This window comes from Urocampus carinirostris, chromosome 13 (assembly GCF_059441175.1).
Source record: "Urocampus carinirostris isolate Australia breed hairy pipefish chromosome 13, RoL_Ucar_1.0, whole genome shotgun sequence".
Lineage (NCBI taxonomy): Eukaryota > Metazoa > Chordata > Actinopteri > Syngnathiformes > Syngnathidae > Urocampus > Urocampus carinirostris.
This window is the reverse complement of record NC_142361.1, coordinates 31,880,815-32,126,089: the sequence shown is the minus strand read 5'-3', so window position 1 is coordinate 32,126,089 and position 245,275 is coordinate 31,880,815. Positions and strand designations below refer to the sequence as shown.

Below are 245,275 nucleotides of genomic sequence, written 5' to 3'. Positions count from 1 at the left end.
TATTGTATTTTCATTTTCATGCGAGACAGAACTTTGACCTAATCTATGATAACAGATTCATTGGACTAAAATTATAATCGTCGAGAACAATATTATTGTGAAACGGACTTCCAATAGTACCGGACTTGCGATTAACACCTTTTGTCGGCAGAGGTCGCTGTTTCCAAAAGAAAAAAAAACAGTTTATCGACTATTAAATATAATCTATTTAAACACCATTTCACGTCACATCACCGAAAGAACAGCCTTTAAGCGTTCAAAATGTAAATACTATACACGAAGAGAATACAATGGCATTTCATTGTTATATATAACAGGAGTGATTTCACGGCGCCATTCCAAAAAAACATTGTAAATGTCAATCAAATCTGCTGTTGAGGGATTCGCAGTTTTGGTCACCTAAGGTCCAAAATTTATACTTATAATTACTATATATTTATAACCCATCCATCCATTTTCTGCACTACTTATCCTCACGAGGATTACAAGTATGTTTATGGATATTTATTGCATTTACTTTGTATTTTGAAATCGGAATCAGAATTTGAATTAGCAGTCTTTGGTGTCATTAATAACAAAGTAGTAACAGGGGCTTTAAACTCTGTTTACTTGAACCACCTCAAAATTTTGTAAGATCCATAACGGACCAAAAGAAACCCTAAAAACCTAAAGTCACTGAAGCCCTAATACCCCCGATAAGCAGGTAGGCGCCTTGCATGGCTGACGCCGCTCTCGGTGTGTGAGTGTGTGTGTGAATGGGTTAGTGTGTGTAAAGCGTTTTGGGTGGTCTTTAGTGACTTGAAAAGCGCTCTATAAACAGCAATTCTTCTTATCAATCAACCATACTTTTACAATTACTGTAAATTCCGGACTGTAAGCCGCTACTTTTTTCCCAAATGTTCAGCCCTGCGGCTTATTCAGTGAAGCGGACATTTTATGTAATTTTTCTAACGGCCACCGGCGGCACTCGAGTACAAAAGGTAAGATTTAGATCGGTGGAATTGTGCATCCTCTTAGTTTATTTTCGAATTGTCAGAATGACAGAGGACAGAGGTTCGTTCCAATTATGAGGAAGACGCCCTTGATGGCGACAGTCATGAATTGCGGTACGACTTTTTTTTTTACCAGCTATGCTTTGTGTGTTGCGAGCGTGTTGGTAGTAGCGTTTTGCTACCCTTCACAGGCACGGTTTGGGATGAAAGTTATAATATTATTATTAAAGCTTTGAAAACGCTCTCGGTGTACCGTCTTTCTTTGTAAATATGTGTAACCATGTATAATATGTATTTGCAACTGTATATTTTTGTAATGTATTTATTTTAGAGACTTATTGTGATATGTTTTCTACGGGCGAATCAAAAAGAAGGGGCGGAGCAAACGCGGGCGGACGGGAAGTGGGGTAAAGCTGAATTAAATCTCTTTGTTGTTGCAGCGGACAATAGTGGATATATATTTTTTCCACCCTTAACTTTGGAAATATACATTTTTTTCATTGGATTACTTTCAACATGACCTGGACTTTAAAGGTTTGCATTAAATTCTAATTACCGGTATTATTTTCTGTTTATATTGCTGTTTGTGGTGGATGGATTGTGTACTATATTTGCAGTTACAATTGCGTCACCTACAGTCAGGCTTGGGATAAGCTTGTGACTGTGTTACATGCTTAAATGTTGGCGCATGCGGCTTATATACAGGTGTGGCTTGTGTAAGGACAAAACCAATGATGGGGTGGGAGTAGCTCAGGAGGTAGAGGGCTCGTCTTGGGATCAAGGGATCCCAGTTCGAATCCAGGCTCGTCCGTGTTACATGTCGAAGTGTCCTTAGGTAAGACACTGAACCCTTAATACCCCCAATAAGCAGTTTAGCGCCTTACATGGCTGCAAGGCCGCTATTGGGAAATGTGGAGCACATTGTAAAGCGCTTTGGGAAGCCATTGACTTGAAAAGCGCTATAGAAATGCAAATCATTTCATTTCATAATGTCCGCAAAATGTGGTGCGTGCGGCTTATAATCAGGTGCGCCCTATAGTCCGGATTTTACGGTACAGTGAATTTACACAATTGTTATAACTGTTTGCTGTTTCCCCCCCGGAATGAGGAAAAATCGTTTAAGCATATAACTGTCATTATTAATGATTACTTATGACACGGGTCGGGAACGTATTTTAACTATTAAAACATGAAAGCTAAATATTTTGATTTTTTTTCCCATAACCATATCTTTCAAGACAAAATATAACAATACAGCCAGTTGTAGTACTTAAAATGTGTCTCTCTCCCGAAAGTCAAAGCCGCAGGGTGTAATATTTGACCACAAGATGGCACTGTATTGTCTAATGCGAACAAAAACAGTGCCAAGAGCATAGCACAGAAGCAAGATACCAGTCAAATCAACATTGGTATGATAGTTCATACATATTTTTGCCTAGCCTTCAATTAAGTGTTTTGTTTTTTTAATGAAAGTTTTTGTACCACTAGGAGGTGCTAAATATTTCATACTGTCCCTTTAAAGATCACTTTGACATTGAATTTTGGTAAATCAAGGTATTAAAACAAGGTGCAAGCAAAGTTCTTTTGTAAATATGCCACAAAATACTGCAAACGAAAAGGATACGGGTGTATTTGGGGCAGGGGTGATAAACAGGCGGCCCGCGGGCCGGATCAGGCCTGCTAAGGGATTGAATCCGGCCCACGAGACAACGCTAAGAGAAGCGCAAGTGAAAAACGAGCAGCAGGTTGAAATATGTTCACTTGATGTTGCCAAAGCCAGGTGCTTCTCTCAGAAAGACCCTGTACTTGTATTTCTCTCTATCTCTCTCACTATCTCTCTCTCTCTCTCTCTCTTCCCACCCTTTTCTCTCACTTTCTATCTTTCTCTCATTCACTCTGTGTCTTTCTACCTTCTTTTGCTCCCTCTTCTCTCTCTCTTTTTCTTGCTTTCTCCTTCTCTGTTTCTCCCCTTCTCTCTTTCTTTCCTTCTCTCTTTCTTTCTATTTCACTTAGGATTTCTTTCTTTCTCTCTTTCTTTCCCCCTCGCTCAATATTTCTCTTTTCATCTCATTTGTTTCTCACGCTCTCTTCTCTTTTATTGTCTCTCTTTCTTTGTCCCACCCTCTTCAGTTTTCTCTCCCCCTCTTTCTCTTATTTCTTTCTCTCGTTTTTTTTTCCTCAATCTACTAGTCCAGCCCCCGAAAGAATGTTTGTTCTATGGTGTGTGTCCCCCCCCCCCCGAGTTAAAATGAGTTTGACACCCCTTATTTAGGGGAACATGTTATGTGTAAAGAGGCCCCCCCCCCTGCCCCCATCGCTCACCCAATCAAATTGCTTTGGGTGCTTGGCTGGCATCTTTGGGTGTTTACGGTTAGTTCTGTAGGTTTTGATCGTTAAGTGTCTTGTTTGATAAAATTCTATATACAGTATTCGATTGAGATGTACAGCCAAAACGGGGTCTGTTGGTGTAACATCGTGAATGTAAACTGTGCCATATGTATACTGGACTGAACCTTTACATTGAAAAACAGCTCGATAGCCGAGACAGGAGAGCAAAAACGTGGTCGGGGTCAGAAACAGGTCGTAAGTCGGGACGGGAGAGCAGACGTGGTCGGGATCAGAAACAGGTCGTAAGTCGGGACGGGAGAGCAGACGTGGTCGGGATCAAAACGGGTCGTAGCCAGAGACAAGCGGGAGCAAAAACGGGACAGGTGGGAGTCAGGGTCGAAAAAGGCTTGCCTTGTAAAAACAGAAGTTAGCAGACGGACTGACAAAAGGGGACAGATAGGAGTGGGTTTAAATAGGGACTGTGTGCCAATCAGAGTCCGAGGCAATCATGACAGTGACGTGCTACTTTCAGTGCCACTAATGTCGCAGGTAACTGAATTACTTTTTAAAATAAAGAAACTAAGTGTAACTTGTAACTGTAACTACTTTTTTAACCCATTACATTTTTTGAAAATCCCAATCCAAGACTCACCTAAAGTAAGTTAATTACTGTTCTTGAACCATTTGGAAAATAAGGCTGTTTGGTCTCTTTAGATGGATAGAGATAGAGATAGAGATAGAAATAGAAATAGAGATAGAGATATAGATAGATACTTTATTCATCCCCGAAAGGTAACTCTCGAGTTTTGTTCCTAACGGAAGTAATTACTGCAAGATCTACTAAAAATGGGTAAACTGAGTTGCAACACACAGAAATAGAAGGTTTTAATTCTCTTTGCAATCAAATGCCTTCAGATGAGTGTAGCATGGGCATCTTAGCTAGAAAACAAGTGACACAATAGCTTGAAGCCTTACCCGGTACACAATCTGGAGAAACAAACGTTGTGTTTTTCAGTTTTCTAAGGGTAGGGTTGAGTGTTTCCAATAGTGGCCATTTGGAGATGACCAGTTTTCAACCCTTAAACCTTTGCAAATGTGAATTTTACTCAGGTCATTTTTTTAGACATCGTGAAAGAGTTGTAAACGTTTGAATTTTCTTTCCAGAAGTCGATTAATGATTGTGCACACTTACGCGTCATAATGGTGCGCAAAAATGAATCTCTAGCGGCGTTACGCACACTTATTTCCGGTTCTAATTTGAATACAATAGGAACAGCTTCATATCGATTTGTTCAGAATCTTATAGGCTAACAAAATTTTTACTCATCATTTGAATCAGTCACTATTGACTAAAGTTATTTGGAGGTAAAGGAGGCGGATCCTTTTTAGCAATTCAGGCTCGTATTGGCTAATGCGGGTTGTGGACCATGAAACAAAACCTGCAATTGGCTGAAAAGGATGTCAATCAAAAGTTCAGAGGCTAATGAACATGCACCCCCCAAAAAAATAAAGCATTTCTTAAACTCTTTTCTTTAATAAAGGACAGGATAGGCTTAAATATGGAGAAGATGCTGGCTAAAAACAAAATGTGAACAACACAGCGTTGGGAATACTCCAGTGCCTTGAAATGGTTCAGTCCATCTGATTCCTAGCACCGCTCCCACCCCCCTCCCCGCTCCTCTCTTGCTCGGCTTATTTCGTTTTTTGAAAGGTGGCGGAATCCAATTATTTTCCAATGTCTATTTATTTATTCTTTTTTTTTAAATATTGTTTTGTTTTTCTTTTGTTAGCATATTTGGTTTTGGAGTAATCCAAAAGTAAATGAAAGTAATCCAATGACGTGGCTTCAATATTAGGGTATTCACATTATGTTACTGATTATTTTTTAGCAGGTAATTAGTAAGTATTGGGTTACATTTTTTAATTAACCGTGCCTTCAGAAGGCTGCAGCTAACAGAGGATCAGCAAGTAAAGTGGTACCTCTACTTACGATTGTCACCACAAATAAAAGTTTCAGGTCACAAAATACCTGAACAGTACGCTGCTATTAGCCTCTCCCAGAGTTTCCCGAACATAAACACACTGGCTATCAATTAAAATCTGTGCGCATGGATGCTGGCAGCATGCTCTTCGTGTCACCGTTTAGAGTTCAAGGACAACGAGGAGGAGGGTTCTGGGAAGATGGCCCAAATGAAAGCCATTTACACATCTCAGAATTTGTGGAAAGGAATCACTTGGAAAAAGTGTTGACAAGTTGGGCTATCAGTACGTCATCTCACTGTCAAATGCAGACGTTTTTGGATCAGTTTTCAAGAACCGCGAGCGATAAAGGTAAATAATCATTTTTTATTATTTCCTTTATTCTTTGTTTCTTTAACAATGAATTCAATTCCTAAATAGGGGTACTACTGTACTGTATTGGAACAACCCAAAAGTCATTGAAAGTAATTCAATGGATGCTGGCAGCATGCTCTTCGTGTCACTGTCACTGTTTAAAGTTCAGGGACAACGAGGAGGAAGGTTCTGGCAAGATGGCCCAAAATAAAGACATTTTAGCAAAATCCCATGACATCTAGGAATTTGTGGAAAGGAATCACCCGGCAAGTCGGGCTATCAGTACGTCATTTCCAAAATACTGTCAAAAGCTGGCAAAAGCAGACGTCTTTGGATCAGTTTTTCAAGAACCGCGAGGCATAAAGGTAAATTATTATTTTTCCATTATTTCCTTTATTCTTTGTTTCTTTTACATGATGTGCCTCTCGTTTTATGTTTATTGTGCGATAATCTAATTTTATGCATTTGTTTCATGTTCTAATGCGCTTTTACAGTATATCAAATAAATACTCCATACTTATGTGTGGCTTGCATTTACTGTACATTCAAAATTCTTCTCACAATTTTCTTTTAGGTTCAATTCCTGAATAGGGGGTACAACTGCACTGTATTAGAGTAACTTGAAAGTAATCCAGTTAAAATACTTCAGTATTTAGGTATTGGGATGACGTTACTGAGGACATTTTTCAACAGTTTCGGATTCCAGGCTACAGCAAACAGATGATCAGCAAGTACAGTGGTACCTCTACTTATGAATGTCTCTATATATGAAAGATTCGGGTCACAAAGTACCTGAATAGTACAGTATGCGCCGCTATTAGCCCCTCCCAGAGTTTCCCGAACATGAACAAACTGGCTAGCGCTTAAAATCTGTCTGCTTGGATGCTGGCAGCATGCTCTTCGTGTCACCGTCACTGTTTAGAGTTCAGGGACAACGAGGAGGAGGGTTCTGGCAAGATAGCCCAAATTAAAGACCTTTAGTCATTTGTGGAGAGAATCACCCGGAAAAAGTGTTGAAAAGTCGGGCTATCAGTACGTCATTTCCAAAATACCGTCAAAAGCTGGCAAAAGCAGACGTCTTTGGATCAGTTTTTCAAGAACCGCGAGGCATAGGCTTATTTTTCTATCATTTCCTTTATTCTTTGTTTCTTTTACATGATGTGTCTCTCATTTTATGTTTATTGTGCGATAATTTAATTTTATGCATTTGTTTCATGTTCTTATGCTATTTTACGATGTGTTAAATAAATGCTCCCGAACATAAACAAACTGGCTATCACTTAAAATATGTGCGCATGGATGCTGGCAGCATGCTCTTCGTGTCACCGTCACTGTTTAGAGTTCAGGGACAACGAGGAGGAGGGTTCTGGCAAAATAGCCCAAATGAAAGACATTTAGACATCTCGGAATATGTGGAAAGGAATCTCCCGGATAAAGTGTTGACAATTCTGGCTATCAGTACGTCATATCTAAAATACTGTCAAAAGCAGACGTCTTTGGATCAGTTTTTCAAGAACTACAAATTATTTTTTTAATTATTTCCTTTATTCTTTGTTTCTTTTACAATGAATTCAATTCTAAAAAAGGGGTACAACTGACGTTACTGAGGACATTTTTCAACAGTTTCGAATTCCAGTCTGCAGTAAACAGATGATCAGCAAATATTCCAGATTGGGACATCCAAGAATGCGATTGGGCGGGGCCTAGTGAGCAGCCGCAGCAGCGTGGGGTCTTCACATCCTCTCTGCACGAGGACCCCATCACCTCCCCCCTTTCCCTTCCACTTCAGAGACCTCCTGCCTCTCTCTTTCCTCCATGTGCGCGATTTTCCCCGAAACACCGGACGCTGCGAAAGGAAGTCAACTTGCTAGCTCGTAGTCCAGAAAAGACCCCTCCCACCCCACCTCGTGCTTTTTTATCGCGATTATAATAGAGATTCTTATTTTGTCTTCTGGCTAGGTCGTTTCTCTAAAACGGGACAATTGCTTGGTGCAGCTGCCTCGGGGAGAAAGCGCAGGAGGAGGCAAAACTAAGAAGCTTGATGACCACGAAGGAAGACGACGTTAGAACAGGTACGACCGCATATCGTGTTCCGATGATTCCTTTTAAAAACATTGCGCAATGACGCGTTTGAGGTCTCCGAAAAAGTGTGGGTATTTTAGCGATCCGAGAAGGGAGCCGCAGTGTGTGTCCGTCTGGACCTCGCCTGCACTGCGGACAACATGGCGACATTATAAAAACTTACTTATCCTTTTAACAGTTTTTACCGATTCGGGACAGTATCATATTGAGTGTTTAAAACGGTGCTAGGTGGGACAATAGCCCAGCCCACTGCAATTGAGACACTGCAGCAGCAAAAAAAAAAAAAAAAAGTCTGCATCATGTCCTCAGGTAGCGCAGTGTCAGGCCTGGCTGCGGTTGGGTGGGCCTCAGCATCTCTCATTTTTGGAAACCCAGTGTGATTTTTCTTCATGAAATGACGTAGATTACACTGCAACTTGGAACTAAATTCGAAATTATATCATAATAATGGATGGTGTACATTGCATGAGTCATGAAAGATGGACCGCTTGCCATTTTATCATCTCCTCTAGTAAATTAAAACAAAATTGATCTGTGTAGTCATTTTCACACACAGAAAAGCAACTTAAAGTGCAGTTTAAAAATATTTCATTTGATAATAAGAAATATCACCCTTGCACCCCACCCAACACCCCAGGATGTTGTCCTGTATACACACACACAAAAGGAAAAGAAGAAAATAAAGTTAAGTTATGTTTATTTATTTTATTTGTATAGCCCTTTATCACAAGGAGTCTCAAAGGGCCTCACAGACCACAAATTAATGCAAACCACAGACTATTATTACACATTCCCCTGATCTAAAACCTACATGAGGGCAAGGAAAAAAAACAAAACCTGTATTAAACTCTTTCCATCTTCCAGTCAACTCTAATGATCTTCCCAATTCCTGCTGAAGAAAAGTAACTTCCATTGCAAGATGCTGCCACCACCATGTTTGACAGTGGGGATGGTGTTGTCAGGGTGATGTGCAGTTTCTCACCTGACCAGAGCTCTTTGTGCAACATGTTGTTGGTGTCTCTCAGGTGGCTGTTTGCAAACAATGCACAGACAAGGCACATACTAACCAAGTGAGGAAATAGACCTGACTACTGACAAATAGCCTTACCTTTCAGATTTTATTAAATGGTAAATGGTCTACATTTGTATTGCGCTTTTCAAGTCAATGAAGACCTCCCAAAGCGCTTTACAATGTGCTTCACACTTACCCATTCACACACACACACTCACACACCAATAGGGAGTCAGCCATGCAAGGCGCCTAGCTGCTTATCAGGGGCATTAAGGATTCAGTGTCTTGCCCAAGGACACTTCGACATATAACACGGAGAAGCCGGGAATCGAACCTGTTTCAAATTGTAACCTTAGCTCAAAGCCCAGTTTAGAACCCAACATGGAGCTCAAACCCTAGTTTCTAGCCCTAACACCGTTTTAAACTTTAGCCCGAGCTTTAAACCTGCTCTGGAACACTACATCCAGTTTAGAACCCTAACATGGAGCTCAAACCCTTGTTCATAAACCTTAACCTACACCTAGCTGTAACCCTAGCCCCAACCCTATATCAGTAAAGACCCTAAAAACCTTAGTCTAAAACCCTGATCCGACACCAAACCTAAGAAACATGATCATTTCAATGAGTAACAAGCAATTCACCTGAAATTCAAGCACTTGTCAAACCTTTAAAACACAACATTAAAGTATTTTCAAGGATTTCAAGCACCCTGCCAACCAGGCTTTCAAAGTTCCAATCGGGCCTGTGCCGTTGACCTGATGTCCTTTAGCAGTGGGAGGCGATTATCAGGCTAGTGTGAAAATCTACGTTTGGTTGAAAGTAAAATACAAACAAGTAACTCTGAGCTGAACAAAGTCAGAAAGGAGCAGATGGGAGAAGCAGTCTGGAGCTTTGTGGCTGGTACCCGACATAGAACTAGAGGCACACTTTTAAGTTATATTCTTAATTTTTTCCACAACTCCACAGAAGAACTCTCAATCAGTATTTTTTCTATTTTGCTTCGTCTCTTTATCAACCATAACTATTTAAGTGATGTTCCTGTGCTTTCAAATGATGTGAGATGACATCATAAAGACCTAGATTTTTTTTTTAAATTCTTTGTAAAGGGTTTACTTTTCTGTAGGTAGAGTTTATGCCAATATTAAAATGTGTATCACAAAGATCCCCCGGATCCTTGATGTCTTAAAAGGCATTGCATTCATCCATTATCTGCACCGCTTATCCTCAGTAGGGTCACGGGGGTTCCGGAGCCCATCCCAGCTATCTTCGGGCAGTGGGCAGGGGACACCCTGAACTAGTTGCCAGCCAGTCGCAGGTGGCATTAAAATGTCTTGAGTTCACTTTTCGAAAGTTTTAGATATATAAACACATCAACTTAGATTTATATTTGTTTGAACTAAAACGTTCTAGTAACATGTGTCAAGGTTAAAACTTGAGATTGTATTAGGATGAAGAAAATAACACACTCTGAGTCTGAGATTTGGGTTTTTGGAGGCGCGTACTTCCAGAATCGGCTCAGGAAGGAATCACGCACCGCTTACGGCTCGAGACTCATTTATTGGAAAGCACAGGCATAGAACAACACATCTGATTGGCTTAAGCGAGGTCACATGAATACAAGTAACAAATCTGATTGGTTTAGACAGGAATCACATGTTCAAATGCAGTGTATAATGTTGGTCCCTAGATGGCGTGAAAGTATGACAAATAAGCAATAAGGTGAAACTTTGTAACACAATGCGTCTCGGTAAGAAGAATGGAATGTAGGAGGGGAGGCAAGCTCTTGAGCGGGCTTCCCGGCACTAAAGTGAAGGCCATCTTGATTGATAGTTAGAAGGCCTTGAGAGGATACAATTGTTGCAAAAATACGAACAGCACCTGGATATAATCTTCGGCTTTGTTAATCCACTTTTGAGCATAACATCATAAAAAAAACTATAATTAAACTATAATCTCCCCTACAACATGTATCAATTGTCTTTTTTAACAATTTACCGATTTATTTTCATGGCAACATCGTGTGACCACAGTGACGGAACTATCAAAACGGTGATGTGGTTTCAGTCGGGCTTTTCTTAGGTCTACCCGCAATACAATTAACAACCTGTCTTTTTATGTCTTGCTTGTTTCAATTGTTTTTCTGTTGATTTGGTCTTAAATTTGATTTCAAAAGGCTTAATAAAGTCTTAAAAAGTCTTGAAACTAACTTGCCTTAAGCTGCAGGAACACTGTATCCGTTTTAGTCCAAATTCAGTTGCATCTTGTTAGGTTTTATTACATTTAATGTAACCATATTTCAGTGTTTCCGCTAGCAATTTTGGGGGATTGGTGTTGGCAAATTTGAATGATGAATTATACAATTTGGCAGAGTGGCCAGGCTGGGAGAAAAAAAATGACTCGATTTTTATATTTTTGTACCTGCCGATACAGAGTCTGGATCCAATACTTTGGGAATGTAAGAGGAAAAAATATCATTTTTTTCCTATAATGTATTATTTAACACATTTTCATGCAGAGTGTTGTATATGCATGCTAAATTTAATTTTACATGTGCTATTAATAGAACAGTTACCGTATTTTCCGCACTATAAGGCGCACCTAAAAGCCTTTATTTTTATCAAAAGCTGACCATGCGCCTTATAATACAGTGCGCCTTATTTATGGATCAATATTAAGACGCAAAGTCTTGCAACTAACTTGCAGCCGCCGACTAGATTTTCCCCCGAACGCCAAGTAGTACGCGGTGTATGCTGGGATTTATTTACCGGCGTTTCATTGGCTAACCAATGTGTCAATCATCATTTGAATCGATCACTATTGGCTAAAGTTATTCGGAGGTCAAGGGGCGGATCCTTTTTATCATTTACAGGCTGGCATAGGCTTAAGCGGCAAAACAAAGCCTGCAATTGGCCGAAAAAGATGACTGTGAATAGCATTTTGGGTTGACGGCATAGAGAAAGCATTTTTTACTATTCTGTATTTGTAAATATTTTATCCTCCTGTATTTACTAAACTTACGGATATAAGATGGACCATGGTTGCACATTATTATTGAACACAACGACTTCGGTGAGCTACTCCATCTATATATTTTCCCTGTATGTTGTTTCAGACTGAACTCGATGTTTCTGTGATAAGCGGTGCAGATAATGGATGGAATGGAGTGTCTATTTTTAAATTAAACTCAATTCCAAGTGTTTATTGTCATATGCACAGTAAAGTTGCGAGCGAAAAAGAAAATAGAAACTAAGGAATGGTTGGCATTTCTTGAATCCCAAGACTTTAACCTTCCGAATGATATTTGGAACGATGCATTTGAGTGACATCGTACGGACACCGCATCCGCACGTGTTCTCGACACGTATTGGCTTCTTTGCAAGCTTTGGGAATGTTAAGGGGGTAATAAGTTGGACTGAACTATCTGGCTGTTTTGTCAACGTTCCCATTGTAGCGCCTTATAATCCGGCGCGTTTTATGTATGTCAAATATAGGACCAAAAACTATTTTTTTGGGGTGCGCTCTACAACCCGATGCGCCTTATAGTGCGGAAAATACGGTAATCAAATTTTTTAAAACACACTGAACCAATAGATTATGCCTCTTTTTGAACACTGTTTGCTAATATGAATTGTAAAACGCAGAATGCAAAAAGTGGTATATTTTTCATGCTATTTCATAAATAGCTTAATAAATACAAATGAGTACGTGATAACAACATTGTGAACACAGAAAAACGCACAATTTTAAAAAAAAAGGTTAAAAATGGCATTCACAGTATTTGAATTTTCACCATTTAGTACACAAATGTTCATGAAATATATATTTCGAGGAGAAATGGAGCACACAGGGAAAAGAATGGCACCCAAAAGCTATTTTTGTACTATTTTTAGTTTTGTCTTTTGACTTTTCGATTCTTTGTTAGCACGTCCCTTGGGGCAGTGGGTGTTAGAGGGCACATTAGGCCAGGGGGGCTTCGTGCAAGGTCTTTTGTGGCTCTTTGTCAGGACCAGAACGGAGACAGGACCCACTTGCGTGCGTTTCGCTTAGTTTTATTGGGAAGAAGGGGAAGGATAGTACACACAATCCGTAGATCGCTGGTTGCGGAGAGCGGGTTGCTCAGACGTGGAGGTGATATTTCTGTGGCGAGCGATGGCGGTGTCGAGAGCGGAAAAAACAGATCAGTAGCTGGGACGGGGGAGCAAAATCATAGTCGAGATCAGAAAAGGGGTCAGAGCCGGGAAACAGACGAGAATCAGAACAGGAGAGAGTCAGGGTCGAAAAGCTTGCTTAGCGTAAGCTGAGGTTCGCAGACAGACTGACAACCGGTGACAGAAAGGCGGGGGTTTAAAAAGTGACAGGGAGCCAAAGGAGCAGGCTCAGGTGCCTCACTTTAGTAATCATGACACTCTTATTTTGAAATCCACGCTTCTAATTTGCTCTATAACAAGAAGCATCATGGACATAAAAGTTGAGGGAGGGGAAAAAAACTGAAGGAACCTAAAAGCAGTCATGCACCCTACTTTACCACGCAGGTGTATTTTGAATAGACTTTTAAGGGTTTCAGTGATTTATGTTGCTTGTTTTTTTATTCACACCGATTGTTAAAAGTAAATGTAATGGTCTGCATTTCTATAGCGCTTTTCAAGTCAATGAAGACCTCCCAAAGTGCTTTACAATGTGCTTCACACTTCCCCCTTCTACAACTAACCAATGGCAGCGTCATCCATGCAAGGGAACTACCGTATTTTCCGCACTATAAGGCGCACCGGGTTATAGGGCGCAACCCCAAAAAATAGTTTTTGGTCCTTTGTTTTCCGTACATAAGGCACACCGGATTATAAGGCGCTACAATAGGAATGTCGACAAAACAGTCAGATAGTTCAGTCAAACGTATTACCCCCTTAAGATTCCCAAAGCTTGCAAAGAAGCAAATACGTGTCGTAGACACGTGCGGATGCGGTGTCCGTACGATGTCACCAAACAAACATTTCTTAGTTTCCATTTTATTTTTTGCTGGCAACTGTGTGGACAGCAAAGTAGGAATTTGATTGTGCAGGGAAACGAGGTTATTTACTGTGCATATGACAATAAACACTTTGAACTGAATTTAGTTTAAAAACAGACTCATCACAGAAACATCAAGATCGTTCTAAAACAAGATACCGGGAAAATATAAATCCGCATAGCTCACCTAAGTTCTCTTGCAGCCATCACGTTCAATAATGATACGTAACCATGATCTTCTTACAACCGTGAGTGTAGTAAATCCAGGAGAGTAAAATATTTACAAATACAGAATATTAAAAAATGTTTTCTCTATGCCGTAGTGCAACCCAACCAACGTGTGATTCACATTCATCTTTTTCAGCCAATTGCAGGCTCTGTTTCGCCCCTTTAGCCTATGCGAGCCTGTAAATGATTAAAAGGATCCGCCCCCTTTACCTCCGAATAACTTTAGCCAATAGTGACTGATTCAAATGATGATTGACACATTGGTTAGGAAATGAAACGCCGGTATATAAATCCCAGCATACACCGCGAACGTCTTCGCCTTCGGGGGAAAATCTAGTCGGCGGCTGCTTGCTTTAGTTGCAAGACTTTGCGACTTAATATTAATCCATATATAAGGCGCACTGTATTATAAGGCGCATGGTCAGCTTTTGAAAAAAATAAAGGCTTTTAGGTGCGCCTTATGGTGCGAAAAATACGGTACCTGCTATTGGGGGCATTAGGGATTCAGTGTCTTGCCCCAGGACACTTTGACATATAATACGGAGGAGCCGGGAATTGCACCTGCGACATCTTCATCCCAAGATGAGTGCTTTACCTCCTGAGCTTCTGCTCAATTCTGTTTCTGCTTTACAAATGTTGTAAATGGTCCTGCTGATTGATTCACTAGAATGTTGACGGGTCAGAATGATGTCCAGTAATGACAGTGTGGCATGGCCGGAGTTAGAATGTTCTGTGTTTCTGGGCTTCTGGCCAAGTTTGTTCGGAGTGAGGCAATGTCGGGGATTGCTTCGTTTTCGGCGTGGCGTGCATAAAGGGAAGCATCAGATGGCTAAAAGAAAAGAACCCATTCTCTGTCCAAGCTCATTTTCCTGTAGCCCTTTTGGTGTACGATGGACATAGTTCTTTGAAGGCTTTGTGTATGTATCACCCAACATTGAAGCCCTAATGTGTCATGTTTGACCACTGGAAACATTTGTTGGTCTGGAGAGGGATGGGCGCCGCCAGGGTGTACTTGCCCAAGAACCACCACAGAAAATGGCGCCCCTATGTTTTAGTGGTGAAGGGATCCAACAACCCACCTACCCATATGGCACTGTGGTACAAGTGAGGGCCAGTAATACCCCAGGGTTGGGTAGGGTTACTTTAACTTGATTACTTTCAATTACTTTTGGATGACTCCAATACCAAATACAGTGGAACCTCAGTTTTCGACTCTCAGTTCGAACAAATCGGTTCTCGACCAAAAATTTGGAGAAATTCTTGCTTCGCTTTTCGTTCAAAAAATCGGAGTTCGAACGCCGGTACGCTAGGGGCGACGCTGAGCGGCGTACGAGTGTAGATTGCCCCCACCCCTCGTGAAGAACTGTTGTCACGGCAACGCGCACTCCTTTTCTGTTTTCGTTTTTCAAAAGTGGTGAAGGGAGTGTTTTAACCCCTAATTATGCCTCGGAAGAAGGTCGGTGCAAGCAGCAAAGTTGAAAAAAGAAGAGTAGTGCGTACAACTATTGCATTTAAGAAAGAAATAATAGCAAAATATGAAGAAGGTGTGCGAGTTTCCCTTTTTTCAGGAATACAGCATGGCTTCTGCCGACCGGTAAGAAATCCTATTTATAATTCTTTTCTTTATCCTTTAACCGCTCACCACTTGTTGTGGAGACCCGGGTGCTAAATAACGTGTAAACGACCTGATTTTTTTATTTTTACACGTTCATGTTAGCGTAATCTTTCGTACGGAAGATTACGCTAACGCGAACGTACGATTAGCCTGGGTTTGCTTTACGTTAAATATTCAAGATAAACATTCAGGGTGTTGGAACGGATTAAAACAATTTTATATTACTTTTAATGGGAAAAAACGGCTTCGGTGATCGTACAAATCGGTTTTCGTAGAAAGAAATGGAACGGATTATGGTCGAGAACTGAGGTTCCACTGTATGCTAATAAAAGACAAAAGAGACTAAATATGAATAAAATAACTAAATTTTGTGCAGGCATGGGGAGTAAATACAAACATGCATGGTCAGCCATTGAAATTCCAAATGTGCTTCGTGTAATCTTTGATCTTTCCAACTCGTACTAATACTCTTCAATGGAACTTCACTTACCCTAAATCCTCAAGAGACACAATTGTATCGTTCTCCATGACAATAATTAGCCACTACACACCAAATCTGAGAAACGTCAATTACGCAAACGTTCCTCTAGTAGTGTCGGCAACTGACTTCTTCGCTGAACATTTTTTGGTTAGCAACGTGTAGAACAGGCGACGTGTCGCCCTCTAGTGTCAGAAGGCAATAGAAAAAGATTTACTGTCTAAAATGTTCGAAATTAATTAACGGCATTTGTTTCATGTTCTCTATTATTATTATTATTGTTATTATTATTGTTATTGTTATTATTATTAGTAGTAGTAGTCAGGGTTGGGTAGGGTTACTTTAACTGGATTACTCTTAATTATTTTTGGATTACTCCAATACCAAATATGCTAATAAAAGACAAAAGAAATTAAATATGAATCAAATGACTCAATTTTGTGCAGGCTCGGGGAGTAACGGAATACATGGAACGGCAAAAATGATGTTTGGATTTCTTTTCATTTTGTTTCTGTCGCATTTTATGTTAGTTTTGCCGGAGATCAAAGAGATCAAAGCCAGGAGAGAAAGCTTACCACGTGTTGTGAGTCATCATCTTTTTCATATTTAAGTTCTTTTGTCTTTTATTAGCATATTTGGTATTGAAGTAATCCAGTTAAAGTAACCCTACCCAACCCTGTACACGGCACAGCGTAGCGAAGAGATGCCAAACAAATATGGTGCCAAACTTAGTGGGGCTTCCATAGTGTAAAAGAAAAACAGATTTCTCAACATATGATTTCTTATAAAAATAAAAATTGGTAAGATAGTTCACATATTTCCTCCTAGAATTCAAATCAATGTTTTATATTAATGGAAGTTATTTTGTACCACTAGGAGGCACTAAATATTACACATGATCTACTGGTGAGTCACACAGGTAGTACTGGTAGATCACAGGAAAGAGTAGTCAATACATTGCATTTGTTGAGATACACAGCCACCTAGTGGTCAAATGCAGCATGCGAGCATTAACATCTACCGTAAATTCCAGACTATAGAGCACACCTGATTATAAGCCGCACCCACCACATTTTAAGAGGATAACCGCTTTTGTACTTACACAAGCCGAAACCTATACATGAGCCGCATGCGCCCACATTAAAACATGTAACACAATCACAAAAGTAACCCAAACCCGACTTTAAGTCCCGCGATTGTAACTGAATATAAAATACACAGTTCAAAAACCACAGCCGGCAAAATGAACGGAAAATGATACCAGTACTTAAGGTTTGATGCAGACCTGCAGAGTCCGGGTCCCGTTGAAAGTAATCCAAGGAAAAAAGTCTATATTTCCAAAGGTAAGGGTGGGAAAAATATATATCCACTATTGTCCGCTGCGTCCAAAAACACGTCTCACCTTTACGCCACTTCCCGTGAGCCCCCGTTATTTTTGCCCCTTCTTTTTGATTCGCCCGTGGAAAACATATCAGAAAGAGTCTCTAAAATGAATACATTACAAAAATATACAGTTGCAAATACATATTATACATGGTTACACATCTTTACAAAGAAAGACGGTACACCGAGAGAGTTTTCAAAGCTTTAATAATAATAATATAACTTTCATCCCAAACCGTGACTGTGACAGGTAGCAACACGCTACTAGGAACACGCTCGCAAAACAGTAAACGGTTCTGTTAAAAAAATATACCGTACTTGTAAAAATCTCGGTAAACCATCCTCATCTTCCACCTTATAACTGACGCTATCAAAGTCGTCTTCCTCAGTATCGGAAAGAAACGTAGTCATATAGACGTCATCCCACGCTCCCTTATTCCAAAACACACTAGCAACACGCTCGCAAAGTAAAGTTTACGTGCAATAGCTCTGTTCCTTCTTTATCGAATTGCTCGATTGCTTTTACCTTGAAAGCTGCGTCATGTGCCTTTCATTTTTCAATTTGTATGATGAGGGTAAGTTTACGCTAATTTAATTTGTGCACAAGCTAAGAAGTTGCAGTCTTCCTCAGCGCATATATTCCAGCGGTCTAAATCTTACCTTTTGTACTCGAGCGCCGCTGGCGGCCGTTAGAAAAATTACATAAATTGGCCGCATCACTGAATAAGCCGCAGGGTTGAAAGTTTGGGGAAAAAGGTAGCGGCTTATAGTCCGGAATTTACGGTAGTTGCTTATGCTGCTGTAACAAATTAGAGAACTCCGATGTTTGTCTACGAAAGGTGCAATTTATTACAATATGTTTTTGAAATGGTATCGATTTTTTACTTGTGATTTAATAAGCATTTAATGAGTAATAGTTCAAACGAAATGTAATATTTACATCTATGTAGCATATAATGTATGAGAATAGAACTCAATAAAGAAAAAAACATGTTAATTAATTTACTATTCAAGTTTATGTTGGAATCTACGAATGTAAGTACTGTGTTTGCCTAGAATAGAACAGGACAAAATCCCTTTATTGTCATTAGAGTGTCAATAGAAAAGCTGTCGTGCACATATACAAAAAATTATTTAAAAAGTAACAAATCAAAAGTAGAGCAATTAGGAATATAATTTCCGATTAAGTGATCTGCACTACAGCAGTACAGTGTTACTTATTTTTCGCAAGAGTATCGTTGGACAAAAACATTGTCAACACAAAATTGAGTCATTTTATTCATATTTAGTTTATTTTGTCTTTTATTAGCGTATTTGGTATTGGAGTAATCCAAAAGTCATTGAAAGTAATCAAGTTAAAGTAAACCTACCCAACCCTGATTTTGACCTAGTCATTTTGTAAGTAGCCAGCATGCTAAAAAAGAGTGAGTACTCCTTATGTAGAGACCCTCTTTCATGCACGACACAAGGTTTCACAATCTTTGGGTTTATTGCCTGCATTCAGTAAACAAAACAATACAAAAGTCAGGGGCCTCTGTTCACGACTGCAATTATCTTCAGCGCTTACAAATTCACTTAAGCTACGGCCAGTAGACAACATGCGAGCACATTAATAATGAAACTTCCATAATAACAATGAACATAACTTTCCCACGTACCTGCATTCAGTAAACAAAACAATACAAAAATCAGGGGCATCTGTTCACGACTGCAATTATCTAAAATATTAAAGATACAAAAAAACGGGTCATCACTCAACAGGCCGCACCTCGTGGCGTGTTTGCATCAAAACACGTTGCATCATCGTTTCAAGCTGTATTGCTTTACTTCTTATTTAGTGCTTTTTTTTTAATATACATCATTTAGCACAACTTATATATCTTTATATACAAGAATAATTTGCGAAAGCAGCTTATATGTCTAGCAAAATATGCATTTTTTATCCAACTGATATTGGGCACATCTTACCTTCAGCGCTTACAAATTCACTTAAGCTACGGCAAGCGCTGAAGCCCGTAAAGTGCCAAACGAAAAAGACAGTCGCAGACGCCCATGACTTAACAACTGAATGAGGTACCGGAATATTAACAGTAATACAACAAAAACACAGATTTTGTGAGAATTCAAAAAAACATTCAAAACAATCAAATTTCAACTCTGTTACACCTACCTGGTTTGATTACAACAGTGGTTTTGCTAGAATTTAGTTCTCTGAGAGTTTTAGTCAGTGTTGTTTTTTAGGAAATGCCACTGATGTCAAATTTAATTGTGTAAATATTTCTGTGCTTTAATGCACAGCAATACGCTTGACACTAAAGGAGGTAATGAAGAAAATACAGCAGAGCCCGGGATATGATAATAATCTATTCTAAAGTGAAAAATTGCAAAATGAAATTGTCATTTGAGAGGGTTATAGTTAGCTATTGGAATCCGAAGCAGCACACCCAGATTAAAAACACAAAAATAACAAAATAGTATATGCCAATACCTACTTATTAAATCAGGCTTTGTTTCCATTGTTATCATCTTCTTGCTTCTCCCTTTAGCATCAGTGGGAGTCTGAGACCCATAGCTGAACAAATTGAAGTTTGTAGAGTGATATTCTGAACTGAACAAAGAGAAATATGGAGCATTGTGGGGGGGAGTTCAGCCAGTGACATATAGATGCACTCAGAGCTTTAAAAGCGACATGACATAAGCCTGCAATTTGGTTTCTATTCATAAAAACTTGTCCTCAGGAAAGGTGACCCCGGTCGGATTCCTGGGCCATGCAATCCTTTCCTGCATGTCTTCTCACTCCTATTTCCTGCCTCGTCCCCAATTGTCCTGTAGCAAAATAGCCAAAAGCTTTCCCCCAAAAAATCTTCTCATTTTCAACAGTTCTTTCCAAAAGAAAGGCAACAATTAGAGGGTATTTAATGGTAATAATCGTTGTAATAACCACAAATATTGCAAATAAATGCAAAATAATGTAATCTACACGAACAAAAATCAGTTTGTGGGTTATGAATACAGTAGACTCTTGAGATAAACATTAATCAGTTTTGAAGTGTGGATCGCAAAGTCAAATTGCCATATAGTGGGGGATAGAGACCTATGGTAATTAGATAATCTATTAAAAAACATTAAAAACATTAAAATAACAAACTAGTGTAAAGTAAGTACTACTTGTGTGTAATATATGTGCCTGTGAGTAAATAAATATACATTTAAAAAGTAAAATTAAGATTTATTTATTTTTGGTTTGGCATGTTTTGTCTGGGTCAAGTGGAGTGGCGGGTGGATGCAAGAAGGGTGTGGGGAGGAGGGTGTTAGACCTCAGATTAGAGGTGAAACAGATTTAAAAAGTTCCACTTGCGAGGATTATCATGCCCTGGTTTGAATTGCCTTCATATTTTCAATAATAGTCCAGATTGGTTACATCCAGGTACCTTTGCAAAGGTAGCGATTTGTGTGTCTTCTTTGCATTTCTTCATTATTGCGAGCTTTGTTTCCATTGTTATCATGTTTTTGCTTCTCCCTTCTGTGTTGCTAAAGAATACATACAGTTAAGAAAAATTCACTTTTGTACAGCACACAAGATTCTCAATTGAACTCAGAGAAAGGCAAAATGGGAAGGAGTTCAATCGCTTATCAGCATTTTCATTATACTGAAACCCAAACCAATACCAAAACAGCCTTTTATGACGTCGACTAATAGTAGACAGGCATCAAAGAGACAACTATATCCGCACGAATGCTTCAAAGTTCGAATTTTGTACATTTTTGGGCAAAACAATTTGTCGTTAATGTTATAAAGTGGGGAAAATTCCATAAAGAGGGCCTGAAATAACACCTTACTCTACACTGTAAAGCAGGGGTTGGGAGCCTTTTTGACCCAAAGAGCCATAAAAGAAAAAATATTGACTTTTCTTTTTTTTTGAGAGAAAACCACACCCTTTATTTTAAGTCAAGATTCAGCCAAACCAGCCAAAATCTTATTTTTCAGCTCATTTTATTTCACTGTGTGATGTTTGATAGTTGGATAAAATAATAACAATGTGTCCCATATCAGTATAAAAGTACCATATAAAATTTGGCTTAGTATCCTGCAGTTACTTAAGAGTTTTGAGGCTCATTTTTGTCCCAAATAATGGTTTTAAAGCAAGGTGCAAGCAAAGTTCTTTTGTAGAAATGTCACAAAATCCTGCAAATGAGAAGGATACTGTATTTACCTTTAGTGCAGACAGAGATGGGAGGAGTGGAAGGAGTGTGCACGTTCTGTGTACAGCTCCACCCATTCCTATGGCTCACCCAATCAAATTGCTCTAAGCGCTTTGCTAGGGCTTCTGGGTGTTTCAAGTTTTTTATGTGGCTTTTCATCATAAAATGTCTTAACAATGAACGTAGATTGTTTAATGAGCTTCCAAATGGATAAATATTTCTTGAGTTAAAACCAAAATGGGGTCTGTTGGTGTGACACCTTGAATGTAGGCTGTTGTCAAAATTGTTTCTTATATACGGTATACCGGACAGAACTCCTCATCCTATCAGGATTGTTTCGGCTTTGAATGTTTGATAATTGGCTCCATATGTAGTCCCCTGCCCACTGCCCGATGACTGCTGGGATGGGCTCCAGCACCCCCGCGACCCTACTGAGGATAAGCGGTGCAGCAGATGAGATGAGATGTAGCAATGCATTGAGTAATTGCGCAAGTTGTACTTTGTCTCAGAATCATATGTACTCATAAAAAGAGCCGTAGGTTCCCCACCTCTGTAAAGTACCGTATTTTCCGCACTATAGGGCGCACCGGGTTATAGGGCGCACCCCCAAAGAATAGTTTTTGGTCCCACATCTTCCATACATAAGGCGCACCGGATTATAAGGCGCTACAATGGGAACGTGGACAAAACAGTCGGATAGTTCAGTCCAACTTATTACCCCCTTAACATTCCGAAAGCTTGCAAAGAAGCAAATACGTGTCGTAGACACGTGCGGATGCGGTGTCCGTACGATGTCACTCAAATGCATCGTTCCAAATATCATTCGGAAGGTTAAAGTCTTGGGATTCAAGAAATGCCAACCAGTCCTTAGTTTCTATTTTCTTTTTCGCTCGCAACTTTACTGTGCATATGACAATAAACACTTGGAATTGAGCTTAATTTAAAAAAAGACCCATCACAGAAACATCTAGATCACTCTGAAACAAGATACTGGGAAAATATATAGCCGGAGTAGCTCACCGAAGTTGTTGTGTTCAATAATAATGTGCAACCATGGTCCTCTTATATCCGTGAGTGTAGTAAATCCAGGAGAGTAAAATATTTACAAATACAGAATGATAAAACATGTTTCCTCTATGACGTAGACAACCAAACTTGCTATTCACATTCATCTTTTTCGGCCAATTGCAGGCTTTGTTTCGCCCCTTTAGCCTACGCGAGCCTGTAAATGATAAAAAGGATCCGCCCCCTTTACCACCGAATAACTTTAGCCAATAGTGATCGATTCAAATGATGATTGACACATTGGCTGGGAAATGAAACGCCGGCATATGTATCCCAGCATACACCGCGGACCACATTGCCTACGGGGAAAAATCTAGTCGGCGGCTGCTTGCCTTTGTTGCGAGACCTTGTGACTTAATATTGATCCATATATAAGGCGCACTGTATTATAAGGCGCATGGTCAGTTTTTGAAAAAAATAAAGGCTTTTAGGTGCGCCTTATAGTGCGGAAAATACGGTAGATACGTCTCTTTCCTACACCAGATCCCGGAGATCTACTGTACAGATCTTTGTCTATGATAGTGCTCAAGACTGAAGGCCACCATGAGTCCACATAGGTTTTAATCATCTTTCTCAAATGCTAAGACATATTTTACAAATGTTTTCTCCTGGACCTTCCTTCACCTGTCTCCCCTAGACCTTCTCCACCCTCCTCCTAGATCTTCTATTCTTCTCTTCTCGACCTTTAGCTCGCTACCCTGGAACTTGAACTCTCCTTTCACATTATCTTCTTACTTCATGGGTTCATACTCTCCCTCCTGGACCTTCTCCGCCCACGCTGGATCTTCTGTCTCTGTTGTAGATTCTCATCTACAGCAATGGCCAGCATTTTGTATCACATGAGCTTTAATTTAAGAATGATTGTAAAGTTTTGTGACCCTTACGCTTTGGAAAGGAAAAATGTTTTTTGATTTCTGAGAAAGAAGGGCTTTGTTTTGTGAATTGTGTCGAATGTGGTTCTACGACTGGCTAATGCAGAGGGTGTCTAAACTTTTCAGAAAGCGGGCCAATTTTGGTCAGGTGAAAATGTACAAGGGCCAACGATTCAGCCTGGGTATTCTTTGAAAAGTCTTTAATACTTTGTGAAAGGTTTGCAGTGCTTGGCGATCAGCGTCGCAACTTTGTAGCTCCCTTTTGTATTATTTTCATTTGACCCGCACGGTCTCGGAAAAAGGCGCTGCTGTGCTGTTAAAACAGCTTCCAGTTGCTTCACCTTTACACAGTTTTTTTTCTAGTTAGCTTTTTGTAGTCAGCATGTTTTGTCTGGCAGTGTCTCTTAATATTATATTCTTTGATAACAGCCACAGTCCTTTGGCAAACTAGGCAAACGCAGTTGTTCCATATTTTGGTGAAAAACAGAAGCAGTTGCCCTCAAAATAAATTTTCCCTTTTTCTTTTCAATGTACAGTCGCCATGTTGGAAATGGGATGGGCTAAAAAGCCAAGGGCAGTGTTCTCATTTGCCCGCGTCCCCGCGTCCTAGACGCATCATTTTTGCTGGGGACGCATAGTGTCAAATCAATGTGCGTCCCCGGGACGCAACTTTTTTGACACCAAATTGTCATTATATCCCAATTACTTTTTTTTTTCTTAACAAAGATTTACCGCACTCCAAACTTTTCGTCAGGCAGATCAGCCATTGTTCTTTTGGTCTCGCGCCGAACTCGGAAAGCGAGATCTCGTTGCTTCGAGATGACGTCATTGTTTTGGTGGTTGTCGAGTGAAAGAGAAGTATGCCTCCGTAAAAACAGTTGGTATTAGGTGCAAATCAACAAAAAATTGGTAATTTCTTCAGTGTCGGTAATAAGTCAAAACATAATACAGAACGTGGTAACAACGGCAATAATTACGGCACGAAAAAACGGCGGAGAACTTCTTCAGAAGACCGCGAAGGCAAGGAAAACACGTGCGTTGAAGCGAACCATTCGACGAAAGATAAACAAAAGAATACTCCTAGCAAGAAAAGGACTTTTCTGCCAAAATGGACTCAATTATATTCCTGGTTATGCTATGAGGAGGATGATAATGGAGGCTACATGTTCTGTGATGCGTGCACCCAGCGTGACAAAAAACTGGATTGCCTAAATCATTTCGCAACACGAACTTTCAGAAAAGCACATTGGATCTGCACAACGACAATGAAAACCACAAATAAGCTATGGAAATTCCGTTGCTGCAATTGGACCTTGCGAAGGCATTACAACTGCGGGACAGCAAACCACGAAGAATATATGATCTGAAAAATCTGAAGTGATTAAAACTGCATGAATATATAGACTAATATTTCAGCAATATTATTTTGTATAATGTACAATATTTTTGTGAACTGAAAAATCTGAAGTGATAACTGCTTTGTATTACCAATTAAGTGTGATGATTAAAACTGAATGAATATATAGATTTATATATTTATTTATATATTTGTCGCCGATTTACAATTTCAACCTCGATAACACAAAATTTTGGGGACCCATAGATCTCTGTTGGGACCCATAGATTTTTAAGCATGCGAGTCCCCGGGACCCGTCACCCGTCACTTTTCACAGGTAAAATGAACACTGCAAGGGCAAGGTGGCCAAAAAGCTACTGCCATCATCTGGTGAAATGGTGATTTTTCTTTGTTACAAATTCATTTTATACTGCGGTCACTAATACTGGCGGTCCTCGAATTAATTCTATGATAGAGGCCACGGACTAGTCAAAATGTGATCACGGGCCAGACTTTGGACATTGCTGGATGGGAGCTTCATTTGTCAAATGTGTTTCGACAATTTGCTTTCTTGTTTTGACTGTTCGCTTTTGTATTTCAGCGTTCAAGACAAACCGTCGATTTTTTTTTTCTTCTTATAAAATACGGTATGTCCACTTCAAGTAAAAGCGAAATCGATTAATGGAGTTCTACTGATTTGGCTTTTAGGATTCATTTTTGGGGAATGCAAACGACGGGTCGGAAAGGTGATTTCGGGAGTAGTCTGCCATTGCTGCAGGAAAACAAATTGTAGCTGGATAGGGTGTAGCCACAGGTGGTCCATAATTCGGCTCTGGTAATTGCTCGGCAAAGTGTATTATGGGACTTCGGACCACTCATCCTCTCCATAGGGGTGTAGAAGAGGAAAGATGAGTGAGGTAGATAAAAGGATTGGATTGGATAAGGTGACGTCCTGCTGGGAGACAATTCAACAAGATGCTTATAATAAGTCAAATAATTACTATTGTGTGCATTCACAAAACACTTTCACTGAAGGCTATTAAGCTAGACGAATAAAAACTAATGGTACACATATGGAGGAGACATACTTCAAATGTCATGATGTTTTTTTAAAGAAGGTTGTGGATTACTTTTACTGATGTTTCAATGGGAATGGTGTGGAAACTCTACAAAAAGGAATATGAAATGCTTGCTTTCATAGCAAACAAGACTATTTGGTCTAGTTTTCAATGGCATTCTCGTAGACAATTCTAAATCTTAACAAATCAATACTCAGAGCAGCGTCTGAAATAACGTCTGCCCGGACGCCCGAGGCGTGCATGCTTTATGTCGGGCGTACAACTTACAAAACGTGGCCGACAATCTTTTCAAGAATAAAGAAAAAAATATTTCGTTTTTATTTTAAATTTTTACTTATTTTTTCAAATCAAACGTTTGCTTCATTCCGGTTTCGAAGTCTTTGCTCGGTTTGGAAATTTCGGAATTTCGGTTCGTTTGGCAATATGCATACTCGGCAGCCAATCAGAAGCCTGCATCGAATAACTTCGTGTTTCCGGACTTTCCCGAAGCCTTTTAAAGTCGTACATTTACATATCATTTTCCAAAGTAGACGCACGGAGAATACAATAAAAATGGAAGAAACGTTCAAAAGAAGCTAACAAAATTTATGACGCAACAAAACGTAAACGTACATTAAAAGCACGTGGGAAGAGGCGTTCACGTGGCTTGCAGCAGACGACGCAAACATTGCATGAATGAAGATCAGTAAATACAGGTATATACTGATGGCAGATGGAAAACAGCCATGTCATATACATGCAATGAATGTTATAAGTAGATTTATGATAAACTTGATATGTTCTGATTATCAATCCTTATAGCTTTGCAACAACAGTTTTTTTTGCGATGAGTCGTCTTATTGTGTTTCAAATTGTGAAAAATGGGGCAGGCAACTTTTCAGAGTTGTAGTTCCCGATGAATTTACTTTGCACACTTATGTCCGACATGGACTACAGTAAATAAGTTCCGCTTCTGCCTTGACTTCCGATTCTCACACATTCGTTTGATTTTGAAGATATTTTTGCTTTGATTTAATAGAAAGTCACCTGTGTTCATGGCCACAACAGCGCAAAACACATGATTGTACTGTAGGTCTCACCAAAGTGGTACCTCCAGGTACTAAAAACAGCTCATCAGTGGTGGATCATTGTGATTTTCAAGGAAATTAGATAATTAACTACAGTGAAAAATTATTGAGCTGATCATCATCCTTTTTCTGAAATCCTTTGTAAAATTAGACAGATAGATAGATGGATAGACAGATGGATAGAGATAGGTAGATACTTTATTCACCCCCGTAGGGAAATTCACAATTACCCGATTATTTATCGATATAAATCACTCAATACACTTCTATAAGGTAGAGGTTGACTGAGCCTTTTTTAACCTTCCAATAACTACAACCTGTCAGGACCAGAATGGAGACAGGACCCACTTGCGTCCATTTCTCTCAGTTTTATTGGGAAGAAGGGAAAGTAAATGTCTCGCCAACCATAGAATGCATGAACAAGAAGGGGGAAAAAAACATATAATTTGAAGTGGAGTGTAAGTCTTAATTTTGGAGGAAAATTTGTTTGATAAAATCCAACAAGAAAAGACATTTCATCTGTAATATAAATGACAAACAATCCAAAATCGAAATAGTTTCTACTAATGTTGACATTATAAACACGGGCACGCGTGCCTTTTTGTGCTTATTAGTGGGAGAATAACTTGTGAAATGATATGCCGATAACAATGTGTTAATAATTCCAAACATACGTCTCTCCAGAGTACAAGGCTCACTCTCGGCCACACTCTGAAAAAACAAGCAACTTATGGTCTAGAACAGGGGTGTCAAAGAGGCGGCCCGCGGGCCGGATCAGGCCCGCTAAGGGATTGAATCCGGCCCGCGAGACAACGCTGAGGGAAGCGCAAGAGAAAAAGGAGCTGCAGGTTGAAATATGTCCACTTGATGGTGCCAAAGCCAGGTGCCTCCCACAAAGACACTGTAGTTGTATTTCTCTCTCTCTCTTTTGTTCTCTCTCTCTTTCGTTCTTTCGGTCTCTCTCTCTACCTTTTTCTCTCTCTCTCTCTCTCTCTCTCTCTACCTTTTTCTCTCTCTCTCTCTCTCTCTCTCTTCCTACCTTTTTTTCTCTCTGTCTCTCTCTTTTCTTACCTTTCACTCTCTCTCTCTTTGTCTCACTTTTTCACGCTATGTCTCTCCTTTTCCCTTTATTTGTTCCTCTTTGTCTCTTCCTATGTCTTTTTACATTCTTTTGCTCTCTCTTCCTGTTTTCCTTTTCTCTCTCTCCCTCTCTCTTGCTTTTCCCTTCTCTCTTTCCCTCCTCTTTTTTCTCTCCTTCTCTTTCTATTTGTCTTTGGATTTCTCTTTCCCCCTCTCTCACTATTTGTCTTTTTACCTCTTGTTCTCACATTCACTCTCGTTCTCGTTTCTCTCTTTCTCCCTTTCATTCTTTCTTTGTCCTGCCCTCTCTCCTTTTTCTCTCCCTCTCTTTCTCTTACTTCTTTCTCTTTTTTTCCCTTTCTCTCTAATTTACTAGTCCGGCCCCCGAGAGAATGTTTGTACTATCATGTGGCCCCTGAGTTGAAATGAGTTTGACACCCCTAGTCTAGAATATATGGTAATATTTTGGATGGAATAGTATGTATTTTTGTTTTTGTTTTGTTCGTTTCAAAATTCAGGTGATTTTTCGGATAACGGATCACATCCACTACACAGCATTATATCTAGCTTCAGCGACAGACTGCTGTCACAGTCTTGCACCACGGACAGACTGAGGAGATCTTTTCTTCCTCATGCCATGAGGCTCTTGAACTCCACCCGGCGGAGTAAAGGCCCACATTAAAGCACACCGCCTACATTGCATATTACCGTATTTTATTGCAATGTGTATTCTGTGTAGCACTATCTAGATACTCTATATAACACGCTACAGTGGGTATTAGCACGTCACATTGGGTATTTGTATATTGTATTCTTCTTGCTTTATTATTGTATTGTTCTCAGCGCAGGGATGCTGCTGGAAATGTGAATTTCCCTGCGGGGATGAATAAAGTATCTATCTATCTATCTACCTAATAACTATCCAGTAACAGCACATTGAAAGACTGAAGAGTAGTTGTGACAGTGAGTTCATGAGTCATTTTTTTTTCTACAGATGAAATGGCTAACCCGTCTCCAGCGAAGAGTATAGGTGATCCTGGAATCACACCTCTATCTCCTACACACATCCAGGCAATTGTTCTATTTTTTAATTATCATCAATATCACAATTGTTTTATCACACCCCAGCCTTGTATAAACCAATTTTCATTAAAAGAAGTAGGCTTGAAACTTTAGTGCTAATGTCAATGCCATTTTTGCGCAGCAGAATGACACGGAGCAAGTCTCGTCAGGAATGGCCTTTGTGGTGGTGGTGGCCATCGATTTTGGCACCACATCAAGCGGCTACGCTTATGCCTTCACGAAGGAGCCGGAATGCATTCACACCATGAGGTATGTTACCCTATGTTTATGGCCCTTGTTGATCTTTTAGTACAGGTTTCTTGAAGGTTAAGGTCTTTTTTTTACTGAATTGTTGTGTCTATGTAGTACGTAGATTTCTGTTTTAGAAATATAAGAACTCCAATGTGTGTAATTTTTTATCCTTTATTCCATTCATTGTCTGTGGAGTATTCTATAGTAATGTAATACAACTTATTTTGCTATTCCTTTGAAAATTCTGAAAATTTGAACATGCAGTAGATGGCTTATATTGTACACAACTATAATACCGCGAATTCTGGACTATAGAGCGCACCTGATTATAAGCCGCAACCACCACATTTTAAGAGGATAACCGCTTACCAGCTCAGTAGCCTAGATGGTAGTGTGCCCGCTTTGAGACTGGGAGGTCGCTGGTTCGCGCCTCGGCCGAGTCATACCTAATTGGTAAAATGGCGGCGCCCTCTGTTGGCTGCGGCTGCATCGGCTCGCTACAACGGGTCAGGTGTATCGACATTTCGTTCTGTGTACATTGTTACAAAGAATGACAATACAAAGGAAATTATTATATTACAGGGAGTGCAGAATTATTAGGCAAGTTGTATTTTTGAGGATTAATTTTATTATTGAACAACAACCATGTTCTTAATGAACCCAAAAGTCTAATTAATATCAAAGCTGAATATTTTGGAAGTTGGAGTGGGGCTTTTTTAGTTTTAGCTATTTTAGGAGGATATCTGTGTGTGCAGGTGACTATTACTGTGCATAATTATTAGGCAACTTAACAAAAAACAAATGTATACCCATTTCAATTATTTATTTTCATCAGGGAAACCAATATAACAGCTCAACATTCACAAATATACATTTCTGACATTCAAAAACAAAACAAAAACAAATCAGTGACCAATATAGCCACCTTTCTTTGCAAGGACACTCAAAAGCCTGCCATCCATGGATTCTGTCAGTGCTTTGATCTGTTCACGATCAACATTGCGTGCAGCAGCAACCACAGCCTCCCAGACACTGTTCAAAGAGGTGTACTGTTTTCCCTCCTTGTAAATCTCACATTTGATGAGGGACCACAGGTTCTCTATGGGGTTCAGATCAGGTGAACAAGGAGGCCATGTCATTAGTTTTTCTTCTTTTAGAACCTTTCTTGCCAGCCACGCTGTGGAGTACTTGGATGCGTGTGATGGAGCGTTGTCCTGCATGAAAATCATGTTTTTCTTGAAGGATGCGGACTTCTTCCCGTACCACTGCTTGAAGAAGGTGTCTTCCAAAAACTGGCAGTAGGACTGGGAGTTGAGCTTGAGTCCATCCTCAACCCGAAAAGGCCCCACAAGCTCATCTTTGATGATACCAGCCCATACCAGTACCCCACCTCCACCTTGCTGGCGTCTGAGGCGGACTGGAGCTCTCTGCCCTTTACCGATCCAGCCACGGGCCCATCCATCTGGCCCATCAAGACTCACTCTCATTTCATCAGTCCATAAAACCTTAGAAAAATCCGTCTTGAGATTTTTCTTGGCCCAGTCTTGACGTTTCAGCTTGTGTGTCTTGTTCAGTGGTGGTCGTTTTTCAGCCTTTCTTACCTTGGCCATGTATCTGAGTATTGCACACCTTGTGCTTTTGGGCACTCCAGTGATGTTGCAGCTCTGAAATATGGCAAAACTGGTGGCAAGTGGCATCTTGGCAGCTGTACGCTTGACTTTTCTCAGTTCACGGGCAGTTATTTTGCGCCTTGGTTTTTCTACACGCTTCTTGCGACCCTGTTGACTATTTTGAATGTAACGCTTGATTGTTCGATGATCACGCTTCAGAAGCTTGGCAATTTTAAGAGTGCTGCATCCCTCTGCAAGATATCTCACTATTTTTGACTTTTCAGAGCCTGTCAAGTCCCTCTTCTGACCCATTTTGCCAAAGGAAAGGAAGTTGCCTAATAATAATGCACACCTGATATAGGGTGTTGATGTCATTAGACCACACCCCTTCTCATTACAGAGATGCACATCACCTGATATGCTTAATTGGTAGTAGGCTTTCGAGCCTATACAGCTTGGAGTAAGACAACATGCATAAAGAGGATGATGTGGTCAAAATACTCATTTGCCTAATAATTCTGCACTCCCTGTATTATTATTTTGTACTTACACAAGCCGCACCTGTTTATAAGCCGCATGCGCCCACATTGAAACATGTACCACAATCACAAAATTAACCCAAACCCGACTTTGAGTCCCACGATTGTAACTGGATATAAAGTTCACAGTCCAAAAACCACAGCCGGCAAAATGAATGGAAAATGATACCGGTACTTAAGGTTTGATGCAGACCTGCAGAGTCCGAGTCCCGTTGAAAATAATCCAAGGAAAAAAATGTATATTTCCAAAGGTAAGGGTGGGAAAAATATATATCCACTATTGTCCGCTGCGTCCACAAACACGTCTCACCTTTACTCCACTTCCCGTCAGCCCCCGTTGTTTTCGCCCCTTCTTTTTGATTCGCCCGTGGAAAACATATCAGAATAAGTGTCTTAAATAAATACATTACAAAAATATACAGTTGCAAATACATATTATACATGGTTACACATATTTACCAAGAAAGACGGTACACAGAGAGAGTTTTCAAAGCTTTAATAATAATATTATAACTTTCATCCCAAACCGTGCCTGTGAAGGGTAGCAAAACGCTACTAGCAACACACTCGCAACACAGTAAACGGCTCTGTTAAAATACCATACCGTACTTGCAGTAAGCACGGTAAACCGTACTCATCTTCCTCCTTATAACCGACGTCATCAAAGTCGTCTTCCCCAGAATGGGAAAGAGACTATGTCATATAGGCGTTGTCCTACGCTCCCTTATTCAAAAACACGCCAGCAATACGCTCGCAAAGTAAAGTTTACGTGCAGTAGCTCTGTTTCCTTCTTTATCGGACTGCTCGATTGCATTTAGCTTGAAAGCTGCGTCATGTGCCTTTCTTTTTGCAATTTGCATGGTGAGGATATTTCTACGCTAATTTAATTTGTGCACAAGCTAAGAAGTTGCAGTATTCCACCGGTCTAAATCTTATCCTTTGGACTCGAGCGCCGCTGGCGTCTATTAGAAAAATTACGTAAATTGGCCGCATCACTGAATAAAAGTCACTGGTTGAAAGTTTGGGGAAAAAGTAGCGGCTTATAGTCCGGAATTTATGGTAATTCATTTCCCCAGGCGTTGGGAGGGTGGTGATCCCGGTGTGTCCAACCAGAAGACCCCAACCACAATCTTACTGACCCCAGACCGAAAGTTCCACAGTTTCGGCTATGCAGCACGTGACTTTTATCATGACCTTGACCCCAGTGAGTCAAAGCACTGGCTCTACTTGGAGAAGTTCAAAATGAAGCTCCACACCACAGCGGTAAGAATATTCTTTCCCAGGTGCATTCATACTAAGTAAGTGTATGTTGTCTACAAGTTTGGGAAAGGGACCAGCTATGGAAAAGTTAAAGACAAATCTAATTTAAGGATCTTTGTAATTGTCCCTACAATCAGAACTTGTCCATCAACACGGATCTTCAGGCAGCCAATGGAAAGCGTGTGAAAGCTCTGGACATCTTTGCCTATGCACTTGCTTTCTTTAAGGAGCAAGCACTCAAGGTAATGTACTGCTATGATCAGGGTTGGGTAGGGTTACTTTAACTGGATTACTTTCAATGACTTTTGGATTACTCCAATATCAAATATGCTAATAAAAGACAAAAGAAACTGAATATGAATAAAATGATGACTCACAACACGTGGTAAGCTTTCTCTTCTGGCTTTGATCTCTTTGATCTCTGGCAAAACTAACATAAAATGTGACAGAAACAAAATGAAAATGAATCCAAACAGCTTGCCAACATCATTTTTGCCGTTCCATGTATTCCGTTACTCCCCAAGCCTGCACAAAATTTACTAATTTAATTCACATTTAGTTTCTTTTGTCTTTTATTAGCATATTTGGTATTGGAGTAGTCCAAAAGTCATTGAAAGTAATCAAGTTAAAGTAACCCTACCCAATCTTGGCTATGATGAAGTGGTTATTAGAAAAAAAGAACCAGAAACGACTTTGGATTTAAATTCCCTTTTTACTACATTACCATATTTTCCCAGTAGTGGGCGCTGTAGCTTAGAACGGAACTGAAGTGAGTTCATTGGAAGAAGACTCACTTCAAAGGGAATACCACTTCTCAAATACCATTTGAAGCCTAATTCCAGGTTTTTTTTTGCTCAAGAAATTAGGATTTATAACAAGAAAATGGAAATTAAAGTGGGAAACTTGTCGCACTAACCCGCAAGCCGTTACAAAACACTTAATCATAATTGTAAACATCGAAGTTTTGAAGCCCAAAGCGAATAAATACAATAGCAAAGTCAGCACATGTGATTCTGAAATGAGTGGCCAATGGCAAATCTGCATCTTCATGATGCTGTGACGCAAACCAATAGCAGATCAGCATCTTAAATGAAGTCGACCAAAAGCAGACAGGCCTTATAGAGACAAGAACACACAGTTAGAATTGTGTTTTTTGGTTGTTAGGGGAAAAACTATATTACAAATTTAGCGTTTACCAAATTGTTCGAATTAGTTCTCTGACTCCATTAACCAAACACAAACTTTATTCTCCTAACAATGCGTGCTCTTTTCTTAATTTTTGGGAAACATATTTACAAGAGACAGGCTTTTCCACACGGGGGCAGATTTATTTTCTTGAATTATCTATTAAGTGAATTCCATCTAATTTTGCTGAATTATTGTCAAATTAGTCTAATTAGTCTTGTCGAGCCTCCCATCTCCCGTTCTCCGATCTGATCCCCCGTCTGTCTCTGCTGTCTCTCTCTGTCTTCCGTCCTTTTGACACGTCGGGGCATCGGCCCCTCCCGTGGGGCGTGCTGACTCCTCCCGTGGGCGTGCTGACTCCTTCCCTAGGGCGGGCCAGGGGCCAACGTCACCTCCTCCTCGCCGGAAGACGCCGCCACGTCTAGAGGACTCACAACAAGAAAGCTTATCAGAAACCTTGTCTCCTTTTCCCGCGTCGCCCCTTGTCCTCGTTCTCGTTTTTCTGTAAACATAATTCTTGTCCAGGCCACACTGACCCCAAGCCTTCCCTGTGAAAAATCCCCACTGCATTCAACACATGTAATTTGTATTATATTAAATCCTTTATAGTCAATTAAATAAAATAAAAAATCCTTCATGGCCATGCACAATCATTTGTTGTTAATGTGGTATAGTGGGGAAAGAGGACCCCAAAAACATCTTAGTCCTTACTATAAAAATGTTGTAGGGATTAGAATAAGTGGATTTTTATAAATAGTCAGGACAATAAAAATCATCGCGTGCATGTTTTTCTCCTGGTAGGAATTGAGCGATCAGACAGGTGGCGAGTTTGACAACAATGACGTGAGATGGGTCATCACGGTTCCTGCCATCTGGAAAATGCCTGCCAAGCAATTCATGAGGGAAGCTGCGTATAAGGTAAGTCTTCAACTCTTTAATTATGGACACTGTAGTCCATTTATTACCGTAAATTCCGGTCTATAAGCCGCTACGTTTTTGCCAAATGTTCAGCCCTGCAGCTTATTCAGTGAAGCGGCCAATTTATGTAATTTTTCCAACGGCCACCAGCGGCACTGGAGTATTAAATGTAAAATTAAGACCAGTAGAATATGTGCGCCAAGAAAGACTGCAACCTTTAAGTTTATGCATACATTGTCTGTGAAGGAAAGGTACATTCCAATAATGACGCCCTTGAAGGCGATAGTTATGAGGAGGAAGTTTAAGACGATCTACCATAAATTTCACAATTATGGGATGCTTTTTTTTTTAACAGGCATGTTTAATGCATTGCGAGCGTGATCCTACTAGCGTGTTGGTACCTTTCAAAGGCACGGTTTGGGATGAAAGTTATATTATTATTAAAGCTTTAAAAACTCTCTCGGTGTACCGTCTTTCTTCGTAAATATGTGTAACCATGTATAATATGTATTTGCAACTGTATATTTTTGTAATGTATTTATTTTAGAGATGTATTCTGTTATGTGTTCTACGGGCGAATCAAAAAGAAGGGGCGGAGCAAACGCAGGCTGATGGGAAGTGGGGTAAAGCTGAGTTACAGGTAGATCTGCCTGTTGTCGCAGCGGACAATAGTGGATATATATTTTTCTCACCCTTAGCTTTGGAAATATACATTTTGTTTCCTTGGATTACTTTCAACGGGACCTGGACTTTACAAGTCTGCATCATACGTTAATTACGGGTATCATTTTCCATTCATCATGCCGATTGTGGTTCTAGGATTGTGTACTATTGACTTTTGGATTGTGTCGGTAGTAGGCTAGGACCTTGACTCAGCCTCTTGGCTGGAAGCAAGTGTCTCGGCCTATTGGCTTTCTAGTGTATAATGACGGATTAATGGATAATTGAGAAAGAATATAGAACAATAAATCTCTACAAAATCACAATCGTGGAACAGCCTGGTCTGGGATAAACTTGTGATCGTGTCACACGTTTTGATGCGGACGCACGCGGCTTATACACAGGTGCGGCTTGTGAAAGTACAAAAGTGGAAAGTCACTTAAAAAGTGGTAGGTGCGGCTTATAATCAGGTGCGCTCTATAGTCCGGATTTTACGGTACTCAATTGAATGTGACCATACAGTATGTGCAAAACAATGTCGTGTTTCCACAATTTTGCGACTGAGTGGTGAGCAGTCATACGATAAAGAATATTTTCAGCTTCTTTAAAACAACTTTGAATGGCTCATTTAAGGCTTTCTGACTATACACATATCTAACTGGAACCTGCCCCTACAACCCCCTACCCAATTGGATTTTTCCTTACTGTCCATATATTTTTGTGTCCATTTCAAGCATCTAATGCAGCTTTACAGCTGAAAATATTTGGTGTCTACTGAGATAAATAAGCAATGAAAACAGATTATACTTGTCACTGTGTTCCAACATTGTGCAGGGGTCACTAGGGTGTGGCTCCTGCAGTGTGCATAAAGCTGCCAACATAGGAAAAAATAGAAGAGCGTATGTGTGACTGGGTGGTATGGAGCTACTAGGACAAAAAAAGCAATTGTTTTAGTGGTTTTCTTTTCTTTATACTTGTTTATTTTATTAATGCTTAAAACACTTGTCTATATTGTGTTTGGGATATTTGGATGAAGAAAAGCGCTGTGTGAAAAAATATGCACAGGCTTTTTCATCATGATCTAATAACAGTGTCTAAAGTGTGGAGCACATTTAATTGCTTATTCATTAAGCTGCCTTATTGCGATGGTGATGCGAACGACTCATATTTCATGGATGACTTCATCAGTTCATCTGGAAATAGTTTTAAATCAGTCTCTGATTTTGGGAGACGGAATCTTTGCCTTCCATAGTGATGTCATCCTTTTGTTTTGATTGTATGTTTCCTGTGTGTATTCACGACATGGAAAAGGAGGGGGAATGTGGAGTGCAGACACAGGAAGAAAAGGGAGGGCTTTTAGCTCTTATCATTATGGAGGCAGGGACCGAGGGGACGGAGGGGGGGAGCTGACAGGGAATGTGCTGTGGAGAAAATGAGCAGTGAATGGGTTGGGCATCTGCAGTGACTCAGCAATGGCACTGAGCTATGTTTATTAGAGGACGGAGGGAGGGTATCCAAATCTCAGACTTTCTCCTGGGGCAGTGACATAATCAACAGCTACACCCCCTTTTTTAATCTAGTGCATCTAGTTTGTTTAGACTACCCGAGATTTAAAGTTAAAAACAAGAGACGCACCGAAACAAAAAACAAACATGTGAAATGCTTGGTCAAAACATAAAAACTCAAACTCATTGTACTTCAGTTCTTTGAGTAAAGAGAAAAATACATTTCGAGTAGAAGTAGCACTCTCTTGCCCTTTTTTATTTACAGTGGAACCTCGGTTCTCGACCATAATCCGTTCCAGAACCCTGTTCGAAAACGGATTTGTTCGATCACCGAAAATCGTTTTAATCCGTTCCAACACCATGAATGTTTACCATGAACATAAACATGAAGCTAACCCAGGCTAATCGTACGTTCGCGTTAGCGTAATCTTCCGTACGAAAGATTACGCTAACATGAACGTGTAAAAATAAAAAAATCAGGCCGTTTACACGTCATTTAGCACCCGGGTCTCCACAAAAAGCGGTGAGCGGTTAAAGAATAAAGAAAAGAATTATGAATAGGATTTCTTACCTTTGTGAAGGTCTGGTCTGCAGAAGCCATGCTCTATTCCCTCGAAAGAAGGGAAACTCGCACACCTTCTTCATTTTGCTATTATTTCTTTCTTAAATGCAATAGTTGTACGCACTACTCTTCTTTTTTCACCTGTAGCAACTTTGCTGCTTGCACCGACCTTCTTCGGAGGCATAATTAGGGGCTAAAACACTCTGTTCACCGATATTAAAAGCGAAAGCGAAAAGAAGTGCGCGCACGTCATAACAGTTCTTCACGAGGGGTGGGGGCAATCTACACGATCTACGCCGCTCAGCATCGCACCCTAGCGTACCGGCGTTCGAACTCCGATTTTTTGAATGAAAAGCGAACTAAGAGTTTCTCTTAATTTTTGGTCGAGAACCGATTTGTTCGAACTGAGAGGCGTTCGAAAACTGAGGTTCCACTGTATGTAGAAAGTTTGCCTTTAATGTATCAGACAGAGAGTAGTGACATAAAAACTGGAGCAGCAGCGAATTGATCATGATGATTGTGCAGTGTTATGTGACAAACATGTCACACCCGCATATTAGCCAAACTTAAGATAATAACAATGAAAGTAAGATAAACTCCCCCTGGACATAGCAACTTCAGGGACAAAAGGGCAATATCACACACTTTAGAACTTACAACTACTCAACTGTAGCTAGTTATCTCTGTAGCATTTACATATAAACAAGTTAAGTTCAGCTCGCAGCGACCAAAATCATGGGAGCAGAGGCACATACAGACATGCACAAACTCCCCCCGAGTGAAAGCCAGCTTTGCATGGCTCGCCCCACTGGAAGGGCTTTTCTGTTTTATTTTGTCTTTCAGACAAAACAAAATATGCACATTTGGTCATTTTCAGCAATTTTCGGTCCTGAGATTCTGTCCATCCCTAGTAAACGCCAACAATTTTTAAACAGATGGTCTGACTCAGTGAGCCATCGCCAATGACAAATACTGTACATGTTTTATTTTATTTATTCGAATCACTATTGTATTATTATTTCCAACGAGTTTTTATTACCATCAGAAAGCGCTTTTTAATACACAATGTCCCTTTAAGGCAGTTTGAAAAAGTGTGTAATACGGAATCTTTCAGAATTGTTCTTTTGTCAATCTCATTAGGCTAATGTGATGTTTCGGAAACCAAAACTACAAATAATTTCATTTCATTATAAATATGTTCCGTAATATTTCCTTCTTTTTTTTGCAGGCTGGCCTGGTCTCCCGTGACAACCCCGAGCAACTTATAATTGCTCTTGAACCCGAGGCAGCGTCAATTTACTGCCGTAAACTCCGACTCCATCAGATGGTGGACCTGAGCAACCAGTCCAATGAAAACGGTTACAGTCCCACAGACAATGTCGGGAGCACAACGACACAAGGTACCTCCAATAAACAGTGAAAATTGTAAAGACCAGTGACTTTAATTTTTTTATTCTATTATTATTATAAGTCCAATGTCCTTTTTTTGCTGTATTTTGATTCCTACGCAGCTTCTCCGAGCCATGGTAAACACACCTTTTTATTGAACTGCATGGCACCTAGTACATGTTCAATTCCTGATCTTAGATTGCCATTTTAAGACCAGAGCTCCACGCTTTTTTTTTCCACACTGAACAAAATTGTAAATGCAACAGTTATCTTCATGTTTAACAAGTTCTTACTAAATATTTGAGTTTCAAACACAAATGAGTTGCATTTCTATTTTTGTTCTGTTGTATTCAGTTTTTGAAATCATTTGAACTGAATATGATGTACTATTTCTTTCAAACACAATTGACCCAGCTTGCCTTTTCATCCAATATCTACCACCGCCTCGAAAAGCAGAGCTTCATATTCCTTATCACACTCACTAAAACTTTCTTTCCTGTTAACAAGCAGCCAACAAGGAGCATGTTCGGCGCAACCGACAAAGTCGCACCTTCGTGGTGGAAAATGTCGTAGGAGAGCTTTGGTCGGAGCTGGAAGAAGGTAGCAATCTTTGTACCTGCCTTTCATTCCTTTTCCCCAGCTTCCGCCTCAGATTAACTCTTGCTTTTCTTCTTCAGAAATCTTTTCTTTAGTTGACAGTTGTTGAAGTACAGTGGAACCTCGGTTCTCGACCATAATCCGTTCCAGAACCCTGTTCGAGAACCGATTTGTTCAATCACCGAAATCATTTTTCCCATTAAAAATAATGAAAATCGTTTTAATCCGTTCCAACACCCTGAATGTTTTCCATGAATGTTTAACTTAAACATGAAGCTAACCCAGGCTAATCGTACGTTCGCGTTTCGGTAATCTTCCGTACGAAAGATTACGCTAACATGAACGTGTAAAAATAAAAAAGATCAGGTCGTTTACAAGTCATTTAGCACCACAAGTGGCTAGCGCTTCATTGGAAAGGAGGCTCCGTTCCAACACCCTGAATTTTGGGCTCAGTTCCAACACCGTGAATGTTTACCTGAATGTTCAACGTAATCATAGAGCTAACTCAGGCTAATCGTACGTTCGCGTTATCGTAATCTTCCGTATGAAAGATTACGCTAACATGAACGTGTAAGAAAAAAAAAAGATAAAGAAAAGAATTATGAATAGGATTTCTTACCTTTGTGGTGGTCAGCAGAAGGCGCATGCTGTATTCCCTAGCAAGATCGGAAACTCGCACACCTCTTTCATATTTAGCTTTTATGTCTTTCTTAAAGGCAATAGTTGTATGAACAACTTTTCTTTTTTCACCTGTCCTGCCTGCACCGACCTTCTTCGGAAGCATAGTTAGGGGCTAAAACACTCCGTTCACCGATATTAAAAGCGAAAGCAAAAAGAGGCAAGTGCGCACGTGATAACAGTTGGTCACAAGGGGTGGGGGCGATCTACACGATCTACACCCGTACGCCGCTCAGCATCGCACTCTAGCGTACGCACTCACGCATTACCGGCGTTCGAACTCCGAATTTTTGACCGAACAGCGAAGCAAGAATTTCTCGAAATTATTGGTCGAACACCGATTTGTTCGAATTGAGAGGCGTTCGAAAACCGAGGTTCCACTGTAGAGGTAAATTGTAAAATCGAATTGACAAATGGTGTAGTCCGAAGGACGACGAGTATCCGGCAAACTAAGAGCTGTGAATACAACTAATGTAATTATGATGTCGCAATTAATTTATTGCGGATTAACTCTTACGCAGACAATCAAAACATGGACTTAAGATCAGGGATGTTAAACAAAGGCCTTATCAGATTGGAATGGTAACAGAGAATTACCTTAAGTAATTTTCCCACTGGCTAAAGCACAGGTTAACATCTTAAAGACTACTGAAATTTAACTCTTACTGTATTTAGGATTTTATGCAGAACTGTCAATAATTTTTTTTAATTTGAATGATGTATTTATACCGAGTTAATTTAAGTGGCCCCTAATGAAACATGGTTTGACACCTCTGCTGTAGCGCTACCACAAACAAAATGCATTAAATTGTTTTGTTTATTTTGAGTAGACATCAAAATAAGGAGGGAGAAATACATCACTGGATTTTGAACTTGTGAGGAAAACAGGAGAGAACCCAAACTTCAGAAATTCTAACCTGTTTTAAAAGTCCTCCCCTGAACCTTTTCTTATGACATTCTGAAATTGGTGCGGATATCAAAAGAAAAACAACATTTTTGGCTAATGGTGACAATGATGTAAACAGTGCATCATAGTCAAAACAACCATGAGGTATGATAGTCAAAATGACAAAATGGCAATATCAAAAACAGAATAAACATACCAGGTTTACATTTTTGACAAAAAGCTAATGTATAGTTAAGAGAAACTGAAGCATTTCCTGCTTGACAATTCACATATCATGTGTATGTCGGGCAATACATGAAGTACGTTTAGTTTTGTAAAAGCATCGATAATACTAGTTATTATCCATCCAAACAATTAGCCAACATTTTTAACCACAAAGAAATAACCTTATTAGAAAATACCGTAACATGTTTCAACGTCCTCTACTTTGTGGAAATTTACGAATCACATATCGACCAAAAAATTGAGAGAACCCCTTTTAAGCTGCTATTTTTCAATGATGTAGCTAATTGATAGGTTTTTACACGCTAACAAGCCTTATAACAACAATACAATATATTTACTCCTTAGTCAAAAATCGTGTGTATTCAAAACCCACCAGAAGTACCAGACGTGCATCAACCATGTCCAATATTCAGTTAGAAGTTGGTAAAAGTTTTGTATAATGGAAAAATATTGTCAAATAGTCCCAAACGCTGGGTTTCAGTTGTTGTTTTTTTGCTGACAGTAGAGCAATTGACATTTTGTTTGTTTTATATATTGTTTATGAATACCTTATTCAGGCGATCGGTATGTGGTGGTGGACTGTGGTGGAGGGACGGTGGACCTGACTGTCCATCAGATCCGTCTCCCAGAAGGACATTTGAAAGAGCTCTACAAAGCATCTGGTAACAATCAACATATGCTTCCGTATAAAATTGCTACTCAGGAAGTCTCTTTTGAACGTTCACTTCTTTCTTCATATGTTAGGTGGACCATACGGCTCTCTCGGGATTGACTATGAATTTGAAAAGCTGCTGTGTCAGATCTTTGGCCAGGATTTCATTGACCAGTTCAAAGTCAAGCGACCGGCCGCTTGGGTGGACCTTATGATTGCGTTTGAATCGCGGAAGAGGGCAGCAGCACCGGGGAGGGCCAACCCTTTAAATATTAATTTGCCCTTCTCGTTCATCGACTACTACAAGAAGTTCAGGGGCCACAGTGTCGAACATGCACTGCGTAAAAGCAAGTGAGTACATTTTTGACAAACCTAAAACGAGTGCCTTTTGCTTTGAAATGTGTTTTTTTCACTTATTTACTCATTTCTGATCATTGTGCTATTATGTTGAAAAAAACAGATGAATTTAGTCAAATATGCCCTCTAAACACATTTAATTTAATCAAATATAAGTAAATGAAAATAGATTCTAAATAATTGATTGTGATTTATTTTTCTTTCCTCCCTAAAAAAAACAAAAAACTTAACACTTCTGATGTGCAGCCATGTTTTTCGGATTACCGTAGCGGGATTCAGATCTAGGGCAAAGTTTGCAGATAGTTTTGGTCATTTCTAGCTCCGTCTTCCAAGGAATTGTATAAAAAAACCTTTGCTTTCCCGGGATTTTAGGTGCCAAATATGTCATCAAAACGGTGTAGGCTTGAATGCTATCGGAATCTTATCGAGGCGAGTCGAACGGTGTGCTTTTTCTTTATAGGTCTGTGAGGTACTGCCCTGATACGCAAGGTCTTCTTTGCAAAGTCATTTTTCTGTTTGCCATATCCAGGCTAAAATGCTAACAAACTTTTGAAGTTTTGATACTGACGCCATCATTTCTGTTCAATATCGTGCTAGACAGATACGCTACTGCGCATGAGGGAATATGAGCAGATTATAATTATGGAAGATGCCTCAGTCTGTTGGGAAAATGTGTCTGGTGACAATAGTCGACAACGGAATCCATTGTCAACTATTTCTAACTTTTTTTTTGTCGACGTCGATTAACTGTTGCAGCCCTACGCGGCGATGTTATTGACAACAGAAAAGGATGGTTGCCTACAACAACAATGTTAAATCGTGCCTTGGAGATGTTAACGTGCGTGCACATGCAATACGTCAGAAGCGCTCATCTATGTGGTAATAACTAGCACTAGCAAATTGAACGTATGTCTTTGATTAGCAAGATATGACGTCACAAAAATCGATTCCCACCCCTACCCAACTCCACTATTTTTATTGAATCATAGCACTTTGTTAGCATATTTTTCTCATCTCATCTCATATCATTAGCTGCACCGCTTATCCTCAGTAGGGTCGCAGGGGTGCTGGAGCCCATCCCAGCAATCATCGGGCAGTGGGCAGGGGACACCCTGAACTGGTTGCCAGCCAATCGCAGGGCACACAGGGACAGACAACTCGCTCGCTCAGTCACACCTAGGGACAATTTGGACCGGCCAATCCACCTGAAATGCATGTCTTTGGAATGTGGGAGGAAACCGGAGTGCCCGGAGGAAACCCACGCAAGCACGGGGAGAACATACAAACTCCGCACAGTAAGTCCGGTAGCTGGATTTGAACCCACGCAGGAGGTTCCCAAGACCTTAGAACTGTGCCACACATGCGCTAACCACTGCGCCGCCGTGCTGCCCAGCATATTTTCCTTTGCCTACAAAAAATAAGCCCAGCATAAATGTGTTAAATGTATTTCAAAATTGTTTTTAAATTATTCAAATTTGTTTCATATGATCTAAATCCTAAAAACATTTGTGTGAAATGAGGCCATGCCAACACAGACCAAAAATAGTGCTATTAGTATCAGGACTGCTTTATGGTGAGAAACATCTTACAGAATTTGTTTTTAGAAATTTTCTCTTACAAGAGTCTGCAGAAACTCACTGACTACAGTTAAGAATATATGCTCAATCAACTCTTTGTATGTCTCAGTAATTTTATAGGTGGCTCATAATTTGAACGTCCCTAGGTTGAAACAAGACTCTATGATGGGTTTTACTTTGTCTGCAATTTCAAAGCGTGTCTCGGTTTCAGGGAGGGGCCGCTTTAATGCACGTATATCACACACATGGGATTACTGTATCATGAGTAGTCCTTATCGATTTTGTCCTGATTTATGATGTAACAGACGCTAAATTAGTCAAGTAGAAGACGAATTTGTGGAAAGGGATTAAATATTGATCCGTACATGTAGGGTAGTAAACACAGAGACTGACATGAATGCATCATCACGTTGGGTTCACAATCAGAACAGATCAAAATAATTAGAATCCCTTGCAGGGCTTGGTTAAGAGTTGATCATGAATTACTTGTGTTGGAGAAAAATCCAATGGATGCAGGATGCAATGGTTTTTAGGACCAAGTTTTTATCTTCTGGTATGATTATGTCACTTAATCTAATAGAACTTGTTACAAACAAAAATAATTCCAATTTAATAAGCATTCTTCACCGCTTTTCTCCTTCCAGTGTGGATTTTGTGAAATGGTCATCACAAGGAATGTTGAGGATGAGTCCCGATGCCATGAATTCCCTTTTCAAGCCCACTGTTGACCACATCATTCAACACCTCAGTAAGCTATGGTTCTAAAAATACATTTGAATGTAGCCTATCTGAAAACATTGATATTTGTTGGTTGCTTAGCTGTTTATAATGGATGAGAAAAGCTTAAAGCCAGTAGAAGTACAATAATGATTTTTATCTTAATGACTTTTCACAACTTTTGCAAAACAAAATTTGATGGTCTCTCGACTAGAAAGTTAGCACTGTCTTCGTCTATGATAAACACTAACACCATAGCCCTCTGCAGAAAAACCTGGTTTCTTTTCATATGCCTAAATCCACCACAATTTTATTCCACGCCATAAGGTATCAGCGATAGCTAAAAAAATCTTGAATGATAGCATTGTCTTAAAGCCTCGTTTCCAATAAGCCAAAAAATAGCATTGTTTTCTTCTATGTTGAAAACTAGTGTTATCTTCTTTGATGTAGAAAGCTAGGATCATCTTTAAATCCTGTATCTTCTTAGAATGCCTTCTAAATCCGAAATTCGTGCAAGCTTCTGTGCCTAAAGCTAGCATTGTTTGATTCTAACAGAAACCGCCGTCTTTGACATTGGCAATTACCTTTTACTTTTTCTACGCTGAAAGTAGCGTTATCTTTGTCTGGGCCAAAGCAAGCATCGGTGTTTTTCTTTTTTTTTTTTTTTTTTTACAAAAAGCTGGAATCAGTTAATTTGTGATTAATGTAGCAGCTTGTGGTCCAGAAAATATGGTTTATTCGGGATGTCAAACGCATTTTTACAGAGGGTCACATCATTGTAATGCCTGTACCCTCAATGTAACTTTTTATATGTAACTGGAATGTAATTAGTATGTAAAACAAATGTTACTATTCCTTTGTGTAAAGTAACTCTGAATTTATTAATTAAATCAAAAATATTACAGCTGCATTGAAAATTTCCAGACATTAGCACTTGAGACAGATAATTATGGAGTCGTCCAATTTCGTTGTCACAGCATATCCCATGTTGTAACAATGACAATAAAGGCATATTCTATTCTATTCTATTCTATTCTATTATATTATCATCTTATTTATCTTATTATTGTATTTTTAAGTTTAATTTCTTTTTGAATGTGCTTTGACTAGTCAGGAATATGTTTTTTCTAGCTATTTTGCTTTAACTTGGCTGCTTTTGGGAGGCTGGGAACAAATTAATTGATTTTCAGTTATTTTGTATCAGTAAAATGGCTCTAGAAACAAGCAATTCCAGAGCACCAGCATGACCTAAAAACAAATTAATCTCGTGTGTAGAAGAATCATTGTATAACAAAATGATAAAAACATATTTTGGACCTTTTTAGGATAATTTATTTCTCAATTCCACTGATTAACATCGAAATGAAATACAGTACTGGAATATAGTGACACTGAACGTCACTTCGCGACTATCACAGTTGGTCAAATTACTCTTTTGACTTATCCATTTTTAGATTCTCAGACCTATTAAGCTCTTACGGACCACATCAAATTATGTGGCGGGTTACATTTGATTCAGATTCAGATTCAGATCTACTTTATTGTCATTCTAGTACACGTGTATACAGAACGAAATGTCGATGCATCTGACCCCCACAGTTTCCTTGAATGTACAGATATAAATAAAGTTGTATTGTAATTGGCTACGTATAGTATTTTACCATAGTGCCGATAGTGCAAGAAGAGTAGCTAACCAGATGTGCAAAATGGGCAGTCAGGTTAACAAGTCAGGTACACAGTAACATTAACACTGTAACAATAACGCTGTAATTACCATAGTGCAGAGAGCAATGTGCAATGAGTGGCAAGCTATAAAAAACTGCCAGTAGTGCAAAAAGTCAGATTAGCAGCCATTTAGATTTAAGTTAACTATATGTTAGATTGACCATTTAACAGTCTAATGGCCAGGGGGACTAGACTATTGCGGAGCCTGGTGGTCCTGCACCGCACACTGCAGAACCTCTTCCCAGAGGCTAGCATGGACCATGAATTTGACATGTGTGCCATACAGAGTGGATGCTATCTTTACAGCTGATATGTAGTACATGCATTTGTTTTTATCCCCGCAGATGAGCTTTTTGAGAAACCCGAAGTAAGCAATATTAAGTTCCTTTTCCTGGTGGGAGGCTTCGCCGAATCAGCCCTGCTCCAGCAGGCCGTCCAGAACATGCTTCAGGGCCGCAGTCGCATCATCATCCCTCACGACGTTGGTCTTACCATCCTGAAGGGCGCGGTTCTGTTCGGTTTGGATCCCAGCATCATCAAAGTCCGCCGCTCCCCGCTCACGTACGGCGTGGGCGTCCTCAATCGCTTCGTGGAGGGCAAGCATCCTCCCGAAAAGCTGCTGGTAAAAGACGGCACGCGCTGGTGCACCGACGTCTTCGATACGTTCATCGCCGCCGACCAGTCGGTGGCGCTGGGCGAAATGGTCAAGCGGAGCTACACGCCGGCCAAGCCGTCCCAGCAGGTCATCGTCATCCACGTTTACTGCGCCGACAAGGAGAGCGTGGGTTTTATCAGCGAGCCCGGCGTCAAGAAGTGTGGCTCGCTTCGTTTGGATGTTAGCGGGACAGAAAGCGTGGCACCTCGCCGCGAGATTCAGACGCTCATGCAGTTCGGGGATACAGAGATCCGAGCGATGGCGGTGGACGTGTCCACCGGCCGCACCGTCAAGGCCAGCATCGACTTCCTCAGCCATTGAAATGGAAACGACATATCGCTGTACGATTTTGAAAATGTCTAGATGCAGACTTAAGGCTATGTTCACACTGCAGGAAAATCTGATTTTTTTGGCACAAATGCAACCTGTATCCTATCAGTTAAAGTCAAGTCAAGTCAAGTCAAATTTATTTATATAGCCCTTAATCACAAAAATGTCTCAAAGGACTGCACAGGATTACAGTTACAAAATTACACAATTACCTGATCTTAAACTAGCAAACCAGCATGCGGGCAAGGAAAAACTCAAAAACCTCAGTGTGAGGAGAAAAGAGAAACCTTGAGAAAGGACCTCACATGTGGTAATCCCCCTTCCAGGATTGAACAGGGTGAATTACAATTAGCATTACTGTACACAGAATAGTAAACACTAGGTAAGATGTTGAAAATGTCCGGAAAGAGCATGACATCAACGACGACGCCAGCTGGTAAATGCAGGGGTTGACATGCTGCAGGTCAGACCCCGGTCCGCTGACCCATCCCAAATCATCCTTCTCCTTCGTATCAGCCAGGCAGGCCTCAGAAAAAGACAGGACAAAACAGAATACGAGGTGGGCATCAATCATATGCTTTGGAATAGAAGTGTGTCTTAAGCCTCAATTTAAAAACTTCCGTTGAGGTTGCAGATCTAATCTCCAGAGGCAGGGCATTCCACAACACCGGGGCCCGGATGGAGAACGCTCTCGAGCCCGCAGACTTCTTGGCTCTCGGAATCACAAGTAGACCGGCATTTTCCGAGCGCAGACTCCGTGCAGGAACATAGGGGGAAATCAAATCAGAGAGATAAGAGGGTGCAAGCCCATGCAAACATTTATATGTTAATAAGAGAACCTTAAAGTCACATCTTAAGTGGACTGGGAGCCAGTGCAAGTTGGCCAATACAGGTGTAATATGCTCAAACTTTTTAGTCTTAGTCAAAAGTCTAGCTGCCGCATTCTGAACCAGCTGCAAACTTTTAATGCTAGACATCGGGAGACCAGAAAGCAATACATTACAGTAATCAAGCCGAGAAGTAATAAACGCATGAATTAAAATCTCTGCATCTGATTGGGACAGCATTGAACGAATCTTCGCAATATTACGGAGGTGGTAGAAAGCTATTCTAGTAATATTTTTCACATGTAACTGAAACGACAGATTAGGATCAAATATAACACCTAGATTTTTGACCGAGTCACTATGGGTGATATTACATTTGTCTAGGTTCAGGGTAATGTTTGAAAACAAATGACGACAGTGAGCTGGACCAATAATCAACATTTCAGTTTTTTCTGGGTTAAGGCGTAAAAAATTATTTGACATCCATCTTTGAATCTCAGTAAGGCAATCCTCCAGATTTCTAAAACTTAAATGTCCAGTTTTTTCCAGTGGCACATACAGTTGAGTGTCATCTGCATAGCAATGGAAACTAATATTATACTTGCGGATAATGTCACCAAGCGGGATCATATAAATACTAAAAAGAAGGGGGCCAAGTACAGAGCCTTGAGGAACACCACAAGGGACATTAGATTGTTTAGAGGTCATATTGCCATAGTTAACACATTGCATCCTGTCTGACAGGTAGGACCTAAACCACGAGAGTACAGTTCCTGAGATACCAATGCGTTCTAGACGAATCAATAATATGTTGTGGTCGACCGTATCAAAAGCAGCGCTGAGATCCAGCAGCAGTAACATTGATGAGGCACCAGAATCTATTGTTAAAAGGAGATCATTGGTTACTTTTGCAAGGGCTGTCTCAGTAGAATGATTTGCTCTAAATGCAGACTGGACAGTTTCAAAAAGGTTATTTTCTGACATGAAGTCATTTAGCTGCTGTGCAACGACCTTTTCAAGTAATTTCGCAAGAAATGGCAGATTTGACACTGGCCTATAATTACCTAGGCTTTCTGGGTCAAGGTTAGGTCGCTTAAGCGTGGGTTTAATGACGGCAGACTTGAAGGCTACAGGAACAATACCCGAGGATAGCGATATATTAATAATATTTAAAACTGATGGTCCTAAGATCTCAAACAGATCCTTCACCAGTGAAGCTGGAAACGGATCAAGCAGGCACGTAGTTTGTTTGGCCCTACTGACCATCTGTGTTAGATTATCAAGGGACAATTCATTGAAACTGGAGAATGTTTCTAAACAACCGCTGACACAGTCCATACCTAGCACCTCCACATCTTTGATATAGGAGGAGGAAACAGAGCGTTCTTTTAAAATTTCATTCCTGATTAGTTGAATCTTTTTATTAAAAAATTCCATAATGTCATTAGCAGAATGAGTGCAACCATTTGGGTTAAGTTGTTGTCTGGTAAGTTTCGCCACTGTGTCAAATAAAAATTTTGGATTATTCTTATGTTCAACAATAATCTTAGAGAAATACGAAGCTTTAGCTGAGGCAAGAGCTACTTTATATTTCAGCAAACTGTCACACCAGGCCAGTCGAAAAACCTCCAGCTTAGTAGTGCGCCATTTTCGTTCAATTTTTCTGCAACTTTGTTTGAGTAACCTAGTTTCTTCAGTAAACCAAGGTGTCTTCTTCTTGGGTCGGAATTTATACTTTAGGGGCGCCACAGAATCAAGAACATTTACCAAAGCAGTATTGAAGTTGTTTGTAAGTGAGTCAACAGACCCAGTGTACGAAGGGAAGGCTGCAGTTACCGTAGGTAATAATTCTTTTAAGGCTAACACCGTTTTAGGGCGGATATTGCGACTGCTAAAGCCTATATTTTCCTTATCACAGTAAACATTAAACAGCACCTCACATTTAACAAAATAGTGATCAGAGATGGCATTAGGATACGGTAACACTGTAACATTTGAGGCTACTACGCCACGGGTCAGGACAAGATCTAGAGTGTTCCCATCTTTATGAGTTGGCACATCAACTATTTGATTGAAACCAAATGTATCCATCAGTGACTTAAATGCAATTGCAAGTGAATTTGATGGGGAGTTTATGTGAACATTAAAATCACCAATAATTACAACATTATCCGCATACGTAACTAAGTCTGTTAACAAATCAGAGAATTCTTCCAAAAAATTTGAGTATGGTCCAGGTGGGCGATACACAACAACTACATAAATTGGTGTTGACATTAAGGACCTCATAACAAGTGCTTCAAACGTTTTAAAACTAGTAGGGGTATTAGAAGTAAATTTCAACCTATTTTCCGATATAAGAGCAACACCTCCACCTTTTTTGCATGGTCGTGCCAAGTGCGCACTCACAAAGTTAGGGGGAGAAGCCTCATTTAACACCACAAACTCATTTGGTTTCAACCAGGTCTCACAAAGGCCAATAAGGTTAAGATTGTGTTCATTAATAAGGTCATTAACAAGTAAAGCTTTGGAGGCTAGTGATCTAATATTAAGAAGGCCAAGCTTCAGCACTGTGGACTGAGCTGAAACCCTTCGCGAGTTTTGCACCTTAGTGGTAACCACCACAGGATTCGACTGCCGGTCCCGGGTCTTGTGCCTTGCATGACGGCAGATGCGGCCCGAATTCCACACCACAGGAATATTGTTGACCGGTGGAGTAGCAGGATGACTATTGGTAGAAAATAATTTTATTTCTTCTCCCTCCTCACCTAACAAGGGAGAAACAGAGGTAAGAGGCACAGAAGAAGATGCTATAGAATAGTATAAATCAGGGTGTATGGTGCAGTCAGTAGAACACTCTAAACTACAAAAACTATGTGAATTGCATGAATCTAGCATAGCGCTAGTTAGCTCTAGCATTACAGACTCCACACCCATGGTAACAGGTTCACTAATCACCTGTGACCTGGCCTGCACTAGTGTATCCTGTCATGGAAGGCTTAAACAGTAATCTATATTTTTAGAAAGAGTGAGAGCACCTTCCCAGTTAGGGTGAAGGCCGTCTCTCCTCAGCAGGTCAGGTCGGCCCCAGAAAGCAGGCCAGTTATCCACAAACCTAAATCCCTTCTGATTGCAAAAACTTGCCAGCCATCGGTTAAGCGAGACTAGTCTGCTAAACCTCTCATCATTGCCTCTCGCAGGCAAGGGGCCAGAGACAATTACTCGATGCCGACTCATCTTTCTGGCGAGATTACAGGTCCTAGCAATATTTTTCTTTGTAATCTCAGATTGTCTCATTCTAGTATCATTGGAGCCGACGTGAATGACTATATCGGTGTAGCTAGCCCTGTCCTGGTGTCTAGGTTTGCTCGTCAGCTCCCTCAAATTAGCCTCAATGTCGGGTGCTCTGGCCCCAGAAATACACATAACCGTGGCTGGGGTGCTAAGCTTTATGTTACGGGTGATGGAGTCACCTATAACTAGGGTGCGGGAGCCAGTAGACCGGGGTGGAGTGGGACTAGCTAGGGGGCTGAACTTGTTATGCGTCTGAATTGGCTCACCGCGATTAGCATGCCGTTTAGGGCTAATGCTAACCGGACTAGCAGGTTCGCTACAACCCACGCTAGCAGTGGTGTCCGAGGCACCTAACATTTTCCGTTTAAACTGCTCTAGCTCACGGACACGTCCCTCTAGAAGGGCAACCTGCCTACGGACACGGGAGCAACCTTTACAGTAACCCATACTTACTTGTAAGCGTCGGATGCCAAGAGCGTCCTAGCAGCCGTGGGAGGGGATATCCTTCAACAACGATCGGCAGCAGCTTCCGACTGTCCGAACGGCACATATCAGATATTTTCACACCAGACCCAGGCCCTAAATCCGATACATATCTGATCCTTTAAAATGCGACTGCTGTGTGAACAGGTGAAACACATTCATGCAACCTGCATGAACAGGCAACAGACGTCACTATTCTGCGATCAACAAGGCAGGGGGAGCGTAAAAATCAACAACCATGGCGGATGAAAACATGGAGTGCATTAAATGGAGGGAAAGCAAGGTTTTGGATTGAACTCTGGACACACAATTACTTTAAAATTCCTAGATGCACTTTGCTGTTTACGTCTGTAGGTACTTCTGCAAACATTGAGTGCATTTTAGGTGACGCCACGTGTTGTCTTTTGCACAAGCGGGACACTCGTGGCGTTCACACGAAAGATCACATACAAGACACATTTAGTGGGAAATGTGAAAAATCTCACAAAAACATCCTATTTCACCCAACAAATTGAGCAGCAAGCTCTGCAGTGTGAACCTAGCCTTAGATACTGTCGGGGTATTATCTTATCAAATCAGGCATTAATCCAATGCTGGCATTATACTAGCCCATTTAAATCTACTGGTTATGCTTGATCCCTTAACGATATTGTGAAATTACAACTCCAATTCCTAAGAAAAAATGCTAACGCTACGAACATACTTCTGGTATATGCGCTCTGCAGAACAGCTTCATGTGAAAAAGGTGGGAAAAAAAATTGGAGTAAGCTTTGGTGTCTACTTTTAGTGCTGTCAGTCATAATCGGAATGATGCATTAAATTTTAGTTTACACTGGATTTGGATTGGAAGGGGCTTTTGATTTTCGAGGGATGTAACGTTATGCAAATGACATGATCAGTATTCTAAGGTTTGGTGAGTAACAGCATCATTCTGTAAAAAGGACATTGTGTAATATTAGTGATCTTAGTGGTTTAAAAAATGAATTCATTAACAAAACTATTGATTCTAATAATAAACAAAATAGAAGGACAATCTTATAAACATGCATTTTTTTAATGCTCGTGGGTTGAAACATTAGTATTTATTTTACTTAACTAGAGTGAGCTCACATGATTCTGCATCATCTTGCTGCTAGGGGTACCCACAAAAACCTTGTGGAAGGCTAGCCAAAAAGTGAGAAGAAAATTAAGTTTGGTCAATTTAAGTCTCCGTAGTTTGTATCCTTCCTTGTGCTTTGTAGCACTGGTTTTCTGTTGCACCACACAATAAAGTGACATCTAGTGGTCAAATATTACACAGTGTCCTTTAAGGATTTTTTCCCACTGGTTGTAGCACAGGTTAACACTTATATGACTTCTAGATGAATGAGAAGAAAAATAGTGTCACTTTGTAGCACTCGTTTTCTGTTGCACTACACAGTACAGTGACAGTTAGTGGTCAAATTTTACAGTGTCCCTTTGAGAGTGTTAACTTGATCTTAAAAAAAAACCTGAAAGACATTTTTTGTTGGATTAAAATGGGAATACACCTGGGGGTACGTGAACAATGGGGGAGACTTTAGAATACATTTAATAGGAAGCATCCTTATAAATACAGTGGAACCTCGGTTCTCGACCATAATCCGTTCCAGAACCCTGTTCGAAAACTATTTTGGTCGATCACCGAAAATCATTTTTCCCATTAAAAGTAATGTAGAATCGTTTTAATCCGTTCCAACACCCTGGATGTTTACCACGAACGTAAACATGAAGCTAACCCAGGCTAATCGTACGTTCGCGTTTATGTTTACACGTTCATGTTAGCGTAATCTTCCGTACGAAAGATTACGCTAACATGAACGTGTAAACATAAAAAAAAGGATTATGAATAGGATTTCTTACCTTTGTGGTGGACGGTGGGGAGAGAAAAATCATCAAAAAAATTTCAACCTCTTCCAAAACTTGCGGCAGTTGCTTGCTTATAGCGCTAACTTCCTTAGCCGCATCACTCGATTTCACAGCCTCCTTATTCTTTGCAAATTATAACGAAATTGTGAATATGCTTGATTGCTGTTAAGATTGTCGAGAAGGGTTGTTCAAACCTCACATTGTTTGTTTGCTGTTATTAGTGTCAATAAATTTGTTCAAACCAAAAAAAAATACTCAGAGTAGATTTAGCCATGCTGTATTCACTAGCAAGATCGGAAATTCGTACACCTCTTTCATATTAAGCTATTATGTCTTTCTTGAAGGCAATAGTTGGACGAACAACTTGGTTTTTTTTTCACCTGTCCTGCTTGCACCGACCTTCTTCGGAGGCATAATTAGGGGCTAAAACACCCGTACGCCGCTCAGCATCGCACCCTAGCGTACCGGCGTTCGAACTCCGATTTTTTGACCGAACAGCAAAGCAAGAATTTCTCAAAATTTTTGGTCGAACACCGATTTGTCCGAACCGAGAGGCGTTCGAAAACCGAGGTTCCACTGTATCATTTAATGTAATTATAAAATTACCTTGTTCCAGGAATATTGTACATAAAAATAATATGTACTCTATAGTCTTAAAGCTGCACCCTATTAGTTGGGTCAGGAAATAAACACAATTTTGGTTTAATTTGTCAAAAAATATGATTGTTTCATTTAAAACCACAAGAACAGAACTAAAATGAAACAAAAATTGGGGCTGTAACATGCAAAACAACCTAAATAATCACATACGGTTGCATCCCTATTGATTATGACGATTTAAACTTTGCCAAATGAAGCTAACTTTGGACACATTCCATTAAACATCAAGCTTACCGTATCCACATTCAAGATGGTAAACCTAGTCAGTCAGATTTGTTTCTTGCCATCTGTAACTGTAAAAAATCAAACATGCTGCAATCAAGTACTATCTGATCCTAATGAGCATCGCATTTATTTGTTCATAAGTGAGAATAGGCATATTCTTCATTGGTGTATATAGCGTATTTAAATATTGTACAGATTTTTAGCATTGTGTCGATAGCTTTAGCTTCAGTAGTTTGGGGCGCGTGCTTTCACTTTTGATGTTGGGCACGGCATTGAGCACAGCACAGTAGCCGCTGTGGCGCATTTTGGCAGGACAAACGGCTCATTCATGAATCCTGCTTGCGTTCCCGTTTGCGTGTCACAACAATTTGCCAGCTTGCATGTCAACCGCATCCTATTGTACCGCCCTCAAATGAACTGGGGCCTCAATTATTGTGAAAGGTTTAGATAAGAGATGGACCAATTGCTTTGTACTGCACATGAAAAAAAAGCCCCAGTGTGTATTGTATAGTGACCCCTAGTGGTAGAAGATTCCTTAATTTACTTGTATAAAACACTAGCTGGGATGGGCTCCAGCACGCCCCGCGCCCCTACTGATGATAAGTGGCGCAGAAAATACATGGATGGATGATTCAAATAATAAGCAAAAACAAAATTATTTCAACATAAACATTATTCGTATTTGAAACTTTTAAATTTTATCACACAACTTGAGGAAGCTGACAGGTTTGGCGGCCATTTTAAAACTACAGGAACCCGGATGACGAGTTTGCAAAGATACCATGTCCCGGTGTTACAATTAGCATTTAAGGGTCTCTTAGAACACATTCCCACATGTTACTGTCACTGAGTCCTTTGATTCAAAAAGGTTGGACTTCTTTTCGCAGTCTCCTTATCTAGCCACTCATGTGAGCAGCTTGGCAGTGGGCTATGTCTTACTGCACTTGCCTTCACGCAGTAGAACATGTCTGTATTTCGGGGTCCCCCAGATGGACACATTTTGATTTGCTCTTGCAATCTTTTACTAACCTATGTAGTATATTCACCCACTAACCGCTTAGGTTAGTCCTTCGGGCTTCTGTAGTGCATCTTTTACGAATGCTGCCGCTTCTACTTCATTCTTAGCTACAATGACCTTTAATGCTCAGTAGCCTAGATGGTAGTGTGCCCGCTTTGAGACTGGGAGGTCGCTGGTTCGCGCCTTGGCCGAGACATACCTAATTGGTATAATGGCGGCGCCCTCTGTTGGCTGCGGCTGCATCGACTCGCTACAACGGGTCAGGTGTATCGACATTTCGTTCTGTGTACATTGTTACAAAGAATGACAATACAAAGGAAATTATTATTATTATTATTATTACTTGCTGTTACTATAAACGAGGGTGTAAAAAATATTTAACACTGAAAAACGATATATTAAATTAATTAAGAATAAATTATTTTTATTAAATAATTTTGCTATTTGGTCAAAATGTCCAAATATTAACTTAATGGTGTGTTTGAACGGGAATTTCTGATTTGGCATAAGAATAAAAAGCTTCCAGCCTAAATGTTCACAAAAATTGTCAGTACATTTGTATTCATGCTTGTCCGCGTTTTGACCCTGCAACCAGTGCCTTGGAAAGTTAATGTCAGCAGTTAAGCTTCAGTGTTATTATTTTAACATATGGCGAACTGAAAAGTGTGATATTTTTTCGTATTGTACTAGAAAGTGATGCAAATGTTGCTGTGTAGACTGCATTGGGACAAAAATGAAATTGCACTGATGTGTTAGATGTAATCAATTTGATTTAATCCATTGGTTGAGCATGATACATTGTTGTTCCATATAGATCTTTTAGATGAATGTATACTGAAAAATCTATTTGGATCAAAATACATGTATGCTCCCACTTGACTCACTATAATTTTAGTATTCTATATCCATCTTTTTTGCATTCCTCGCAAAAGACATAACTCCTTGAAATGTTGGGGGGTGAATGTTCTCAACTCCTTTTTAAAGTGTGCAATTTTCTTTGTATGACATAAGCGTATTGGCCTGGTCAATAAATATTAGACAACAATTTTCTCACAGGTCAATCATTATGTCTCTGCATGAAAGTGAACTACATGAAACAACTCGAGTGTTAATTTAACTCCGTAGCTAGTTACGGTACTTATTTTGTACGAATGTACATATATTTGACTCATTATGATTACTTTCTTTTACCAATTGCTTCCCTTTTTGGCACTCGGCATTAGGGGTTGTGATTTGGGGGTTTGGTCACCTAATGATTCCCAACGAGATGTTGCAACACATCAGTCGGGTTGAGCGAGGGGGCTGGGAATCCCCTCCTCTGTATCAATCTCCCAGAAAGAGTCAAAAATGGGAACGTGTTCTTGACTCTATATGTCAAGTCATGTTTATTTGTATAGCCCTTAATCACAAACAGTCTCAAAGGGCTGCACAGACCACAGATCATTGCAAACCATAGACTATTATTACACCATCCCCTGATCTAAAACCTACATGAGGGCAAGGGAAAAACTCAAAAACCCCAACATTACATACTGTACATAGAAGAGGCTAAACAAATGTATTTGAAAGGTAGAAAGCACAGAAAAATATGGATATCCCCACTGTTCTTTTCCTCTTGAGTTTATGTATATTATTTATATTGTGGTAACATTATTACCTGTTGGCACACAAGCACGCACACAAAGCAACCATCGTGAATAACAGCGCATGCATGATTTGCATGTGTCCAAAACAACATCAGGGTGAATACTGACACACAAAAAGCAAAAACTGTGAGATGAGTGTATTGCACTGACTAATATAAGCTTCACCTTTATTAGAGGTGCACGCAAGTATATATGAAGTAGAATCATGTATATGTTAAATATTTTGCCACTCATTGTCTCTTAGTCCCCTAAAAATGCAGTAGCTTTATTTTAAACTAGAGTTGTGACAATATTGGTGATCTTAAAATCGCCACAATACTGTCATATGGAGGTAACCCACCCAGCACTGGAAGTCTTGTTTGGGCTCAATATGTTCTGGTTCATTTTTAAACAATATTTGGTTAAAAATGTGTCGTTTGAAATGTAGTTGACTACATTTTGTCCAAAAATATGCGTATTCATTGTTGTGTTTACTTCATATATACCAGCTCAGTAGCCTAGATGGTAAGGCGCCCGCTTTGAGACTGGGAGGTTCGGGTTCGCGCCCCGGCCGAGTCATTCCTAAGACTTAAAAAGTGGTCGGCGGCGCCCTCTCTTGGCTGCGGCTGCATCGGGTCAGATGCAATCGACATTTCGTTCTGTGTACATTGTTACACAGAATGACAATACAAGGAAATTATTATTATTATTATTATTATTATTATTATATAAAATGAGTCTAATTTTAGCTCCTGAAAATAATTTTCAGAGTTGCCCTTTGGACATAACTTTGATGTATTTTAAATGCCGTTTCAATCAATTTTTGTTTGTTTTTTGTTAGGTGGGAATGTTTGGTGCAAAAGTAACATACACATGTAAAATGAATTTGTATCTGTTCAAGTTATCATTAATATTGTCAAAATGTGTACCCTAAAAACATGTTCTACTGTACTCTACTCAAACCTGTACCGTAATGTACTAATACAAAAGTAAATTTCTACTTGTATGAAAATAAATTCTTACTTACCTAAAATATTTCTATATTAAACTAGCCTTTTAAGATAAAATTCGACATTTTATACTAACATTACAAGCGTAAACGACCAAAACTGAACAACAGTCGTAGGATGACATTGTAATTTACCACCGAAGAAGAAGACGAAAGGAATGGAAGTAACGTTTGAGGGAAATGTCGCGTGGGAGGAGATAATCGTTTGTGACATCTAGTGGTGAATTATTCCATTACAAATTGAAAAACAATTTTACCTCTTTTCTTTTAACTTTTTTAAACCAGCTCTTTTTCAAGATCACACTTTTATTTATAAGAAAAATATTGTATACAAGTACAAATTGGTTTTACAGGTTTCAAGTCACTTTTGCATCAAACGCATGTATCTTATTTTGATGATATGATCCTTAAAGTCCTCGTTCCAGAATAAACTTATTTCGTTTTTGTGTAAAATACGATTTACAAAGTCGAATTAGACATTTCAATGTCAAGGCATTTATTGATTACAAAGGTCAAGGGAAACAGTAAATGAGTTTTGTGGAGAAAATCAATTTAATCAAGTACTGTGCTTTTATAATACAATACTTAAAAAGGTAATATTTCTAACACAGGGTTTTAAACATCTCAATCTCACTTGAATGTATTTTTTGTTGTTTATTTTCAAATAATTTAGTTTTTTTCCCAGCTGCTTCAAGTCTCTGTTTGCCAATTTCATAAAATACAATGTATTCAAACCATTTTTCCATCAACAATTAAACAGTTGTAATCCAAAGAACGTTATTTTCCCCTGTTTTTCTCTCTTTTTTGGTTGTCCTTTCAGCATTACACAAAATGAACATAGTACTGTACAAAACATATAGTTACCCCAGTAGCAGAAAATGGTGTGTGTATTTTCTTGTTCCTGTATTTTGAAATGTTTATTTAGCAAAATAAATAATAGCGAAAATTATACTTGAATGGAGCAAAATGATTTGCATCAGAAGCAGTCAGTTGTTCTTATTATAATAAAGATTATTTCCAGCAAGAAAAACAATTTACAATATGCTGGATTGAAAAAGTACAATTTAATCAATAACTCAATCTGTCATGATTACTGATGTGCCCGCTCATTTGGCGCCAACTGCAGCGGGTTCTGATTGGCCCCTGTCACTATTTGAAGTCATTCCTGTCAATCTCCTGTTGTCAGTCCGTCTGTGAACCTCAGTTAACACCAGGCAAGCCTTTTTCGACCCTGCCCCGTTTTTGCTCCCATTTGTCTCTGATTACTACCTGTTTTGATCCCGACTACGTTTACTCTCCTGTCCTGGCTTACGACTCGTTTCCGACCCCAACCACGTTTTTGCTCTCCTTGTCCCGGCTATCGACCTGTTTTCCGTCCCTGACACCGCCATCGCTCGCTAGGGAAAATCCACTTTCGTGTTCGGCTCACAATCCGAGTACGAGAGCGACTTGCTTCCCGCGTCCAGTGAGCATCGAAACGCGGGCACTGCCCTTCCTCTTTCTTTCAATAGAATTGTGAGAAAACGTTACACGATAGGGTCTACCCTATGTGCTGGTCGTGAAAGTGTATTATTTTGCACTTCGGAGTGGGGAAAACACTTCATTCATTAAAAAAAAGTACATACCCGTAGGCAGTGTTCCCTCTAAACTGCGTGCGTGCGCAATTGCGCACTGCTCGCACATTATCAGCGCACAAGAAAATCTAGCCAGCACACAAAAATGAGGGCTCAAAATGACTAATTAAGAAGCGATTTAAATCAAAGTTACAGTGCATGAAGGTAAAATTTCATGGGTTTCCCTGACGTTGGGTCCTAAATGCGGTATTTGGAAGTCAATGTCGAACGACGTTGAGTTAAGTTAGTAGAGTTTGTCGGGAACCGGCTTCTTCGGCTCGGCTCACTAAAAGGAACCGGCTCTTTTGGGTCCTAAACGGCTCTTCAGGGTGTTTTTGCTTCCTTAATCCCAACATGACCAAATATTATGTAAAATTATGCACAAAATGACTTAAATGAATGGGGGAATGGAACAAAAAAGAAAAAATACCAAAATAAAAAAGTAGTGAAAAGCTGAGAAAAAAAGAAACAAGAGGAAGAGAAAAAAAGAAGGAAAATTTTAGAAAAAAAACTGAAAAAAGAAAAGAAAGAAATGTACGAAAATAGTAAATAGAGAACAAAAAGCAAAAAGCAACAGCTCGGAAAAAATAAACACAATGAGATTTTTTTTAAAGGAATTAAAAAAAAAAGTAGAAAAAAACACAGAAAAATGAAGAAAAGGTTTGTGTTGCATTCAAATAATTTCCAATGATACTAAGTGAATCTTGTTGCCAACATTGTACTTCCACTAAAAAATGTGATTAAGTAGTTCTGTATCTTACAACCGACTCAATAAGCCCCCAAAAATGTTAATAATATGCGACAAAATATATCAGGAAATAAAAAGAAATGGATATCTTGTAAAAGAATTGTAAGAACAAACGACGTTTGTAAGCCGTACAACCTTTGCAATAGTACATGAGTCAATTCATTCAAAAGAGAAAAATAATTTTGCATTGCCGGAAACTCCGCAAAATGTAACTTGATGTCAAATTTTGGACATGTTTGATAATGACTTAGTTGCCACACTTGGGATTATGGTTGCTCACTGTTGTTTCAAGCGTTGCTCACCGACTTTGTGTGAACGCTCAGACCCCTGGAAAATTACAGGGAAATTTACCAGTAGGTGAAGAAATCACTATATTTTTTATAAAAGATGAGCTTCACCTGGAGGGGGCTGACATAATATTGGCCACCTTACTGCTACGGGTACCCAAAAAGCTCAAAAAGGCTTAGCAAAAGAAATAAATGGTGAGTTTTAGTCACTTTGAGGGATTTATATTTATCCTTGTGTTTTCGGTTGCACAGCAGAATATTGACCCATTGCAAGAGACATCACGTTGCCTTTGGTCAATGAATTGTTTGCAGAATAATTTATTTACCACCCATATTCGCTACAGGTATTTGTTAGATGAATAAAATAAACAAATAAGTGTTTCTACTTCCAGGTTTTTTACTATACTGGGTCCTTTTGGTACGCAACCTCCGTGGAATCATAAGAGAATGTTTTATGTGAAAACACACAAATTATAGTTTTACTTTCTTACACGACAAATGTGTCTGATAAAAGTGTTTGCAAGTCATTCCTACCATTGGCATTCCTAGCAGATTCACTGCATTTCTTGTTCCGTTGAAAACAATAATCGTTCCTTCCCGAGTTAACTCCCAACCGTCGCTTGAACCAGAAATTAACCAGCGGAATGCATTGAGTGAGCATATTACATCTGTGCGTGGAGTGTATTATTTTTACCCAAGTGGCGCTGAAGAGCCACTCAACCTGTCATGGGGCAAGGTTGGTTTGGGCTTGGATGAGCCTGAGTGCCCGTTTTTGCGAGCAGACAGTGGACGGGTCAGCGGGGTTACCACAGCACAGCCCATTTTCCTCAAATCGCCCTTGAGAGAGAACAGTTGCCACGGTAATCGGGCGCCACCTGAACCCTCTGCGGGGTCCTTCAATCACCTGCCCTCCCACATCCATTCTCTCTTTTTTTTAACACTCTGCCAGTGCACAATGAAAATCACAGGGCTGGGAATCATTTTAGGCTTTTTTTGTTGGGGAAAAAGAGACAAAGTAAAGGTTATTTTTGTAGAAAGTGAATATTTTCTTCGTGTGTAGCATGTAACCAGGGTTGGGTAGGGTTACTTTAACTGGATTACTTTCAATGACTTTTGGATTACTCCAATACCAAATATGCTAATAAAAGACAAAAGAAACTAAATATGAATAAAATGATGACACACAACACGTGGTAAGCTTTCTCTCCTGGCTTTGATCTCTATGATCTCCGGCAAAACTAACATAAAATGCGACAGAAACAAAATGAAAATAAATTCAAACAGCTTGCCAACATCATTTTTGCCGTTCCATGTATTCCGTTACCCCCCAAGCCTGCACAAAACTTAGTATTTTTATTCATATTTAGTTTCTTTTGTCTTTTATTAGCATATTTGGTATTGGAGTAATCCAAAAGTAATTGAAAGTAATCCAGTTAAAGTAACCCTACCCAACCCTGCATGTAACGGTACACAAAACTATCAAAGGCCCAGGAGAAAAGTGCTAAAACTCACTTAGCATCCAAACAACAATCAGATATAAAGTCATTTACCGCTTACTATCTTTTTAACTGAATAATCCGGTGCGCTTTATATACCAGAAATATGGTGGATACAATTGAAAATTAGGAAGAGTTAGAAACAAATTGTCACAAGCCAGAAACGGAGACAGGACCCAATAGCGTTTGTTTTACTCAGTTTTATTGATAAAGAGATGATCGTCGGACACGGGTAGCTGATGGCAGGAACGCGGAAGGGGCACTTCCGTGTCGAGCGAGGATGGTTGTAGGCAGAGGGAAAACTGGTTGATAGCCGGGACGGGGGAGCAAGGGCGGTAACAAGTCTGGAAAAGAGGTCGGCAGCAAGTATCAGGCAGGGAACAGGGCAAAACAGGTCGATGGCCGGGACAGAGGAGCAAAAGCAGAAACGGGTCCAGAAACAGGTCGGCAACAGGTATCAGGCAGGAGAAAACAGGACAGGAGAATGTCGGAAGGTACAGAGCTTGCCTAGCTGAACGCATTGATTTGCAGACGGTCTGACAGCTTCCTCTTGGAAGCCGGGGGTTTAAAAAGAGTCAGGGGACTAATCAGCGCTCAGGGCTGTTGGCGCCAACGGGGCAATCGCAGTTGCCCCGAATCAGCAATCATGACACAAATTATACTGTAATCGGTAACTGTTCTGCTTTTTAGAAACATGGAGTGGTTTTTGAGTGCCCTCTTGTGGTTAACATGTTAATTTTTTGTCGCATAATTGATGTAAAAGAGAAGACGGGGGGGGGTCTGCTCAGACGTCAACTTTCGAACCCTCGTTGCAAATCCTCTTTTGTTGTTGCTTAGGACCATAATTGTCCGTTAATATGAAACGGATTTTGATTACAGTCGCTACTTTGCAGATTTTCACTTTTTGCGGGTGGTTTTGCTCCCCATTAACCGGGTCTAAAAATAATAATAATTGAAAAAAAAACAAAAAACATTTTTTTTCTTTTTTTTTTTCTTTTTGAAGGGGCGTCGCTACTTTGCAGATTTTCACTTTTTGCGGGTGGTTTTGCTCCCCATTAACCGGGTCTAAAAAAATAATAATAAAAAAAAAAAAAAAAAAAAAAAAAATATATATATATATATATATATATATATATATATATATATATTTTTTTTTTTTTTAATTTATTTATTTTTTTCTTTATGAAGGGGCGTCGCTACTTCGCAGATTTTCCCTTTTTTCGGGTGGTTTTGCTCCCCATTAACCGGGTCTGAAAAATAAAAATTAAAAAATATACATATATTTTTTTTTTTTTCCCATTTTTTCTTTTTGAAGGGGCGTCGCTAATTCGCAGATTTTCACTTTTTTGCGGGTGGTTTTGTTCCCCATTAACCGCGATAACCGAGGTCTTACTGCACTCTAAAGAAAAATTTTGTTTATGGTGACATTCTGTACAAAATTACATACTCTTGTTACTTTCTAAATCTTTAGAACTGAAACATATACAGTATTTCCGGACTATAAGGCACACCTAAAAACATGAAACATCACCCAGTAAGGGTCCTTACTTATGCAAGACCCTCATTATATAAAGAGAAAACAATAATGATAGAGTCATAACAGCTCATACTCTGAGAAAGAGGAGATGGCAACTGCTGACATCAAGACGAGAGAGCTCCTGGGAATGCACAGAGGAATCCAACCCAAGTCCAGCACCCAGATGCTCTACGCTTCGCTGAAAGAGGGGCCAGAGGTTTACATAACACACAAAATCCAAATGTACTGTTGTGGTAAATACACTTGCATTTGTAGAATAGATTTGCATACATGTAGAAATTTAGAAAGACTTGCTTACAGTTGTGGGAAAAGGTCGGGTAGACATCCTTGAAGATACGCTTGGCGACATTAAGTTTCCTTGAAGATAGCGTGCAAGGGACGGGACGCTCTGAACTTGATACGTGATACAGGACCGCCTTTTGGGGTGTAACCGAAACTTAATCGTCGCTACGCGTATCTTCAAGGATGTCTACCCGACCTTTTCCCACAACTGTAAGCAAGTCTTTCTAAATTTCTACATGTATGCAAATCTATTCTACATTTCTACATGTATGCAAATCTATTCTACAAATGCAAGTGTATTTACCACAACAGTACATCGAACAAATGGCCCCAAAAGCTGAATGAATTTCTTGGGCAGCAAAACCCTGATGAGAGTGTAGAGGAGGAGGAGCAGGTATCCCGAAAGGATGAATCCTGTTGGAAATTAATTATCAAAATGTACCGTTTACCAAATTGTTCGAATTAGTTATGTGACTCCATTAACCAAACACAACCTATGTTCACCCAACAATGTATGCGCGCTCGTTTCTTGAGGGAAAGATGAACAGGAAAGTCGACATTTGCACACAGGGGCAGATTTATTTTCCCTAGCACAAGAACTAAGTGAACTAAATCGCAGACGGCAGAAGAAGCGACGTTGGCATCTGTGGGAAGCCTTCTTCTGAAGTCCTTTAGCTTTTTTCTTACTGGCCCACGTCTCCCCGCAAGATGGTGTGCCGGCTCCTCCCATGGGCGTGTCAAGGAAGCCCAACGTTCTTAAAACAACGCCAGGCCTTTCTGCGTCAACAACGTCTCGATGTGCGTATGTGCTATCAGCAATACGTCCCGTTCCTGTAAACAACCTTTTCCACCACTTATGCCTGCCCTGAACTTTCACTGCTCATTGAATAAAGGCACAGTCAGTAAATAACTATGGCATTAGACTCAATAAATGTAACTTGTACTCAATCTTATAAAATCCTTCATAGTCAAATGTATAAAATCCTTCAATCCCTACATGGCATGTACCATTGTCAGATAGAGAAGGTGGTTGACATCAAGAAATCTCCCTACATACAGCACAGAGACTCTGATCATGCCAGCACAAGAACAGGCCACAAGCACAAAAGCCAGAGGCCAAGATCTACCAGACCCAAGATGCAAATTGTGCAAACACATTACTGAAACAGTCCAGCACATAGTGTCAGGGTGTAGGATAGTAGTACATGGAGAGTCACAACCAAATACCTGGAATAGTATACAGAACAACCAACTGGGTGGTGGGGACAAAGAGCAGAAGAGGGTGTGATTGTCGATGTGGCGATCACAGCTGACACCAACACCTGGAAGAAGTAACTCAAGAAACTTGAGAAGCAAAAGAGAAAACATAGACATGGAATAACTAAATAGGTAAGCGGATTGTGCTAGCAGTTTGATTCTACCTCTCAGTTGCTTGCCCAGTAACTGGTGCCTCTATTTGTTGTCACGGTTGCCATGGCACCCAATTGACCCCGCCCGTGTGGCGCCAGCTGCACCTCTTTGACAGATTGGCTTTCCTTCTGTTTAAGCTCAGTGCTCTTAATCACCTTTAGTCAGTCCAGCAACGAACCTCTGCCCCGCAAGACGTGGGTTTTGACTCTGTCCTGGTTCCTGTTGGTATTTCCTGTCCGGTATTGTTCCCGTTTATTTTGTCCTGTTTAATATAAGTTTCCAGTTTTGTTCCCGTCTAGTTTGTCCTGTTTAATTTCGATATCCCGTTTTGATATGAATCCAGTCTGTACCATCCTGTCGGTATCGACCCACTCTGTCCGATATCTGCTCGGGCAATTGGTATCGATCTCGTCGGGCCTCTAGCTTCCTGTCATTCCACACCAGACTGCTGCCTAACGTGCATGACTCCCCATTTCCCGTAAAATAAAAGGCTTGTGTGAGAAACGTTACGCATTTGGGTCCTGATCCTGTTTCGGTTCATGACATTTGTATCCCAAGGCTAAAAACACGGTTTTCAAAAATTGAGAAGCTGAGAAATAAGCAAAGGAGAAAACACACATACATAGAATAACTAGATAGATAAGAGCATTGGGCTTGCGGGGTGTCATGAACCGGAACAGGATCAGGACAGGACGGGACAGACAGGATAGATATTGAAACAGGATATCGAAATTAAACAGGACAAACTAGACGGGAACGAAAATCGGAGAGAATAATAAACAGGACAAATATAGACGGGAACAAAACTGGAAACCGATATTAAACAGGACAAAACAAACAGGAACAATACCGGACAGGAAATACCAACAGGAAACAGGACCGAGTCAGAACCCACGTCTTGCGGGGCAGAGGTTCGTTGACGGACTGACAAAGGAAGAATGAGAGAACAAAGTTTAAATAGACGGAAAGCCAATCACAGGCGGGGCCAATTGGGCGCCATGGCAACCGTGACAGAGGTCTAAAAACACGGTTTTCACCGCCCGGCCTTTTCTTTTTACGTTTTGATACCAAACCATTTACCGAAACGACACCGGCAGCTCGAGGTTATGTTTGGGGTTACATTTGTTGTGTAATCGCTCCGTCTTTCGCCCCGACCACCCACATCTACACCTCGACTAATTCCAGCCTTTCCGATAAGACGCTTTGTTGGTAGCGACGCCACCCCCGAAGCGACTGGCGCTAAGAGCGCCGAAATGAAGCGCTGTCATTTGGACATTTTCTTTGACAAACACACATAATTACAGGAATTAGTCTGCTATTTTGTCATTAGCCTTCACTTTCAATGAGCCAATAATGAAAAGAGAAACAAGACGGTGAGACAAAGACGGATGTCTTTAGAGGATTTCAAGACACCCCCGACGCCACCTCTTAGCCCACACGTTCACTTTGCCGTTTTATTAATATTATTAATGTAGTCAGGCTTGAAGCACGGAAGCAAAGACTTTCTCCCCTCTGATTGGTATTGTGCGAACGCTGATGGCTCGCCTCAGAGTGATTTCGAATAGACTTTGTTAGCGGCGTGATGAAAATGGCAGCTCGCCTTTTGGAAGCTTGTGTATTCGCCGGCGTGATTACAGGGTGTGCCTTTAAATAAATGAAGACAAAACAATGACGCACAATCAGGACTTCATAAACCAGCGAAAGGCCACCGACAGATTAATGAGTGCGCTGGCAACACTTCGGGATTACTCGTGTACGTGACGGGCGATGCGGTCAAAAACGCAGGTGAAAAGATGGATAGATAGATAAATAGATAGATACTTTATTCATCCCCGCAGGAAAATTCACATTTCCAGCAGCATCCCTAAGCTGAGAACAATACAATAATAAAGCAAAAAGAATACAATATACAAATACCCAATGTGACGTGCTTATACTCACTGTAGCATGTTCTATAGAGTATCTAGATAGTGCTACACAGAATACACATTGCAATAAACCGTAGTTTAATATGCAATGTAGGGGTTGTGGTTTAATGTGGGCCTTTACTCCGCCGGATGGAGTTAAAGAGCCTCATGGCATGAGGAAGAAAAGATCTCTTCAGTCTGTCCGTGGTACAAGACAGTGACAGCAGTCTGTCGCTGAAGCTGCTCTTCTGTCTGGATATAATGCCGTGTAGTGGATGTGATGAGTTGTCCATGATTGACCGCTGCTTTTTCAGTGCCCGTCTCTCAGCTACTGTTGTCAGGCTGTCCAGCTCTGTGCCCACAACAGTGCTCGCTTTCCTCGCCAGTTTATTGAGACGAGAGGCATCCTTCTTCATGACGCCGCCTCCCCAATACGCTGCCGCATAGAAGAGGGCGCTTGCCACAACTGTCTCATAGAATATTTTCAGGAGCTTTTTGCAAATGTTGAAGGACGCCAGCCTTCTAAGGAAGTAAAGTCGGCTTTGACCTTTCCTACATAGAGCTTCTGTGTTGGCAGTCCAGTCCAGTTTATTGTCCAGCTGCACACCCAGGTATTTGTAGGTCTGGACAAATTCTACACATTCTCCTTTAATGGTTACAGGAACCGGGTGAGTCCTAGTTCTCCTGAAGTCCACCACCATCTCCCTGGTCTTGGTGGTGTTCAGGTGCAGGTGGTTTGCGTTGCTCCATTGGACAAAGTCCTGAATCAATTTCCTGTACTGACAAACATCCTGTGTCATTTGTTGATGACTCTGTGTTCGCGTAAATGGCACAAAGCGTCTGTGCATTCTGAAGGATTTTATACATTTTACTATAAAGGATTTTATACGATTAAATACAAGTTACATTTATCGAGTGCAATGAAGATTTTCACTGAGGACTGCACAGGATCACAATTACACAATCACCTGATCTTGGACAGGAAGCCAGAGGCCGACAAGATCGATTCCAATTGCCCGTGTTGATATCGGACAGATGGGGTCGATACCGGACAGGAAGGGAGAGAAAGGATAGAGGACGAATCAGGATATCGATAATTAACAGGAAAACTAGACTGGAACGAAAACTGGAGAAAATAATTAACAGGACAAAAATAGACAGAAACAAAACTGGAAACCGAATTTAAACAGGACAAATTAAACGGGAACAATACCGGACAGGAAAATCCAACAGGAAAACAGGACAGAGTCAGAACCCATGTCTCGCGGGGCAGAGGTTCGTTGACGGGCTGACAAAGAAAGCAAGAAAGCGCTGAGCTTAATATAGACAGAAAAACGCTGGTGAAAAGACAATCATCCTGTGTCATTTGTTGATGACTCTGTGTTCGCGTAAATGGCACAAAACGTCTGTGCATTCTGAAGGATTTTATACATTTTACTATAAAAGATTTTATACGATTAAATACAAGTTACATTTATCGAGTGCAATGAAGATTTTCACTGAGTGGGCTTCAGGTCACGCTGTGAAAATATCGACTATTCTTGTCCATCTTTTCCCATCAAGAAACAAGCGTGCATTGTTAGGAGAATGTAGGTTGTGTTTGGTTAATGGAGTCAGAAAACTAATTCGAACAATTTGGTAAATGGTACATTTTAATATTTATTTCCTAACAATACGTAAAGTGAACATTGACGCTTTGCTAGTTCTGACAGGCCTTTATAGTAAATAAAACATACTCAAACGCGGAATAATCTGATATAATTCAAGACCCCCTTTGAAGAAATGAACACATTCAAGTAGTATCTTCCTGCGATGGATGCCAGAATGACAATTTGGCGAAATTAGCTTATCCCGCTAATGCTTTTAGTACAGCTACGTTTCACAAATGTATCCTTCGTGTGATTGACACTGAGTCCCTGGATTCAAGCATCCGTTGCTTGTCAGCTTGCTCTCTCAAGCTGGTACTATCCTTTTATTCCACTCAGTCACTCTTGATAGCCACTTCGCTAGCTGCTACTGTTGTTAGCTTGTCCGTGTGAATACAGCTTATTTTATCTTTCGGTGTCTATTGCCTTTCGAAGTAATTGAACACCGCTGAGTTCCATGTTTTAGGTTTCAGTTGATTCTCGAAAGTTTTACTAGCCTTCCGTTCCAATCCACTCACTCTGTTAGCCATTTGGCTAGCCACTACTGTCTTTAATGTGTCTATGTAAAAAAGGTTTATACGTTTATTTTGTTTCGGTGTCACTTGCCTCCAAAGCTGTATGTCGCTGAGTTCCATGATTCAGTTTTTTGTTTATTTTTGCAAGTTTTACTAATCTTTGTTCCACGATAGCCACTCTGGTTAGCCACTTGGCTAGCCGCTACTGTTATTAGCAGATTCGTGCAAGATTTACACTATAAATGAAGCTGATTTTGTTTCATGGTGTGAATTGCCTACAAACGTGAGTAATATAATCGAACCTCACTGAGTTCTCTGATCTGGGTTCTGGTTTATTCTTGCAAGTTTTACTAGACTTTTGTTTCACTCTAGCCACTGTTGTTAGCCACTTGGGTAGCCAGTAGCGCTACTGTCGTTAGGTGGTCCATGTAAATACAGCTTATTTCTTCTATTAGTTCTTCATATGGAAACAATCTATGTTTATTGTAAATACACTGTATTTTTTTAAGACCCAGAGGCTCTAGCAAAGCACCTAAAGAAATCTGATTGGGTTAACAGTAGGGATGGGTGGAGCTATGCACAGAGCGCAAGCACTCCCTTAGCCCTGTGCCGTCTGCACCCAAGGGAAATACGTCGAGACCCTTGTTTGCATGATTTTGTGACATTTTTACAAAAAACTTTGCTCGCACCTTGAAATTTTTTTGGAAAAAAAAACGACGGTCAAAATGAGCCTCAACACTCTTCTAGGAGGGAGACCAATTTTAAGTGGTGTATTAATATGGGACACAAGCTCTGGCATTATTATAATTTAACAGATCGTATCAAATCATGAAAGGTCACCACACAGTGAAATAAAATGACGTGAACGATAAGGTATTCCCTGGAGGGGGGCAGTTTTGTTGAATTTTGGCTCAAAATATATGGTGTGGCTCTTTCCCCTCCAAAAAACCCCAAATATTTTGCTTTTATGGCTCTTTGAGTCAAAAAGGTTCCTGACTCTCTCAATAGAGAATCCGCATTGTTTACCTGAAACTTATTAACCTCACATGACGTGACTTCTAAGAAAGGCTTTGTATTAATCTCTGTGTTAGCCTAGCTAAAGTTTTTCCTGCTTATGCCAAATTTAATGATATGCTGGGCCATCGTGTCAAGACTACTGATGTGACTCAGCTGTGCCCGCTCCTTTGGCGGCAACTGCAGCGGGCTCCGATTGGCTCCCGATCAGTACTTGTACCCAGTCCTGTCTGTCCCCTTTTGTCAATCCGTCTGCAAACCTAGATTAACACTAGGCAAAACTTTTTCGACCCTGACTCCTACCTGTCCCGTTTTTTGCTCCCGTCTGTTCCCCTGCTTCGACCCGTTTTTGATCTTGACCGCGTCTACCCTCCCGTCGTTCGACCTCTTTTTGTCCCTGACCATTTCTTCTCTTCTATTCTGGCTTAAGACTCGCTTACGACCCCGACCACGTTTTTGCTCTCCTGTCCCGGCTACTGACACCGCCATCGGTCGCCACGGAAGATCCACTTCCGCGTTCGGAGCACAATCCGAGTATCAGAGCAACCTGCTTCCCGCGTCCAGCAGTCACCAAATCGTGGGCGCAACCCTTTCTCTTTCTTCCAATTAAACTGGTGGGAAACGCAATGCAAGCGGGTACTGTCTCCGTTCTGGCCCTGACACTTTGTTAATATCTGTTCATATACATTTACAATTTCTATGTTATTGGTCTGACACATCATTAGAATTAAATCCATAGGGAGCCGGGTTACTGCTACGTTCCATTTTGTGGACCAGCTGCGGTGAAGCGAATCGAAGCTCCAAAAGTTAACGCTATTATGACTAGAGCCCTTTGGACAACAGCTAACAATCACGTATGATACTCAATCAGGGTTGGGTAGGGTTACTTTAACTTGATTACTTTCAATTACTTTTGGATTACTCTAATACCAAATATGCTAATAAAAGACAAAAGAAACTAAATATGAATAAAATGATGACTCACAACACGTGGTAAGCTTTCTCTCCGGGCTTTGATCTCTGGCAAAACGAACATAAAATGCGACGGAAACAAAATGAAAATTAATCCAAACAGCTTGCTAACATCATTTTTGCCGTTCCATGTATTCCGTTTCTCCCCAAGCCTGCACAAAATTTAGTCATTTTATTCATATTTAGGTTATTTTTTCTTTATGAGCATATTTGGTATTGGAGTAATCCAAAAGTAATTGAAAGTAATCCAGTTAAAGTAACCCTACCCAACCCTGTACTCAATATACAAAGACTAACACATAACAAGCCACTGAACTCCCAAACAAAGTGAGGTGATGTGCAACCTAGCCAACAGCTAACCTTAGCTAACGTAAGAGATGTTAACGGTATAAATAATTTTAGATTTCTTTCCAGCAGAGTGATAATATGTTGCTTCAAAAACTTTGTTGACTTACCTTAGAACAGATGGAACAAGACATCCTTGTTAATGTTATTCACGTTGAGTTGGTGTTGTGGTTGACTCGATTAAAGGTGACTTGGGTAAAAATATACCCATCGCTCAGCCTCCCATGATAACTCGTATCAGATTTGCATGTCACTCATAGATATAGATAGATAGATAGATAGGGAAATTCACAATTCCAGCAGTATCCTTGTGTTGAAAAATAAAATAATAATAAAATAAAATAAATAGAATACAGAAATACCCAATATAACGTGTTGACATGTGCTTCATAATACACACCGTAATAAAAATAGGGTAATATGCAAATGTGGGGTTTAATGTTGGCTTTTACTCCCCCGGGTGGAGTTAAAGAGCCTCATGGCAAGAGGAAGAAATGATCTCCTTAGTCTGTCCGTGGAACAAGACTGTGACACTGCTTGAGCATTTCAAAGTGTAAAATGTCAGAAAAACACCTGCAATGCATCTGAATGGACATGCTACAAGAGGGTGTCCGAGTGTATTGGCTTTGCTATGCGCATTGTAATTGACTCATTGCATTTGAGGGCGGGGCTTAGCTATAGTTCAATTGAACTTCCGAGTTCCATGATTACGTTTCCGATTCGTTCCCCAAAGCTCTCACGAGCCTTTTTGATAGCTTCACCCGCTAGCCGCTAAAGTTAGCCACTTGACTGTGGCCTTCTCCAGCTTGACCAACTCTAATGAGTCTCTCTTTTCAGCCGTTCCAGGTAATTTTTTTCTCTTGTGAAGATTCATACCAGTTTTCATGTCCTATAGTTCGCTGAAATAAATTTTGCAGACGGTCAGGGAAATACAGAATCAAGATGGCAAGAGGTATTGTGTCACGGTTGCCCTGGCGCCCAATTGGCCGCGCCCGTGGGTGTCACGGTTGCCATGGTGCTCAATTGGCCCCGCCTGTGTGGCGCCAGCTGCGGCTTGTTGAGAGATTGGCTTTCTGTCTATAATAAGCTCAGCTTGCTTCTTTTGTCAGCCCGTCAACGAACCTCTGACCCGCGAGACGTGGGTTCTGACTCGGTCCCGTTTTCATGTTGGATTTTCTGTCCGGTATTGTTCCCGTTTAATTTGTCCTGTTTAATTTCGATTTCCAGTTTTGTTTCTTCTTTTTGTTTGTCCTGTTAATTATTTTCTCCAGTTTTCGTTCCCATCTAGTTTCTCCTGTTAATTAGCGATATCCCGATTCGTTATCTATCCTGTCTGTCCCTATCAACCCCATCTGTCCGATATCAACTCGGGCAATTGGAATCGATCTCGTTGGTCTCTGGCTTCCTGTCTTTCCACACCAGACCGGCTGCCAAACGTGCATGACTCCCCATTTCCCATAAAATAAAGGCTTGTGTGAGAATGTCATGCGATTGGGTCCTGATCCTGTTCATGACAGTATTGTTTTGGCTTTCGTAGTAATAAGTTGTTTCACTTTTTTGTTAAATTTAACTGGTGTGTATGGTGATTTAAATATCTCATTATTTTTGTATAACATTAAAAGAAAAGAATGAAAATTAAATACATTAAATTGTAATTCTTTATTGAAAGGCTTCTTGCACGATGTTAAATTATTTAGTCTTGGCATTGAAGCACAGACTGAACAACATTCTCTGAGACATTTTTTGTTCCACAGAAGTGAGTGCTGCAAGAGATGGAAATCAGAAATTAAAATAAGACATGGTGAAAAATATACATTAGCATACGATAAGTCAAATATATACTAGCGGTCCTGTTTTTGGTTTTCCTCCTGCACAAATGCAATACATTTTGATTCAGTCACAATTCTCTCAAGATGATAGTCTAATGCTGTCCTCTAGTGGCTACAAGTGGTGCTTCAACACACCCGTTTGGAAATAGTAACTGAGCAAGAAATTATAGCCAAATAGTCATGATGACTATGTGAGGCTTTATTGCTGGGGTGCCCAAACTTTTCCTGTAAGGGCCACAGAACTTTTTCCCTCCCTGAAAAGGGTCTGGGGTCTGTTTATAACATAAAAAGTGATGCAGGAGTGCCTACATGTAAAAAATGTATTGTTTTCCCGAAACCAACAGTCAAATAACCATTCTAGATTCTCCATAGAACAAGTCAGGAAATAAACATTAACACTATGAATGAAAGAAATAATAACCAAAAAACCCTATCTACATTTTTCACAGAACAAAAGTCAGATAATGAATGATAACAACATTTATGAAATAAAAAATAACCAAATAATACTCATAAACTACTGATGGTGCCTGAATTTTTATGTAATTTTATATTTGATTTTATATTCAAATTATTTTACATTTTATTTTTAAAGTTATTGTTTCTTAATGCAACATCCATTGCAGCCCGGTCATCCTGAAAGGGGAATTACCTCATGTGCGATCCCTTCGCAAAATGACGTATGAAAAGGCAGTAGATTTAATCGCAATCACACTATCTTCAGTCACGGAACAAGAGACACATGTTAATTTTGTTGTGCTTTTCACATGTTACCATGACAAAAAAATGTGTAATATTCTTTAATTCTATTCTAAGCATTTTGACAAATTTTTAGTCATTGTACGATGCGAAATGCACAACAAAACTAACGTTTGTCTCTTGTACAGTGACTAGTCCACATGCTGCAAGATGTTAAAATAAAAAATGCACACCCAAAAAAGAGCATCAAAATGCTTTCTGGTATTGTTCACGGGGCCGTTCCCAATGTGGAGGAAGGCCGTATCCGGCCCACGTAGCTTAGTTTGGGGACCACTGCTCTATTGTGTTTCCAAGCAAAGCAAATTCCTTGACTTACACTTTTTTGTCTTTGGACCTGAGTAGCTCCACTCTGGCTGCTCCATATTTTGGATCCATGGGGTTAAAGATGTGGTTGTTCCAGCGGAATCTGACTTCGGAAACTGTGTTCATATCACCCTCGGCGTCGATGTGCATTTCATAGGTTTTTCCTGGTTTAATTGTGCCCCTGGAAGCAAACAGGTTTAACCAAAACACTTCATGATATGGATCCAACTGCCGTGGGCTCTGATTGGCTCCCTGTCCCTAGTTAAACCCAGTCCTGTCAATCCCCTGATGTCAGTCCGTCTGCGAACTTCTGCTTTACAAGGCAAGCCTTTTTCGACCCCTGACTCCCGCCTGTCCAGTTTTTGCTCCTGTTTGTCTCCGGCTACGACCCGTTTTGAACCCGATCACGTCTGCTCTACCGTCCCCACTTACGACCCTTTTCTGTTCCCGACTACGTCTACTCTCCCATTCTGGCTTACTACTCGCTTCCGACCACGCCTTGCTCTCCCAGTCCCGGCTACCGACCCGTTTTTTCCATCACTGACACCGCCATCACTCGCTGTGGAAGATCCACTTCCGCGTTCAGAGCACAATCCGAGAGCGACTTCTTTTTTGAAATATGCTAATAAAAGACAAAAGAAACTAAATATGAATAAAATTACTAAATTTTGTGCAGTCTTGGGGAGTAACGGAATACACGGAACGGCAAAAATGATGTTGGCAAGCTGTTTGGATTTATTTTCATTTTGTTTCTCATCTCATCTCTCATCTCATTAGCTGTACCGCTTATCCTTATTGGGGTCGCGGGGGGGCTGGAGCCCATCCCAGCCATCTCCAGGCAGTGGGCAGGGGACACCCTGAACTGGTTGCCAGCCAATCGCAGGGCACACGGGGACAGACAACTCACTTGCTCAAGTCACACCTAGGGACAATTTGGACCGGCCAATTCACCTGAAATGCATGTCTTTGAAATGTGGGAGGAAACCGGAGTGCCCGGAGGAAACCCACGCAAGTACAGGGAGAACATACAAACTCCGCACAGTAAGGCCGGTAGCTGGATTTGAACCCACGCAAGAGGTTCCCACGACCTCAGAACTGTGCCGCACACGCGCTAACCACTGCGCCGCCTTGCTGCCCCATTTTGTTTCTGTCGCATTTTATTTTAGTTTTGCCGGAGATCAAAGAGATCAAAGCCAGGAGAGAAAGCTTACCACGTGTTGTGAGTCATCATTTGATTCATATTTAGTTTCTTTTGTCTTTTATTAGCATATTTGGTATTGGAGTAATCCAAAAGTAATTGAAAGTAATCCAGTTAAAGTAACCCTACCCAACCCTGGACATTACTTGTTGCTAGCTGTCTCTTTAGCCCAATTGCCTTTTAAAACAAACAGACATCATCAACAGATATATCCCAGCATGCACCACTTGTGATGGGTCATCGTGATTTTCTGAGGAATTTACAGCAACACGTTTCGTTATAAAAATAAACAAAACTTACACGTGAAGTTGATACTCCTTTGTGCTTTCACTTTCTCCAACAAGAGCGATGTACATGAAGCCAGGGTTTGACCAGCTTGGACCGTCCAGAGTCACCTTGATATCGTAGCTGTAGCCTAATTAATAAAGAATAATAATAATAGAAATGGAAACCTTCTATGTCTTCGCACAGAAACCCACTCCGACACAGCAAAGACCCTTACTCTGGACTTTTCCCAGGATGAAAACGGTACTTACGTCCAAAAGGTTCGGAATCGCCAGTGATGAGGAAGTATTTTGTATCCGGATCAATGGAGGGGAACCGGTTTGAGTACAGGCCCATGAGAGGACATTTGTCGTCAGCGCAAGGGAAGCATTTGCCCTGAAAGGAAATGCACATTTCAGTTGTTTGAAACTTATGTTTAGAAGGATCCTATCCATCTATTATCTGCACTGCTTATCCTCAGTAGGGTCGCGGGGGTGCTGGAGCTTGTCCCAACCTTCTTCGGGCAGTGGGCAGGGGACACCCTGAACTGGTTGCCAGCCAGAAGGACACAATTTTGGTTACTTCTTTGACCTACAGTAACGTTTTTTTTTGTAAATTAGAAGCATGCCCCTGTTGGGTTAGTTTGTGCAAAAAACTCTTTATCTTAATTTGTAAAAGCAACCATCCAAAACCCAATTGGGTGTTTTTTTAATAACATGAAAACTATTGGGTCATTTTTATTTAAACAAAAACTATTGCTCTGTTCAACCACAGGCAGAACAGCGGCGCAGTAGTTATCGCGGGTGTGGCACAGTTCTGGGTTCATGAGATCGAACCTTTCTGTGTGGAGTTTGCATGTTCCCCCCGTGCCTGGGTGGGTTTCCTCCGGGCACTCCGGTTTCCTCCCACATTCCCAAAACATGCATATTAGGTTAATTGGCCGGTCCAAATTGTCCCTAGGTCTGAATGAGCGAGCCAATTGTCTGTCCCTGTGTGCCCTGCGACTGGATGGCAAGCAGTTCAGGGTGTCCCCTGCCCACTGCCCGAAGACTGCTGGGATGGGCTCCAGCACCCCCGCGACCCTACTGAGGATAAGCGGTGCAGATAATGGATGGATGGATGTTTAGCCCCCCCACACACACACACATTCCATAAACACGCATGCCAGGTTAATTGTAAATAAGCGAGTGAGTTGTCTGTCTCTGTGTGCCCTGCGACTGGCTGGCGACCAGTTCAGGGTGTCCCTTGCCCACTGCCTGAAGATAGCTAGGATGGGCTCCAGCACCCCCGCGACCCTACTGAGGTTAATGGCAGATAATGGCCGGATGGAGGGTATCGAGTTGCATGAGTTTGTGAAATGTTTGATTGTGTTATGATAGTCCAAGTTGGATTGACTGTCAGAGAGGACAAACCTCAAACAAATCTCTAAATTTGAAACCTTACAAATTTTGGGGTACAAAATGCTGCTGTGCGCATGCGTCTGCCGCCTAGGGATTTCCCATCATGCATCATTCCGATTACACCTGAACAAAGCGAAAGCAGAGCAGTACAACATAGTTTTGAATTTTCTTTGGATACAATCATCAAGTCGCAATGGCCGAACCTGAATTAAAACTCCGTAAGTCATTTTGATCTAAAAACAACAGTTGATTGAGTAAATTTGAAATACATGTGGTCTTAAAAAACATCGGATTTCATGTTTTAGTTGTGTAGTGAAAGGAAGTCAGTCTCTTTTTAGAGAACTGGCTTTTTTGGCTCAACTCATTGAAGAGAGCCGGCTCTCAAACGGCTCACTTGCTTTGATGCATTATATTACGAATTATTATGTTGTATAAAGAAGTTAAGAAAAAAAGGGACTATAAAAGGAGAAAATGAAAGAGGTTTGTGGTTTTCCCTTTAATCAGTATATTACCAACAATAATATAATGTAGAAAATGAATTAATAATTTGAATAAGAAAATTCTACTTAATTATATTTGCATGTATTTTTTCCTTCTACTGTGAACGTCGAAGCTGCTTAATTTTTGAACATTTTTAATAATAAACCACATTCATGTCGAGCAACTCAGTATCTCACAATAAAATGTTAATTAACAATGCATATAACAAAACACATGTACAATATAACATGTTAAACAACATAAATAAACACGTTTGAAAAAAAAAAAAATGGTGTAAGATTATTTTGTAATTTGTAAGGGAAAATACGACAGTTTGTAAGGGAGCCCTGGAGCTTGACAGGTATGGGTAAGAATAGGGCTGCTTCAAGTAGAGTCGAAACACCGACCCAAACCCCAAGAAGATGAAAAAGGAAGAGTGTATTGGAGCTTATCTAAGAAATGCATGAACTTTCACACGCATCATGAGTGATCTGACTGCAGCTGCAACAACGACACAAGCCAGGAGATGTCGGCAGAGTGTAACAACGTTCCGGTCAACCTCTTTAAACTAGCGAGGACTATTATTCAAAATGTTTAGAGAATGGGTGTGGAAGATAGCAAGAACCATGCACAACGCAAGTTCTGATGAAGATGTATCCAATTTTCACCAACAGCTGCAGATACAAGACGTCCCAAAGGAAAAAACCGATGGAACCGTGTTTATATCTCTCCGCCGCCGCAACAAAAATCCAATCTGGGCCAATCCACTTCTAAAAGCAAATAAATTGTCGGCAGCCGTGTCGGTGTTGAGTTTCTGCAACAGGTGGCGCCTTCATAAACACACCGCCATGCCCCTCGCTCACTCTTCTCCCATTCTCTCGCAAAACCCAACTCGAAAATACTTTTTAAGCCAAGAATTGCAAGAACGGATTGTAAAACAGAATTGGATGAATGACGAGTGGATCGCCATTTTGTTGCCACCAGAAGAATCTCAAAAATTGAAATAAGGCTATAAATACATGTCAACACATAAATAGCTTTTTCATTGTAAAGCTTTCTTGTAATTTCAGTGTTATTTTTCAATTTGTTTTTGTATTTTGTTTAAGTAGATACATATTTATACTTACTAACACTAGCTGTTTACCACTTTTCTCCGTTTTTAAACACCTGCCGATTTCAAAAATAATCTACAGGTTTTTTTTTTCAAAATAAAACAAAAACGAAATAAATATTGGTTTGAGATTATTATTTTAGGCTACAACTATTTTATTTTGAAGTAAAACTCAACGATCGCATTAGATTTCCGGTTTTAAACAAACAAATGTTTTTTATTTAATATTCTGAATACGGATTGTGTTTTGTGCGTAAAATAGACTTTTTAATGTAAGTTTAGCATGCATGCATTTTTCTTTTTCTTTTCCTTTTTTTCAGTCCAATTCAGAAAATTAAGGAAAACATCAAAGTAAATTAATAAGAGAAACCATTCTAAAACGAATTTGATTTTCGTCTATGCTTGGTAGTAAACAAACATTATGAACAATTCATTTGGACTGAGTCTGAAAAAATATGTGAAAAAAATATGTAAAAATATTAGTGCTCCATTTTTGTTCATTCGCGACCACGTCTGCTCTCCCGTCCCGAATTACGACCCGTTTTTTATCCCAACCACGTCTGCTCTCCCGTCCCGGCTTACGACTCGTGGGTCGTGTTTCTGTTTTGGTCCTGACACTGCTAATCTTATACATATCATTTGTTTGACTGTATTTTTTCTTATTTGACCAAAAAAAAAAAAAAATGAAATAAAAAGAAAATGAGGGGAAATAATTATTAGAAGAGGGCTCTTATGTATTTATTTTTAGTGGGGTGGGGAGATTTTTTTCATTTAATACTGCATTATTGTTTGTTTGTATCACACAAAATATTCAATCAAGAAAAGTACATTTATTTCCCATGAAGTTCATGTTATGGTTGCAGATTTTATTGTTGACTATATGTTTCTTTTAATGTATTTTCTTCAAATCCACTCTAGATAACAAATACGATTTTTTCTTAAATTAAATTAAAAAAAAGAAAATAAAGAAAGAAAAAGGAAAATAAATATGTTTACAGAGGGGGTGGAGTTTCTCTCTCATCTCGAATTAGAATTTATTGTCATTGATATCAACGTTTGAAACATTGTATGCAACGAGATAGGACCTGGCATTTCAGGGTAAAACATGTAATATAAAGACTTTGAAGTGGAAAAACACAATAGACCTTTAGGATAGATACTGTAGGTACCAGAAGAAAAAAAACATTTACAACATAATGCTTAGAAAACTGGCCCAAGTTATAATCATAACAATAAAAATATAAATAATTGTAATAGTTTTGAGAGACCATTAGAAAAGATGTTGACCAATTTCTTTGTCCAGCATATAAAAAATTAAAATCTTCATTTGCAGCTATATCGCACAAATAAATTGTAAAAAAAATCATGCATTGTGATTTCTGGAGTTTTCTTTTTAGTTTATCTCTCTCACAGTGGACATGCACCTACGATGCAAATTTCCGACCTTTCTAAATAGCAAAATAGCAGGGTGTTCAAATACCTATTTTCTTCACTGTATGTCCACCAGATTAGAAAATTCAGAAATCACTGCTGCATTTTTTCTTCATTTTCCAATGCAATTTGTGAATTTTCCAGAAATACTCACAGCAGCGAAAGATGCGGCATCGGCGCAAGGGAACCCAGCAAAGCCTTGAGGTTTAACCATGCTTTCCTGATAATACTGGTAGGCTCGAACATGGTTGCAGGCGTCAAAGTTTTTGAAACCTGACAAAACAAAAAAGGCACAAACATAGAAGAAAAAGTAAGTCATGAAGCCTTCCTTCCCATAAAACTACAAAACTAAATAGAGAGATAGATAGATAGATAGATAGATAGATAGATAGATAGATAGATAGATAGATAGATAGATAGATAGATAGATAGATAGATAGATAGATAGATAGATAGATAGATAGATAGATAGATACTTTATTCATCCCCGTAGGGAAATTCACATCTCCAGCAGTATCCTTTTATCGTTTATTAACAGATTATCAGGATGGCCTCGGGGTGCTATGTTGTAGTTTAGCAACAGCGGAGTGTTGACGTCACACGCTAGGCCAAAAGTTCTATCTTATATCAATAACATATTGCGAAAATAAGATACATAAACATCAAATCATATGATTATAGATTCATTTTAAGACAGTTTTTCTTATGAAATAAACATTTAATTTTGGTGTGGATCAGGGGTGTCAAACTCATTTGCGCTGGGGGCCACATGGTGGAAAGGAAAAACTCACGGGGGCCGGACTAGTAGGTTATAGAGAAAGAAGAAATAAAGAGAAAGCAATAAAGAGAGAGATGAAAAGAGAGAGAGAGAATAAGAGGGATGGGGTAAAATAGACAGAAAAAGGGAGAATTATTAAGAAATTAAGAGAGAGGGGGAGGAGAGAGAAAACGACAGACAAAGAAATAAAGAAATAAAAAGAGATACAGTGAGAAAGCGAGAGAGAAAGATCAGAAGAATGAGAGAAATGAAAAAGACTAAGAGAGAAAGAGAGAGATGAAGAAAGAGAGAGAGACAATTACAGGTAAAGAAAAATAGTGAGCATGATAAACAGGCAGATAAAGAAAGTGAGTGAGACTGACAGGGAAAAAGTGTGAAAAAAAGGAAACAGCCAAAGAGAAAAAGGACAGAGAGATAAATAGAAAAAAGGCAGAGGAAGATAGAGTGAGGGTGAGAAAGAAAAATGCTAAATAGAAAAAGGGAGAGAAAGAGGGATAGAAAGGGTGAGAAAGAAAGAAAAAAAAGAGAGAAAGAGAGCGAGAGAAAGAGAGAAAGAGAGAAAGAGAGAAAGAGAGAGAGAGAGAGAGAGAAAGAGAGAGAAAGAGAGAGAGAGAACGAGAGAAAGAGAAAGAGAGAGAGATAGAGAGAGAAAGGGCGAGAGAGAGAGAGAGACAGAGAGAGAAACAGAGCAAGAGAGAGAGAGAGAAATACAACTACTGTTGCTTTGCGAGTGGTGCTTGGCTTGGATGACATCAAGTGGACATATTTAACACTGCAGCTCTATTTCGCGCTTCTCTCAGTGTCATCTTGCGGGCCTGATTGAAACCCTTGGCGGGCCTGATTTGGCTCCGCGGGCCGCCTGTTTGACACATACGGTGTGGATGATTCTGATCTGGTTGTTAGACACATTGAATGATAAAAATCACGCCACAAGCAAAAAACAAAAGTTGCATCTGTCACTCTGGACATTTAGGAAATATTAAAAAAAGCTCTTTTTAGCTATACATTTGAGTCCTGTTTTTTTACATACCACAAATGAACTTTACTTGAAAAATACTAAATGTATCACTAACAACCTAAAAAAAATAATTTAAAGTGAAGGATCCCAACATTTTAGCTGGTTGTACACAGTTGAGATCTTCAGAATTTACTTCCCACAAGGGTGAAAAAGCGATCCTCAGTAGGACTGTACTCTATTTAACAGTGGGATCCCTTTAATGTTTGATGTTTACTCAGTAATTGATTAACAATTAGCTCCTAGACCCAAAAGCCACCTTAGTCTTTGCATTTGTGAATTCCTACAGCCATTGTATGTAGCTTATTTATGCCCAGATAATTCTGTAAATAAAACGGAGAAAGAAAATAGCGTTCTTCTTCTATCTGCACATTGTGAGCAATATAAACTCTGATATTATTAATTTTAATGGTCTTACCCTCCCAGATAGCATCCAGGTCTGTCGGTGAACCTTTGTTTGCCTTGCAACCAGGCATCAGTTCTCCTCCATTGGGGTAGAAGTCAATGTGGCCAATACGCTGGGACATACCGAGACCTGCACAAAACGACATGGCAAAAGTTTGAAGCTGTAAACAAATGTATTTATTGTATAATTATTATTATTATACGGTGAAGAAAATAAGTATTTTAACACCACCTAGCTATTTTGCTATTTCTCACACTTAGACATCATGGATGGGTCGGAAATTTTCGTCGTAGGTGCCTGTCCACTGTGAGAGAGATAAACTAAAAAGAAAAATCCAGAAATCATAATGCATGATTCATTTGTGTGGTATATCTGCAAATAAAGGGGCAGCACGGCGACGCTGTGGTTAGCGCATGTGCGGCACAGTTCTGAGGTCATGGGTTCAAATCCAGCTACCAACCTTCCTGTGCGGAGTTTGCATGTTCTCCCAGTGCTTGCCTGGGTTTCCTCTGGGCACTCCGGTGTCCTCCCGCATTCCAAAAACATGTATGTCAGGTTGATTGGCCGGTCCAAATTGTCCCTAGGTGTGAATGAGCGAGCAAATTGTCTGTCCCTGTGTGCCCTGCGACTGTCTAGCAACCAGTTCCCCTGCCCACTGCCCGAAGATGGTTGGGATGGGCTCCAGCACCCCCGCGACCCTACTGACGATAAGTGGTGCAGATAATGGATGGATCTGCAAATAAGTTTTAGAACACCTGAGAAAATGAATGTTAATATTTGGTACAGTAGCCTTTAACCAGTTTGCTATTACAGAGGTCAAACGTTTCCTGTAGTTTTTCACCAGCACACACTGCAGGATCTTGGAACACTCCACACAGATCTTCTCTAGATCAGTCAGGTTTCTGGGCTGTCGCTGAGAAACACGGAGTTTGAGCTCCCTCCAAAGATTTTCGATTGGGTTCAGGTCTGGAGACTGGCTGGGCCATGCTAGAACCTTTATATGCTTCTTACAGAGCCACTCCTTGGTTTTCCTTTGTGCTTCGGGTGAGGGAAGGAGGTTGTTCCCCAAAATCTCACGATACACGAACCCAGTCATCCTGTCTTTAATGCAGTCACTCGTCCTGTCTCATGAGCAAAGCATGATGCTACCGCCCCCATGCTTCACAGTAGGGATGGTTGTCTTTGGATTGTACTCCTTATTTTTCCTCCTCCAAACACGTTTAGTGGAATTATGACCAAAAAGTTATATTTTGGTGTCATTTGACCACAAAACTTTCTCCATTGACTCCTCTGTATCATCCAAATGGTCCTATGCAAACTTAAGACGGGCCTTGACATGTACTGGTTCAAGCAGGGGAACCATTTATGCCATGCGTGATTTCAAACCTTGACGTTTTAGTGTACAGTAACCTTGGAAACGGTGGTCCCAGCTCTTTTCAGGTCTTTCAGGGTCAGAATTCTAGATGATTCACAGGTGTTCAAATACTTATTTGCAGCTATATCACACAACTTAATTGTTAAAAAAGAATGCATTGTGATATCTGGATTTTTCTTTTTAGTTTATCTCTCTCACAGTGGACATGCACGTATGATGAAAATTCCTTCTCTCATTGTTTCACAACACAATAAGTACTTTTTACTTAATTTTTACTCTATTTTTATTTCTGACTACCAGTACCTTTATTTCGTAGTGTACTTTGGACCAGACATTAAACACTATGTCCTCTATGGCCCACTTCTCAAGGTTTCTTTTTTTTCTCTTGCTGAGGTTTTGTGTTTTCCCTTGCCTGTATATCAGTTTCAGATCAGGGGATGTTGTTAATGTGTCCTGTGCAGTCCTTTGAGACTTTATGATCAAATAAATGTGATTTGACTTGGTTTGACAGTTTGTTGGATGGAACTGAATATATTTCTCTGGCACACCAGACAAAGTCCCATGGCAAACAATTGTGCCATGGCACACTGGTTGAAAATCCCAGCTCTAGGGTTCGTCCAGTTTGTGCTGATGATGGTCCCGACTCAGACTATGCAAAGAGATCTCATTTCTCCAACATTAACCTCACTGCAATGGCTCCCCGTAAAAACTAAAATAAGTTTATAAGCCCCCTCCTGGCCTCGTAACCCTAAATGCACCATCTTGGAAAAGGAGAAATCGCAAGAAGCCATATTATCCGAGTCTGAAGTCTCCTATTGCACATAAAGAAAAGAATAACCCTGAGCTTGTCGTTTCCTAGTAAAAGAGTTTGAAAAAAAATTGTCATTCGGCCTCGGTAAAAATCGTGAATTGCCCTTTCTATTGTAAGCAGGGTTACTTCAACTGGATTACTTTCAATTAATTTTGGATCACTCCAATACCAAATTTGCTAATAAAAGACAGAAGAAACTAAATATAAATAAAATTATTAAATTTTGTGCAGGCTTGGGGAGTAACGGAATACATGGAACGGCAAAAATGATGTTGGCAAGCTCATCTCATCTCATTAGCCGTACCGCTTATCCTCATTAGGGTCGCGGGGGGGCTGGAGCCCATCCCAGCCATCTCCGGGCAGTGGGCAGGGGACACCCTGAACTGGTTGCCAGCCAATCACAGGGCACACAGGGACAGACAACTCATTTGCTCATTCGCACCTAGGGACAATTTGAACCGGCCAATTCACCTGAAATGCATGTTTTTGGAACGTGGGAGGAAACCGGAGTGCCCGGAGGAAACCCATGCATGCACGGGGAGAACATACAAACTCAGGAAGTCTGGAGCTGGAACCCACGACAGGTTCCCATGACATGAACTGTGCCGCACAAGCGCTAACCACTGCGCCGCTGTGCTGCCCATGTTGGCAAGCTGTCTGGATTTATTTTCATTTTGTTTCTGACACATTTTATGTTAGTTTTGCCGGAGATCAAAGAGATCAAAGCCAGGAGAGAAAGCTTACCATGTGTTCTGAGTAATCTTTTTATTCTAATTTAGTTTCTTTTGTTTTTTATTAGCATATTTGGTATTGAAGTAATCCAAAAGTAATTGAAAGTAATCCAGTTAAAGTAACCCTACCCAACCCTGATTGTAAGCTGATACTCCCATCATTTTGCTCAGTTCTCTTGTTAGCAAATTGGTCGAGGTATATACAAATAAATGTATTTACTCATGGATGGCATTGAGCATTTCCGCTATAATTCGAAAGTACCAAGTTTGGAGCTGAAAGGAAGCCCGTCAGTGTGGATGACGTCGACAAAGTCTGCGTCCGTTGTGTCCAGGCGCACCGCTGCATTGGTGTCATGGAAGTAAGGCTCAGTTGGGTCCAGTCCTGCAACAAAATACCTCATTCAGGTTTGCAGAGTCATCGATATCACCATCAGCAAATGATTCGAGTTTACCTGTAATGCGTGCAAGGCCGCTAATCTTGCTACCGACTTCTCCGGCCACGTGGGCGCCGAGACTGTGTCCGATAAGATGGAATTTGTCCGCTCCCTGCTTGTAGTTGCCCTGGGCCGAGAAATGTGTTTATTCCTGTTAATGCAACATAGTACATGCGAGCACCAGGTAGCTCTCTGAGAACAGCTGAGTAGCTCGCGCAACAGTTTCTAAAGTAGCTCACTTGTGATGTGTCATTTTTTAAGGAAATTCGATTTTTAACTGAGGGCAGCACGGCGGCGCGTGTGCGGCACAGTTCTGAGGTCGTGGGAACCTCCCGCGTAGGTTCAAATCCAGCTACCGGACTTCCTGTGCGGAGTTTGTATGTTCTCCCAGTGCTTGCGTGGGTTTCCTCCGGGCACTCCGGTTTCCTCCCACAATCCAAAGACACGCATTTCAGGTGAATTGGCCGGTCCAAATTGTCCCTAGGTGTGACTGAGCGAGTGAGTTGTCTGTCTCCGTGTGCCCTGCGATTGGCTGGCAACCAATTCAGGGTGTCCCCTGCCCACTGCCCGGAGATGGCTGGGATGGGCTCCAGCCTCCCCACGACCCTAATAAGGATGAGCGGTACAGCTAATGAGATGAGATGAGATTTCTAACTGTGTGTTATGTATGTATATTATATAAATATATATATATATATATATATATAAATGGGGGCGGCACGGAGGATGGGTGGTTAGCGCGCAGCCCCACAGTGCAGAGGTTCAGAGTTCAAGTCCAGCTAACGCAACCTCCCCGTGTGGAGTTTGCATGTTCTCCCGATGCCTGCGTGGTTTTCATCCAGGCACACTGAAAATTAAAATAACGCAAATTTTATTTTAATTATTTATGTTTTAACCAGCTCGGTGGCCTTGGGGGTATGGCGCCCGCCCCGAGACTGGGAGGTTGTGGTTCAAGCCTCGGCCGAGTCATACCTAAGACTTAAAACAATGGTACCCGTTGCCTCCCTGCTTGACGTTCAGCATAAAGGGTTGGAATTGGGAGGTTTGGTCACCTAATGACTCCCAACACCTCAGTTGGGTTGAGCGAGGGGGCTGGGAATCCCCTCCTCTGAATCAATCTCCCAAAAAGAGTCAGAAATGACTCTAGCCACCTCCCACTAGGGGGATATGGCTGTGGTATATGTATATATATGTTTTAACTAGGATAACAACTAAATTTAAAGTGAAAAAAGAAACGGATATCTGAATTATATGCTCAGGCAGTAGGATGAGTGGTTACTGCAGCACAGTTCTGAGGTCATGGGATTGAATCCTCCTGTGCGGGGTTTGCATGTTCTCCCCGTGCCTGCGTGGGTTTCCTCCGGGCACTCTGGTTTCCTCCCACATTCCAAAAACATGCATGTCAGGTTAATTAGTGTAAAAATTGGCCCCTAGGTGTGAATGAGCAAGTGATTTATCTGTCTCGGTGTCCCCTGCCCACAGCCCGAAGATAGCTGGGATGGGCTCCAGCACCCCCCCGACCCTACTGAGGATAAGCGGTGCAGATAAGGGATGGGTGGATATACATATGGGTGTATATTTGTGAATATGTGTATGCGTATATTTAATACATATACTGTATATAATATATATAATATATATAAAATATATAAAATATATAAAATTTGAGTATGTGTATTTTTATTTATGAGTATGAGAATATGTATACATATGTATACATTTATCCATGGGAGAGTATTAATTATTAATACCAGCTCGGTAGCCTAGATGGTAGGGCGCCCGCTCCGAGACTGGGAGGTCGCTGGTTCAAGCCTCGGCCGAGTCATACCTAAGACTTACAACATTGGTACTTGTTGCCTCCCTGCTACAGTTTAACTGTACGGGTCAGTTATACCGACATTTCGTTCCGTGTGCATTGTTACAAAGAATGACAATAAAAGTAAATTATATTATATTATAATATGGGATTGTATGAGTTTAAGTACATGTTGGATTTTATACGTTTATATGCATGTATGTCGGTGTATATATGTACATATATTTGTATTTATTTTGTTTTCATAAAGCGGTGAGAGCTTATAAGTTATGCTTCTCCTGACTCCTTTCTGAATGTCTTCTGTTTCATATTACTTCGTTTTCATGCAATTTTTAACAAAAATAAAATAAAATATTTTGAAGACGTGAATTTTAAGGACTAGCAGCAACTTGTCTTGAATCAGTATTCCCAATTACTCAACAATTTCATATCAGTATATTGTAAAAAAAATTTTGTGTGCGATCATTCCAAAACATAAGAAATGTCCTTATTTATACAGGGATCAGAATGGAGATTTTCATTTTCAGCTGAAATAGCCAGGGTCCAGGAATAAAGCAGTTTTGTAAATAATGCAAGATAAGTTCAAATGCAGTTCAGTCCCTGCAGCTTGAGCAACAATGCGGCCAATTTTTCTAACGGCCGCCAGGGTGCGCCAGAGCAATAAAGGAAAGAGTGAGACAGTCGGATTTTGAATTTGTTTGCTACGCAAGAGAAAAAGTGAAAAAGTCGGAATGCCTTTGGGGTTCAAAAACAGCGGAAATCCGCGGATCCGCGGAAAATTCTGATCCCTGTTTATAAAACGTGGTGCATGAAAAAGCCTTTTTTTGCCAGAAATTCCTTATTCACGGTTACATCGTTAGCGGAGTAAATTTAGGACCCAATGGCTATCAAGATTGGAAAAACTTTTTAAAATAATAAACACATCATTGAAAAAAAATCACGAATAATACTTTTAAAATGTTGCACAGTACATAAATAGGAATGTATGATCCTTAGATTTTGTCTGCATCTTGTCTTGGGATCAAGAGATCACAGTTCGAATCCCGGCTCCTCCGTGTTACATGTCGAAGTGTCCTTGGGTAAGACACTGAACCCCTAATACCCCAAATAAGCAGGTTAGCGTCTTACATGGCTGCAATACAAGGCCGCTATTGGGAAATGTGAAGCACATTGTAAAGTACTTTGGGAAGTCTTGACTTAAAAAGCGCTATATAAATGCAGATCATTTCATTTCATTTTAGGTAGAAAACAACTATTTCAATTTGGTTTAAATGATCACACATGCACAAGAAAATGTTGTAGGAATGAAATGTACTCTACCATTAGAAAGTTCATCATGGAAGCCACCTGTGCAGCCAGCACTCTGCCATTATTTGCTGCTTGTGCATATTTAGCCCTCATACCGGTTTTCCACTCCACAGCAATGCAGTTCACGTTCTCCCACATCAGCATGACCTAAATACCGGAACACAGTTGTAAGTTTTATCAGTCATGATTACCGATGTGAATCACTCATTCAGCGCCAACCACCGTGGGTTTTGATTGGCTCCCTGTCACAATTTGAACCCAGTCCTGTCCATCCCCGGTTGTCAGTCCGTCTGCGAATCTCCGTGTATACTGGGCAAGCCTTTTTCGACCCTGACTGCCACCTGTCCCGTTTTGCTCCCGTCTGTCCTCGGCTACGACCTGCTTTGATCCCGACCATGTCTGCTCTCCCGTCCCGGCTTAAGACCTCTTTTTGTCTCCGACTACGTCTACTTTCCCGTCCTGGCTTATGACTCGTTTCCAACTCCGACCACGCTTTGCTCTCGCAGTCCTGGCTACCGACCAGTTTTTCCGTCCTTGACACCGCCATTTGCGGAAGATCCACTTCCGTGTTCGGATCACAATCCGAATACGAGAGCGACTTGCTTCCCACACCCAGCGAACACCGGATCGTGGGCGCAGCCCTTCCTCTCTCTTTCAATAAAACTTGTGGTAAACGTCACGCAAGTGGGTCCTGTTTCCGTTCTGGTTCTGACATAATCAACAAATGTTGAATGTTTTTTTATAGAATAAAGTCATGAAGTGCATGTATTGTTAGATGTTGTTAGATATTGAAAGTAAAAAAAAAATGTGTCATGATTACTGATGCGGGGCACCTGAGTCTGCTCCGTTGGCGCCAACAGCCGCGGACGCTGATTGGCTGCTTCCTCTTTTTTAAACCCCCGCCTTCCTGACAACACTCATCGGATCGTCTGTGAACCTACACTACACGCTAGGCAAACTTTTGTGACTCCTGACTCTATCCCGCCCTGTTGTTCTGTCTGATTCCTGTTGCCGACCTTTTTTCTGGACCCGTTTATGTTTTTGCTCCTCCGTCCCGGCCATTGACCTGTTTTTCCTTGCTCTCGACATTGCCTGCGCTCGACATGGAAGTGCCACTTCCGCGTTCCCAGCGATCTGCAACCCGTGACCGACGATCCCCGGATCGTGGGTGCAAGTCCTTTCTTCCTTCTAAATAGGACTGAGTAAAACGAGCGCAATTGGGTCCCGTCTCCGTTCCTGGTTCGTGACAAAATGTCTATTGAGTATGTGTTATCAACAAACTACTGTGTGAAAAGAGTCTTTTTTCCCCCAAAGCTCCTATCTGATTTGATCTTACTTCTAGTAAATCTGTTCGGGGGAACACATCATATAGGAGGAATGAAGAGGGCGGAGCAAGTGTCATGCTCGTCCCCACGTTTTTTTTGTTTCTATCTGCTAATATAGCATACTACATTACATAAAGAAATATACAACAAACTACTTACAATCTGAAATTAAAAAGAGACCTGCTTCAAGTAGAGTCCAAATACCAAATTTAACCCCAAGAAAAAATAAGAGTTTATTTGAGAACATCTACAAAAATGTAAGGCGTCGTTTCTGTGCTCTTTCATTGTTATCCAACGTACCAGTTATATTTTAATCTTCCATTGCTGTAGTATCTGTCAACTGCTCACGTCTACCTAAATAAATACATTTGGATACCAAAAAAATTTGCGCTGTTTTTGGGAAAAGTGCTTTTGGGTAATAAACTGCCAGGGAATATGAACGGGCAGATTAATACTCTATGATTCCAATCTATGAAGTGTGTTTTGAAAAAGCCCTTGAGCTTTTTGTGTGCTTCAATGTCATTATCACTGTTGCTTTAAATAGATGCACGTACTTGCACACACATCAGGAAGAAGCTTGACGGAGACTGCAATGATGACTCAAGCCAGAGGTGGCAGCCGCGAGTAAAAAAGATTCAAATTCCATCTAGCTCCTTTAACATAACTTTCTAACCTTGCACATATCTCGTGGCCAGTCTTCATCTTCTTTGTTCAAAAAACCAGGGATGATGAAGCGAGTTTTTCTAGTGCCACTGTAGCTTGACGCTAGGAGCGTTGAGTCAATCTTGATCTCCTGGTGGGTCCAACACAAGCTTAATGAGGAAATTTATTTTTCTTTTTTCTGAAGTATTAACTGAACAATGAACAAGCGAGCTTCTTTGCCTGGTAGTAACGGTTTCTCTGGGTGTAGAGAAGGAAACGGGTACCCAGCCTCTCGGGGGACCACGGGAGAACAGCGGCAGGTCTTTGGGGGGTTCCACCCCAGGGAGGAAGGTCATTGAAGCAACCAAACTCCCCCAAACAGACCTCGGCAGCTGGAGATGTGGACCAGGTGCATTTGCATTAGAAAAGTGGAGGAGTTTGGTTTGGATTCTATAACCATCCATCCATCTGTTTGTCCATCCATCAACCTAATTGTCCATCCATCTCTCTGTCTTTCCATCCATCCATGCATCCAACCATGTATTCATTCATTCATCCATCCATCCATCTATCCATCCTTTCATGCATTCAATTATGGATTAATCCATCCATTCATTGATGGATCCATTCGTGCATCCATCCATCTATCCAACCATGTATTCATCCATCCATCCATGCATTCAATTATAAATTCATCCATCCATTCATCCATCCATCCATCTATCCATCCATCCATCCATCCATCCGTGCATTTACCCATGCATTCATCTATGCATCCATTCATGTGTTCATCCATCCATCAGTCCATCCATCCAAGTATTCATCCATCCATCCATCCAAGTGTTCATCCATGCATCCATCCATCCATGCATACATGTATCCATCCATCCATCGATGTATTCATCCATGCATCCATCTATACATCCATCCATCCATGCATCCATCCATGCATCCATCCATCCATCCATCCATCCATCCATGCATGCATCCATCCATCCATCCATGCATTCAATTATGGATTCAACCATCCATCCATCCATTCATTTAATTATGGATTCATCTATTCATCTATTCATGGATTTATCCATCCATCTGTCCATCAATCCATCCATCCATCCATTCATCGATCCATCCATCCATCCATCCATGCATTAATGCATGCATGCATGCATCCATCCATCCATCCATCCATCCATCCGTTCAATTATGGATTCATCCATGCATCTATCCATCCATCCATCCATCCATCCCTCCATCCGTCCCTCCATCCACTCATCCATTCATGCATGCATCCATTCATCCATCCATCATCCCATGCATCAATTAATCCATCCATCCATCCAATCATGCATGCATCCATCCATCAATTTATTTATCCATCCATCCATCCATCCATCCATCCATCCATTCAATTATGGATTCATCCATGCATCCATTCATGCATCCATTTGTCCTTCCATCCATCCATCCATCCATCCATCCATCCATCCATCCATCCATCCATCCATCCATCCATCCATCCATGCATTCAATTATGGATTCATCCATGAATCCATTCATGCATCCATTTGTCCTTCCATCCATCCATCCATCCATCCATCCATCCATCCATCCATCCATCCATCCATCCATCCAAGCATTCAATTATGCAGTCTATCCATTTATTCATCCATGCATTCACAGTAATCCATTCATGCATCCATCAATCCATCCATCCTCTATTGGTAAAGCCACTTTAAATGTTGGGTGCATAGTCATAAAAAGTTTAATACAGTAATATGTGGAGTAAAATAAAATAATTAATTAATTAACCTTATTATGTGCTTTGAATTAAAAAATTCTAAGTTGTAAAAGTGAGCCAAGGAATTTACAATTTCTAATAATAAAGTTTTTACAATTGTCCGTTTTTTGGAACCATGAACAAACAAACATACACTACACCATACAGCAACATCCCGTTTTCAAATAATACACACTGTCCCTTTAAATACAACTTTGATGGATTAGGTTGATAGTTTTGTTTAGAAATAATAGCAAAATGTATGATATGTAATTTGATTGTTTTAACTCACGACATTTTTCCAATTAAAATAAATAGATTAAAACCATCCAGAATGAGTGCAATACATTCATGGCGGTAATATATTATTTTTGATACATAATTATTGAATAAATGTTAATGATTTTTCACAACAATTAGGTAACATTAATATCAATAAGTTTTCTTTATTCTTAGAAAATCTGCCAGATTTTTTTGCCACATTCCCAGTGATCAATTCAACAACATTCCTAAACACAATGTCCTTTCGGTGGTGAGCTTTATTTATTCCGACACATATTTTGACACCACATTTAATCATCAATCATGACAATCTTTGCTAAATCCCTGACAACTAAGTAAACACCTTAAGAAGAAACCTTTATTTATTGAAATGCACTTGGGGAAACAAATAACAAAGAAAAATTATGTTAAATCAAGAAATAACTCACCATAAGATGCCCCGACAAGCAGGCATAGCAGGCCTAAACTCCATGCTGGCGACATCTGTAAATACATCAGAAATTATTTTGTTATTTTCTATAATTGTTGAAAACATAATATTTCTAAACATCGTTTACCGTAAGGTCTGGCAAGAAAACTGCAGAACGACTCCGTCTTCACGCCAGCGTCTTTTAAATAGTGCAACCAGATGCATTAGTTCACATGCTGATGGGAAAAGTGCTGATGGCGCAAAAAATATAAACAGTACATAAAGGGCTTGATACAGTACATGTTTGACCTTGGAAGGGACACGGTAATCAGTATGTACTTGAGGAAATAATATGTACTGAGTTCAACTTATATAACTATGGGCATAATATAGATATTGGACTAGTTTGTATGTTTAACACATGGTATGCCACTTGCTTTTTCGCAGACTTGTTTTCCCTTGATAATGTTAGCAATTGCATAACCAATATATAAATGCATATACAGTATACTTTTTTAAATACCGGAAGCTACTTATTTCAGGAAAGACAGTAAACGACAACAGCACCAGCACCAGCAACAACCACAACCACAACAACCACAACCACAACCACAACAACAACCACAACCACAACAACAACTACAGCAACACTGACAACAACTACAGCAACAGCAACCAATATGTTAACCCATTTTGTAACAATGACAATAAAGGTATATTATTTTCTATTCTATTCTATTCTATTCTATTCTATTCTATTCTATTCTATTCTATTCTATTCTATAAGCAACCACAACCAAAACAGCAACAGCAGCAGCAACAGCAGCAACAACAACAGCAACAGTAACAGCAACCACAACTTTAACAGCAACAGCTGCAGCAACAGCAGCAGCAACAGCAGCAGCAACAGCAGCAGCAACAGCAACAGCACAAGCAATAGCAACAGCCACAGCAACAACCACAACCACACCAACAACTACAGCAACACTGACAACAACTACAGCAACAGCAACCACATAAGCAACCACAACCAAAACAGCAACAGCCACAGCAAATACTACAACCACAATAAAAACTAAAGCAACACTGACAACAACTACAGCAAAAGCAACAGCAATAGCAACAGCAGCAGCAACAACCACAACCACAACAACAACTACAGCAACATGAAATGAAATGAAATGATCTGCATTTATATAGCGCTTTTCAAGTCAATGACTTCCCAAAGCGCTTTACATTGTGCTTCACATTTCCCAATAGCGGCCGTGATCTGTGCAGCCATGTAAGGCGCTAACCTGCTTATTGGGGGTATTGGGGGTTCAGTGTCTTACCCAAGGAAACTTCGACATGTAACACGGACGAGCCGGGATTCAAACTGGGATCCCTTAATCCTAAAACGATCGCTCTACCTCCTGAGCTACTGCCGCCCCAACACTGACAACAACTACAGCAACAGCAACCACGTAAGCGACCACAACCAAAACAGCAACAGCCACAGCAACAACTACAACCACAATAAAAACTACAGCAACACTGACAACAGCTACAGCAAAAGCAACAGCAATAGCAACAGCAGCAGCAGCAATAGCAGCAGCAACAGCAACAACAACCGCAACCACAACAGCAATAGCAGCAACAGCAGCAACAACAACAGCAACAGTAACAGCAACCACAACTTTAACAGCAACAGCTGCAGCAACAGCAGCAGCAACAGCAGCAGCAACAGCAGCAGCAACAGCAGCAGCAACAGCAACAGCACAAGCAATAGCAACAGCCACAGCAACAACCACAACCACACCAACAACTACAGCAACACTGACAACAACTACAGCAACAGCAACCACATAAGCAACCACAACCAAAACAGCAACAGCCACAGCAAATACTACAAAAGTCAATTCCATTGAAGTTGGGAAAAAGTTTAAAATGTCAGTAAAATTAGAATAGAATGACTTGCAAACCTTTTCTAACCCATATTTAAATGAATACACCACAAAGACAAGATTATCCATGTTCAAACTCATAAACTTTATTTCCATAAGCAAATAATGATAAACTTAGAATTTTATAATTGCAACAAGTGCCAAAGTAGTTGGGAAAGGGGCTTCTTCACCATTGTGTTACATCACCTTTCCTTTTAATAACACTCAATAAACGTTTAGGAAGTGAGGAGACTAGTTGTTGAATCGTTGATAGTGGAATCCTTTCCCATTCTTGCTTTATGTACAGCTTCAGCTGTTCAACAGTCCGGGGTCTCCTTTGTCTTATTCTGCGCTTTATAATGCGCCACACATTTTCAATGGGAGACAGGTCAGGACTGCAGGCAGGCCAGTCAAGCACCCGCACCCTCTTACTACGAAGCCACGCTGTCGTGAGACGTGCAGTGTGTGGCTTGGCATTATCCTGCTGGAAGAAGCAAGGGCGCCCATGGTAAAGATTCTGTTTGGATGGCAACATACTTTGTTCCAAAACCTGAATGTACTTTTCTGCATTAATGGTGCCTTCACAGATGTGCAGGTTACCCATTCCTTGGCCACTCATGCACCCCCATACCATCACAGATGCTGGCTTTTGCACTTTGCGTGCATAACAGTCTGGGTGGTTCTGTTCTTCTTTGGACCGGAGGACACGACGTCCACAATTTCCAAACACAATTTGGAAAACTGACTCATCAGACCACAGAACACTTTTCCACTTTGTATCAGTCCATTTTAGATGGGCTCGGGCCCAGAGAACCCTGCGGCGTTTCTGGATGTTGTTGATGAATGGCTTACGCTTTGCAACATAAAGTTTTAACCCACACTTACGGATATAGCGTCGAACTGTATTGACTGACAGTGGTTTTCCAAAGTGTTCCTGAGCCCATGTGGTGATGTCCTTTACACATTGATGTCGGTTCTTAATGCAGTACCGCTTGAGGGCTCGGAGGTCACGGGCATTCAATAATGGTTTACGGCCATGCCGTTTACGCACAGTGATTTCTCCAGATTCCCTGAACCTTTTCACAATATTATGGACGGTAGATGATGATATCCCTAAATTCCTTGCAATTGTACTTTGAGGAATGTTGTTTTTAAACTGTTCAACAATTTGCTCACGCAGTTGTTCACAAAGAGGTGAACCTCGCCCCATCCTTGCATGTGAATGACTTAGCTTGTTCGGGTCTCCCTTTTTTATACCCAGTAACAACTCTCACCTGTTGCTAATTCATCTGTTCACCTGCAAATAGTTGGTTGATTTCCATTCATCCACTTTCTGAGTAGTTATTGACACCTGTCCCAACTATTTTGGCACGTGTTGCTGTCATCAAATTACAGAGTTGATGATTTTCTCCCAAAACAATAAAGTTTATGAGTGAAGACAATAAATATGTTGTCTTTGCTGTGCATTCATTTAAATATGGGTTGAAAAGAATTTGCAATTTACTTGGATCAATTTTTATTTGCAATTAACACACTTTCCCAACTTCATTGGAATTGAGTTTTGTACAACCACAATAAAAACTAAAGCAACACTGACAACAACTACAGCAAAAGCAACAGCAATAGCAACAGCAGCAGCAACAACCACAACCACAACAACAACTACAGCAACATGAAATGAAATGAAATGATCTGCATTTATATAGCGCTTTTCAAGTCAATGACTTCCCAAAGCGCTTTACATTGTGCTTCACATTTCCCAATAGCGGCCGTGATCTGTGCAGCCATGTAAGGCGCTAACCTGCTTATTGGGGGTATTGGGGGTTCAGTGTCTTACCCAAGGAAACTTCGACATGTAACACGGACGAGCCGGGATTCAAACTGGGATCCCTTAATCCTAAAACGATCGCTCTACCTCCTGAGCTACTGCCGCCCCAACACTGACAACAACTACAGCAACAGCAACCACGTAAGCGACCACAACCAAAACAGCAACAGCCACAGCAACAACTACAACCACAATAAAAACTACAGCAACACTGACAACAGCTACAGCAAAAGCAACAGCAATAGCAACAGCAGCAGCAGCAATAGCAGCAGCAACAGCAACAACAACCGCAACCACAACAGCAATAGCAGCAACAGCAGCAACAACAACAGCAACAGCAACAACAACAACAGCAACAACAACAACAGCAACAGTAACAGGAAAAGCAACAGCAACAACAAGCATATATATTTTGGGAATAACGTGATTCACTGCTTCCCCACCCTTAGTTCTGTACCTCTTATTTCTTCCTAAAATGGAAAAAAAACTTGAAGATATGGTACTGCAGAATATTTGTAGATTCACAATATGCCCAATAGATGGCATTCCAGTGCTGTCAATTTTGAAACGTCACCCAATGAATTTTAGAAGTGACGCTGCTTTAAAGTTATATTTTACGTTAAAAATTGATTACAAGGGGGGGGGGGGGGGGGGGGGGGTTTAGGGGGGATCTGTACTGCACCTCAATGATGAGCTAGATTAATATATAAAAGAGCAGCGGTCACCATCCTTTTTTGAAGCTGATAACTACTATTTCTTTTTTACTGTACCGTGCAAATGGGTTTCTGTCCCTGAAATGACGACATCACGTTATTAATATCTTACCATTAATATCCAATCAGATTGAAAAGGGCTCAGTCAACCAATGAAAGAAGAGAAGCGGCTTTTTCGGCTCAACTCATTAAAGAGAGCCGGCTCCCAAACGGCTCACTTGCTTTGATGCATTATCTCATCTCATCAGCTACACCGCTTGTCCTCATTAGGGTCGCGGGGGGGCTGGAGCCCATCCCAGCCATCTCTGGGCAGTGGGCAGGGGACACCCTGAACTGGTTGCCAGCCAATCGCAGGGCACACAGGGACAGACAACTCATTCGCTCATTCACACCTAGGGACAATTTGGACCGGCCAATTCACCTGAAATGCATGTTTTTGGAACATGGGAGGAAACCGGAGTGCCCGGAGGAAACCCATGCAAGCACGGGGAGAACATACAAACTCCGCACAGGAAGTCTGGAGCTGGATTTGAACCCACGACAGGTTCCCATGACATGAACTGTGCCGCACAAGCGCTAACCACTGCGCCGCCGTGCTGCCCTTTGATGCATTATACTACGAATTATTATTTTGTGTAAAGAAGTTAAGAAAAAAAGGAACTATAAAAGGAGAAAATGAAAAAAGACAGGTTTGTGGTTATCCCTTTAATTAGTATATTACCAACAATAATTGAATGCAGAAAATGAATTCATAATTTGAATAAGAAAATTCTACTTAATTATATTTGCATGTATTTTTCCTTCTACAGTGAACGTCCAAGCGACTTCATTTTTGAACTTTTTTCATAATAAACCTCATTCATGTCGTGAACTCAGTACCTCACAACAAAATGTTCATTAACAATATCGGCGCAGTGGTTAGCGCTTGTGCGGCACAGTTCATGTCATGGGAACTTGTTGTGGGTTCAAATCCAGCTCCAGACTTCCTGTGCGGAGTTTGTATGTTCTCCCCGTGCTTGCGTGGGTTTCCTCCGGGCACTCCGGTTTCCTCCCACGTTCCAAAAACATGCATTTCAGGTGAATTGGCGAATGAGTTGTCTGTCCCTGTGTGCCCTGCGATTGGCTGGCAACCAGCTCAGGGTGTCCCCTGCCCACTGCCCGGAGATGGCTGGGATGGGCTCCAGCCCCCCCGCGACCCTGATGAGGATAAGCGGTACGGCTGATGAGATGAGATGAGATGATACAACGAAACACATGTACAATATAACATGTTAAACTACATAAATAAACACGTTTGAAAAAAATATGGTGTAAGATTTTATTTTGTAAGGGAAAATACGACAGTTTGTAAGGGCATGGAGCCCTGGAGCCCGACAGGTATGCATAAACTGACGAATTAGAGTTAGTTTAGCCATTCTGTTGTGATAGCTAAGGGTCGGAGAATGTCTCAACTAGGACGGTAACACAAAACATACTGCGAGTGTGTGTTCAAACAGCGAATGCTATGTCTGTAGGATGATCTGCTCTTGGGGGAGTCATGTTGGGCAAACAGGCCGGTCAGGGGCCAATCGCTGGCAAATGATGCCTTCGGAGGGTTCTCAACGAAGTGAGCCAAGATTTGGAATGGGGTTAATCCCATGTGAAAACAGCCAGACGTCTCTTGGCTCCTGAATAAATATCTGCCAATTAGAAGTGTCAGGCTCTGGTTGGAGACGAGCTGTGTATGTCTCCATGCGTACTGCAGCTGGGGATGAATTTCTATTGGCAGACACAATACGAGGACCTTACAATTTCGGTCTAATAGGTTCTGTTGGGAATTAAATATTAAAATTTACCGCTTACCAAATTTTTCGAATTAGTTATCTGACTCCATTAACCAAACACAACCTACATTCACCCAACACCCAACACACTACTTGATGGAAAAGATGAACAAGAAAGCCGACATTTTCACACGGGGGCAGATTTAATTGAATTAACAATTTAACTAAGACTACTCCATCAAAAACGGCTGAATTAGCGACGTTGGAGTCTCCGGGAAGCCCTCTTCTGAAGTCCTTTAGCTCTCTTCTTATTGGCCCACGTCTCCCCAAAAGATGGTGTCGGCTCCTCCCATGGGCCTGCCAATGACGCCCCCTGGGCTTCACCATTTCGAAGAAGAGCGTCGCGATGTCTGGATTAACCAAAACAACACCAAGCATTTCTACGTCATCAGGGCCTTTCTGGATGTGCTGATTATCTTATCAGCCTTACGTCCGGTTCCCGCTGTTCCTGTAAACAACATTTTCTACTAGGGTGTCCTGACATCGCACCACAGCCCAGCCAGGGAATATCTTTTGCATTAAATGTAATTTGTATTTGATCTTATAAAATCCTTTATAGTCAAATGTATAAAATCCTTCAGTTCCCAACGTAATTCAAATTTTTTGCTCAATGTAAACCTGGAATGTTGACAAAAAAATGTAAAATTACATTGATTATCAACCTAAATCGATAGCGGACCATAGATTGTTATTGAATAGAATTCTTGAGTATTAGTCAAAAAAGTAATTAAAAAAAACGTAAAATCTAACTAGACAAGACATGGAAAAAACTATCATTGTACTGTAAATATATTTTTATGAGAAATGTATTTTTCTTTTGAAAAACGAAAAGTAAAACTGTATTCAATACGAGTGGATAATGAAGCTGTCCAGTAAGTTTTTAAACAAACATGTGAATAAGGTGTCCTTTTTTAACTGTCTTAATGCTTGCCACTGTCAGAACCAGAACAAAAGGTAAACCCAAAACTTATTGAACTTTGTTGAGTAAGCGGAGAAGTCAGGCGCGGAAAAACAAACGCCAGCGATCCGGTGCTCACTGGGCAGGAAAAGCAGGAAGCCCTTGAGATCGGAGCGTGGTCGGAGGACGGAAACAAGTCGGGTAGCCGGGACAGGAGATCGGAGCATGGTCAGTGGACGGAAACAAGTCGGGCAGCCGGGACGGGTGATCGGTGCGTCGTTGGAGGGCGGAATCAAGTCAGGTAGACGGAGACGATCGGAAAGCCAGAGGCAGACGAGCAAGATACAGGACAGGACGGGCTAGAACAGGACGGGACAGGGCGGGACGGATGGGAGCCAGAGTCAAAAAGTACTTGACTTGCATGTGCGGAGGTTCGCTGACGGGCTGACTAGGAGTGAATGAGAGTACTGAGTTTAAATAGGAGGGGAACCAATCAGGAAAAGAGCAGCAGCTGGAGCTAAAAATAGTCATATTTGGCATTTGGATTCCAAACCAAGTTACATATTTACTTTTTCCATATGTTGCCTAAAATATTCCCGTTCTTAAAAAAATATGTTACATGGCTGATTTTATACGTTACTAGTTATTTAGTTTTTGTTGTTGTGCTCTGTACAGCCCTTTGAGACTTTTTGTGATAAATGGCGTCACAAATATATATGACTTGACTTGACTACTTTAACAATATTAACTAGGTGCATACATTTGGAAAACCTTGTCCTGATTTGAATACCTTTAGCGCTAATTATTGGAACACTAAATTACTTTTGTAACTTATTAACTTAACTTACATACACTGCTGAAACTAATAGTGAGGAATGGTATTCAAACAAGTTGTTTTCCTCTGCATCCTTTCTGAAAAGTGATAAATTGAGAGCCTCAAAACAACTGCCCAATGACCTGAAATAGAACAGAATAGAATAGAATATACCTTTATTGTCATTGTTACAACATGGGATATATTGTGACAACGAAATTGGACGTGGCACTGCAGTTCCACATTTTACAGTGAGGATATAAGGAAAACAAAGAGATAAAGGAACAAAGAAGATGTTTGTACTGTCCATGTTGTATAGGCTTTGTTTTCCTAGGGAGGGGGGGGGTGTATGAGGGGGTGAGGGACAGACAGAGATGGGCGGATCCAACTAGATGTTTGATCTTACTGTACACACGGTCCAGCGTGTTTTTCCCTAATTGCTCAGTCCACGTATTGAATGGATTGGGAAGTACAGTCCATAAACATGCCCGGTTAAAGTCGCCGGCGACGATAAAAGCTCTGTTGGGGTGTGCAAGCTGCTGTTTATTGATAGCAGCGGGCAGGAGATTCAGCGCTATGCTAACGTTAGCATCCGGTGGAACGTTAGTATACGGTGGAATGTAAACAGCAAGCACAATGACCAAAACAAATATTGTTCAACATCAAGGTGTAGGGAAAAGAAACAAATAGTTTTCCGCTGTCAGTTTCTATTGCAGGAAAAAGAGTGAGGAAATGGAAGATCACAGGCACAGTTCTAGTTAAGGCCCGGAGTAGCAGGCCAAGAAAAAATCTGAGATACAGGCAAAATCCACCTACAGAACAGCTCAAATCACTAACAACCTAATGTTTCTGTAGATTCTGTATGGGCCAGAGTAATGATTTATAAAAGAAAATCTTGAAAATGGTGCCCAAACGTTTTCATCTGACTGTAAATGATTAGACTTTGTGATATTCATCTCGTCAATTAAACTGAAATAGAAATGGGCCTCTCTGCCCCACCTCAACGAGGAACTAGCTCCAGAATTTATTACGACTCAATAGGTTGAACAAACAGCTCATAAAAAGAATCACCAAAAGTCACTTTGTTTAGTTAATAACTTTGAAAAGCATGTATCGACCCGTTCTAATTTTTGGTAATCCTCCCGAGCAGGAACAAACAGTCGGGAGGGAACGACTTCGTCACACTTTATTTTCAACAGTAATTACCGTGAAGGTGTTTTCATCTTGAATCCTAATTACATCCTAACAGTCCAGCTCCTCCAAAACGCTTGCCTGATATATGAGGGATGATGAAAGGCAAATAGACTCTGCTTCTACAAATTAGCATAAATCAACTCATAAGTTGGCAAAGTAAAATCCCTGTTGAGGTTAATGATACAGATCACGCAAACAGTTTCATATCTTTTTTACCAGTAACATATCGTAAATTCAGGACTGAAAACCTGTTTTTTTTTGGCGTCCTTTGAAAAAAATGAGTCGATGTTATTAGCAACATTATTCATATGATACAAAACGGGAGGTTTGACAGTACTTTATTCAATATTCACATTGTACTCCCGAAATTTCAACTTTTCCACCTGCAAATCAAGTCCTCAATTTATTCATTTTAACAGCAGTGGAAGTTATCTAACAGAAACGCGACACTTCACTTTCTGTATCGTTGGCGTCAAAATCAGTTTGTTAAAGTTTCCTTTAATCATCGAGGAACGATGACAAGTGAATCCAGTTTGGTTCGTCACCACTGCAACCACCAAGGATAACACATTTGTGTTACAATCTGGCACTATTCTCCACAGTGTAGTTGTTGCTATTGCTGACGACATGAAATCTATCCATCTATCTATCTATCTATCTATCTATCTATCTATCTATCTATCTATCTATCTATCTATCTATCTATCTATCTATCTATCTATCTATCTATCTATCTATCTATCTATCTATCTATCTAACTACCTTGGTCATATCCCTCAGGAGGGGTGACCAACAGCAAGACAAACATATACAATAACAAAGAAAATAAAATTTTTTGCAAAAAACACACACAAACATTTTTGGACCATGGCCAACCCAATTGCCCAAACACCCAAACTAGTTACGCACCTCGGCACCTAAGTTGGTCATGCTTTCGTCCCTCCAAATGAAACGGGACACAAGAAAGCGGCCATGTCACTCAGGTCAGGGTGACACAACACACTCTTCTGTTCAACAGCAGGGTCCGACTGCTTTCACTGGTTTACCCCTGCTGCATCATACAGGTGCCCTGCCCATCCCTTAGAACGCGTCCAAACATCTCACTATCCTTTTACAACACCTCTCCTCTCATTCCTATCACCAACAAGAGCTCTAGCTTCCACTAGATTTGAAATCTAAGGCCCACATTTTTCGCGACGAAGCCCTCATTCACGTTTCCTATTGGCGCAATATTAAATATGTGCTTGTCTCTAAATGACTTCATTTTTAAGCCTGTTTAAGCCTACGGCTTAAAATTCAGTGCGGCTTATACAAAGAAGAACTTGACTTTTTTTAAATTATAGCATGCCGTTTTTTATCAGGTATGCCCTGTTGTCCGGAATTTACGGTATAATGTGTCAAAACCATTAGAAGATACTTAAAGCAGAGTAAAGCGATGAAAAACGAACCCAGAGTTCTATAACAGGCACTCCCAGTTCGTCCCGATGATCGGAAAGTCAGCTGCGCCGTACTGTAGACGGGCGGCGGAAGCAAATGTCGGGTAGCTCGGAGTGACTCGTGAAAAGCGATATCGTCCTTGATACGCCCCGAGAGGCTGGCATCAGATCTCGTTGCAGGCAAACATCTCAGTTAGGAGTCGTCACCTTGGTGCTGACATGATGTCGTCTGGCTCCTGCTCATAGTGGAGACACTGGAGATGTCACGTGCATCTAAAGCAGGGATGACAAACTGACTTTGGCTATGTGGCCAGTTATGGACTTACTGTTCTCAGACGGGATCAGGAAAATAATGTCAACTCTAACTATTTAACTTGCTCTATCATTGAGCCTAAATTAATAACTTACCCTACATATTATCAGTGTCTGAAATAACCTCGTGCATCTTTTACGTCGGGCATACAGCTTACAAAACGTCTCTGCCCGGCTGGCCGACAACTTCATCTCATCTCATCTCATTAGCTGCACCGCTTATCCTCAGTAGGGTCGCGGGAGCGCCGGAGCCCATCCCAGCAATCATCGGGCAGTGGGCAGGGGACACCCTGAACTGGTTGCCAGCCAATCGTAGGGCACACGGGGACAGACAACTCGCTCGCTCATTCACACCTAGGGACAATTTGGACCGGCCAATCCACCTGAAATGCATGTCTTTGGAATGTGGGAGGAAACCGGAGTGCCCGGAGGAAACCCACGCAAGCACGGGGAGAACATACAAACTCCTCACAGTAAGTCCGGTAGCTGGATTTGAACCCACACAGGAGGTTCCCAAGACCTTAGAACTGTGCCGCACACGCGCTAGCCACTGCGCTGCCGTGCTGCCCCGGCCGACAACTTTTTTAAGAAAAAAAAAATATTTCGTTTTTTTTCCCCCCCAAATCAAATGTTGGCTTTATTCCGATTACGAAATCTTCAGATTGGAAATGTTTGTCAATCAGAAGCCTGTATCGAATAACTTCCTGCTTCCGGATACTCCCGAACGTTATAATGTCGTGCATTTGCATATCATTTTCCAAAGTAGACGTCAAGATAACACAAGAAAAATGGATAAGTGGTTAGGAATCAAGCCAAAACCTTAGCTCCAGAAGAAATATTCAAAAGAAGCTAACAAAATTGATGAGGCTACAAAACGTAAAGCATGGTGGAAAGAGGAGTTCATGTGGTTTATAGCAGATGAATGAAGATGAGTAAATATATGAATGAAGATGAGTAAATACAGGTACATACTGATGGCAGATGGAAAACGGCCATGTCATATACATGCAATGAATGTTATAAGTACATTTATAATAAACTTAAATTTAAAGTGTTGTTCTGTTATATATTCTGATTATCAACCCTTAATACTTTGCAACAAATAAATGGTAAATGGTCTGCATTTCTATAGCGCTTTTCAAGTCAATGAAGACCTCCCAAAGGGCTTTACAATGTGCTTCACACTTACCTATTCACACACACACTCACACACCAATGGTGACCATGCAGCCATGCAAGGCGCTGACCTGCTTATTGAGGGCAATAGGGATTCAGTGTCTTGCCAAAGGACACTTCGACATATAACACGGAGGAGCCGGGAATCGAACCTGCGATATCTTCATCCCAAGACGAGCGCTCTACCGGCAAGGCAACTTTTCAGAGTTGTCCGGCCTGGTGTCCGCTAACTTTTTTTTATGAGTTTCAGACACTGATAATATAATCACAGATCTTTTCCAAACAGAACACATTTATTCACAAACGGTGGGGAAAAAAGATTCCTACTAGTGCCATTAAATGTGTTAAGTCAAAGCCAAACTTTTTTAAAAACTGTCCATATTTGATATGCTGAAAATGTGTGAGGGCCGACTATTCAGCCTGGCATTCTTTAAAGAGTTTTTAATATATTCACTCTCCGGTAAAGGTTTCCAGTGATTGGCAATCAGGATCACAACCTCATAGCTCGCTTTTGTGTTATTTTCATTTGACTCGCAAGGTCTCATGATAAGGCGCTGTCGTGCCGTAATACGGCTTCCTGTTTCTTCACCTTTACACAGTGTCCGATTCCAGTTAGCTTTTTGAAGTGTTTGGCAATGCCTTGTGATCATATATTATTTGAAAACAGCCACAGTCCCTTGGCAAATGAGGCAGACGCAGTTGTTTCAGAGTTTGGTGAAAAAAAAACACTCCAATCCCCACATGTCCTGGAAGCGGCGGCCTTCACAGTCAACTTTCCTTTTTTGTATTTACAGTCGCCATGTCGAAAATGGGTAGGGCTAAAATTCTCACACCCAAGGGACAGGTTGCCAAAGAACTGCTGCCATTATCTGGTTAAATGGTGTTTTTTTATTTTATTTTATATATATTAATGGGCCATATATTATTAATTTAATGACAGAGGTCACAGGTCAGTAAAAATTTGAACCCGGGCCGTAACCGGCCCCCGGGCAGGACTTTGTACATGTCTGTGTTATTTTAATGGTTGAGTGAATGGAGTTTTACACCTAAACCAATACACCAAGCTATGAAAACTGCCCTTTATCGGCTGGAGAAAGCATTTGATTTGCATTTATTTGAAATAAAATCATAACTTTTGATAGAAATGACCTAAAGACTTAAACAAATTAAGTTATTAAATGTACTGTGCTACCTCATGAGCAGAAAATTACTACATAAAAAGTATACAAAAATCTACTGCCACCTACTGATATGGATGACTGTTACAGTTCTTTGTCTGAAGGTAGCAAAAATACTGAATAATGGCCTGATTTTTAGGAAAGATAAAATTGGGCAAATTCCAGCAGCACATTAGACAAGGTATCACGGCACACTGGTTGAAAAACACTGGTTTAGAGAATAGAGTGCTAAAATATGACCAGGGTTGGGTGGGGTTACTTTAACTTGAATACTTTCAATTACTTTTGGATTACTCCCATACCAAAAATGCTGATAAAAGACAAAAGAAACTAAATATGAATAAAATGATGACTCACAACACGTGGTAAGCTTTCTCTCCTGGCTTTGATCTCTTTGATCTCCGGCAAAACGAACATAAAATGCCACAGAAACAAAATGAAAATAAATCCAAACAGCTTGCCAACATCATTTTTGCCGTTCCATGTATTCCGTTACTCCCCAAGCTTGCACAAAATTTAGTCATTGTATTCATATTTAGTTTCTTTTGTCTTTTATTAGCATATTTGGTATTGGAGTAATCCAAAAGTAATTGAAAGTAATCCAGTTAAAGTAACCCTACACAACCCTGAATATGACACACTGGCGCTTTAAACTCCTGTCTCCACCTCTGTATTAATGAGAGTAGTATAAAAACCTGACAATTTCAATGATTGAAAGTAAAATCATGTAGATATTTCCTTCTTTGTTTTTCAAAATATTGAGATATTAGGCAGAACTGTAGATAGCTTAAACTAGCTAGCGAGCTAGCTCGTTAGCCATACGGACAAAGAGTAACATTCTTTGTTCTATTAAGAGACATTTCGTGTGAAGTTGTAAACAAGCTTCAGCACATTTTACATATAAATAAGATTGAACTGGTGAACTGTCAAAGCAATAAACAGCTGCGGGAGCCCAAGTGGATGGATGAGCTGCTAACACGCTCATTTGTGGCTCCACTGAATGAAAGACTTCACTTACTCCTTGAGAATTCGGTGTGACGCTGTCGTCAACACAGCCGGACCTTCTGTGAATTCCTGCCATGTTAGTGGATAGCCTGCGATTCCCTCTTGGAGCGGAGCTTCAACCATATCTGAAATCCAAAATCTGGAATATTGATTTCACGCCATGTTGGTTTAAGATCAGGGGATGGTGTATTTGTAACCTGTGCAGTCCTTTGGGACATTTTGTGATTAAGGGCTATACGAAGCAATGTGACTTGACTTGAATAGGTAAAGCTAGTCATTTGTCTACAGGCATTGCAACCAATGTTCCCTCTAATTTTCCAGCGGTCTGAGCGTTCACACAAAGTCGGTGAGCAATGCTTGAAACAACAGTGAGCAACCATAATCCCAAGTGTGGCAAGATAATTCATTATCAAACATGTCCAAAACTTGACATCAAGTGACATTTTGCTGAGTTTCCGGCGATGCAAAATTATTTTTCTCTTTTGAATGAAATAAGTCATGTACTATTGCAAAGGTTGTACGGCCTACAAACGTCGTTTGTTCTTACAATTCTTTCACAAGATATCCATTTCTTTTTACTTCCTGATATATTTTGTCGCATAATATTAACATTTTTGGGGGATTATTTAGTCGGTTGTAAGATACAGAACTGGAAGTACAATGTTGGCAACATGATTCACTTGATATGATTGGAAATTATGCAACACAAACTTTTTATTCTTTTTTTTGGTAGATAGGATGGGCTCCAGCATCCCCGCAACCCTAGTAGGGTGCAGATATTGGATGGATGGATGATTCAGATACCTTTTGGGCCGGCAGAGAAGGCCTTGCAGGCCCTTACGACTCAAGTGAGGATAGGCAGTGCAGATGATGGACGGTTGTTTGAATTAACATAATTAAAGATAGAAAAAACAGGGGAAAAAACAAAAATACAACTTAGGCTAGTCTCTTAGCACTACATGTTGTCGATTTATCCTAAAAGTAATGTTCTCCTATTATTCTCTGTAGTCTTTTTTACATGTATATCCTGGAGTGCCACTAAATAATGTTCACTACATTGTAATCAATGACTAAGACCAGAACAGAGACAGGACACACTTGCGTGCGTTTCTCTTAGTTTTATTGGGAAGAAGGGAAAGGATTGTACACATGATCCTTCGATCGCTAGTCGCGGGGAGCAGGTTGCTCAGATGCGGAAGTGGTATTCTCGTGCTGAGCGATGGCGGTGTCGAGAGCGGAAAAAACAGATCAGTAGCCGAGACGGGGAGCAAAAATCGTGGTCGAGATCAGAAAAGGGGTTGGAGGCGGGAAACAGACAGGAATGAGAACAGGAGAGAGTCAGGGTCGAAAAGCTTGCCTATTGTAAACTGAGGTTTGCAGACGGACTGACAAACGGTGACAGGAAGACGGGGGTATAAAAAGTGACAGGGAGCCAATCAGCGTCCGAGGCAGTTGGCGTCAAATACAAAGACCACATTTGGTCTTAAAAACAAAAGTTATTTTCAGCATCTTAAAGATGTTTTTATCAACATTTACTCTTTAACCCAAAAAAGACTAATTGGATGGAACCTTGTTATTTTTGCATTGGTTGGTACAGTAATTTTGCACGGCAGCTCAGCGGTTTGTGCGTCCGCGGCACAGTTCTGAGGTCATTGATTCAACTCCAACTACCAGCCTTCCTGCAAGGAGTTTGCATGTTCCCCCTGTGCGAGCATGGGTTTCCGCCGGAACCTCGGAATACCTCCCACACTCCGAAAACATTTACATTTATTAAAAAGTGAAATTTTACTGTGCAAAATTCATCTTAAATCTGTACTTACTGTATTTTCATGATAAGATGCACCTGCCCAGAAAATAGGTATCTGTCCAAACTTTTTTTATATACAAAGCGCAGCAGACTATAATGTGCATGAAATTAAAACCACTAAAATAAATAACTTATTTTGTAGGACGTAATACTAACATTATGAAATCTGTGAAAATTTGGAGGCCTGCCTCACTGAGATAAAAGAATGGATGTCACTCAACTTCTTGCGCCTTAACTCTGAAAAGACCGAAATGCTAGTTATTGGTCCATCTAAATGCCGTGACTTGTTCCCAAAAACTGCTCTGGATATTGACAAATGTAATATCACCCAGAGTGACTCAGTCAAAAATTTAGGTGTCATATTTGACCCCGATCTGTCTTTTCAAACACAAGTTGAGAATTTTACTAGAACATCTTTTTATCCATCTTCGCAACATTGCTAAAATTAGCCCTATGCTGTCTCAGTCGGATGCGGAGATTATAATTCACGCATTTGTTCCCGTCTCGATTACTGTAATGCACTACTCTCCGGTCTCCCAAAGTCCAAAATCAAGAGCCTTCAGCTGGTACTAAATGCTGCAGCCAGGCTTTTAACCAAGACAAGAAAGTTTGATCACATGACCCCGATTTTAGCTAACCTGCATTGGCTCCCTGTTATCTTAAGATGTGATTTTAACGTTCTGTTGGTAGTATACAAAATCATGCATGGACTTGCTCCCTCATATCTTTCAGATTTAATTTTCCCCTGTGTTCTGGTCCGGATCCTTTGCTCTGAAAATGCTGGTCTTCTAGTGATCCCAAGAGCCAAGAAGAAATCTACAGGTCCGAGTGCATTCTCCATTCTGGCCTCGGTGCTGAGGACTGCTCTGCCCACTGAGATTCCATCTGCAACCTCAGTGGAGCTGTTTAAATCAAGGCTTAAAACACACGTCTATAGCTTATGAATGACCTATATTTTATGTTGACAATATCTGTGTATTATTTGTTATGGCAACATCCGTTGCAGCCTGGTGATCCTGGAAGGCGGATTACCTCATGTGCAATGTTCCCTGTAGTTTTCCACGCGTCTGAGCGTTCACACAAAGTCGGTGAGCAACGCTTGAAACAACAGTGAGCAACCATAATCCCAAGTGTGGCAAGATAATTAATTATTAAACATGTCCAAAACTTGACATCAAGTGACATTTTGCTGAGTTTCCGGCAATGCAAAATTATTTTTCTCTTTTGAATGAATTAAGTCATGTACTATTGCAAAGGTTGTACGGCCTACAAACGTAATTTGTTCTTACAATTCTTTCACAAGATATCCGTTTCTTTTTATTTCCTGACATATTTTGTCGCAAAATATTAACATTTTTGGGGGCTTATTGAGTCGGTTGTAAGATACAGAACTGTACTTAGTCACATTTTTTAGTGTATTTTTACCTTCATGCACTGTAACTTTGACTTAAGTCGCTTCTTAATTAGTAATTTTGAGCCCTCGTTTTTGTGCGCTGGCTAGATTTTCTTGTGCGCTGAGAATGTGCGAGCTTAGAGGCAACGCTGCTCATGTGCGGTCCCTTCTCAATGTGTTTTCATTTTCTTCATGTTGAGGTTTTTGAGTTTTTCCTTGCCCTCATGTAGGTTTTAGATCAGGGGATGGTGTCATAATAATCTGCAGTTTGCAATAATCTGTGATCTGTGCAGCCCTTTGAGACTCTTTGTGATTAAGGGCGTCACAAATAAAAGTGACTTGACTGTCCTCATGTTGAGGTTTTTGAGTTTTTCCTTGCCTTCGTGTAGGTTTTAGATCAGAGGATGGTGTGATTATAGTCTGTAGTTTGCAATAGTCTGTGGTCTGTGCAGCCCTTTGAGACTCTGTGATCAAGGGCGTCACAAATAAACATGACTTGACTAGTTTCACATCTACAATACAAAAAATGTGTTCATTCATAAATGATTACCGTGTGAAGTCACATTTCATTGTCATTATTTATACATTTCCAATTTTATTCACCGTATTTTCTGGTCTATAAGGCATTTTTTTTTTTCGTTTTGATATGCGACTTATAGTTTGGAAAATCTCATTAGCCGTACCGCTTATCCTCATTAGGGTCGCGGGTGGGGCTGGAGCCCATCCCAGCCATCTCCGGGCAGTGGGCAGGGGACACCCTGAACTGGTTGCCAGCCAATCACAGGGCACACTCATTCGCTCATTCACACCTAGGGACAATTTGGACCGGCCAATTCACCTGAAATGCATGTTTTTGGAACGTGGGAGGAAACCGGAGTGCCCGGAGGAAACCCACACAAGCACGGGGAGAACATGCAAACTCCGCACAGGAAGTCTGGAGCTGGATTTGAACCCACGACAGGTTCCCATGACATGAACTGTGCCGCACAAGCGCTAACCACTGCCCCGCCGTGCTGCCCAGTTTGGAAAATATGTAAAAAAAATGACATGATTTTGATTGGTTACTCTGGTACATAAAAATGCCCTGGTGAATAGAAACCTAAATAATATTAGTATTATGTTCTTTGCATTAAAATTCAATCAAAGTATTTACACTTCAGGGATTTTTTTATTTCTATGAAAAAACGTTCTTTCCATTTGTTCTTTAATGAGACAAAGTATGCTACAGCAGGGAAAAAAAACGTTTTTTTTTCATTAGAACAACTGCACTCTTACATATATTTTACGGTCACAGACGCCCTTTTTGTAAAACAGCACACAAATGAATAATAACAATGGCTTTTTCATGTCCAAGATATTCCTATTTTGCGGCATCAAAATGGATATTTTTTTAACCCGGCGCTACCTTCCCCTTGCTTGTCTAAATTGGCCTTTGAACTTTGACCTTCCCGAGGGGAACGGAATTCACAACAGAAGTATTCATTTCCCCAAAGGATGTGCCTTTGTAGATAAACCCCGGGGCTTTGCATTTCAGGAACATGCTTTTATCATTCGAAAGGTGTTCTGTTTTCATCTTATTTTCTCGCTAAAACAGAAAAGAGTCTCTTATATACATCTGTCTACAACAGTGGTCCGGGACCTCCGGACTGCGGACAGGTAACAGACCGTGGGTCATTTGGTACCAAGCCTCACAGAAAGAAAAGAAAGTTCCCTTATTTTGTGCTTTTATTCTTTATAATGCACATTTTCAATCTAAATTAACCCACAAAGTTTGGGTGCGCGTTATACATGGGGTTAGGTAGTATATTACCGTATTTGAGCAAATCCAGAGGGCGGTGAGAGCGCGCAATTTTTACTACTAGGGATGAAGATGACATGGGAAAAACATACAACAAACCATGATTTTTAAAGTTATCATGTTTGGCATTGAATATGTTAACTGGTTCATTTTAACGATAGAGTGAATGCAAGTTTACACCTGAGCCAACTCACCAAGCTACACAAACTCAACATTACCCTGTAGCAGCCGGAGCGAGCATTTGGTTTGCATTAACTGAAAAGATCATTATTTTTGATAAAAACCGACCTAGTGTAGAGAACTGCCTTGCCACCCAGGCATTTCCCCTAACTTTTTTTAACCAACGAATCTGCCAACACAACAAAAGCCCTACAATTCATTCACAGGAAATGATCAGACTCTCCAGCTGTACAATAAAGATTTGAAACCCCAAAGTGTTCATTTGTAATCCAAATGATGATTTGTATGTGTCATGTTTCATGCCAAAGGATATATTTAATTACGTGTCAGAATAAAATGTTGCTTATTATCACTTAATACAATTCTGGAAAAGCATGTTTGGGAACCTCCAGTGACTGACATCAACATGCTTTAAAAGAGAGGTGCGAATGCCTTTCTCCCTCTTTTTCTTCGCAAACGCTCAAAGCGGTGGCTTTCCCAGCCTTTGCCCCTTTGAGACAGTAGGCCTTGTCTTCTTGGCCATTAGAACTGGCACAACCCAGGCATCAGGCCGAGTTTGCCCATCTACCTCTATTACCCTCTCAATCGGCAATAAAAAAAAAGGCACGATAAAGTCAAGAAAGGAGTAGAAGAACCTTCTCTGCAGAGGGTAGGTGCGCAAGGCAGCCACTGCCTTCTCTCGACTTTTTTCCCCCACAATGTGCTTCGGCTGACCAAGGTACACAAGAAAAGATAATGCAACAAACTGTCTTCAGTGCTGGGAATAAATATAATTTTGACGAGCTATAAAATAATTCCTCATCATTTACATGTGTTGATTATCCTAAAACCAGGTTTATTGATCATTATTATCTCTCCTGCTACAGAATTTCTTCTCCCTCTCCCCTGCTAACACCGTGAGTTCTTCTGTTAACAATGTTCTTTATTCTTTCGTTTGATTCAATTTACCTTGCCGTGTCAATAAATCATAGTTTGTTAGAATCAAACCACATGGATCATTTATTTGTGTAAATATCTATTTTACTTTTGGAATCATCAATCATCATCATCAATGAACTGCAAAATTGATCATTTAAAGCTAAAATGCAATATGTTCTGGGAATTGCTTCCTTCATGATAAATCATTTTAGAGACAAAATTAGGCTTGTTTGGGAACTGATTCGTGTCGGAAACAGTGAGCACCGCCTGCTGGCCGAATTGGTACCAACTGTATTAGATTCTGAAACATATAAATACAATTTAAAGCAATTACCTTCCGGATTCGGCCCTTGGGCCGTATTCTTGACATGCCCGCTTTCGATTCTATCCCATCATCACACTATTTTTACTCACGCTACCACGGTTGAATACCTGGTGCCGTGATTAAAATTCTTTATTGAAAACGTAAACTCTGAACACGACGCCCAAATAACATTCAAAATGTATTTATTTAATGTTCTACCAAGTCTGATTCATCATTAGATACTCCCATGTTATGCATTTTTCGTATATTTTTATCTTTCACGACGGTCTTTGACGGTTCAGGATCCCTTAACCAGAAGAACACTTTACACCCATAACAACGGCGCCCAGACAATGAATGTGCTGTGTCAATCAGTTCAGGAGGCTTCTCGTGCTACTGGTAACCATGGAAAATTATCTGCTTCACGTGGGGGAGGCAACCCCTACCCGAAAAGAAAACACGACCTGGGGAGGTACACCAGGCTGTACTTGCCCAAGACACACCAAAGGAAGTGGTGCCTAGAAACGTCATCATCTGGTTGCCATTGTTGCCGATACAAGATCCTAAATCACTAGGAATTTTTTGTTTTCGACGATTACAAAGGGAAAAACAGCTCGATTCTGTTCCAAAATTTTGAGAAGGCCTGTTTTGTTCACAATCAAATTATTCAACACAGCATTGCATCAGTTTGGCTTTCACGGCTTTCATATTTTTGTCCAGAAAAAATAACACTGTAGTGAGGCTGTTACATACTTTGTTTATGTGACATATTGAAGGCTCAATGTCCGGTAAAGGACTTTGCGATTCATCTAGTAAACAGCTTCGGTAAACAGTAATGTTGGAGAGACTTTAGCTTGACTTTATCAATTGATTGAATAAAACTTGCCCTCTGTTGACAATATCTGTGTATTATTTGCCCTCATGCAGGTTTTAGATCAGGGGAATGGTGTCATAATAGTCTGTGGTTTGCAATAATCTGTAGTCTGTGCAGCCCTTTGAGACTCTTTGTGTTTAAGGGCGTCACAAATAACCATGACTTGACTACTGTGTCAATATTGTACCGTGACTAAAAATAGTGTGATAATGAGATACGACCCAACGCCTTTTCTTATGTCATCTGGATCCTCAGTGGTCTTGTGATTACACAATGGATTTGGGTTTCTTTAGCTTGAATTCGTCAATCGATCAAATAAAACTTGCTTTCTGTTGATAATATCCGTGTATTATTTGCCCTCATGCAGGTTTTAGATCAGGGGATGGTGTCATAATAGTCTGTGGTTTACTATAATCTGCGGTCTGTGCAGCCCTTTGAGACTCTTTGTGTTTAAGGGCTATACAAATAACCATGACTTGACATGACTTAACTACTGTGTCAATATTGTACCGTGACTAAAAATAGTGAGATAATGAGATACGACGCAATGCCTTTTCCTTTGTCATCTCGATCCTCAGTGGTCTTGTGATTACAATGGATTTGGGATTTTTATTATTATGGGTATTGTTATTATCACTAATGTTATTATTGCCGGGGCAGCGAGGATATTTTCAGACATTATACCGGTCCGTGGCACGGAAAGCGTCAAGGGCCACTGGTCTACAACATAAAAGTTTTCAAGCTGAAGAGTCCCGTAGCGTAATCATGCAGTTTAGTTGTGTTTTTCTTTTCTAGAAATGTTGGTCAGGCTCACAAAACAAAGTGAATATATTCCTCTTCAGGGTGGTCCATCACTGATGTGTCCATTCCTTGTATCCATTCTGAAGGAATATGCCCGATCGGCTTTAGGTCTATCAGTCTGCGAGGCAGTTTTGAGATGGAACTGAAGACAAAATAAAGCAGGACAGCAGAAGACCTCCTCTTCATACCGGCCGGTCGACAGCATACTGGCAGGGGCTAAGGTTGGAAACAGGATTCTGCACGGTCGGGTAGGCGAAGTTGGTGTGTTGCTTGGCTTTAAGTCGCAGACTGGCCAGACTGGAGTTGCAGGTGTCTCTGTACATATAAGGGCTGGCCGTGCCGGCATATGGGCAAGCGGTTGCTGAGTTGAGTGCCGTGGGGCTGTTGAGATTGTTAAGGTTTCCTAAATTGTTGAGGCCGGCTCCGGGAACTCCGGCGACGGCCGAAGGCACCATGCTGGAGGCCATGTTCATGGAGGGGAGGGAGCTCGGGGGTGAGAACATGGGTTGGGACGACAGGGGGCTTACATTCATGGAGTTGAAGAACGGGAAGCTCTTGGCAGAAAGTTGGCTGCTGGCGAGACTCTTGGTGGCCCAGTTGTTGTACGAGTAACCCGTGTACATGTCGTCATAGGGTTGCATGAGTCCGTTGAACTGGGCGCCGAAACCGTTCTTGCACAGTTCGGCCTGTTGGTTCCGCTCTCGCTTTCTCCACTTGGCGCGGCGGTTCTTGAACCATACCTGGAGAGAGCAAAATGGGAACATTTTTAAGTCTAAAGCTGTGTAACACCCTGAAAAAAAAAGAAAAAAAGAAAGCTTAAATTGGGTCAAAAATCACCAGATCTACGACTTGCATAGCTTGCTGCAGCGAGGCTTTTAACTAAGTCAAGAAAGTTTGATCACATGACCCCGATTTTAGCTAACCTGCATTGGCTCCCTGATTTCAAGGTTCTGTGGGTATTGTACAAAATCATGCATGGACTTGCTCCCTCATATTTTTCAGATTTAGTTCCCCCCTATGTTCCGGTCCGGAGCCTTCGCTCTGAAAACGCTGGTCTACTAGTGATCCCGAGATCCAAGAAGAAATCAGCTGGTTCCAGAGCGTTCGGGCCCCGGTGCTGTGGAATGCTCTTCCCCCTGAGATTCAATCTGCAACCTTAGTGGAAATGTCTAAATCTAAGTTTAGAACACACTTCTATTCTATAGCATATGAATAATCTATATTTTATGTTGACAATATCTGTGTATCATCTGCCCTCATGTAGGTTTTAGATCAGGGGATTGTGTCATAATAGTCTGTGGTTTGCAATAATCTGTGGTCTTTTCAGCCCTTTGAGACTCTTTGTGATTAAGGGCGTCACAAATAAACACGACTTGACTTTAGCCGACTTTTGTTTGTTTGTCATTATTTTGTTTTTGTTTTCTTTCTTTGTTTTGAATAAATGATGAAAAAATATCTACAAAGTTTGTGTTTTTTTACGGAAATGAGCTATTTTTGCGTGTTTGAACCAAGGCAACTAGGCAGTGGTCTAAAGCCGTGATGTACCCCTTGCAGAATGATATTTAGTACCCTTACTGATCATTTTTGTTTAGGGATTAAAAAAAAAAAAAAAAAAAAAATATATATATATATATATATATATATATATTTGATTAAAAAATTAAAAATAAATCCTGAATTATTAAAAAAAAAAAAAAAAGAAAAGAAAAATCGCCCAATATATTACTCGGATAGCTTTAGGTTACGGTTCTTTGTTTTGTTCTTGTGTTTTGTTTGGTTTAAAGAAATAATAGAAAATATATAACAAGTTTGGTTTGTTTTAACAAAATATTTTTAGGTTGTTAGTTCTAAAAGTACAAATAGTTTTGTTTTTTTAAATGCTGCTGCTCAATGTTATTGTCACGACCAGAACGGAGACAAGACCCACTTGTGTTGCGTTTCTCACAAGTTTAATTGGAAGGAAGAGAAAGGGTTGCGCCCGTGATCCGGTGATCGCTGGACGCGGGTCGCTCTGAATGCGGAAGTGGATCTTTCGTGGCAAGCGATGGCAGTGTCGGGAACGGAAAAACGGGTCAGTAGTCGGGACAGGAGAGCAAAAACGTGGTTGTAAGCGGGTTGTAAGCCAGGAAAGGAGAGTAGACGTGGTCGGGGACAAAAAAAGGTCGAAAGCCGGGACGGGAGAGTAAAAGTGGTAGGGATCAAAAACGGGTCGAAGCCGGGGGTCACGGTTGAAATAGGCTTGCCTAGTGTTAGCTGAGGTTCGCAGACGGACTGACAAAAGGGGACAGATAGGAGTGGGTTTGAATAGGGACAGGGAGCCAATCAGAGTCCGAGGCAGTTAGCGCCAAAGGAACGGGCACAGGTGATTCACATCGGTAATCATTATTAGTTATTGCAATTGTTTTTATTGCACTATTGCTACAATGCACTATTCTTCATTGCATTATTATTATTATTATGACTGCAGCCATTTTTAAGCACTGTGTTGTAATTATTTTTGGGGGCTTTTTCAGTCTGACAGTCTTTCTTTTAGACCCGTTTCTGACCCCGACCACGTTTTTGCTCTCATGTCCTGGCCATCAACCTGTTTTTTTTTTCGTTCCTGACACCGCCATCGAAGATCCACTTCCGTATTCAGATCACAATCCGATTGCGAGAGCGACTTGCTTCCCGCGTCCAGCGAGCATCGGATCGCCGGTGCTGCCCTTCCTCTTTCTTTCAATAGAATTGTGAGAAAACGTTACGCGATTGGGTCTATCCTGTGTGCTGGTCGTGACAACTTCATTTTCAAACATTTTTGACGGACGGTGTGCCTCGGATGTTTTTTTTTAAATTAAAGTGTACCTTGGGTCAAAAAGGGTTGAAAAACATCGGTTTAAATGATACTTACACTCACTGTCCAAAAACAGTTAATTAATGCCTTAAAGCACAGGCGTCAAACAGGCGGCCAGCGGGCCAGATCAGGCCCGCTAAGGGATTGAATCCGGCCCGCAAGACAACACTCAGAGAAGCAAAAGAGAAAAACAAGCTGCAGGTTGAAATACGTCAACTTGATGTTGCCAAAGCCAGGTGCCTCTCACAAAGACACTGTACTTGTATTTATATCTCTCTCCCTCTCTCTCTTTCTTTTCCACCCATTTTCTCCCACTCTGTCTCTTTCACTCTCTGTGTCTCCCTTTTTCTCTTCCTTTTGTTGCTCTTTGTCTCTTTCTCTCTCTGTGTCTTTTAACCTCTTTTGCTCTAACTTCCTTTTTTCCTTTTCTCTTTCTCTCTTCCTACCCTTCGCGCTTTCTTTTCTCTTTTCTCTCCTTCTGTCTTTCTATTTCTCTTTGGATTTCTTTCTTCCTCTCCCTTTCTTTTCCCCCTCTCTCATAACTTTTTCTCTTATGTTTTTTCACGCTCTTTCCCTCTCTCTCTTTTTCTTTCTTTGTCCTGCCCTCTCTCCTTTTCCCTCCCTCTGTCTCTTATTTCTTTATCTCTCTTTTTCTTTCTCTTTAATCTACTAGTCCGGCCACCGACAGAATGTTTGTTCTATCGTGTGGCCCCCAGGTTAAAATGAGTTTGACACCCCTGCCTTAAACGATATCTAGAATAACTACATTTGCTTAATAATAATAATGATCATGGGGGGAACTCCATAAGTTTAACTTCCGTGCTTAGATTTTCTTTTTTTAATCGCCCGCCTCTCAACTATTTTGCAATCCTATTTTATGTTCCAACCATCTGTTATCATAGTAACAGAGCACTAGTGACCATCAATACCAGCATAAAACTTATGACTTTTCCATGTCACTCAGTCAGCGCCAAGTCACTCAATCTTGACACTGACTTGAAGGCTACCATGTTGGAAAAGGTTCAATGTCAAAGTCGATCTGTTTATACTGCTCATCTGCAATAATTTACTGCAAGCAAACAAGATGAATAGTTGTGGATGCTATACTCGAGGAAAGTTCAAGCTAATCTTAGTTTTGGACGGTAAAGGTCAGTGGACATTCAGTTTAGGTGATGTCAAAACCAAATAGCGTGCCGCTCGTGAAAGAATTAATTCATTATGTATAAAATTAGGGATTAATATTGAGATCATTTGGATACAAAAGGGTTACTAATGTGCTTATCACCAACTCTTAACTTGAAAGATTTGATTCATTCAGTGTTTCGACGTCTCAAACGTTCGGCTGTCCAAGTCTCTGTTGGCTGGATTCTGGAATTTGGTTTGGGGGCCCTTGGTAGATATTTCACAACAGCTGCCTCGTCCCCTGCCAGACTGCCAGGCATTTTCTGGGTACATTTTTCACGATGACACATCAATGTGAGTAAGTAAAGTTTATCCAAATATTCTAGATTGCTTGTTCAGCCTTCATCTAAAAAAATATCCTTTTTCAACATAAAATGTCATTAAATATTACCGTAAATTCCGGACTATAAGCCGCTACTTTTTTCCCAAATGTTCAGCCCTGCGGCTTATTCAGTGAAGCGGCCAATTTATGTAATTTTTCTAACGGCCACCAGCGGCGCCGAAGTATAAAAGGTAAGATTAAGACCAGTAGAATATGTGCGCCAAGAAAGACTGCAACCTCTAAGTTTAGCATACAATTCTAGAGTCGTGAATTACACAATTGCGGGATGCTTCTTTTTAATTGGCACGTTTGATACGTTGCGAGCGTGATCCTACTAGCGTGTTGGTACCTTTCAAAAGGCACGGTTTGGGATGAAAGTTATATTATTATTATTAAAGCTTTGAAAACTCTCTCGGTGTACCGTCTTTCTTCGTAAATATGTGTAACCATGTATAATATGTATTTGCAACTGTATATTTTTGTCATGTATTTATTTTAGAGATTTATTCTGTTATGTGTTCTACGGACGAATCAAAAAGAAGGGGCGGAGCAAACGCGGGCTGATGGGAAGTGGGGTAAAGCTGAGTTACCGGTAGATCTGTCTGTTGTCGCAGCGGACAATAGTGGATATATATTTTTCCCACCCTTAACTTTGGAAATATACATTTTGTTTCCTTGGATTACTTTCAACGGGACCCGGACTTTACAAATCTGCATTAAACGTTAATTACGGGTATAATTTTCCATTCATAGCCGATTGTGGTTCTAGGATTGTGTACTATCTATTTAGCTACAATCGTGGAACTTGCAGCCTAGTCTGGATCAAACTTGTGATTCTATCACATGTTTTAATGCGGGCGCACGTGGCTTGTACACAAACCGTAAAACCTGTTAAAGTACAAAATTGGCAAATCACTCTAAAAGTGGTGGGTGCGGCTTATAATCAGGTGCGCTCTATGGTCCGGACTTTACGGTAGTTTGTTCCCCTAGCTCATTATGAACAGCATTTTGGTAAACCACGTAGCATATTTGCATTTGCTATGTGTTTCGTACTGCAGTGGTTGCCTGGCACGCAAAAGGTGCTCGGTTCGAGACCAGGAGGACATATTTGGCCTGGGGAGGGATGGGCGCCACCAGTCTGTACTCGCCCAAGATACACTACAGGAAATGGTGCCCCGACAACCCTAGTGGTTAAGGGATCCAACCAACCAACCATCCATCCCCATCCATCCATTGTCTGCACTGCTGATCCTCAGTAGGGTCAGGGGGGGCTGGTTTAAACAGGATTAAACATCGGTTTAAATAGCCTCCTGCCGCATCCCCCCCCCCCCAAAAAAATATACAAATATAAAAATTTATTTTGGTTTGTACTGGCTAGCAACCAGTTCAGGGTGTCCCCCGCCTGCCCGAAGATAGCTGGGATGGGCTCCAGCACCCCCGCGATCCGACTGAGGACAAGCGGTGCAGATAATGGATGGATGGCTGGATTTTGGTTTGTTTATTTTAAACCACCAACAATTCTGCTGTTGTAGTTTCAAATGAATAGTTGTATCTTGCCAAAACAACATTTTTTTAATTGATGCAACTAACGATTATTTTGATAATTGAGCAATTGGTCGATTATTTTTTCAATGAATCGAATTTTTAAAAAACAGACTTTTTCCTCTATTGAAATATTGTTTTCGGACCGATGAAAAAATAGTGTACAAAACAAGAAAATATTTTACAATATAAAACAATAACAAAAAATCCATATGTATGCTATACACAGGGATCAGAATGGAGATTTTCATTTTCAGCTGAAATAGCCAGCGTCCAGGAATAAACCAGGGCGGAGCCCCCCCCCAACGCCAACCCCCCCAACCCCCAAACTGGGTTTTAGGCAATTTACTTGTCCAAAACCATGCTTACATTTATCATTTAAGTAACATTTTTAGAAGATTAAAATAATTTGCCCACATAACTGATTTTTTTGTAAATACTGCAAGATAAGTTCAAATGCAGTTCAGTCCCTGCAGCTTGTGCGACAATGCGGCCAATTTTTCTAACGGCCGCCAGGGTGCGCCAGAGCAATAAAGGAAAGAGTGAGACAGTCGGATTTTGAATTTGTTTGCTACGCAAGAGAAAAAGTCGGAATGCCTTTGGGGTTCAAAAACAGCGGAAATCCGCGGATCCGCGGAAAATTCTGATCCCTGTATACACCTGGAAATATGTAAGATACTCTTCCTACCACTTTATCCAAAGATCATATTACATTAAGACTTTTCATACAAAAAATTGAAGAGCAATAAATTTAATTTCATATGTAGCAAAAAAATGTATCCACAAAAATGTAAACACAATTATTTTTTTGTTAAATCTTTGGATATGACAAACATTTCCAATATGCAAATGTAAATTATACTCAAGAATCTGCTCCTTGTGTTGAGATAAACATATCGTCATCGTTTTCTTTTTCTTTTTACTGTAATTATGTTATCAATTGAATGCCATTTATCTTTGTTTCAAGCAGTGTTCAATAAAAAGGATTTTAAAAAATGTAAGATACTTTTATAGAAACATTTTCAAGGGTCTCTTTGCCAGATTTAAGTGCTACAACAACCCCTAAACTTCACATTTAGATTCAATGCACATATTTGCTTTGATTTCATGTGCTTAGCGGCTCATGAATCACGCCACACAACGATGAGTAAATTAGTTGCAAACACTGTTCTATCGATTTGTTGTTGCAGCCCTATTTTTCTTAAATCCTTTGAAGTCATGTCATTGATTGGTTAAAGTATAAAATGTTGGGTTGTCTATAGCAATCATTTATGCAAAACAAAATCTAACTTCAATTCAAAAACAAAGGACAAGAATGGATGGTAGATGGTCCTTCGTTGGATAAAGTTGTGCAAAGCTATTAATTAAGCATTGCGGAGAATTGAATTGACATATTACATTGTTAATATTTATTTAACTTGATCGCGCATTTTTGTGACACAATCGGTACCAGTCCATATCAGACCTATGTGGCTTGAAAACATGTGTAAATATCTAGATTTATATTTCCACTTCTGAGCAAAACCTCATAAATCATGCAAATTAAAAAACGGTATAATGTCCATTAACACAAAAACAATAGAATTTTACAAAACATTCAGTCCAGATTTGGTGTTTTGATTAGCTAACATGTCAATGTGAATGATCAATACCCACCCTGACCCTGGCCTCTGTGAGGTTGGTCCAGACTGCAATCTCCTCTCTGGTGCTCATGTCAGGGTAGCGGTTCCTCTGGAAGGTGGCCTCCAGCTCTTGGAGCTGCTGGCTGGTGAAGTGCGTTCGCTGCCTCCGCTGTTTCTTTTTCAGTGAGCTGTCATCTGTGCTGGATTCATCCAGCAGGTTCGGGTGAGATTTCTCAGTATCTGCGGTCACATAAAGTGGAGAGCAAAATTATCTCATGGGATCATTCAAACAATATAACAAATATTTTGTCTTGTAGAGTTTCGAAGCAGAGGTCAGTCTTTCACGTTGCTTTTATTTTGTAGTCCTTATTTGTTGTTATTTCAAAAGCTTTGCTTCCTCCTGTGTGTCTTTGTATTATGCTTCCACTTAATGTTGACCGCGCGCATGCTCGCAGTGCCCAGAGCGTCTCAGTGTACAAGATAAGCCATCCTGGGCATAAAAATCAGGGCTCGAAAATATGAAATTAATTTGCGAGCAAATTAACCGGGCACCGGTGCTGTGGAATGCTCTTCCCCCTGAGATCCGATCTGCAACCTCAGTGGAAATGTTTAAATCTAAGCTTAAAACTCACTTCTACTCCATAGCATATGAATAACCTACTCTTCTCGTCGGCTGAAAAATAGTCTGTGTAATATAGTGTAATAATCTGTGAAGCCCTTTGAGACTCTTCGTGATTTAGGGCTATACAAATAAAAATGACTTGACTTGACTTGAAAATTCGGCCAGAATTACAGTACATGCAGGCAAAAACAATGCAGGTTCCCTCTGCGGTGTTTTAAGCGTAGTCTTTTGAGGTCAATGTCAACACGAGATTGAGTAAATGAAAGCAAGCGTGCAAATGTACTCGAGTTATTGCGAAAGAGAGGTGCAGGGTTTGGGGTTGCTATAAAAAAAATATTATTCTTGTATTGTTTTTTTTATCTCTTGTGTTACATTCAAATCATTTGCAAATTATTTGAACGTAAGTCAAACTATTTGCCAATGTGGTACTTCAACTAAAAAAGTGTGATTAAATGTAGTTCTCTGTTGTGCAACCAACTAAATGTCATAATTACCAATGTGATTCACCTGTGCCCACTCCTAAGAACATGCATAGGCTTTTTTTTCTTTCTATTACCGTACTTTTCATTCATTCATTTCATTAATGACATTTTTCTTGTTCTCTTTTTTGTTTCGACAAATTGATGAAATAAAACATTCACATTGAAAAAAAATCAAATCACAGAATTTTAGGTATATTATTGTAAGCATTTTTTTATTTTAAGCGAAACTAATTTGGATAAATTGTAGTTAAAAAGGAAACTGAGGCAAATTTAAATATTATTTTTGTTGCTAACAAGAAAATCAAATTAATATATAGTAAAATGAGAAAAACAAAGACATTTTTGAAGAACACGCTTGAGTTTCAGCCCAAAATAACAAAGAAAGACTCTATATTTCCTGGTAGAAACTCCTATTTCAGGGTTTCTTTTTCTATACGTTTGTACAAGTTAAAGATATTTAAAATGTGGTTGACAACTGCTCATTTTTACTCTAATTTCTTAACAAGTACAGCTCGAAAACAACAACAAAAATAAGATTGAGAAATACAAACAGTGGGGGAAATTTTAAAATGGCAAAATAATCTGGAGAGCGAGATAATGAAAACATGATTATTCTACTTGTTTTACTATTTTTTTCTTAGAGGTTTCTGAGATGCCTTTTTTCAAAGCAGAAGTGACCGCAGATCTAAAAATTGCTTGTCCAAAATATCAAAATTAAGCTAAGTATTTATCCTTTTTTTTCATGCTGGTCTACTAGTGATCCCAAGAGCCAAGAAGAGATCCGCAGGTTGGGCCCCGGTGCTGTGGAATGCTCTTCCCCCTGAGATTTGATCTACAACCTCAGTGGAAATGTTTAAATCTAAGCTTAAAACACTTCTATTCTATAGCATATGAATAACCTATATTTTATGTTGACAATATATTTGTATTATTTGCCCTCATGCAAGTTTTAGATCAGGGGATGGTGTCATAATAGTCTGTGGTTTGCAATAATCTGTGGTCTGAGCAGCCCATTGAGACTCCTTGTGATTAAGGCCGTCACAAATAAATATGAATTGAATTGAATGTGTGATGCGCAACAATATTTTTTCAGTGAGGAAAGCTTTCTTTTGCCCAAAAAAGGTTGGGAAAAACTGCTCTAAACAAGGGAGGGGGACGTGTCCAGCAATCTTTGTTCTGTCCACACCAATATTATGTGATCACTTAACAAAAAATGTGCTATGTCCCCATCGATGCCAAGAAGAACCTATACCCTTGGCTCTATACGTTTATAAATGTACCAAAACACGACACAGAGGTAACACGACTGCCAGGGACCACACATCCATGTTATGTCTGCCAGAACTGGACCAGATTCGGCCGGCGCTCTTCTGAGGACCTCACAGAAAGAAGTGAAATTAGTTGGCTGGCTAATCCGGGCGGATCAGTCTTTTGTGACTGGGGCAGGTTGGGCTCTGTTTGGTGAGGGTTTAACTCACTGGGAGCGGTTGGAAATCATCAGCAGGGTTTCAAAAGAGACTCCGCGGGGCCACCGGCAAAACCAAATAAGTGCCAAGCTGAGGCTGTTATCTGGCAGTAAACTGACACTGGCTAAGCTGTCACTTAAGGCCAAAGTGGAAAGCACAATACTGAGGAAAAGGGCAGCCCTTTCGGAGAAACGCGCTTATTAACAATGGGAGCAATCTGACTAATAATGTCCTCACAAACCGGACTTTTTTTTCCAGATCAGCTTTGCCGAGTGGCTTATTATGCATGGCTTTTAAATAAATAGCCTTGCTCATGTAATCTTCTGGAGAAAAAAAAAACGCTTGCTCAAATTATATATACATATATAAAGATGTATCTTACTGTCAACTGATGCTACTTTTAGCTTTGGCCCCATTAATAAATTTGAATTTACACCGGCTGAAATCGGCAAAATGAATTATTGATCCAAGTCTGAGGATCCGAGCCCAGAATTATTTGAGATAAACAACTTGTCTACAGGGAACGCTCACTGTAACGCAGTTCACTTTTCATTCTACACGACTGATTTGCATCGTGCATTCTTATAAGCTAAACAGTCTTCCTGATTTCTTGTTCACATTGATGATTGAAATTATTATTTCTATTTGACAGTACAGAATCTAATTTAAAAAAAAAACGTTCATTCAGTTATTTTATTTGGTAAACTACTAATTGATGATTGATTTAAACTAACGTACTTAATTGCATGTAGAAATAAGGTTATTACTTCACTGATTTTGTCTTTTTAGGTATTTTGGGAATGTCACACCCGCGATAAACGAGGGTTCACGTTATATGGTGTTGTCTTGAACATAAATAGATATTATGAAACTGTAGACGTAATAAAATAAAATGAAGGAAACGCCACATTTTCATGATAAATTGCGAAAAGAAATAAGCTATGCACTGTAGCGTATATTAAGTGAATGAATATTCTCCTTTTTTGACACCACAATCATGAAGTAGAAACGAGCTAATTGAGCGAGACGTTAACACAAACGAGGTAATTAATCGGTTTGAAACAACCTTAACGATTCAATTAAAAACACAGAAGGACCGCAGTTTCTAACAGATATAACATAACATGACATACAAATATAAGTGATTCCACACAATTAATCGTACTTACATTAGCACAAAAATGAACAACGGCACAAGCTAACCCGGAAGTCCAGGAAAATAATTGTTGCGCCGGAAAAGCAGAACGGGAATAAAACATTTCGTCACTCCAATTTTTCTCACGATACAATATTCAATTGTTTGAAAATAACATTTCATCATAAACCAATTCTTTTTAATAGAGGTAATGGACCACTTTCTTGTTTGAAATTAAAAAAAAGAAAAATAATAACGTCGTGAGATCGGTACCCAATTATCCTAACGAAATGGCCACCCACGCTTCACATTCTAATATAAAAAAGCGGAATCTAATTTAATTATAGAGAATAAATACTGTGTCAAACAGCAAAAAAACAAAAAACAAAAAAAAAACACTTTTTCTTAATATTAGAAAAACAATGACCATTTGTTAATAACTCCAGAGAACAATGAGGTCTACTATCAATACAGAATTGTCTTTATTGTCATTGATAACAACGAAATAACGATTTGTTTACAAGGAGATTGGACAAAGCCCTCTGGAATAGGTGCAAGTCAAAGAAAAGAGAAAAACAAGACAAAAAAACAACGTCGGGATAAATATGCATAAACGTTTACAAGGTCGTGCTTGAAAACTGGGCTAAGTTGTAAGTGCATCAGCATTTAATTGATCTTGCAGTATAAGTGCAGGAAATAATGAGTCAAATGGTTGAAAATGATTTTTTTCCCATTAGAAAAAAAACAATCGTCTTTTTTTTTACCAGATTCAGATTACCATGACGCCTATTTTTAATGAATTAGAATCATAATTGGCTTTATTGTCATTGAAAACGACGTACTTAACATTGCTCTCTACAAGATTAGACAAAAAAAAAGATAAAATGAATGTCAAAAAATAAGCAAAATATTTTCAAGGTAGTGCTCTGAGCTAAATTGCAATTGTATCAGATATTAATTAATATTGCAGGATTACATCAGGAAATAATCACTCAAACGATTAAAAAAAATTCTCTTTTTATCTTGAAGAATAATCATAATTTATGTTTGGCTTCAGAGTACAACGAATAATGTGCAGGGGGAGAAATGTGTATTTCATTTGATGCAAAACAATAAATTATGCATACTAAATTTGCATTTTTCTAATTATTACTTGATTCAGAAATCTTTACAAAGAAATGCATGTCAAAATAAAAGCAAATATTTGATTTTAGCTTTCATAATGTTGAGAATGGATAGCCTATGTCAGCAATTTATATCGTACTTGCAAAAATAATTTTGCATGCTCAACTTCAAAAAGAGCTTACGTGATATTTTAGAACAATATTGTTTTTTTTATAAAAATGTGATTATGAGTGTGGTGGTTTAATTAAATACTCTTTGAATGTATTTTATGTTTCTTATTTAATGATACTGCAGCAAACTATTAATAGAATTTGACCAATCAACAAGAATGACTCCTCTTTTTCTTTCAGACGCACTTGCAATTTCTTTTTTCAAGATCATGGTAAACAGTAAATAAAAATCCAATTCCGTTCCATATTTTTCTGTTGACGTGCTTCATCCGATGTATTGCTTTTATTTAAGAAAATAAATAAAATAAAAAAGAGCGCTTCATGTGTGCACGCATCCATACAGGGCGCCCTTGCACACTGCTCAATTGCATATTTAGAGAAGTCTGAAAATAGCGCACACATTATAAGCCATCACCTGAGTATGAAATAGACCACAAACAACTGACAGAATGTCTAATTATTGAGGATTAGAGGAGATGTGCTTGGATCAGGCTGCATGGCTGCGCTTAATTCCTTTCAATGCATTTACAAGCCGCAGCACATGCGCTCTCTTTCTTTACTCAGCTGCAAACTGATATTTTAAATAGTGCTAATAATAAAATACGAAGAGTGATAACGACATTACGTTGTGTGTGTTTTTAAATCTGACCTGGCCAAGTGAATAATATAATTGAATGCAATCAGGTTTAAGCTGCCGTATAGTGAGAAAGGTGAATTGACTTTGAGTGAAATAAATGAATAAAAAAACGACGAAGTATTTTACAATCAAACCTAGTATCTCTGGATTTTCCTGCTGGAAAAATACAATTTAAATTTTGGCTAAATTATTCAATTACGAATGCATTAATTTGTATAAATAAAACAGTAGGTGATGCGTGCACTTACCGCTGCTCTCCTGGCCTTTGCATCCCTGGTCGTGTTGCGGAGTTCCAGAATCGGAGAGTGAAAGCGCCGGGCTGCGGGCATCACTATCAGCCAGGAGGTTAAAATCCATAACCAGGCTCTGCACAAGGACATACACAAAAAAAATCTCTTAAATTGATTATAATTAGACAGCAAATGATTCGAATTCGAATGACTTTACTGTCATTGACAACAACGTAGTAAATCTTGTTTTCAACAAGATTAAGCGTGGTAATCCAGGATAAACACTTAACAAAACACTTAAAGAGAAAACTATATCTAAATAAATATAAATATCTGAGTAAATACTATATTTATATATGTATAGGGCAAAACTATTTATTAGGTAGTGCTTGGATACTGGCCTAAGTATATAGTGCAATAAAAAGTATAGTGCATGCAATAACATTTAGCAGCAATAGAATTCTAATATAAGTCAATAAATAAGATACAATTATATTTTTTCTATAAAATACCAATTGTTCAATACAATTGGAAAGATATATATTTTTCACGTCAAAGCTTGTTTAGGGTGGTAATGGCCCTATGGGGAAGAACTGTCCTTGTTTTGTCCTTGTCCTTGTTTTATCTTTGTCTTAAAGGGGCAACCTGTATTATTCGACCAGTAGATGTTGCTGTATTATGCACCGAAAACAAGTGCTAAAAAGTACAATAAAGAATATAAACGATGGAGATACAAAGTGGTTAAACTGCACCATTTTCTCATTTGTAGCTAAGCCTTTCTTAAGCTTTTTGGTCTTTTCAGTTACCCGAAGCCGTAAGATGGAGGAAAAATATGTCAGCTCCCTTATGGTCAGGCTCATGTTATTTCTTAAAAATAAAAATTCTTCTACCCACAAGTATTAAAGAAAATGCACGCTTACAGTATATGATGGTTCTGTTACGGTTGCCATGGCGCCCAATTGGCCCCGCCCGTGTGGCACCAGCTGAGGCTCATTGACAGATTGGCTTTCTGTCTATTTAAGCTCAGTGCTCTAATTTTTCCTTTGTCATTCCGTCAATGAACTTCTGCCCCGCAAGACGTGGGTTTACGACACGGTCCTGTTCCTGTTGGTATTTCCTGTCTGGTATTGTTATTTTTGTCTTGTTTAATTTCTGTTTCCAGTTTTGTTTCCGTCTATTTTTCTCAAGTTTTTGTTCCTGTGTAGTTTCTCCTGTTTATTTTCGTTATCCTGATTCATTATCTATCCTGTCTGTCCATTATCGACCCCATCTGTCCGAAATCAACTCGGGCAATGGGTATCGATCTCGTCGGCCTAGGGCTTCCTATCATTTCACGCCAGACTACTGCCTAACGTGCATGATTCCCCGTTTCCCGTAAAATAAAAGGCTTGTGTGAGTAACGTCACGCATTTGGGTCCTGATCCTGTTCTGGTTCTTGACAAGTTCATCTATTTTTGCATATTATCTAAATTAATATTGATATTTTTTTAACGAATGAAGGATTTTTCACATTATATACACTGTTTCTTTAAAAGACTTGTAACACCTGATACAGGTTGAAGAGGTGGTGGCCAAGGTGGGATGAGTCATTCTTAATGCCGTTGGCTCTGTTGTGGTCTGACAAGCCCTCAATGTTCCTAATGTTTTTAAAAATCTTAAGGCAATTCAAAGCGGCAAAACACAACTTTTGATTGAAACAGAGTCTCCATATGACAAAAGATTCTTTCTGAATTTATAGAAGAAAATGTATTTTTGTTCCACTCAACTACACAGTGAAGTCATATGAAATGAAATTAAATGATCTGCATTTATATAGCGCTTTTCAAGTCAAGACTTCCCAAAGCGCTTTACAGTGTGCTTCACATTTCCCAATAGCGGCCGTGCAGCCATGTAAGGCTGCTAACCTGCTTATTGGGGGCATTAGGGGTTCAGTGTCTTACCCAAGGACACTTCGACATGTAACACGGAGGAGCCGGGATTCCAACTGTGATCTCTTGATGCCAAGACAAGCGCTCTACCTCCTGAGCCACTGCCGCCCCATAGACAGATCGTGACCTCTCTTTGAATTTGGACTCTATTTTAAGTTTCACATGCAAAGCAATCTCGTCCATATGCTGTCTCCTTGGCAGTCCAAACGGCAAGCTGAGGAGACGTCTTCTTTCACGGTGTCCGCCTAAAATAGCTAACAGTTTACTTATTTTTTATTGCAAAGCAGTTAACACGCTGCATAGATTTCGACATGCTAAATTTTCTGTAGCAAATATTTTTGTAATCTAAGATGTGGTCCAAAAACGTCAATGTTATTTAAGACACTAAATCCCAAGCTCATCTAAATTCCACATTGTGTCATAATTGACATCAACATTAATGCCTTGAAAATCCGTTCATCAAACATTTTAATAGGTGCTAATCCATTCTTTATCTATCCTGGCATATTTTGCGATCGTGTTTAAACCTCGAGTAGATATTTCAATGTGTTTGTGTGGCTTTAGTGTTGTGGTTACAGCTTTTGGGGTATACTTCGAAGTGGCAAATTTAGATTTTCTGGAAAGGCTCCAGTGGATTTGACCCCGCCTCTTGCCCTGCTGGAGAATGTTGGTCATCCTAACCTAACATAGCTCTGAGGGATGCATTTAAAGTTTAATGTGTACACATCAGTAGGGTACAGCTTTTATTTTTTACCTTTGACCTCAAGCGAAATATGTTTTATGGGTGTGTAATTTGCAAAAATCCTTAAAGTAATCAGACCAAATGATTGTGGTATTTTGATCATGGCTGACAATTACTTTTATACTGGGAGGACGATAGCAAATAGTAAAACATGGCTTCTAAGTCCTTCCAGGCGTTCTTATCAGTGCTGAAGAGCCTCTCAAAGGTCCCATTCCTCTCACGGTTGATCTGTACCTTGCTAATCTTTGTGTGTTTGTATATATTGTTGCAATATTGAACTACGTCACTGCATATATTGTCATGATGACCGATGTGAATCACCTGTGGCCTACCACCGCGGGTTCTGATTGGCTCCCTGTCACTATTTGAACCCAGTCTTGTCAGTCCCCTGTTGTCAGTCCGTCTGCGAAACTTTGTTTGTACAAGGCAAGCCTTTTTCGACCCTGACTACCGTCCTGTTTTTGCTCCCGTTTGTCTCCGGCTATGTCCTGTTTTGATCCTGACCACGTCCGCTCTCCCGTCCCGGCTTACGACCCATTTTTGATCCCGACCACTTCTGCTCTCCCGTCCTGGCTTACGACTCGTTTCCGACCCCGACCATGCTTTTGCTCTCCCTGTCCCGGCTATCGCCCCTTTTTTCCCTTCCTGACACCGCCATCGCTCGCTACGGAAGATCCACTTACATATATCACAGTCCGAGTGCGAGAACGACTTGCTTCCTGCATCCATTGAGCATCCAGTGAGCATCCAGTGAGCATCGGATCGCGGGCGCTGCCTTTCCTCTTTCTTTAAATAAAATTGTGAGAAAACCTGACGTGATTGAGTCTACCCTGTGTGCTGGTCGTGACATATATAGCCATGATTGTATGATTTCTTGATTCATAACCTCTGTATTATTTCAGTTATTTCTTCCTTGTCCATTTATTTAGTCATGATAAATAGGTTTTTTAGTTTATTCAGTCACAATTATAAGGATTTGTCATCGTTTTGTGTTTTGTTTTGTAATTAAAAGTAGCTTGGACTCGTAATATAGGTCCTTATTAGAACCGGTTTTAATAAAATTCTTTTGTTCGTGGGATTTTCTACTCCATCTTAGTCTTAGTTTTGTTTTTACTCAGTCAAAAAATCGTCCTCCCAGTATAAAAGTAATGTTCAGCCATTTTGACCTTGCACTTGTCAATCCTACAGCAATGGTCTTGTCAGAGTTTTTTTCGCCCGAAATATTCAACAATAAAACTTCAAAGAAACTAATTATCTCTGCTCTTATTTTGACCGTCTCACAACCCTCATATAAACGGAATAAATGGAAGTAAAGTCACTTTCTTCTTCATTTGCTGACCCTTAAGAAATTCACCTCCTTCATCATTTTATATATGATTATCTGGGATATTGAGTTTCACTTTGAATTGCATTTTATTCCATGACAAGTGATATACATACAAATAGATTTCATTTAATAACTGTGGTTATATTTAAACACTTCCACCAATTCTGGAATACTTTTTGTTAGAATTTTAAGGCCCTCATCATTTGAGGGACGGATTTTAGGACAGAGTCTAGTTTGAAAGCAAAAACTGTGAACATAAACTCAACTCATACTTCCCAATATTTGTGTCTGTGTAGTATTTGTGTACAATTTTTAAAAAGCAAGATTCAGGAGGAAGGATATACATTTAATATTTCTTAGATACATTAAAAATGTTATTTACTTTTACAAAGGGAGTAGGAAAAAGTACATTAACCTTTCTAGTCCTATAGTGAAAAAATCATCTTTTTTCCGTTTTCTTGTAGCCATAGTGCATGTTGCGAATTTATAAAAGCTTAATTGAAGGATAAAGTTTTTATTTAAGGATATCATATGATGCCCTGTCATCTTAAATCTGCAAACCACATATATCACATATATGTTGTATAGTTTCACACTCAATTTAAGTTCAAAGTACCGAAGCAAAATAGGGTTTGAAAAAATATCAAAGACATTAGAATGTAAAATTGAAAAAAAATCCCTCACAAGGAGTTCATTATTAATGAAAATAAAACTATACATTTTCCAGTTTTATATGAGCAATGTGAGACTGGAGCCACAGCCCTTCAAACATTTAACGGAGATTTGGATGCGAGGGAACTTCATCTGTTTTCTATTGAGCATCCGTGAGAAATATCATTGCCTTTCGCCGAAGATTAGAAAACTCCGAAAATTGCTTTTCAAAGCCGTGGGCTACGGGCTCCTTTTCTTGGGAAAGAACATAAAAGGCTGTATAAGGTCATAAACTCCCAGTAGAGAGATTAGCTTTGTAGACGCATTGCCTCAGTGTGATGATTTTGGATTATCGGGCCTGTCATGCAAAGTTGACGTTTCGGGTTGATCTTTTGGTCTACTTTGCCTTAATTGTCAACATGTATGTAAATAATGTTGGAAGCGCCCTATTCTTGTTCTTTCTACCTTTGTCTACAATATTATAAGGCAGGGGTCAATGACCGTTTTCAAGCTGAGAGCTATACTGGATTCATGGACGCTTCAGAATCTTTATATACTTTTCTTTGAATTAAACGTGTTTTCCGTTAACTCATCAACTTTATACTGACACAAGCTGAGCCAACAGAATTGACTGGGTTAATGTTACATGCTATTAACTGTGCAGGAAATTCAGCAACGGCAATAAAATGGATCCAGATCCATGTCCAAAAAAGATCCATGATATTCAGAATATAATTGTTTTTAATCATTTTTGGCAAGTTCATCCTTTCAGTGCCTAGTCCATTCCTCTTGTTACTGTGTTGTGTCATCTACTTGATTCTCGGGTAAGTCTCCATACGATATTTGACCTTTTGAGTTTTTCCCTTGCCCTCATGTAGGCTTTAGATCAGGGGATGGTGTCGTAATAGTCTGTAATTTGCAATAATCTGTGGTCTGTGCAGCCCTTTAAGACTCTTTGTGAATAAGGGTGTCACAAATGAACATGACTTGACTCGACTTCCTTCATGCTAAAGTTTTTGAGTTTTTCCTTGCCCTCATGTAGGTTTTAGATCAGTGGATTGTGTCATAATAGTCTGTAGTTTGCAATAATCTGTGGTCTGTTCAGCCCTTTGAGACTCTTTGTGATTAAGGGCGTCACAAATAAACACGACTTGACTTGACTTTCCTTATGCTAAGGTTTTTGAGTTTTTCCTTGACTTGACTTGACTTCTTAACTGACATATTTGCAAAAATTATGGTTGGTGTATTACAACAATTATATTCAAATCTGTTTGTTGGTGATAGGAATGAGCGGAGAGGTGTTGTAAAAGGATAGTGGGATGTTTGGACGCGTTCTAAGGGCAGGGCACCTGTATGATGCGGCAGGGGTAAACCGGTGAAAGCTGTTGGGCACTGCTGTTGAACAAAAGAGTGTGTTGAGTCAACCTGACCCAAATGACATGGCCGCTTTCTTGTGTCCAGTGTCATTTGGAGGGACGAAAGCATGACCGACTTGGGTGCAGAGGTGCTTAACTTGTCTGGGTTTTTGGGCATTTGGGTTGGCCATGGTTCCAAAATGTTTGTGTGTGTTTTTTGCTATTTTTTCCCCTTTTTAATTTTCTTTGTTTTTGTATGTGTTTGTCTTGCTGTCAGTCAGCCCTCTTAAGGGATATGACCAAGTTGGATAGATAGATATTTATATCTATCCTATGATCTTCAACCTTTGTTCATCCTACAACTCCAGTACCATCATTTGTCTTAGTGTGTATTCAATTACGTCTAAAATACACAAGAAAACATAAATTAGCATCAAATTTGTTTACTATCTCTTGATTTCCTTGTTATGCTCCCTTATCCATAAAACTGTATGTGGTTTGCAATAATCTGTGGTCTGTACAGCCCTTTGAGACTCTTTGTGATTAAAGGCGTCACAAATCAACGTGACTTGACTTGATTCGAGATGAGCTTCATGTTATGTAAACTAAATAAAAATATCTCAACCTCCAAGTGATTTTAAAAAATGCATGTTTTTCATTTCATACCTCATGTATCTTTGCTTATTATTCAGACCAATATTGTTTCTTTTTAATGAATGTAGTTTTTTAACCACTAGAAGGTGATAAATAACACACAATGTCCCTTTACCAGTACAAAACAACGATATTTGGGGGTTGTACAGTATGCCTGGTAAATAGTTAAATAAATAGATGAGAGGAGTTCACGTTGTATCCTTGCATTTGTTTGTAAGTTGAAATATTTTTGGTTTCTTAACTTGCAAGGTTTAGTTTTTGCAAGGGAGAGAGAAGGGAGGCTGAAATACGGTTGTAAGACAATCCAGACTGGTGATATATATCTGACATTGATGGATGGCCAGACATGTGGTGTCAATGTGGTGCTGAGAGACCCACTAGCTTGGCAGGGCGGAGGCCTTTGGGTGCTGCGAGCCCGTCATTCTGTCCTGAACAAGGTGTCAGCACCCTGACGCCCCTCACCCTTCCCATTCCGGACTGCATTTCCCAGTCGGGGTGCCACTTGACAGTATTTACAAAATCAAGAATCCCCTCCATCATTTGTGATCGAGTCAAGTGAGAAAGGCCTTTACCGTATTTTCCAGTGCACCTAAAAACCCTAATTCGCCATAAATTTGAGAGTTGGCCTCACAACCCGGTGCACCCAGTATACTGTAAAATACGGTGGATAAGATTTGGAATGCATACATACTGTATCTGTGTATACGTGTACGTTACTAAATGAGGTTTTATGGCATACTACCGTGAATGACCAATGATTGGTGACCAAACGGTGATCGAACCTCAAATAAACTTAGGTGTTCGCTTACTTTCACTATTTACTGAAAATCCTGCAGTGATGAGCATGATGTCACCCTCTAGATTCCCCCATTGCCCCATTCCTCAAACTTAATCTGTTCTTCCCCAAAAAACTGTGCAAGGGTTAAAGATAAAAGCAAATAGGCGCAGTGGAAAATAAAAAGGATTCTTTACCTCACTCAGGCATTGTTGAAGCGTCCGTAACTTCAATATATATATATATATATATATATATATATATATATATATATATATATATATGTATGTGTGTGTGTGTTTATGTCACATTATTTAATCCGGCCCGCCATTAATTTCTGGGTATGTCAAAAAATAAAGGGAATCTCTAGGTTATTTCTGTCAATAGGGAATGCTTGACTTTCAGGAGCCTCCACAGACTCTGCCGCTATGCTGCAAGTGACATTAACCGAGCCAAAGAGTAGCAGGGAGTTGAGCAAGAGCAGTGCTAGCTATCAAATGGACTGAACCATTTCAAGGCCGCCGCTGTGTTATTCACATTTTTTCATTGTTTTACTTAAAAAAAATATCCAGTGTTTTTCATCTTTTATATAATATATTTAAGCATAACCATAAGGAGAATAGATATTTAAAAATCCTATAATTTGGGGGGGGTTGGGTTGAATTTGGGGAGTGACTTGAAAAGCGCTATATAAATGCGGACCATTTAACATTTAACATTTTCTGAATAAATGCAAACAAAATGCTCTATCTAACCACTAGAAGGTAATGGGTTTGTATAGTGTGGTGAGTTGGTTCAGGTGTAAAACTGCATTCACCTAACTATTAAGAAAAAACAGTTAACACATTCTATGCCAAACATAAAAATCATTTTTTTCATTGTTTTTGAATAAATTTTGAACAATTCCTTGTCAATCGTAATTTTAATACGTAAGGTAGGTTAATAATGTAGGCTAAATGATAAAATATAGTATTGAAAAACATAAACAAAAATTTGGGAGTTTTTTTTGTTGTTATTTTACTGATTCTGTCCACCTTAAAATTGAAAGTCTGCATCCGACAACTATGTTAAATCGACACCCGTTATTTTACCATGCATGTTTGTCTTGATGAATATTCGATTTGAATCCCGGTAACCCAGACCTCAAATCTAATGTAGGGAATGATAAAAAAATACTGATATAAAAAAAGATAATCAAGGATGTGAGAATCCGCTTTTTTACGGAGATTGTCGGGTCCATCTGGTGGTCTGTTGTGCAGACTGTTCGCATTTGCACGGGCGGCAGTGCAGGAATTATTCATAAACGCGTCAAGAATTAATTCTGGGGATTAAGAGTTGATTAAGATGTGTGTCACTTTGCTGTCTGAGAACTTATTAAGGGCCTCCTTCAAGAGGCAGCAGATGGAATTTCGGTCCAATGTTTGTAGATGTTAATTCGTGCCCTCCTATAACAGTCATTTGCATATGATTGAGGGAGGAGGCCGAGACCTGCAAAATCAAAAGACATGCCTTCAAAATAACTGACCGTGCAGGTTGGTACTCGCAAATTTATTCATGTTGTCTCCAAATTTCACAATGAAGATGACTTAATCACTGGCATATCATTATTTTATCCATAACATATCGCCTGCGGCCTGCATAAATGCGATTATCTTCTTGTTTATGTCTTTATATTTATAAAATCAAGGGCGTAGTTTTGGCATGGACCCACCAATAGTGAGCAATTATATTTTTGTCCCCAACAATATTATGTAATTTCTAAAAAATGCACCAAAAACAAACCTACGATTTTGTGTAAAATACCTCACACAAAAAAAATCTGAGTACAAATCTAATTATTAAGCCTAATTTTCACAATTTAAATGACACGCTAGCGCGAATTTGAAATAATTATTCATATACGACTTGAAAATGACACATACTGGTACTAATAAAAAATAATAAATGCTATGACACTTTTTGATTTAAACGAATTATAGAGCTAAATAACATTTTTACACATCCCTGTGTTGTAAATTCCTTATTGGCCGTTTTACGTTAGAACCAAAATAGTAACTCTATATATCATTGTAGCCTATACTGAAAATTATATTTGTTATTGTCTCGTAATACTAACTTTTCAAATTTTATCTTAATTTATTTAAATAGATACATTGAACATAGAGAAGGGCACGCCTCTGGAATATTATTCTTTAAATAATCAAATCCGCTTTGTTTATTTTCCGCCAAAACGTATAAAAATGATTTTTTTCCAATCGACGGCAAACAATTATTAGGCTATTTCAAAAAGCGGCTTTAGTTAAATATTTTTTTATTCGTTTTGATATTTATTTACTTATGCTACTGTTAAGTTTTATGGGGCCATGCACACTCTTATGATGTTTAAATTTGGGTTATTTATGGGTTTTGTTGTATTCCGGATATGTATTTTACGAAATTTGTGTTCCTTTTGATAGTTGGATGAATGGATGCTCCAAACGAAAATTTGACCATTAATATTCCGAATAGAATTAATCCTCGTGTTTTCTTCATTTTAAGTACCGTTTTTGTACTTTTTATTCATCTTACAAAGAAATGTGAATTTAAAAAACAATTTATTTTTTTCTATTGTTGGGGACAATCTAGAAAAAGTCATAACATTTATAGGTAAATAAAAGACCATTTAAGATTTTTGTTTTTCTGGGATTTAACAACACAGTGACGGGTCATTTTGACCAGAGGATAACAGAAGGGTTTAAATTTATAGTTCTACAGCGCATTACGTGGTAAAAATATTCTCTAACGAACTATTTTATTAACAGTGAACTTATACTTGTTTATTGCTTGCGCGGCTGTGTTTTTGCGTCTTGTGTTGGGAGTGGTAGAATGGGAGGGGGTTTATGGGCCAACCACCTGCCACCTATCAATTTTGGACTTCCAAATATGTTTCACATACTTTTCTGCCTCTTCTTGGTCGGTCTAATTTATTATACTAGAATAAAACTGTTACAATTGATTTGCGTTTTGCAAGAGAGCTATATCCTACAGCAAAACGAAATCAACATACCCATCGAATGTTTTTTAATACGATGATTTTAATTTAAAACAAATTACATATTAAACAAATCCCTCTCAAACCTCCTATTGCAAAAAGTGAAGATGCAATCTGGATATTGTGGAAAACTGTGCACTTACATCCAACCCTGCCGCGGATAAATTAATCCGTAGAGAAGGCAAAACTCTTCACTGCGGTAGGTGAATTTCCTGGCTGCAGGTTTGCAGGTGACATGGACGAAAAGTTCATCGGTTTTTCGTCCAAAAGCTTCAGAGTCGGCGAGTGCGTCGCTTTACTCGCAGTTGGTCTCCCCTTGGCGCTGTCATGTAGACTGCAAGGAGAGTGCGGTTTGATCCCCGCACACAATGTGGGCTGGGAAGAGAGGGAGGGGGCTGCTTTCGTGCTAAATATTGTGTGTGACAACCAGGTCCACCGAAGGACGGCCCCCATATATCTGTACTCTCAAATAACACACACATACACCAATATTCCATGATTTACGTGCCATTTGCAGCAATGCCATCACAGCAGATAATGGCATTTTTCGCCCTGCACCAGATCGAGACTGCAAAGCCACCTTGCATGATTAATGAACGGGCTTTAATTGGAGGGCTTCACGTTTCAGAGCAAGTAAAACCAATTAAAAAGGTAAATATTTGCACAAGGATAGAAACGTTTAAAAACAATGTATTGATGATATTTAATAAATGTATGCAAATTCACAGTGGCATTGTGCTCATGGATGCTGTAGATGCATTGTCATGGAGGCAATTGCTCTTGGGAAGAAATTATTCCTCATTCTGTAGTGCCTTCTCAAATGCAGCAGGGGCACCTAGATGTAACCTGTCCTTGATGATGTTTTGGGCTCTGCTAAGGCACCGAGTGGAGTAGATGTCCATCAGGGAGGGGAGAGGGCAGGCAATGGTATGCTGTGATGCTTTTACAGTCCTCAGTAGCCTCCCTTGGTCTGTGTCAGGAACCAGAACAGGATCCGGACCCAAACACGTGACATTCTCACACACGCTTTTATTTTACGAGAAATGCACGTTAGGCAGCGGTCTGGCGTGGAAAGACAGGAAGCCAGAGACTGACGAGATCGATTCCAATTGCCCGAGTTGATATCGGACAGATGAGGTCGATACCGGACAGGACGGGACAGACAGGATCGATAATGAATCAGGCTATCGAAAATAATCAGGACAAACTAGAAGGGAACGAAAACTGGACAAAATAATTAACAGGACAAAAATAGACAGAAACTATACTGAAAACCAATATCAAACAGGACAAAATAAACGGGAACAATACCGTACAGGAAATACCAACAGGGACAGGACCGAGTCGAAACACACGTCTTGCGGGGCAGAAGTTCGTTGACGGGCTGACAAAGGAAGCAAGAGAGCGCTGAGTTTAAAATAGACAGAAAGCCAATCTGTCAATGAGCCGCAGCTGGCGCCACAAGGGCCGGGCCAATTGGGCGCCATGGCAACCATGTTTTTGTTTTTTAATGCGAACTTAGCTTTAACTGTTGTATTAACTTCATGCACCTTAAAGTACAGGGTGCCTATGTACAAAAAAAATCCAGTGTGCCTAAATAATGGTGGTACTTATAATTATCAACAACACGAATCAATACACCTCATGTGTGGGTTCAAATCCAGCTACCGGACTTACTGTGCGGAGTTTGTATGTTCTCCCCGTGCTTGCGTGGGTTTCCTCCGGGCACTCCGGTTTCCTCCCACATTCCAAAGACATGCATTTCAGGTGGATTGGCCGGTCCAAATTGTCCCTAGGTGTGAATGAGCGAGCGAGTTGTCTGTCCCTGTGTGCCCTGTGATTGGCTGGCAACCAGTTCAGGGTGTCCCCTGCCCACTGCCCGATGATTGCTGGGATGGGCTCCAGCACCCCCGCGACCCTACTGAGGATAAGCGGTGCATCTAATGAGATGAGATGAGACAAATCAATACTGCATTAGCTCAGGAGGTAGAGCGCTCGTCTTGGGATCCTCCGTGTTATATGTCGAGGTGTCCCCCAATAGGCAGGTCGGCGCCTTGCATGGCTGCATGGTCGCTATTGGTGTGTGAGTGTGTGTGTGTGAATGGGTAAGTGTGAAGCACATTCTAAAGCGCTTCAGGAGGTCTTCATTGACTTGAAAAGCGCTATATAAGTGCAGACGATTTACCATTTTACCATTTACCATGACAGTCCGCCTCAGTGCAGACTCGGTGCCAGATAGATATGTCAGCAGACCATCCATGGAGAAGCTGTAGAAGGCCAGCACAGCTTCCTGTCCAGGTTGTTCCTGAGCAACAGTGAAGATGTCTTTGGGCCTTTTTTTCTATCATGGCTGTGGTGTTGGCTGTCCAGAAGAGATTATTAGAGATTAAGACCCCCAGGAACCTGAAAGTGTGGACACAGCCCTTTGACTCAGAGAGCCATCCAGATCACAGGTGATTTGTTATGTCTAGGATTTGGAACATGCTGGTGCAAAAAATAAATCATTTAAAACAAAGGAACACACAAGAAGTGAGGCAGCAGTAGTCAAATGAACATTTTTTTCTGGTGGAAAACCTGTAATAAAATAACAAAAGTATGCTTTTTGCAAAGAAGTAGGTTTCACAGAGTGTGTTTTGAATAATTACCGTAAATTCCGGACTATAAGCCGCTACTTTTTTCCCAAACGTTCAACCCTGCGGCTTATTCAGTGATGCGGCCAATTTATGTAAGTTTTCTAACAGCCGCCAGCGGCGCTTGAGTACAAAAGGTAGGATTTAGACCGGTGGAATATATGCGCCGAGGAAGACTGCAACAACATACCCTCATCATGCAAGTTGCAAAAAGAAAGGCACATGACGCAGCTTTCAAGCTAAAAGCAATCAAGCAGTCCGATAAAGAAGGAAACAGAACTACTGCACGTAAATTTTATTTTACGAGCATGTTGCTAGCGCGTCTTTGAATAAGGGAGCGTGGGACGACGTCCATATGACAAAGTCTCTTTCCCCTACTGGGGAAAACGACTTTGAAGATGTTGTTATAAGGAGGAAGATGAGGACGGTGTACCGTGACTTCTACAAGTACGGTATGTATTTTTAACAGACCCGTTTACTATTTTGCGAGCGTGTTGCTAGTAGCGTTTTGCTACCCTTCACAGGCACGGTTTGGGATGAAAGTTATAACATTATTATTAAAGCTTTAAAAACTCTCTCTGTGTACCGTCTTTCTTTGTAAATATGTGTAACCATGTATAATATGTATTTGCAACTGTATATTTTTGTAATGTATTTATTTTAGAGACTTATTCTGATATGTTTTCCACGGGCGAATCAAAAATAATGGGCTAAAACAACGGGGGCTGACGGGAAGTGGAGTAAAGGTGAGACGTGTTTGTGGATGCAGCGGACAATAGTGGATATATATTTTTCCCACCCTTACCTTTGGAAAGATATTTTTTTTTTCCTTGGATTATTTTCAAGTTCCTGATCTCCCTGTTTGACCCTGGCTACGAACTGTTTTGATCCTGACCACGTCTGCTCTCCCGCCCCGGCTGTCGACCGGTTTTTGATCCTGACCACGTCTGCTCTCCCGTCCTGGCTTAAGATTCGTTTCTGACCCCGACCACGTTTTTGCTCTCCTGTCCCGGCTATCGACCTGTTTTTCCGTCCCTGACACCAATATCGTCCGCTACAGAAGATCCACTTCCGTATTGGGATCACAATCCGGTTGCAAGAGCCACTTGCTTCCCGCTTCTAGCGCGCACCGGATTGCGGGCGCAGCCCTTCCTCTCTCAAACTCAATAAACTTGTGAGAAACATTACGCGATTGGGTCTCCTCTTTGTTCTGGACGTGACGGATAATATACAAGCACTCAACTGCACAAAAAGCAATGGATCATACCTTTTGTCAGAAAAATAACAGATTCTTAACACAGCTGTGAGTCTCGAGATATGACACCGTGCACAATGTCAATAGTTGTTATCTTTCGATGACTATAACTAATGTTACCGCTTGCAAATTCACCTGCCGGAGTTGGATGAGATGCAGGTGTATTTGTTTCTTTAACACCTGGCAGAGCTGCATGCCGGCACTGATAAACTTATGTGAATAGATTTTGTGATTAGAGAATAGAGAGAGACATGCAGGCATATAAGAAAAACGTATAATAATTGTAGTAGTAAGAAGACCAATAATGGACGGATTCATTGGTAATTCATTATTCACCTCGAAACAAAAATGTCACGACCAGAACGGAATCAGGACCCAATTGCGTAACGTTTACTACAAGTTTTATTGAAAGAAAGAGGAAAGGCTGTGCCCACGATCCGGTGTTCGCTGGACTCGGGAAGCAAGTCGCTCTCGCACTCGGATTGTGATCCGAATACGGAAGTGGATCTTCCGTAGCGAGTGATGGCGGTGCCAGGGATGGAAAAACAGGTTGGTAGCTGGGTCAGGGAGAGCAAAAACGGGGTCGGGTCGGAAACAAGTCGTAAGCCAGGACGGGAGAGTCGACGTAGTCGGGATCAAAAATGGGTCGTAAGCTGGGACGGGGGAGCAGACGTGGTCAGGATCAAATCAGGTAGTAGCTGGGGACAAACGGGAGCAAAAACAGGACAGGCGGGAGTCAGGGTCAAAAAAGGCTTGCTTTGTGTCAACAGAGTTTCGCAGACGGACTGACCATAGGAGAGTGACAGGACTGGGGACAGGGAGCCAATCAGAGCCCGCAGCGGTTGGCGCCAAATGAGCGGGCACAGGTGATTCACAACGGAAATCAGGACAAAAATAGGTTTTGAATTTTACTTATTCCTTCAAGTATGTTTGATCAAAAGTCACAATTTCCAAACAATATAGTACAATCAACCAATCGAGAATATAAATTAAGTGTACATTGTAAACCTCCCTAAGTCACCAAATGAATAGGAGTGAAAATCTGCAAAACAGAAATGCATTCTTAAAATCTTCCCTTAACATGTTTTGACATACGTGGTGTGTGTGGCAGGACCAGAACGGAGACAGGACCCACTTGTGTACGTTTCTCTCAGTTTTATTGGGAAGAAAGGAAAGGATTGCACCCACGATCCGGTGATCGCTGGACGCAAGAAGCAAGTCGCTCTGAACGCAGAAGTGGGACTTTCGTGGCGAGCGATGGCGTGTCGGGAACGGAAAAAACGGGTCAGTAGCCGGGAAAAACGTGGCCGGGATCGGAAACGGATCGAAAGCCAGGAGAGGAGAGTAGACGTGGTCAGGATAAAAAAACAAGTCGAATCCGGTACATACGGGAGCAAAAACAGGTAAGTGTCAGGGTGTAAAAAAGCTTGCCTAGAGTAAACTGAGGTTCGCAGACGTACTGACGACAGGGGACAGATAAGAGTGGGTTAAAATAGGGACAGGGAGCCAATCAGAGTCCGAGGCAGTTGGTGCCAAAGGAACGGGCACAGGTGCATTACATCAGTAATCATGAGAGTGTGGTATTTACAGACATTTTGAAAGGTTTTTAAACACACTTTTAGAAAATCTGACTCAAAATATTTGGATTCAGAGTAAGAGCAGTTTATATTAGTATTTGGATCCCTTAACCACTAAGGTGGTAGGGGCACCATTTCCTGTGGTGTGTCTTGGGCAAGTAAAGCCTGGTGGGGCCCATCCCTCTTGCAATTATTGAGTCTTTGTGAAAATAATACATTTAAGCACTATTTTTCGTTGCACTATTGTTCTTATACACTCACAACTTAAGCCAGTCTAGAAGCTTTACCTTTAGCTTGTAAATATTTATATATTCATTCTGACATTTTTTCTTATTTTTCTCTTTTATTACACAATTATCCCATAGCGCCACATTTAATCATAATTCTATTTCCGTAACCAGTTGAAAGTTTAACATTCATGTGAAAAAATAATTACTATGTAATGACCTCCACCTAAATACCTGATTTTCAAAGTAAAAAAAATCATATTATTGATTATATACATGTAAAATTATGTCTTTTGAAGCTATGATAATAATTATTATTAGATTAATATAAAAGGTTATTAAAAAAATAAAAATCTGGGATTCTGATTCGTCGTTATGTGACATAAAATTGTTCAATTTACCAAATATTTTACAAAGTACATACAAACAAAGTGGTGTCAATAGTTTATCAGAGGTTAATCGATTTGATTGACTCTTGCTGTCACAACCGGAACAAACAGGGGACCCAAATGCGCAACGTTTCACACAATGCTTTATTAAGGGATTGGGGAAGTAAGGGGGAGAGGAAAAAGACAGCGATCTGGTGCTTGTTGGGCGGGAGGAGCGGGAAGCCCTCGCGAAGGAAGCGTGGTTGGAGATCGGAACAAGTCGGGCAGCCGGGACGGGAGAACGGAGCGTGGTCTGAGATCGGAAACTAGTCGGGCAGCCAGGACAGGAGACGGGGCGTGGTCAGAGATCGGAATAAATCGGGAAGCCAGAAATCGGGGATCGATAATGGAAACGGAATCGAGAAGGATACGGGCAGCCGGGACAGGCAAACGGAGCTTGGATTGGGGATCGAAACAGGAAACAGAATCGGGCAGGATACGGGCAGCTGGGACAGAAGAACGGAGCTTGTATCGGGGATCGATACAGGAAACAGAATCAGGCAGGATACGGGTAGCCGGGACAGGAAAACGGAGCTTGGATCGGGGATCGATACAGGAAACAGAATTGGACTCAAAACGGGAGCCAGAGTCAAAAGTGCTCGCCTTGCATGCGCTGAGGTTCTCGGACGGACTGACAAGGAGTGAACGAAAATGACGACCTTAAGTAGAAGAACTAATAAGGGAATGAGTGGCAGCTGGGGCTGAAAGAGTGAGCGCTGGTCAGGGCAATTGACAAATCATGACACTTACCTTCAGCAAACTAGTTTTAGTTTAACTCATGTTGTTGGGTCATAGAATGATATTAGGGATCAGTGTACCCTCTAAGCGGCGCGCATGCGCAATTGCGCACTGCTCGCACATTCTCAGCGCACAAGAAAATCTATCCAGCGCACAAAAATGAGGGCTCAAAATTACTTATTAAGAAGCGACTTAAGTCCAAGTTACAGTGCATGAAGGTAAAAATACCCCTGAGTTCCCCTGACGTTGTGTCTTAAATTTGGTATTTTGAAGTCAAGTCGAAGTAGAACGATGTTTAGTAGTTAGTGGAGTTTGTCGAGAACCGGCTTCTTCGGCTCGGCTCACTAAAAAGAACCGGCTCTTCCAGGTCCTAACCGGCTCTTCAGGTTGTTTTTGCTTCTTTCATCCCAACATGACCAAATATTATGTAAAATTACGCACAAAATGACTTAAAGGAAGGGGGGAATAGAACAAAAAAGAAAAAAAAAAACCAAAATAAAAAAGGAGTGAAAAGCTGAGAAAAAAATAAACAAAAGGAAGAGAAAAAAAAAGAAGGACAAATTTAGAAAGCCAGAAAAAAGAAAAGAAAGAAATGTAGGAAAAAAGTAAATAGAGAACATAAAGAAAAAAGCAACAGCTCGGAAAAAATAAACACACACAAAAAAAAGATGAAAAAGTTTGTGTTGCATTCAAATAATTTCCAATTATATCAAGTGAATCTTGTTGCCAACATTGTACTTCCACTAAAAATGTGATTAAGTACAGTTCTGTATCTTGCAACCGACTCAATAAGCCCCCAAAAATGTTAATATTTTGCGACAAAATATATCAGGAAAAAAAAGAAATGGATATCTTGTGAAAGAATTGTAAAAACAAACGATGTTTGTAGGCCGTACAACCTTTGCAATAGTACATGAGTCAATTCATTCAAAAGAGAAAAATAATTTTGCATTCCCGGAAACTCAGCAAAATGTAACTTGAAGTCAAGTTTTGGACATGTTTGATAATTAGTTATCTTGCCACACTTGGGATTATGGTTGCTCACTGTTGTTTCAAACGTTGCTCACCTACTTTGTGTGAACACTCAGACCCCTGGAAAATTAGCGGGAACATTGTCAGGGATACAGTGACTATTACCTCCCAACCGAATATGAACTACACTTACCGATAAGACGTCGCAGCAAATAACAAAAAAAAGTCAGATTTTCTGGTTCACGTTCATCAGACATGAGTAAAACACAAATACAAATCCCACAGGTGATCAAACATTTTGTGTAAAGCAAATAGAGTTCTGATTCATAATATGACTGAGTATCCTTTAACATGTACAGTACATATGTTTGACTTCTGATTGCAGTGAATGATAAGAGATTGTAAAGGGTCAGTTTAAGATTTGCACAAACCCACACAGTAAAAAGCAAACATTTCCACAAATATATCTAATGATAGTGCTTTGGAAATGCAATTACTATCATAGTACGTTTGTGGAGTACAACATTTATCTGTGAATTGAAGTGAGGACAGAGAAGTTTTCTTTCTATGAGAGGTCTGTTTACGAGAGTTATTACGACCGCGTTGCCGCAATGCAAATTCTTGAGAACTCGTGGGAAAGAGAAACAGAAAATATTTATTAGAAAGAGTATTGATCCTATAAAGAGGAAATGATTCTCAAGTAAATGTTGAAGGGAGTTATGCCCTTGCATCCCTCTCTTTCTCTTCCTTTCTTCCTTCCTTTCTTCCTTCCTTCCTTCCTTCCTTCATCCCTTCTTTCTTTCTTTCTTACTTACTTACTTACAAACTTACTTTCTTTCTTTCTTTTTTCCTCCCCTCATTCCTTCCTTCCTTTCTTTCTTTCTTTCTTTCTTTCCTCCCTCCTTCCCTCCTTCCTTCCCACCCTCCTTCCTTCCTTCCTTCCTTCCTTCCTTCCTTCCTTCCTTCCTTCCTTCCTCTCTTTCTTTCTTTCTTTCTTTCTTGATCCCTTCCTTCTTTTCTTTCTTTCTTTCTTTCTTTCTTTCTTTCTTTCTTTCTTTCGTCCTTTCTTTCTTTCGTCCTTTCTTTCTTTCTTTCTTTCTTCCTTCCCTTCTTCCTTCCCTCCACCCTCCTTCCTCCTTCCTTCTTTCTGTCTTTCTTTCTTTCTTTCTTTCTTCCATCCTTTCTTCCTTCCTTCATTCCCTCCTTCCCACCCTCCCTCCTTACTTCCTTCCTTCCCTCCACCCTCCTTTCTTTCTTTCTTTCTTTCTTTCTTTCTTTCTTTCTTTCTATTTTTCTTTCAACAGTAATTGACTTTTTAATTTTTTTACCCAAATCAGTTTCTCTGAGTTAAGAATTCACCCCAAATATATACATTTTATGAAATAAAAGGTGTGACTTCAAATCCTGCGTAGTGTATAAAATATAGTACAGTACAGGCTCGTTGCTACGGGCAAAAAGTAATGGACAGGAAAATCGTTTTGAAATTCTTTAATTTTAAATTTGATAAAAATGAAACCTGCAACAGTACTAATCACAGGAAAAATGAGTGAACTTCTTGTACTTCTACCAAGCCACAGTGAAAAGCATTCTATTCTGGGAGCACGGCAGTGGGGGGGGGGGGAACATACATCGATATTTTACTCAATTTCAGTATTTAGTCGGGGTGCACGATAACTGTTCTACTGATACCGATAATCAATAAAATTATGTCTCTGGAGACCGATACCAATGACTGATAACTAATATGTATCATTTTTAATTGCATGCTATATTTGGAAGATAAATGAAAAATCGAATTATTTTTTTGTGTTTGTATTTTTACTTGCAATTGCAGTAACATTTTACAATTTTGCTAAACATGTGTCCAGAAAGTACTCCCGAGGCTTGAGCTTGTATTCAACACCGCCAAAAAGATCATCGGCTTCTCTCTGCTGGCTTGCGATTCTGTAGCAGAGCCGATACAAGTTCCTTAAAATTAGGACAAACAGGCTCAGAGACAACTTCTTCCCCAGAGCCATCACAACTCTAGAAAAATGCACAAAACTGTGAAAACAATTTCGAGTTTATTTGTGTTTTGCGAATGAAACTGTGAAAAAATATAATACCAATGCACCCCAAAAAATTAATGAAAAATAATAATAAAATAAATAATTATAGTTTTATATATATGGGCAGCACGGCGGCGCAGTGGTTAGCGCGTGTGTGGCACAGTTCCGAGGTCATAAGATCATACCTTCCTGTGTGGAGTTTGCATGTTCTCCCTGTTCTTGCATGGGTTTCTTCCGGGCACTCCGGTTTCCTCCCACATTCCAAAGACATGCATGTTAGGTTAATTGGCCGGTGCAAAATGTCCCTAGGTGTGAATAATCGAGCGAGTGTGTCTGCCTGTGTGCCCTGCGACTGGCTGGCAACCAGTTCAGGATGTCCCCTGCCCACTGCCCGAACATTGCTGGGATGGGCTCCAGCACCCCCGCGACCCTACTGGAGATAAGCTGTGCAGATAATGGATGGATGGATAGTTATATATCTCAGGCACCATGGCAGCGCAATGGTTAACACGTATGTGGCACAGTTCTGATATCATGGGATCAAACCTTCCTGTGTGGAGTTTGCATGTTCTGCCCATGCTTGCGTGGGTGTACTACGGGCACTCCGGTTTCCTCCCACATTCCCAAAACATGCATGTTAGGTTAATTGGCCGGTCCAAATTGTCCCTATAAATGAGCGAGTGACTTGTCTGTCTCTGTGTGCCCTGCGACTGCCTGGCAACCAGTTCAGGGTGTCCCCTGCCCACTGCCTGATGATTTCTGGGATGGGCTCCAGCACCCCCGTGACCCTACTGAGGATAAGCGGTGCAGCTAATGAGATGAGATGAGATAATACAACATTCCTCTTCATTACATTATTAATATTTTAACTTAGACCAGTTTTTCTAAGTGCAATGTCTTTTCTTTATCTTCTTGTTCATCTTAATAGTCTTTTTTCCCCTTAAAAGCCCATATATAACATGTTTTACCCGGGAGTGATTTGTCTAATCTCGTTGCATAAAACTGCATACAAATGTTTACAAATGTGTATTATTTTTTATTGTGTTTTATTTTTTTTTAACACGAAATCAAAACTTAGCGAAGGCTCTTTAACAGGAGTTTAAAGAACTGCATTGAATTAAATTAATTGATTTAATAAAAACTTCTAAATTGAGATGACGTTACTTCCGCCCTACGAGTTAACGTCGAACATGCTACTTTTGTCCCGCCCCCTTTAAACTCGAATACTGTTGTTTCGTAATTATGCAATAGAATGGATTATTTACTACATTAAAACAATAACATGAGTTATTATTGGGAAACCTTTTTTGGGTATTGCAGTTTATAGTTTCAGTTCCAAAGTGGATTGCAAAACTGTCAGTCAAATATTTTTCATCAAGCGCGGTTGAGGGTGCACTGCTTGGTCCACGTCAGAAGTGTGTTTACCAGACTGACAGCTACTGCAGGGTGTATTTTCCTCCCTTCTATTTACTCTTCATTTATCGTTGATCGAATGAATCAGCGGTGCGTAGAAAATGTATTTCGCCATAACGTGCTATGTCTCAAAATTGTAGTTTATCTATATGCTGCGCTAAATTGAACTACAATACAGGTTTTCTCCACTAACTCTTGGCCGGCTAGCTGCTAGCTTGCTAGGCTAGCAAGAAGCGTCTACAAAACTCCATCCTCGAAGTCAAAGTGAAGGTAATTTTTCTTAATATTCTAGCAAATATCTGGGAAAACCCATTTGTGACGAGAGTCACGGTTGTACATTCGTGTTTCACAAAAACGAATACTTACCTCGTCTCTTGTAGTTTACATGCTAAGTGTTTGGACTTGGATGCTAACTACTGTTTCCCCATGCAACTAGTTTTAAAATATGTTTGAGTTATGGTCACTTGTCATCAGCAATTATGACACGATATTGCACAAGTAGTTATCCCTCCTGCTGACATCAACCCTACTTGCCAATTAAACGAGATCATGATCAATGTGCATGGATAAATGACCTTTAAATTTGAGGAAGGGTTTGACCAAGTGATCAAGATGCTTTGTTTTTTTGTGTGCAACCTTTGCTTTCGACCTGCCCTGCGTTTTTGTTTAGTCAAATCCAAGATCTTATTTTTGTCTGATTTGTGTATAAATCTTATACCCGTCAATCCAGAGTGACTAAAATGTGTAATTGCCTTTTTACCCTGGAGTGCCACGTCCAATCTACTTTTGTTTTGCAATAATCTGTGGTCTGTGCAGCCCCTTGAGACTCCTTGTGATTAAGGGCATCACAACTAAACATGACTTTACTGTCCTCATGTTTAGGTTTTTGAGTTTTTCCTTGCCCTTATGCAGGTTTTGGATCAGGGGATGGTGTCAATAGTCTGTGGTTTGCAATAATCTGAGGGTGTTTAAAAACTCCTTTTCTTGCACTAATGTCTCAAACAGGCATGTCTAGTTTTGGTTTTCTTAATTATGTCAAATACTAATTACCGGGAGGGTGTCATGGTGCCTGATTGGTTAGCATGACAGCTTCACCGTCCAGGTTCAATTCCAGCCAGAAACCTCCCTGTGCGGAGCTTGCATGTTCTCCCCGTGCCTTCATGGGTTTTGTCCGGATTCTTTGGTTTCCTCCCTCATTCCAAGAAACGTGCATGGCTGGCTGGTTGGTGACACCAAATTATCCCTAAGTATGGACGTGTGTGATTTTGGTTGTATGTCTATTGAGTGCCTTGTGGCTGATAATTAGTCCAGGGTGTTTTCTTCCCGCTGCTCCATGTCTTCTGGGATGGGCTCCGGTAACCTTGCGATTTGGAAAATAAATTATTTTTGGATGGATTACAAGGCACCTGCACAATCTAAATCTATTAGTTGTCTTTCTCTTTTTAGATGCAGGTTGTGGCATATTTCTCCTGGTAAATTGTTAGCAGGATGTCAAAAATATCAGTGCCAGGAGTAATGTTTTGGAAACAATGGGCCAGTAAAATGTTCAATGAACTAAAATAATTTTCACTTAAAGTAGGTAACAATGTCATTTTTTAAATAAAAATTGTTTTGATTTCAAATACGATTTTATCAAAACTGTATAAAACGCAACATTCCATGGGTTAACAGGTATGAACACAAAGACAGACAACTTAGTTTCTCATTCATACTTAGGGACAATTTGGAGCGGCCAATTAACCTGACATGCATGTTTTTGGGAATGTGGGAGGGAACCGGAGTGCCCAGAGGAAGCCCATGCAGGCACGGGAAGAACATGCAAACTCCACACAGGGAAGCTGCGGTAGATGGAGTTTAACCCTGAACCTCTGCACCGCAGGGCTGCGCGCTAACCTCCCAGCCTCTAAAGTATTCAACTACAGTAATAAAAAATATCATCAAACTATATGAAATTGATTCACACTGTCTGCAATTTATCATTAAGTTGAATTTTTGTGATAATTAGTATTAACTTAGATTTCAGGATAGTATATTAAGTCCGCTTGAATCAAAATATTCTTTTCGATTCAACATTTTTTGTTACACGTCAAGATGAATAAAACATTGTAATTATTAATTTTGTTTAATTAGGCCTAAGCTTTATGGATGTTACTTGTTAACCTTTCAGCCAATCATCCTGCGCCGAGCCTGTCATTGTTGCACATTTGACTAGACTTGAAAGATTACTCACACATTTTTTTTTAGCAAAAAAGAGGAAATATTCGATAAAAATACTGGTAAATATTGGGATTGCTCTAAGCAGCTTCCAAACTGGGCTAGGGCTGAAGACCAGTGCAGCGCTGGTCTGATCTTTGGATAGGGAGTGCCAAATATAGAATGAAAGCCTTCTTATTTATCAGCATGCAAGTTGTCAATCGAAAACAGGGGACAGACTTTTATTAATGCAAATGCGTCTTAAATGACAAGAAAAGTCAAACAATCTCACACCAAACAATGGGTGAACCAGCAGCATTACCTTGGCAGTGTAGTTTTTTGTTCTCAGAATTTGAAGTCGCCTTCAGTACAATATTATTATCAGTGCCGTAAATAACTCTGCTATAAATAACGCTATTCGGTAACTGCGTTATTTTTTTCCCCAGTGACGGGCTAATCTAACTATTTTTTCCGCCGTTACATTGCGGTTACAGTTACTGATGGATCATGTCACCATTCAAATCATGACTATCATATAGTAAGATACAGATAACGAATACAGTATTTATAATTGCACCGAAAGAAAAAACGAATTGGTGAATGAGGCGGGAACCGACCCGTGTCGTTCGCGAACAAGACGTCTCTATGAGCCGGCTCTTGGAAGTGAACGAAGAGAGTTGTTCACCCCATCAATCAACAGCTCCTTGCTTTCGAGACCCTTTTTTTCTCTTTTTTTTGGTCGATATGTTGTTGACTTTAAATATGTTGAACCTAAAAAGGTTAACTTGTTTGGTCTCATCTCATCTCCTTAGCTGCACCGCTTATCCTCAGTAGGGTCGCGGGGGTGCTGGAGCTCATCCCAGCAATCATCGGGCAGTGGGCAGGGGACACCCTGAACTGGTTGCCAGCCAATCGCAGGGCACACAGGGACAGACAACTTGCTCGCTCATTCACACCTAGGGACAATTTGGACTGGCCAATCCACCTGAAATGCATGTTTTTGGAATGTGGGAGGAAACCGGAGTGCCCGGAGGAAACCCGCGCAAGCACGGGGAGAACATACAACCTCCGCACAGGAAGCCTGGAGCTGGATTTGAACCCACGCAGGAGGTTCCCATGACATGAACTGTGCCGCACATGCGCTAACCACTGCGCCGCCGTGCTGCCCAACTTGTTCGGTATTTTATCTTAATTTTGTAGATGTATAAATATTTGGTATTTCCCATGTTTATTAGTGTTGATGTGTTTCATATAACATGTATTTTATTCTTTCTTCTTTTAGGTCCGCTTTTTGTTGTTGTATTTTTTTTCTTTTGTTTCTCTTTGTCCTATTTTTTCCATTTTATTCATTAAACTCACTTTATATTGTTTGATGCTGATTGTTATTTTATTATATTGTTTACTGTTTATATTGTTGCACTTCAACTGTAGGATAAATCTGTTGCCGATGAGGTGCAATAAATTTACAAGTTTCTATAACACAATTACCTGTCTGGTTTTTTTTTTCTATTTAACTGACTTAAACACTGCTCCGAAAATTTCAAATTCTTTGACATACAACAACTTTTTTAAGTAATGGGAATAGTTACTGTCCTTGGTAAATAGTTACTTTTACTGTTGACTAATTAAGTTACTAACTCAGTTACTTTTTTGAAGAAGTGGTGAGTAACTCAAACTAATAACTTTATCAAAGTAACATGCCCATCACTGATCATTATCCTGATACTAAGATGGCTGAACAAGAATGCAAAGCGAATGGAGAGTGATCTACCTCAGTGTTTTTCAAACCTTTATATAAAAAGTATATAAAATCTACTGCCACCTATTGATATGGATGACTATTACAGTTCCTCATCTGAAGATAGCATAAATACTGAATAATGACGTGATTTTTTTTGGAAAGATAAAATTGAGCAAATTCCAGCGGCACTTCAGACAATGTTTCACGGCACACTAGTGTGCCCCAGCACACTGGTTGAAAAACACTGATCTACCTGGCACTGGATGTGTAGGAGTTGTATCTGATATGGGTTCTATGACACAAGTAAAAGGTTAATCCAGCAATATTTGAAGATTTTGTCTTCCAATATGAACATCCTATGATGTGGATTCTGTATCCTTTAAAACCATGTTGGTTTTAGGTTTTGACTCTTTCGCTCCTTTTTTTCTATCTGGCTAGGAAGTGCCCACCCGTTGTTTACATTTCATTTGGCTGTAGCGTTAAATATAAAATTCAAACAACAACAATGGTTGAACAGTTATATCTTTATTCCAAATAGATTTTGCACATTTTCTGTGAATAATAGCTGTATTCCTTTAGGATATACTGTCAAAATTGAGCTTTATTCCATACAATTCCACATGTCTTGATAGTAAACACAAATCTCAAATTTGATGATGCAATTTATTTTCCTGGTCTCACTGCTTTTGATGTTTGGAGCAGTATCTACACATATGTTCACAATTTTTCTGGTCTGTATTGTCATTCAAAATCAGTAAGTCACTCTTTTTCTCTCCTTCTTATTCAGATTTCAGAATGGTGGACAAAAGCATCTATATTGTCCAGGGTGAAATTACTGCAGTTGTCGGGGCTATTAAGAGAAACTCGAGATGGAACACCCACACTCCTTTGGTAAGATAACAATGCTTTTGTTATCATAGCTAATGTTGCTTCAAAAGTTACGCTGAAGGTAAAAATAAACAGGCAAACTGTCATCTCTGCCATATTTACGCGAGTTCTAAGATGTACAAGCACCAGTTTGCTGGAAGAGCGAAAAATGAACTTAGATTTAAGAATTTGCAATATAAATATGACCAAAATAATATGAAGTAGAGCAATGTCATTTTCTCAAACATTCACCTTTATACAAGGTTATAAAAATTGCTATTGCATTAAAAAAAAACAATTGCAATAGTAAATTATTTTATCACCTTAATGTAATGTTTTTTTTATTTTATTCTGGGAGAGTGACTTTTGCTACTCTATGGTTTTCAGGATGAAGAGCAAGATCCATTGTTGAATAGCTTTAGCCAACTGAAAGAAACACTCAGCCACTTAAAAGGTTAGTACTGTAACATTGCTATAGATGTTAAACTGTGCAATGTACTCTTTTTTTTTTCTCCTTTTTTTTCTTTTTGAGTACACACTATTTTTAATTCATCATACCACCGATTTTATACGTGTGGGATTTGATTCGTAAGCTTGACATATCATATACAATGCCAGTATAAAATGTTTTTTTCATTTAAAAAAAGTTGAATTCTTAAATCAAGATGTATTGTTATCACATAAATACTGCAGCTTTTTTGCTTCTCGATTGGGTTCTTCATCAAAGGATCAAAACAATCTATTTGCATAAATCATCATGCTGATGTGGTGATTTTATACGTGTGGGATTGATCACTACGAGTGACATTTGTAAGAATCGAAGTTCGATTTTAGAGTCAGTTTTCAGCTTCATTCAGGGCTTTGTTGTATTGAAAGTATTCACATGACATCACCTAACCCTTCAGGTAGGCATCATTTGAAAGACAATGCTATTGTTGAGTTATATTCATTCATTCTACTTTTACCGTGTCACAATTGTGGACACATGCAATATTTCTTTTTTAAAAAACCGAGGCAGAGAAACACGACTTTGCAAGGATAAATCAGCTGTAATCTGTGAAGTGGTCTCTGTGTAACTACGCTTTACATTTTTAATCAATGAAAAACAATTGGCGATGTCTTACCCACGCCACAAAAGTTCAATCAGTTTTTTTTTTACATGTTATGGTTTGTGCTAATGTTCTCATAGGATCTGATTTATTGAATTTATTTCATTTTATTATACGCTGGTCAGTGCTGTCTGACAGACTCAAGCTGGCTTGGACATTACTAAATGTTGTCATGCCTCTGCAATGAGCCCTGGCAGTTTTCATAGCCCTTCATCTCCAATTGCAGCAGTGGAAGGCCATTGGACAGTCAGTGCACGCTACAGTGAGGCTTGACTCTGCTGTTGTCGGTCTCCAGGGAATGCCTCTGCCATTGTCAGATGGACAAGCACTGCTGGCTTAGAAATTCACCATGTTGGTTAACCCATAAATATATATTTTTCTTATCCTATTACCTCTTACCATAACTCGAAAATGTATAAGCCTGGGCTATATTCTATTTTGAACTGTTGTTTAAAACCATACCTTTTTTGAAGAGAAACAGTTTGAATAATAGGTTTAAGGAACCTTAAACCCAATTCCCATGTGCAGTTTGAAGAGAAGGAAAGGCCAGATAACCTCAACAGAGATGTGATCCGTGCCTCAAATACAGATTTCAGTTCAGGCTTCTTCAGCAGCATAATATTCTAGTACAGTTTGCTTTCACATTCAGAAGCATGTAGTATTTCTGTAGAAAATGTGTCTGGTGGGCTGTATTTTGCAGCTGTTCCCAGGCTTTCACATTGTCCCAGCTGCCTGCGTTAGGAAAGCTCTGTAATTCTATTCACTCAAGCGTGTGTGTCTGCTCTTACTAACACCAAAAAGCAATTGTGGAAGGAAATATGAATTGGTTCCCTCAAGATTTTGCAGCCAGGCCAACCAGGTCTCTGATGTGTTGTTTCTTTCCATTTTTCTGTGTCTGGCTAACGGCTGTTCTGTATGACCTAGCATGATTGACAGGACCATGTGCCATAGAGATGGACGTGCAGCTGGAAGTATATCATTTGTGATTTTAGTTGGGTAAATATAGCAGGTTGTCTTGTCAAGTAGATAAATTGTTCTGGGAAAGGAAGTGTTGCCTTCTTTTTTAACTGAGGAAAAAAAGTTTCCATCATCTCCTTAGAAATTCTCTCTGGACTGAAACAATGAGAACACCATTGGTGAACCTTGTCACCGATTGAACATGTGGTGTGATCCGTCACCTCTACACTACGAGGGCTCTTTCCAAGACTGCAAAGCTTGCATAGGTAGTTGAGACGAGGAAGCTGCACATTGACCTCAAACGGTTCAGCGAAAGAGAAAAGAACATGTACAGTTGGTGTCTTGCAGTATAATGGTTGCATGATTCAAAAAAGCTAAATACAATGACATCTCTTGATACAGTTTACTTTCAAGTATTAAAAAACAAGTACCGTATTTTACGCACTATAAGGCGCACCGGGTTATAGGGCTCACCCCGAAAAAATAGTTTTTGGTCCTATATTTGACATATATAAGACGCACTGGATTTTAAGGCGCTACAATGGGAACGTCGACAAAACAGTCGGATAGTTCAGTCCAACTTATTACCCCCTTAACATTCCGAAAGCTTGCAAAAAAGCAAATACGTGTCGTAGACACGTGCGGATGCGGTGTCCGTACGATGTCACTCAAATGCATCGTTCCAAATATCATTTGGAAGGTTAAAGTCTTGGGATTCAAGAAATGCCAACCATTCCTTAGTTTCTATTTTCTTTTTCGCTCACAACTTTACTGTGCATATGACAATAAACACTTGGAATTGAGTTTAATTTAAAAATAGACACTCCATTCCATCCATTATCTGCACCGCTTATCACAGAACCATCGAGTTCAGTCTGAAACAAGATACAGGGAAAATATATAGCCGGAGTAGCTCACCGAAGTCGTTGTGTTCAATAATAATTTGCAACCATGGTCCTCTTATATCCGTGAGTGTAGTAAATCCAAGAGAGTAAAATATTTACAAATACAGTACAGAATAGTAAAACACTGTTTTCTCTATGCCGTCAACCCAACGTGCCATTCACATTCATCTTTTTCGGCTAATTGCAGGCTTTGTTTTGCCCCTTTAGCCTATGCCAGCCTGTAAATGATAAAAAGGATCCGCCCCTTTACCTCCGAATAACTTTAGCCAATAGTGATCGATTCAAATGATGATTGACACATTGGTTAGCCAATGAAACGCCGGTAAATAAATCCCAGCATACACCGCGGACTACTTGGCGTTCGGGGGAAAATCTAGTCGGCGGCTGCTGCTGCATTAGTTGCAAGACTTTGCGACTTAATATTGATCCATAAATAAGGCGCACTGTATTATAAGGCGCATGGTCAGCTTTTGAAAAAAATAAAGGCTTTTAGGTGCGCCTTATAGTGCGGAAAATACGGCAAGTACTCGGGAACAAACTGTTTTTAATTCTTTTTTTTTTTTTTTTTTTAATACCAAGTTTTGTTCATGTTTGAAGTGACTGCATTAGATCTGTGAGATATGGTGTTACCCAAAGTCCACCTCAGATTTACCACGGTGAATTGATAATTTTTCTCTTTCTGACAGGACGATGTTGTTAGGTCTTTGATATGGTTTCGTTTCGTCATCCAATGCGCATAAATTCATTTTAATACACTATCACACAGTGATTACACTATGTGTACTTGTGTCTTATCCAATATCACATTTTCAAAAAAACCGTATATCTGTTGCTTTGTGTTATGTTGTTGAATTTGCTTTGGCAGAATAGCTTCTTGAGTAATTTCTTTGCCTGTTGTTTTTAAGTACTGTTCTACTTAAGTCATTAAGTATTGGCTTTTTAAACTTTTAATCCTGTCATTCCAGCATTCTCAAGCCAAGCACCCCCACCCTTCCCGATTGTAAATCCATTCATTCTTATTCATACAAATACAGAAATATATCGTCAGACATCCCCTGTGGTGCAAAACCTGGCCTATTGACTTACAGCTTTTCTTTCCAACACGGGACTAATTCGCAAGCAAACATCTAAATGACTTGAATTGTCACCAATGGTTTGTATTATAGCACAATATTGCACTCCATTGTTGAGACTGGAGTGATTTTCAAAGACAAAAAAAAAAAAACAAGGACAATTATCGTAAATTTTAAACGTATTAAAACTGAGTGTCCAATAAAGTTGGCATATTTAATACAAAAAATATGATTTTCTTTTGAAGGGCGGGCAGTTTTTAGTTGTAACTATAATGCCATGATAAAATTCCCTTTGATACTCTTAAAAAATGAATCCCATGTTAAAGACATGCATACAATATCTTTACTGGGACCCGATTTGGCTCCTACTCAAAGAAATTATACAATCAATTTGCATAGGTAATTTTATTAAATTGTTTTCTACAGGATTATTTTTATCTACAAGAAAATTATACTTACCATATTTGTTTATGTATTGCGCCTATAATTGTTTTTTTATTATTAATACAAAATCAAAGTTGGGTACTCATACGTGGGTCTTTTACTGTATTTGTGCAAGAAGTATCGCTGTCCATAATCCCAAAACGCTCATTTGAACGGGAATTGAATTTGGGTCGTGTCGAATCCCAACCATTGGACCACCACAGATACAAATTAATATATCGGGGGAATTTATCTTATAATCACACTATTTTTACTCAATGTGCTATTTGTCTCTGGTACCATGAGTAAAAGTGTTGTGATTATGAGATTAAATCTGATGTCTTTTCTTGTATCATGTATATGAGAATTCGGCATGTTCACTGCCGCAATCTAAGTTTGATTCCTATTGCATCCAATTGAAAAGATTGAGCTGAGAATTAATGAAATGAAATGATCTGCATTAATATAGCGTTTTTCAAGTCAATGACTTCCCAAAGCGCTTTACAATGTGCTCCACATTTCCCAATAGCGGCCTTGTAGCCATGTAAGGCGCTAACCGGCTTATTGGGGGTATTAGGGGTTCAGTGTCTTACCCAAGGACACTTCGACATTTAACACGAGCCGGGATTCGAACTGTGATCCCTTGATCCCAAGACGAGCGCTCTACCTCCTGAGCTACTGCTGCCCTTTGATTAATCAAAAAATTTTAGACACGAGTGCACGTTATACACAAATGAATACGATAATTGCGTTTGGATTAAGCAAGCTGTTTTGTGTGAAAGAACCAGAATAATTCATTTTCATGCTTCCAATTGGTGCTCATATAAAAGTAAGTGCCAAGTCCAGTGAAATAATAGGAGGGTTGTTAAATTAACGGTTTTGGGGCATTCATCCACAGTCTGTTGTTGGAAAAATACTGGTTTTTATTCTGTATTGAACTTCTGGAGCCAAGATACTTGTTTACCTCTCATCGTGACTATACCATGATCTCGCTAGCAGAGATAATGGTACATTATTATTATTTCTTTGACCTGAGTAAGTAAAGGGGAGCTGAGGTATATCAAATTGCTATAGAAAAAAAGGTGTCATTAAATTCAGAGCAGAAGCCAAAAGCCCTCGACTTTACTGTCTTTATGTCTCCAATATATTCACCATATTCTGTTTTCACATAGCAGTCCTTCTGTTGAAGACAACTTTCTTAATTCGTTTATTTTTACCGCCATGTCAATCGTCGATAGCAAATGCTCACATAATGCCGACTGATCTTAGTTTCATTTCAAGGTCGCGTGTATGTTTGCTTCTCAAACCTCAGCTGTGGTCAACCAGGCGCTGGTGGGCGTCTCTGGGGTCATAGAGTGACACATTGGAACTGACGGTGGCCTTACACTCTCTCTCATGCCAGCTGATCTCTGCACATATATCACTAGCAATTTAACAGAAGGCAGCTGCTTAATGTCAGTCTTTAGGAACTATATTTCATATTGTTCACCCACCTATGCAAATATGTTTACTCATGATGGCATTCGTCACAACGAGATTTCACATCATGGAAATTCCTTACATGGCTGCCGCCCGCCTGACCCACGGGTCATGCGGTTTTAAATATGAGGTCATGGAAGAGATTTAGTTTAATGATAGTGTTATTTTTATGACTCGGTCAAAAGATAATGCACTGAAACAGGCTCAGTTGCTCTGCTTAATTCTACCCTAGGCCAGAGTATTTTTTTTTTTTTTTTTTTTTAACAAAACCATTTCATATTTACAATTCAAATTATATAGGCTGTGTAAACTGAGGATAGGTTGATAACACGTTTTCCTATTCAATAGCAATTATAATACCATAGCTGTGGAGATATTATCAGAATCCACTGTATCAAATATCATATCTATCTGGATTGGTTTCCCTGTTTTGGTTTTATGACTGTTTTCACTGTTGTGGAATATGTTTTTGTAACACCCACCATCAAAGGTTAATCACTGTCTCCTTGTCTTACCATGGATAGTTTGCCATCTAGTTCTAGTTAGTAGCTGTAAATTTCAACATTTTAAGGTGCCCTAACAGGGGAATGACAGGCGGGGCTTACGGACAGTGTGAAAAAAGGATGCAACTGTTGTCCTATATCAGAGGCTCCTTACAATGTGCTGAGTGGAAAGAGTCTCCCAGCAGAGAGCTATTAATCATTCACGCCGAGATGTCTACAGGATTGAGGTGGGTGTCAAAGGGTGAAAGGTTTAGAATAAGGACAGGTTGTAGAGGGTCCTTTGTTGGATCTAGACTCGTTGACAGTAAAAACAGACCAGAACAAAGGCTGTTCATGCAACTTGAACTTGGTTTTCTACACCAAGCACAATCTTTTCTCGATATTAGTGTGAGTAGTGTAGCCATAAACCCGTTGTAGCTGTAATATATTGATGACAAACCTGTCAAAGACTTGTAAGCTATTCAAACCTTTCCATGTGTTATATTTGACTGACAATTTATTTCGATCAATAAATGACAGAAATAAAACAAGCAGCATGGTAATTAAAAGAATAGCCAATATTAAGCGACCAAGCTAGTTGGGGGAACCCTCCTTCGAAAGGTAGGTTTCATGAAATTAACTAAGATTAAAGGTGATTTGACCCTGCCTGCTGATGATAAATACTTAAGTTGCTCATAACAACAGAAGTATTCTCAGCAAATGTAATTTCTATAGATGGTATACTAGGGGCAAAAAGTAGTACTGCACACAAGTTTCTGGAAGCGGAACACAATCCTATTTTACCACAATAAAAGTCTACACCTGAATGAGGCACTGAAATCTCTGGTTATTTTTGTTACGGGTTTCTACCGCATGTACTACCTTGCATTACAAACGATGCTATTTTGTTCTTCAGCACCCTAAACTTACTCATTAACTTCTACATTGCCATTCCTCAGCTGTGAAACCCTGAAATAATGGACAATTGTAGGCATTGTTGACAAATGTGTCTCTAAGTTTAGCACCTGGTTTTAAGTTTGGCCTGCCACACACAAAGCGAGGAAAACAAACTACATTCAACTGCAGTACTGTCATCTTGAGTATGTAACTAGTTTTCAATATTCGCTGAACGTATGCAACCAGGTTTTATGCAATTTTTATTTGATTAATTTACATTGTTTCAAATGTATTTGGCCCTCAAAATTGTCCCTGTTGTGTAGTTCGAACCTTTAGAACAAAAATATGTAACAAGACGGACATATTTATCCTGACAGTTTATTTTGTGTCAAAAACAAAAACATTAAATGTGAAAATGTATGTTTGCAGACTCCTTAAATATTCTGCAACCATGTTAATTGTTTACATGCATGTCCTAGAACTGGCACAGCAAAAAAAACAAAACAACTGATAACACTCGAGCTAAAAGAACACTTTTAACATTTCTGTTATGCTCTCTGCACGGATGCAATACAATATATGTGTCAAAATTAGAAAAGGTAAATAGTACATAGAGTGAGAACACTTATTTTATGCCAACCTGAGATGCCACTATTTTTTTTAACTTAGGAAAAAAAGGTATGCTACAGGAAGTGTTAGTAACCCTGACACCAACCACTTCTACATCTTAAATAGAATGTAATCAGAATTGCTGAAAAGATTTTGCTGAAAGCCAACCTGCTGACAGTGAAGGGAGCTAACTAAGCAAGCCAGTATCAGCCAGTGCAGCTGACAAGGGGACGTGCTCAATACCAGAGACAACACGGTGTTGATTGCTTTGAATGTAAAATAGATCTGCTGATATGTACGGCCATGTTCACTCCCTTCTCTCACACCATCGTTTACAGCTTTGGGTTTCACATCTGTGCTACTAAGATATGGTCTTGGTCTTGAAAAGGAAATTTCAACTTGGTGGGGAGTGCCATCTAATAATGATTTCCATGACCATCATGCCATTACATCTGCACAGGAAATTGATTCCTGTTTTAAAAATAAAGAAATCTGTACAGCTCAATAGTTACTTTTGGTTATATTTTAAAACGGGGCGTAGTAAATAAATAGATTGTGTGTGAAAATTTAAATATCAAACAAATCACATTTTTAAAATTTGTATTGTGCCAAAGGTTTTTCCAGATTTAAAAACTTTACTTTACCTTTTCCTTACTATTGAATGGGAAGAAATTCTAATTTGAAATATTTCATTCCATATTTTCCATCCCTAACTTGTGCACTGTATAAATGTTTTTAATTGATGGAAGTACCTTAGACGGCAATATCGTGAACAATGAATATAGAAAACAAAACTATCTTTAAGTATCGGTGTGTTATTAGCAATTCAGTGCACTTTACATTTCCGTTAATGATTGGTGGCCGATCAATGGGATTATCTCCTCCTGAAGCCTAACTTCATAGCTTCAACCGAACTCAAACTTGCAAGAACACACCGTTGGTATGTATTTAGTAAACACAAGTTTGCATTTAGAATGCTTTCTCCAAAGAGTGTATGAAAAAGTACAAACTTACTCATTGCATACCTGTCAACTTGTACTTTTTCCCATATTTCTAGGTCTTTTGATCATTTTAAATTCCATACGCTGTATAACAACGTTTGTACAAAAATTTTGTTTTTAAAAAAACCCGTTTTTTGTTGGACCTATCTCATTTTGCCCTTTTCGGCTGTAATTCCTAATATACTATGTATTATAAGCAACAAAGAATCTAGTGCAAGTGGGAAATAACCTGAAAAGAATTGTTTGTGTTCACAAATGATCGCTGTTTTTCTTCTTCATAGTCTGTCTGACTGTAACCAAATAGGTGCCGCGTTGTGTTTTTAAGGTTTATTATCGCTTAAAAAGGGTAATTACAATCATTAATAACGGAAGCATTTAGCTTAGGTTGACAGGTATGTACTTTTTTATCAAATAGAGCAGAGCAATTCCTCAAAATAATTTCCTGAAACTGCATATGACGTGAAATGGTAAATTCCCGGATCTTTTACTTTAAAGCTAAAAGACTTAAACAATGTATTTCGAGGCTTTTTTTCTGCCGGGTTTGGTTGTGATGACAAGGGCTGAGTTCTGCCTCAGAGGTCAAAGAAGTATGAACTTGTAAACAAGGGGACTTCTGGGTTATGAGTGAGGCAAGTAAAGGGTCAAACTAACTGAGGAGCATTTTCCATTGAAACTCACCACCATTGCTTGTTTACAACATTAATTGGTTTTTTTGAAAGGAACCATTTTTTTTAAAAGAATGATTACAGATTGAGCAGATTGAGTTTTGTACTCAATATTGATATTGAGTAACTCGTAATGTTTATCCTGATATGATATATACGCGTATATTATTAGATAACATTACAAATAAGAATACATGTACAGGGAAAAATGTGTTATTAAGCCCATAGAACAGTGGTGGGCAACAATTTGGAGTTGCGGGCCGTACTGAATTACAAATGTTGGACAAGGGGCCAAACCTGGAGACCAATGCAATTTTTGATAATTTCCCTGTTTCAAGCACTGAATTTGATATTTAGTTTTGTAGTATTACTGTACTTGTATTTTTGTATTTCTGTCATTGTAGTTCTGTAGTAGTGTATTTTTTTTGTATTTCTGTCATGATATTTCTGAAGTAGTATTTTTTGTATTCTAGTATTACTCTAGCGGTATTTTTGTAGACAGATTGTAAAAGTATTTTCTCAATAGGAATTTCAATTAATTCTGTTGTATTTCTGTAGTATTTTATTAGTATTTTTGTTAAATTACTTTATTTGTATTGCTGTGGTATTTATGGTGTAATAATTCTTACATATTATTTTTGTACAATAGTATTACTCTAATGGTATTGAAAGTCAGGCCCAGGGGCCAGTTACGGCCCTTGAACAAAATTTTACTGGCCTGCAGCCTCTGTCATAAAATTAATAGTATGTGGCCCGTCAGTAATGTTGACCGGAGTGTGAAATACATTTGTGCAAAAAACAAATATATCACCATCCCACCTGATGATGGCAGTAGCCCTTTGGCCACCTTGCCCCTAATGACAGAGCAGTGCTTTTTCACAAGACCCTGCGAGTCAAATGAAAATGCTACAAAGGCGAGCTATGTAGTCACGACGCTGATTACCAAGCACTGGAAACATTTCACTGAGGGTGAATGTATCAAATACTGTTCAAAGAATGCCAGGCTGAATACTCGCTGTATCCCCTGGGTCTACTGTACTTTTAATATATTCTTTATAGGGAATTGTAACAGCCAATTGGCAATAAACATTTACGAATTAAAAAAGAAAATGACCTTTGACTGAATTTAGGACCCTAGTTTTCAACGTCGAGGTAATTTAACTCAGATATCAGATTTAGATTAGGTGCAGGTTGACCCTACTTGCTGGAATAAACCTTATACACCTGTTAATATTATAACTGTAAAATTGATGAATGTTTTGGATCTTGTAGGGACAAATTTGATCATATAGCTCAGTAGCTTTTATATCTTGATTCCAGTGAATACATTTCAGTTGTATCTGCCCGCTTGTCCCAATGCCCAAACTATCACCATTTTCTTTAAAGGTGACAAAGGCATTAACCAATTGTTTTTCTGTTTATCAGAGGTGACATGACCAGTGGCGCAAGGGGATGAGGAGGCCCTGTGTAGCCATAGCTAAATATACATCCCTGACAGCTCCATAATAGGTTCCAGGAAGTTCAGTCGAAAATAAAAACAAAGCAACATTTCTAGCTGATTGGCTTTGAAAGGCCGCTTTTCCTTGCTGAATGGGAAAAATGTGGACTTCAGCATTCCATGGCCGTGATGCCAGTCAGATTGGAAAGGCGCAGCCTTGCGTGCGCAGTGCATGCTTGGTGTTGGGGAGACACATTACACTGCAGAAACCAACTTCATGGGAAAGAATTTGTCTACATGTTATGAAAGGGCTCACGTAATATTAACGGGAGGTTTCTGAACAGTTCATACTGTACTGTTCTATATTACGTTGGTTCCACTTTAAGTATTTGTTAAATTACTGTTTTCTGGACTATAAGATGCACCTAAAAACATCAATTTTGGACAGAAATTTGAAAGTGTGAATTTCCCTGCGGGGATGAATAAAGTATCCATCTATCTATCTCTCTACCTCTCTATCTCTCTCTATAAACTAGTGCACCTTATGTACTGCAAATACTGGTGGATAAAATTGTAAATGCATGCAGAATTTGTTTGTGTGCTTAATTTAGGAGTTTCTACTGTATACTATTTTATTTGAGCATTGAATTGATTATTCGAAAAATATTGCAGATCAAATCAGCGTATGCAGCGGGAATCGAATCTGGGTCACGGCGGTGAGGGTGCCCAAACCTAACCACTAAATCACCTGTGATAGAGACGACATGCGAAAAGGCATTCTATATTATCTTATCATCACACTATTTTTTTATTCACCGTGCCAGGAAGGAGAAAACTTAAACTCGTCCTGAATATATAAATAAACTCGAAGTCCAATTCTTCATCAGATACACAAGAGTTGTTTCCCTTGTCGTGCCTTTTTTTGTTCATATCTTTTAGGGCGACTTTCTGTTTTCTCCATTCTATAACATTCGTTTCTTGCACAATAACTAATAATATTTTGAAACTGAGATGAAACCTAATGCCTCTTCTTATGTCATCTGTATCACTAGTATTCTATGGGATGGGTTTCGGCACTTTCACCGCTGAGACCCATGTTCGATTCCTATAGCACTAGTGTTTAGGTCAGTGACATTTTCAGACTGATCAATCGTTGCACGAATATATTCTGCAAGTGCTTAAAAGTTGCAACTAAATATAAATCTCTTACTGTTGTTTAAATTCAGATCGCGTTATAGTCTAGTGCCTTATTACAATAATACATTGTGAAAAAAATATGAACAAATGTTATTTTTTGGGGCCTTATAGTGTAGGAAATGCAGTATGTTAATGATCTATATAAAGCAAATAAATTATTTTTAGTAGCTTTGAATTGTAGTGTTGAAAACCTTCCCCATGGCCATATGTATTTTTGATTGTTCATGTTAAAGGTTTTGTACTAATATTTTTTTTCTTCCGACCCAACCCAATTTATATGTGGCACCTTTACTGTTAATCTGACGAACGTAAAAGAAACAAAATGTACAATTTTTCAATTCTCAATTTATTGTTGGGCGGGGTTGTTGGTAAACTGTGTGGGGAAAGAGTTAGGACATTTCAAGAGCACAGGTTTTCAAAATAATTTTGTACAGTTTAAACTCTAACCTCCAACAGGTTAACCCGATATGTTCTCCATGGTAAAAATGAGTTACAACAGACTTACTTGCAAGGGAAATTTCAAAGCACTGATGCCACATTGGCTCCGTGAAGAGAAACATTTAAACCCACCATGTTTCGCCCCACTGGGGCAGTGAATTACCCTTTCTTTAGTGTTCGGAGTTGTCCTGGACCGATTTAAGCAGACCAAGGCGACAACTGTCGTAAATTATTCCCTCGTGGATCTATGTCGAGTGTGATTGGATCAGCTTTATCGGACCTTTCTAGCACCAAGGGTTGTTTGGAAGGTCAAAAATGAATTGTGCAATGAAATGTGCAACCAAGTTACTTGTTTACTTCAGTTATACCTCATCAGAATAAGTCTCCATAATATGTATATCATTTTTTGAAAACTAAAATCTTCGTTATACAGCAATGATAAAAAAAATGCTACAATGAATTATTCGGCACAAAGACTTTTCTACAACAAAAGCGGGTTGAAGTTGCATCAGTGCCCTGTATTTGTGTCCGATGAGAGCACAGTGTAGTCTGCTTTTACAGTGTGTGGTTTCTGGAATCTCTTATCCCTTGGGAATGCCATTAGTGGAGAATTGAAGGAGTGCAGCAGGTGAAACAAACAAGGATCATGCACTCGCATGCAAGCACACACATTTGTGCACACACATGGACACGTTGAATTGCTGTATTGTTGAAGCTAACCAATTCAAGAATATATAAATACATTATTTTTTTGTAAACTACTATGCAGATAGTGAAGTTGGTGTGTTGGTCTTTTATTTACAATATTTATTTCCCACTATAATTTAAGTAGCTTCCACCACCCCATTTTTTTTCCACAAAAAAAAATCTTGATTTCTCTTGAACTCGTCATTAAAGTTTCAAAATAATTTGCGCAATGTTGAAGTGACCGTTATAACAGATCATTTAGGTGAAATCTTAATATCGACATGGATATATTTTTTCAGATTGAACGCCCGGTCGGTATTAAAGGCTTCATGGATGTAACCCATTCCAAATGTTCTGAACCAACTACCATAAATTACGGACTATAGAGCGCACCTGATTATAAGCCGCACCCACCACATTTTAAGAGGAAAACCGATTTTGTAATTACACAAGCCGCACCTGTATATAAGCGGCATGCGCCCACATTAAAACATGTAACACAATCACAAAATTAGCCCAAACCCGGCTTTGAGTCCCACGATTGTAACTGAATAGTAAGTACACAGTCCAAAATCCACAGCCGGCAAAATGAACAGAAAATGATACCGGTACTTAATGTTTGAGGCAGACCTGCAGAGTCCAGGTACCCGTTGAAACTAATCCAAGGAAAAAAAGTCTATATTTCCAAAGGTAAGGGTGGGAAAAATATTTATCCACTATTGTCAGCCGCGACATCAGGTCTCACTCACCTTTACCCCACTTCCCGTCAGCCCGCGTTTGCTCCGCCCCTCTTTTTTTTCGCAAAACATATCAGAACAAGTGTCTCAAATAAATACATTACAAAATATACAGGTGCAAATACATAATATACATCGGTTACACATATTTACAAGGAAAGACGGTACACTGAGAGAGTTTTCAAAGCTTTAATTATAATATTATTCTAACTTTCATCCCAAACCTTGCCTGTGAAGGGTAGCAAAATGCTACTAGGAACACGCTCGCAACACAGTATACGGGTCTGTTAAACAAACATACCGTACTTGTAGAAAGCACGGTAAACGGTCCTCATCTTCCTCCTTATAACCGACGTCATCAAAGTCTTCTTCCCCAGTATGGGAAAGAGACTTTGTCATATAGACTTCGTCTCACGCTCCCTTATTCAAAAACACGCTAGTAACACCCTCGCAATGTGAAGTTTACGTGCAGTAGCTCTGTTTCCTTCTCTATCAGACTGCTCGTTTGCTTATAGCTTGAAAGCTACGTCTTGTGCCTTTCTTTTTGCATTTTGCATGATGAGGATATGTCTACTTTAATTTAATTTGTGCACAAGCTAAGGAGTTGCAGTCTTCCTCGGCGCATATATTCCACCGGTCTAAATCCTTTTGTACTCGAGCGCCGCTGGCGACTGTTAAAAAAATTACATAAATTGGCCGCATCACTGAATAAGCCGCAGGGTTGAAGGTTTGGGAAAAAAGTAGCGGTTTATAGTCCGGAATTTACCGTATATAATATATATATATATATATATATATATATATACTATGTATGTACTATGTATATACTATATACTCAGTAGCCTAGATGGTAGTGTGCCCGCTTTGAGACTGGGAGGTCGCTGGTTCGCGCCTCGGCCGAGACATACCTAATTGGTATAATGGCGGCGCCCTCTGTTGGCTGCGGCTGCATCGACTCGCTACAACGGGTCAGGTGTATCGACATTTCGTTCTGTGTACATTGTTACAAAGAATGACAATACAAAGGAAATTATTATTATTATTATTATATATAGCTATTCTCACATCTAGGAGGGTTACCAAGTAAGCCTGCTCTGCTTTTGATGTACTTGCGCCACTCTCAAAAACTGTGATTCTGCTTAAGACCGCCCTGTTTGTATAACTCTTGACTCTACTTGGATAGCTTTCCAATAATCTGTTGAGGCTCCAGATGGAAATAATTATGCTTTATAGTCTGAAAGTTTGGTACATCGCAGGTATTGTTTGTATTTCATTTCTGCTGTTCTATTCTCGCTGTAATTTTCTGGAAAATAATGTGTCTCTGCAGCTCAGTTTCATCTCCAGTCTTTCTCCCTGTGTTCTTAGCCTTTTCTGCTCCAGTGCCAATAGATGTGCATGTGTTAAAGAGAGCTTCTGTTTCTGCAGTAAGCCAGCTTCATCCCAAGGTGCTCTCCTGGGGGTTTGAGGTTCACCCCCACACCCTTTCGTTTTGCTAGGGTCATTTGGAGTAGTAATCCACACATGGCTGGCTACTCGGAGCAGAAAGACGGGGATCTAGCATGGTGTGAGCTTGAGAGGATTAGGTTCATGGTCAATCAGAGTCTGTACACAACCTGTATTTCACAACTATTATTTCAAATCAAATTCAACTTGTGTTTTGTTTGACTTGAATGAACAATTCAGATGATGAGTTCTCAACTATGACTGCATTTCTGAACAGTTGCTAATTTGTTTTTACTTCTTGTGTTATCAATTTGAAATGAGGGTCATCAGGCTTTTGAGTCTGTATTTGTGCTTTATTAAAGATTGGAAATGGTCGTTGACATGTGGCACCTGTCAGTTCTTTGTGCAGTGATGGCCATCCAGATCAATACAGAACAATTTACTTTTTCAATCTAGTCATTGGGACAGGAGCCATAGTACTTATCGGGTGATCACCTTTGAAGAACTCTTCACAGGAGCTATTGACAAATTCATTTGGACGCCTGCTTCCAACAGTACATGTATTTTCCACACGATGAAACCTAATGGAGTACTAACCCAGCCATTTATTTTGTTTGTCACATAACCACCTCAAAACCCTTGAATAAATATTGTTGGATGATTATTTTTTTGTTTATTGATATATTTCTTTTAAATATACAAAGCTAAAAATAACGTAGATTACTGAATGTCTTTTTTCTGGGGGAGGGGGGTTATGTTATAAATTTACACTCTGTTGACCCCTCTCCCATCTAAAATGATGACTCTTCAAAGCTCTCAGATTTACTCTGTACAAAAACACCAGGTGAAAAAATATTCAATAAAGCAGAAAGTAATAGATTTTCTTTTGAAAGTAAAGCCTCAAAAGTGACCTTGGCGCCAGATTAAGTCTCTCTGAGTTTTCAAATGATCCCATATTTTATTTCTAAACAAAACTGTAGGGTTATTGGATATCAGACTTAACGCATGGTGGTCATATCTGCAGTTTTAGAAATTAGTTGAGCTCTCACTGTAGCTCTTTTGATGCCCATGGTGTTTGTTTATGCCTGGAGTGAGGCCACTACATTTTCCTTGAAACCACTTACTTTGGCTGATGTTGTTTTTCCGTTTTGCCTAAGCCCTATGAACTGACTTTTTTGGGAATATCCGTGTGAAGAACAGTTACAGGTAGTCTCCCAAACTGCAATACCTTATAAAATGCGTTGCTTTACATAGGGATTATTTGTGTGGACTTTTTCAGGTTTTTTTCTATTTGTGTCTTTTCAAATTCGCGGTTATGTTAACGTATCGTCACGGTGTATGCATATTTTTCTCCAGTGGTGTGCACAAACTTTTAAGTTACCCATCACCTGGAGGATTTTAATTACTGTTATAGGGGGCCCCAAGTCCTAGCAGAGTCTAATGTTTAGCAAAAGCCCTGGTGTATAGCTGAAGGCAATCTTTTATCTGTTTGTAGATTGTGTGCAAATGTTTGTAATTATACTGCATATTTGCCTTACTTTTATCAAAAATAAAATGAATATGTTACAGTGGTGTATTCCTTATTTTCAGAACTGTCGGATGTTGAACCCAACGTTTTCCTACGACCATTCCTTGAGGTTGTTCGCTCGGAGGATACCACTGGACCAATCACTGGCCTTGCCCTTACCTCTGTCAACAAATTCTTGTCCTATGGCTTAATAGGTAAGATTGTATTCATCCTCTTTTTTAATAACTGCACAATGTCTGACCATTTCCTGTTTCATGCTGACTATTTTTGCACTATGATGACTTTGCACCAAATGCAATATTGCACAACCGTTACGATACCAACGTTATCACGACAACCCTGTATGTAACATCCCACATGCCGACATTTCTTGTGTAAATACCATGTAAATTATAACTATAGCCTTATCCCCCTTGTCTTATAACATTATCTTCTCTGTTCCTTTATCTTCTTGCTCATACCTCACTATGAATGTGTAAAACTGGAGTGTCATGCCCAATTTCGTTGTCACAATATGTTAGCCCATTTGTAACAATGACATTAAAGGTATATTCTATTCTATTCTATTCTATTCTAACTGTCCTTGACTGCTTTACGAATTTAACATGACAACTTTTACTGTCAGTGAAAAGATTGTTTTGATTTAAAAAAATGTAATATTTGATTTAAAAATTGATAAATGCCATGTTTTTTTACCTAAACTAAACTCATTAAAAATAACAAAGGGATCACCATTCCTAATAAGAATAACCTTTTATTTTGCAAATTGAATTATTTCACTCTTTGTCTGGACACCACACTTAACTGCTCCACTCGACATCACACCCTAACCCTTTTTTTCTTAATCCTTTGGCCTGCAAGTTTTTTTCTTTCTAAAATGACATCAACCTATAGATTTCCTCAACAATCCCACTTTAGAAGACAGGCATTTTGCCTCTTGCTGTCAATAAGCCGTCTTCAGGTAACATTTTTTGGCGCAGTTTCAAAAACCTGTTCCCATATTCCTAAACCGCAATTAATTTTATTAAAGGCAATCTCGAAAGACAACCCCAGCTAAACACGCCATCCTTTCAACATACTACTGTTCTATTTCAGACCAACTGCATCGTAGCATTGTAACTATTCTCATTCTTTCCATGGATGCTTCCTATACACTCATCCTTTACCCATGCCTATTAGTTAATGAATTGCGGCTTTCAAGAGCGATGGTAATGAAAAACAGGCTGGCAGGGAGCCTACTGACCACTCAGATTTCCAAAACACAAGATCCTGTTCCTCTGCCAGCCAATTTGTCCCCGTCTCTCCCTCACAAAAGGTCACATCTGGACCCACGTTGTAAATAACAACATGATTAAAGTGAAACTAGATTTTGCCTGGACACAGTGAAGCTTGAATTTTACATAATGTTTCATGAAACTTTTTAATTATATGCATCAGTCAGCTGACTTTGCTTGCTGTGATAAAACCAAAGGTATTGTTGATTGCACTTGAAGAGTTGTGCAATTTACTGTGTTGATAGATATTTACAATACTCGTGGCTAAGTTATGAGATACAGTATATACTAACCTTTTTCTTTTTACTGTGTACCAATTCGGGCAGTATAGCACAATTACAGATACTGGCCATAAAAATGAAAGGTTTTATCTTTATTTGGCAATTTTTTTAGAGTAACTTTAAATTATCTCTGAGTGTTTTGTTGTATTTTTTAGCCCTAAATGTATACAAAACGCACATTTAATAGTTTTATGCACACTCAAAAATATAACAAATTCAGGGCAAGACTATTCCCCTCAACTTGCTTGCGTTGCACTTATTATCAGTATTCAATTCAAACGATTGTATTTGTATTTACAATACGTTGCATTTGATATGTTGTACTTTTGTGCTTGTAGATGCCAACCATGAAGGTGCAGCCGAGGCCATAGAGAACATGGCTGATGCTGTGACGCACGCCAGATTTGTTGGAACAGACCCTGCCAGTGATGAGGTGGTCCTTATGAAAATTTTACAGGTACTACGTTTTCGATATCTACATTGAAACTTTGCGGAATCTCTTTATTTCGAATAGTCACTTTATCTTCACAGTTTCTTTGGTGCATAGAATGTATCATTTTTTAAAATATTCATAATTCTGTTGTGTCTGTCTGATTTTTCGTTTTTTGTTTTTGTTTTGTTTTCGTTGTTATTTGCATGAAATGCGGCTTATTTCAAGCAACGCATTTTCAGGAAACCCATTTAAAAATGCTCATTAAAGACGATAGAATTAAAATATGTCAAGTTTAAAACTTCAACCCACTTTCAGGTCTTGAGGACACTGCTGCTGACCCCAGTTGGTGCCCACCTGACCAATGAATCTGTTTGCGAGATCATGCAATCTTGCTTCCGAATTTGCTTTGAAATGCGGTTAAGTGGTAAGTCATCCAACTTTTTCGTTGTTCATTTTTGCTCTAGTATTAACTGGCATTTTATTTTTGGATTATTATTTTTATTTAATTAACAGAGCTCCTCAGGAAATCAGCAGAACACACCCTGATTGATATGGTACAACTTCTATTTTCAAGGTAATTGATTGAATTGTATTTTTTATAACTAGATATACAATTTTGTAGGGTTTATTCTGCTAATTTAACTACTTGATGTTCATCATCCTCAGATATACATTCATTCATTGACTCCCTTTTTTCTGGTAACACCTGCCATTTATTTACTTGTGGTCGGTTTTTGGTTAACTTTGACTCCCCCTTTATTAATAATAATAATAATAATAATAATAATAATAATTTACTTGTCTTGTCATTCTTTGTAACAATGCACACAGAACGAAATGTCGATACACCTGACCCGTACAGTTAAACTGTAGCGAGCCGATGCAGCCGCAGCCAAACAGGGCGCAGCCATTTTAGTCATTAGGTGAGCAAACCCCCCATTCCACCCCTTAATGCTGAGCGCCAAGCAGGGAGGCAATGAGTACCAATGTTGTAAGTCTTAGGTATGACTCGGCCGAGGCTCGAACCAGCGACCTCCCAGTCTCAAAGCGGGCGCCCTACCATCTAGGCTACCGAGCTGGTTGGGTGCTCATTTTTAATTCCATCTAATGTTGTCACTAATACATTAAATAATTGTTATCAGAAAAGTGTTTTGGGCTGAACCGTGTTATGCTATCAAATAATTCTTCTTTTTATTTAAAAACACAGAAATTTAGAATATAGTCTCCAAATTAATTTAAGAAGATAAGCAACAAAACATTCAAACAGGTGGTGTTTTAATCTCCGGCTACATTTCTTTTTCTTACAGACTGCCCCAATTTAAGGAGGAGGCCAAAAGCTATGCTGGTGCCAGCATGAAGAAGGTAATTACATCTTGACTTGAGTATCTGATCTGCCTGTCCTTTTATTAACCTTTTTTATGTTGGTTGTTTTTATTTTTGTGAATGTGAATACCTTTAACACAAATCTTTTACTCACATCTTTTCTCGGTTGCCTAAAATTAACATTTATAAAGTATCATTTGTGGTTCTTCTCTTACTTATTTATAACAGCAGTTACTCCAGCATTTCTTGAATGACTAATCACAGATGTATACATTTTTCATGACAATATTCAAAGGAAGCGTAATCAACTGATACACTAATTGGGTTATAATTAGGAAGTAATATGGCCCATCTTCCCGGAGTCAAATTGTATAGATATTTTTCTCATATTTGACACAATGTCGTGTTTAGAATAATAGGGGCAATTCAGGGACTAAATATATATCTTCATCTTTTGTTTAGCATCATCCACTTTACACAACTGACACAGCTTCCTCATACTCATCCTCAAAGCTGCACGACTCTTTCACTGAACCTTGACTGCTTTCTAAAACAGACTGTTGGAGTGAATTAAACTGGACAGTCATTGGATACTGTATGTAAATGCTACCCTTTAATCCTCCCGTGAGACTACTTCTCAGGGTTTATGCGGCAGTACACTGGCCCGTACACTCAGTGATTGATCTGTTTGAGCTGCCAATGTTCACATGCATTGAATTCCTGGTAATTAATTTTTTAGATTGTTGAGATTCTTTTTAGTAATCTTTGGTTAATTGTGCCTTAACCTCTTAAGACCTGAGCTTCTCTTTTTAATGTTTATTTATGTCGACCCATGTGGACGCGATGAATTTTAATTATGCCTATAAATGAAAAGTACAAACTGGTTGTTGTATTGCAGGCTTCTGTACTTTTTAAAATTGTCGTGGACACTGGCTTTGATTATATAATACTGCAGAGCATATTTCTTTGGTTTTCATCTTCTTGGTTTCCTCGTTTTTCTTTTTACCTGTGGAACTGCCGGTAAAGTATTGTCACATACATACGTTCTGGTAGGACGAAAATGTAGGCAAGTTTTGATGTGCCTTAGGTTATGGAAAATTAAAATATTACAAAGGTAATAGTTAGCTACAGTTGTTGGAAAATTCATTGTAATCACGCACATTGCTTTTAAAATGTTGATAAGCAAAATTCAAGTTCATTTTATAGGTGTCAACAAAACATTTCGTACTTTTATCTTAATTCTTTCACAACATTTTATGTATTTATGTATTTATTTTTGCAACTTCCTTACTTCTCTGTACTTTCTGGATGGACTGCTTGTAAATATGTGTGCCTGCATTTGTTTTGTGTTCCATTGCTCACATGTTTTATCATCACTAATCATGGGCGCCTGCTTACTCCTCTTCTTTTCTGAGGCTTACAATATCTTATGGAAAAACAAAAGAGTGCAGGTAAGATCTCATCTTAGACTGACGATCTTAAATATAAAGGCAAAATACATTTTGACATTTCTAATAAAGTACGAAACTAGTTTGTTCCTCCGAAATTCTTGTAAATGGAAGTGGATGACACTTGTATTTTATTTTTTAGAGCCATATTTATCACACAGCCAGACCAGTGAATGTAGTTGTTCTTTGAGTGACCTATTTTGACAATCTTTGAGTACACTCCACAGTTAAAAAAATGGTCTCCTTTGCATAAAGTATAAGACAATGTAAATTGACACTGGAAAAAAAACATGAGTGGGGGTTACAACAATGGAGTTTATTTTATTTCCAATTCTAATCTCATTCGTGGGAACCTTGCCATATTAGTATAGACTCTCTGCACCCAATCATATTCACGATTTTACACTACCTTTTTCATTTCCTTGAGCCCATTTCTTAATTTTATGGCCACCCTACTCTGGAAGATGGATGATAAGTATCAAATTTTTCTTTGTTCAGGTTTAAAAAAACAAAAAACAAATAATCTTAACTACCTAATAGAAGTTATGTGAACGAGGATACAGGATAACATCCCAAATTATTATTACTATAGGTAGTGGACTTTTTATCAGCTAAATATGTAGTTTGGTATAATTTTTTTAATGAATTCGTTCTCCTGCAACTTTTTTATTTGTTGTAGTTGAAGATGCGTGCTGGTGGGATGAGTGATTCATCCAAATGGAAAAAGCAGAAACGTTCACCAAAGCCAACTCACCACATGGTGCGAAGTGCCTCTGGACAGATGGACCCTGCCCAGTCCACCAACCTCAGTAATAACAATATATCAGGTGAAAACATTGACAATTAAAGAAAATGAGCCACCTTTTCTGCTGTTTTGTCCTTCCTTTGAGCTGTCTTGTTGTTCCTTTAGGTGGAGTTGTCTCGAGTGAGCAGAGGTGTTCACTACCAGCCTCTGACAGTGCTGGATCTTCCATCTCCAGTCCCACAACGACAGACAGTGGCCTTGACTCTGGTTCCAAAGCTACTTCTAGGGAAGACCTCTCAGACTTGGATCAGGGTAGCTTGTTTTTAACTACACCTGTTAATGCTAACCCTCTCCTAGACACAGATCCTGGCTCTCCAAATAATCAGGTAGGATTGTGGTCGTATTCTGTGTATGGCTAATAGATAGCTGCTATGGCTAAATGACAGCTTCTTCCTTTTCCATATTAAACAAGTCTGAGGATATACCAACTCAATCAGCATCCGTAGAGTCAATACCAGAAGTTCTTGAGGATAAGGACACTACTGCTGAACAGTCTAGAGGGCCCTCTGTTCATGACATGGACTATGTCAATCCCAGAGGTGTCCGATTCACACAGTCTACGCATAGAGATGGTAAGACTTTTGTGGCATCAAATTTTGTCTTTGCAATACATTTCCATACGAAATATACTGCTTATAGAATTTGATGTAATTAGTAATTTAAATATAATCATGTGACCAGTTATATTGTTTGTAGGATTGTCTGTCATTTTTGTGTACAATTTTGTCTCGGTTTGGAAAAAAATAAAACATTTGACAACGTTACAAATACTTTTGTTGCAGTTAGTTCCTATAATGCTGCTTACCACAAATCCCTGGTTTTATTTGCAATAGCCATTTAAAATATGCTTTATTTTTAGGTGCTTCCCTCATCCCCTATGGTTTGCCATGTCTACGGGAGCTCTTCCGGTTTTTAATCTCATTGACAAATCCTCATGACCGTCACAACACTGATGCTATGATGCACATGGGCCTCCAACTACTAAATGTAGCCCTGGAGTCTGCCCACTTTGTCAACTACCAGTCTTTGCTAGGGCTGATTAAAGATGAGCTTTGTAGACATCTTTTCCAGGTAAAGTATGACTGCATATTGGAACATTTTCTAGAGAGGGCTGAATAAATTATGAACTTTTTGTTTTGTGACCTTTTTTAGCTGCTGAGCATTGACCGAATGAACCTCTATGTTTTGTCGTTAAGAGTTTGCTTCTTGCTATTTGAAAGCATGAGAGTACATCTTAAGTTTCAACTTGAGGTAATGTGTCATTTGTCGCTTATACTTTTTACGTAATACTTTTCTAATGTTAATAGATCAATGCATTGTTTCAATATGTTCAACCTGACAGATGTATCTCAAGAAACTGATGGACATAATCACATCCGAGAATATCAAAATGCCATATGAAATGAAGGAAATGGCTCTGGAGGCACTGGTTCTACTGTGGAGAATCCCTAGTTTTGTCACGGAATTATACATCAACTACGACTGTGACTTCTACTGTTCAAATCTATTTGAAGATCTCACCAAACTGCTGTCAAAGGTATGACCAGGCCAAATTAATACACTTAACGTTGTTATTTATATGAAATGTTTTTATTATTTTAATCCCACAGAATGCCTTCCCTGTATCAGGGCAGCTCTTCACCACTCATCTCCTGTCACTCGAAGCGCTACTAACTGTGATTGACAGCACTGAGGCTCACTGCCAAACCAAAGTGCTAGACAACCCCGCTCGCCATGACCAGTCCGAAAAACAGCAACGGGAAGAGGAACGTTTAATGAAAAATGGAATCGATGCAACAAACGGTAAAGGGTCATATTGCTACCTAATGTCAACTGAAAGGGCATAAGACTACCCAAGACCATATGGTAAACATGATCAATCAGTAGTGAAAAGATAAGCTACCCCGTTGCACCAAAGGCTATGAAACGGTTTAGGGAAAAGTTTTTGTGTGCTAAAGACACACCTACGGTTAGTTTATTTGGTTATTAGGGTTCTGTTTTGATCTTCAATTGTAATTTGTCTTGCCTCGTTGTAATATTAGAATATATTTTAATGCTTATTAATAGTGCTGTACTAGGAAATAAAGATTGACACAATAGTTGCCTTTTGAATTTATGCAACTCCATAGGTGAAGTGCGTGGTCTGAGGTGTACTTAAAACGATAAAAGTTTAACATTTTCTCTATTAGGTATGTGTTAACAATGCCCAACAGACTTTAAAGAGACCTTACGCTTTATTTTCCTCTCTGCTTATCTGCTTTTATCGTACTTTATTAGACCCGTTAGCGGAAGAACACGTTAGGTTCGAGGAAAGGAGGCCGGGGGGAGTGCTTGGGAGAGATATTGTGCTCTTTACTGCAGGTTTCTTTTTTAATTTGTCAGTGGAGCATAAAAGCGGTAACATTTAAGAAAGGCCTGCCTTTGGTAAAGTCCAAATGCCAACCCAAATCCCCAAAAAGATGAAAAAAGAAGAGTTTATTTGAGTGCATCTTAAAAATGCATGCACGGCAGAGAGCAACAAAGTTGTCAAATCCTGCACCCTACCTTTAGAAACCCAAATCCTGTCTGGATTCAAAGGTATCTAATTAAAAAAAAAAAAAACTCTTAATAATAGTTGATAATAAATTTGGTAACAACATTACTTGCTATCATACATTTAGAATTTGAGGTGTATACAACATGATTATTCCAAAGACACTTTATTATTTATGCATACTTGTAAATTTATAATGTTTTTCATTCAACTACTTATTTTTAGATTTTGTTCAAGAGGGCAACATCAATGGTGTGAGTGTTACTCGAGTGGATCGTGGTCCAGGATGTCCACCAACCAGTGGAAATCTCATGGCACAAAAGATGAAACTGTGTAACCAGGATCAAAGAGAGAGTGACAGCGGTAAGATTAGAGGTTGTTTTTAGTAATATAAAAAGCAATACATGTAAATGGGCAGCTAATTTAATTTGTCGCTGTTTCTTTCAGCTGACACGAAAATCTTACAAAAACCTCACCGTTTTTCTTCAAGTCTACCTGAGTCACAAGAATTGCTTGACATAAGAACGAAGAAAAAGGTTTTAAATACACATATCTTTGTTTTGGATGTTCTTGTTTGGAACACAGTAGGGTGCATATATATAAAGAAATTGTTTATTTTGTTTTTTTACATAGCTTCTGATAACAGGTACAGAGCAATTTAATCTAAAACCAAAGAAGGGGATTCAGTTCCTTCAGGAGAAGGGGCTTTTAAGTAATCCAATGGATAACAACCAAGTGGCCCAGTGGCTTCGAGAAAATCCCCGATTGGACAAAAAGATGATAGGGGAATTTGTCAGCGATCGCAACAATATGGAGCTCCTTGACAGTTTTGTCAAGTAAGATGTTCGAAAATATTTTGTGAGGCAATTTTTTTATTTGGTGGTTATTAACATTTTTGTCATTTGTTGCAGCACCTTTACTTTCCAGGGACTTCGCATTGATGAGGCCCTGAGGCTATACTTAGAGGCTTTTAGGCTACCTGGAGAGGCACCAGTTATCCAAAGACTTCTGGAAACATTTACAGACAACTGGCATGTAAGACATTGTTTGCAATCTGTAAATTCTATACACATTGATGACAGATAATAGCAAACATGAAAGTTAGAAAAGGTTAACAATTTCTTTACATTTTGTTAGCTACTTTAACATGTTGACCATACCTACAGAGCTATTAATATTTTGTAACCCTATTAATTTGCCTAAACCATTCAGAAACAGAAATGGAAGACACCCATTGTATGACATTGCTTATTTCATTGCATAAAAAATGCACTTTACACTTGGACGTGCTTTGTAATACGTCACCAAACCTTAATTTTCAGATTTAAAATGCTCTGTTGTGGATATCGTCATTTTATATCCTGTATCCCACAACCTACATTCAACTGAAATTGCCTATCGACAAGAAACTTTGTGAAGCATAACCTTCACTTTTATCAGATCGTTTCATCCGGTGTAAACTTGCCGGGTATCGTGATAACATAAGTCAAGAGCTGTCACATGGTTAACCTTCTATATTATAGTTTTGGGATGACATCAGTTGTAAAGGCAGTGCGTCCCTGTATAAACACGGGGACACATGAGGGGAGAAGAACTACTCTATTGCAAGAACATTTGTCTTCCCAAAATAGGAAGGGGAAACCATGTGACCTGGAAACTATTCCTAGTAGTGACCTTTTCTTGGATTGAACACTTCATACAAAAATAGGCATCTTTAAAGCGTCAATAAATAATAATAGTTGATGACTCGGTGTGAATTGAGTTCTACGTTATCGGATAGATCAGATAGGAAATTTGGGAAGATACTTTTACCTGTTTGTTTACATTTATGACTTGGCTTAAGAAACATAACTTATAAACTATACTATTTTTACTTTTATGATTTGCAGAAAGTAAATGGATCTCCCTTCCTGACAAATGATGCCGGATTTGCCTTGGCCTATGCTGTCATTATGTTGAACACGGATCAGCATAACCACAATGTTCGAAAGCAGAATATTCCAATGACTCTAGAGGTTAGTCACTCATTCAGTTTTCTATCTTTTGTTCCCTTCCTTAGTTAAATATTATACACTGTTTTGAGCTTTAAAATTAAATGTGTGAATTTGATACTATTTAACAGAGAGCTTTCTAGTATTTATATATCAATTGTTTTGCCTTTTGTTGTCTTTGTGGGGCATGCCAGTGTCTGATATAACATTCCCCTGGGAGTTGTAGCATTTGCACTGGTGCAACTTGGCGACTCAAAAAGCCTCAAGTCAACAGCTGTAACCAGTGGTGGTCTGTGAACGTGTTCTAAACAGGCGACCCAGGGTTGAAGGAGGTAGACTCACTTCATCTATTGTCTCGGCCCAATTTTCTGGCAGCTTAGATCGCAGATTCTCAAGACTAAACAGCCTACGGGGTTCTGTGACTAGATTTTGGGTGGGCCCCGTGTCTTCATTAACTAGCACAGAAAATCAATATTTTATTCGTTTCTTGTATTCGGATTGTATTTTTAGGCCCCATTTCCTTTCGATAATCACCCTTTGTAGTTTAGAGTAGAAAGTATTTGACCTCTTGGTTCAGACAACAGAGAAGGGGCTACTGAACAATAATTTTAAGAGGCCTAATAAAAGTGGCGCCTAGCACTTCACTTACTTAGCAGCTTGCAATGTGTAGTATTCACCACAGTGAACATGTGTTGGCACTGCTGTTATTTTTGACGTGAGAAAACTATGCAGAGCCTCAGTGTGTAAATCAAAGCCTTTTGTGAAGGATTTGACTGTGAGACAACACGTAGTTAAAAAGCCATGGGGGAGAGTTTTAACATATCAGAGTTGTATTGTTAAAAAAGTGATTATCAGATGCACTTCATTATGACAAATGTACAATTAGGTTACTCAGATTATAAGGTTGAGTTGCTGTTAATACTGTAGAGTATTTAATGTGTTGACCGTTTACCAAATCCTGCCACCCTGAGACTTGAGGCTATCTGTTATCACTCAGTGATTGTGTTTATTTACAGGGGGATTTCTGCTGTAATCCCTGTTTTGGAGACTTATCCATATTAAATGACACATAATGAGTGTGTACACACCAGAAGCATTTTAATTGTCTGGTAGATTCTCAGTTCAAGTTAAATAATAAAAATGTCTTATTGTTACTACAATGTTTTGTTAATGACCTAACAAAATTGCTGTTTTGAATGAGAGGTTATACATATTAAACTTAGTGTCCTGTATGTTTTCTTTTTAACAGCAATTCAAAAAGAATCTAAAAGGAGTTAATGGAAATGAAGACTTTAACCAGGACATGTTAGAGGATATCTACAATGCCATCAAGTAAGCTGGAGTACACACAGTGTTTTGTGACCTCGTAGAGAGAAAAAAAAATCCATCTTTGTACTTTTGATGGTCACAGTGATCATCTAACATAAAGAAATATTTTGCAGGACTGATGAGATCGTAATGCCAGATGAGCAGACTGGTTTGGTAAAGGAGAACTACGTGTGGAGTGTGCTGCTACACCGTGGTGCTACACCAGAAGGGATATTTCTTCACTTGCCACCTGGCAGCTACGACCACGACTTATTCACCATGACCTGGGGTCCAACAATTGCAGCTCTGTCCTATGTCTTTGACAAGAGTCTCGATGACAACATACTCCAAAAGGCCATCACTGGCTTTAGGTAATGTTTATGTGTAGTCATTTGGATTAATGTGCAAAACAACCTATATTTTCAGACCGCTCTGCACGATATCAAACATATCATAACCTCTTTTAGCTTTGTTTTAAAGTCTTGTTGTGCGAGCTCAAAAAAGCAGCACGGACCAAAAACATTAAAAAGTCTGTATATTTCCGGTGTCCATTTTTTTAAAAAGCTATAAATATTTTTGGGGTCTTCTCATCTCAAGTGATGATTATGTTGTAATATTTAATATGAATAAATAAAAAAATATATATACTTATTTTTTGTTTGAAATTCAGAGCCATTTTTAAGCTTTTCATAAGCGAATTATTGTGGTGCATATGTTCGATTAGTGTGTCCAAAATGATTTTGAATACTGACAAAACGGTTTAAAATGACTAAATAATTATATAATTGTAATGTGAAAAAGTGATGTGAAATATGTCATCATTAATGTGTATGTATTTTCTTCTGTGCAGGAAATGTGCCAAGATAGCAGCTCACTATGAATTCAATGATGTTTTTGACAATTTGATCATCTCGCTGTGCAAGTTTACCACACTGAGCAGTGAGGTGAGAAAACTGTTCTTTTAGTCATTCTAAAAAACTTGAACTCAATGGCATTTAATTTGCTTCCACCTACTACATTGAACCATTTAAATAAGAACTAAATATGTGGTTTGATGTCATTCTTTATAAAATCTGAAAAAAGATGTATTAAATAAAGATTGGATTTTTTATAAAATGCCTTTTTGCACAACAAATTCAGATTATAAACTTGAAATAATTGTGATTAGATTTTCGCTATTTTTTTTTAATCATCATAGAATAAATTGAGATTTTAAAATACAGCACGTGAGTGTGTGTTGGCATCAGACAACTTTTCACAGATTACATTTTCAACAGCAAACTCCACTGACTGCTGGGTGGACGGCTTGGTTTGTAACTGACTGGTTGTTCTTTCTTCTAGTTAGTGGAAAATCTTCCAAGTGTGTTTGGGAGCAACACAAAGGCGCAAACAGCAGCCAAGACTGTGTTTGAGCTTGCTCATCAGCATGGGAACATCCTAAGAGAGGGTTGGAAGAACATTGTTGATTCAATGCTACAGCTGTTCAGGGCTGAGCTCCTACCCAAAGCCATGGTTGAGGTCAGCTTCAATTGTATTTTTTTAGTTGGTATTTTAAAACATTTTACATATTCTGTAAAATCTAATCATGGCAGAAAGTCTACGCTTAACTATAATGCATTTTATAATCCATTTTTGTGTCGGTGCGTAGCCGTTTTCTTTAAAATCGTTCTGCGGCGTTTGCTGCCACCTATCGGCAGCCTGATAAAATTGTGTATTTTGAACAGGTTGAGGATTTTCTTGAACCAAACGGAAAAATATCACTTCACATTGAGGAAACCCCATCAAATCGGTGTGTATATATTTAGGCGGAGTAAATTTTGCCTCCTTTTTTATTATTATCTCCTGTTGTCGTTTTGACTGATGTCTACAAAATTGTTTTGCTAATACATTTCTCTTATGCAATATAATATCAGTGGAGAATCAGCAGTGTTGAGTTTTGTCAACTGGCTGACTCTGAGTGGTGCCGAGCAGTCTGGACTAAGAGGACCTTCCATGGAAAATCAGGAAGCCAAACAGGCTGCCATCCTCTGCATAAAGGTGCTCATTACAATGTCTGGATTAAAATTATTCATTTAGAATTAGAGTGAAGCCTTAGGATTAGCCTGAATAGTAATTTTGATGTAACAAATGATTTAAGTTTCTCTAAAATTAAGGTTGTAAATAGGTTTACACGGTACATTTTAATCCCTTAGTCCCTTAGTATATATATCTTTATTTTGTATCACAGACTAATGTGAATTTTCAGCATTGATTTTACTTCCAGGAATTAAAGGCTGATTGAACAATGTTGCAAAGATAAAGTTGCGAGAGACGCTATATTAAATTCTAATCCTAACACAGCTCTTGTTAAGAAGCCCTTGGCTACGTAGAATCAAGTGATATATCTTAATACTACACTGGATGAATTTTAAGATAGATTTACCTGCAGGTTCAAGTGACAGAGAAATGGCCTTTTCAATGCTTTTAATTTGCTTATTGGAAAGTGCAGAGTTTACAAATGCAAATATTGTAAACTTGTTTATCTGTATTTTTCTCCAGCAATGTGACCCTGAGAAGATGATCACAGAGAGCAAATTCCTCCAGCTTGAGTCTTTACAAGAACTAATGAAGGTAATTTTGGTGTTAAGTTTGACTTAAATATGAGTTAGTGGTATATTTCTACTTATGAGTTTTTTTTTTTTTTTACTGTTGTTGCTCTTGAATATTTATTTTTCTTATGAATTAAAATAAACTAGAATATCTTTTACAGGCATTGATATCAGTAACCCCAGATGAAGAAACGTATGATGAAGAAGATGCCGCCTTCTGCTTGGAGATGTTACTGCGAATTGTTATGGAAAATAGGTGAGGGTCTCTCTATAACAAAAAATACATAATGTCTTTCCTTCTTTTATGCACTTACATGTTTTTTTTTGCTTTTAGAGACCGTGTGTCCTGTGTGTGGCAAACCGTGCGGGAACATCTATGTCACCTCTGTGTACACGCTAATGAGAGCTGCTTCTTGGTGGAAAGAGGAGTAGTGGGACTACTTCGACTTGCAATCCGACTGCTACGACGGGAGGATATTAGTTCTCAGGTACAGGTTTTGGCTTACTAGTAGAGACGGTACAAGATTGTAGTATGAACCTCAAAGTATAATAATTAGCAAAATATTGAGACATTGTGGTTGGGTTTAAAAACTGTCACAGTGTGTTAGATTGACACCATTTTGTGACATGGAAAAGGCGTAGTGATATATTTAAACAGTGCTTTTCCATGAGCTACTACCTACGGATGCAAGAGGGGCAATTTTTCCGGATTTGTAACATTTGTTTCCTTTTTGTGTAAAAATATGCTCCATTAACATTCATTGATCTTGGTTTTAAGCTTCCTTACAATGGTGGCCTATTAGTAGTTTTGCTAATGTTTTGCCGTTTGTGACCTAAACATCATTATAAGTAGCTTCCGGTAAATCGTTTTCTTTTCACTTGGGGGCATTCCTTTTGCAAACATTTTTATCACCCTTTTTAATGGCAAAATAAAACACATTCACACATAAATCAGTCATTTAAAAATTCTACAGAGACCGAAATGGTGTTCGGTGAAGTCACGCTTATTTGTAGTCTGGGATCTGCTTTCATTCTTGTGCTATCCCAAGGTGAAATGTCGACAGTTAGGACTATTCTTAGTTCCATTAAATATTAGGCAAGCACTCTCCCTGCTCAAACTTGAAAAAAAAAATCTTTCTGTAATCCATTATATCATTTGGCTATGAAGAGATCTTAATATGTCTTGCTTTTTCCATGCAGGTGCTTCTTTCCCTGCGTCTTCTGCTGATGATGAAACCACACGTTTTGTCCCGGGTAAGCAGAGAGGTGGCTTACGGCCTTCATGAGCTGCTCAAGACCAATGCGGCCAACATCCACAGCACAGACCATTGGTACACACTCTTCTCGCTGCTCGAATGTGTCGGTGCTGGGGTGAAACCTCCAGCATCTTTTCAGTTTACTTCTACCAGCACAGACATTGAAACAGGTATAGCATTTGTTTCACCTTTCACATAATGCTGAGTGTGTGTCTAATACAATAAAATAAAGCACCAAAATTCATCATTTCAACCAATGTTTATGTTTCCAGGTGCTCAATCAGACAGTGAGTTGCCATCCCACCATCAGAGTGACGTGAGTTTAGATCGCGGCTACACATCAGACTCTGAGGTCTACGCTGAACACAGCAAAGCCCGAATCCCTCGCTCCACAACAGATGTTGATGTTGCAAGCAGTGGATGGCTAGTGGTAAGTCCTAACACATGACTAGTGATGATTAATCGTTTTTTCCTTCTACTTCAACACTTCTTTGTGTTTTTTAGGTTGGAAAAGAGGATTTAGAAACTAATAAGATCCTACCAGTAGGCTCCAAATCTCAACTGAATCACCCTCTGGTCAACCAGTACAGTTTGACAGTGGGTCAGGACCTTGGCCAGCATGACACAAAGTCTCTCATCAAGTGTGTGGAAACGTTGTCATTTATTGTTAGAGATGCTGCCCACGTCACGCCTGACAATTTTGAGTTGTGTGTTCGAGCCATCCGGGTTTTTGTGGAGGCTAGTCTCAATGGAGGTTTGTTAAATTATTATGTTACTCACATGTCAAAATATAAGAAATATTTGAATTGGCTGTCACAAAGGAGGAGTATAAAATACATTCCATAATGATTTTTCTTTTTGGTTCATAGTTGCTCAAAATTCAGGTCTTAATGTATTAAAATTTGTGATTTGTAAGCAATGCACCATTGGCTGTTTTCACAGCATCTTGGTGCGGAACATGCTTGACTGGAATGATTAGCATCAGAGCATTTAAATAGTCCTCTTCAGTATCTCTATATCACATAGCAATAATTACTTTAGCGCAACTTATTCACCATCAACAACTCTTTAGGTTACCGCAACCATGACAAGAAGAAGAGTCACAAGTATGATTCTGCCAAATCCCGTTTGAGGAGGAAGGCTGGCGGGAAGGAGAAAGAGAACGGCAACGGCAGCCGGCGAGGCGGAAGTCGAGCTTCTGGCCAACGCGCATCACGTTGCCATAGCGATGATGAGGAGGATGAGGGCGTCCCCGCAGGTTACCATACGGTGTCATTACAGGTTAGTCGGGATGTAAGTACAGGAGACTTCTTTTTCATTTAAATTCATGTCATTGATCTGGCTTAGAAGCTACTACTGGTGCAGATACTTAGGAGCCTGAATGCAGATTTCAGAAGGAAATTAAATGTTTTTGAGGTGACGTGTTTGAGGAGTATGTTAGGAGTGACAAGATTGGATGGATTGAGAAATGAAATCGTGAGAGCCAGAACTGGAGTAGTAGTGGAACTGAGCAAGCGTGTGGATAAGAGAGTACTCGGTTGGTTTGGACACATGGAGAGGATGGATGAGGAGCGAATGTTGAAGAGGATCTACAGAGCAGAAGTAAATGGAAGGAGACCAAGAGGAAGGCCGCGATTGACGTAGATGGATGGTGTTATGGTGTTATGAGTGCACTGCAGGAAAGAGGTCTAAATATAATGGAAGTTAGAGCTCTTGTTGGTGATAGGAATGAGTGGATTGATTGATTGAGGTGTTGTGAAATGATAGTGGGATGTTTGAATGCATTCTAAGGGATGGGCAGGGCACCGTATGATGCGGCAGGGGTAAACCAGTAAAAACTGTCGGGCCTTGCTGTTGAGCAGAAGAGTGTGTTGTGTCACCCTGACCCGGGTGACATGGCCGCTTTCTTGTGTCCCGTTTCATCTGGAGGGACGAAAGCATGACCAACTTGGTGCCGAGGTGCTTAACTTGTTCGGGTGTTTTGGCATTTGGGTTGGCCATGGTCCAAACATTTTTTTGTGTGTTTTTTGCTACTTTTCAATGATCTATTGTTCAGTGCATTTGTATTTATTACTAGTTGGGCAATATTAAATTATTGCAGCAAAAAAAATCTTCTGTCACCTCCTCTAGTCTCCATAAATAAATTAGCCTGTGTATTAATCGTCATTCTGTTCCACAAGCGAATGTGTGGAGCGCAATAAATAGAGAATAAGAAGGCTTTGACCCCATTCCTGTGGTGTGTTTTAATTGGCTTTAGGTTTATCATATCATTCCTGACATATTGTCCCCAAAGCATACACATTAGGTGAAGTAAAAGCTTTTAAGTGATCTGAAGGTTTGACAGTATAAGGTTCAATACGTTGTCTATTGGTTCCCTCCATTGGTTGAAAACACTGACTACTAAGACATTGAACTTGTCAGACATTGGATGGCAAACTCATCTAACATCATCCATTGCTCAGAACCGTGCATGCTATTATTTGTTGTTTGATGGTTTTTCAGTTTTTTTTTCACTGATCGCGGTGTGTGTTTCAGCTTTTGGACTTGATGCACACATTGCACACTCGAGCTGCCAGCATCTACAGCTCCTGGGCAGAAGAACAGCGTCATCTGGAGGCTGCTAGTAAAAAGATCGAAGCTGACTCGCAAACATTGTGGAGTAGCTGCTGGTGCCCTCTGCTACAAGGTCTATTTCGATCACATTTTATGGAAACTGATTACTAGACACACATCACACTAAAAACATAATTGCCCAATGCATTTTCTGACTTTTGAGGATAAAATGCAACTTCATTAGGTTCAAAAGTTAGCCTGAAATGGTGTTAGTTCAGATATCCGCCATATGACCGGTTGGTTGACTTGAGCATACGTGCATTTAATGCAGCTTTATTTTTGGGAAGCTTATTTAGGCAAAAGTCTCAATCTGGACAAAAATATGCTGGACACTTATGTCAATCCTGTAACTCCCCTGTGTGTTGTCAAAGATGCACAAAGTCATTGCTGGAGTCTAATTGCCAATTTATTACCGTAAATTCCGGACTATAAGCCGCTACTTTTCCCCCTAACTTTTAACCCTGCGGCTTATTCAGTGATGCAGCCAATTTAAGTAATTTTTCTAACGGCCGCTAGCGGCGCTCGAGTGTTGCTACCACTAACTGCCCTGTCAAAGCTATATTATTATTATTAAAGCCTTGAAAACTCTCTCTGTCTACCTTCTTTCTTTGTAATTAAGTGTAACCCATGTATAATATGTATTTGCAACTGTATATTTTTGTAATGTACTTATTTGTATTTATATTAGACACTTATTCTGACATGTTTTGCACGGGTGAACGAAAAATGAGGGGCGGCACAAACGCGAGGTGCCGAGTTTAAGTGGGGACCGCTAAAGGTGAGGGACAGACAAGGAAAGAAGAGGGGGTAAAAAGTTGGTTAAAGAAAAAGGAGTTGCGTGAGTAAATGTGTTTATCTGATATATTTTTCCCACCCTTACCTTTGGAAATATACACTTTTTTCTTTGGATAGCTTTCAACGGGACCTGGACTCTGCAGGTCAAATCTTAAGTACCGGTATCATTTTCCGTTCATTTTGCCGGATGTGATTTTTGGACTGTGGACTTTAATGAAGGACATTTAGTTTCAATCGTGGGACTTAAACTCGGGTTTGGGTTAATTTTGTGTTTGTGTTACATGTTTAAATGTGGGCGCATGCGGCTTATATACAGGTGCGGCTTGTGTATGTACAAAATCGGTTTTCCTCTTAAAAATGTGGTGGGTGCGGCTTATAATCAGGTGCGCTCTATAGTCCGGAATTTACGGTAAACTAAATAACAAGGGGTCAACCCATTCAAACAGGAGCTAGTTTTAGCCGCAGCTCATGCTCATTCATGCTCAAAAACAGACTGACAAACATCCACCCAAGTCACCTCCCTCCTCTCTGATGTCACGTCTCCCTTAAAGGGTCCATACACAAACATAAACGCAAGTAATAGACATTAGAATACTGTGACGACATGCATAAGATATTTAAGTAATCAAATGTGTTGTGCTTGTGATATTAAAGTGGACTTGGGTCACCCCTTATGCTTTTAATGATGTTCTGAATCCCTCTCAAGGCATTGCTTGGCTGTGCTGCGATGCCAGGCGTCAAGTGCGAATGCAAGCTCTTAACTACCTCCAGAGGGCTCTGCTCGTACATGATCTGCAGACATTACGCGCCACAGAATGGGAGTCCTGCTTCAATAAAGTAAGTCTTAAACTCCAGGGAATAGAAATGAGATTATTAACATCCATTCCTAGCCAAACATGTGTTGGGAATTAATATCAAAATGTAGCGTTTACCAAATTGTTCGGATTAGTTATCTGACTCCATTAACCAAACACAACCTACATCCCACAATTTATGCACACTCGTTTCCTGAGGGTAAAGATGAACAAGAAAGCTGACATTTTCACATGGGGGCAGATTTAATTTCATTAACAATTTAGCTAAGTGTACTCCTTCGAAAACGGCCGAAATAGTGTGGTTGGAGTCTCTGGGAAGCCCTTTTCCGAAGTCCTTTAGCTCTCTCCTATTGGCCATCTTCTCCCCGCATAATGGCGTGCCGACTCCTCCCATGGGCGTGCCAAGGAAGCCCCCTCCGGGTGTCGCAATGTCTGGAATACTCAAAACGACACCGAGCGTTTCTACGTCATCAGAGCCTTGTTCTCAAAACAACGCCTGCCGTTTTCTGTCTGGATGTGCTGATTATCTTATCAGCAGTACGTCCTGTTCTGTAAACAACATCTTCTACCACTTATGTCTGCCCTGAACTTTCACTGCTCATTGAATAAAGGCACAGTCCGTAACTAAACTACAGCATTAAACTCAATAAATGTAACTTGTACTCAATCATAAAATCCTTTATAGTCAAATGTATAAAATCCTTCACATGTCCTCTTCTTGCAGGTGCTCTTTCCATTATTGACTAAGCTGCTAAATAACATCAGCCCAGCTGATGTTGGTGGAATGGAGGAAACAAGAATGAGAGCCTGCACTATCCTGTCGAAGGTTTCTACTTGCTTTTTGTTGATTTTTATTCGGTGTTCTTTTTTTTTCTTACCTGTGGCTTCAGTGTGGAAGAACTACTCTTGAGTACTCTGCTGATATCTTGTGGTAATTGTGTTTTAGCCAGGGGTGGAAAGTGATGAGCACAGATGTTTTTTTAATTTATTTTTTTCTACCTCAAACCCCAATTTCTAACTTGAATATTAAAACATTATTATTATTTATGTATTTGTATGTCAGGTATTCCTGCAGCACCTCCTCCCGCTGTTATCCCTGCCTACCTTTGCTGCCCTTTGGCTCACCATTTTAGATTTCATGGACAAGTACATGCACGCAGGGTCCAGTGACTTGTTGGTAAGTGGCTGTCCGTAATTGTCAAAGTGATTTCTGTCATGTCAATGTGGGATTCAACAAACCTTGTTGTCGGTATGTTTAGTTGGAGGCCATCCCAGAGTCTCTGAAGAACATGCTTCTGGTGATGGACACAGCAGAAATCTTCCACAGCACCGACTCAAAGACGAGATATTCGGATTTATGGGAAATCACGTGGGAACGGATTGACTGTTTCCTGCCTCACTTGAGAGAGGAGCTTTTTAAACAGACTGTTTTGCCAGGTGCTTGTTGATGTCGATGGTATTTATTGGCAACATTGCTTGTCTCAACTTCTGATATACAGTGGAACCTCTGTTCTCGACCATAATCCGTTCCAGAACCCTGTTCGAAAACCGATTTGTTCGATCACCAAAATCATTTTTCCCATTAAAAATAATGTAAATCGTTTTAATCCGTTCCAACACCCTGAATGTTTACCTTGAATGTTTCACGTAAACATGAAGCTAATCGTACGTTCGCGTTATCGTAATCTTCCGTACGAAAGATTACGCTAACAAGAACGTGTAAAAATAAAAAAATCAGGTCGTTTACAAGTTATTTAGCACCCGGGTCTCCACAACAAGTGGTGAGCGGTTCATTGGAAAGGGGGCTCCGTTCCAACACCCTCAATGTTGGGCTCTGTTCCAACACACTGAATGTTTAACGTAAACATGAAGCTAATCCAGGCTAATCGTACGTTCGCGTTACCGTAATCTTCCGTACGAAAGATTACGCTAACATGAACGTGTAAAAGTAAAAAAAAAAGGATAAAGAAAAGAATTATGAATAGGATTTCTTACCTTTGTGGTGGTCAGCAGAAGGCGCAGGTGGACGGTGGAGCTATTATTTCTTTCTTAAATGCAATAGTTGTACGCACTACTTTTCCTTTTTCACCTGTAGCAACTTTGCTCCTTGCACTGACTTTCTCTGGAGGCATAATTAGGGGCTGAAACACTTGGTACACCTATATTAAAAGCGAAAGCAAAACGAAACTCGTCCGCACGCGATAACAGTCGGTCACGAAAAGAGTGATCTACACCCGTACGCCGCTCCGCATCGCACCCTAGCATACGCACTCACGCATTACCGGCGTTCGAACTCCGATTTTTGGACCGAACTGCGAAGCAAGAATTTCTCGAAATTTTTGGTCGGACTCCGATTTGTTCGAACTGAAAGGAGTTCGAAAATCGAGGTTCCACTGTATATATTTAAATGACAGTATAAGTGGCACAGCTACGTATGGAAAAGACGCGAGGCCAGCTTCACTGGGTTTATGCAGACCCTTTATGACTTATTTTCTGGACTACTGTACATTTTATTTAAATGGAGGATCATATTTTAAAAATGTGAAACCGTTGTCATTCTGCAGATCCCGTGAAGTTACCTTCTCCTTCAGAACCGGCACCCAGTCCTCCTCCCGAGGTGCAGTCAGTTCCCTCGCCGGGCCGTCCTTCCTCGCCGCCGGGCCCTGTGCTTCCAGCGCTTCAACAACCCCCCTCCCCAGTGTCTGTGCCCATCACTCCTGCAGAGCCTGGACCTTCCAGCAGGCCAGCTTCACCCTTGGAGACCCAAGCAACCAACGTTAATGGTAATACATATGTGGCGCTACGGCAGGGGTCAGCAACCTTTTCGGTGTGGAGTACCACTTTCAAATTTCCTTGTAAATCAGTGTGATACACTAAGAATAAAGACTCACACAAAAACATTTTAAAATCCAACAGAGCTGTCATTTTACACCAGTCCAAATATATAACATGGATATACATTGAAATCGTATAACTGACCAATTTATCTTCCACTATTCTTGTTTATCAATAAACTAAAATATAAATGTGAGCAACATGTGGAAAGGCCTGTATACAACCATTACTTTAACTTCTTACCACAAGAATCAACCATTCTTCATCTATAACGAACTACAATCAGGGTTGGGTAGGGTTACTTTAACTTGATTACTTTCAATTACTTTTGGATTACTCCAATACCAAATATGCTAATACAAGATAAAAGAAACTAAATATGAATAAAATGATGACTCACAACACGTGGTAAGCTTTCTCCCCTGGCTTTGATCTCTTTGATCTCCGGCAAAACTAACATCAAATGCGACGGAAACAAAATGAAAATAAATCCAAACAGCTTGCCAACATCATTTTTGCCGTTCCATGTGTTCCCTTACTCCCCGAGCCTGCACAAAATGTAGTCATTTTATTCATATTTAGTTTCTTTTGTCTTTTATTAGCATATTTGGTATTGGAGTAATCCCAAAAGTAGTTGAAAGTAATCTAGTTAAAGTAACACTACCCAACCCTGACTACAATCAAAAAACAAGGGATATGGACAGCTACCATACCATTCATCAATGAAATCTTATTGCAGAAAATATCAAATCTTGAAATAACAGCAGCAAAGCAGAAGGCTACTTGAAAATACTGTATGTGCAACAGAAATAACAGCTGAAGAGTAGGGTACACGCACGTACAAACGCTTCTTTAATATATTCGCCATAAGCAAATGGTTTTCCGTACTTTGCTATGCAGTGAGCAATGTGATAGCTTGTGTTTTTAGCAGTGAAAAACGTTTTCAGGGTTTGTTTGCCGTGCATTTGAATGTCTCCGCCTTGTCCTTGAATTGACGTTTATGTTTAGTCTCGTAATGACGTTTAACACTTGATGTGCGAGGTACAACGCTCTCGAGGCATAATGCACAAACAGCACGGTCATTTTTTTTTGCTGCACAAAGCCTCAGTCCTCGCTCCATGCTGGGTGGAAAAGCCTATATTTTTTCATCTATCGCGCGCCGGTGTTTCTGTGGCTGGGTTAAAACACAGATCTCTCCTCCTCTCCTCGGCGCCGCGCAGACAGAGGCTCACGCACGGCACTGAGGAGGAGGGGCGCTACCGTAAAGCCTCTAAATAACACGGCGCGCAACTGGAAATGTCTACATTTCAGGTAAAAATGCACATTTAAAAAAATTAATCATTATTATTTTGCCATGCGCTCGCGTGCCACTGGTTAACCCCTCGCGTGCCACTCCTGACACGTGTGTCATAGGTTGCCGACCCCTGCGCTACGGCTTACAGGACACTGACATGAGTCCGATTGTTGAGGCTTCCAAAATTTGTCTCGTACCCGCTGCATTGTTAATGGCTCCGGCGAGTCCTTGTTAGGCAACTCCTGTACACTGTGATTTAATTCGGAATGAGAAATTCAAGTCAAGTCAAGTCAAATTTATTTATACAGCCCTTAATCACAAAAAATTCCAAAGGACTGCACAGGATTACAATGACACAATTACCTGATCTTAAACCAACATGCGGGCAAGGAACAACTCAAAACCTCAGCGTGAGGAAAAAGAGAAACCTTGGGAAGGGACCTCACAAGTGGTATCCCCCTTCCAGGATGACCAGGGTGAATTACATTTAGCATTACAGTTCACAAACATAGTAAACACTAGGTAACATTTTGAGAATTTGTCCGGAAAGTGCATGACAGGAGCAACGCCCCCGGCCTGTAAACTAGTCCAGAAAGTCTATGACGGCCATGACGCAGTTTCCCATCTCTGCCAGCTGGTCCATGCAGGCGTTCACATGCTTCAGGTCAAACGCTGGTCTGCTGACTCATCTCAAATCCTCCTTCTCCTTTGTATCACCACCAGGCAGGCAGTCGGAAAAAGACAGGACAATACAGAATATGAAATGGTCTACAGCTCGGGTCACCAAGGTTTTCTTCTTCCCAGGAGGGCATAACAAAAAACAATTTAGAAGCACTGGTGTACAATAACATTGATTTTTGTCGTTCAGGACCAGAGCGCTCATCCTCGCCGGTGATGCCCCAGATGGCGTTGCCGCCTCAACAGCCTCACATCCAAGTGCCGTCACCCTTGAGCCAATCACCTCTCATCATCCAACCGCTCGCGTCTCCTCTGCAAGTCGGAGTCCCGCCCATGTCCCTGCCAATCATCCTCAACCCCGCCCTCATCGAGGCCACATCCCCGGTCCCGCTACTTCCTGCTCCAAAACCTACGAGCCTTTCTGATGAGGTCAAGTAAGGACACACACGCTTGTCGGATTATAAGTTTTTTCCACTTTTAATTTGTAAAAATAGACGGGCAAAGATTTATGTCATATTGCTATTTTTAGACCATTTTTGAGGACATTTTGCAAGTTTTTTTCGGTGCTCATTACGGATTATACTTTGTTTGCTTTCACCGTTTTTGGACACTCCTTGAGGATATAACAGTTTGATTTAAGGAAGCATGTTGAAGCTGAGAAATAACTTCGTTTTATCATTTAAAAAATATCAATAACGTATTTATTTGTGTATTAAGCGCACAGCTATTTTTTTAATTTGAAATCGTAAGAAAATTTGTTTCACTTTTTATCAGCTCAGATGTTGCAGTTGGTTGCAACGGGATTTGAACACAGTGGTGAAAGCAGCAAATTCTGACCACCTGATCACCAGTCGTATAGATGACATGTGAAAAGGCATTCTATTTGGTTTCATTACCACACTGTTTTAGCCACAGTACGAGAGACGAATGTTAATCATGTTGTGAATTTCACATGTCACAACGACAATAAATTCTATTATATTCTTCTATTCTAAGTATTGTAAGTGACAAATTATTGTCATTGTATCTAGTGAAAAACCTTTGTATTCTTCTATTCTAAGCATTAAAAGTGACAATTTTATTGTCATTGTAAGATATAAAACAAAATTAACATTCATTTCTAGTTGCATGACTAAAGATAGTGTGATAATGAAATAAAAACCAATGCCTTTTCGTACGTCATCTATATTACTGGTGATCCAGTGGTTAAATTTTGGCACTCTCACTGTATTAACCCGGGTTTGATTTCCGATCCAACCAAAACCTCATGTATTACTACACGCACCCCGACTTTAAGTTCTTTTTTAGGTAAAATAAAAAAAGCGCGTGATACACTGATGAATACGGTATATTTACATATACACCTAGCCAGATTGCGCCATCAGTAATTGATGGAATCATTTTGTTGACGGTTGGCAAGACACACCAAAATTATGGAAAATGATGCGCGGCAATCCCATCCTGTGATGCCTTCAAAACAGTCGTAAATAAGCCAATTGCAAAAACAGAAGCAGATCAGCACTACTAAGAACTGTTTACAGTTAGCTGTTAGCTTCTGTTGCAGCTTTCATTCGGTTTGGAGGTCGAAACTCATCTTTTGGAATCGTCCCTTTTTAATTCCAATAAATAATAAATAGGTTGCGTTATTGACCAGTTCAGGGTCCTAAATGAGGACTTTTCAGTCCTCAAGTACTCTGTGGTACCGTTTATGGGGAAGTCTGTGAGAAAACCGATAGATCTACATTGGATTGAACACCAACCACTAATCTAGTGGATAAGGTGCTCCAAAGTAAACATATCAATAAAAATGGCTGTCAGTTGTAAATTTTGGAAAATTACATTTAAACAAATTCCCAGAGCTGCGTACCATTAAAAAAGTCGGGAGGTGCTTATTAAGAGATTTTGCTATCTGGTTGCTTTAGATATTGACAGAAGAATACGTAAATTGTTTGAATGATTATCGAGGATTACTGAATTATTCTGTTATTTTAGCCTCTGTTGGGATCCATCGGCATATTGCACCCGATCCTTCCGTCTTTCATCAATTCCAAGTGACTGATCATGTATTGTATTTTTCGCTCTATAAGACGCACCAAGTTATAAGGCGCCCCCCCAAAAAAGTGTTATGTTTTATATTTATCATACATATGGCGCACCAGACTACAAGGGGCATGGAATTGAGACTTCAGCAAGAGCTACTGTGTTCTGTGACGTACAATAGTACAGGAGTGATCCGCCCATTCCCTAAGATCCCATAACCCTAATCTCGAACTCCCAAACCCCTACCTCCTAAAGCTTCAACCCCTTATCGCCTAACCATACTATCCCATAAGGCTAGCCTGCAATGATTTAATCAGTCGATAGGTTTCGCTGAGTTAAATCGTAAAACATTGTTTGCAACAGGAATCAAACCCGGATCCCGGGCAATTAGAATGTCGACGTTTACCACAGTAGGACCAGTGGTACAGATGACATGTGAAAAGGCAATAGACCTTATCATATTATCGCACTATTTTTACTCACAGTGCCAGAAACACTGATTTGCATAGTGTGTTCTGATAGATAACCGTCTCTAAAATGTTTCTCCTGTGCGTCAATAAGATGTCGTTTAATATAAATACACACATCGACGACCAGGGTTCAAATCCCGTCGTATACAATGTAGTACAAATTCAGCCAGCGATGTTTTTCGATCGATCGTATATCCACCGTATTCTGCGGTATATTAGTCGTACCAGGTCATAAGGCGCATTTTCAAATTTTGGCTAGTACGAGGGTTTTTAGGTGCGTCTTATAGTCCAGAAAATACAGCAATCTACGAAACGTGGCGGCCTCTTGAGAGGAAATAAAATATATAATATTCGTTCGTGCCTTATGGGTGCATGTAAATGTTGAGCATTTTAGCTACCGCATGTCAGTTAAAATGGGTCGCTCGGTGTTCTTCGCACTCAGAACGAGCGTGAAAACATTTACAGTATATTATTGTTGGTGTACTTCGACTAAGTCTGGTATTGAGTTCCCAGTTTCCCTTAATGATGTTTTAATACATGACGAGTAAACGTCTCTGATCGGTTCGTATGCACGTGCAGCCCGTCGGAGAATCGGCACATCAACATTCCATCGTGTAAATCGACTGCTATCGAACGCAGTATATTGTTATTTTGTACGTGTTTCCCTTTTGCTTTGTAGCGCTCATTCCTGTGTTTAAAGTGGGACACGTGCTAAAAATTCATGAAATCAGTCGTCTCAAAAAGTGTTTCATTTTAATGACTTTTCGGCTAAGCAACGGATACATTGCAGTAATTGGAGTGAAAAGTGTGTTGTTGTACTAGTACTCAAATTCTCTACTTGAATACCAATTTTGTCAATTCGACAGGAAAGCGTTCCCCTTTGCCATGTTTTATGTTATTTATTGAGTTGACCCACTTATGGAGAGCTATTCTCCGAACACTAGACGAGAATTTATAGACACAGAAAACTGTGGGCTGTTTATTTTGTTGCAGAAACGGGAAATCAAAGTCATCGGAAATGTATATAATATATAAATGAAAAACGATGTACTTTTTACCATGTAATAAATATAATGTAAATAAAGGTTTGTTGTTATGTATTTATTTGGGAACACTTGAGTATCTTGCGTAACAGTCTTGTTCCACGGACAGACTGAGGAGATCATTTCTTCCTCATGCCATGAGGCTCTTTAACTCCACCCAGGGGAGTAAAAGCCCACATTAAACCCCACCCCCACATTTGCATATTACCCTATTTTTATTACAGTGTGTATTTTCCGTAGCACTATTTAAATACTCTATAGCAGAACTTTATATTGGGTATTTTTGTATTCTATATCTTTTATTTTATTATTTTAGTTTTCAATACAAGGATACTGCGGGAAGTGTGAATTTCCCTACGGGGATGAATAAAGTATCTATCTATTTAAAGTTCGCAGTGCTAAGTCATTGAGATTTTCTAGGAAATTTGACCATTTGGCTTTGATCAGTTCTTTAAAAATTAGCGAATAATTTATATATGTAAATCACTCAATGTCCTTATACAACGCAGATATTTTGTGCTTAACTGAGCCTTTTTTGGCTTCTACTTTTTTAATAATTAAAACTTGGTAATAACACGCTAATATCATGGTTATAACCTAGTAATAACACGTTATTGAATAAATGTATATCAAACCGGTTGCCTTTTGCGCTAATCCGCAACAAAAAATAGCTCTAATTTTTAAACTGTTAATCAATAATGCACAATTTAAAAAGAAGGGAGGTACTAGAGTAATATTAAAATAGTAAAAATATTTCTGCGCATATTCTCTAATTTACTAAACAGTGACCCCTCTTCCAATGGGGTGGTTATCATCAGTAGGGTCCCGGGGGTCATTAGCTGGTCTTAGGATCAAATGGTCGCAGGTTTGATTCCTGGCTCCTCCGTGTTATGTTGGGCAAGACACTGAATCGAAGGTAGTTGCCTTGCATGGCTGACGCTGCTATGGGTGTGTGAGTGTGTGTGTAAAAGGGAAAAGTATAAGGCACATTATAAAGAGCTTTGGGAGCTCTTCATTGACTTGATATATAAATGCATTTACATTTACATTACCAGGTTGTAAATATTAGAAGTACAGTTAAAATAGACTGTCAACCAGTAAACCATCATGCTTGTTAGACATGTCCTAGAAAATCCCAATGACCCATCCCTGCACCGCATTGATGACCCCTAGTGTAAACAAAATCTCAAAGCGATTCATGTAAAATGTTTTATTTCAAAGCAGAATGACAGACACCATTTTTTAACTAACTAGTGTATCAGAAACTACAAAACCCAAGAAATAACTTCTAATTTGTACATGGGATGTAAATACACTTCAACACAATTTCAAACTTAAGGGACTTCAAATATCTAAAACCACAACAGATTTGACATCCATAGCTCTTTTTTTGCAGTTCCCTCATTTTTTTACCAACAAATTTAAATATTAAAGATAACCCGAAAGAAACTGGTGTATTTATTTCAGGGGTGAAATCTTTTCTCAATACAGTACAAAAACAAAATAAAGGGACTCGTCTGCCTGGGATACTCATTTTTTTTTACCATTGCAACAAACTTCAAAATAAACCTTACGGTTTTTCAGACATCAGTCCCCAAATACTTTTATTTTGAAGTTTTTCCCAGGAGTGCCTGGCAGCTCTCATTCACCATTTTTTTTTCTACAAAAGAAAGACAGTTGCTGCTACGCACAATATAAATTTCCGTTTAACAAAACGTCGCTTATCTAAAAAGGAAAACCGTGACAAAATAGATCGATAGAAAAAAAACCCAATCGGGGATGCCTCACTTGGAGTCCAACTTGGCCATTTCCTGGAGGTAAATTCCGATGCTCTCGCTGTCAAAGACCACAAAGTAGATGTTTTTCAGGGAAGAGTTGGTGGTTGCCATAAAGTGGTTGGAGATGGCCTTGAGGATGAGCTGGGCAGCTGTTGGCTTCGGGAATCCGTTCCTGGAAGGAATGTGGGAGGGGGGACACGTGGAGGACATTTCATCAATGGAACCGCAAAACATGTTTGTGTGTGTCTGTATATTATATACGGTGGCTTGCCAAATTTCAGACTTCAAACATCAAGATATAAAACTGTCATTTCTGGTGAAGCATCAACAATAAGCGGGACACAATCATGAAGTGGAACACACTTTATTAAATATTTTAAACTTTTTAAACAAATAAAAAATGAAAACGTGGGTGTGCAAAATGATTCAGCCCCTTTACTTTCAGTGCAGCAAACTCTGTCCAGAAGTTCAGTGAGGATCTCTGAATTATTTAATGTTGATCTAAATGACTAACTATGTGTGTAATCAAGTCTCTGTAAAAATGCACCTGCACTGTTATAGACTCAGAGGTCAGTTTAAAGCACAGAGAGCATAATGAGGAACACACAAGGCAGGCTTGAGTTGTTGTTGAGAAGTTTAAAGCTGGATTTGGATACAAAACGATTTCCTAAGCTTTAAACATCCCAAGGAGCACTTTGCAAGCAATAATATTGCCAAGATCGGGCCGTCCCCCTAAACTTTCAGCTCATACATGGAGAAAACTGATCAGAGATGCAGCCAAGAGGCCCATGGTCACTCTGGATGAGCTGCAGAGGTCTACAGCCGAGGTGGGAGAATCTGTCCATAGGACAACAATCAGTCGTATACTGCACAAATCTGGCCTTTATGGAAGAGTGGCAAGAAGGAAGCCATTTATTAACGATATCCATAAAAAGTGTCGTTTAAAGTTTGCCACAAGCCACCTAGTAGACACACCAAACATGTTGAAGAAGGTGCTCTGGTCAGATGAGACCAAAATCAAATTTTTTGGCAACAATGAGAGATGTTATGTTTGGTGTAAAAGCAGCACAGCTCATCACCCTCAACACACCATCCCCACAGTCAAACATGGTGGTGGCAGCATCATGGCTTGGGCATGCTTTTCTTCAGCAGGGACAGAGAAGAAGGATGGAGCCAAATACAGGACCATTCTGGAAGAAAACCTGATGGAGTGCGCAAAAGAACTGAGACTGGGACGGAGATTTCTCTTCCAACAAGACAATGATCCAAAACATAAAGCAAAAGCGACAATGGAATGGTTCACCCAAAAAAACATATCAAGGTGTTTGAATGGCCAAGTCAAACTCCAGACCTTAATCCAATTGAGAATCTGTGGAAAGAACTGAAAACTGCTGTTCACAAACGCTTTCCATCCAACCTCACTGAGCTTGAGCTGTTTTGCGAGGAGGAATGAGCAAAAATATCAGTTTCTTGATGTGCAAAACGGATAGAGACATACCCCGAGCGACTTGCAGCTGTCATCGCAGCAAAAAGTGGCGCTACAGAGTATTACCTCAATGGGGCAGAATCATTTTGCACACCCACTTTTTCGGTTTTTATTTGTGAAAAAAGTTTAAATGATCTGGTAAAGTGTGTTCTACTTCAGGATTGTGTCCCACTTATTGTTGATGCTTCACAAGAAATGACGGTTTTATATCTTTATGTTTAAAGTCTGAAATGTGGCAAAAGGTCACAAACTTCAAGGGGGCCGGATAGTTTCGCAAGCCACTGTACATACAATTAAGGACACACTGCAACGAAAATTTGGGTGTGAAACCGAAAATGTGCAACACTGAAAAAAATCCCACCCATGAAACCTGACTAGCGTATCGCTAGCTGCTAATTTGTTTAAGGGTTAGGGGGGTTGTGTTTGGGGTAGGATAATGGGGCGGTAGAGAGATAGGGGGGTAGTATTTGTTTGGGGTTTGGTGATATTTTGGGTATTGCAGTTATAAGGTTAGTGTTCCGTAGGGGTAGAAAAAGGAAGCTAGGGTTAGGGAGTTAGGGTATTGATATCGATAGAGTTGCGGGGTTAGTGTTATAGGGATTGGTAAGGTCAGGGGAGTTGGTAGGTTTAGAGTTATTAGTGCTGGGGTAATATGCCATAGCAGAGAGTTTAAAGGAAGGGGGTTAGGGTTATGAGGGGCAGGGTTTGGTAGGTAAAGTTAAGGGGGTAGGGTGTTATGGCTATAGGGGGTAGAGTTAGCCTTAAAGCACAGGTGCCAAGCAGGCGGCCCGCGGGCCAGATCAGGCCCGCTAAGGGATTGAATCCGGCCCGCGAGACAACACTCAGAGAAGCGCAAGAGAAAAACAAGCTGCAGGTTGAAATATGGACACTTGATGTTGCCAAAGCCAGGTGCTTCGAACAAAGACGCTGTACTTGTATCTCTCTCTCTCTCTTTCTCTCTCTCTCCCCCCACCCCTTTTCTCCCGCTCTCTGTCTCTGTCACTCTCTGTGTCTTTTTCTCTTCCTTTGTTGCTCTTTTTCTCTTTCTCTCTAACTTCCTTTTTTTTTACTTTTCTCTCTTTTCTCTTTCTCACTTCATACCTTTTGCACTTTCTTTTCTCTTTTCTCTCCTTCTGTCTTTCTATTTCTCCTTGGATTTCTTTCTTCCTCTCCCTTTCTTTTCCCCCTCTCTCATGACTTTTTATCTTTTGTTTCTCACGCTCTCTCCCTCTCTCTCTTTCTTTGTCCTGCCCTCTCTCCTTTTCCCTCCCTCTTTCTCTTATTTCTTTCTCTCTTTTTCTTTCTCTTTGATCCACTAGTCCGGACCCCGACAGAGTGTTTGTTCTATCGTGTGGCCCTCGAGTTAAAATGAGTTTGACACCCCTGTAAAGAGTTAATACTGTAGAGGGGAGGATTTGGGGTTATGAAAGGGTAGGTTTAGTGTTGGGATTAGGGTTACGAGGTGCAGGGTTAGGTAGGTAAGGTTAGGGGGGTAGAGTTAGGCTTATAGAGTTAATGTAATGGGCGGCAGTAGCTCAGGAGGTAGAGCGCTCGTCTTGGGATCAAAAGGTCGCAGTTCGAATCCCGGCTCCTCCTTGTTACATGTTGAAGTGTCCTTGGGTAAGACACTGAACCCCTAATGTCCCCAATAAGCAAGTTTGCGCCTTGCATGGCTGCACGGTCGCCATTGGTGTGTGTGTGTGAATGGGTAACACATTGTAAAGCGCTTTGGGAAGTCTTTATAGGGTGAGGATTTGGGGTTATGAAGGGGTAGGTTTAGTGTTGTGGGGATTAGGTTTAGAAGTAATGGGCTACAACTGGGGTGGAAAACCTGGTCCTGGAGAGCCACATGTCCTGCATGATTTTGAAGCTTCTCTGTTCCATTACCGGTGATTCCAATCACCAGGATCATTAACAAGAGGCTCGAGAGGTCGCAGGTTCGATTCCTGGCTCCTCCATGTTGTATGTCGAAGTGTGCAAGACACTGAATCCCTAATGCCCCCGATAAGCAGGTCGGCGCCTTGCATGGCTGACTCCCTATGAGTGTGTGTGTGTGAATGGGTAAGTGTGAAGCACATTGTAAAGCGCTGTGGGAGGTCTTCATTGACTTTAAAAGCGTTATAGAAATGCGGATCATTTACCATTTACAGGCAGCCACACTGCTTCCTAACAAGCTAATAATTTGCTTCATCTGAGTTGGAGAAGAGAACCACTAAAATATGCAAGATAGGCGGTGCTTGAGGATCGTGTTGGCCACCCCTGGACCGAGCTTATGTGAGGGTAGGTTGAGGGTCTTATTGTTATGGGAGGGCAGGGTTGTAGGCTTAAGGAGTTAAGGTTATAGGTGGGTGAGGGTTTGGAGGTTAGAGATTAAGGTTAGGGGGTTAGGGTTTTGGGGTTTAAGGTTATGTTAGGATTTAGCCCCAAGGTTTTTTTCATTTTACTCCAATACCTTGAGTAAAGTGTCTGGCTATGATGATAAATGAGTAAACCCTGTCGTGCTAGCATTTAAACATTAGCCAAAGTCCGACTAGCAGCTAACGAAAACATGGAAGCAAAGGGATGCACAAACGTTTGAGAAAATGTCCTGTTGGTATAACCTAGGCAGAGCTCCTGTTTTGACCAACATAGATTTCCTTCTGGAGTGAAAATAAGCACCCGGGGAGCGCTCCACTTTTTACCTAATGTTTTTTTCTATTTTCTTTCCTTTCAGACAAAATCCAAAATGCACCTTTTGTCATTTTGTCAGAAATGTGTGTCTAAAATTCAGTGCATATCTATAAAATTAACTTGCACAGATACCCCAAAATTCGGACTGTAAGGCACACCTGATTATAAGCCGCACCCGGTACATTTTTAAAGGAAAAAACATTTGTACATACATAAGCCGCACCTGACTATAAGCCGCGTGCGCCCACATTGAGATATGAGATATTGACAAAGAAAGTCGGTACACAGAAATAATTGTAATAATAGACAGTACCTTAACTTCCTAAAATTATAATGGCCCACCAGTGGACTCCGACTTTTGATAAACAAATAAATGTCTGTACGATCTCACCAGTCACTAAAATACGTCATGCCACATATCATTGGGAAAAGTAAACTCTTGGGATTCAAGATATGATGAGCATTTCAGAGTATACTCAGTCTGAAACAAGATACCTGAAAACTATAAAGCCATCGTTACTTGCCATTATGTCGCCTGGCTGTCCTAAACTTCCTTGAATGTCCGTAAAAATGGCTTCCTCACATCAAGGACAACCCATAGAACCAATCCGTGTGAAATATTTTCTCCAAAACACACGATAAAAAGCCCAAAAATAGGAATCCACCTTAATAATTTCTGCTTCGTTGGACGTTGCTTCTTGTAATCCTTTCGTTTCACTACATTTTTTTCTGTTTACAAATAAACAGACTTGTTCAATTATTTCCAATATGGTAGTTAGCTCTCCCCTTTAGATTGACACATTTTCCACGATGGTTTGTTCAAGTGCTAGTTTTCGTAAAGTTGCAATAAACCTGCATCTTCCTCGACACATATATTCCACGTGTCTCACTATTACCTTTACTGCTCTTGCGCCCCCTGGTGGCCGTTAGAAAAACTTGATAAATTGGCCGCAGGGTTTAAAACCTTGGGAAAAAAGTTGCGGCTCATAGTCCGAATTTTACGGTAAGTTCACCCTTACCTTCCAGCTGGAAGCGACGGGAAAGCTAAAGACTTGAATTTCTTCTCTTCGGCAGCCGAGAGGCAGTTCTCCACCGTCTTCTCCAGATGTTCCTCACATTTGTCGGAGCCCCACGTAGGAACGTTGCAGTGTATAACCACTCGGGCCGTCATTCCGCTAGCTTGGCTCACTGCCACTGAAATACGCATCATTTCAATCTCAGCGAAACGTGAAGGACAATCATTCAGAAGGTCCTTACCAGATGCCACCTCCAAAGGTGCCTGTGCTCTGCGTATCTCCTTGACCCCATCCAGGAATTCCTGGCCCCCTGCTTTCTCCAAGGCGTGGCCTGCAAACAAAAAACATCTTCTTAGACAGCAACAAAAAAAACCCAAGGAGCGCTTGTTTCTCACCAACACCATCTTTGAGGTCCATCTCTGCATTTGTCGGGTTAATGACTGCATCCACCTTGATGGTCCCAATTTTGCTGATCTCCGTCATCATGAGTGACAGCTGTGGTCAAATTTGAGTCAAACCAAAACAAAACACTAAAACTGTCGTTTTTGGTGAAGTGTTACCTTCTGACCGAGAAACAGACTCTTGGCGGAGAGGACGGTGAATCCGTCTCCTGGACCGTCGTCCGCTGTGGAGCTTGGCACGGCTTCTTTGTCGTTGTCTGCGTTCTTTGGAAGAAACGAGAATGTCGAAACCAAACTCGACCGAGCCATTTTCAACAGTTAACACAACTTTTCATTTTTTAACACGAATTTTTTTCCCTTTTTTTTTTAAAGGCCCAGTGTGTAATATTTGACCACTAGATGGCAATGTTTTCTAATGCAATCGAAAACCAGTGCCACAGCAAGCAACAAAATGGCAGGCAAACATGGTGGAGACTTAAGTAGGGATTTCACTATGTAAAAGAAAAAATACAAATTTCTCTACTTGTGATTTATTTATCTTTTAATAGATAGATAGATAGATAGATAGATAGATACTTTATTCATCCCCGTAGGGAAATTCACACTTCCAGCAGTCTACCCCGTTGTTTATTAACAGATTAACATGATGCCCGAGGGTGCTTGTAGCGGAGTGGATGACGTCACGCCAGTCCAAAAGTTCGACATTCCTGCGGCAGATGGAAATCTTTCTAATATATATATAAATAACATTGGTATGATATATTACTGAATGATGGTTTTGTTCTACCACTAGGAGGCACTAAATATTACACACTGTCATAAATATACATATATTTTTGGAGTATTTTTTTCATTTGTTTCTTTAAATAATGCCCACCCATTGAAAGCAATGAAAGTTAATCATCATTTTTACCCCAATTATTTCATTTATAAGTAATAAAACCCTCCAATTAAAAGGAATCGGTTTTCTACTGTAATGAAGGAATACAATTATTGTAAAACAGGACGTTGGATTAGCAGATTGAGTCACGTGTGATTAAATAGAAATTTGTGAACAAAATAAATGAATCCGAGATTTAAAAAAAAAAATAAAAAAAAAAATCATTTTTTTCTTGACTTGTATTTTTTAAACTTTAATGTTCACCATTTGAGAACAAAACTGCAAAGCAATCCCCGACCAGCCTTTTCATTTTGGGATATTAAGAAAAAAAATGCAATGATTATAGAGAGAAAAAGTTCAAATTGTGGCAAAAATCGTCCTATCCACGACTAGGATACCTTTGTGAAAACTTTCTTTTTTAAATTCTTATTTTTTTGTTTTCAAAACAATAAAACTGAGTTAAAATTTTTTTTAAAATGACCATTACTTTAAAAAAAATCTTATACAGACGCTGCCCTGCATATGAACTAGATTGGACGATCGTTCGTTGAATTTGTTCGTAAGTTGCTTCAGTGCTATATTTTGAATGTACCAGGTTTATTCAGGTATGTTTAAGGCTTGTATAAGTAACCTGTATTGTTTTATACTAAAAAAATAAACATTTATTAAAATAATATGCTCTATAAAGATAAATAAACTTTAGTTTAACTTACTTTTGGAAGATGCGCTTCAAGAGTTAGGCCCTTTCTTCTCCTTGGTAAAAAGTGGCCGAAAAAAAGCGTTCCAACCATTTTCTTAACCGCATCAATCTTTCTTATTCCACTTTCATTTCAAAATAAAACGGCTTGCCTCTTTTTTATAATTTACACCAACCATATTGAATGGATGCACGAGATACCAAACAATAAAAATGTCACAGTTCTTAGCGCGCTGGAGATACAGTATAGAATGTTTACACACAAACTAGATGGTAAGGCGCCCGCTTTGAGACTGGGAGGTTCGGGTTCGCGCCCCGGCCGAGTCATTCCTAAGACTTAAAAAGTGGTCGGCGGCGCCCTCTGTTGGCTGCGGCTGCATCGGCTCGCTACAACGAGTCAGGTGCAATCGACATTTCGTTCTGTGTACATTGTTACACAGAATGACAATACAAGGAAATTATTATTATTATTATTATTATGCTGGGTTACCTCTAACAACGCCACACGCCGGTAGTGGTGGAAAGAGGCACTACAGTAATGTCCTGTACTTGGAAAACGTGTTGTGAATTAACTATTTATTTTGTACTGTCGTTAACATATTCCGTTTTTGGTGTTCAGTCAGCACTAAAATTGGTTGTACTGTATCAACATTGTTTCATAACATCCAGATGTTTTCCATCAAGCCGACTTGCAGTTAATCCACAACAAACGGTGCACACAATACAAAATCTAGCTTACGGCAATGTCCGGATATTTTTCGACATCCCGATAAAAATGTATCTACCGTTTTCCTAACTCGAATGGTCGTAAGTAGGGGAGCGTCTGTAATCAAATGACACAATTGTTGTTGTTTATTTTAAGCAAATAGAAATATTGTGTAAACAACAGCGGCATATAGGTCTCGCTTCAAACATCACTTGCACACTATAGCCAGAATGTAGCATTTGTCTATATCTAAATAGTGTTCAGAAATTTCCGCCATTAGCCTCTGATTTTACCAACATTTGCATCACCCGAAATTTAACAAACATGTTTAAGACTGAAGAAAACTACAGCCCCTCAACACAATTTATGAGCATAAACGACAAATGGACATTTTGTTTGTTCGCTCGCTCCTCCATCTCTCACAACATTAGAAGTATGGGTTCAGTTGACCAACCTTTGGCTTTCGTCCTCGCTTGCCTTTAACCTTTTTGGCGGCTCTGACGGGTTTTGCGGGTTTGGGTCTTGGCTCGTGCTTTTCGGGGGCCGACGCCGGGTTGTCCGCTCTGACGCGAGTTCCTCGCTTCTTGGAAAGAAGCTCCGGGTGGATGTGAGGCAGAACTCCTCCGTTTGATATGGTCACGCCGCGGAGAAGCTGGAAACATCGCATTGAAACGGTTTTTTTCTGTTCTCTAAGTGCTTATAAAGGAATTTTTATTCAGGCTCAACTTAAGTTTGCTGCTGATCACATGGACAAAGATAAGACCTTCTGGAGGAAAGTTCTGTGGTCTATTTGGCCACAATGCCCAGCAATATATTTGGAGGAGAAAAGGTAAGGCCTTTAACCACAAGTACACCATGCCTACCGTCAAGCATGGTGGTGGTAGTATTACGCTGTGGAGCTGTTTTGCTGCCAATGGAACTGGTGCTTTACGGAGTGTAAATAGGATAATGAATAAGGAGGATTTCTTTCAAATTCTTCAAGATAACCTAAAGTCCCAAGATTGGGTCTTGGGCGCAGTTGGGTATTCCAACAGGACAATGACCCCAAACATCTAAAGCGGTAATGGAATGGCTAAATCAGACTAGAATTAAGGTTTTAGAATGGCCTTCCCAAAGTCCCGACTTCAACCCCATTGAGAACTTGTGGACAATGCTGACTAAACAAGTCCAAATTTAAGTGAACTGCACCAATTCTGTCAAGAGGAGTGGTCAAAGATTTAACCAGAAGCTTGTTGAATTCTCTCAATTTCCCACATTCTTGCACCTATGGCTTAGAGCAGTCTACAAAGGACTGCCTTGTAAATATCACATTCTTTATCTTATTTTTCTATTTTAGTTGGATGGTGTGTATTATATAGGGGTTGAAAATAATTAACAATTCAAATAATAAGCAAAAATACCAAATCTATCAATACTAAATACTCATAAGCCAAGAAATGTACACTTCAATTCTGCATTTGACAATAAACTTTGGGTAATATTTATTTCTTATAACCAATGATTTCTTGTTGTATTTTTGGATTAGACATTCTCCATATTCTCACAAATAACTGAATGATTCAATGATTCCCTAAAGGTACAGTGTATTTTTTGGCAACTCCTGATAGTAAAAAAAAAACAAAACTATATAATAATAAATTTGAATAATAAGGAACATTGTATGAACTTTCATATAAATGTGCATATTTTGAAATACTCTTTGGTTGAGAAATTTGCATTTCTTTTGTTTTTCCGCCATGTTGCTGATATAGGTAACAAAAATCTTTCAGGTCACTTTGAGTCCCCTGAGTTTGTGTTCTTCCTTTTGCTTTTAAGCATGAATTTACAGTTGCACGACACAATACAGCAACATCTAGTGGTCAAATAATACACAGAGTTCCTCTAAGTCTTTCGTTACATGTGTACCCTGGAGTGTCATGTCCAATCTCGTGGTCAACAATGTTTGTGATAAAAGACAATCATATTTCAATTGTACAGCAACATTTTTTGATGTTTTAAATAATTCATGAAAAGTTTTCACATTAACCTGTACATAAAGTTGTCGCTACAGTAATAGCTGCTAAAATAATTGGTAACTACCTGGTTAAGTTCCTCGTCGTTGGCCACAGCCAACTTAATGTGTCTTGGTGTAATTCTTCCTTTCTTGTTGTCGCGTGCAGCGTTCCCCGCCAACTCCAAAATCTCAGCTACAAGAAAAGATAACGCATTTTCTATGAGACATCAAATCTGCTATTTTGGCTACGTTGTAAACCCCTATTCGTACAAAAGACATGAAGTGAGCTGCAAATGCTCAGATAAAAATAGTTAAAATCCCCCACAATACTAGTTTTCCTATTGTGTTGCCATATAACTTTGTCACTTGAAGTATGTCTTACCTATGGTACTACAGACGCTCCCCTACTCACGACCATTCAACTTACGAAAAACGGTAGATCCAAATATTTGTTTGGGATGTTGAAAAATATCAGTTAAGTTTTGTATTGTCTGCACATTTTTCCAAGTACAGGACATTACTGTAGTGCTTCTTTCCACCTGCGTGTGGTGGCGCTGTGAAAGGCCACCCAGCATCCACCCCGTAGATGAAAAATCAAATTCCTCTTCCTAGTTTGTGTGTTAACACACTGCACTGTATCTCTAGCAAGCTAAAAATTTTGACATTTTTATTGCTTAATATCTCGTGCATCCATTCAAAATGGTTGGTGTAAAGTGTAAAGAAGAGGCGAGCCGTTTCTTTTGAAATGTAGGTGGAATAAGAAAGCTTAATGCGGTTGAGAAAATGGTCAGGACGTTTTTTTAAAACACATTTTATCACGGAGAAGGAAGTCGCATAACTCTTGCAGCGCATCTCCCAAAAGTAAGTGAAACTCAACTTTATTTATCTTTATAGAGCATATCATTTTATGAAATGTTCATTTTTAGTACAAAACAATAGAGGTTACTTATACAAGCCTTAAATATACTTATATAAACCGAAGCAACTTACGAATAAATTCAACATACGAACGATTGTCCGGAACCTCGTTCATAAGTAGGGCAGCGTCTGTATCGATTTGTTTAAGTATTTCTCATGTTTTCCAAACTAAACACTCAAAATTTTAAAACAAAATACAGTACAAGATATGGGAGAGTACTGATACCAAATACCAGCCTTATATACTGTAGTTCTCCTGGTGGTGGCTGATATCAGTACCTGCTCACTTCTAGTATCCACTAATAAAATACATCTGTAAATAATCAAATGCCATTTAAACACATTCTTTTAATTAATTGCTTGCAATTATGAGGAAACATAATACGTTAAGATTTAAAAGCATTTCTTTGAAAAATATCACTAATATTTGCCGAAAGATGCAAGTATTAAAAAATAATATCGGCATGTGGTATCAACGACTACACAATGGTTAAATACCCGTTTTAAGTCTCCCCCAAAATTAAAGATCAGATATAATAAAAACACTTAAAAAAAGCTAAATGATCTGCCAATAAACAGAACAAGATATTTGTATTCTATCGTTAACCCCACATTGCAAAGGGTTTAATAGAAAAACTGAGAAAAAAAAATTAAAATTAAAAAATAAAATAAATTGACCCCAATTGCAGCAAAGTTTGCTTATTTTAAAAGTTACAAATATTTGTAATCCAATAAGAAACAACACATTAAAATATCTAAAAAAAAATTATATATTAAATATAAAAGATAAATTGGCTACTCTAAAAGAAGGTCATTATTTTGTTGATTTAAAGTATTTACTTTTTATATTGGTAGTAAAATATTCTCATCATGAGTAAAATTATCAACATGATGCCGTGTAACACAAATTTGCTTTTTTTCAAGGATGATATTTGTCTTATTTTGATATTTTGGGAGAAAAAACAACTAAAAATTCAAATGTTTGTCAAATAAGATCGATCTCTTATTTTCTGTTTTGCTGATTAATTAAGTCACGTTTATTTGTGACGCCCTTAATTGCAAGGATCTCAAAGGGCTGCATAGACTACATACTATTACAGACTATTAAGGCACCATCCCCTGATCTAAAACCTACATGACGGCAAGGAAAATCCAAAAACCTTAGCATGGTGAAAGTTAGGTCAAGTCATATTTATTTGTGATGCCTTGATCACGGGTCTCAAAGGGTTGCACAGCCGATTATGATGACACCATCCCCTGATCTAAAACCTACATGAGGGCAAGGTAAAATTCAAAAACCTCAACATGGAAAATGAAGAAACCTTGAAAAGGGACCACACATGAGGTCATCCAAAAGCAACCCTGACAAAACCACCCTAAATATAAGACATCAACGAATTAAAAATCTAAAAATTCAAAAAGTAGCTTTGGATAATGGAGTCATTGAGCAAGTTTTCCATTTTTGTTTACCTTTAGAACAGATATTGACAAAATGTACATGACAGTTTAGTTGAAAAATAATAATTTACCAATTGGCAAAAATGTTGTGTGTGCAAAATGTGAGCCCATCTATTCAGTTAACTGTTGTCCTACCTGCTAAGTATTCGATGACGGCTGCCATGTAGACGGGTGCCCCCAAACCGATGCGATATTTATGCGTGGAAGCTCGCAAGTATCGCATCATTCGGCCAACCGGGAAGATGACCCCCGCCCGGCTTGAACGGGACACCTTGGTCAGCTTCTTCTTGCCCCCTCTCGCAGACATTCTCTACGTTTGTTAGGAGACAAATAGAAATTCTTAATTTCCAAAAAAGTACAATTTGAATTAAGACCGTAAGGTAATATAGTATGGTTGATTGCACTATGGACTGGGTGGTTAGCGGGGGGCACGGGGGCTGGGTGGAGAGGTTTAGAGTTCAAGTCGAGCTACTGCAACCTCCCCGTGCGGAGTTTGCATGTGCTCCCTGTGCTTGCTGGGGTTTCCTCCCACATTCCAAAAAACATGCATGTAAGGTTAATTGGCTGGAGATAGCTGGGATGGACTCCAGCACCCTGTGACCCTACTGAGGATAAGCGTTGCAGATAATAGATGGTTGATGGCGACTGCACTGTTATTGCAACTTAGGACAGTCTCTCAGCACTTCATTATAAATATTTTGGGCTATTCATTCCTGACAACAGAGTGCCATGTCTAATCTCTTTGCGCGCAATAATTCCGCTAGGTATTTATCAATAACGATAAAAACAATTCAATTCAAGAATACTGTTTATTAGAGAAAAACATGTACTGATACCAGGTATCGTACCACTGCCTTTTGCAAGGCATTGGTACTAGTATGGTAGGTGATACTAGTATGGGCTCCATTCTAGTGCCATTAAACAATAATTTCTTAAATTAAAGGGACAGTGTTTAAGATTTCGTGCCTCCTAGAGGAACAAAAAACTTTTATCAAGAAAAACAAACAAAAGTTGATTTAAATACTTGGCAGAAATACATTAACTTTAATACCAATGTTAATTTATATTGAAAAGAAAAAGTGAGAAGTTTGTATTTCTTTTACACCGGCGCCATTATTGTCTGGCGTCCTGCCGTGTATCACAGGCCCTCGCTCGTACCAGACAACACAGTGACGTCTAGTGGTCAAATAATACGCATTGAGGCTTTAAATGAATATTAAATCATTATTGAATACATTCATTATTCCGGAAAAATATGTTCCAAAGAATGTTTTTGTCAAAAAATAGCTGTCATTTTTGGGAAAAAAATAATATATTTTATGTGCTAATGGTATTGGTATTTGGTACCAGTATTGATGACTAAACAAGATAGTGTATCTCAGTCACTCATTGTATTTTATACTTTAAACATTCTCTGATTCCTAATGGTAATCTTTCAGTTTACGCTGCTCGTGTTTTAGAATGTGTGAAAAAAAAAAAATATATATATTGAGCCCTCATTTATCGAGGGGGTTTTGTTCCAAAATGAACCTGTAATAAGCGACATTTGTACAGTAGAAACCTTTTTTTATAATTACAATCGCTATACAATTAAATACTCAATTAAACCAAATATTAAACCATTGCAGAGGCTATATAAACATTTTGTCAAATCATCATTTATATCATCAATATGAACTGAAAGTCAAGAAACTATTTAGCCAATCAGAATGCAGAACATACTGGAGAATGCAAATCAGTGAAATATTCAAACCGTGAAAAATGAACCGCGTTATAGCGAGGGTTAGTATTCCTAATGCTGATTTGAACGAATCAAATGAGAAAGCTTGACAATCATTAACAAAACATAAAAATAATAATATTGATTTATTATTAAGGGCTTAAGAAGGTTTAATCTGTATTTTTATCATTTGTGGGGCAGTTTAAGAGGAATAATTAGTAGACGTCGTAGTAGAAGTAGCACGAGAGGTGCTGAAGAAGCTATGGATTATTGATTCTTATCATCGTTGTTATTGTTAGAATTTATTATTATCATTGTTTAATTGTATTTGATAATATTGTTATTATTAGCAGGTATTTTATGGTAACGTCTTCGTGATAGGTTGCCCATTTGTTTTGTCCATGCACATCACGTACACAGTGAGGGTAGGCAACGGGTCGTTTTTTTTATTCTTTTTTTTTTTTTAATTTAGCCTATTTATTATTATGTTTCATCTGAAATTTAACATAGGGTCATTATTACCCACTTCCATAAAATGTGTACGAATATAAATGCCATTATTAAGTCAACAAGCATCATGTTCGTGTCGGCACTAACTCACACGGGTTGGCGATACGGCGGAGGAATATAAGCACCGTTATCGAGTGAAGAAGACAACGGGGCTACGCGCAATAAAACGTATTTGTGTGGATAATTAATGTTAAAAAATGCTTTTTCGAGTAGTAATGGGTGAGATTACTCGTTTGCCGCATAAACACTAAACAAATAATCAAAATGGAGTGCATATAGCAATAAAACCCAGAGAGTCGCTGGTGTCAAATTACTCCGCACATCTCGCGAGCTTCATTTCCGAAAACATTTTTTTTCCTCCATTAGACATTTCAAGCAGGCCCTTTGTCACGTTATACCATAAACTCACTCCACGCTAAACGCAAAAACAAACGCGTAGTAATGAGACCTTCAGTCCAAGATTCTTCCTTTTTTCTACCTGTTTTGTTTTTTCCCTTCCTGTCACGCAAAACAAGCGCGCCTTGGTTGGCGGCGAAGCAGCTGCAGACGACTCCTCCACAACACGTTCCAACTGTCAATCAGTTTTTCTTTCTTTCTTTTTTTCCCTTCTTTTTTCTTTTTTCCTTTTGTTTACCTGGAGGTGTTTTCCTCCCCTAAAAAATAAAAGCAAGGAGGACAAGAAAAAATAAAAGTGTGTAGGGAAGCTGGCTCGCCTCCGTGCTACTGATGCTGAAAAGGGGAAAAATTCAATAGTCGATGAAAACGCCCCCTGCAAAAATATTTGAAATAATGTATATATACTGAACTATATACGAATAAAAATAAGGAAGTCACTAAAAAAAAAACAAAGAAGAAAATTCATGAAAAATGTACTGATGCATTACTGATATCATAACTTCTCTAAGCACTACTAATTTGCCCTATTAATCCCGACAGTTTATCATCTTATTTATGTCTATTACGTGTGGAGTGCCATGTCTAATCTCCCTGCATACAATGTTTCCACCAGTTTGTTATAAAAAAATAAATTCAATTCAATAATACCGTCTATTAAAGCGGCGAAGCGGATAGCGCGTGTGCGGCACGGTTCTGAGGTCATGAGATCGAACCTCCTGTGTGGAGTTTGCATGCTCTCCGCTTGCGTGGGTTTCTTCCGGGCACTCCGGTTACCTCCCACATTCGAAAAACATGCATGTCAGGTTAATTGCCCGGTCCAAATTGTCCCTAGGTGTAAATGAGCAAGCAAATTGTCTGTCCCTGTGTGCCCTGCGACTGGCTGACAACCAGTTCAAGATGTCCCCTGCCCACTGCCCGAAGATAGCTGAGTTGGGCTCCAGCACCACCGCGACCCTACTGAGGATAAGCGGTGCATATAATGGGTGGATGCGTGGATTTCAGACATCATGTGACCTGGTCAGGTGACATGTTTGTATTAAGTTATGTAAAGAAGCAGAAATAAGCAGGTTATTGGGCCCTTTCTCTTGGGCCTTGTTCAATCCAGAACTAAAAAGACAATCGGCACACATGCTTGATTTACGCATTTGTGAGAAGTGACATCACGCACTCTTTTTCTGATATGTAAAAGTGACTGATACCAGGTATCGTACCAGTGCCTTATCGTACTAGTGATCTATTGCAGACATGGGACCAAGTCACACATGTGCAAGTCTCAAGTAAGTCTCAAGTCTTCACCTTCAAGTCCCAAGTAAGTCCCAAGTATTTTTTTCTTGGGCAAGTCAAGTCACAAGTCAAGTCCCGAGTCTTAGATTGCCAAGTCCAAGTCAAGTCACAAGTCATAAAAACAGCGACTCGAGTCGACTCGAGTCCAAGTCACTAAGTCTCAAGTCCCCATGTCTGATCTATTGGTACGAGTATGGTAGCTGATACCAGTATTGGCTCCAAATTAACAATCATAAACCTTAGATTAAAGGGACAGTGTGTAATATTAAGAATCTCCTCATGGTACAAAAAGTTGTGAATAATCCATTGTTTTACCATCGGTAAGCAGACAAAAAAAAATTGACAATATTCTGCCCAATTTCCTATTATATATACATTTCAGGCGTGAAAATCTCTCACCTTTAGGAGAAATTCACCATTTTGACGTAAAAAAGGGTGACCCATGTGAATTGTGTAGATCTGAGGAAAAATATTTTGAGTTGGGTATTGTGAGGTGGTGCGTTTGACTTTAGATAAATTGTGACCCCCTGGATGACAAGTTTGAGGCCCCCACCTTAATAGGAAAGTTAAAGGGAGAGCGTGTATTATTTTCCCACTAGATGTCGCTATATTCGGTCATGCCACCGATATTGAGCACTGAAAGCACAATGGAAGAAGACAAAATATAGAAACTGAAAGTGACCAAAACACACCTTATTAGGTTTGAAAAGAAAAAAAAGAGAAGAAAAATAAAAGGGAAAGGAAAAATGCCAAAAAAGAAAGATGAAAAAAAAGAAAAACAGTATAATGCAAGAAATAAAATGAAAATAGAAATGAAAACTAAAATAGATAAGTAAAAATGAGAAAAAGGGAAAATACAAAAGAGAGAAAAGTGCACTATTTTTTTCCTATCTTTCCTCTTTTTCTTCTTTTTCTCAAGATTCCTTTTTGCTTTCTTTTCATCTACTTTTCTTTTTATTCCAATTTTCCCCTTATTCCCTCTTTTTCTTTTTTTTCTTCCTCTCTATTTTTTTCTTCCTTTCTCCTTCTACTAGTCTTTCTTCAAGAAAAGATGGGTAAAAATTGGAAGAAAAGGGCTGCGTTTTGCTCTAGCAGTGGTCTCCTTTTTACGACGTTTTGGCTGCATTTGAGAAATTATTATTCACTGAAAACGTTTATATAATACTGAGGTAGAGTGTTAATTACATTTTAGCAAGTGTAGGGGCGAAACGCTTTACTTTTCTTGCTAAGTCGACGAACCGGCGCAAGGTACTGGAGGTGGGGTACCGAATCGGTGCTGGCACGTCCGACCCATCGACGGCCATGGCCGCAGCGACCTTCGTGGAGGCTGAGAAGGCAGCGGCAAACGGTTTCTCTGGCGTCCACGAGCCGGCCTGGGACAACTCTCAATTGCGAAGCTATACGTTCTCCACCAAGCCCATTCCGAGGCTCTCGCACTCAGACCCCAGAGCTGAGATGCTCATCAGCAATGAGGAGCCGGTGGTTTTAACAGACACAAATCTGGTGTACCCTGCTCTCAAATGGGATATGGCCTACCTCCAAGAGAACATTGGCAACGGTGACTTCTCTGTTTACATCGCGGATAACCACAAGTTCCTTTACTACGATGAAAAGAAAATGGCCAACGTGGGGAACTTTGTGCCCAAGTCCCAACGACTTGAGATGAAATTCTCAGACTTTGTAGAAAGGATGACGCAAGTGCAGCAAACGGGAGGACAGGAGCGGGTCTACTTGCAGCAGACGCTCAATGACACAGTGGGAAAGAAAATAGTAGTGGACTTTCTTGGTTTTAACTGGAACTGGATCAACAAGCAACAGGCTAAAAGGAGCTGGGGCCAGCTAACATCCAATCTTTTGCTCATTGGGATGGAAGGTAACGTGACACCAGCACATTACGACGAGCAGCAGAACTTCTTTGCACAAATCAAAGGCCACAAGAGATGCATTCTCTTTGCGCCGGACCAGTTTGAGTGTTTATATCCCTACCCAGTTCACCATCCCTGTGATAGACAAAGTCAAGTTGATTTTGACAACCCTGACTACAATAGGTTCCCCAATTTCAAAGATGTTGTTGGCTATGAGGCGGTTGTCGGTCCAGGGGACGTACTCTACATCCCCATGTATTGGTGGCATCACATAGAATCACTGCTGAACGGTGGCGAGACAATCACAGTCAACTTCTGGTACAAAGGAGCTCCTACACCCAAGAAAATAGAATACCCACTGCGGGCTCTTCATCAAAGTTCTCCACCTCCAACTGAACCAACGGGCTGCCATTGTAATGCGCTGGCTCCTGGGCTTTGTGCAGGTCATAAAGGGTTTTGGTGAGAAATCTAAAGTCAGCTGCCCTGTTTAGTCTCAGCCAGTAGTCATAGGGGTCTTCCTGGTCTTTGGGCAAAGTTGAATAAAAGTCAGCTAGAGGGACAGCAGAGTACTTGGTACAGCTAAAGTGTTTCCTGAGAAGACTATAAATCATGTCAGGGCGGGTGTAGACGTCTATATTACTGTTTCTAATGCCAAACCTAACTACATCTTTAGCTTTTCCTCTTAAATGTATAAGGATTTCCTCTGCTTGCTCCTCAAGTCTCACATTACTCCTTTTAATAAATGTCCTCATTAGATCTTCCCACTCATGTATTGTTATTGAGTCTGAGCCATCCCCAATAAATGACGGCGGTTCCTTAACCTTTCTCTGTGTAACCACCTGACTCAATCTGTTTGCTACATCTTGTGTGGCAGCAGCGTTAGGAGCTACTATATTACGTGACTGTATATTTGTGAATATGCTATCAGCCAATTTATGTCCTATCTCCTGAATAATATTTGTCATCTGATCAGCTACACCCTCAGAAACGTCACTTGTGCTCTGAGTAAACATGTTTCAAAGATGTAAATAAGTCAAAATCGCCTGCGTAACACGTCACTGTATAGCAGTTTTAAATACTGTGAGCTGATGGCTTCATGAAATGATGTGGCAGGTAGGACAGTCCTCGGTTCGGAGAGCTTGATAGAAGTCACGGGTCACGGCACCAATGTAACCGCGTTGTACGTGTCCCACCAAAGATCCACATTCACGCTGGACTGGATGATGAGGTTTTTATTATTACAGTTTCTGCAAATGGATGAGTCACAACATTAGCTTTTTCTGCTGGGTCTGATCTCTTTGATCTCTTTGTAGTACTCTGGTTAAACTAGAGTAGACTAGAACTAGAACTAGTTCTAGTTCTAGCTCCCAGGTTCCGCAGGGTTCAGTGCTCGGCCCCCTACTTTTCAACATTTACATGCTTCCATTAGGTGATATTATTCGCAAGTACAATATCAGCTTCCATTGCTATGCAGACGACACTCAACTATATCTTCCGTTGGAGGAATCTTCCACACTAAACTGTGGAAATTTGGAGGCCTGTCTCACTGAGATAAAAGAGTGGATGTCACTCAATTTCTTGCGTCTTAACTCTGAAAAGACTGAAATGTTAGTCATTGGTCCTTCTAAATGCCGGGACTTATTCTCAAAAACTGCTGTGAACATTGACAAATGTCACATCACACAGAGTGACTCAGTTAAAAATTTAGGTGTCATATTTGACCCTGATCTATCCTTTGAGATGCATGTAAAGCAAATTACTAGAACTGCCTTCTTCCATCTTCGCAACATTGCTAAAATCCGTTCAATACTGTCTCAGTCTGATGCGGAAACAATAATTCATGCATTTGTTACCTCCCGTCTTGATTACTGCAATGCACTACTCTCCGGTCTCCCGAAGTCCAGAATCAAGTCTCTTCAGCTAGTACAAAATGCCGCAGCGAGGCTCTTAACCAGGACAAAAAAGTACGATCACATAACACCGATTTTGGCTAACCTGCATTGGCTCCCAGTTAGCCAAAGATGTGACTTCAAAGTTCTCTTAGTATTGTACAAAATCATACATGGACTTGCTCCCTCTTATCTTTCAGATCTGATCTGCCACTATGTCCCGGTCCGAAGCCTACGATCTGAGAGTGCTGGTCTTCTGATGATCCCGAGAGCAAAAAAGTCTTCTGCTGGTTCGAGAGCGTTCTCCATCCGGGCACCGGTGCTGTGGAATGCTCTTCCCCCTGAGATTCGATCTGCAACCTCAGTGGAAATGTTTAAATCTAAACTTAAAACTCACTTCTACTCCATTGCATATGAATAACCTACTCCTCTTGTCGGTTGAAAATAGTTTGTGTAATATAGTGTAACAATCTGTGAAGCCCTTTGAGACTCTTCGTGATACAGGGCTATACAAATAAAAATGACTTGACTTGACTTGACTTTCAGTCTCCGAGTTTGTAGTTTTCCTTGGACTCATTTTAGATTGCGCTATACATTACAGCGACATCCAGTAAACAAATATACAACACTGTCCCTTTAAGAACATCAAAATGTTTTTGATCAGCGCTCTTATTGTGAAAAAAAAATAAAAAAAATTGCCCAACCTCACCCTGATCCTAGCTTCAACGGCCCCCAACTCAACTACGTTTGAGACCCCTGACTTAAAAGGATGTAAAAAGTAGTCTACCAAATATTTACTTGAGTAAAAGTAAAAAAGTACTGAGTGAAAAAAACTACTCGAGTATTGAATAACTGTTGCAACGTCTTATTTATTGAGTGAGTGTTTGCGCACGTGTGTGTGTGTTTGAGGGTGCAGCTGTATACGCTGCGTATACAGTACACTAAAAAAAGTTCCTAACCCTGCTCACAAGTGTCACCTAGTGGTTGTTTTGGGTGTATTGTGAAATATAAATAAGAGAAACAACATGACTTAAGCAGTGTTCTCGTTTGCCCGCGTCCCTGCGTCCTAGACGCATCATTTTTGCTGGGGACGCATAGTGTCAAGTCAACGTGCGTCCCCGTGACGCAACTTTTTTGACACTAAATTGTCATTTTTACCCGATTCAATTTTTTTTAAACAAAGATTTACGTCCGGCATATCCGCCATTGTTGTTTTGGTCTCGCGGTTCGGGTTTTCGTCTGCACGCCGATCTCGGCAAACGAGATCTCGTTGTTTCGTGATTACGTCATTGTTGTGGTGGTTGTCGTCGAGGGAAGGTGAAGGCTAAGTATGCCTCCGAATAAAGTTAGTATTAGGCGCAAATCAACACAAAATTGGTAATTTCTTCAGTGTCAGTAATAAGTCGAAACACAATGCAGAGAGTGATAACAACGGCATTAATTCTGGCACGAAAAAAACGGCGGAGAAATTCTTCAGAAGATTGCGGAGGCAAGGAAAACGCGTGTGTTGAAGCTAACGATTCAACGAAAGAAAATAAACAAAAGAAAACTCCTAGCAAGAAAAGGACTTTTCTGCCAAAATGGACTCAATTATATTCCTGGTTACGCAATGAGGAGGATGATAATGGATTGGACCTTGAGAAGGCATTACAACTGTGGTGGGACAGCAAACCAAACTGAAAAGTGATAACTCCATTTGTATTACCAATTAACTGTGATAATTAAAACTGGGGCAGCACGGCGGCGCAGTGGTTAGCGCGTGTGCGGCACAGTTCATGTCTTGGGAATCTCCTGCGTGGGTTCAAATCCAGCTCCAGACTTCCTGTGCGGAGTTTGTATGTTCTCCCTGTGCTTGCGTGGGTTTCCTCCCACATTTCAAAAACATGCATTTCAGGTGAATTGGCCGGTCAAAATTGTCCCTAGGTGTGAATGAGCAAGTGAGTTGTCTATCCCCGTGTGCCCTGCGATTGGCTGGCAACCAGTTCAGGGTATCCCCTGCCCACTGCCCGATAATTGCTGGGATGGACTCGAGCACCCCCGCGACCCTACTGAGGATAAGCGGTGCAGCAAATGAGATGAGATGTACAATATTGTTGTGAACTGAAAAATCTTGAAGTGATAACTGATTTGTATTACCAATAAACTGTGGTAATTAAAACTGAATGAATATATAGATTTATATTATATATTTACAATTTTAACCTCGATAACACTAAATTTTGGGGACCCATAGATCTCTGTTGGGACCCAAAGATTTTTGAGCATGTGAGTCCCCGGGACCTATCACTTTTCACAGGTAAAATGTATACGCTGCATACACAGTACACTAAAAAAAAGTTCATTACCCTTCTCACAAGTGTCACCTAGTGGTTGTTTTGGGTGTCTTGTGAAATATAAATAAAATAAACAACAACATAATTTGAGTATGGCCATGCTATTGCTAGCATGAGTGATCTAGGCTAGCACCGTTTGCACCACATCATTCATTATAAACGGTCGGGGGAAATACTATTAATCTCTGTTCATTATTATATAGCTACTGGCTTACCACCATCTTGCTTTCTTCTCTCCTCTTCTTATTTTTTCTTCTTTCTTTTTCAGTCCCAGAAGGATAGTTTCTCTTCATATTGAATGTCTCAAGACGCAATTTTTAATTCTTCACTCAACTTCTCGATTAACTGCAATGAAAAGTTTGACTCTCTGTCGCCCCTTAGCGGCAGCCCCAAGCATCTGCCTGTTTTGCCTGGTGTAAAAAAATCGCTTTACATTACCAGGTTTCTTTTTACGGCATCAGGTTCAAACTTTGATTTTATTCACATTTGACATCAATGCAGAATCATATATTGACAAATTATTCTTTATTTAATTTTCAAAAAAAAAAATAACAAAATCTGCATGTGTATTTGTTTTCAGGCACCCGTTTTTAACCACCTTATTCACTTCATCGAATTGTCACTGAGCTCCAAAAGAGCTCAATAATTAGTTAACTAATTATTTGAAGGATGGAAATATGCAAAACATGCTTTATTCGTGTCCTGATTTACCAGAAGAACTGAACCATGCAACGCTGTTTTGCACCAGTGATTTATTCACCTTGACCAGAAGAGGTCAGTACAGAGCTACTCTACCGTGCACTGAAGCAAGAACAAGGACCATGAGCGGGTAAGAAAGGAAAACTTTTCTCATTGCCAGCATGCTAATCGCAAATGTGTTTTAAGTTTGGATTATTTATTATTTGCATATAATAAATGCAGATAATATTACTTTTTTGAAGTTCTTTTGAAATGTTTTTGATTGGAAGATATGTTTACTAATTTCAAGTAAGACAGGAAAACCCTACGGAGTTTTATAAACACGGTCCAAAAGATCACCGGCTTCCCCCTACCCAGCCTGTAGACATTGCTCTCGCTAACCACCCCCCCGAAAGACTCATTACACCCCAGAAACTTTTATTGCAGCCTGGAAGGGGGATCACCTCATGTGCGGTCCCTTCCCAAGGTTTATTCATGTTCCTCATGTTGAGGTTTTTGAGTTTTTCCTTGCCCTTATGTAGGTTTTAGATCAGGGGGTGGTGTCATAATCGTCTGTAATAATAGTCTGTGGTTTGCAATAACCTGTGCAGCCCTTTGAGACTCTTTGTGATTAAGCGCTATAGACATAACTTTTCTTTTAGTTGTACCCCACAAATCATATGAAATGCAATTATGATTTTTGGCTCCGGCACCTTAAGTTATTTCCGTAAACTGGTAATGTTCAATGCATCTGAATTTTCAAAATCCGAATTCCAGGAAAAACGAAAGACCAGCTTTTGTGACAGAGTCGGTCAAACTGGGTGGACGGGCCGGAGTTTAATCAGAGCCAAGGCTGTTCATTTTCGTCGGAAATGACTTGTGACGAGTGTAATTTACAACTCAACTTCAATTCACCTCAATTCCACGTCTGTTTCTATTTTGAACAAGCAAGCAATATAGCCGATTGGTCAAAAATATTGCAGAAAATACCCAGCATTCGTTGATAAATTTAACTGATTTCATGCCTCTCCTCCGTTAAGTACCTGTAAAACAGAAATAGACTTATGAAGTCTCACGAAAAAATGCCGAATCCACTTTCAAAAGAATATCTTCCAGAATGTGATCACAGTCTTATGTTGTTCTTGGTCAGGTCACTTGAAGTTAGTATTTGAGCAGATGCTGGATGCTTCAAAGTAGCTGATGACTTTTGCAGCCTGAAGCTAAATGGGCATAGACACCCATCGTCAGCACTTGCATTGAATGGAGAAAACACCTGGACGCCGAAAAGAGCACAAACAACAATTTCTCCAATTATTGAAATCACCGGTTTTTAAATAAATGCGGGTATTTTGTAACATAGATTGATAGGAACATACATTATATTATAAAGGATAGCCGGCAGGTCACGCGAGTGGTTACTTTGGCAGCAGTTGCAAAGGGCAGAGGTGGGATTAAATCAGATGCGGTAGCCAGAAGGAAGTCTTAACCTAAAGTTTTAAGCGAGTCCCAAGTTACTCGCACGGAAACCCAAACAGTCAAGTCGTATCTTTAGTCGATAAATGTCAAAACAAGTCAAAAATCTTGCGATACAATCTTGCGCAGACATAACATAAACCCGAGGAACAATAAAACATATTGTAGTGATCGCAGTATAAAAACTGAACAACCAAGAGTTAAACTAATGGACATAGAGTAAATCAATATTGGTATTTATGAAAGTCGTCCAAACCAAACTTTGAACGGTGAGTGGTATGCACAAACTTGGACGAGCTTATTCTGTGGTGTCAGTTTTCTCTGTCTTGAAACCCTAAAACACTCAAAAACCCTGGTATCCAGCCTTAGTCCTACTTCGAAACCCTAGCTGAAAACCCTTAAGATGCTTTAAAATTTTTACATCTCATCCTAGCGCTAAAAACATTTTAAAACCATAAAATCAAGCTCAGATCATAGTTTTAAAATGTACAGTGGAACCTCGGTTTTCGAACGACTCACAGTTCGAACAGGAGTTCAAACGCAGGTACGACAGCTATGGCTAACTAGTGCAGTGGTACCGTCTAGGGGTGGATGTTTCACATCACATTTTTTTTACTCCTTTTAATTTTCTCAGGTGCAATTACACCTCCACTACACTAGGGGACGTCCGAGGTTAAACAAATGTGTAGCAAATGGGCCGAGTTACAGAATTTCGTCGAACTCCACCACCCCGATGAAGCTGCAGCCACCAGAGTCATCAATGACTTTAAAGACACTGTCATGAACCACTTCCGAAAAGTGCTAAAAAGAAGGCAGAAGCAAGTGTCATTGGATAGATATTTTAAGAGAAAAGAACATCCTGTAGCCAGTCATCCGTAGCAAAGAGATTTGAACGTGTGAGCACCCTTCAGACAGAAGAGCTCCCCGAAGTTTTTATGGAAGGGGACTCTACTTGCAAACAATAATTTTCCTTCCTCCTCCATCCCTCTCCACCGTCCACCTGCGCCTTCTGCTGACCACCACAAAAGGTAAAAAATCCTATTCATAATTCTTTTCTTTATCCTTTTTTTTCTTTTTACACGTTCATGTTAGCGTAATAACGCGAACGTATGATTAGCCTGGGTAACATTTATGTTTATGTTATTTGTGTCTTAAAGGTAAACAAAGGTAAACATTCAGGGTATTGGAACGGATTAAAACGATTTACATTATTTGTAATGGGAAAAACGATTTCGGCGTTCGAACAAATCGCTTTTCGAACAGGGTTCTGGAACGGATTTTGGTCGAGAACCGAGGTTCCGCTGTATTTGTAAACCCTAAAAACGCTTTAAGATTCTATAATCAAGCCCAAACCCTAGTTTGAAACATTAGCTGGAAACTTTGAATGTGATTTAAACCTCCCAGTATCAAGCCCAAACCCTATATTTGTTTGTTCGGGCAGGTCAAAGAAATGCACGTACTTGCACACACATCATGAATGATCTGAGGCTGAACTGATAACACAAACCAGGGGAAGGCGACAGAAAGTAACAAAGTTCCAAATTATGCACAGCTCCTTTAAATTTTAGAAGTATTGACTTTTCTTGGCCTGCACCCACCTTAACAATATACGTTGTGTTGGTGATCAATAATAATAATGACAATAACAATTTGTCAATAATTACTAATATTAACAATATTAAAATTTATTCTTTGAAAGGTACTGGAGAAATTGGAATTTTTTTATTTGAAAGTCCTTTACAAAGTGCTTGAAATTGGCCATCGCAAAGGTAGTCAAGAGGGAAATGTGAATTTATATAAATTTCTGCATGCAAATTATCTGATTATTACGGTAAGAACATAGATGGTCAAAGGAATAAAAACGTCTTCATTCTTTTCCATAAAATGCATGAAGTGCACTTTACGGCTCCAAATCACTTTTAATGTTTCTCTTGCATATTTACACAACTATTAAAACAGGTAATACAATATCAATGCTTAGATTTTGCAAAATAAGATAGTCATCACCAATACAACAGCTTTTCATGGCTGATTTGTTTGATTAATACAACTATTTTATAACAAACGATTTACTAAAGAAAAAAAAAAAATCAGCTATCTTCGGGCAGTGGGCATAGGACACCCTGAACTGGTTGCCAGCCAGTCACAGGGCACACAGAGACAGACAACTCAATCGCTCATTCACACCTAGGGACAATTTGGACCAACCAATTAACCTGACATGCATGTTTTTGGGAATGTGGGAGGACACCGGAGTGCCTGGAGGAAACCCACGCAGGCACAGGGAGAACATGCAAACTCCACACAGGAAGCTTTGATCTCATGACCTCAGAACTGTGCCGCACATGCACTCACCACTGCATAGCCGTGCTGCCCGTCGTAGATCAACTACATAGTATGTTGGATGAAAGGTGTAAATAAATCTGAAGGTTTGAGTCCAGTAAAGGTCCAGGAACTGGTTTCAAAATTTACACTTTTCATTTTTAAAATACAAAAAAATGTAAAACCAATCAGGGAGTCCGTTTGGACAAAGGAACGTCGCAATATGCAGCATTGCGGCATCTTCGTTAATATTTTTCACTTAGAAATTCAAAATCATACGTTCATCATATCCACACCATTGTCTCTCTGGTCCTGTGAAAACGACATTGGTCTTTAGCCAGGTTCAGTTCGCGATCATTCTCCTGCCCGTGCTATCTCAGCAAAAGAGGAAAACCCAGCCTTTCCTCCCCGCCATTTATTAACGGAGCCAATGACAGCTTCCGAGGTCATGGAGGTTTATTTCAGGGTCTTTGTCTTTTGTCGGGTGACCCGGGATCTGCAGGACAGGCAGAAGGTGATGCGGTTCTTCCCTAGGGAGGTTTTGTAGTCAGAGGATCTCGACACTTGGCACAACAATGAGCACTTATCCCAGATTAGAGTCAGGTCTGATGACGTACTGGATGACATTCCGGAGCTTGTTATTTCCTGCTCAGATCGAAGTGCTCCACCTTTACCTCTGAACTTCTTGCCCACGTTTTATTTTTCATATTGCATTTCATTTTGGATTTTAAGTCCGGATCATAGACTTTGGTACCCCATACTCTGAAAGGAGGTGGTCAAAATGTAAAATCAAAGTCCATACATCTCATGTAAATGGTTGTGTAACCTCCAGTGCCCCTTGAAGACCTTTCGGAAAGTGACAATTGAGAACTCCCTATAGATCGCCTGAAGTTTACTGGTTGGTTAAAGATGACAATGTAGAAAAAAGTAGGCCCCAAAGAAGAAGATTTCAATTAACAATAATGAGAAATAGACTTTGGTTAAGTATTTAACATTTGACATTGAATAAAGAAAGTTTTTATCGATGTTACTCAAAATCAACAAAGTACTATACTTGTTAGCTTGTAGCTCCATTGCTGCATTTCATCTGTGCTCATTCGTGCATTGCCGGAAGCGTAGACTAACACTATATATGGATGGATGGATACAAAAACCTTTTTTCGGCGCACATTTATTGTAATTGATTTTTTTGGGAAGATCTCGTGTCGGGCAGCACGGCGGCGCAGTGGTTAGCGCATGTGCGGCACAGTTCATGTCTTGGGAACCTCCTGCGAGGGTTCAAATCCAGCTTCAGACTTCCTGTGCGGAGTTTGTATGTTCTCCCTGTGCTTGCGTGGGTTTCCTCCGGGCACTCCGGTTTCCTCCCACATTCCAAAAACATGCATGTCAGGTAAATTGGCCGGTCCAAATTGTCCCTAGGTGTGAATGAGCGAGTGAGTTGTCTGTCCCTGTGTGCCCTGCGATTGGCTGGCAACCAGTTCAGGGTGTCCCCTGCCCAGACATGGGGACTTGAGACTTAGTGACTTGGACTCGAGTCGCTGTTTTTATGACTTGTGACTTGACTTGGACTTGGCAATCTAAGACTCGGGACTTGACTTGTGACTTGACTTGCCCAAGAAAAAAATACTTGGGACTTACTTGGGACTTGAAGGTGAAGACTTGAGACTTACTTGAGACTTGCACATGTGTGACTTGGTCCCATGTCTGCCCCTGCCCACTGCCCGATGATTGCTGGGATGGGCTCCAGCACCCCCGCGACCCTACTGAGGATAAGCGGTGTAGCTAATGAGATGAGATGAGATCTCGTGTCGTCCCCCATGTGTCATGGTAAAAATGCCACCCCGGCTCGCCTGTGCCTAAAACCGCCACTGGGCCCCCGGGTTAAGGCCACATTTTACCCAACACAGCTCATCTTGGCTATCTGACTCACTCTACAATAGATTTTGTCTTGTTGCCAGCGTTCTACAGAATTGTTGCTTGAAAATCAAGCAAATGAAGAACAGTAAGAAAAATGGAAATCGGAACAGTAAGAAGGTGAAAAATCACTAGAGGAGATGTGTCAAATCGGTCTCTCTCTAATGACTCTACTGCAAGAAACCTTTTGCTCAAATTACAAGATACTGTACGTGGAAGCATTGCGAAACGGCTGACGTTACTCGGGCACTTGTTTACAAACACGGATCTGTCATGCAGAATCTTCTATTGAGACAAGTGATAAACGCGGTAAATTATTATAATATGCGTGCAGGATTTAATCCTTGGAATACCACACACTCATTTACTTAGGGAAGATTTTTCTTCTTGGACAGTAATTCTAAGGATTATTTTTCTCATTTCACTATATTAAAAAGCGATCATTTGAAGTTGTAGATAGACAGACAAAGTAGTAGCTAACTAGCTGGATGAATAGCATATTAACTTGCTTACTAGCAAAATTGATGGAATGCAAACAACCTTGTCAGAAAGAGAGAAAGAGAGAGAGAGAGAGAGAAAGAAAGAAATAATGTAAAGAGAAAGGAAGAGAGAGAGAAAAAAAAACAAAGAAATAATGTAGAAAGAAAGGAAGAGAAAGGGAGAAAAACAAAGAAAGAAATAATGTAGAAAGAAAGGAAGAGAGAGGGAGAAAAATAAAGAAATAAATAATGTAGAAAGAAAGGAAGAGAAAGAGAGAGAGGGGGAGAGAGAGAAACAAATAAATAAATAATGGAGAACGAAAGAAAGAAAAAAGGAAGAGCCAAAAAGAACAAATTAGAAAGAAAGATTTAAAGAAACAATAGAAAGAGAAAGAAAGAGAAAAAAATAAATTGAGAAAGAAAGGGAGAGAGAAAAAAATAGATAAAAGAACAGAGAAAAAAAGAAAAGGAAGAAAGAGAATGAAAGAATAAAACAAAGGAGAAAGAAGGAACAAATAAAGATAACAAACCAATTAAGAAAACACGTGTAAAAGGCAGAGGGAAAGGATAAGAAAGGGAGGGAGAAAAAAAGGGAGATAGGAAGATGAAAAGGAAAAGAAAGGAAGAAAGGGTAGAAAAGAAGGGAGAATGGAAAGAGAGAGAGACAAAGAAAGAGAGAAAAAAGAAAAGAAAGATAAAGAAAGAAAAATGATAGAGAGTAAGACGGGAAGAAGTAAAAGGAAAAAAAAAGAAACAAGAGCAAAAAATAAAAAGAAAGAGAGAAAGTATATTTTTGAAACCGAACCCAGCCAGTAAAAAAATCTTTGTTTTGAAGGGAGACCTACAGAAGGTGTCTAGGCAAAATGCTTTTTGTGAATATTGATAAGCTGGAATAGTACAATAAAGATGCTTTTTCACATCTCAATTCAACTAATTGAATAAATAATCATGGAACAAAAACATTTGAACAATTTACTATTTCTGAATATGTTGTATGTGCTAATTTCCATCGGATATAAGAAGAGCATGAGTGGAGAATGTTGCAATACCATTCTCCCTTATGTCAAGAACCAAAACAGAATCAGGACCCAAACGCGTGACGTCCTCACACAAGCCTTTTATTTTACCGGAAATAGGGAGTCATGCATGTTAGGCAGCGGTCTGGCGTGGAAATACAGGCAGCCAGAGACCGACGAGATCGATTCCAATTGCCCGAGATGATATCGGACAGATGGGGTCGCTACCGGACAGCATAGATAATGAATCAGGATATCGAAAATAAACAGGACAAATTAGACGGGAACGAAAACTGGAGACACTAATAAACAGGACAAAAATAGACAGAAACAAAACTGGAAACCGAAATTAAACGGGAACAATACCGGACAGGAAATACCAACAGGAACAGGACCAAGTCGAAACCCACGTCTTGTGGGGTAGAAGTTCGTTGACGGGCTGACAAAGGAAGCGTGACAGCGCTGAGCTTAAAATAGACAGGAAGCCATCTTGAATATAATAGACAATTTCCCACCCATGTACACAAATATCTGCAAACGAGCTGGGACATTTCATTGACATTGAGTTGTAGATCCTTAGCAAAACTCAAAAATCGGATTAGCATCCCCTCGGGTAAAGTTCAACCCTCCCGAGGTCAGGACCCCCTGTAATTACTAATCGATGTTCTATCTTTAAAAAAGAAAAACGCCTCAACCCCAGTTATCACCAAACCCTTTCACTTCAGTCATTGATATGATTTATCGAAAGAATTTGTGTACCGTATGTCCCCTTAACCCGTGAGATTCTTCCCTGTTTTGATCTTCCCGAATCGCGGCGGTTTTGCAACACATGCCACAATTGCAGGCAGATGAAGTTGGTTTATAGTCGGGCATTGCTTAAGCCACCCGTGTGAGGGACACATCAGTTTTTTTTCCCAGTTGTGGAAAAGTCATCTTGCAAACCACACTCAGGTGGCACCATTAAGAGGCAGCCGGGATATCTATCAAACTCTTTACTATGTCTCCACTTTCTCATGCTTTTATTCGCTTTTAAGGTTTGAAATAAATAAATGAATGAATGAAAACTTTAATCCCAATATTAAAATAAAAACAGGACAAAAACAATAACTCAACACCAAAATATTGTTACATAACATGGGGTAGTAAGAAGCAGATGCTTATTTTCCCTACCCCTTCATCTTCCCTATTAATTACATTCTATAGATAGCTTTTGTGTCTAAATACAACACAATCTCAAGGATACACACATTACATAGGTCAGATATCAATAATTATAGTAATAACAATAGTCACATAATTTATACACTGATCTTCCCATTCATGCAAGCTGAAAGGGGGATACCACATGTGCGGTCCCTTCTCAAGGTTTCATCATGTTGAGGTTTTTGAGTTTTTCCTTGCCCTCATGTTGGTTCTAGATCAGGGGATGGTGTAATAATAGTCTGTGAAATAACCTGTGCAGCTCTTTGTGTCACAATCACCCGGATCTGGAACACGTGTGCTCAGGATTTGGCGCCAACAGCCAGGACAGCTGATTGGCGCACCTTGCCCATTTAAATCCTCAGCTTCCGGAAACAAGCTGTCTGATTGTACTATGCTACCTGTTGCCATCTGCTCAGAAAGCCCGTACCTCCGACTCTTTGCCTGCCTCCTGTTTTTCTACTTGATCTCCGTTGCCGACCCGTTTCTGAATTTGCCTACGACCTGCCCTGCCCGTCTGATTCCTGATCACATTTCCGAACACGACGACGCCCTTCTTCTCTAGCCCCGACGGACAACACGACGATTCCGCCTGTCCGCGACCATTCTCGCCAAGCCTTCGCCCGCCTGTCAAGCTTCGTCAGTCCGTCAAACAACGGATCGAAGAATCACGCCTTGTCATTCCTTCCTTCCAATAAAAACCAAGAAACGAGTGCAAGTGATCTCAGTTTTCCTTCCGTCCCGCCTGACACTTTGAGACTCTTTGTGATTAAATCACAAATAAACATGACTTGACTTGATTTGACTTGATCTTCGTAGTACCCATCCCTCAATGTCATAATACCACTAGTCACCAATGATAATAACCACAATGATAATAATATTATTAATAATAACAGTTGTCATATAACAATAGCAACATTAACAACAAAGTTAACCATAGTTGTAAACGCACTATTCCCAATCTCTCATATCACTCATACCCCATTTTCTTCATCTCTGTATTCTGCCAGGAATGTTTTAAAATATTTAAATTTGAACAAATGGATAGTTGGACATTGTTTGATCTCGTCTTGTAAATTGTTCCAAAGCTTGACTCCACACACGGACACACACATACTTTTCCTGGTGGTTCTCACCTTTGGGATTATGAATTTACCATAGCCCCTTAAGTTATAATTTCCCTCTTTCCGAATGAATAATTTTTAAATGTTTTCTGGCACTATGTTTTTGTTCACCTTAGATAGCAGTTGTACAGTGAAAAATTTTACTAAATCATCCAATTTTAATAATTTGGATTGCAGGAATAAAATACTAGCATGATCTTGATATCCTACTCTGTTTATGGTTCTTTTTGCACGTTTTTGGAAGATAAAAAGGGTCTGCAGTGAACTTTTGTAATTATTGCCCCAGACTTCTTCACAATATTTTAAGTATGGCAGAACTAGAGAAAAATATAATAAATGCAATGCATTATAGTTAAAAAGGAATTTGGCTTTATTAATTATTTAAATGTGTTTAGATACTTTAGTTTGTATGTGTCTGATGTGTGTTTTCCAGCTTCATTTATTGTCTATTATGACCCCTAAAAACTTTATTTTTGATACAGCTTCTATTGCAGCACCATCCATTTTTACTTCTAAATCTTGATTTGCCTTGCGATTACCAATTCCTTACGTTTTAGTCGAATACTACCGAGTACTGTCAATCCACTTAACACGTTCAAACAGTAATTTAGGACTTTGTTCCGAACCTATTTTTAAGGTTCCGCACAAAACCCCAAAATCCGTGTCAACACGATGCGAGTGCAGATGCTAACATCTGCTAATTTATGGATCGTAACAGCTGGAACGGAATGCGTTCCCTATATCATTTGAAAATCCGATCCCAAACTGTTTCGACCGAAATAGTAATCAGTGCGAACTGAGGTTGTGCAAGATTAATGCACATGAGCGTGACACATGCCTGCCTTGCAATTTACATTCCCAACATTTAAATATACTATCGCACTTTGAGATTAAGACTGTTTCCGTTACCCTTAGTTTTGAATCGAAAGATTTAAGATTCAAGAGTGTCTTTGATGACATTATCGTAAAAATGCCATGCGTTTTCCTTGCAACCTGGTGTGAAATGTGGATAAAATAAGCTTAAAGACTAGGATACAATAAAAGTAAAATCAAATTATACAGACGCTCCCATACCTACGAACATTCGACTTACGCAAAACCGTAGATACAAACTTTTTTTTCAGGATGTCGAAAAATATCCATACATTGCTGTAAGTTAGATTTTGTATTGTGTGCATCTTTTTTTCCGTGCACAGGACAATACTGTAGTGCCTTTTTCCGCCACTACTGGTGTGTGGCGCTGTCAGAAGTCCCCCAGCATCCACTCCGAAGAAGAGATCCGGCTTCTACTTCCTAGTTCGTGTGTTAACACTCTATACTGTATCTCAAGCTCTTATTGTTTAATATTTCGTGCATCCAATATTGCTGATCAATGGGAATTGAACCTGGGTCACGGCGGTGAGAGTCCCCAGACCTAACCACTAAATCACCTGTAATAGAGACGACATGCGAAAAGGCATTTGATTTTATCTTATCATCACACTATTTTTATTTTTATATTTCAATTTAAAAAAGAAAACACAAAAAAACACAAAGTGTTTATGCTCTTAACTTTTAGATGAAAGTACAATGGAAACACCCTTTGTCCAAAATTCCAGTAGTCATGTGACCCAGTCAGGTGTTAAGTAACAGTAAATGATCACATTTTGCCGAAGACATTTTAGAATATCGAAAGGGTAATAACACCAGTCATAAAATTATTCTCACAAACATGGTCTGAAGCAAAGCAATTGCAGAAAAAAGCAGGTTATTGGGCCTTTTCTCTTGGGCCTTGTTCAATACAGAACAAAAAAAGACAACAGGAACACAAGCTTGATTTACGCATTTGTAAGAAGTGACATTGTAAGGGGAAATTATAGTTTGATTATATTTTGAATGTGTTTTTGTATGATGTTATCCTCAAACGTGACTTGAAGATTATATATAGGTGCTGTTTGTATTCTTGCAACAATTGTATCATCTAAGGGCCTGCTAACTATTAATCAAGATTGCCTTCAATTTAGTGCCGGGAAGCCTGCTCAAGAGCTTGCCTCCCCTCCTACATTCCTTTCTTTTTACAGAGACGCATTGTGTTACAAAGTTTCACTATCCTTATTGCTCATTTATTATACTCGTACGCCATTAAGTAACCAGCATTATACTGCATTTAAACATGTGATTCCTGTCTAAACCAATCAGATTAGTTTACTGTGTTCATGTAATGTTGTTTAAACCAATTAGATGGGTTGTTTCATTCTTGTGTTTTCGAATAAATGAGCCTCTAGCCATAGGCGGAGTGTTATTCCTACCTGAGCCGATTTTGGAAGCACGCGCCTCCGATGGAAGGGCTATTACAAACTTAATCTCCGACTCAGAGTTTGGTCTTTCTTTATTCTCATACAATCTCAAGTTTTAACCTTGACAGACATCACTGACTTGCATTCTATTTCTGATATGTAAAAGTGTAATAAAAACTTTTTTTTCCCAAAATTTCAGACATCACGTGACCTGGTCAGGTGACATGTTTGTATCAAGTTATGTAAAGAAGCAGAATAAAGCAGGTTATTGGGACCTTTCTCTTGGGCCTTGTTCAATCCAGAACAAAAAGACAATCCGCACACATGCTTGATTTACGCATTTGTGAGAAGTGACATCATGCCCTTGCAACTCTTTCTGGTATGTAAAAGTGAAATGGAAACACTTTTTTTTTCTCAAAATTTCAGACATAATGGGACCTGGTCAGGTGACATGAGTGTCATAAGTTATGTAAAGAAGTCAAGTATTTATGAATGCCCTTTACTGAATCTTAATATGATAACAATACCTGTCATTTGAACATGGATGGAAACAGAGCAATCACAGGGAATGGTTGGCCACAGGGCCCTTTTCTTTAAGGCCTTGTTCAATCCAGAACAACAAAGACAACAGAAACTCAAGCTTCATTGTTTTATTGGTGAGGAGTGGCATTTCACATTTACACACACTTCCTCTAATGGAAACCCCTTTTGTGGAAGTTACAGACATGGGTTTCTTTTTTTTCAAAATTTGAATTAAACATAGGCGACATATGTGTCATAAGATACATCAAGCAGCCAAGTTTTGATGAAGAGTTTTTGGAACATCTGTCAGAAACAACACACAAACAAAACTCGAATAAGCTGCCGGGCCCTTTTCCTCGGGCTTTGTTTAATCCAGAAAACAAAGACTAGACACATCTTGATTTATCACAAGACCACAGAATATTACAAACCACAGACTGTTATGACACCATCTCCTGATCTAAAACCTACATAAGGGCAAGGAAAAACTCAAAAACCTCAACATGAGGAAAATGGAGAAATCATCCCCTTCCAGGATGCAATGGATGTTGTAATAACAAATAATACAACAGATATTGTCAACGGGAAATATAGGTCATTCATAAGTTCTAAAATAGAAGTGTGTTTTAAGCCTTGATTTAAACAGTTCCACTGAGGTTGCAGAACAAATTTCAGGGGGCAGAGCATTCCACAGCACTGGGGGCCAAATGAAGAAGGCGCTCGAACCTGTAGATTGCTTCTTGGCTCTCGGGATCACTTGTAGACCAGCATCGATTGTTTGGTATTTATTGGGGGTACCTTGACATGAAACGTAACTAAAGACACTCCCAGAGACCTAAAGTACTACTGTGCAAATTTTCCCAAAGATCGATTCAGCTGTCACGAAGCCTATAAACCACATACGAACACACCCACACAAGCACGCAACTATATAATAGTCTAAACTAGATAGATATAAATCCCAAGGTGTAATTTTCCTCAAAACTTTATAGGAACCTTTAGGGGAATAACTGTGAGCGTTTCTTTCCAGGCGAAGCACCTTTGCAGTGCATAACAGTCTTTAACGGTTTTGGGAACCGTGCCAGTTTTGCACACCCAGATATTTTCCGCCATTAGTCTTGCAGATCCTTTACACTGCTGTCAGAATTTTTGGGGAGGTGAACCACTCCAAGGTTTTGGCCTTAAATAATAAATTATGATACTAGAGCACAAAAAAAAACATCAGTCTGAGTGGATAAATTACAAAAAGACTAGCAATGCACTTTTTTCAGGTACTGTGAATTGTTGCTTTGTTAGGTACTTATATGTAATAGTTTCTCTTACCTCATAATTTGAGAACAAGCCACAACGAGGTTTTATTGCTATGATCAATTTAAAGGTTGTCACACCATTTTCTGTCCCTATCAAGCTCAAATGCAGCGTTGTGTTTCATATTTTGTTTGTGACGAATTAAGTAAGTAAGCGCATCAAGCTTTCTTATTCAACTTTAATTTCAAAAGAAACAGCTTGCCTCTTAAGCTTTGCACCAACCATATTGAATGGATACATGAGATATCAAACAATAAAAACGTCAAAGTTCTTAGCGCGCTAGAGATACAGTGCAGTGTGTATACACACAAACCAGGAAGTAAAAGATGATTTCTTAATAAATAAATAAACATTTTGTCACTCAGGTCGGATAGTTTTTATGGTTGCATGTTTTATTTTTTTCGATCATTCAAAGTTTTTTCATTCTGAATTTTGTTTCAATCAGTATTGATATAAATAGTATTTTTTTCATTATACATCTATAACAAATGCCACTACCAGATCTCATCCCCAAAACAAACACCTACATATCCCCAAATTTCTTTAAAATGATCTGAAAGTGTATTTTTTTCTTAATTTCTACAATTGGATAAATAACCAAAATATCCCGATATGCATTTATCTGCCAAACATACCCATAGTTACCAATCGAACAGCCACAAATGTAGTATCATGCAGTATTGGTATTCATCACCGGTACCGATATCTCAGAAAATTATCTGGAATCGGTATTCACTATCCTATATTATTTTACCGGGTTGTCAGCCTTTTTTTTAACTTAAGTTGAAGTTTTCCTTGCCCCTCCAAAGAGCTTGCCTCAGTGATGATAAATTAATAGATTAGTAGACACTCAAAATAATGAGAGAAGACGTCAATGGATTTGGAACATGCAAGTAGAACAGGGAAGAGCCCGAACCTCAAGTAAGAAATACCAATTTGTTCTAAAAGCCCTCTACTGAGCCATTTCTTTCTATGAAATCTCCTATGTTACCGAAGCAGAACCGCCAAAAGGGTGTGGAATCAAAGAACAGCAATATAATTGGCCGATAGCGAAACTGTAAGTGTATACTAGTCAAAATAATAGTTAAAATAAGGAATTTGCGTCCTTTTGCTATCTCCTTTTCATGTGTACAACATTAAAAAAACTTCCTCGATGTCGCTGTATTGTGTCGTGCAGAGGGTCTCAAACTCACGGCTCGCAGGCCATTTGCGATAGAGGTGAGATTGGTTCCAAAAACAATCCAGACCGACCCAAACGCGTGGGGATTAAAGAGCTACTCAGCCTGAGCCAGACAAAATAACTTGATTTGCAGGACCAATCCTGAAGCTAACACAAACCTTCACATTGTATTTGTGAGGACTCGGGAGGAGGAGAGGTGATTTAAGATAACAAATTAAAGTCCGTCTTTTGTAATGAATATACTTATCAAGTAACATTTACTTGATTTTTATATTTTTTATCAAATGTGTGAGAAACTGAGTGTGTCACCACAATTAGCTGCTGTGAGTAAATCAACAACAAAAAAAAAGACTCGTGACAAAGTAAACCTCGTGAGTGGCGACAAAGCCAAAGAAACTAACTTATCCTCGCTGCCAACTTTTGCATTCTAGCCGGGGGTATTTTTAGCTGTGGCATTTATACTTGGCACCCTTTCACATGGTCATACGGTCCATTGACACCATTTCCTGTTCCTGTCAAAACAAAAGCACATCTATAGTATACACTAATACTACATAACATTTCAGTCACAATTTTAACCACGGGCTGAATTTAGCCATCTAGAATGCAAGGTCAAGTATTTAACACGTTTTTTAGTGAATCATAGATTTGGCAATTGTGCAAAGGAGATTGGCTGGCAACCGGTCGAGTGACAATTGAGATACACTCCAGTGCCAGGAGACCGTGGTGAGGAGAATTTAGATTAAAAATTTTTAGGAATGCATGAATAAAACATTTTAAATGAAAAAATAGCACAGGGAAATGCTGGTCTAATAGTGATCCCAAGAGCCAAGAAGAGATCCACAGGTTCGAGAGCATACTCCATTCGGGCCCCAATGTTGTGGAATGCCATTCCCATTGGGATTTGATCTGCAACCTCAGTGAAACTGTTTAAATCCAGGCTTAAAACACACGATTCTATAGCTACTAAATGACCTATATTTCATGTTTACAATGTCTGTTTATTGTTTGTTATTGCAACATCCGTTGCAGCCTAGTCTTCCTAGAAGGGGGATTACCTGATGTGCGGTCCCTTCTCAAGGTTTCTTCATTTTCCTCATGTTGAGGTTTTTGAGTTTTTCCTTGCCCTCATGAAGGTTTTAGATCAGGGGATGGTGTAATAATAGTATGCATAGTCTGTCCTTGTGATTAAGGGTGTCACAAATAAACATGACTTGGATATAAATGTATTGGTAACAACCTGTTTAACATTATGAGATTATCCGGATTAGCCGATGTCCGGTACCCTCAGATCCACTGACCTCAAAAGGATTTTTAGCAGAGATATTTCTTCTTCAGTGACAGTATTGTATGATCTATCATTTTTCTTCTAATGTCTGGTTCTCTTGACTCTTCTTATTTACTGACACCATGAGTTTAGTGTAGTCTCCTTCAGTGTTGTTTTGCACGAATAGATTTTGATCGAAGCACAATGAGAGTCAGTGAGTCAGTCAGTGATAACCAGGAACACGTCCCAGGAAGACAAACGCAGATAGAAATGTGTCTATGGACAAAAGGATGGCGTACACTTTCGGGGAAAATTGCGTCATCCAGCCTCTTCTGGGAAGAAGACGTCGAAGATGGCTTGTCGATTTAGAATACGACTCCGGGATAGACATGGCAAAATGCATAGGAATGGATCGAAACTATTGAGATTTTGATCCGGAACAGCTAAAGATCCGGATGATAAAATCCGTAATATTGTCACGGTTGCCATGGCGCCCAATTGGGGCCCGCTGTGTGGCGCCAGCTTCTGTCACGGTTGCCATGGCGCCCAATTGGCCCCGCCCATGGGCGCTAGCTGAAACTCGTTGACAGATTGGCTTCCTGTCAGTACTTAAACGCTGGCCTGTGAGTCACCTTTGGTCGATCCGTCTGCGAATCTCCGTTTTCCTTTGTTTTAGCTCTTGTTTTTCTCCCGCCACGATCTCTTTGATTTTGACTTTTTCCGTTCCTGACGCCGTCATCGCTTGCCAGATTTTTCGTTAGAACTACATTAAAATCATCCGGACCAAACTTATTATCTGTATTTCGCGAAGATCTGGATAAACTGAATCTGTATTACAGAGTTTTACTGTATGTATGCATATATATGTATATATATATATATATATCTTATCTAGAAGATGGTAGATCATTTTGCTGATTTTAAGACCTTGGATACTGTATTCGATGCTAATCAATAGTAACATAAATGGGATGCAGGTTCTGGAACTATTATTTAATCAATGTGATCAAATCATCAAATCAGTCTTTTGTCTGGAGGGGGTTTGGTGGTTTTGTTGAATTTAGGGCTAGGGTTATATGGTGTGGCTCTCCCTTTAAAAAAAATCTTGTATGGCTCTTTGGGTTAAAAAGGTTCTCGGCCCCTGATCTAGACATAAGCCTCAGTAGATTGGTGAGCGTGTACAGACTCAATTGCTGCTCCGTTTAAAATCACCACAGCAATTTAACTCCAACTATGTGAGCCGATGTAAAAATAAAAAACAAACCTGGCACCGGCTTGATTTGCCGACAAGCCCATAAGATGTGCTTTGCAATCGGTCGGAAGAAAAACCTTTGTTTTCCAATCAGAGCAAGGACACGCTCGCATTGCCGCCTGTGTTGAGAGCTGTTATTCTTGCTCTTGAAATAAAACATGAAAACGGAATGCGGTGACACTCAGACGAACGGCCATCACTATATGTCAGCAATCTCATGAATGTAACTCGACTCCTGCCAGGGCACCGTGCTGCTTTCCTTCTACTGGCTGCAGAAAGACGGCTGCTAATGTTGCTGTACCCGGGCTTGACTTCATGTGAACTTTCAAGAAAAAAATGGTGGTTTCTTTATCTGCGAAAAGAAGGAAAAATACTTTAGGACTTGAGTTTCAGGGTAGGCATTGTGGTGAAAGGTTAAAAAGCTTATACTCCTTGTCAGTGCTCTGCCAGGTACATTTTCAAAATAAACTTCAAAGTCAGTTACTTAACAGTACTCTGGATTCAGAACAGGATCTTACCAATGTAACTCTTGATACAGTGATACCTCGGTACTCTAACTTAAAAGGCACTCAGTGTAACATCGGACTTCTAGATGTCGCTGTATTGTGTGGTGGAAGGGGGTCTCAAACTCTCGGCGCTTAAGCCATTTGCGATAGAAGTGAGATTGGTTCTAAAAAACAATCCAGACCAACCAAAGCCTGCAGGTATTAAAACCCGACACAGCCCGAGCCAGACAAAATAACGTTATGTGCAGGACCGAGTCTGAAGCAAACCCGAACTTTCACAATTTATTTTTGAGGACTTGGGAGGAGGAAAGTTAGGTCTAGTCAAGTCATGTTTATTTGTAAAGCCCTTAATCACAAAGAGTCTCAAAGGGCTGCACAGATCAAAGACTTTTGCAAACTATTATTACAGATTATTATGACACCATCCCCTGATATTGTCAACATAAAATATAGGTTATTCATATGCTATGGAATAGAAGACTGTTTCCACTGAGGTTGCAGATCGAATCTCAGGGGGAAGAGCATTCCACAGCACCGGGGCCCGAATGGAGAACGCTCTCGAGCCTGCCGATCTCTTCTTGGCTCTTGGGATCACTAGTAAACCAGCATTTTCAGAGCAAAGGCTCCGGACCGAAACATGGGGAGAAATTAAACCTGAAAGATATGAGGGAGCAAGTCCATGCATGATTTTGTACCAACACAACCTTGAAATCTCATCTTAAGCTAACAGGGAGCCAATGCAGGTTAGCTAAAATCGGGGCAATGTGATCAAACTTTCTTGTCTTAGTTAAAAGCCTCACTGCAGCATCTTGTACTAGCCGAAGGCTCTTGATTTTGGACTTCGGGAGACCGGTGAATAGTGCATTACACTAATCGAGGCGGGAGGTAACAAACGCATGAATTATAATCTCCGCATCCGACTGAGACAGCATAGGGCGAATTTTAGCAATGTTGTGAAGAAAAAAGCTGTTCTAGTAATATTCTCAACGTGTGTTTGAAAGGATGGACTGGGGTCAAATATGACACCTAAATTTTTGACCGAGTCACTCTGGGTGAAATTACATTCGTCAATGTTCAGAGCTGTTTTTGAGAACAAGTCACGGCATTTAGATGGACCAATAACTAGCATTTCGGTCTTTTCAGAGTTAAGGCGCAAGAAGTTGAGTGACATCCATTCTTTTATCTCAGTAAGGCAGGCCTCCAAATTCCCACAGTTTAGTGTGGAAGATTCCTCCATCGGAAGATCTAGTTTAGTGTCATCTGTGTAGCAATTGAAACTGATATTATACTTGCGAATGATTTCACCTAATGGAAGCATGTAAATGCTGAAAAGAAGGGAGCCAAGTACTGAACCTTGAGGAAC

General features: G+C 39.7%; 5 protein-coding genes, 1 long non-coding RNA gene and 1 pseudogene across 15 annotated transcripts; 3 read left to right on the top strand and 4 right to left on the bottom strand.

The window, feature by feature from the left end:
• Positions 1–7,349: 7,349 nt before the first annotated feature.
• On the top strand, positions 7,350–47,631 carry hspa12a (heat shock protein family A (Hsp70) member 12A). Of its 5 annotated transcripts, XM_088350682.1 has the most exons (13): positions 7,350–7,726; positions 29,153–29,229; positions 29,366–29,490; positions 32,698–32,884; positions 33,019–33,123; positions 34,868–34,984; positions 38,940–39,111; positions 39,223–39,237; positions 39,608–39,700; positions 42,065–42,169; positions 42,252–42,510; positions 44,738–44,841; positions 46,880–47,631. In XM_088350682.1, exons 1-13 carry the CDS (start codon positions 7,696–7,698, stop codon positions 47,509–47,511), a joined length of 2,022 nt encoding a protein of 673 aa, XP_088206808.1. In that variant the 5' UTR covers positions 7,350–7,695; the 3' UTR covers positions 47,512–47,631. The 5 variants fall into 5 exon arrangements, with proteins under 5 accessions (XP_088206808.1, XP_088206804.1, XP_088206803.1 ...); XM_088350678.1 differs by lacking the exons at positions 7,350–7,726; positions 29,153–29,229 and having other exon boundaries at positions 39,611–39,700; XM_088350677.1 differs by lacking the exons at positions 7,350–7,726; positions 29,153–29,229.
• On the bottom strand, positions 34,406–58,678 carry LOC148354345 (uncharacterized). Its single transcript, XR_015852392.1, has 3 exons — positions 58,567–58,678; positions 54,906–54,964; positions 34,406–34,487 (listed from the first exon to the last, which is right to left on the bottom strand). It is a non-coding gene; the product is annotated as an uncharacterized LOC148354345 (long non-coding RNA).
• A 15,282-nt stretch (positions 58,679–73,960) lies between these two features.
• LOC148354344 (inactive pancreatic lipase-related protein 1-like) lies at positions 73,961–94,442 on the bottom strand. Its single transcript, XM_088350892.1, has 13 exons — positions 94,356–94,442; positions 94,227–94,281; positions 91,984–92,128; positions 91,768–91,894; positions 89,782–89,916; positions 86,664–86,772; positions 86,474–86,593; positions 83,307–83,423; positions 81,250–81,368; positions 76,946–77,069; positions 76,710–76,824; positions 75,225–75,392; positions 73,961–74,083 (listed from the first exon to the last, which is right to left on the bottom strand). The coding sequence occupies exons 2-13, from the start codon at positions 94,279–94,281 to the stop codon at positions 74,014–74,016; spliced, it is 1,404 nt and encodes a 467-aa protein (XP_088207018.1). The 5' UTR covers positions 94,356–94,442; the 3' UTR covers positions 73,961–74,013.
• An 18,451-nt stretch (positions 94,443–112,893) lies between these two features.
• pitx3 (paired-like homeodomain 3) lies at positions 112,894–140,731 on the bottom strand. Its single transcript, XM_088351395.1, has 4 exons — positions 140,556–140,731; positions 129,968–130,085; positions 124,117–124,322; positions 112,894–117,321 (listed from the first exon to the last, which is right to left on the bottom strand). Exons 2-4 carry the CDS (start codon positions 130,074–130,076, stop codon positions 116,764–116,766), a joined length of 873 nt encoding a protein of 290 aa, XP_088207521.1. The 5' UTR covers positions 130,077–130,085; positions 140,556–140,731; the 3' UTR covers positions 112,894–116,763.
• A 10,972-nt stretch (positions 140,732–151,703) lies between these two features.
• On the top strand, positions 151,704–201,434 carry gbf1 (golgi brefeldin A resistant guanine nucleotide exchange factor 1). Of its 4 annotated transcripts, none has more exons than XM_088351120.1 (41): positions 151,704–151,970; positions 156,422–156,525; positions 156,889–156,955; positions 173,632–173,763; positions 175,463–175,581; positions 175,873–175,981; positions 176,071–176,131; positions 176,865–176,919; positions 178,296–178,331; positions 179,008–179,155; positions 179,239–179,459; positions 179,546–179,705; positions 179,993–180,204; positions 180,286–180,384; positions 180,476–180,670; positions 180,744–180,936; positions 181,892–182,029; positions 182,114–182,202; positions 182,300–182,502; positions 182,578–182,701; positions 183,556–183,681; positions 184,907–184,989; positions 185,100–185,336; positions 185,816–185,909; positions 186,307–186,483; positions 186,690–186,754; positions 186,879–187,002; positions 187,504–187,575; positions 187,715–187,809; positions 187,888–188,041; positions 188,754–188,979; positions 189,082–189,239; positions 189,314–189,563; positions 189,882–190,090; positions 191,345–191,495; positions 192,924–193,054; positions 193,757–193,858; positions 194,096–194,209; positions 194,292–194,469; positions 195,597–195,815; positions 198,030–201,434. In XM_088351120.1, exons 2-41 carry the CDS (start codon positions 156,430–156,432, stop codon positions 198,275–198,277), a joined length of 5,670 nt encoding a protein of 1,889 aa, XP_088207246.1. In that variant the 5' UTR covers positions 151,704–151,970; positions 156,422–156,429; the 3' UTR covers positions 198,278–201,434. The 4 variants fall into 4 exon arrangements, with proteins under 4 accessions (XP_088207246.1, XP_088207245.1, XP_088207248.1 ...); XM_088351119.1 differs by having other exon boundaries at positions 189,882–190,102; XM_088351122.1 differs by lacking the exon at positions 178,296–178,331.
• Positions 201,435–202,587: 1,153 nt separating this feature from the next.
• Positions 202,588–225,753, bottom strand: macroh2a2 (macroH2A.2 histone). 3 transcript variants are annotated; one of them, XM_088350869.1, is made up of 9 exons: positions 225,608–225,753; positions 215,531–215,705; positions 213,106–213,212; positions 211,481–211,678; positions 208,903–209,007; positions 208,738–208,837; positions 208,584–208,673; positions 208,346–208,520; positions 202,588–203,342 (listed from the first exon to the last, which is right to left on the bottom strand). In XM_088350869.1, the coding sequence occupies exons 1-9, from the start codon at positions 225,683–225,685 to the stop codon at positions 203,177–203,179; spliced, it is 1,194 nt and encodes a 397-aa protein (XP_088206995.1). In that variant the 5' UTR covers positions 225,686–225,753; the 3' UTR covers positions 202,588–203,176. The 3 variants fall into 3 exon arrangements, with proteins under 3 accessions (XP_088206995.1, XP_088206996.1, XP_088206997.1); XM_088350870.1 differs by lacking the exon at positions 225,608–225,753 and adding an exon at positions 218,104–218,358; XM_088350871.1 differs by lacking the exon at positions 225,608–225,753 and adding an exon at positions 218,260–218,350.
• Positions 220,402–221,633, top strand: LOC148354341 (hypoxia-inducible factor 1-alpha inhibitor pseudogene; annotated as a pseudogene).
• Positions 225,754–245,275: the final 19,522 nt, after the last annotated feature.

Bases quoted from the DNA above. Each gene is read 5' to 3' on its own strand.
- macroh2a2 (XM_088350869.1), bottom strand. From the start codon at position 225,685: ATGAAGAGAAACTATCCTTCTGGGACTGAAAAAGAAAGAAGAAAAAAT. The intron at 211,679-213,105 runs GTAGTTACCAAT...CGATGTTTCCAG, and splicing joins ACGACGAGGAACTTAACCAG to CTTCTCCGCGGCGTGACCAT. The intron at 208,674-208,737 runs GTGAGAAACAAG...TTTTGTTTGCAG, and splicing joins GGACCTCAAAGATGGTGTTG to GCCACGCCTTGGAGAAAGCA.
- hspa12a (XM_088350682.1), top strand. From the start codon at position 7,696: ATGACCACGAAGGAAGACGACGTTAGAACAG. The intron at 29,491-32,697 runs GTATGTTACCCT...TCATTTCCCCAG, and splicing joins GAATGCATTCACACCATGAG to GCGTTGGGAGGGTGGTGATC. The intron at 32,885-33,018 runs GTAAGAATATTC...CCCTACAATCAG, and splicing joins TGAAGCTCCACACCACAGCG to AACTTGTCCATCAACACGGA.
- LOC148354344 (XM_088350892.1), bottom strand. From the start codon at position 94,281: ATGTCGCCAGCATGGAGTTTAGGCCTGCTATGCCTGCTTGTCGGGGCA. The intron at 92,129-94,226 runs GTGAGTTATTTC...CCACATCTCCAG, and splicing joins GCTTGTCGGGGCATCTTATG to CTGCCGAGGTCTGTTTGGGG. The intron at 86,594-86,663 runs GTAAACTCGAAT...ATTTTGTTGCAG, and splicing joins CGGCCTTGCACGCATTACAG to GACTGGACCCAACTGAGCCT.
- pitx3 (XM_088351395.1), bottom strand. From the start codon at position 130,076: ATGGATTTTAACCTCCTGGCTGATAGTGATGCCCGCAGCCCGGCGCTT. The intron at 124,323-129,967 runs GTAAGTGCACGC...ATGTGACCGCAG, and splicing joins CAAAGGCCAGGAGAGCAGCG to ATACTGAGAAATCTCACCCG. The intron at 117,322-124,116 runs GTGGGTATTGAT...TGCTCTCTCCAG, and splicing joins TCACAGAGGCCAGGGTCAGG to GTATGGTTCAAGAACCGCCG.
- gbf1 (XM_088351119.1), top strand. From the start codon at position 156,430: ATGGTGGACAAAAGCATCTATATTGTCCAGGGTGAAATTACTGCAGTT. The intron at 179,460-179,545 runs GTAGGATTGTGG...ATATTAAACAAG, and splicing joins CTGGCTCTCCAAATAATCAG to TCTGAGGATATACCAACTCA. The intron at 185,910-186,306 runs GTGAGAAAACTG...TCTTTCTTCTAG, and splicing joins TTACCACACTGAGCAGTGAG to TTAGTGGAAAATCTTCCAAG.